The sequence below is a fragment of the Triplophysa dalaica genome, chromosome 15, assembly GCF_015846415.1.
Source record: "Triplophysa dalaica isolate WHDGS20190420 chromosome 15, ASM1584641v1, whole genome shotgun sequence".
In the NCBI taxonomy this organism is placed as follows: domain Eukaryota; kingdom Metazoa; phylum Chordata; class Actinopteri; order Cypriniformes; family Nemacheilidae; genus Triplophysa; species Triplophysa dalaica.
In genome coordinates this window covers 3,588,592-3,794,238 of record NC_079556.1, presented here as the reverse complement: position 1 = coordinate 3,794,238, position 205,647 = coordinate 3,588,592, and the positions used below count along the sequence as shown (strand labels likewise).

General features: G+C 38.9%; 4 protein-coding genes, 1 non-coding gene and 1 pseudogene across 9 annotated transcripts; 3 read left to right on the top strand and 3 right to left on the bottom strand.

Moving 5' to 3' along the window:
- Positions 1 to 2,669: 2,669 nt before the first annotated feature.
- ston2 (stonin 2) lies at positions 2,670 to 27,821 on the bottom strand. The gene is given in 8 exon segments (XM_056767801.1): positions 2,670 to 4,906; positions 5,862 to 6,064; positions 7,597 to 8,326; positions 8,329 to 9,434; positions 16,233 to 16,409; positions 19,804 to 19,965; positions 20,695 to 20,842; positions 27,757 to 27,821. Coding segments are annotated over 7 exon segments (2,535 nt in total). The 5' UTR covers positions 20,774 to 20,842; positions 27,757 to 27,821; the 3' UTR covers positions 2,670 to 4,828.
- Positions 27,822 to 34,810: 6,989 nt separating this feature from the next.
- foxn3 (forkhead box N3) lies at positions 34,811 to 106,606 on the bottom strand. Of its 3 annotated transcripts, none has more exons than XM_056767128.1 (6): positions 106,434 to 106,606; positions 84,477 to 85,033; positions 69,070 to 69,206; positions 57,627 to 57,694; positions 39,144 to 39,252; positions 34,811 to 38,031 (listed from the first exon to the last, which is right to left on the bottom strand). In XM_056767128.1, exons 2-6 carry the CDS (start codon positions 85,017 to 85,019, stop codon positions 37,560 to 37,562), a joined length of 1,329 nt encoding a protein of 442 aa, XP_056623106.1. In that variant the 5' UTR covers positions 85,020 to 85,033; positions 106,434 to 106,606; the 3' UTR covers positions 34,811 to 37,559. The 3 variants fall into 3 exon arrangements, with proteins under 3 accessions (XP_056623106.1, XP_056623108.1, XP_056623107.1); XM_056767130.1 differs by lacking the exon at positions 106,434 to 106,606 and adding an exon at positions 105,893 to 106,399; XM_056767129.1 differs by lacking the exon at positions 106,434 to 106,606 and adding an exon at positions 88,815 to 89,044.
- A 14,958-nt stretch (positions 106,607 to 121,564) lies between these two features.
- efcab11 (EF-hand calcium binding domain 11) lies at positions 121,565 to 170,047 on the bottom strand. 3 transcript variants are annotated; one of them, XR_008909119.1, is made up of 8 exons: positions 169,979 to 170,047; positions 169,348 to 169,518; positions 168,583 to 168,678; positions 168,279 to 168,327; positions 166,229 to 166,330; positions 163,401 to 163,491; positions 133,400 to 133,496; positions 121,565 to 124,346 (listed from the first exon to the last, which is right to left on the bottom strand). XR_008909119.1 is itself a non-coding variant. In XM_056767913.1 (7 exons), the coding sequence occupies exons 2-7, from the start codon at positions 169,405 to 169,407 to the stop codon at positions 124,265 to 124,267; spliced, it is 480 nt and encodes a 159-aa protein (XP_056623891.1). In that variant the 5' UTR covers positions 169,408 to 169,518; positions 169,979 to 170,047; the 3' UTR covers positions 121,565 to 124,264. The 3 variants fall into 3 exon arrangements, 2 of the variants coding, with proteins under 2 accessions (XP_056623891.1, XP_056623892.1); XM_056767913.1 differs by lacking the exon at positions 133,400 to 133,496; XM_056767914.1 differs by lacking the exons at positions 133,400 to 133,496; positions 163,401 to 163,491.
- trnak-uuu (transfer RNA lysine (anticodon UUU)) lies at positions 168,925 to 168,997 on the top strand. The gene has a single exon. It is a non-coding gene; the product is annotated as a tRNA-Lys (tRNA).
- Positions 170,048 to 170,738: 691 nt separating the features above from the next.
- On the top strand, positions 170,739 to 180,099 carry LOC130437419 (tyrosyl-DNA phosphodiesterase 1-like). Its single transcript, XM_056768810.1, has 15 exons — positions 170,739 to 171,357; positions 171,446 to 171,489; positions 171,575 to 171,630; positions 171,828 to 171,924; positions 172,336 to 172,370; positions 173,331 to 173,423; positions 173,835 to 174,005; positions 174,311 to 174,389; positions 175,193 to 175,378; positions 176,407 to 176,455; positions 176,539 to 176,605; positions 177,051 to 177,158; positions 178,353 to 178,455; positions 179,134 to 179,239; positions 179,796 to 180,099. Exons 1-15 carry the CDS (start codon positions 170,751 to 170,753, stop codon positions 179,867 to 179,869), a joined length of 1,875 nt encoding a protein of 624 aa, XP_056624788.1. The 5' UTR covers positions 170,739 to 170,750; the 3' UTR covers positions 179,870 to 180,099.
- Positions 180,100 to 183,479: 3,380 nt separating this feature from the next.
- On the top strand, positions 183,480 to 199,075 carry LOC130436714 (tyrosyl-DNA phosphodiesterase 1-like; annotated as a pseudogene).
- Positions 199,076 to 205,647: the final 6,572 nt, after the last annotated feature.

The following is a 205,647-nucleotide window of genomic DNA, read 5'->3' as shown; positions in this document are numbered from 1 at the left end:
TACGTCATGTGGTGAAGAGTTGTTGTTGAGAGCTTAACGCTTTTGATTAAAGATTACAAGTTCAAATAAATAAATAAAATATATTGGTGTGCACGGATAAATCATTTATAATAATCACTGCAACACTGTGTAAAACACTTACAATGTTCCTGTTTGAGTGCATGGTGACTTTAACTTCCGTTAAAATGATCATTGCCGATTATAATAAGCTCTCAGAATGCTTTTTAAAATGCCAACACATTGCTTAGACTCTCAACAGCCAAGAACAAAAAACGATTATGGCCCTCCTTACTATTATCTATCAAATCTAATCAGCAAACTTCAATTATGTCTTCAAAACGACAACGTGCACAGAAAGGGAACACCTGAATGGATACCTGTATTTGTGTTTTGCAGGATTTAATGTGTCTTTAATGAAATGTAGAGGAATACACCCCAAAAAATGTGTACTTACTCAGCGCTCGAAACAGAAAGGTATGAATTGGTTGACAGCATGTGGAACAGTCTTGCAGCACCTAAGTACACAATAAAATAGCAATAGACCTACAACAGAACTAACATGACTCTTTCAAACAAACATACTTACTTGTGTGACATCCTACGGTGGCCCAGTAGTGCACAGCAATAGGAAATTTAAAAAGCAAATATAAGTTCACAACACAACCGTTACGTTAGTTATAAAAACGCAATGTTCACGTTTAAATGTATGCATGGATAATAAAGGTTAAATAAATTGGTAATGAAAACAATATTTTATAGAGTAATCTATTATTCGTAAAAGTAAAAAAACGTATGCAGGCTAAAAGTCCAGAGCTTGTAAACAGGAACTGAGACAGGAGAATGTGGCATTGTCTACTAAAATATTAAAATTACTTTAATCAAAATAATAATCAAAATAAATGCGTTTTGATCGCTGGATCAAAATTTGAATGCTTAGCCATCTTTAAAACAAGGCCATATGTTCTTCTGTACCCTAACACACACACACAAAGCGTAAACATTAGCTTTTATTTTCAATTGACAGTTTATATTTAGCTTAAGATGGCTATCCTTTATCATGAAGGAAAACGTTTTGTTCTATTTGCACCTGCTGCTGTGTGTTTCTCTGCATTTATAAATAATAAAACTTGAAAACAGCCGTGTTTGTCATTTAAAAACATTTATATAATAATAACCCAATGATAGCTTATTCATTTGTATTTTGTCAGCATTGTTGCTGTTTGATGTTCTGCATTTACCAAATAAAATAAGTAGTAGAATAAAATAAAACTAAATATTTCCTTTCATTGCTCATCATTGAATTTCTGATTTAATCGTTTTTGGCCGTAGTCGTTTAAAGGTCTTGATTATTTCAATTCATATACACACAAAAGAAGCCAGCATTTCATTTTATTCTTTAATTTCAACAAATTTTGAGCAGCAGTCGCATATGTCTAGCTCATTTTCAGTGGGAGACATGTATTTAGCTGCAATTCATTGTCGGCACAAGCGTAGCCCAAAATCCTTCCACTGACACAGCTCTTTTTGTGAGCGGCATCCACGCTGGTTTTAACCTATCAACCTATATTACTGAGCTCAAAACACAGACAGCATAGTTTTACTAATGGAATTCACCAAGTTAAAATTACCTAACAAAAATAAGACAAATACAGAGATTAAATAATGAATGCAGAGTGGGTTGATTTGCAAGTTAAAATGCACATACATGCAAAATGTCATAGTAAACTGTGCCTTACTTGAGCTTCATTAGTATAAGTCATTACCGCAAAAATGTCCTATACATTTAAAATATACATAAACTTCAAGCAGGTTAGTGACCTTGAAAGACCGCCCAGAGACAAAACATTTTCACCATGAGAGACAGCAGCAGCGCAGCAACTCCACAGCTGCCAAGTCTGGTGAAAGGGCCATAACATACATTAGAATCTCATGACTAGCCAATCAAAATCAAGCATTCTAGAGCGCTGTGTTACAAGTCTCAAATTTGTTCATACGAGATTGTTTGCCACTGACATTCAGTTTCTCCACAGTAGAGCACACTTTCCTTTAAAATGCTTTACACAAACAAAACTGACTACCAAAACCACTAAAACAACACCCAGCTAAATGCGCACCTCCTGGCATTACGTAGCTTTTTCATACCGAAAGTGCCCCCTTGTGGTCGGGAGCATTTCCATCGTGTTGTGACTTAATTCCATTGTGTTGTGACTTGATTCAGTTGTGTTGGGGCTTTATTCCATTGTGTTGAAGTTTGATTGCGTTGTGTTGTGAACTTATATTAGCTTTTAAATTTTGCTGTGCACTTGTGGGCCACCGTACCGTACAGTTCTTTGAATGGGAGATTGAATGAGGTTGGTGAAAAAGATTTAAAGACATTTAGAAAAATAAAATAAATAGTAAGCATATCTAACAATATTAAATCTATTGTTATCTATGTTAAACATGAAACACGTTAAACAAACAAAGAAAAACAAGCATAAAACATATCCCGGAGCAAACCCAGACATAATAAATAAACAAAACTAAGCCAAACTTGTCATTACCAAAAGAAGCGCGACTTTCTTTTATCATGCCATTTATATGTCAGGAACAAACAAATGTTATTAATGCTGATTTTCAGTATTTCTTCTGATGAGGCCTTAGTGTCCATAAAAGATCAAACATTTGAATTCTGTTTAAAAAATACATAAATTTTATTTCAACTGCTCCTGATTAGCACTGTGCATGAACAAGATAAACCAGTACAATCAATACAAAAATATGGTTTTTACATCTATGACATCAAGGCTTACCAAGTCCAATTTTTTTACAGTAAACTATGCATTTTTGGAGTTTTGGCAACTGTTGTCGATGGGCTATAGTTTTGATTAACCATTGGGGCTGGTTTTGTTTTAAAGACCTGGCAAACCTGCTGATATCAGTAAAATCCTGACATCAATCAGTTACACTGCAAAAATGTCTTAGGCCGTGTTCACACTTGACTCCATTTTGAAGCTCCTAGCATCTGTTTTACATTATAATCCTACGGAGTAAACTGTGTTTAAAAAAAAGCCTTTTTAAGCGTCAGCGTCTTTTTCTGCAGTTCAGAGCGTCTTATGAGGTTGAAAAAAGTTAAACTTTTCTGAATAAACGCCCTACGTCAAAATCACCTTTTTCCCAGCTAACCAATGAAGGAGACCTGTCGTTTTCAAATCAACATGCAAGGAATGTGATTGGTCAATAAGGCTCAAGCTGGAAAAAAAATGGCAGACGAAACATCCGTTGGAGCATAGTTTTGTATAAATTTATGTTTAATTTTCACTTACTATAACTTCTAATTGGATTTCTAGTGAGAAATTAGTTTAGAAGTTTTTAAATATGTGATCATATGAATCCTGTTTGTCTCTCTAAACTGTCATGCCCAAATTTTATCTTTGAATATTACCAGCTGCTATTTTTAACCACAACGCTGCAAGCGTAAATGAAAAAAGCGCTATTGTCAACTTTTCCATGTCAAAAATGAAGTCAAGTGTGGACACGGCCTTATTCTGAAATGTTCTGATAACAATATCACAACATCCTGAAATCAAGATTAACTAAAGTTTGACAGATAATTTTGAGACAAGAACACGTTGCATTGATTTAATAAAATTTAAGTTTGTTAAAACATTTTAACCAGAAAACAAAATTAAAATTAAGCAGTACACAAAACTTTTTCATAAACCTGAAAGCAATTATTTGAAAACTGTTAACCATAAAGAAAATTACAGTAGATTGCACTTTCATTTCTATTTCTACTTCCTTATGATTTTATTCTTTTCATATAATAATATTTTTCATTAAATATATTGTCTTTTAAACTCCAAAGATGTATTTGTAATTTTAAACCATCTGCTTTTTAAATATGTCTTCTGCATTATGAATTCTATTTTTCCTATGTCAATCATTTTATGTAAAGCACTTTGAATTACCTTGGATCAAATATAACATTAAACTCATGTTAAATGTACTGACCGAGTTAAACTCATTATAACGTGCAAAGTACAAGCTATCTGAAATTCATCATATATTCCTAATGAAACCTCTATCAAATCCATGAGAAGCAGTATCCTGCTTTAAAACTTTCAATGGGCTCTCATCTGCATCATAAAAATCATGTTGTGTGTTAGAAAAACAAACAAAAAACGGAACGCAAATGATATTTACATTAAAAGTTTATGTTGCTCTTAAATGTCTGCAAATGGAATTTAAAACTCAACAATGCAAATCGAAGCAATCAGCATTACAACAACGTTTTTGTCCCACTAGTCTTTATAATTAAAGTAGAAATCAGTGACCAAAAGATATTTACTTATTAGTGTCTTCTAATTCAGCTAAAACAAGCTCTGAAATGTGTTTGTTAGGAGTACCTCCTTATCCTCTGTACAAAGTTAAATAACAAGGAAATTAATCTGGCAACTCTCAGAAATTACTATTCATATCTTAGTCCAAAATATACAGAAAGAATTTAAACAGTATCAAAATAAGCAAAGATGATTATAGTTATTTTCCCAGAATGACTGCGAGAAGATATTGACTGGGCTGAGCAAAGTCTCAAAAATGAAATTTCTGATAAGGACTTGCTGAAGTAGTTCATATGTTACGTATTTGAAACATTAATCTATTTTATGGTCTGCGTCGAGTTTTTCCATTGTACATACCATTCTCACTGAATAAGTCTCAATTTAATTTTTAACATCTTTACAAAAAAGTCCAAATGGGAAAGAAATGTAAACGGTTCAGTGCGGTACTGAACTTTCTCTCGGTCATCAAAGTGCAACTTGTAAGCCCTCTTAAAATAAAGACTCTCTCACTGTTGAGTACACTTCCCGGGTGTCTCGTCCTGATGGCTGTCCAACACGCTCTCATTCTTATACTCCACTGCCACCTACAGGACAAGAGAAGCACGTGAGTAGTTGCAGTAGCAAACAAGCCCCAAAAGAAGGCAGTCAATCCTAACAAAACAGACAAACCATCTGATTTCAGGCATCGCTATTTTCAGGGGACTCATCCTGACTGACCTCACCTGCTGCCTGACACCTACCCCACAGCTACACTACATTTATCATATACAGCAAGATGCTGTTTCAGCCAGATTCTCTGTCGTTCCTAAACAGAGTCTACGGGCAGTTTTACATCTTGTCTCTGCTGCCCTGCTGTTTGTTGTACACCTCTGCATGGTGATGAATCGTTCCCTGTGGCTGCTGAACGGTAATGAGAACAGATGTTTGTAGAATACGGCTCAAGCCACCTAAATGACATGTTTGGAATGCAGTAGGGAAAACAAGTTCTGGCAGCTGACGCAGCAGGTTGCTTCAGGGTTACAACTCGTCTTTCGGTGGCTTTGTCACAGGGTATGTGACATTTAGCAGTCGAGGACACATCCTGGAGGGCACTGAATCCCCCGATTCTAAATTAGTCTCGTTTCTAAAAGTGTAATTTTGAGGGTTTACTTTGTTTATTTTTATGAACACTATGCAATTATGTAAATTAGGACAGGGGGTTTAAACATGCAACACAGCGGCCATTGCTGAACATCTCATTCATGCCTAGAAATGTCTGGATGTTGGATGCACAAAGCGGACTCTGCTAAGAAATAACACAAATGTTTTTACATTTTTTATTTTACATTTAAGCAGCTGCTCATAAGGTGATTTCGAGTAAATGTATAACGTCATTGACAATCTATAGTCAACTTACGCAGAGTAACCACAGAAGTCTTCAAGTGTCACAATATTTTTTGTCCTCATAACGTATCTGTTTAATTAAACCCCCGTTCATGTTTGCATTCACCTCTTATTGCAGAGAATGAGTGGTAATGTATAGTTGTGAAAATACTGTACCTGATAGGCATAATGTGATTTGTAAGTGATCCATTTCTTCAAGTCAGTCTTGTCTCCCACAGACAGAGAGCGTACGGTGGCTTTAGATGCGGAAGCAGACGGCATATCAAACTCAACCTCCACCAGACATTCAAATTTAGGTGGAACCTCCCAGTCTGATCCCAGTTCCAACCGGCAAAAGAAAGTATGAGGATGCCCTAGTGCTACAAAAAACAAAACTTTTTAATGTTGGGTCATGTGTTCATTCGATCGTTTATGTATTTATACATTTAAAAGGAAATACAAATAACCTTCCGATTCAATTGAAAACAGAGCATATATCAGGGTATATAAACTTGATAACATCAATTCTTTTTAATGCTACGTTTCCACCAGACGCCAAAGAAGCGTTAAGCGCGAGTGATTTATATATGAGACTGGAGACGCCTGGCAGTAGCCCCTCCCATGAAGCGAATTCACGCGCCAATTAAGCGACTATAAGACTTCTCATTTTATTGTGCAGAGGTAATTTAATCTATTTATGAGTGGAATAAATTAATCTGATAAACATTAATATAAACATTGTGACTCTTTGGTACTTTCATATTTCATTGTTTGTTCGAGCAACCCCATTGGCTCAAGTTAACTAGTTAAGTGAATTTAGGAACAGGACTATCTTGTTGTCCAAAAGGAATTTATTCATTTTGGAATTTCAATTGGTGCTACTAACAAGGCAGAAACTACATATTGCAGCGTTAACTATGACATCAGAATGTTAAACAAAAATGTCCTGCTCGAGGAAAGAGTGGTTGTAATGAACCATTAAGTGTGTGTCAGAAGGACAGCCTGTGAATTAACAGATCCTGACAGCCAGAGCTTTATCTAACCAATCAGACTTATTCAGGGGGAGAGAAACCCTGCTGATGGACTGCCACTGACAATTGACACCCTAGAGCACTTTTACCATTTACCATTTACAGACAAAAACCAGCACTGGTCACGTGAACAAGCAGATGCTATAACAACAGCAAACCAACAAACAAAATAAAATAGTATTTCTTCTCTGGTGAACTTGATTTGGAATTCAAAACTGCATTAAAAACTTGTTTTCAAAACATTGTGATTGAGGGATGTTTAAATGTGAGAATTACATTATCGACACCAACACTTGTACATTATGTCAAAATCTTCTACTGCCTCTAATCTTGTCATAAAATCATAGAAAAACATGAAAAAGAGACTACATTTTTAAATACTGACACCTAATAATGTTTGTCTTGTCCATCATTGGTTAGATAAACAGATACATATAATTTTAAATGTTACATATATTAAAGGAAAAGTTCATTTAAAAATGAATACTCTGTTATCATTAACTTAAGTTGTTCCAAACCTGTGTAAATTTCTAAGAAAGATATTTGAAAGAATGCTTGTAATAAACAGTTCTGGGGCACTATTGACTTCCATAGTAGGGAAGAAAACTACTATGGTAATCAATAGTGCCCCAGAACTGTTTAGTTTTCCCCAATTTTCAAAAAATATTTATTGTGTACAACAGAACAAAGAATTTTACACAATAAAATGAGGGTGAGTAAATGAAGACAGATTTTCATGTTTGGGTGAACTATCCCTTTAAATATCTCGGAATAAATCTTGAGGTAAAACATACATGCATAGGAAAGCCAAACTACTTTCCATCTCAAACCATTTCACAACACAGGGAACTTGAATTCTTACTTCAGCAAACATGTCTCACCTGAGTTCTTGTCTGGTAGTCGACTAATCCTCCACACCACAGACTTGAAGGCTTGCTCGTATTTTGCCGTGCCGAGTGTGACTCTCATAGCGGGTTCCGCCCCCGAAGCACTGGTGGAACCAAAGCTGGCTCCTTTATTGAAACGAGCCTTCAGTGACTTCTCGCCCGTCACGCTCTCCCGTCTAAAGTTCTTCGCCCAAATTTCAGGTATGGGGTAACGGATAGCGACATTCTCACATGGTATCAATGTTAAAGGATCCCGATTGGATGAGAAACCCGTCGACATCACTAACCAGGACTGAACCTCAACCTCGGCACCCCTGATGTTAGCAACAGTTCTGAGAGTGAACGGGAGGCTTTTTTCTGCGAACGCCGTGCGGAAACGCAGAAGCTCAAAGCGACGGCTGGTAGGGGGGCAAAACGTAATGGCTCGGGACTCTGCGAATTCCGACTGGTCCGCGCATTCATGAAGTCGACAATCCCGCAGTTGAATCCAACGAGACGTCGTGTTAGGAATGATGTCGTGCCGGGAAACGACTTCTTTACCTTTGACCTGGATATCATTGAGACCGATACTGCAAGGTGGAGAGCCGTTGAGAAAGGCTAACATGTTGACACGGGTCAAAACAAGCTGCTCCAGGATACGACTGTCACCTTTGGCCAGAACTCCATAGAAGTTATCTCTCACCTCCACATAGATCTCCTCCTCAGTGTATGTTGAAGGCCAACTCATTCCTTCTTATCCACAGAGAGGCTCCCAAGCGTCTCCTGGAGGGCATGACGGAAGCTCAAGAAGTCACGGTAGTTTGCTGTCCCAAGCTTTACGACTTGGTCTCTCACCGGCATATGAACCACGCTGACCTTGGGCTGGATCTTCCTCTTCTCCTTGTAAGCCACTTGGTCTACGCTAAGAGTATGAACACGGCCATTGTCGTCGTAGTTCTGGAGCTTGGGTTCGGATATCTCATGCTGGGAGTTCAGCTGGAACTCTTTGAAGGGCTTTTCTAGGCCTTTCTCGTAGAAAAGTTGCAGCTGGCCGCTGTTCGTCAATCTGACAAAAATGGGTCCCCAGTGTCGTGACGACATGATGTTTTTCTTCTCGGGGATGCGCAGAAGCATGGGCCAGCCTTCCTTAGAAATCAAGTGGTCTGGTTCGTAGGTGGAGTCAACTGAATCCTCCGCCTCCACAGAATCGTCTGGTAGGGTAGGACTGCCATCACGGTCGGGGTCAGAGATGTATATTTTCCTTAGATGGTCTAGACCGTCTTCAGTATCTATTCCCTTGTGCGCAAGCAAATTAGAGTCTCTTCTGACATTACAGTCCTGAAACGCAAAAAACGGCGAACTAAATGCGGAGACATCAGGTGACTCCGAGGACAGACCAATGACCTGGGGTGCAGTCTGCTCGGTTGTGTCAAAGAAGGCACTGAAAGGGTTAATAGAAGAGGGTTGCAGGCTTGAAAAGTCATCATCCAGGAAAGGATTCTTCTTGTCGTAAGGGCCGCTCTTGTTCAACAGTGCGTTATCGTAAGCGAAGACAGAACTGGTGCAATCAGGGGTCAAGTCCAGGATGTGTCTTTCTGTCACACGACTGGAAAAGGATGAGGAAATCAGGTTGCTGTTGGCATCCTGCAGTGGAGAATTGTTTAGGTTGTCTAGTTTTATAGTTGACGGCCTCCCTGGAGGCTGGAACGCAGAGTCCTGATCGTCATCGAATGTGACCCAGCTGGCAAAGTGGTTGGGGGTGACATATGCTTGGCCATTAGTGTGTTGGTTGTTGGCTGTCCAGTTGAAAGGCTCCATGTTCATTCCGTCATCTTCTTGGCACACAGAGGAATCTATTAATAAAAAAATATGACGATCGCTCATCATAATGCATACTTTCTAACAGAAGCATTATGATATTACCAGAAAATAGACACACGTGTTAGGCCTACTGTAAATGTCTTTGTAATCTCATAAACATGAAAATAGATCTCCTTTATCTTTCCAGTAGCCTGCGAGTTTATTTTTAACACAGATGTAATGAGAGTCACAATGGTCAGACTGTCATGGGGCGACTGAAAGACATTGGTATTAACAGGAAGAAGGCAGATTCCAATCAATCACATTTCATAACCCTGCACATTGTACATTTACAGTCCTTCTATGCACTAAAATAAATAAATGAGTCACTAGAGGCCATGATACACTGCGATTTTATCATGGTAATGCATATTTACTTTGTTGCTTCATAAATTGGTGGAAACAGCAATAAAATAAAACGCACTAATGTACAACGCATACAGCAGCTAAATTTATTATTAATGATATTATTCACAATAAACATATTCTCCATCAACTAATGTAGTATATTAGCCTAAATGCAGGCTGTTTACAGTTACCATGCAATGTGACAAATATAAGACAATTTAAAGAATAAAACTAATGTGAGGTCAGAAGTATTTTGGATATTCTATGCGTCTCATCAATCAGATTTGAGACCTAAAACTACAGGGGTACATTTATTCAATACAGATACAACTGCACTGAGATGAGACCACACGAGGTTTGTCTAGTCAAGGAGTTACGTAATATTTGCATTTGTGCGAAAAGGATCTAGTTTCAGGAAGAAGACGATAGATGACTAATTGTTTCTTTAAGTCACAACATGCCCACATACGGCGGTGGCACTGTCAAGATTCTATTTTCTAAGACATCATACATTTTATTCATTTCAAGGGACCTTTTTAATCACAAGGACAAAACTCTTTTTTTCATACCGTTGCCAAAAACAGTTTGTACATTTCACTTGCGAGTGGCTATCCGAATATACCTAAAACTGATGAAAAATGAATATAAAAAAGCAACAACATTGTTTATCTACTCAAACTAATGAATCTCTTTGCTTTCAAACTAGTTTAAAACCGAGCTGAAACTCTTGGCCGTTCCAGCTCTCGACAGCCAAATGAGACAGACGGTCTTTACCTGTTGCTAGGCACCAGCATTCCCCACCTCAGACCTACTTTTGCTGCCAATGCAACAAAGCAGTGAGTGGTCTTTCTCACATGCTGAAAACTAGAATGAGCACGCTATGCACAAACAACCACTTTTAGTATTTCCAAATCATATCAAAAATCATAAACCACGAGCTATAAAAAACGGACTAATTAGTGTTATGTTTGTGCATACAATGACTTAATCCTCATATTAGTTTAACAAGGCTTGTCCCTGTTAAATCAATGCCTCATGTCACAGCTGAAACAGTTACTATGACAGAATCTAATTAAAGACTACAATGCACGCCTGCAAAGTGCCCACAAGATATGCGCATACACGTAAGCAAACATAAAGAGACTTTGACTTCAATACTGGGATTTTATCAGCCCTGGAGAGAGGAGATTAAAAGACTCCTGCACTGTTTGGAGTTCAGAAAAAAATGCCTACGAACTTCTGTGTACTTCTGAAGCAAGTTTGTTCATGTTTTAACAAGCGGGCTACATCAAATCGACCAGAGGGTGATGTGCAAATCGTAACCATCAGCAAAAATGTCAAAAATGTCAGGGAGTTCAAGTGAAATTTACATCGGGGAAAAAATAAGGCAGCATACGAGAATTGACATATAGTGTGTTTTTAGTTGAGTTGAATCCGAAGTTAACGATTAAAGCATGAAAAAAAAAGATATCTTTTTAACAAGTTTATCCTGCACAATTTAGCATTTTTAGGTCCATTTATGTTTAAATATGGTAAAGATGTTTAGATGTGCAAGACAAGACAAAACCCTAATAAAAGCACTTTTTTGTCTATCACAAATCTGTAAAGGAAGAGAAACAACCAGTTGCTAAGCATCAACTTACAGGTATTTGGTCAATCTTCCAGTGCCGAAGTAAAGCACAGCATGGACGCAGCACTAGAACTCATCCTCGCGCTACATAAGCAATGCCAAGTGGGACAAAATGTTCTCACTTCCCTCTCTTTCATCGGCTCCCTAGAGGCCACTGTAATCGACCCTAAAGACACAAATTGTGCCTTTTTTTAAAGGAACTGAATTGAAACTTAGAATCGAAAGATGCGCTTCATGCTAAATCAGCATTTAAAGATCCCCAACCCGGTCATGTATTCAGTAAAGAGGAAGTCTGGCTATTTGAAAACCAAAGCACTCACCCTGTTAGTCTGCATGTCTTTACAAAACAAAGAACTTAAAAAATATAAATCTGAAGCGCTTTAAAGTCTAAAGCAGACAGAAAGACTCACCAGTACTACAGACTCAAGGTCCAGGTGCTAAGAAACAGATGGGACGGCAATTGCAAGGCTTCATTACAGACCCGCACGTTAAGCAGCTGGTCACATGACCCTTTCTGGCCGTGAAGTGGCCCGCGTAACTAAGCACAGACATGTAGATGCCTGTTGGTCTGCCTGTTTCCCGTCAAAAGCAAACTCGTTGACATGTAGCTGTCTTTACAGAAACCGTGCCACACCTCAACACCATCAAAGACAGAAAGACATTCTTTGAAATATGACTGGTGGAAAACAAGGTCAGAAAGTTGCCTGCCACCACACATCTCTCCTCATCACTTTGCAAATAGGGCTTTGTCTAGACTGTAAAACCAGTGATTCAGTTCTTTGAGTATCCTTATTATTCATCCTAAAAAGAGAAGATATCACACGCAACTATTTCACTTGAGCCTGACTGGGATCTGTGGGAATTAAAGCCAAGAGGAGAAACAAATGGTCGACAGGTTGTGTTTACATTGCACTGATCTGCTTTGAGATGTCTCAATCCTTTCTTCAGCTGACCTTTATTTTCCTGACGCCTTCTGAACAAAACGAAAGCATTAAATGAGGATTATTCCAGGATAAGCTCTACTACGTACTGACATTTTAATTATTTAGTAACCTTGAGTTTATTGAACTTTTGTATAAAGCAATACATTCATGTTATCAAACAAAACATCATCCAACAGCCTTGGGGTCTAAGAGACGGCACGTTTTTTCTTTGGAATTACATGATTCAACATGCCGATGGATCGTTTATTATGAAATCAAGTCGAATCTTGTTCTTGTGATAACCAGTCCGATTTCTGAATGACCGTTTTAGCAGTTTGGCTGGACTGAGGATGAAGTTTCTTATTAAACAATCCTGTTTGCAGCGATAAGTTCAACAGATGTTGGTGAGAAGACAGATTGGAAGAGGCAGACCCTTCCTATAACTTGAAACAGAGTGACAGCTGCAGGTGTTTTTACGAGAACATTTGCAGGGGTCAGAGGTCATGAGAGGTAAGGACGGATACGAGAAGCCTGGCAGGACGTGCTCTTAAACAAGCTGTTGCTCTGCCTTCTGACCTCAGTCGATCAGAGATTACAGTTTGTGTGTGTTGTCCTCCACAGAGATTTGAAACGGACGACAATGCTCGCCTGTGCCAGCTCCCCTGGATATGAAAACACCACATTCACATGCACATGCACTCTCTCTTCCTCTTATTGCACACACACATTGCATCTCTATGGACGGCAGCATTCTTCTATCGGAGTAAGAAGGAAATTAAAATGTATATCAAATGCACTGCGCATCCAGATAAAAAAAAAGAGCATTTACCATCTGTGCCTGTAAATGCGCCTGACACAAAGCTTCCATAAAGAGTCTCTTCTCCAACGCTCTACACTATACAGCTGTATAAACACACTGTGTTCATAGCAGTCTCTGCTTACAATGACACATTCATGTGAAACAGTAACGTATGTGCTTCATTCATAAATATAAGCCGTAAATCCCATTCATAGAACAATAATAATGAAAGTAGATTAACTGGGAATAATGTGGTGTATGCAATATGGACAAGCTGTCTATAGAATGACCATGTGTACATATTATCAGTAATTGCTCAAACATTTACACCCGGTCATAAAAAACAATTGAGTTTCAACACCCACGGGTCACATGATGGGCCCTAAACAAACAGTGCGACACCCTCAACACCCTCAAAGTACACATCAACACGCACCCTACCCACTGGCCTTTCTTCGCAGGGTCTGACTTTTTTCTCCCTGCTTTGGTTAAAAAAGCTTAATTCTGTATGAGAATGTTGTGAATGCACTGTAAATAAATCAAATGTAAAATAAAAACATGCATTATGTAAATAATTATTTTGTAAAAATAATTATTACCGGAGGTGCACAGTAGTGAAGTATTTTTACTTTCCTTAAGTACATATCTGTACTTTCAGATTTTACCTTGGAAAAAAAATCCAGTAAAAATCCAATTCTGACTTTTACCTTTTGCTCAAATATTTTTAATTCACTTTAATGCCGCGGTCAAACTAGACCTTGTGCATGCGAAATTTGTACGGATGGTGCTGCTAAAATTGGCAGGAGCGATTCCTCCATCTTTTACATTTCTGTACGGAGGTCTGGCTGTGATTTTAAATCTACTATTGGTCTCAAGGACCTGGACTGAAATGATGCGAATTTGCAGGTCAGAGTTCACCAAACTTTGCTACGGAGAGAAACGCAAAATATCTTCGGACCGGCTTGCGTATCTGGTATGTTGCACTCACATGCGTATGAATGGAAGTCAATGGAACGTAAAGTCAAGTGTGACCGCGCTTGATTCACAGCATGTGTAAATAAAGACATGTACTGTATTTCTGAAGTCTACTATGTGGTGGAGTGAAAAGTATGATATTATGCTTTACAATGTAGTAAGGTTACATTTTTCCAAAGTTAAAAGTATATATATTCGAAAACTAGGAAAATTACTTCACTACTGTCTGATTATGATAGAGGGTTTCAGCGGCAACAACAGAAACAAATAGTATGTGGTCCACGATTAACTTCCGGTAATATGTGTTAAGACATATGTGCTAAGACATAACATTTTGTTATTCATGCCGTAAGAGCAATATGAACAAATCTGAAAAACAAATCCTGACAGAGGATGAAAAGGTTAAAACAAAATTCCCATAGATGTTCAGTATAGAACGCCCGAAATATCCGAGTTTTGGAGGTGGGCTTTTTTTACTTTAGACAGTAAAATGTCATTTAGCAATATCCTAGCAACCACACAGCAATGCCATGGCAACCGCTTAGGAAACCCTAGCGTTTTGCACTGCCAAGCTTCACATACATTTTGTTCAGATGTCAAATCTAGTCACTATGAATTATTCATTGGCTGATGCTTTTATCCAAAGTCACAATACTTTTGTAACAGGGGCTGTCCATCTGGAGTGACTTAGATGTCTTTCTAATAGCATGTCCTCTTGATGGGTTGGAACCCCTTTAATAACCATCCTAGATTTTTCACCCCACACCACCAGAAACATTTTTTAACAGACGACTGAGAAACCTGAAAAGTCTGCCATGACTACAAATCCTTTGACTTGTTTGGTATAATATCAGTTCTGACTAATAATTGCCATTTGCATTTCCTTCTAGTGAAATTTCTGTTGCAGTGACATCATCTTCCCTCAGGAGACAAGAAGCATGCGGCATTTTAATAAATAAACCCATCTTAAGCACCTCACCCCCTCCTGTCACCATAGAAACCCTGGTCTGAGTGAGCTATTGCTGAAGGGCTGAGGCGAGAGGCCCAAGATGGATCGTGTAAAAGCACTAACCGCTCCACCGCAAATTACCTGCGTGAGAGAGAGCTTTCTGCTTTAAATCAGCACCGCGTCTCACCATCATTCAACGCAGGCAGGGTATCGTCTGAGCAGCAGCTGTCACCGGACGCGTGAATTTATCGGTCCCGATTTCTCCATCATTTATTCCTAAACCTGCCGTCTTTTTATTCGGCCTACGTTCCTGCATGAGACCACCGGAGGATGTTTTGAGCAACGGAAGGGATTTATTGATGGATAATTCTGTGCGTGATAAATTTCCTGTGCGCCTCTCACTTCCTCCTGTCTCCTCACGAGGGGACAGACTTAAATTACTGTTGGAGGATATAGACTCCCTCTTACAGATGTTCAGATTAAAAGAGATACATGTTTATAACTAGCACGGACGAGTTTCGGGTCCTTTCCTCTGGTAATAAAATGTTTATTCACACAAAAATCTAATTCTGTCATTCCTTTATTTCCCCCTCGAGTTGGAAATCTCTAAAACTTCTGCAGAACACAATGTCTCGGTGGTTTGTGTCATACAATGGAAGTCAATGGGATCAGTGTTGTTTGGTTACCAACGTACTTCCAAATATCTTCTTTGTGGTTCTCTAGAAGAACAAAAGTCATACAGGTTTGGAACGACAAGAGAGGATGAAGGAAATTTTCTCCTGGTTACTAAAAACGTACTAAAAAGTCTTCAGTCCTATCTGAGCTTGCGTTTACAAATATTAAAGGACACAAGTTCAAGATTTATTTTAAGTAAATTCTTGTGTACACACTCATCCCATTCCCGGGATGATCTTTAGATAATCTGCGACTAACAAATTTTGGTGATAGACAGGCAAGAAGTCGGTCTTCTGCTGTCTGAAATGCACTGGCATGCATCCGCGCTACACCACAAATGCAATTGAAATTTTTACTCCGATGTGGTGGGTAATCAAACACAAAAATGTTTTGGACCCCATTTGCACCTGTATTGACCTCTGTTCACCTTAAACCAAATCAACCCTGATGAATTTTAATACCAGGGCTAAACAGAGTCTGTGTGATGCTTACCAGGAGAGTGAGGGCCGGAAGGTGTTTGACCGGCTGGCTCTTCTGCGTTAAGAGAGGGCAGGTCACAGGAAGACGCCCCCATGGACCCCTGCTCCTCTGATTGGGTGGTCCAGCTGCTTTCTGACGGAGGGACGTTGCTCCAGAAGCTGGCCGAAGAGCAAATGCTGTGTCTGGGACCTGCAATGAAATAAAAACTCCTCATTGACATCCATTTATTACCCAACCCGAGTCACGTTGAACATCTGTATGCGAGCTTGGGAATAAACACGTGTCACTAATGAACAGGTGTTATCATTGAATTACAATGAAACACTATTAAATATTCACAGTGGGGAAAAGTGCGTTAGTAAAAGGATTAACCATCAAGGATGAGGAGCGATGGCTCTGCATACTGATGTGTACCAGCCTCCTCAAACAATCAAATCAACCGACTCCATAATTTTCATTAGCACCGTTGTAACTGCTATCAGAGGAAAGATTACTCGGGTTATGATTTACTCTGTAGAAGAACAATGCGGAGAGCATGCTGTAATACCCAACAGATGATGTTGTGATTCAGGTTCATGAAAAATGTACAAGCAGATGACACACTTAAAGTCTTTAAGATACACACGGGAGCCTGTGATGTTTTATTATACAGTCTGGAAACTTTCGCATTGCCAGGCAGAATTCTTTTTACAGGGGTTTAAAAAAACTAAGTATTTATCAGAAAGATGTTATGAGAAAGTCTGACCTATCTTATAAGAGAACTAAAACTGAGTGAAGTGTAGCAAGTAAATGCGAGTTCTCATTGTCTTTTTCATACAGCAGCGTACAGGAATGCATTTACTGTAAGACCACTCTTTACGCTTGAAATAGCATATGAATAATGCCTGTAACCATAGTAACAGTGGCCAAAGTAAATGGTGGCTTTCACAACACCTCAAAGTCTTATCACTACTGACACGCCACCCAACAAAAGATCAAGTTCATCCCTAAAACAATAAATTGTCACTGGCCTAAGACAACAAATGATTTTTTTTTTGGGAGTAAGTGTAAGACCGCAAGACGGATGGGAGCGGTTCTGGAGGAAGACAATGAATAGATTAAAACTTTTGAATGGCTCATAGCTTTGACTTGTGACTAAACGTCACATGAAAACACACACGAGAAGCTGGCGTGAGCAGTACAGAGCGGATGTACTGTACAACTAGCAATGATACTTACTAGAAACTGATGATGAAATTTTTGTTCTACTTACCACAATTGAAGATGAGGAACTCATGATTTCTTAACAATAACATTATTTTTACCCTGAAGAATTTATGTAAAATGTTGAACAAAAAATAGCTTCGACTTGATGCTTTTCGCTCTTTCTTGTTAAAGGGACAATTCACCCAAAAATATAAATTTGTCTTCATTTTCTTACTTTCAAATTGTTGCAAATCTGACTACATTTCTTTGTTCTGATGAACACAGAGAAAGATATTTGAAAGAATGCTTGTGCCACTTTTTGGCCACTATTGACAACCATAGTAGAAAAATTTCTTTAAGAAATGTCTTTATTCTGTTGAACACAAAAGAAGATATTTTGAAGAATGTAAGAAAGAAAATCGTTCTAGGCACTTTTGATTACCATTGTGAATTTGTCTGACTATTTTTGTCAATTTCCAACTATTCGGAAGCATTCTTCCAAAAATCTTTCTCTGTGTTTATCAGAACTGTCCCTTTAAGCTTTCCTGTAGCTTAGTGGTAAGAGCATGCGTCAACAACGCAAGGTTGTGGGTTCGATCCCAGTGGATTGCAAATAGCTATGTAAAATGTATAGGATAAAGCAATGTAAGTCGCTTTGGATAAAAGCGTCTGCCAAATGCATAAATGTAAATGTTAAGCTTCTATATGTGCACTATAGTTACCGTTTGACCTGAAATACTTCTGTAACCCAAATTATTTTCTTATTTATTGATTTAGCGCATTGTATAAAATAAGGCGAAATCTATATTTTCATACTTCAGTGTTGCAAGTAAAGAGAAATCTAAAGGACTTTTGAAGATTTAAAGAGTACTCTAAAACTTTGAGAAACTAAAATATTCATCTGGGATTACTCCGCCTTATCCTGAAAGCTTCCCAAACCAGTGACCTCACCGCACAAAACTTCAGATGGCTTGATGCTTTGATGTACAAGTCATTTTTAAATAAAACACATGATGGAAACATTTGCATTAAAGACTGACCACTGTTTTCATGGCGATTCTAAGTGATATTTATAAGCAAAGTTCAAACAAGTAATAATTGAACATAAACCCAGCTTCTGACACAGCACATTATTCCCCATCTAGACCACACATGGCACTAAAGCTGTAATCATATGTTAGACAGCGTCTGTAATAGGAGAAAATAAATGGTACATGAACAAACCCAGTGCTGATCTCTTATGAAGGAATGACAGACTGACTGCACCCTTGACTTCATCCTAAGACAGGACAGCAACAGATGAGAAGAAAACTGCTTATGGCTTCGATTAGAAGGGTTTGGTCATTTGAATGCCACTGAACTTGAGTCTCTCATAAGAGATTTCCTGGGAAAGTGTTACTGACAAAGCAACCGGGTTTGACATGAGTGGGGAGGGTGGTTGATTTAGCGTGTGCATGCATGTGTGTTCGGCGAGAGAGACAGAGATAAAATAGACAGACAGACAAGACTAGACCAAGCATCATGGCATGAAGGAAATGACACGGTTCCAATCAGCCCAACCCAACTGAGTCAACTGTATCCCCCTCAAACTCTGTTTCCTTGATGAAATGGGTGTTTTGTAATGGTTAATACCTCAGTGTCTGTAAAGACAAGGTTGCAAGTTTAAGTCCACGAAGCTAACATCATGGAGCTCTTGAGGCATTGCACTAGATTTCTCAAGGCTGTCTGGTAATAAGTGTAGCCCTGCTGTAAGTAAATTACTACTTATTCAGTGGTTGAGACAGCATCTGTCATCCTTATTACAGGTTTGGACTACATCTTATTATGAAACGGTGGAATTATCATGACTATTATTTTGAAAATATTTAAGAGTTATAATGTCACATCAAAACAATAAAATAAATGATCAAGAGGTCAACAGTTTACAGGAATATTTAAGGTTCAATTACTTCATGTCAGTATTTACGGCATGTTGTTTATTACCTCTATTAAGTTGAATTCCTTTTTAGCATGCAATAACAGATTAGAGGGCTGTTTACACAATGTCGATTTCATCTGAAACTTAAACCTTTTTATCCCTTTTATGGGACTGAAAACTCATAAATTTGATAACAGGTCTCATAGTGCACGTTTTTGAAAAAAGGCGCCGCTATCGTCTCTGTGTGAGACACAATTTCTGAAAATGCTAACATCGCGAGCATGAAACGGTTCCATGTGAATGTAGATCATTTTGATAGCGTTTTCGTGTCCACTTGAAACTTTTCAAAACCCCAAAGAAAAAAATCAGTTTTTCATCATGTAAATTAATAAACGTGTAAACTTAATACATTTCTTTAACTCCATGGCAACTCCACATTTCATGTCACTTGAAAGAAACATACTTATGCAATCCTCGTACCTTTTACCTGTGTAGGCGGAGGAGGAGACTGTGACCATGATTTGTCATCAAAATGGACCCAGGAAGTCAAATTCTCTGGCTTCTGAGCTGACACAAAAGGTCCTTCCTCCCAAGAGGAGTCCATCACAGCCTGGTCAAAGGAGGGCTGGAGGCTGTCCTCATCTAGGCACCAGAAGTAACACAAAGTTTGAGAAATACAGTCTCTTGTGAGTACAAAAAGGTCACAGCTAAATGTTAAATCTAGCTGGGTGCGAGATGTGTGGACGGTTCCCGCTGTAATCGCTATGGAGCTATGACTTCAGGACCCAAGAATCTCGCAGATAGATCTAAAGGCACACTCGCATGGCAAACCCAGACAAAGCAGGATGAACTAATATTCAACTAAACCAGCTTCAATTTCCATCCGATTTACTAATAGTGATGAGCAAAATGCTTGAAATTTTCAGTAAGAAAAACTAAGCTTCATATTTACATTTACATTTAGGCATTTGGCAGACGCTTTTATCCAAAGCGACTTACATTGCATTATCCTATACATTTTACATAGACATTTGCAATCCCCTGGGATCGAACCCACAAACTTGCTTTGTTAACGCAATGCTCTTACCACTGAGCTACAGGAAAGCTAATGCCTATTCACTGTTATTTGTTTAACATATGTTTTTTTTTTTTACAGCTAACAGTAGATGTAATATGTGTACTTTATCTGGTATAGATTTTGTTCCCTGGGAACTGAACCCATGAACTTGATGTTGTTAGAACTCTTCCAGCTACAGGAATAACATAGATGTTCTGTCTGAACTGGGTAAAGAAGGAAACCTGGCTTGTGTTTGAAAACAAGATAACCTATAAGTGAGGATAGATTTCATCTTCCTCTTGGTACATACAAACCTGCCTGTGACTCTTCATCGGAAAAAGCCACCCAGCCTGGTCTTGGAGTTCCAGATGCGCTACCGGTTGTAGCAGCCATGAGATGTCTCTTCTTGAGGAATTCGTCTCACTCCCCCAAAACCCTGGACGCCATGTCCACCTAGAAATCCTAAGAAACATAAACCAACAATTACATCCTTATAAAGCCTGAAGCACACATAACCAAATTAAATCTTAAATTTCTTTCTTTTTTAATATATTAAACATATTTGGAATATGTGATTTGTTCTAAATAGCTCAAAAGAAATCTTCAAACTGCCATTTAGTTTCAGATAGCATTAATATATTTAAAGAATTGCCATATTCACAACACTGGTTAACTTTATGCCGGACAAAATTAGTATTGCAAATACATCTTATGATCTACTTAAAAGGATAGTTCGCACAAAAATGAAAATTCTTTCATCATGTATTCACCTTTGTGTCAAATGTGCATGACTTACTTTCTTTTGCAAAATATATAAGATAATTTAACAAATTTTGGTAACCAAACAACACTGGCTTCCATTGACTTCCATTGTATGGACACAAAAATCGCATTCTTTAAATATCTTGATGAACAGCTACAGGAAAATAAAAGAGAAAGAAGACCAATAACGAAAACTGTTTGAATTACCTAAACAAATGGGACCTATTCATGTGACAAGACAAGAGTAACACAGTTTTTGACTGCACTTTAAAAAACAATATGCCCCAAACAGAGCCCTACAAACCACAGGAATGCACTCTGATATATGTCTGACAACGGAAAAGCATTTATAACAGTACAGTTCAGTAGCACTTGGCTAATTCCAACATCATACACACCTCCAACTTATACAACCCAAACGCAATGCAAAGAGACTAAAAGCTTAAAAGATGCACCCAAATCTTTTATAAATGTCAATGTGACCAACAATACCTGACATTGACTGACACCCTTCAATGGTCACAGATGAGAAATTACAATGACAAAAGTTGGGTGACCAATGTGATAACAATTTTCCCATCACTTAATCAAAACCCTGCAGGAAACACACTCGTATAAAGGAAACACACTCTGACGTGCTGAATGATCTGGTAAACTGAGGCCAATTCCGTAACATGTTTTGTTCTGGTGAATCTCTCTTTTGCATTCACAATCCAGCGTTTCCCTTCATCGGCCCCCTATTTCTCAACAAACAAAGATATCCCCCTCAAACTGGCCAATTCATTCAGCATTTCACAGGACACCCATTGGTTATTGAACAACAATGGTTAGTTTATCAGTGCGATATGCTCATTTCAGTCTTGGTCTAGAGCCCTGTGTTCAGATTCAAAACCTCCAACTTTGAATTTCAAAGCACCACCAATGTCTTCAGCTGCAAACTCTTTTAGAAAATCTCTCTTCCATTTCAGACTCCAACAGACTTGGGCTTTAGCACTCTGTCAGTGATGTCAGCAGTGCATGCAGGCGTCCGCAAGACATGTCTACTATATCAGTAGGCACTCTTTGGCAGAGCTGGTGTGTGGATTTCTCCCACTGTCTAAAACCACTCTCTCACGAGCTCATGATAACGTAGAGATGGCCATACAACCGTGCACTCAGGCAGTACATAGTTTGCTTCCGTCGGTGCTCACAGTTAGCCTAACACAGTGCCTGTCTGTGTGTATGTTTTACAAACCAAAACAGGTGGCTAGAAGTAAACACACAACACAATGTTTCGCACTGAGGGAGAAATAGGTCGGGTTGTGCATCCAGGTTCAGAAGTGCAGAGATTGCTATCATCTCCTGTGCAGTTGTGCTATACCACAACTGGACCACAAGAACATGTGGTGGTAACGGTCCACACAGTCAAAGATTTATAACAGGCAGGACAAACCATGTAAAACAGCTTTCTTAATTGTTTGAATTTAAGCTATTAAGACCTGTAAAGTGGTAAAGAGATACCATTGCATAATATATTGCAGTACAAAAAATTATGATACATATGTGATTTTTAAAATACTTTTAATGCCATTGGTTGAGCAGCCTACATGACCCGTGGTGTCCTTCTGTATCATCATATTTTGTGATTTTTATTTTTGTCATAAATCATTATTATGAGTCCCCCTTTATGTTTGTCACTGAGTTTACAAAATATCGCAGGAATAAAAATTACTAAAAAGTTCTTGTCACCTTTAACAACACAGTTTTTAAACAACTAAAAAGATTTTTAGTTTTTCACATTTCCTGAAATTTGGACATCCAAGGGTTTGTAAGGACAGTGATGATATTTAAAGATGGGAAAACACACGCAGTTTCTGCCAATCTCATATTAATATTGAGTACCTATACAGAGTTGCATACGTTGTATCTTCAAAGAGACGGAACTACAGCACAAGCACACAATTCATTATTGCAGTACCTCTTTATGTTGTTTGCATTATGCATTGCACGTACGTGCCGATTCTCAACAAAACACAGACACATGACTTAGTTTGATTTACCTAATGCATTTCATATCCGGCATGTTTTAGCAATGGAACAGAACCATCTATCAGATTCAATTGGTCTTCAAATCCAGCTTTTATATAATATCCATCCACTGATAGGCCGTGAACAAACAAACACACCTCAACATCTCTCACTATTGCAAGAGTAACGAGCTGAAGCAGCAGGCCCACAGCTCAGCCAATCTTGACGCAGCATAGCCAATCTTGATAAGCGGTCTTTCTATCGCTCGTCGGTTAGTGCATGGGCGGGCTATTTCTTTCGCCTTGCCGTGGGCGTGCTTTTCCGGGAGAATTGCCCAATAAAAGGATTAGGATCCCTGTTATAAAACAGTTATCCAGACTTATAAGAAAACTTTTCTAAAACAAGTTAGAGTGCTGGGGGAGTGTATCAAGCACAGAAATACTACGTCATACGTTCAACTCATTTTTTAACAAGTTGACCATGCTAAGCATGAGAAGCTAGCACTTTTAGCATTGTAAAGAAGTCAGAATGCATAACATAGCATGTTATCCTGCCTTTAATGTTTTGTTTTGTGCTTTTACTGATTTCAAGTTCTCTCCTAGTATTAAGCATTCCTAATTCATTTCCTAATATGTATTATTACAATTCACCAAATGGCTTTTTTTAGTCAAAGGCCCATTGAATTTGTATCATTTTGAACATACATTTCAATTCAACCTTTAAAAGTTGCCAATTCCATAACAAATAAAAGGTAATCCTTTGGAAATGAATCTTTTATATGAGTTATTTTTTTATTTTCTTTACAATATCACAATACAATATTATCACAATATTTTGAACAAAAATGTTGATAAAGCTTACATGTAAAAAACAGATTTGTTTCCAAAACATTTACAATTTGAGATAACAACCAACATAATTTACCGTATGAGTCATGAGTTGAGTGTCTCTTTACAACACTAAAAATCAATGTCACTGGAAGACATTATTTAAATGACATAAAACAAATCACAGAAATCAACTTGTGATTGACAATCTTTAATCAAATCAGGGGAACACTGGAAAACAAAGTGGTTAAACTAGCTTTGCAAAACAGCAAACAGAAACTGGGTGTTTACCTGAAGGATCAATACAATACAGTCAACAGTATTGCTTATACTAGAAGCGCCAAGTTTTGCTGTGAATCAGTCTTATTCCCACCAAGTTGTTGCTATTTTAAGACCAGAAGCTTTAAGGAGCCAGCGTGAAGCCAAATGGTGCACAGCTCTGCCACCTGCACTGGTACCTTGGCAGGTGGTCTTTTACTATGATCTGCTTTGGTCCAGAGCTTGGAATGTACCCAGCAGGAGAAACCTCACCCTAAAGGCTTCATCTCATGAAGGGGGCTTACTGGGCTATTGAGGGAGTGTCTCGAGACCTCCACCCAACAAAGACTATTCCAGTTTTAATAAAAACCCTGCACCCCCTCCCTCTCAAACATGCTCCGCTTCATAGTTCACAGAAACACTGTTTACAGAGCAGCGAAGCTCACACGAATAACACCACGATCTCAAGAGACGCTCCACCTTAAAACCCCACTGAGCTCAATCTTGAAAGAGAGACCCGCCAGATCCAAAACAAGTAGAGCAAGTAAAAAAAATATCTGTAACTGAAAACAGGTAAAGGGGTCGATCACTCCTACTCTGACAGATGAATAAAGCCTATGAGGGACAATTCCTCCTGGAGGCCTGTACCATGTGGTTTAGAGAATCTGCCGCTGCTGTGTATGAAGATCAACACAGTGTTGACCTATATGTTGACAGGTCAGTGAATGTGCTACGAATTCTCTTTCATTTCACACATGTTGGTACCAAATAAGTTCAAATAAAATGCAGAGGCAGGGCTGCCAAAAGCAAACCTTTACATTAAAACATCACCCCTTTAAGTAAATAAAGATATGTTTACATGGAAAGGTGGAAGTGTTTGCAATCCTTGTTCTTATTGGAAGAAAGTGTCTGACATTGTCCCCAGGGGAACACCAAAACCTGACAAAGGTCTGATATGATAAGGGAACAATAGTGAGCCTTCTTAAAATGAACAGAAAAATGAATCTGTATACACACAGACATATGAATATATATGTATGCATGTATATATATATATATATATATATATATATATATATATATATATATATACACACATGAGTATCAGCATAGAGCAAACTGTAACAGCCCAGTTCTGGCAGTGACACAGCAATAGAAAACATGTTGTCCACAAACTAATACAAAACAACAATAATCTATCACAATATTCGCAGTTTCAGGTTCATGCGGTTGACAGCAGCTTGTTGGCACATTTAAAGGTACAATGTGTAGGATTTTGAAGGATTTATTCACCTAAATGTAATATATAATACAAAACTATGTTGTGAGTGGTGAAGAAATACCTTACAAAATGAAACGAAATCTTTATATTACCTTACAATGAGCCATTTTATGTATATACACCGCGGGCACACCCTTACATGTAATTTATTAATGTGCACAGCCATGTTTCTATAGTAGCACTACACGGACAAACTGAGCGCGTTTCGTAAAACGAAGGATGCGCGAGAATATGTTCTTCTTCTTCGGCTGTTTTTTGGGGCAGCTTCAAAGCGACTACATAGAAGGATTAGCAGAAGAAGAGGAAGAACAATAACAGCATTTACTTGTCGTGTTTTTTAGTAGAAATATAAACGGTTCTTTGTTGCAGTAAGAAGCAAAATTTGCGCTAATGGCGGACCACACATACTCCGCACAAGAGCCGTTAGAGCGTCAATCTGTTCGTTCAAAAAAGAGAAAATACGACGCAGCAAGGCGAAGTCGAGACAAAAAACGGCAGAAAACCCGAATAAACATCGGCATGGCTTTTCCCAAATGGAGGGCACTGAAGCAGGAAAAGGGTTCGCTAAGCGACGCCGAAGTTGCCAGCTTTCTTCTGGACCGGTAAGTTTGTCTAATTTCCGCTATATAAGTGAAGTGTTTGTTTGATAGCTTTAGCTAATAGATGAGCATCAAGTGAGTTTTTCTTGTTTTTAGCACTTTGTTATTGTACTATTATTCCTTTTTGCATGGCCGTGTGCAAATCAAGTTAGAAATCATTTTTACAATCATAATTTGCATACATCGGGTGTAAATTATATTATAATACTGCTTAGCTTCTGTGCATACAAATGTGTAATTTAATAATTGATAGGATAAAATCCAAACTTCCACGTTGCATAGTTTATCAGTAATACAGTGTCAACGAAGATTTGAGAAGATACAATTGATCAATTGGGGTGATGCCTTACTTTAGCATTAGCAAGCGGTTTAAATAGGCTGTATGTTACGAACCAAGTTACCGTGCCAAAACATGCTATGCAAAATAAGCGAATACATCACTGACACAATGTTATACAAGTAACAATAATTTTCACTATAACGATTAGAGTAAATAATGAATTAAGTCAATTTAATTAATTTGTTTTTCTTTGTAAATAAACCTCGTCACTTGATTTGCAAAGGTTACTCTCTGCTGTCTCAGACGACGACATCTCTGTCCTGTGTCCGTAACTTCAGTGTGTTGTTCGCCTGTGAGATGTAGATTGCAATTATCAACACCACCGATAGTGGCCGCTATCATTTATTGAACCCTTTTGTCCTGTGACGGCAACCGTAGCTACTCTAATAGAAGGGAGAGGATGGTGGCGGAGCTTTAGGTTGCATTTTCCAACTGCGCCAATAGTGGTCTCTGTTACTTACACAGTTCACCTTTAAAAAACATAGTTTTGTACTACAGTAACCATAGTTTTTGCAAAAGTACCATAGCTACTACAACAATAAGGACAATTTCCTCTAACTCAGTGGTAAGAGCATGGCGCCAACAACGCCAAGGTCGTGGGTTCGATCCCAGGGGATCGCACATACTTAGAAACAAAATGTATAGGAAATTGCAATATAAGTCGCTTTGAATAAAGCGTCTGCTAAATGCATCAATATAAATCATTTCACGGTATAAATCGTGGTTTCAATGGCCAACATTTCTGTGTTTAAAAACACCTCAGAAGTTTAAAAGGTTAAAGTTTGAATATACAAAACAGCGAGAGCTTCCTACAGCAAGTGTGCATGAGGGTGGGTCAAGTTTACTTTACATTTTGATCACTTAGCAATAGGAAATAAGACTCGTGACTCGAAAGGAAATATTATTATATTCACTTTGATTTGTTGCTCAAGCATTGTTGCTTTGTAACAATTTGGTGTGCTCTAAGGTCAACCGAATAAAGGCACTTACACTCAAACAACTAGAAATCACACACCAACAAATCTACATCACCAGAAAACATAATGCGTGTCTGTAATCTATGATATTAATAACTTTGTAAATGTTTTGCCACGTATAAGGCAAACACTGCTATCAATGTAAACAAAGCACACGCGCGCTTCCAACAACCTGTTGCTTCACAACTTATGTAACTTAAACATTAAAATCTCAATACATGTAAGTCTAAATACATTTCCAAAGTCTTTCGCCAATTAGAAGGATAATACTCCATTAAACCTCGCGAGCATAGAGGAAACAAGTGCATGGGAATATTTACATACCGATATCGTGTTGTTTGAGGTTAAGCGGATTGTTGTGTCTCTCACTCGCTCCCGGTGAAACTGCTCCTGTGTCACACCTTGCTCGCACTTGATTGGACGTCCGAAGCAGCGCTGCACGACGCTCCACCTTAGTCGCATCTGATTGGACAAATATAGCTACGCTGCTTCAAATGTCCAATCAAACACGAACGAGGTGGGGCATCGGAGGAAAAAATCGCCATATGTGATAATAATGCTGTGACTGTTGAAAGGAAGTTTTCTTTGTGCTCCAAAACGTTTTTTTCTAAATTCTAAACAATTTAAACATATTTCTATGAGCCATCAAAAATTAAATTAATATAAGTAATGGGGCATTAAACCTGACGGAATTCTTTAAATCGTTTTTACAGCAGAACTTAGTAATGGGCTAAAAACGGGTGTAATGAATTTACATACATTACGCAATTAACTTTTCATCGACGCATTGTCGCACACATGTTGCGCCATCTGTTGGATAAAACATATGGCTTTTGTTATGTATTTGTGTTTCGGATCGGGTGTCTAATGTCTTCTAAAATGTATTTGCTTATACAAAATGTCTCAAATAAAAAAAAAAAAGATCAAACGAATAACTTTGATTACTCTGGAAGCAGAGTGTGAAGAATAAAACAGATCGTTGTAAAACATTCATCTCTCCTACAGGGGGCGCCAAAGATCTTGCATCGCCTCTCCTTGATTAAAGTGGATATCAACAGATTCAAGAGCAACATGAACAAACCACACAAAAGTGTTTTAAATGTTTTCATGGAGGATTGAGTACAATATTTTACATAACTATCGTTTGGTTAGTGTTAAAGCAGGTAAATGTTGCCCCCTCAACATTTTTTCACGACCTTGCATTTTAATTTATCTTTAAATGAACCAAGCTTCTATATTTGATCTTACCCTTAGATCTAGAGCAATTATCTGATTCCTTGTTCCCAAAACAGCGCTATCTGATCACTGAGGTTTCAGACAGAGATGTGTGATCACAAGCTCCTGTCAACCCGTCATGCTTGGAAAAAGCCAGGGACCTTTTCCCAGGAACCCTGATAGAGGAGAGAAGAAGAAGGTAAAACACAAAACAACATTTCAAGTCACCACCACATCCGTGAGTGAAAGCTTTATTTTTAGCAACAGCGGGGTGATACGTGAAATGGCACAGACCCCTGCTGAGCTCTATGAGGCCTTAATGAAACCACTCACTGTCTCGACTGTCTGCTTTAGCACATTGCATAACAGTGACGCCTGTGCCATCTCTCGCTGTTGCCAGGGACAGCAGCCGTCTGCCCTGCCGTACAACAGTCACTATGATGGTCCCAAGTGTTTATCAAGTCTCAATTTGCTGAACATTTAATCTCATTACTGACTTCATAAATGTTATTCTATTTTTCCTTTCGAACGATGTCGAACTTTCTCCAAAAGTCCTGGATAAGACGACTTGTAAGAGGAGACCCAGAGGAATCTTGCTGCACTCCGGCATGTGTCTCATTAGGAGTCAAGGTGAGAGAGAGGGATCCATTCACACGGTCTCTATAGTCTCTCATCCATTCCACATGCTGGTAATTTATCCCCTCTGGTTAACCTACTTTCATCCCAATTCAAATGCCCTGGGCTTCAATGCACTACTGTTTTCTTCTGTCCCTTTTCACACACACTCACACAATGCCATTCAGTTCAATCTAGCTTCTCTTGTCTGAGAATACGGACATAACAGACTTGCCAAAGCACTGATCCAATTGTGTTAACAGAAGCACCAAGCCGTAAATCTCATACGACATTACATCCAATTTGCGTGAATCTGGGATGCACCGCGGCCTTTCTTTCATATTCATATCTGCTTACCAGGATGTCGCATGCGAATAAAAGTCAATGACACTATCCCCAAGCCGGCAGAGGACAACAGAGAGATTTCACGCCCGCACCTTTCTTGGGAAGTTTAATTTAAAACGTCGATCTAATAAATCTCACATCCGTTTCCCATCCACAGCAGTCCAGACTTCTAATGTTTTTCAAATGTGATGAGTTCTCCGGGGACGAATGCACCTGTCTGGTTAAATGAGAATTGGAGGAGCAGATCTGCATCACAGATTCAAGTCGATCCCTAATTTTATAACTCCAGCCCTGATCGGAGCAGATGCAACCATTGACCAACACACATTCATTCTCTAAATAAGTTCTCAATGAACTCGCAGTGAATCAATGGGCCGTCTGCAGGTGGTCGCTCGGCACAAATGTGCCGGGTTTGATTGCAGCACCACGTGGAAAATGATCGATAGTGCCAAGTGCTTATCCAATGGACCATGTACCTTCGACTTCACCTCAGCCTCTCACAAATTGTAAACTGCCCCTTTCAATTTGCTTAATTTTACTGTCAGAGCAAGTTATCGAGTACACAGCACATAGGAATTGAAGGAGATCTGGCTGTCAAACCGGATGAAATCAGTAGCAGTTATCTTAATGTTTAATTGAGCAAATTGTACAATGCTTTTCCTCTTGCAGTTTACAGAGAAGAGTTAAAAAAGCCATTTGTATTAACATCTAATAGTGTTAAGACATTTGAAACAACACTGTTTTTGTGTAAACAACCAAATGGTTTGATATGGTGTGAGACCACCTGTTTGACCTACCAATGGAAGATGGGAGGGTGGTTTGTTTTGAAAACCTTATTTTGCAAACCCAGTTGGTGCTTTAGTCACTTAGCAAAATTCACTCAAATGTATTAAAAGTGCTCTATTTTCACACACTAGTTGTGTACATAATATACCGCCAAAATTGTACTTTTTAAAAAGATCTGATTTTAAAACACCATGGATACAAAGCTCTTATTTTTAGTGTAATAATACAAACGTAATGTGTGAAAATAGAGCACTTCAAGCACGAAGTGTGATTAAATAAATCATATTTTAGTGCCCCGTTATTTTCCCGGGCAAACGATTTCATTTCCATACTGTGGTTTGGAAGTGACATTTTAAGATTAAACTTGATTTTTTCCATCATGACAGGATCGTAAAATGTTTCACTGTTACAACGTGTTATTTGTTAGTCCTTAAGTTCATGTGAAATATTTTGTTCACAAAACCGTTAAAGGAATACAGATAAAGGAATTTAATAGCAACATAATTTCATTGTAATAGAATTGTTCATTATACGGTGCAGTACACCAGATACAATAATGGAAAAGGCAGTTAGCAAATACACAGCTTATTTGACTCTTTTCTGGTGACAGGTAGTATGGACAGACTTGGTTGAACATAGACGGGCAATCTATCTCCTCTTTTGCTCCACTGGCTCCTGCTTTCCCTCAGGTCCTTTAGGGGGACTCCTAATGAAAGATCAAGGGCATGAGCTGCCCTCGGTGCAGAAATAGCGTACCTGCAGTTAGCAGGATGGTTACAGAACATTAATTTCACCGCAGGCTCATTTGTAACGAAGAGACTGAGTGTGCGTTTGTGTGAGTAAAATTGATAAAAAGAAAGAGTCTGACAGAGAGAGAGAGAGAGAGAGAGAGAGAGGGAGAGAGAGAGAAAGAGCAGAGGCTCTAGCCCAAATGCAGCAGCTAAGGTGGAAAATACATCCAAAGTGTGGTGTGGAGAGCAAGCTGGCATTTCCACCTGCTTTGTCAGCACAGCCTCCGTAGAAAATGTCAGATTCATTACCTGATCTCTCATTCTTCGCTTGTTCTTTTTTGCTTGTTTTACCTCATGATTCATACGGTTTTTGCATGCTGGAATAGCTCTTTCTCTTCCATCCCGTAAGGAAGACAAATCACGGATGAGATCTCTATAATATCTCATTCACATCAATGAGATTAAAAGAAGACTAATGGCAACTCACATTTGTCCAGAGAAGAAGACAAAGAAATTCAGAGTTTCAGAAAAGATCTTAATAATATCAGAAAATGAGATCAGATTGGCCAAGTCAATACTATTAAAAAAATCAATATGAACTGATCATTTGTCATCTTTCTCAAATCGACCTGAATCCAGATTATTTTACATATACAATCTCCTTTCGTCTCCATACCATTCATGTATTTGACCATATTCTCATTTGTTTTATTATTTCGTTGGTGTCCCTCTTAAACCTCGGTGGTCAAAATTTCCTTTTTTCAGGAAATGGAAAAAACACTGTACGTTTAAACGATTAAATACTGTGTTGTCAAAGTTGACAAGCACTTTTTAATACTTTTTATTGGTTAGATATTTGCAAAACCCAGACATAAAGGGTGACTGTAATAATTATTTACATTTAAATAAAAGTTTCAGAAGAACAGCAGCGATATGTTTATTTCTCCAAATAAATTTTGGAAAAACATCTGAGATTGAGTTAATACTTACAGTAATGAAACACAACAGAGCTCAATCAATTCTCCTTTTTTGCGACCTGAAAGAGCTTCTGAAAGAGCGACATTTTAGCAAAATAAAAGTTCTTCTACTTACTAATTTGAAGCTTTTACAAAACATGTTCTTGACTGGAACAACATACGTTAAAAGCGATTATATTATTTTACTGTTAAAATATTGTAAACATTTCCAAAAGTAAATTCTCATCATTAACTCATTCCTCGCCAGCCTTTTAAAGAAAAGTTGCCAGCCAGCGCCAGCGTTTTTTTACATTATCACTCAAATTTGATGGCTCACAGACTACATTTTTTGTAACAAATATATGGACAAACAATATATCAAGTGAAAGAACAGAGCTTTTAAACCAAAACTTTTATCTTCATTTGTTCTTTTTTTAAATCAGCCTTAGATCTGGGTAGATTTCTTCAAAAATGCATCACTTTGATAAACAGAGATAATAAAAAGAATCAAAGACTCTGTCCAGATTCAGAACAATGATTAAAAAACGATAAAATAGTTCAGAGTTAAGGAGCGCGCTAACAGATATTGCACACCTTTACACATTTTAACACTGATGATATTTATGCTAGATATGCACCCAATCAGCCAATAATCAGTATCGGCCGACAAAGTTAAAAACAGCCGATGATCAAGGCTGAGATATCTTGTCAATAAAAAGAGTTTTTATCACAACTGCAGCTGTGCTCTTCGTGCATAGAAAATGTTAAGCAGCACCAGTTTGATGTTCAAAATGAACAGTCATTATATGAATTGAAAACATTCAGAAAGTTAAGACGTATTAATTTATTCTTCAGATTTAGTTATGCCAGTTAACAGAACCACCACACAATCAGCTTTGACAGATACCACGCTGAATAATCGTCTATTTTAGTCACTCAAATCAAACCCTCACTATTTCACAGAGGGGCCGTGTGGAGCTCAGACAAATGCCCACACTGATAAAATGTCATGGCACGTTTCTGCAGCCGTCACATCAGAGATTCCAATTTCTCTCAAATCCCTAGTCTGTGCCCTCATGCAAATCAGACAGATTAGGACAAGATGTATAGACTCACAAATTCTATTTAAACATTCCTCCCGTAATGCCACAGATTTGCTGTAATGCTTCCATATTTGTGTCTGACTTAGAAAGGCCATCAGACTGAAGCCGCTCTGTGGCAGATTTGAATGGTTTTGTACTAAATCAAAGAGAGCACAGTTATCGATTCGTGTGGCCAACAAGCCCTCCGTTTCCTGCTACCTTGGAAACGAGAATAAATATTGAAGTAGCTGCAGGTGGCAAGTCTTCTGGTTGGCGGGTGCTTTGCGAAACCGAACTTCCAGAGACTGCTTTTGAGGCGCATACGGGGGTATGAACTCCCCACATTAGCCTCGGTGTGAAAAACGGGGTGTTTTTTCATGGAAGGTGCTGATAGAAAAGACGTTCAAATGTGCTGGAATGCCACATCGCTTTGTTTCCTTGGCAACAAACACATGCATATGTCTTTCGGAAGTGTGTTTTGGGGCTGAATGCTGGCAAAGATTAACGCAAAGATAGATTTACAGAGTAAACCAAACGTCTTGTGACTGTTTTGAGAGATCATATGATGGGGTCGCCGGCGTGCCAAACTCTACAAAAATATCAACGTGAGGCCAAATGAAATAATGACGTTTGTCAAGCGCTTTGTAATCAAATAGAATTTTCTCCGTTGGCGTAAAGTGAAACACTTGTTGCCGTAGCCGAGTAACCTTTAACTAACCCTTGCAAAACAGATGAACCCTGCGTGTGTGTCTAGCAACATGCTTCTTGTAAATTTGCCGTCCCTCTTTTTCTGCAGTTGCATAGCAACACAGGCGAGCAGGGGTGTGGTGGCAGGGAGCAGGGAGGCGGCTGTGTGTGATTCCCGAACGCTCGCTCTGTGATTATGATTGTAAAATGTATGGGGATGGTTCTTGAGGCTGATTGGTCGATGGTTGCGGTTTATTGGCAACGGATAAAATAAACAGCTATGACCTCCTTAACCCGCTACAATTAGTATTGCTGTGCGACACCTATAGGCGGCTGTGATATTTGTTGCTTAGCAACATTCTGTTACTTTTTAGATGACAGGTACTGTATCTTCCAAGGTAAAGATCAATTTAAATAAAGTATACTATAAAGTATACAACCATTACTATTGACCACTTTGGAAGAGTTTTTTAACACTGCACAAATGTTTGACCAAAACACATCCAACAGAACTTTTATAATCAAATCAAAAGCTTTAAGATTGACTGTATTTGTAAGTTTTCAAATAAAATAAATAATAAAACCTGAAGTGCTTCTGGACCAGTGTTTACATCTTGGTCTACATAGACTTCGGGCAGGACGCACGTGCCTGCCCGAAGTTAACTTGCGGTCTGTGTTTGGTTATAATATAACAACTTATTTAATTGTTTATTTATATATAATTTATAAAAACAACTCGACAGTTATTGATTCTTTGCGGATGTCTTGCGGAAGAAGTTGTTGCTGCTGAAACAGTATGTGTGTTGTTGTGATGTATGACAGTTTAAAGGCCAAAACCGAGAAACAAGTTCTCATTTGAACATTTTCGGTGCACAAAGATTTAAATAAGCTACTTAAATCAACATACTTTAATCAAATGATTCAAATAAAACATTCTCTCAAACATAATCCTAGTCCAGTATCACCTTTGCAACTTTTTTTATTGCAACTGGAAGACAATACATCACAGAAACTCGATGGCAGGGTTGGAGAAAAACTGGAACGAAACCAAAATCTGTCGTAGCATTGGACAAAGTGATATATACATTAATTGATAAAATCGTTGTCTTTGGCAATATGATTACAAGTCAAGGAAAATACAGAGTGCAATAACGCCTCTATATTGACATTTTTGCTGGGTGCACATGCCGTCAGACCAAAATAATTCATTACAAACCAAATAGACACTGTTACTTTTCATCTTAAACCTAAACACTAAACATAATGGCAGTTAACAGGAACCTTTCAACAAAACAAACGACAAAAAACACAATGGGAAAAAACATCGCCTCCTTTTATTTGGCTGCTTGTTGATGCTTTCGAAAGTATTTCTTTAACAGAGCGTGACCTCTGAAAGAACTCGGAAGGTAAAAGTTACGTAGTGAGTGTTGTCGTTTAAAGGAAGGCAGTGTGTTTAGAATCGATAGCTTTCTATGGTACTGGTTTTCCTCCATTTTGACCATACACATGGCAGATGTTGAAGATCCAATATCAGACGAGGTCACAAATCTTACAATCGGGATAATTCAAGTGCAGATGTGGAAAAGAACCATTTCTAGCTTGGTTAGGTAAAAAGGCATGCCAACAGGAGACATCACATTAACATTCATGAGCAAGATAAGACATTCAACACGCTACGAAACATCGGATCATCAGATGAAGGGGTGGTGGCAGTATGAGGTATGACATCAGAGACATCCCGATGAGTAAATCACAGCAATGCAATGTGATATCAACGAATATGATTGAGAATATTATACATGGGTCACGGACAGAAATGCTACAACTTACTGACATTGACTGACATACATATCAAGTATGCGTCGTCCATTTTGCAGTGTAGAGTCCTTACAGGCTTTGGCACTGAATCTTAAAAATTCTTGCTTTCAAAGGTAAAGACGCTTACCTTGAGTTAAATCAATAAAAGTGCAATTGGGCGAGGTCGCGAGAGTATATACACTAGCGTTTGCACTTAGCTCCGGTATCGCTTGCGTTTACTGCTTATAAGTGCTTAAATATACATGTGGGTGTAACTATCTGTCAGCTTTTATCCTGCCTGTACTATGAACATCTGAATCAATACTGACAGCTCCTGAACAGAGCTACGCCAACAAACGAACAAAACTACGTGTCAGGTTTTGCGCTGCAGATCCAAAGTCTTGCCGAACACAAGGAAGACCCTGAATATATCACACATGACACGTACACCCGGGTTACACATGGAAGAAAAGCAGGCACGAAAGCTGGAAGGAGCTGGGTACCGACACTCACTACGAACTTCTCCTGAACGACACGGACATTGATACGGCTGAAATCCGTTGGAGGGCGGCTGTTAGCGTGGACGGGCCACGGTCTCTGAGACGGCCCGAGCCCTGCGCCGAGTCGTCATATTGCAGAGAGAGTTTCCCAACAGTCAGTGTTTGTCCCTGAAGAAGATCATTCTTAAAACGCCTGCTTGAACACAAATGTGATAAGGACGACAGTCGGAAATCAAATCGGACGAAGAAAGAGACTAGGCCTATTGGCATAGAAATTAGAGGCGGTGCCGTAGTTCTCTAGGATCTATATTTATATGAAAATAATTCATGCTCCATGCTAAATACATTATTTACCTTACATGAACTTTTTGATTTAAAAAAAACGGTCGTCTTTTTCTTTACAGAACCCATGCAACAATTTGGAAAAGTCTGCTGGCTACATTGCTTAAATTAAAAAAGGAAAAATGGTCTAGTGTAACTTTTATACAGTGTTCTCCTGACTGGATGAAATTGCTTATTACATCACGAGGGTTTGAACAGAGAACGAAATCCAAACGTAAACAAACAAACACAAAACAACTCCACATATTATTATTTTCCGCTATTAGAACACAATTGGCAGGTATTGTAGCATTAGCTCCGAGTTTTCTTTTTCATTGTGCCAAAGGAGAAATATCACCATCCACTATCACTTTAGATGGACAATATCACTCATTTTGATTGCTTAGGAAAAAAACGTGGGTAGTTTTAAAAGACTTATTGGTAACGGATCACTTTTGCCTCCACAAAGCACTTCGCAAAGGCTTATGGCTTTTTTCTCATTCGTGTGATTTATGAAGAACCACCGCCAGCATGATTCACACAAGCCTTGTGACGAATAACAGGACGCGAGCGTTTTCTGCATGGCGCTTTGCTCCTGGACTAGATTAACAGCCAGGGCGTCAAAGGGAAGTGACATCACAGGAAGTGCTCGAGCCAGACGGCCACAGGATTGTCTCTGGCACGGGAACATGTTTAATTCACATGAGAGATTACCGTCTTCTTTACCGTATCACCAACTTGAGAACTTCCTCTGGCGAGCTGCACTAAAAATTGAGAACATGCTGCAGAAAGTTTGCCATTTGACGGTCCTGTTTCTATAATCGGGGCATAATTGTACTACATTTTACTATCAGCCAAATCTTTTGCTTAGAAGGCTATGGCTTCAATCTCCGTAGATTAAGAAACACAACAAAATTAAAAAAGTAAACTAAAACAAGGAACCCTCAGTAAAATGTTACCTATAAAGATAGGAAAACAAAGTGATTGTTGATATTGCCACAAATCAGTAGAATTCACCTGATGTCCTGGAAAAAAATAGTAAATTCTATTCAAAGTGATGTTTTTTGTCCTCTTAATAATACAGTCTGTTTATTATTTTTGCTCTTTCTGGCCCTTAGCCGTCCGGTTGGTGATATTGTTCAAACAGGCCCTGACGCCGGCCAAATGAAGCAGAGACCCGGCCGCCTCCTTCATCTCCTCGTCGTCACTCTCTGGAGGTTTCTCCGTGCGCCTCTTTTTTAGAGGAAGAGTGTCACTGGCTACTCTCTGTTTGGCTTTTGTCAAATGTTGCCTTTTCTTTTGCTGGGCGAGCGCCAGGGCGTCCACCGACCACTCCTTGGGCTCCTTCTTGATTTTGCTCTTGTCGTCGTCCTCGCCCTCGCTGCCGGCCTCGTTGCCGTGGAAGCTCACCTCACTCCCGTCGCAGGGGGTCTCTTCTCCGACGTCGGAGCTAGAAGATTTGGCGAAACTGTAGGTGTGGTCCTCCTTGAGGTCGCCGGTGACCAGTTGAGAGGTATGGATTGGCTCAACGTCACTGGTAATTCTGTAGCCAGCGAGCACCGACCTATTAAATCACACAGAGAAGACACGTATTCATTTATAGCTGTTGTGTATTTTTTTGGTGCATGTGTTGTGTCACACATAATGTGTGTATCATGGACATTTGGAATAAAAGTTTTGCTGATTTTGCACAGATGGTAGTAATATCTCGCACATGCACACAAAAATGTTTTAGTTTTTATGTTTAGTATTTATTTATGAAGTATGTCTACTGTATGTCTATGGAACAGTTGTTTTCTTAAATCAAAATGTAAATGTTTTTTAATAAAATATATAAAATGTATTTCACCTCCAGAGAAACATTGAAGAGAGCAATTATCGCTTCTATACTTTGTTTATTGTTCACTTCATTTTCTCTTAAAGGGATAGTTCACACAAATGAAATTCAATTCTTTCATAAATTTCTCCTCTTCATGTCATTTTAAACCTGTTTGACTTTATTTCTTCTGCAGAACTGATTTTTTATTTATTTTGAACAATGCATACTTGTGCACAAAACCACATTTATCCAAATATCTTTTTTTTGTCCGAAAACTCAAACATAGAAAAATCTCTGTTGAGAATAAATATCCTAAAAGCTTTTTCACTTCCTGCCTCCAATGTGCATTTATGACTTATAAATGATTGCCACAGCACAGCAGGCTAAAGAAACGTTTTTAATAATTAATGTCTAAATTCAGTGTCACTCAATTTAAGGGAGGAAAAGCTATTTTACTCTTTAGACAGTATTGTAGATCGTGGACCAAAACCACAGTGTGGACCCTGAGCCCATTTATGTGGAGGGAATATGTGTTAATGGCTACTTGTGCACAGGCGGGCATCCGATCTCATAAATGTTTCACGGCCAGACATCCGGTCTATGCACATCAGTCACGGCATTAAAAAATGTGAAGTGATCAATAATTCATGTGACATCATGTATGCAAGTACCGAAGCTTTAGGCTGCAAAGTCTTGCGGACGACCTGGCCGTCCTGCTCTAATGAAACGTAAAGAACAGTCGCCACACATCACACATCGACCGCAGGGTAGGTATGATTCCCGTTGGCTGGTAAACCTGTCAATCATGTCAAGAGTAATGTGATGGGTTGAAAGTAACCTGGAGGGACACGACTGACCTTACAGCGGCTGTCCTGCTCACTATAGGGTTGATGGGAAGGGGTCGGATTCCCGGGAAGAGGCCTTGGCTCATCATACGAGCGCCGTTCTGGATCACTCCCTGAGGAACTGGAGAGAAAACACAGATAATGTCCATTAAAGCACCTTCCAGGCCACGACAGCACAAATACACACACACTTTATGTCCTAATTCACCCCAGAGGAACTAATGGCATATTAGTCACACACATCAGACTCAAAATGTAAATAATTCTGCCATTTATAATAGCAGCTGTTCAAAATACTGAAGGGTTTCAAAAGAAGCACGCCGGGTTTTTGAATCACGAACACAGCAGTTTCATTTTATTTCATTTATTGAAATATTAAATCCCCTGAAAGTGAAAATGTTGAGCTTATTTAGCAAAACCAAAACAAACACACCAGGGTGCAAAATCGTAATACAGAGACATGTCAACAACATTAAAAAAATGGTTAAAACTAAAAAAAAACAGTTATTAAGGGACAGTTCACGCAAAAATAAAAAATCTGTCATCATTTACTCCCCCTCGAGTTGTTGTAAATCTGTATGAATTTCTTTGTTCTAGTAGTCAAAAGTGCCCCTGAACTGTTTGCTTTTCTACATTCTTCAAAATATCTTCTTTTGTGTTCAACATTTATCAAGCAATTGTGACTCTAAACTTTATTTTTGTGACTCTATAAATATATCAACGGAGTAAATATTTTGGATAGTTTTCAGGCAAACATCGTAAGCACAAACCCAATTGAAAATAATAACTTTCCCCTGTAAAGGGAAAATGAAACATTAGTCCAGACGGATGATAAAGGAGAAAAAGCAACTAGTCCAGACAGATGATAAAGGAGAAAACAAGGCTGTGGTGCGGTCTGAATTGGACAGGGAATTTTTTTGCCCGCTTTAGTAAATTGGTGTGTTGATTTCACAGGGAAGTGGGCTGTTATTTGATTGTTTGCTTTCTTCCGGGCTGTTTGCCTGTTGATAATGCTACAAGTGCTCACTTTATTCTGCATTATCTCCCTGGATACTCCCACAAGTGCAATGCATTGGGTTTTACACCTCTAGAGAATGCAAGAAGTATTACATTATGTTTATGTTCATGCAATACTCATTTTTATCAAAGCAACTTGGCTAAAAGTAACACACATTCATTGTATTCTGTATTTGGACGCCAACAAGTCAAGATAGAGGTATTGCTGGATGCAACATGGATCAATTCAATAAAACCTTCATGTGTCCAGGTTGCACATCAAGTGCTTCACAGCATTTACTTTCTTTAATAAATGCAAACCGAATAGACCTAATGGCCACCGTCCTTCTCCGAGTCCAAGCCCAGGACAACATATAGCTCCATCTGGAAAACAAACCTACACTCAAAGTAGATGGCAAACACAAAAAAACGACAAAACAACCATCCATTCTGAATCTAGTCCACTGATATGCCCATTAGGCAGGAGCATTGTTGCCTTGGCAACCCGTCCTCCTATGCATGCCATAGTTCCGGATCTCAACTAGGTGACAGTGAATTGTGGTCGGGAAGCTAAAAGGAACATCTGGGCTGGCTCGGTGTCCCTCCACCATACCCCCGCACACCCCCGACCCGGAGGGAACACGCTGTCGTAACAAGGTGAAGCGATGCCCTGTGACAAAGGCCGGCCCGGCTAACCAAGCGCGCGATGTGAATTGACAGAGATGTGCGGCTCTCCACCAATTAGCCTGGATGGGCTGGCAAACTGAATGGCTAATGATCTCGCCCCATTGTAGGCGGTTTGTGTCGAGCCATCCGTCCAGGCATCAGAAACGACAGCGGGGCACAAAGGAAGCCACGTTCACCGTGCGGCCGCATCAGGAAGGAAGCCAGTGTGGCCTGGGGATGCTCTCTCTTTTATGTGGTGGATGAGAGCATTAAACAAAAATGAAAAAGAGAGTTAGATGGCTCTATAGAAAAGAAATCCAGATTTACAATCGTGCTGAATGCCTCGTGTTGGCACCATTAACTGAGACTTTCTAGGTGGTATTATGTGCAGATAATGTCGTATTTAACAGCAGGTAAAGCTGCACAATTAATCCGAAAAAATAACCATCGATTACAGCATTTCTATTCAGATGGAGTCACATAGCGCCACTTGTTTGTATTTATAATGCATTGCACTTCATTTGCAGCGGACGTGTGCGTTTGCATATGAATGCAAAGGTAATTCATAGGTGTTTAAATCAGATTCCTATTAACTATCCCAATAAATGAGCTAGTCTGATCCACAGATGTGTTTTATGTAACCATTATTACGTTTGAAGGAGTGTGGCAAGACAAAACCTCACATTCAAATAAATAAGACACATGACGTAAATAAGACATTTATTATGTAGTCAAATGAGCTTTGTGGAGGATAACAGGGGAGTTTGCAAATGCATCTTAAAAACTATGCAAACAGATAGTTGGCAAAACTAAGTGTAGAGCAGTCAGTGTGAAGCTGGCAACGGTCACGGATTCGATACCCAGGGAACACAAAAACGACAAAAAGCACTGCATAATGGATGAAAGCATAAACACAGAAAAAGAGTCATAAACGGGTTTTGAACCAAATGAGGAGGAATTGAACAAATGACACCTTGTTGAGGTAAACGATTCCTTTAAATGTAACCTACAGACGATATATAAAACGGCACTAAATTAATTCAGGAACACGCGGCTCGGATTATTAATCATGTTAAGCATACAGTACATAAAGAATATGTATTCAATCTATTCAAACATAATATGTGACCCTGGATCACAAAACCAGTCTTAAGTAGAACGGGAAAATTTTTAGTAAAAGACAAAAATATATTGTTTGGGTCGAAATTATCAACTAAGCGGAGAATAAATAACGATTTTTGTAAGCTTCATGCAAATGCAACAAAAAACACAGTGCACACCAAAACCTTGAGTCCCCCAATCATCAGCGATAATTTAGTGCCGTTTCGGTCTCTCTAGTGCCCATGGGAAGGTGTCCTGATGCTCTCAAAGGACCACGGCAGCACTGCGCAGTCAAAGCACAAATGCCATCATTTTTCTCTCTCTGCGTTCCTCTCAAGCGAATTAATGTCCATGGCAGATGGGCCTGGAAACAGCAGCGCTAATACAACATTCTGTGTGGAAGAGTTTAATTCTCTCTCTAACATCTCTATTCCAACAGAGGACAGCTGACTTGTTAGCTGAGGATTCCCATCTTCACTGATATTTCTTCTATGTTATTAATATCTACTGTACGCTAATGTCTCTCCTCAAACACAGATGAAGATTTAAAGCAAGTCTTCGGCAACAACCTTTGCAGTATTCGTCCACCAGGGGGAGTCATTCACACGAAAGCAAAAAAGACAAAATGTGAGGGCTGTCAACTCTCTCTGTTATCTTATTGACATTGAAGCTGACACTAAATACAACATAATACACAATAATGACTTCATTTAAAGAGACACAAGTTCACCGGAGCTCTTTTATATCAAATGAAAGTGTAGAAAAGGGCACTTCTCGTTTCTAAAAAAGGACATATAAACGTGATCAATATGACCTATACGCCTTCCGATATTAAAAGAAAAAAAATCACAGGTCGAATCGGCGTGTGTGTGAATAAACGATGCGTTCTCCGTTCCCATATCTGATTCAGCTTTGAAACCTTATTCAGTTTAAATTTCACAGCAGGCGACCCGTCGATCACATCTGAGCCCTCCTGACAGCATCCGTCCTTGAGCAAACAGTACACACGATGACAAGGGCCTTTAAAGACGCTGCTTATACAAAGAGTTTCAGGCTAAGAGTGCTTTCGTCCCATTGTGTTGGCACAATATAGCTAGGGGCTGTGTGATTTTTACATTTGGGCCTATGACACGCACCACTGCCTCTGTAGAGACCGCGCTTCTTTACTGACAAAAGTGAAACAGCGGGGACTCCACATCCTCTCAAGAATCAGCCGACGCACACGGACTCTATGGCCACCGGCCCTTCTTTCTGTATACACACCAGCGGAGGTGTACTGAAGGAGCTTTTGTGTACACTGGGCACACTTCTGTAAAAACAAGTGCAAGCAAGACCAGAAGACATACAGGATGACCAACTGAACGATCAACTCGTATCGAGAATGTGCTTGGACTTAAAGCTAAAAAAATTTGACCTAAACATGCATTTTAATTTGCATATTTTAATAATGCATCTTTTGTACATACATCAAAATGAAAGTATTAAAGTCAAACAGCCACATGAAAATCAACAAAGGCAGGCAAACCGGAGCCAAATGAAGAGCCACAAAAGGTTACAAAGCACTAATTCTTCATTTCCTTTTGTGCAAATGTTGGGCTCCGCATCCGGCGCCAAATGGGACTCTCTCGTTCCAGAACTGGAGATTGAGCCATACATACGCCGTCTGATATGATGTGAGCAGCGCTCTCCGCCAGGCCATGAATATCTGATTCCACGAGCATAAAGAATTTAGATTAACTCCAGCTAGACTTAATGGTGACTCCGGCTTATAAAACAGCGCTAGAAAAACAGGCGTTTACATGCCTCCTCGCCCGGTTATTTCATCTAATACCGCATCGACTGAAATCGCTCCTCCGGGGTATAGTGGGAGACACAGGGGGAGAGCAGATAAAGTAAAGATGCGTAAAGAGAAAGAGAGAGAGAGTGAAAGAAAGAGAGGTAAGTGCAGATGACAAATTCCCTGTACTGTAAACTTGGCACCTGCTGTTTTGCAATAAAGCCGGTGCGTTTAGCTTAATTCTCCTCTCAGACGAACTATAAGGCCACAGATTGGATTTCGGGGGAATCGGTTTTCAGCTCAAATATTTTTACTGTGATGGATGTCAACATTAGACAGAATTAAAAGGCAGGAGAAGTCAAGTGATGCACTGCGTTCTTGAGGCGCTGAGGCAGGAATAACGCTGCAAAGTGGCGCCTGCGTCTCAAACAATTCTCAATTGCATCGGCTTCAAAGCTCTCAGCTTGGGTGAAGGATTCCTTAGTTGCCACGAGAAGTCATTCGGGGGATTTCTCAAGCAGATTAACCCACTCTGTACCACACGGACTAACACCTAGAATTTGGAGAGTTAGCTTATTTATAGCTCAGGAGACTAAACAAAGTTACCATTTTTAATGCATTGAAGTCAACTTTGTCTCAAATGTTTATCCTTAAATTCCTTTTGAGCAGGCACAAAAATGTGCTATTGAAAAACATCTGACGTACGGTAAACATACAGCACAATTCTTGTAAATACCTACAGATATATACGTGAGCTGTTTTGGGTCACCATTGACTCCCATAGTAGTCTTTTGTCCTACAATAGGAGTCAATAGTGACCCAAAATGGCGTGGTTGCAAAATTTCATTATCCTTAAATTCCTTACGAGCAGGTACAAAAATGTGCTATTGAAAAACATCTGACATACGGTAAACATACAAAACAATTCTCGTAAATACCTACAGAGATATACGTGAGCTGTTTTGGGTCACCATTGACTCCCATAGTAGTCTTTTGTCCTACTATATGAGTCAATAGTGACCCAAAATGGCTTAGTTGCAAACTTTCATTAAAATATCGTCATTTGTGTTCAGCACAACAAAGAAATGTGTACAACATTTTTATTTTTGCGTGATCTAATCCTTATATCACTTGGTCTTGGGATAGCTAAATGAGGAATGTTTGAGTTAATATTGAAATCTCTGACTTTTGATTGCAAGTTTTATCTTTGAAAATCACAACATGAAAGAAGCTCACATATGGGCTTGTGAGAGTTGCTTTTTGTTCTTGGAGCCACGGTGACTGCCACATCAGAACAAAATCAAAGTCTTGGAAGAGCTTGCGGGTTTCCAAACATAATGCCATTTAAGGATGTCATTTCGGGAGGAGCTGCTGTCAGTACGCTGGCGAAGTTCGTAGGGCTCTTTGTAGGTCATGCGATGACAAGTGACCTCCTTAGGGACTAATCTTCCACTCGCTGCTTGACAACTATTTACAAAGCTGCCATGGCAACCCAGACACCCTGTCCACAGATTCCACCTCTCACCCATGTGACCGGTAGCAAGGTCACAGGTACACAGTACACAGGATCACACGCAACGCTCCCTCTGAAAAACCACTTGACGGAAAGCAGATGCAAACAAATGAAGAACGCTCTTTTAAAGTCGGCGCTAGCTGTGAGATCACTGGCGTTCAGTTAAAGAGAGGCAGGCGAGATGCCAGCACGTGTTTTGAAGGCTCAGCGTGCGAGCGCTCTTTGATTCTGCAGACAAATGAATGTGATGGGGGAGCGCTTGAGAAATATCTATTATTTACAGGATGGAGAGCTGACGTCGAAGTGTTGGGATCTGATGAGCTTTTAGCACGCGTTGTTGCGAAACAAAATTAATGACCTTGTACTCTGCGTCTGCTTGTTTGCGTCAGGGCCCTGGGGTTGAGTATTTTTAGATGGCACGGCTTCAAACACAAAAGCTACTTATACCAATAATCTCATAGTTGAGGTTTGGGGTGAGTTAAGGTAGAATGTGCATTTTTCAAATAGCCAAACAAGTTGAAAACAATATGAAAGCGTGTCTACACCATGACAGCTTAAGGCTGTCTAAACTGGAAGCCAAGAAACTACATTTTTACCCAAAAATGATCATTAAAATGGAACCGAAATAGTTGACATCACCAGTAAACTTTTGTTTGTTTTCTATGTATTTTTAATGAAAAAACATGGGCTGGTTCGGAACAATGAAATCATTTCACTAAAGTTTTGCGCTTATGTATGCAATTGCATGTACTGTACATATGGCAAAAAACTAATTATTATTTAAACATTAAAATATAAAAAATATTCCCTTCAAATCCCTTCAAAATCTAACTTGACAGCTCAAATAATAATTAACTATTCAAAAATTAACTTTTCTTTAACACTGGACCTTTAAATAGCGTGATTTAAAATTGCAATCTTTTTCTTCTGACAGTCAGAAAAAAGTGTAGAGTAACGTCCAGACACGACCATCAATTAATTTAAGGCATGTCTCTTTAGTGTTATATGAAATTATAGATTATAATGTGAACAGTACATTTGCACACATACACAGACTGTAAAAAAATAAAGTGTAATATTGCCGTCTTGTGGTGGGTTCACACCAAACGCGAACAATTGCGCTCTACGCTCTTTATTACTCGCGGGAAAAGTTTGTTATTTTCAAGATCTGACAAATATTTTCAATCTTCGAGGAAGAAATTTACCCGATTCGCTTCACTCGATCCGCAAGTTCGTGTCTATATGCGTCTTTGCATTCACTTTGTATGTAATTTACTCGCGCCAAACGCCTAATTCGCGTTCGGTGTGAACCCAGTGTTAGATCATGCTCTGACACTCTTTTTGATGTCAAGACAGTTGCACAGTCAAATCGCTATCCTTCGATTGTATAGATTTTCGATTTGGATTCACAAGAGCAGCTGTCCTAGTTAAGCAATGAGCCAGAGTGCTGGAACAACCCTCCATCTGGAGTTAAAAAAAAAACATGAAAGGTCAATTAACATTTTCATAATGATGTGGTTGGGGATTTGCGTGTTTTCAACAACAAAGTTTAATTGTGCAGTTAACAACATAAAAATCTTCCCAAAATACACTGTGTGGGCAAACAGAGACAGGTGAATGGGGAAGAAACAGAGACTAGACTAAAAGAGAGAGAGAGAGAGCAAGAGAGAATCCTTTTCTCCAGAAAGGCCAGAAACCCTGGCATGTAAAGCGAGTGTTGTTTTTGTTTCAGCTGGCAAAATGTATAGTAAACACAGCAGGGTGAAAATCAGGGTGACTTTCAGCTAGTTTAAAACATAATTAAACGTATATGATTTGTTGTCCTGCTTCTTAGTTCTCATAAAATGAAAGCAATTTTATCCAGAGTGGCTCGCCTCAAAGGCGCCTGGCCGATAACCAAACTCTGAGCTATTCAGCGAGACAGCAACGAATTAAACCTGCAGAACGCATCTTCACATGCGCCGTCACGTGGTCTGTGTTGATATGCAGAAATTGTTCTAATTCTGAGAGAAGTCAGTAATTTCCCTCTAGTGCCCGCCTCAGGTCCCGCAGTGGTGCGTAGGCCTCGGGTGTGTTGGGAGATTAAGAGCTTACAGTTGGCACATTAGCTGCTAAATGAATCCTGCTCTGTCACTGGTTACATGGCCACCGTGCAGTCAACATATTACTGTAGTTCTTCCTCACCCCCTTATCTGCAGACACCCTTCAACCTGCTAACATGCACACATTTACATATACTTGAGATAATTTCCTTGTATTGTCATATTGTCTAGAGATAAGTTTCAGCTACTACAACATAACCGTAACTTCCGGTAGACCTCTGCAAAGAATCGGTTACCGTTGAGTAGTTTTAATTTGAATTCATTCAATACAATTAATATTGAACAAAATATTAATATCAATTAATATGAATATAAAATTGTAGAAAAGCTCAAGGCAAGGAAGGAAGGAGACGGGAACCGGAAGACATTTAAATAAAGTTTTAATAAAAATAATAACAGCAGGCAGCCCCTCACGGCCGACTGCCGGCGAACAAAACAAACCACAAAAAAATAGTCCTCTCTCATCGGCGGTCCGGTCGCTCGATCTCTTATGCTCCCGATCTCCTACGTGATACGAGAGGATCTTTTTTGGCGTATTTCTCTGGGCGGAGGTTATTCAAAAACTCGGAATAGTGACATCATGTACACGGGAAGTAAAGGAGTGTAGCCTGATTCCAGCCGTTCTCTGTAGTCCTTGAAAAGCAAATTCTGTTAAAGACAATTTCTCGCTTGGCTTTGAACTGAGATTTATCATGTTGCAGATATTATTTATCCTCTAACAGCAACATTGCACACTAACTACTGATCTTCTCTTCTCTACTGTACTAACTGGCTTCGTAACTCTGTCTCCTCTCCACCAATAAGCTGGTGTTCTGGCGCAATATGGCTGCCGTCGCATCATCCAGGTGGATGCTGCACATTGGTGGTGCTTTAGGAGATTCCACTCTTCCATGTAAAACGCTTTGAGTTAGCAAAAAAGCACAATATAAATGTACAAATGATTAACTAAAGTTTAAAAATTGGCTTCAAGGGAAACGGCACCTTTAACTTTGGGCCAGACGTGTACAGTCTATCGGCATGATTATCTCCCCGCTATTGCTAAATGGAGTAATATTCCAATTCAAGATTTTTTTATATTTTTCACAAACATATATTCTCTATATTCATTCTTATTCTATATATTATTTAGGATGAATAATATGCGAAATAAGACGCAGGACGAGAGCACAAATTATAAATATGCAAAGCAGCAAAAGGTTTATAGTTGTCAGAAGTAAACTTATCAATGGCTTCAGAGCCAACAAAACAACATTTACCAACCAGCAGTTATTTACATTATTCAGTTTTTTTACAAGCAAATTCAGGATGGACTTTTAAAAAATATATATTTTATCAAATTGTCCCTCAAATACAGCTAGGTCCAAAACACACACACAAACACACATACACTTGGGTGGGCAAATTAAAATCCCATCAGAATACCAAATCATCTCGGTGTTGTTTTGCGTACGGGGTGCTAAGTTACCCAGCGGTACCCCACAGGAGGGAGCAGTGTTGTTTTCTCTCCGCTGCATGTCGATACATGCTAGTGGAGCGTGAAAAGTCGCTATCACAACTGCGTCCACTCAAACAGTTCCTCTTTCTTTAAACCACACATAAAGCGCACATCAGCCGAGCAGCATCAGACGTCTCAGAGACGCTGGATGTGTGGACCTCTGGGACACGCCCGTCTCGTAATGACCCTGTCTGTGTGTTGTCCTTCTAAAGCCAGCAGATAAGCCACGAGCGCCTGTGTTCTTTATGAGCCTCTAATGGCCTCCTCACGCATGAGTAGAGCTTAAAACAGTCCAGGGTGTTTGTTCTTTCCTTCCCCATTATCAACGCACACACACTGACAGACAAGCTGGTCAGTCCTTCCAGTGACATCATTAAAGAGATATATTCCAAGATTTAATGAAGATTATGAGTGAATGTCTGTTCTTTAAGAAATGCTTAAAGAGATGTTGTGCATGAATCATACAGACGGCTATTAAGGTTGCTTTAAACAATTTTTGAATCTTGACGCAAACAATCACCAGGTTTGGAAAAACATGCGAGTAATTAATTTTCGGGTGCGCTATCCCTTTAAGACCCAGCGTGCAGATGCCTATAATGCAATGCGTGGCAATAAAAGAGAGCTGTCAGCCACAGACATTCTGTTTTTTATTCGTGGGTCTGCTCTTGAAACGGGGCGGTGTGTTGATGTGAATGAATCATTGAGTGGCTCTTTAAGACATGAGGCTAAATTCTTTCTAAAGGATCTCTGGACCTCTTCCTTCCACTCACTTCCTTTAGCTTCCCCGGCCGGGGCTTGCCGTCGCCATGGCAACCGCTCACCGTTCGCATACTTGAGCGGTATATCAGGCAGCGACCGGGCTAAAACCGGAAGCAGTGCTCTGACCTCAGTCGTGGCTTTTAGACGCGTGTTTACATCAGCCAGTAATAGAAACCAGATGCATGGTGGCGACCATAAGCCTGGACTTCCCTCACACGGACTTTTAAAGTCAATTGCTGATAGCAGGTATTCATAATACGCAGCCCCTGACTTCACAGTGTATTTATAGAAGTTACTGTGAAGACAGAAATAACGGGCGTTCTTTATATAAAACAGCAGTAGGTTTTGACTCCCAAAGCTTCCTTAGCCAGGCAGAGCCACCGTACTGAGGTCAGCGGATCGTGTAGTTTACTGTGCGGCCGCCGTGTTCAAACACACTTCCCACTGACCTCACAGTGAAGTCACAGACCGGGTAGAGTTACGAGGTGAACGAGAGGGTGTACAGATAAGACCTTGAAGCCACGGAGGGTTTATTTGTTTTGCTTTTTCGGTAAAGAGAACATAAAACAAAGCAAGACATTTTTGAAGGGCATGTCAATGCATCTCCTAGCAGCTTGCAGCGTCACCCGTTTTATCTCCAATCGTGCGCGCGCAACAGCGGCAAAAATCGTTTCCGTCACACCTCTGTAGTGGAGCCGCCAAACCGGGCGTGATTGTTGAGTGTAGACAGCTTTACAATGGCAGCCTTCAATAAACTTTACACATTCCCCGGAGCAATTAGCATGAGCCATGCCACTTGACAATTTCAATTTGCTGGGAAAGACGCAACACCCACGAACCTCCGTCTGAGACGGGCGAGGAAACAATGCGAAGAACAGACGCTGTTCCGTCAGGCTCGGAGACGCTCGTCGGCTCCAAAACACCAAAGACTTTGTCCTGATTAATGCATCTTGGTATATTCTGTCTAGTCTTTTTTCTCAGTTTCATTCTCTTTTCCAAATGGGACGACTGAATCGATGAAGAAGAATGCGTTTGGAGCTGACAACCTAGACACAATTAGCAGCGCTTACTAAGGAAATCATCACTATTATTGTTACTCATAGTTAGTTTAGTAATTTTTCAAAACCCATATTCGACTAAGTAGCAAAATATAAGGGGATTATTGAGCTCTACATGTGGATATCTAGTTTACTTGATACGGAGCGCCTCTCACAACACCTTTTAAAGATTGTGTGCTGTTATCAGATTTGTGCTTTTTTCCTGCTGAACAATAATACGATCACATTTTCCAATAAAAGAGTGAACCAAACTATACCTAAGAAGTGGAATATCACAAAGATGCAAGATCTTTTGACCTTTGCTGACAGAAGACACCGTGATAACCCAAATACGCTAGAGCCATCAAAAAAGAACACCCTAGCAACTGCATAGCAACGCATCAGAGATATGACAGGGACTGTTAGAAACTGAATAGCAACAAACTGGTAACATGGCAGCAAGTGTTTTGCAGACCCCCATTTTTCGCACACCCATTACAAGTCTTTTATCTTTTAAATGATTTACGGATAAATATGAATTAACAGATTCTTTATGGTTTTAAGAGAAGTGGAAATGGCTTCTCTCTCTACAAGACCATCTCTCTCTGCCCAACCCAACCCACCGCCTTCCATCCTGTTTCTCTGTCACTTCATCTTATCATCTACACTAGCCTGACATAAATTGAGATTTTCTTTCATCTGAGTCATACAGACACAATGGTTTCTTCCCTCAGTAAACGAACAGTGAGTGGGAGATGCAGAAGATGAACAGTGGGATGGAATGATGGAGAGATACAGGCCGCAGGAAAAATCTAGTTAGCATGTCTATCATGGTGGGGGTCTGGCATATTACAGCAAATTCAATTGTGAAGGTCGGGAGGCAAAAGCTTACATTCTTCATATACTTTAGAGTGAAGTATGAAACCATGCTGAAAATACTTGTTCATTTCAAATAGGGCTGAATAATATATCAAAATTATCGAACCATCACAAATACGCATATCGCAATGGTTTGCAATAACTGAACGATTACAAAAATTTGGGTTGATGCAGATAGAAACTCTGTCTGATTTGTACGAAATGTTCAATAATCAGAAATAATGTGAAACGTGTGCTGGTTATGTAATTTATATTTTTTTAACATATTTAAATATAGTTTGAATTTATTTTAGAACCTTAAACCATTATTGTATTATTTGTATTATTGAATATCATATGTCGCATTATTTCACATTTTCTTTCAATATCGTGCATCCCTTCATTTTTTTATGGATGAGAAAAATAAAAAAAGTCTGAAAACTATTTGTAAGTTATAATATAGAATTATTAAAGTAAATTAATGAATTAAATTATTAATTTATGAATTATTGAACATCAAAATGAATGAACAATATGATAAAAAATGTATATTGCCAATTTTTAAATCACATCATCTCAAATCAGCTTGTAAAAACATGGATCATCATTGTGGAGTCCATGCCAGCTCAAGAAGGGAACACACCAAATATAAAATAAACTTAATAAAAAAATGAAATATTAAATTATTTTCACTCTTGGTCTCTGTATAGTATACATTCAGTGATATTATTTGGGCACCTTGCGTAATAATTGAATTAAAGCTGCATTGTTGGAAATGAGGTTTCCCCAAACAGGAGCTATAGGGTGGCATGACAGTCAGAGATGAATACATTTCAATGTGACTTCTTAGTCATTCGTGTGACTCATGTAGCTTCAAAGCAGCCCGCGTAGTGGAGAGAAAGACTTAAATGCTACAGTATGGAGAAATTACCTTCCACCCACCTAGACAATACAGGTAGTCATCGACTCATCGCCGTGACAACACACTGTTCTCTTCTTTCAGCACTTATCGCTTTATATCGCTCTTTTTTTTTAGCTCATCCAGAAACAGATGGTGAAAGCGCATCAGGAGTTTAAGCTGCTAAAAGCTAGCACCAAAATCAATCTGACCTCAGTTTGTGCTTCTGTACCTTTAAGACTAAAGGGATTGATATGTAAACGTGTCTGGTTACACTGCATGTAACTGTATGCGGGGTTGTGATGTTATCTTTAAAAGATGCAATTATCGATGACCCTAAAACGTTACAGTGACATGAAAGGCACAAACTGTACATTGACATGAACACAAGTTCACATGCTCTCCTACATATGCAGTAGACGTGGCTACATATTCGAAACACGACTACGTTTTGTCACGTCCATTTTGAACCCTTGTACAACAAAGAGGAGATAAAAGAGGAAACATGCGAGATAGCGAGAGAAGAGAAGGTAGGCAAGAGACAGTGTTCTCGCTGTAGCGCACAGTTCCAGGCGTTGAGAATAATAAGGTCTGAAAAGCATTACTGAAAGAGTTCCACAGCTTCGTCCAATCCTGACAGCCGTTCTTCTCGGCAAGCAAGCGACTTAGCCCTTGAATTTCAAACTGTTGAGGCTGGAAAGAAATACAGAGACGTATCGACTCTAATTCATCAGGATTTTGAAAACAAAAGTAGATTTTAAGTTACTGTCTTTATGATGAATGCAACTGGCTGATGGGAAAGCTTTTTTGCTCTCTTCAGAGACCAAACACTTATTTTTATATGAAATTTGTTAGAATTTTTTTTAAGTGCTATTTTAGACATAAGAAACAACTTTTATGAACAGTTCCGTGTGATACACTTGCTATTTACTGTCTCAAACACAACTCTCAGTACCTTTTGTTATTTGACTCGAAACTTGCAAACTTGGTCCCTGCATCACTTTTACATAATTCATAAACTATGTAATCTTAGCCTGTCATCTATTTTTCCAAATACTAACGTTAAAGGAAAAGTTCACCTCAAAATCAATATTGTGTTATTTTTTACTCACTCACGTGAAGATCAACATGTTTTCAGATGTCAGGGCGTCTTTGGAAAACAAATAAAGATATCTTAGGTGACATATGAGAGATTTCCAGGCCTTCTCATAGACATCAAGATCCGGAAAAGTACTCAAAACATTGTTAAATTGGTTCATCCGCTCATGCTCATAGTGGCTCGATTGGATTTTTTGAAGCGATGAGAATACTTTATGTGCAAAAAACAAATCAAATATTCTCAAACCGAATGCACATGCGTTGAAGTGCTCTCATGAACGCATGCCATATACTGAGAATATATCGATTAAAGTCCTTAGTTTATTTTGTTTTTCGCACATTAGTATTCATGTCGCTTCAAAAAATATATATTTTAATAGTACAACTATAACCATGTCTATGAGAAGGCCTTGAAACCTCTCGGATGTCACCTAAAATATCTTTATTTGTGTTCCTAAGATGCCGGGAGGTCGTAAAACATGTTGAATGTTATGTGGGTGAGTCAAGAAAAACACAATTTTGATTTTGAGGTGAACTTTTCCTTGAACTTTTTTTCGACTGTGGATGCAACTAAGGAATATGGCTGAATTTCTAATGCACATGTCACAATACATCAAGAGTCTATGTAGTCATATTGCCCTGGAAAGATGTTCTATAATAACCTAAAGGCTGCCATTGAGTCACATGGAGAAGTGCATTCTGGGTCACTGGGGCATCTACAAGCCTTCCTTCCTCCTGTCTTGTTACTGTCATGTCACATAAAAAACAAGGAACAAATTACAGGGACAGTTCACCATAAAAATATAATTTGGTTTCTTCATCCTCACATCTATGCCATTACTGTATTATTTTTATTTTCTTTGAAAAAATTTGAAAGAATATTTATGTGGTTCTTTTATCCATGTACATGTAATAAAACCTAAAGTTGAATTATAGGGATTTAAAACAACGAGCAGTAAATGATGCAATCCTTTTTATTTTAAGAGTTCTGTCCCATTATAAATATACTGCCAAAAAAAAGCATTTCAGCACGTACTCCTGAGCTATAATTACAATCGCTGGTCTTTGATATGCCTCATTTCACCAGTTCTTCAACAGAAGCGCAGTTTGTGTTCTACACAATTTCTAAACAAGGCACGGCTCTCTCCCGTGTTTGAACTTCAGAGGCGCTACTCAACATGAAGAGGCTGAGGAAAAGAGCAAAAGAGAGAAAGGAGGGGGGTTTATTTAGATCGTTTTTCATGAAGTGCCAAAAGGGCTTCCACAATCCCCAAATCAATCCCGACCAACTGGTTACTGTGCAAGAGGTGAGAGGTGCTTAGCAGCGATAAAGTGCATGAAAACAATGGAGGGAGGAGAGAGAGAGAGATCAGACGTAAAGCAGTGAAACTGAAAAGTTAAATCTCACTGGGAATCCCTCATTAAACAGTTATGAGAACGTCTTAGTCAACTTCACTCTTCCTTTGTGAGGTTCTGTGTTTGTCTTTTTTATTCGTCTTCAAACTCAGACTTTTTACAGTATAGACCACTTTGAAAGACGTAAACATTGCTGCACCTATGGTGGTCCAACGCTGGTCCAGAAGAACTTCCAATTTCAGTTATTTAACACTGCACAAACATTTGAACAAAATACAACCAACATAACATTTACAACTGAATAACAAAATAGATTTAACACCAGACGCAGGGCGGCTCGATGCAACTCAACATAACACAATAGAACGCAATAGTATGGTCTATATCTCACATGGCTGTGAAATGCTTTTATTTGTAATTCGCTGCAAAATCTTTGTTTTAGAGCAACTCATGAAAACTCATAAAAATTTCTATACATTTGAGGTCCTTTGTCAACAATAACGCCAAATGTTTTTTTGAAGAAGAACAATATAGGTGAAAGTTTCACATAAACCTCGGATACAGCCTCAAAGAATCTACAAATATCGCAGACATCTTCAAATCGTTCTTGAGTGTTGTTCCCAATGGCCTCCAACATCTTATCCTTTGCTCCACACCAGCGCAATAGCAAACAAACATAAAGCAATTCATTCTTTTGTTAGCAAAACAAAGCAGCAACGTCTGAGGAATTATCTCTTAAGTGGAGCCGGCTTGTACTCTTTCGTCTTTGTTAAACACGTTTCGCATCCATCTTCCTCTTAAAGCAGACTGTTTTACCCTAACAGCTTTTAAAACCTCCTATAAAATGATATGTTGCTAATTGATGCATCGATAGCTCCGCAGCAAACAGAAGAAAAGAATGGAAGAATGGATTTTTTGTTTATGCATGGCCAAGGGCGCAGTATATGCAAACTGTGATTGCGCGTTAGTGTGTGTCAGCACTTCTGAGCTCAGCAGATGTCCCTCCTACAAACGTGGCAGCCGTCGCAGGTGTATCGCTGTCGCCTCCCCACGCGTCAGATAATATCACAGCCACAAAAGAGTTTACAAAACATGTAGCTAACTGCCAATTACGCAGAGCAATCGCCGCCTGCACAGGCATCTCAATGCAGCGTTGGAAAGCTGACATTTTGTTTAAGAGGGCGGCATGACTAAACCAATCGGGTCTTTTTTCACGCGATTCATCTCGCACGAATCTGATACTCATTAATGCCCCTGAGGATTTCCGCAACTGAACACACAGCAGAATAATGATCAGGTCGTGCACAAATCAGGCAGACTGGGAGACACGGTCGCATTACTACGCCAGGCGTTGAATGTCTGCTAGGCGTCGGACCGCCTTGCGTCTCACACTCGCACCTCTGATGGAAAACATATTCATAATAACAGCTCTCGCACGGCTCATCCATTAGTGGGCTGCTTTAAATGCCAACAGGTTAATGAAATCTCTGATTACTGTGATTCGCACACATGAATCTAATCAAAAGAATACATATGGAAGGAATCAGGAACAAGCCGAGGAGAGATTTAAAAGAGGAAATTCAATCGTTTCAGGTCGAGCAATATCAGGGATTTTGAGCACGGTGGACCAAATGCTTTGAAACAAACCAGGCCATCAGTCAAAGTCCCTCACGTTTGGTAAGAATTAATTTCCAGTGGAGTAAAATTAAATATAGATCACATCTCAGGAGCACGGAGTAAGAATTCATTTTGATTTCTACAGGACCACTTCAAGTGCTAGTCAATAAGTCACCCGCATGTATGGTTGAGCCGCAAAAGCCACAGGTCTTAACCTTGATATAATTGTTAAGATTAGGACCGGAGCCATGTCTTAAAGAGACAGTTCACCCAAATATGAGCAATTTCATCATTTACTTTTTGTCATTTTAAACCTGTATGACTTTTATCATGACGTTCGCTTTCAACGTGCATGAATCGAAATGCGTACAGAAAGTGCACAACAACCAATCTAGTCTGGTGAGAGTGAAGAGGATAATAAGATTTTTCAGTGCAGCCGTTATAAAAAGCATGGAAACAAGCAAAAGGTCTAGTTTAGATCATAGATTCTCTCTAAAACGGTCTTTTGAAACAATAAGGTCTCGAAACAAAAGGTCTCAGGCAAGAAACAAGCCATTCACACACAACGTTTAGTGAATTGCGCAGAATCAATTGTCTCCTAATCATTTCTTTTTTTTAGGGGTACTTCAAACTTTTGTTTGTTCAACAACGGTAAATCAAGGCTAAACTAAACCGATCTAAAAAGGTTCTTACTTGGCTCTTGTAAACTGCAGGCTTTGATCGGCAAAAATTCAAGATTTTCCAACACTCTCTTTCCTCTTTTCTTCAACTGGGAACTCATGCTTGTTTCTGCACTTCAGACTATAGATGGAGCACATTATACATGTGAATATACCAGACGAGAATTGCACAATGGTCACAAACCCACAAATCTCTCTCTGAAAGAAAACTTCTTGAGAGACGAAACACGAAAAATCTAATTCCACTTTGAAAAGAAGTGAGGAAAAATCTGAAGCGGCTCTATTTAAACCACAGCAAACTAACAAAATAAACACCCACTCAGTTAATTCCTTTAGGAACTAGCCAGGTACATGGATATGAGGCTTTTGTTGAGAGAAAGGTTTGTTTAAAGAGAATGCAAATAAACCGAGAACCCTTCTTCTGGCAGCAGTGAAGCGGGTCAAAAAACAAAGAGGACTTGTCAGTGGAACCAAAAACACGTTTAGGACAAGAGAGATAAGAAACATCTCAGAATGAATACGGTAAGACACGTCACTCTTACCTTGTAGGAGGACTCCCTTGTTTTTCCTGTAAAAGGGACTTCCTGGCCATATGGGAGGTCCGGACATACTGAAAAAAAGAAGAAACAGTGGAAAGAATGTTAAAAAACAGATGAGGTACAATTGATATATTGATCATGTTCCCGCCAAACAGAGAGCAATGATAGTGATGGTTCACCCAAAAATAAAAATTATTTAATTATTTACTCCGTCCACAGAACACAAAAGAAGATATTTTTTAAGAATGTTGTAAACTGGCATCCATTCACTTTGAATTCACTTATGTATTGGTTATGTGTCCGTACAGTAGAAGTGAATGGCGGCCATTGCTGTTCGGTTACCAACTTTCTTCAAAATATCTTCTTCTGTGTTCTGCGTTAGAAGCAAAGCCACAGGTATTAAATGACAAAAAGAGAAAGAGAGAATGTCACGAGTCAAATCCAGTCCGACTCAAACCAAGCTAATTCAAATAAGGATTTACATGTAGGTTTGTATAGCAGCCAATCCCAGAATGCATTGCAACAAGCTAAATGCAGAAACAAACTCAAGGTGGTAAGAAAGATGCTCAATATAAACTTATATTTCATATTAAGTATAGAAAAAAACTGTGTAGTATTTACAAAATCAATATGCATGTGTGATATGCAAATTTATGCTTATTAGGACAACCTTTCAAAATAACTCTGTTGCGTGTGTGGAGCTGCTACTTATGTTCTGTTTTAAATTCGCTCGCTTTTGAGGTTCCATGAAAAGCAGACCGTGAGGCAGCAACTAAATTTTGCAACAAAGCTTTAATATCATGGCACTCAATATTCAATTTCATGGCAAAACTTTGCTAACTGGTACATTTGCATCTCACAAAGCGAAATCACGCAGGCAGTTCACACAAAACATTTGGTGACCAAGTAAATCTCACACAATGTTTAGATGTGACTATGCACCAACGTAGTCATTATATCCTTTTTGAAATTGGGTCCTGGCAGCTTTAATCATTACTTTCTCCCGGTGAGATGACAGGGCGGCTCAGGTGATTGTCTACTAAACTTCAGCACACAGCATCACAGCGGGAAGCCCTTCTGATGTATTACACACTCCTGATTGGTGGGACCTTTTCTTTTCCTTTTTTCTGCACAATTGAACTGAACAACCGGGAAAACCGTGTCAGCGGTCTGTGCCTTCACCCAGCAGCAAAATGAGACGATCACTTTTATTTATTTATATTACAGGTTTTGGAAAATCTCTGAAAAGGGATGCTTGACCACGTCTGCAGTGAATAGGAAATAATCTGCAGTGCCGGCTGTCAGAAATAGATTCAGACTGACTTCAGCTTTTCTCACATATGAAAGCTATCGATTTTTCCAGGTGATCATGGCGTCCCTTGGAGAGGGAGGTCAACAGGTCTTTAGAAGTGATAGACCGAAGATAGAAGTAAAGGTATGAGTAAGGGTCTGTGTACAAACTCGAGGGATTCTTAAAGGAATGCGAGGGACAACATGTCAGGGGGAAATAACAAAACCAACAGACTCAGACACCTGGATAACTTAGTCAAAAATGACTTCATCATTTACTCATCCTCATCTCATTCCAAACTTGAATGACCTGTTTTCTTGTGCAGAACACAAAAGAAGATATTTTGAAGAATGTTAATAACTAAACAACAGTGGTTTACATTAATTTCCAATGTATGGACACAAAACCACAGAGAAAATTCGTTAAGGTTAATTTGTGATCCACAGAAGAAAGAGTTAAATACAGATTTAAATTAAATAATAACGAATAAATGATGAAATTGTATTTTCGGGTGAACTATGCCCCTTTATCTTGGTCAATGTTGATTCATTGTTAATTCATTTTAGTTCATGATGCACAAAATATTGTTTGAGTATATGTAGAGGAACATAAATAAAAAATATGCATGCTTCAAAAGTATACATTTTAGTCAATGCAATTATTTAACAAACAAACGTTAACACAGACTGTCTTTTCATATTGTGTAACAGTTGTATTTAAAGAGTTTATTTCCACAAAAAAAAAACAGATTTCATAAAGAATTGAAATCATGTTTTTTATTATCCACTCATGTTTTTAATGTGTTTTATTGTGTTAGTTAGCTAGTGTTTTATATTATTTTATATGATTCGATCAAAACAAACTGTTTTTGGGTTGCACAATAAAAAAATATTTTAGAAAAAAAAGAGCAATTTGTTCTTAATGTAATATATATTAATATTACAATATTTATACAAATAAAAATGTGAAAGACGTGACTATACTGTATGTAAAATATCTAAAACACAATCCTGGGCAGATGTTGATCAAAATGACTATTCGATAATCCTGGAAAAAGAGTGTTTCCAATATTGTCAAAGTTCCCAAATCCACCCATAAATGCATGAATTTGCAGAAACTGCCTCTTTTCATATTTACTAATGCGACATTTTTCAATTAGCTACGATTTTGCCGGCTCCATGCTGTGCACATCTTTATCGCAGCTTATTTGTGACGGCACATTTTAATTTCTTTACCTCTTTGTTTGGATTTGCAAAGAATTCTCATTTGCATGGTCTTGCATTTAACACTTTCCACCGAGTTTACAAACATCTCTGACAGATCCTTTTCCAAAAAAGGTTTCAAAGGTTACAAAACCTTTCTTGTGTGTGTGTGTGTGGATTAACTGCTCAATTTCTGTCAATTATGTGTTTGCATAGGATTCCTCCCGTGTCTCTCTGTGCACACGGTGAGCTTCACAAATCTAATCAGGAGCAGTCTAATCTTCAATTTAGCCCTCGATCCACTCTATGCCTCCCTGTAGAATCAGTATGAGAAGACATTGGCTGTGTCATCTTCCCCTTCTTAATCTTCTTAGAGTATATTAACTAATTGAGAATTAGAACAAACAGAGGTGGCACAGGGCTTTGAGCACATTTGACTACATGCTGCATTTAAAAGCCCAAGCTCGCTGGGTTAACAGGGTTGGTTTTGGCTCCAGACCCCGACGAATGAGCGCTCTATGGTGCCGAGCGCCTCCGAGGGGGCCGCGTGCCAAGGCGAGTAAACAAACCAGTGCCACTTCACATTTGCTAATCTCCACTGGGCTGTCAGACTTCAGGTATCTGCCTTGACAATTGAGGATAATTTAGTGCGAGAAGTAACGGAGCTTCTCCATTTCTTTACGGATACATTAATTATAGTGTTTCGTCAGAACGTGTTTGATTTTTCCTCGCTCTTTTTTTTTCAGTTGAGAGTGATTAAAACATATCTCGGCGCAGCTCAGGCACAGCTTGAGATGAACATCTTCATTAGCATACTAGTCGCCTAGCAACCGAAACATCTCTAACTTTCAACTTTGAGAATTCTTCGCAAACCTCATACCTCAATAAAGTATGCAGTCGCTTCCTACACGTACATGAGCAGTCGGTCCTCGTTTGTTTATTCTTACATACAACAAAAGCATTATTTTATATGATGTGGGCTTCCAAGTCATAAACATAAGAGTTAACGTTATGCAGAAAAGTCCAACATTATAACCAAATTTAAGGGGATAGATTAGACCAAAATAAAATGTCCTTATTCAAAACCTGTATGACTTTTGCTTCTGTGACACAAAAAAAAAGATAATTTGAAGAATGCGTCTGGGGCGTTGTGTCTATACATTGGAAGTCAATTTGGTCCAATGCTGTCCGGCGACCGACATTCTTCAAAATATCTACTTTTGTGTTCTGCGGAAGAACTAAAGTCATTAGAATTTGGAAGGTCACGGTGGTAAGAAAATGATTCAAGAACTTAAAAATGACATTTTGGGATAAACTGCTCTATGACATACACAAAGAGAGACTGTTGGTTAAAATATGTAAGCGCAAGATCTCTAAGCATGCGATGTTATCTCTCCGTTCTGTTTCTCCTCCTTCCCTTCAGCAGTTCAGACAGTGTTTATACTCCTAACGCACATATGCTTTGTATCTGGTTGCAGCTACGGTATGTGTTGCCATGGACACGGCATGCCTCATAATGATAGACGACCCGGGTCTTTTTTTTTAATCAGCTGTAAGGAATACAGAAAAAAGAGAAGCTTTTACGATATTATGATATTTATGTGTTATTACGCGCTCTCCGCTCTCTGAACATAATAAAAAGAAATGAGATGTCCCTCTGCAATTATTTGGACCAGGGTTTCGCCAGTAAATTTTAACACGTTCAGAGAAGGAAACAATTAAACAGTCGCTGATGGAATTTTGAGTCCAGGACTCCGAAGACAGCCTTGTATACATAGTGGCTTTTGTTCTTGCGTAGTGGAATCAAAACACTGACCTCAGAGTGTCCCTTTTGTGTAAAGGCCACTAAGGATACGATAAAATAAATAAATTCAACCAAATCAAATTGTCACTTACTTTCCTACTTACACCAGCGGATCTCAAACCTTTTGACCGCAAGCCCCCATATTGCATCTGAAGGCTCCTCCAACTTACAATTTTAACTCAATAATATTTTAGAGCTTGGCATAACTATAAATATCATTATTTGTTATAAAGATAACCAAACTTATTGCTTATTTGAATGCTTGTTGCAAGGTTTTAAGTCATCTTGAGTCACCCTTTAAGGGTTCATTTACTCACCCTCGAGACTTTTAAAGGAACAGCTCACCCAAAAAAGAAAATTCTGTCATCATTTACTCGCCCTCAACTTCCAAATATGTCTAACATTATTTGTTGCGACGAACATAGAGAAAGATATTGGAAGAATGCTTGTAACCCAAAAGATCTTGGCCACTATTGACTACAATAGTAGGAAAAATTTCAATGGTAGCCAAAAGTGCCCCAGAAAGATTTGCTTTCAAACATTCTTCAAAATATCTTATTTTGTTTTCAACAAAACAAAGAGGTTCTCCTACTATGGTAGTCAATGGTGGCAAATATCTGGTCTCCAAATATGTTTCTCTGTGTTCATCAGAACAAAGAAATGTATACAGATTTGAGGGTGAGTAAATGATGACAGATCTTTCTTTTTTGGATGAGCTGTTCCTTTAAAAGTTTGTTCAGGTCTCCTAGTAGAAAATCATTTGCAATAAAGAAGGAAAGTGAAAAATCTAGTTAAAAGCAGATCTTTCAGAGCACCACATGGGTGTAGGGGGTTGCATCAGGGTAAAGGACCTGGAGCATCCACTACCTCCGCCTGTATCTGCATATTTCTTAAAGGACCCCAGCCAGCTCCCGCAGAACCTCTTTAAACCCTCTCTGCGCGACCGCGGCTGCTCCTTCAGCTCAACAGCTTTTAATCAAATGTTAACGCTGGGCGCGAGAGCCAAAACCAGTTTCTTCTGGGCTCCGGAGCATTTTCAGAAATGTTAACATCATCGAAGGAGGGCGTTCATTTGCCCTTGCCGGATCTTTGAATGTTCAACACACGTGCCACCGGCAGGAGTCTTGCTGGTTGTACACCCCATCTATTTTTAATCCTGCACGCTCTGCCCATTTGCTCTGTTAATGCAAATACCCGCACCTGTCGAGGAACAGCCTCCCGCTTCGTCTCGACCCGGCGTATTCATTTTAAAACAAAGCTTACCTGCATTCTCTTGATTCTATAATCTCATTTCGAAATCCTATCGGCCACTACATTTTCCTTTTAGCCCTACGATCACAATCCGCTTGAACTAATCTGACGTCTAATTGGTGCCAGCGTCCGTTCTCCCCCGTGTGTTACTTCTCGCCTTGAGGTTTTTAACTTTTGTTCATGTGAAGCGGTTCTCGCCGGGGCTTAAGGGTGACAATGGAGGCTTTCTCATGGCCAGAGAGCTACGAGCGCTGCGCACAATTACTGGAAGGAATTTCGGAGCAGAACGCCACAGACTTCCTGAACATTGTGAATTGCTTTACTTGGAAACATGATGCTGGGAGTCCCAACTCCAAGCTTCTTTACAATAAGCTCTTTGAGAAATGTATTTATTGCCTCATTTAAGTTGACCATAAATTCGCCTTATCTTGACTAGACTACTGTAGAAGTTAAAATTCAAAGAAAGTGTAGTTACAAGAGTGCAAAGTCAAAGAGATAAATCTGCACAAACCGGAAAATCATAGTTGGAGGGGAGTGATGGTGGAGTTTAGAAAAATATGGCTCGGGGAGCCACCAGATGGAATATTTTCCGTGGCCTCTCAACTAGCAAAAATGAGCTGCATGTTGACAAACTTCCAAAAGAAGAAAATACCAAAAAATAAATCTACACAGACTATTAAATTGACTGCCTGCACCTTCCAAAAACGTCACGATCTTTCACAACATTCTGTTTCGTTCTTTAGCGCACATGAAATACAGAAAAACCTCTTCAAGACATGTTCTTTTGTAATGTTCATTAGACTTGAAAAGCGAATATATTTCAGAACTTTATAGACGGTTTCATCTTAACTATATAAACAAACGTTACTGTGCATGCAAACTTCAGACTCCAACTTCCGGTAGACATTCACAAACAATGTCTGTAGATTATTTCTACTAACACTCAAAAGAAACCGTTATTTGGCTAAACTTGTCTCTTCAATATTTTGAATTTAGACTCCGACACCAAGCTCAATAGCTTTAAATACGACCGAACTGCAGGACCCATTAAACAAATTGTTTATTTAATAAAGTTATTATACAATGCCATTATAATATAAATTGATATGAACATGTAATACACAAAAACCGGAAGTTATGTGGGAGTCAGGCCTGATGTAACGGTCTACAAGTTGTAGCGCAAATCTGTAGTGCAGACCCATGCCAAGTTTCTGCCAGATATGAAAGCTCCATCATTTACACGGCAGCGGCCATTGGCGTGAGAGTGGAAAAGTGGGGAGCGATCTTGTCATTTAGTGTTACTGAGAAGATTGAAAGACAGGGAGCGTGCAGACGGGCATAGAGTCTAAAGAGATGGAGCGAGAGCAACTAAACAAAAACTAACACAATACCAGACGGAGGCTTTTCATGAGCTTGAATTTGTTTTCTTACTAATGCATTTTTGCCCTCCAGCTGAAATGATAACTATTAAACATGATAACTATGTCAGTCTCGGTGCGTGCGTTTCTTCCTTCTTTCTTTCTTTCTTCCTGGCCTCCTTTAGTCCACAGTCCCATTTAAAATTAATCTCCTAAAGCAACCAAACCTCCATGTGTCATCTCTAATAATTCACGCATCCCCGAATTTTTATGAAGACAGACAATAGCAGGTACAGAAATCCCAAAATAGGCTCCAAGCCATCTGCGGTTGCCATGGAGAAGTGCGCGTTTCCAGGGCGATGGTGTATTTCTCCAGCGCTAATGGCCTGTCCTTTTGCCAGGCAACAAATAGCCATGTGATGCAACTGCACCTGTCTCGGCTATGTGTTACCATGGAGGCTTTTCTGTTGCCGTGGCGACCATCACGCTAATAACCTCACAAGGGCAAACGCGTGCTGGTGAACATCGAGGCCCAGATGTTCCAGCTCGCTCGCTTTCTCAGACCCTTTTAGCATGTTAAGGAATGCATCTCTACCTGAGCTTGTGTTACTCGGTCTCTTAAAGGGGACATGTCAACTCCCGACTGCAACTATTATCTCTGTGCCAAAATCGAATGAGCTGCTTACAAGCAGAGCATCTTAAAGAGTGTAGGTGCTATTCTTATGCAAAGGTTGTTTCTAAAGGTTGAAATGGCCAAATTCAAAGACCGCCTCATCTTTATCCTACACGCAGTAGTCAATCCCAGAACGCATTACAATGAGCTCAGTAAAAAGGTTTTGTTTTACCCAAATATCAGTGTGTGTCATTAACACGAAATGAGTATTTTGTGAGTAATCTTAAATATCTTTCCTCTGGAATCTAAGAGATTACAATTTTTTCACTGGTTGGTCACTTAAGTAAAAAAAGTACAGGACCCTTTAAATTGTGTTCATGACAAAACATTTCATTTTCAGTTTCAGCCCTTTAAACCCTTTAATATATTAAAATAAAATCATATTTTGACTGGACCCTTTAAATTAAACTCCCACGTTCCCCTTTTCTTTTTTTTAAATGCCCATCTGCAGGTATCGCTGACATCATCCGAACCGACTAAGCAACATATGGATGGCGTTAACCAAAATAAATAAAAAAGTCCCGCCTCCTTCACTTCGCTTTTTTGTTTTAAGATTCCCTAACTCAATTTTACTAAAGAAGCAAAGATGAAAGAATGGCGTGATAAAAAATGAGCAAAAGGGACAAGAGTGTCAGTCTATGACTCAGCTGATTCGTGTGAACCTCAGAAATGCTATAAAAAGCTTCATTCTGCTTCCTGGGAACCGCAGTGGCCAGATAAACACTTTATTACATACTGCTACACGCAGATTCACCATCTGCTCAGAGAGAGGAAGCCAAGCTTGTGTGTGCCCAAAACTATCTGTGCTACCTTACACACACCAGTGTAGGAATCTGAAAAGCGGGGAAGGCACATTATAAACCTTATCAGCCTGTCTAAAATATATAAAGTGATGCGAAGTTTGGCCAACAGTCTAAACTGACTTTGCAGAAGGCCTGGTGAGCGGGCGCCAGCCACCGAAACACTACCGCCGTTTCAAAACTATTGTCAGTTTTCTGAATTGACTATTCATTGGTATGTGTTTAGGTAAAATGATTTTTGTTTAATTCTACTAAGTCAGCCAAATTTCAAATACTTTTTTTTAGAAAATTGCAAAAACTGGCGAAACAGGTCAAACTAACCGAAAAGATGCTCTATTTTTTCAGACCTCAAATACTGCAGAAAACAAGTTCATAACCCTAACCTACTATTTGTAGCCATATTTAGGAAAAGTGCAACAATTTTTTATGTGCAAACTTTACTTTTATCACTTAATTTTATTAATGTGTCTTATTATGATGTCAGTCTTTCAAATTCCTGTTGGATGACTATGTCACTCCTGAGGTTTGATTTGTTGAAATTCAACAGACACTCGACGGGAACGGCCACAATAGAAATGCTGATTTAAAGAAAATTTGGAAAGGTCTCTTTTTCCGCGGCTGTAAATAAAAAGATATACATATCTAAAGAATAAGTTAGAGGACAATTTCTCAGATCTTTGACATAGCCCTGTCTTACACTTAAAGCAAGCGTATGTTCTTCAAAGCACCACTATGGAGATGGTTTTCTGAAGAACTACAAACCTTAAGTTTCTTCTTTCTGAGGCATTTTAAGAGCATGTGTTATATACAGTACAGCACATAAAGCGTATACTGACAGGAGAATTTTGAGGTTGTTGTAGGCTGTTGTTTTGCAGAAGTGTAGGCTGAAGGGACGTTCCCTTGTGATCTCCATATCCCCCAGCGCCTCAGCGTCTTTGAACACCTGGTGCTAATGACCGTCCTAGTGCTGTTCCCACACATTATCAGTGAAACACAACTGACGACCACAATCTAACCATTCTTTCAAAACCACAAACCTAAGAATACAACAACAACAATTATTACACAGTTTCCCCTCAGCTCAGAGGAATATTTTAGCGCTCAAAATCATTCACATCTCAGAGTAAACCTTGAGAATAGAGATTTCGGTGATGTTTAATTTAAGTATTGATTTTGTAGCAGACGCTTCCTGTGAAATTCTTTAAATACATACAAAATACAAGAAGTATTGACATACAGTAAAAGCCCTTTGACATAATTGTTTGGAATTCTGACACATCTAATGAGCAATCTGTGACAGATAAAACCCCAATCTCTTTTGAAACGCCAAGCCAGACATATGTGATGACTAATATCAATACCATTCTCGCAAGACAAATCAGATAAGCAAACAAATGCTTCATTTGCTCTCTATTCAGTCAAATTGTACAATAAACAATTGAGATGCAAAGGACTAAATGGGCAGCATTTACTGCATATTTTAGTACTGTCCAGTATTCTGCATTCTGACTTTCTGCACGCATGCACTCTGGGAAGTTTTTTTATAGAAATGACCTTATTCAGCATCTGGCGAGCAGTGAGAATTTTAGCTCTGATGAGGCAGCAATGTGCTTGCAGCTTTTATTGCTGAAATGAGAAATGCAGGACGTTGTTTGAACAAGTCACATGACTAAACACGTCGACTGCAACGGAGTCAATTGTGAAATAAAATGATGAATGTTTCACACGCTGTCCATTTATTTGATACTATAGATGTCTTACAGCCAGGTCTGAAAATAGGGGGAACGCAGGGGGACGGCGTTCTTGCTTAAAATATAAAAGATTTCCATCTTTAATTCATAAGAATGCTCTGAACCCTTATTTGCGTCTACTATTTTACAGAAAGAGATTTAGTATTGTATATTAAAGAAAATATGTGACCCTGGATCACAAAACCAGTCTTAGGTAGCACGGGAACATTTTTAGTAAAAGACAAAAATATATTGTATGGGTCAAAATTATCGCTTTTTCTTTTTTGAAAAATATCATTAGGATATTGAGTAAAGATTATGTTGCATGAAGATATTTAGTACATTTCCTACCTTATATATATAAAAACTTTATTTGTGTGAGTGGATGGCCTGCCACAGCGCCTCTGATTAACAACTTCAAAGTTGATTTACTCAATATTTAGATTTTTTTACACTCTCAGATTACAGAGTTTTAAACTGTTGTATCTCAGTCAGATATTGTCCTATTCTAACAACTCATAAATCAATAGAAATCTTATTTATCAGCGTTCAGATTATGTAAAAATCTTTTCAAGATTCATAATAAAAAAATTTGCAATATCGACCCATAAGACTGGTTTTGTTGTCCAGGGTCACATATATGGTTTTTTTTCGCTTGTTTTAGACAAACTTTATTAATTCTAATTCTTTCTTTCATAAAACAACTAAATATCTTATGTCACTTTCCCTATTTGTTATAGAAAACAAGACAGCAATGCTTAGTAATTATTTTTTTGCAGTGTATGGTTTAAAAATATAGACATATAAATTCTCAACCACTGCTAATAGTACGAAACAAATCCCTACGAATACTCCCATTGCACAAAATAATACTCCAAAAAACTAAAGCGTTATTATTCCATATTGAATCGACTAAGCTTGGGCAACACCTGATCCCGCCCCCACTCCCGTACTAGAGCCGTCTGGTTTAATTCGATCTCTTTTAAAACATCCATCTCCATTTTCCCTTTCCGTCCACTGAGCTGGCTGCCCATTTGTTCCATATCCTTTGTTAAGGACGATATGCCGGTTCGGGTTTTACAGTAAAGCAATTATTCTGTCCTGCACAGTCGAGTGGCTGGGAGCGCGCAGACATGTTCACTGGATCAAATAAAATGGAGCTGTAAGGGAGTCGGCTGGAACCCAAGACCGGGTCTCGCTCCAACAGTTCTGCTCAGATCCCCACCGCCCGTGGGTTCCGCCGATAACCGATACAGCCGTGGACGAGCACACGACACAAAGGAGTGAGAGAGACATTTGGTCTAAGCATCTATGTGTCCAGCGGGCCGCTCGCCTACCTTTGATATGCCTGAGGAGAGGTGGGAGGTGTGGTGAACACTTGGGAATAAGGATGATAAGGGGTCTTCTTCAACGCTTGGATGAGATTCTGTCTGTACTCTGGGTCTATACACCACAGGGAGCCCTTCCCGATACTCTGTGGAGGAGAAAGAGAAACACAAACATGAGAGTCAGGACAGAGAAATCAGCTACATGTGTCAAGACACCAAAATAAAGACTAGAGATCTGAAGAAAAGCCTGTCAACGTTTTTTCTATAGGCAAACTGTATTCGAATGCCCCAAGATGCTGTCTTCGTAGTGTTCTTGTAGCTCATTAAGTGCACATCTGGGTTAGCAAAGGTCATGTGTTTGACTCTGAGAAAAACACATAATGATCAAATGTATCGTATGTAACCGAACGCATGTCGCTTTGGATAAATGTGTCGAATGCAGAATTGTAAATGTAGACGGCAAGGCTTAAAATAAGCGCTGCCACATTCATTCACCAAAACACTCAAGTACACTAGTGTCCTCCCCTGGACCCTTGAACCTCCCGATACCTTTTTCCCCATGACAGCCATTACTTTCCCTGTCATTCACACACAGACGGGATCATGCTGCTGAGAAATGTGAAGCTGTGTTCACATTGACAGTTACTGTACTGTTGGTCACTAACAGGCGTACCTACTCGACTACTGTATAACACACTATCAAGTGGCCTTAAACCGCCATCTCTCAATGAACACGACTCCCAGTCACTTTAAAACGCTTTGAGCGCGAACACCCCTTGAAATACCCATCATGCACGGCAAAGCACAATTTGTTCATTAAGTCAAATTGCCGGGTTAATGATTTATTCTGGCTGCAAGATAAGAGCAATTTTAGGCCGTTTAGCCCAGCGCGACAAGGGAGGAAATGAGGAGCCGACCACCTGCACCACCTTGAACCCCGGTAGAAAGTGAAAAATGAAATGGCAAAAACAGGGCAATAAATGCATCCAGCGCAGCGCTAGACAAAGTCAGCATTTTAAAACAGCGGGAGAGAACACTCGTGGGATATAAATTAGCTCTCCTGACAGATCTTGCTCTAAAAGCGAAGAAACAGCTAAATGTCACTTTGAAAGTGATGTCGGGAGAAAATTACTCCAGCTCATTAGTACAGACTACAATCAGTGTCATGTTAGCCAGGCCTATTTTTCAGCTCGAGTATTTCAATACTGTCAGAATTTCACGATCAGCAGAGCTGGGCTGAAAAGCACTGCGATAGAACAAAGCTAACATAATAACAAGTATACAGTAAGTCTTTGTTTCTGATCCACAAAGGTCACAGGTTAAACTCGCTGAAAAGACACATACAGTAATGATACACATATAGCTTGAATGCACTGTACGTCGCTTTGAATAAAAGCATCTGCCAAATGCATGTTGTTGCGTGTTGTTTTGTTAGCCAGACTGTGTGTTCTCATTGAATCAATAGTCATGACCTTCGGAAGACTGACAGTGTGTGAGCCCTCGGGTAATACACACTGAACTGTGTCACATATTCAAACTTTTCTAAACAAACAAACCGGTCTGCAGTGTTTGCTTTTCCAAGAGGGGGGTTTCATTTTTTTCCACGAAAACTCTTGAAATCCGTCTTCCCTGCTGACCTCCATTAATCACGTTGGGTTAATTGAGTGGTTTTTGAAGGGGGCAAAATATCATTAACAAAAAGCTGCTATGAGATGTTTTTCAGCGGGACTACTAGATTCCCCCTGACAAGGGCTAAGAAACGATAACGCACTCTATTGATTACTGCAAACCCCAGAGCGAGCGCTTGGCTCTTTACCCACAGCATTTGGCTTGGGTGGAAAGATTTGTACCAGCACAAGTCAAACAATTCAAACCCTTGGAGCGCTTCAGCAAATGAAATAAACAGCCCATTTATTGGACTCGCTATTTATTTATGTGTTGGATGTTTTAAAGCTTGACCGTAAACTCAGAGATATACAAGCAAACATAAAAGCATCTGTGCCTGTGCTGAAGTCAATTATTAAAAATGTTTATAAGGAGCTAAATTAACCCCTACGTCCTACATGAACCATCATATTAAGGTTATAAAAATATATCCTATAGAATATTATCATTTACAATCTCAAAATAGGCAAAATAAGCTATTAGTAAAAACATAAAAAAGGAAATATTTCAACTACATTGGCCATTAAAATAGCAAGAAATGCACAAAAATCCACATATGTTAAGTTACTACTTAATATAATATAATAATCAATTTTTTTCAAGACCGCTAATAAGAAGCTAATATACAATCTATATAACCAATTATTAATAAGTGCTAATAAAACAAATCTTATAAAACAAATCAAAATATGCTTGAAGCATACACTCTGTAAAAATAAGACAGAATACTCTATAAATCAATACGGAAATTTCCGTATTATTATTACAGTTGCTTTCCATATATTATACATTTTGCACTGCATTAAAATACATTTTAGCATTAACAGAAATGTCTGTTAAATAAATGGACAATGTACTTGTAATTTTCTGCCAGTACTTTATCCGTTTTTTACTGGATTTTTTTAAAAGTGTAAAGCACATTGAAACAGCAAGGCTATGGCATAATATTTTAAGGATAGAAAACCTTTTCGAAGCAAAGATTGCTATTTTCCTCTGAAAGCCCCGAATGCATTTATCCTTAGTGCAAACTGACATTCTCCACCTAATTAAGCTGTCAACTTTCCATCAGCATGTTCCAAAGTCACCTGGACCAACCGCAAAGATGAATCACACCGTGAAATTCAATCCTTAAATAGCCTGTCCACTAGATGTGAATGCTCTGAAGGAAATGAAAAATAGGGGAATTAAAAGAAATGGAAAAAATTAAAATAAAATGCATTAGGAAAAGGAAAAAACAGGGAACTGGTAAACAAAACATTTATGACAAAGAAAAATTTCACAACACGGACCATTTACCGTTTTAAATGCTTTTTTGTAAATTTAAACATTACCAAGATGCAAAGGAAAAGCAATGTATTGGCATTTTGACTCTTGGGAATGGCCAAAACTGTGAGATTAAACAAAGACAATCAATTCTAATTACCACAGCATCATAAATCGCAGCGCACTAGCCCTGCAGGAACATCTAGTGTTGTGGAACTCAGCGAGACAGGTTTTCTCAAGACGATAATACATTCTGACTGTATCAAGAGAAGTTTATCAAGTTTAAATATCATCTATTTACCTAATTACAATCGCAACAGATGCACCTGAACAACACTGTACTGAACATATCTGTCTGCAGACAATACGGCATCCAACAAAGGACACAGCCGTTTTAAAAACATGTGATGCTCCCGGCATTCAATGCATCAGATTTTTCATATGTGCTCTGTGGAAAAAGCCTGCGCTGGTCTATCTTTCCCGATGTTCTGTAATCAGAAGAAATCAATAGGTTTCAGAGCACTTTGCTTCAGATTTATCTCCATCTCCCGACAGCTGCTGTGTCCGTCTGAAGGCCAGCTCAATGGCACCAGCCAATAGAGTCTCCAATCAGGAAGAGGGGGGAGAGAGAGCCAGAGAAAGACAGGAGATCCAGGAGGAGAAGGAGGGGGCACTTGGATTACACTGGTTGCCTAGGCAACAGGCAACGGTGGAGTATATAAGGACCGTTCGACTGTCTTTGCAGAAAGATCTTTCATTCTCCCAAGAAGCACAGGCCTCTGAAGATGCTATTTTCTATTATGAGCAGTTAAGTTAATCCTATCAGTTCCCGAGCAAAATGAAAGGCTCCTATTACCGACCCCTCCTCCTCGACACAACCGTCCAGAGTCAACGCTCGCTGGTTTAAAAATGGGAAAAGATCCATCATTATAAGAAGGGCCAACCTCACTTTTAGTACTGTTCAGCGTGCAACCCCAAATATTAAACTATTATATGGTAACAAAAACTTTTTTCTTTGGATATTAATGACGTAGAGCTCCTGACGGGAACTTTTAGGATGAATTCGAAGTCATCAGACTTATTTCAGCACACAATAAACCAAGCAAAAAAAAAAAAAAACCTGCATCTTTCTTAAGAAGCACCTCTACTTCTTAAGAAAACTACACAATCTGTCGGCCAATAAACAATAAACAACACACTTTACTTCAGTGTTCACTTGAACAGCATCGCGTTTTGATTCGCTAAACCAAGTGGGTTAATGCTCTTTTGGTAAGGTGATCGATATAAATGCAGACATCGACCGCGCTGAAACATGGATAAATCAAGGTGTCCAAAAGAACATCATTGCTTTAGTCTCCAAATCCCAGCAGTCATCAGCTGCTAATGGCTACGGCCCCAGAGACGTCATTTTTTCGCCGGCTCTGAAGCTAAAAACACAGGAAAGGGAAGAAAAATACAGCGAGACTAATTTTGGAGACTGCTGATTCAACGCTGAGATTCTGCACACAATGCAGGTCTATATTGTGAAGTTGTGCAGTGGAGCATTAAGAGGCCGATGACTTTTCTCACCTTCAGAGCCTCTTGGTATATTAGAAAGGGCGTGAAAGGCCGTTCGTAATGAGGGTGCTTGAGGAGGGGGTGGCTTGGGTCTTCGGATCTATTCACTGGAAAAGCGCAACACATCACCCCCCGCCTACTCTCTGTCGTTCTTTTCTATTTTTCTAGTGGTGTGCAATTCATTGCGAAGGCTGAGTAGATCATAATGATCCACCGTGGCAGCATCTCACATAGAGCGTCATAATATGAATAAACCACACCTCTAATAATCCAAACACACGACTCACGCTCTCATCAAAAACAACCTAAACTGCTTGTTATCATAAACAAATCTGACTCTGAATTCAAGTATAAACATCCTTAAGTGGTCTTTGACTTGAAAATGCTAGCATTTTATCTTCTAAACAGTAAAAGTGGATCAATAAATGTAATCTGAAGTGAAAGGCTATGTTTTGTTGCTATTCCTTTTAACACACGATACTTCCGATGATCACAAAAACGTAATGCTTCTCTTAGCTTGATGATGTTTTATATTTTTTGTAAGCATGTTTTATTTAATATTTGTATTTTATTACATGTACAGTACACAATTGTAACCGTTAACATACTTGCTATCTGTAAATATCTCTTCCATTTCTACCTTTTTATACTTTCTATTTTTTATATTTATCATTTAGACCTTCCTCATTATTTTATTTAAGTTTAAGTAAATACTTTATTCCTAAATATAATTCCTTGTGTATGTGTGTGTGTGCGCACACTAAACCTTATTCTGACTCTGAACTTTCTGAAATAGTTCACCCAACACAACAGAAGACATTTTGAAGAATGGACACAAAACCAGTTAAACCAAATTTCTCGAAAAATATTTTGTCTTCTGCAGAAGAAAGTCATATAGAGGTTTTAAACAACATGAGGTTGAATAAATAATGACGGAATTTCCATTTTATGGGTGAACTGCCCCTTTAAATGTGTACACCGGTGAAACATCCAAAATCTACTGCCAATAAGTCAATAATTCATTCAAGACCAAAACTGGTCATTTCAGAACCAATGCACAGACAGTGTAGAAAAGAGCAAAGGAATTCTGGGACTGCTAATGACCCGTGTAATCCTAATTAAAAAGGATTCCTTAACAGAGCCCGAAGCCAACCAGACTACAGCTCGGATATAAAAGTAAAAGCCGATGACATGATAAATTGAGACAAGCCCTGCTTCTTCAGTAAAGTCTTTGGCAGAAGAGTACCCCGGACAGAGTGTGTGTGGGTGTACGAGTGTACATTTTGTGAGTGTGTGTATACCATGTGTGAGCAACGGTGACTAAGGATGGCAAGATCAAGGCCCACTGAGATGTAGCCCCACAGAAATTGCACATTCTCGACCGAAGCGTCTCGTCTGGCGTGTGAACACCATGTTTATACTGACACAGTCAGGCGGACGCCGAGATCATACGCAAGCAATATGGTGTCCCCCATGGACACAGCATACGGCCAGTAACCGTGAGGAGAGAGGGCCACGGATTCAGATCTGTGATGGAGTGAACAGACCAGCACATCTACATCATCACATACGCAGTAAGCTTTTGAATAAAATCTTTTCTTACTAATATAACAATGTTTTTTTTTCTCTGTAGTTCTATTTTCCTTAACCCTGATGATATTTTATAGCCCATTGGTTGCTGTTTGACAAATTGGGAATTGAGTTTTCACTTACAGCATTACAGGGAGCCCCAGAGTTGTTGTGTTTTTTGTAGGCCAACCCGAAGTTAGCGCTACAGTGGTTCCCTCGAACGCAAAGCCCAAGCATTTTTCCCATAGACTTTTGGAAGATCGCAAAAAAATATCTCTGTGATTAACGAAGGTTTATGATGTTTACACGTTTTGTCTATCAAGATAATCTTTACAAATGAACAAATTTACAAAGCTAACATGATTCTACAGTATAAACAGACTACACGACTTCGAGGTCGATCGATATCAAAGTCACCACCACGAAGCCTCAAACAACTCTTGTTCCCTAGTAAGTAATGACTCAGTGAATGCATCCGCATCTTTGACTTTAGAGATTTGTGCATTATTTGTGAGCTTTATATGCGCGATGACGTTAACCCATATCCCATAGAGTTTGGAACGATGGAACCCGAAGACCTAAAATGTTAACTTACTTCCGGGGTTTGCATACAAAATTGCGTCATCTCTGCCGCTTCCAATTCGCTTGTCAGATGTTTTAAATAAAATATTCACAATGTAATAGAAATATTGCCAAACAAGACAATACCTATCATGCAGTACAGTGTTCTTCTCTTATAAAAACAGCGCAACTCAAATACCTGAGAATGAGAAATGTTGGGTTTAAAATCGAAAGAGTTTGGTGTTTTGCAAATATGAGAACAGCCTGAAATATTGTTAAGAAACACTCAATGAATGAATATGTACTTTAAATACGTACAAACACCAATGACAGACAATCAAAATCTATTGTAAAGTCAATAGCTCATGTAAGATTAAGACTGGTGAAGTCTAATTCATTAATTCAATAGTAGAAGAGATATCAACAATGTTAGAAACTGAGCTTAGATTTACCAAGTCTGCAAGCAAATTATTTATTAATTATTAAAGACTTCAATATGAACTCAAATATTTCCCAACAAATTTATCCAATACAGATAATCTTAGCCGTACAAAATACATTCATTCTATAGCTCTGTACTATATGTGTTTAAATAACTATAACTAATATCAATTTCACATCTAAGATAAAGTGGAAAAGTCAATGAAACAGAACTCCATCAGACCCTCTGAACTGTGAAAGAGCATCCCCAGAAAAATAACATTTTTCTCTTGGAGGTCCTTCAGACCCTATACACACGTCAAACTTGTGCATCTGAACAAAGATAAAAAATCTAAAAAGTAATACAAAACAAGAACATACATTGGCTTTAAACCTAGAAAGTTTTAGGGTGCTTAGTGCTTAACATGCATCAACCCTCTTAAAGGATCAACCCTCTTATTAGTTGAACACAAAAGAAGATGCTTTCCAGAATGTACTTTAGATTGTAATTTTTCCTACTATGGCAGTCAATGGTGGTCAAGAACTATTTGCTTACAAACATTCTTCCAAACATCTTTCTCTGTGTTCATCAGAACGAAGAAACTTATACAGATTTGGAAAAACTTCGGGGTGAGTAAAGGACGACAGAATTGTCCCTTTAAATAAGAGACGGCACAAGGTCAAGCCCCCTTTTAAACTGATAAAAACAAAGTGAAGACATTGTAAGCTGTCCCTTTTTGTGCCTAATAACCGTTGCAGACAAACAAGCAAAAATCTGTGCTTGTTATGTAAATTCAACAGCAGGCAGAGAGGACAGATGATTCAACTTTTCCCATTGTCATCACCGTTGCGTCGGAGACGTCCAGGTGGACAGCGGAATAAAAACTAAAATCATGTACCTCAAGCTCTGCCAACACTTCTCGAGTGCAGACACGCCGATCTCCATAACCAAGGTGGCGCAGATTTCTAACACACACATTATCTCATTTAACAACACCTTTCACCTTGACAGACTTGTATTCAACACATGAATTCAGACACACTGCTCTGTCGGTGAATAGATCTAATGATGAAGCACTTACTGAGGCTATATCGGTAACAGACTAACAGACAAGTCGAGCAATCTGTAAAATTGCTCAATTGTACAGCTCAAATGACAGCATTATCTGCAATTATCCTTTCATCTGCTCCACGTAAGTCTTGTTAACAGGGGTAGACCCAACATGGCTCCGAGGCGCTGCCTCACTTCTGCAGGGTTTTGCGTTGCTTTTGCAAGATGTTATAATGGATACTTACCCATTTTTACAATCCCAGCGAATACAAAACAGCCTGTGGATGGTCTATCATAAATGTGAAAGATTGGTCACAAGTCAAGTAACCACTACCTACAATAATCCTAAAACAGTCATTGCTTTTTATTTTTGTGGCTTGCAGATCCATTTCTCTTCTTATCATCACCACTGGCCCTATCAGTGCGGCCAAAGCGTTATATAAGCCCCCCGTCGGACGTGCCCTTGTCAGACGTTGCTAAGCAGGAAATGCAGTATTAAGTTAACCCAATATTTCAAGGTATGTGTCCATCCTGTTTTCATCATGAGCCGTTTCAGATTCAGAATCTGAAAAGGGTGCTAATATTCGGAGAGTCAGCGCTGTGCTCTGTGTCCGGTATTGATCGTCAGTTACTGTGGTGTCAGCGTGTAGCATCGGGGAACCTGGGGGGCCGGTCGTGTTACCCTTGGTAACAGAACGTTGGGTGACGTCAGGGAGAGGTTTGCGTGCAAATCTCTTGGAGCTTTCACTGCGACCCAACATCTGTCCATGGGGAGCACAACAGCTGGCCAGGGAACATATCAGCAAGCGGGACGACTTTATCCCACGTCAACCTGGTTTTTGGAGTGACGAGTTAGTTGTGCCACACAGATCTTACCATTGCAATGGCTAAAAGATTTGTCAAGAACAGACATAGTAGAAGATAACATCATAGAAAAAGAGAAAGGCCGGAATGAATCAGTTTGCTTGAACCTTTATATTCTCCATATTCTTCTTCAAGACAACTAAATCAATTATTGACCATCTTAACTTGATAAAATAGGTCTCCAAACATAAAATGAACAAATTGGCACGCTGATTTATGCATTATATGCAATGATTTAAATTTTTTATCAAATAGTAATTCATTTATTTATTAATAATACTGATTCATTTGAGGTATCGGGTTCCCTTTTTTAGCATGAAATTTCATTTTGACGTCACAAGATTTAAATTTGTGTTATATAACACAAAAAAAAACTAAATCGCAGTGACCAGATGCCTCTGAAATAAAGTCAAGGGGGCGTATTACAGAAAGTTTCTTATCCTAAATCTTAATTTACGATACGATTCGTTGAATTTGGATTTTTCGCACTAATTTGATATAAGATTCCTATCCTATCTTACAAAATCTTATCTTTTCTCTAGTTAAGACATCCTAAATTGCACCGTCAAGCTCGGCAATCCACTTTCAGGTCTGTTACAAAGCAACAAACACTGTGCGAGCTACTGATGAGGTAAACAAAATGTAAAAACAAAACTGGCGAGATTTAGATTTTAGTGCCGCGGAAATAGAAACTTTAATGAGTTTGGTAGAAAAGGTAAAGCCAATACTATTTGGTCATTTTTCACCATCACTCACTCACAAAGACAAAGACAGGTAGTGGGCAAGAGTTGCCGACAATTTGTCTGCAGTGTCCGGCATTAACCGTACAACTGAGGTTGTGAAGAAAAGTTTACCACCCTTGCAAGCGAAATAATAAAGAAAGTGGCTCTACAGGCAAAGGGGATGAAGAAAACGCGAGGGGGAACAAGCAAGCTCCATCGCTTACACTTTTGGAAACATGAATGTTGGGTGTCAACGAGAAAGTGCACTATGAAGGTATTGCCCAAGTAAAAACAGGTTGTTATGTCACTTTTGAATTTAAGGTACTGCATTAGGCATTAGTCACTATAACCGGTAACGCTCTGTGACGCTTGTTGACGCTTTGTTGCTGATCGCAGTTTCTGTGCTAACTGTAATGTCAAGTTGCGTCACATTCTGTAATTACTAAGAAGTGTTTTGTCATCATACATGTAAAACATCTTCACGGTCCTCTATTCATTTTTCTTCCATCAAACATTCTTAATTTTCAATTATTAACAAATGTAATGCTATTGTTGGACAGGGCATGTTTGAGCGTTTTTTTCTGTTAGTTTTTAAATATTTTGAAGCTAGGACAGCTGTGATGTTGTCATAAAGTTAAGACCGTTTATAGGATTATTTGTCAAGTTAAGACTCTTCTGTAATACACCTTTCCTATATGTAGTTGAGATAAGAAGCATTTAGGAAATGACGTTTTGTAATAGCTTCTGTCCTAAATGAGGTCCTACCTGAAATGATCTTAGTTACCGAACAGATCGGATAAGATTTTCAAAATACAATCTTTCTGTAATACGCCCCCAGTACTTTTGTGAATTAGGCACATTCTATAATAAGCATAATTTGTAAGGGATGTATCGATATCAAAATATCACTGTAGGACACTACCTCGGTATAAAGTCCACGGTGCGATATTTAAAACGACAAATGATAACTTGGAAACGTGCCATAAGCATCCTTTCTATCCTATTGCTTAGAGGTATGAGTTATAGTAAGAGATGGGACAAATAACCAAAAAAATCCCTTTTATTAAATAAAACCTTGACAAAGGTAACATCTATTCTTTTACTTACATTCTCTATGTTAGGCCCGGAATACCTATTGTTTCAAACAGTCATGTGACCACGATAATATTCAGACAATTTTGCTATCGTGATCACACAGTATCGATAATATTGTAACATCCCTAATCATTTGCATAAAAAGAAGCTGAGTTCTACACTTTGTGTACAAGATCATAATGTACCGTTTTGATATGAAACTGGTGCAACGTTTTTACGATGCAGCGCACGACACAACAACCTGGATTGCTTGTCACAAATATGCCCAGAACAAAACAACTCAATTATTCCATTGTCATGGGAACAAATACACATACATTAAAAAACAATAATGCAAAATAGAATTCCATGGCTGGTAAGAAATAATTATGACCAGTATTTATATTTTCTATTGCCCCACCATCACAGATGTTTCCGTTGGGCACTGGCAACACATCCCGAGACTAAAAGTGTCAGTAGCATATTCTTTGCTCCTGTATTTCTTCATAAATGACTCTCTCACCTTTACCTGTTCAACTCTTGTGCAATCTGTCCTGTTTCTATGGAGATGACATAAACAATGGAAAAGACACATTAATCATCCAAGCTCCCTCTCACCACTACGTATAAAGAGCGATGCATGTGCCTGTATGTGAAACAGTCTTCATAAGGGGACACAAGCGCTCCGGAGATCCACCCATATAACTACCACTCAGGTGCCAAGTTCAGATCCTGTGTTCATAACAGTGCCATGGAAACAAATGACAGGGTGTCATTTCTAAAGCACTCAATTTTCACTGGAATCGCAGTGCAGCTCTGTAACATGAACTTGTACACATCACAACATGAGCGGTTTCAAATTCCCTGAAGATTTGTGCTATATGTGCCGAAAATAGAGCCGTGCCGCATGCTTTATTGAACTTTTCTGGACAAAATTCATCTCTATATGAGGCTTGCTGTAAATGCGCCAGATTCAAGACATTAGAGTGGATTCATATACAGCCGTATTCAATTTTTCTGAATTCACTATTTATATGTGTTTAGGTAATTTTTTGTTCTATTCTGAGAACTATGATTTGCATTTATTTGCAGAAAATAAAAACGGGAGAATAACGACAAAATAACCGAAAATATGCTCTGTATTATTTTCAGACCTCAAATCCTTTAAAGAGAAATGACAAAAAATTGATTAAATAAAAATGTGGAATTGTCTCAATTTTTTTCTTGGCTATATATATGATGTCCTTTAACAGCTCGGCTGATTATTTTTTTGCCTGCATCTAAGCAAACCTCACCACTGATTAGGTGGATCCACATGTGCCGTTACCTGATTTGCATATTCCTTTAGTAAATCGGACAATAAAACATGCATGCAAAAAAAAACTATTCTGTCAATGGACAGAATGCCTACTGAATGCCCCCCTCAATCCATGAAAGCAAAAACAACATTTTCTTCAAATCTGGATCTCTTAATTTGAGTCTCCTCTCGGCCGAAATTAATTATTCCCTTGGAAAGCCCTGGAGATGGTGCATCTATCAAATGTTTGTTTATTTAGACTCTTATTTCGCTGCTTTAATTTGCCCCTTACTGTCTCATTATGGAGAGTGATGCATGATTGCATAGCAAATCCACAATGAATCTGAAATTAAAACGGACTTAAAATAGTCATCTCGTTCATTAAGTAGGCCAATGAGGCTGGAGAAATAAAATCAAATGCCAAATTAACAGGCCGGACTTCTTTTATTAACTGTTTATCGAGAAAACAACTTTGAATTCAACACAACAAACTTGATTCAGTTGTACGTCTCAATTATGCAGTCAAACAAAACTTAAGATTTCTTGCGTGTTTTACATTTTCCAAAAAAATAATTTTACATTAGTTGCCCATGTACAACTCACCAACACTCAGGTGTTCAAGTTGTTTCTAGGATGTTGCTAGGCTTTTCTGGGTGGTTGCTAAGCAACCAACCCCTAATGATACTGTAGTGCCTAAATATGGCTCTGTTCTTCATTCAGCGATGTCTATGAAACACTCAACAAGCCACATGATCTGAGCTATCATTCATGTCCGCAGCACGAACAGCGCCTGGATGAATAACATGCCAAAGTTAAATGTTAAAGGTTAAGAGTTTGTCAAGTTCTCTCACCTCAAGTGTGAGCAATAATGATAGCGATGCATTGCTCAGAAAGCTGTTTTTACTTTTACATTATGTGTTTCTTAGCGCAATATGGAGCCAAGACAAGGAACCCTTAATTCTGTAAAGTCCTGAGCTCAAACTCACGCAGTTCAGCTGAATAAAGAAAACCAACCCGACAGTGTGAGCCTCAGCACGGCACCATTCAATTTTAGATGGCAAAGCTGTTAAAAGTAGATGAGTGCATTAAAAACAAGCTCGAGAATGACATCTCATTCTCAAACCATGGATATTTTCACTGGAGTATATACTTATGTATATAAGACCGCGATACACAATACTGTGTCCTTCAAAAATATTTAATAAATCAAAACACTAATATTTAGTTCAGGTGATGCAAAGACAATATTCGACATACACTACCGGTCAAAAGTTTGGAAGCTTTGTCAAGTATGAGCAAAATCGTTTTCTTTAGAAATAGCTTTAAAATAGTACTGAAGGGGCTCTTATTGGCTGCTTTTTCTTCATTATTTGGTACAAGTCAAAAATATATTTTTATGTCGATCAAAGAATTTGACAATTGTGTTTTTGTCTAGTAATTTCAAACAATTAAGCATACACTGAGATTTGTTTTTTACCATTATAGCGTTTGCAAACTTTTGACCGGTCCTGTATATTTCTATTAAATTAATATAATCTTAAAAACACAATGTAGCAAAGTCAAAAAAGTCCAGTTCGCTCATCCAAAAAGGAGTCGAGGGGAATCGGGTAACATGCCCTCAGATGGGGGAGAGTTAAGGGAAAGAGAGCACGAGAGAGAGAGAGAGAGAGAGAGAGAAAGAAAAAGAGAGAAAAAGAGAGAGGGAGAGAGAGAAAAAGAGAGAGCGAAAAAGAGAGAGAGACAGAAAGAAAAAAAGAGAGAGGGAGATAGAGAAAAAGAGAGAGCAAGAGAGAGAGTGCAGGAGAGAGAGAGAGAGAGAGAGAGAGAGAGAGAGAGAGAAAGAGAGAGAGAGAGAGACAGAAAGAAAAAAAGAGAGAGAGAGAGAGAGATAGATAAAAAGAGAGAGCAAGAGAGAGAGAGATAGAGAAAAAGAGAGAGCGAAAAAGAGAGAGAGACAGAAAGAAAAAAAGAGAGAGGGAGAGATAGAGAAAAAGAGAGAGCAAGAGAGAGAGTGCAGGAGAGAGAGAGAGAGAGAGAGAGATAAAGAGAGAGAGAGAGAGAGAGAGAGAGAGAGAGAGAGAGACAGAAAGAAAAAAAGAGAGAGAGAGCAAGAGAGAGAGAGAGAGAGATAGATAGAGAAAAAGAGAGAGCAAGAGAGAGAGAGAGAGAGAGTGAGCAAGAGAGAGAGAGAGAGAGAGAGAGAGAGAGCAAGAGAGAGAGAGAGAGAGAGAGAGAGAGAGAGAGAGAGAGAGAGAAAGAGAGAGAGAGAAAGAGAGAGAGAGAGCAAGAGAGAGAGAGAGATATGCTGTCAGAATACTTTCTCTCACTCACTCATGCGCACAAACACACACACACACACGCACACACACACACAGTTCCTCTGTTGCTTCAGCTTACTTTCCATGTCAACTGCAAAGCTGTTTCTATGGAGATACATATACAAAAAAATTCTTTGCTCCTCGGCCAGAGAGCAGATGGCAGTGAACCGCGAGTCACGTGGAACGTTTTTACTGTTCTGAGTGGACTAACTTGCAGACACATGCACACCATAAACATGCACACATCTACACACACAAATATAGACTGTGCATAGGAATGCGTTTATCAGCCTCTGAAAAGAACTAAATCAATACTCAATCATCCACCTAATGACTTGCAATTCATGCTCTATATCTGTTTATCAAACAATTACAAAATGTTCTCAAAGAAATCTGTTCGATCTGAGTGTACTGATATAAACCTCCTGATAACAAAGGCAGGTCGCACCGCAAAATATTAACCCATTCATCCATGTATGACACACTTTACTCCTCCTCCTTGAAACTGTATTTATTCATAAAGTCAAGTAAACTATAGTCAGATAAGTGCTTTACATAGTGATCTACATCGAGTTGTTTAAAGGTCCAGTGTATGAAATCTAGCGGCATCTATCAGGTGAGGTCACAAATTGCAACCAATGGCTCACTCCACCCTAAATGTTTTCACTTCTTTGCTGAAGGATATAACAAAAACACGTTCTGTTGAGCAGTTTGTCTGTAGTTTTATTGAAACAAAATGATGAATTCCATGTAAGGGGCCCGCGCTGTATGTAGATAGAAAAAGCTCATTCTAAGGTAATAGAAACATAACACTTCATTAGGTCTTTCTACACCTCGGAAGACATATTACATTCCATTTCTGTAAATAGATCCCTCCAAAACTACACACTTCACCTTTAACAGGAAAAACACATGCTATGAAAACTGCATATTGTGTGGTTTTCGAGTGAAACGAAATTGAAAGAAAAAACAAAGAGCCACGAGGCTAGACTTGCACTTCCCACTCTTCGTTTAAAGATTCATGCGGCCGAGCATAGACGTTTTCCTGTCCTTACCTGACTCCGGTCCTTATCCACTTTCTTAAAACACTTATTGAGAGACAGATTGTGCCTGACTGAGTTCTTCCACCCCGTGGGGGCGTTGGCAAAGTATGGGAAGTGTTCCAGGATCCAGTTGTATATGTCTTTCACAGGCAGTCTCTTGGAAGGGGCATCTTCTATAGCCATGAAGATGAGGCAGCTGAACGAATAGGGGGGTTTGCAGTTGGGGTTCTGCTTGGCGTCATACGGGAGGTCCGAGTGTGCTGGGGAGGGCGGGGTGTCGTCGTCCAGGTCCTGAACGGGGCTGACGCTCCTCAGCACGGGATCGCCGAAGCTGTTGAGAAGATTCTTGCTCTCGTGGAGCCAGTTGAGGTTGGTGAGCTCTTCATCTTCTACACTGCCCTTCTCCAGCTTGATGGTGGGGAGAGCCAGGTCCATCTCCTCGGCCTCCTGGAGGGCACACCTGATGGAGCTCGCCTGATAAAATTGGCTCAGGCCGCTTGCGACGCTGACCCCGGATCCTTCCGGCTTCTTACTGGGAGGCATAACCGGACCCATTTAGACCAGAGCTCCTACAGAAAACACCAGAGAGAACACAATCACTATCATGGGTAATAAATCATTTCAATAGTAAAAACACACTGTCATATTTCCACCTTAACCAGATAATAAATTACTATCGTTGAGGCAGTAGCAGTCGATCCCACTGCCTCACAAAACACATAAAAGTACAGGATGGACCATAACAGGGACTAGGCGGCGGCGGCTTCAGACTTTATTTTCCAAACGCACAATCCAAATCCACAAAACACACATTGACGAGACTTACAGTCTGCCTTAGACTCTTGAAGGATGACTAAGAAAACTTGACACCCAGATCACAAGGGCACTGTGGGATGCTCCGACTTCCTTCTAAGGAACAAAACACTCTCTCATAGTACTGTACGAGAACCATCCCGTTCTGACAGAAGCAGGAACGGATGGCACGCAGACTCTCAGAGGTGACGTCTTCAGGGAGGAACAAATACAGACTGAAGATGCCTATCTATAGTGTGAAAGGGAATATATTACTCATGGCTATCTACACATCTGTTCTTTAGGTTTCATTTTCTCGTACTAGCAATCATCGTTTGCGTCACGCATATATATATATACACACAACAAACTATCGGCTGATGTCTAAGTCACTGTATGGTACAACTCTGCTTCCTCTTGTTTGGTTGGTTTTAGGATGGGAGTAATATATCTGGGGGGAAATGGCTGTACAAGCTACAAGTATTGTAAAAAGTAATAAAAAATAAAGGGTGATTAAAATGAATAAAAAATAAAAAGTGAATACAACAAAAAAAATATTCGTGAAATAAAGATTGAATTAAAAAATAAGACGATCAAATAAATAAATATTAAAAACAAAAAATAAAAATAATAGGAGATCATTTAATTAGTCCACGATCACCAGTGTTAACATTTAAGAAAGGAAGTATACAGACCTGCAATAATAGTAGCCTATTACTTGTCCGATAATAAGTGATGGTCAATATGAATACATTAACTGGGAATAAACTGGGTGCAATATAATAGTGAGATGAGCACATTATAGGTGCATGTCAATAAATGAATCAAATACTCAGAACATGACAACAGAAAAAAGAATACCTGTCGCTGCGATCTGTCACAAAGATCAATTTATGTGGTGCTTTTTCTCTCTCTCTCTCTCTGAACAGATTCTAACCAACCTGAACAGCCTGTCATTCATAAAAGAGACGTACTTAAAGATTATACTTCAGCACAGTAGAGAGCAGTATCTTGAAGTGGAACGAAATCGCCTCTTGTGTAGACTAGCCATCCCCACATTGAAATGCAACGCGGACACTAAAATCATTCATGAAAAATCAATGTACTGCATCTTTCCAATGAGGAGCGCTCATCTCACTCAGCCTCCGACGGGGCGCTTCGGTCCCGTGAGCCGCTGCACAAGAAAATTATATTACAGCTGACGGTAAAGTAATTTAATTGCGCTGTTGCCATGACAACACAGGGATCTGTTTAGGCCTAATTTGCCGGCGACTGCCAACTGCGTCCCAAGAGACCCGAAACATCATTCTTGACCATTATTTCCAACTTCAAAGTTTCTGAAAAACGCTTTCGAAAACCACCACAACGGGAACTCATTTTTAACCATTATCATTACGCAACGCTATTTCATAAAAAAACAATTGCCATCATAAAGTTATGTTCTGAGCTTAAAAAAATATATCCAACATTTTCTTTTAAAGTGACTTGACGCAACATGTAATTCACACATGAAATGCAAAATAATTGTAACCATGCAGTAAACTTAAACCAACGGCAGATGTGCTTCAACCTCATGTGAAAATACTAGATGTACAGTTTGGATTTCAATGTCTTGCCCGCATGGGAAACAAACCTGTAAGAGTTTGTTCTCTAAACGCTTGTAAGAAAACATTGGCTTTGACATTAACCTCAAAATCCACAGCCTGTGCACGAGCCGGCCAAAGAAGAATTCACAAGATACACAGAAGTGTTTTTTGTATGTCAGCATCGTGAATACAAAAGGCAACTGCTGAATTCATAGTGAAAAGCTCAATGGAAAAATCCATGTTAGTGAATGAAGCAAGAAAAATACAAAACGTACAATGAATTCACTCATCGCTAAAATAAAATATATATCCATCTCGTATGGTCATATATCTGATTTACAGTATTTTATATAATGTGTATATATGTGATGCATATTGTGATTCTCCTTGACACTTTGTGAACATGGCACAAATTCACTTTCCGTATATAAATAACCTCAATACACCTAAAAATGTGTAAAATTGCTAGAGGTGTGTATATTTACAGTATGCCTCAAAAAAATCACACTACTTGTTATTAAGTAACAAATCCGTCACCTATGAAGTTCCTTTACAGGTGGTATGTTTCTATCAAGAACAGATGTCTATGTAGTCCGATGACTAGATTTTGAAACAAAGCTATAATACCAGACCCCGATTTCTGCGTTTCTCTAGCTAACGGTGGTAAACATGATCTATAGCTGTCAGTCCAGATGACAGTCAAAAGGCAGATCATAGAGGGAGGGTTAAAGCTACAGATAATTAGGCATGATGCTCCGATCAGAGCCCAAATACCATCTGCCCGTCTAAATCACCATTTGTTTGGCAGCCTGGTTATAAATGTGTTGATAAACGCAGGAATACATGCAGTTTGTATTTAAAGCTGTGATTTGCATCTGCATATGCAAGCCATCGGTCGCCAGGGCCTGAATAAATTAACGTCCTCCCATATCTGCCATGTGTTACGTTATTCTATAAACGGCTATATTCATTTACATCCCGCCATGAGTGACATAACAAAGCGACTACTTTGACAAAGAACAAGGCTTCGTTCCCCTGTCAGCCGTCCTAACATCTGACTAATAACCGCATGTTTGAGTGCCAAGAGAGATCCTCTATTCAACACGCAGACGAGGACCGTCCTGATGTTACAAGCCAGGCGAATGCCAAGCTGTCATTTTTCCGTACGGTTGATTGGGAGAGATGTGTTAAAACAAGCGCCGAGCTCATTTAAAGTGGGTGAAGAACGAGTAATGAGTCTATTCATGCTGGTGATAAACCGCTCACTGAGTCAGTCAGTCACAATCACAGGAAAACTTTGGGAACAACTTGACGGATTTGAGTTGTACAAGTCGCATTCAAATAAAGAAATTGGATTAAAGTAGACTTTCGGTTTCCGAAGAGAACCCAGATCTAAAGAATAGAGCTAGTTAGTCTGGTCTTTATCACTGTTGGTCTCCAAATATGGATTTGGTCACTCCTTCAATGCAATGGGACTTTCCAACAAATTTTGTTATCCTGTAGCAAGTCAACAGGAATGACACACCTCACCGCATGACTTGAGGTTTAAGTCGTGAACAATTATACACAAAACTTTAAAGCCTACAGTAAAGGTGTAGTTCACATCCACAGCTCAAAGGATGTCAAATAATTCAAGCATGTGAGCGTAAAGCAAACCTGCTGATGAACTAGCTGTCAATGGTGTAGAAACAAGTGCAGTTTCTTACAAGCGTCGCTTCGTTGCTTGAGGGTAAAGAAGCATAAAAATGAAGAAAGAAATACTGCACCGTGCTGAACTCAAAACAAACGCTCGGTAATACGAATGCTTTGACAGGAACATCAACGAAACAATTGGCAAGCCTCCCTTAAGACCCCTATTTCCTTACACACCACGCACTTAATAACCATCACAGCCATAAATATGGCTTTAAAAAAGAAACTTTAAACGTGTGCACCTACATTTCATTCAAAGCTTGATGTGGGTTTCTCTCACCTCTTGTGTCAAAGTCTTTTCTTCCCTCTAGTCAGAAGGGCATTCATTTGTAATCTCATATCAAGTCCCCATTACTCCGAAGCGCTCCAAATGACAAGGTTCGGAAAGCATATACACTCCACAGCCTACGTCAAACTCGTGGCAAGCCTTAACGCATCTGCCTGAAGTGTTTACCTGTAAGAATTCTCAGAGGGTGTGGCCTACGCAAACTCTGCCCTGATTTTGGATCCAAATGCCATGGCCTACTAACCTGACTACCGAGGCCCCGCCCCAGGCTGGAGCTGATTGGATGACGGTTTGAGACTTGCTTCTTGCCAAGTTATGTCACTAGGAAAAGCACACGAAAAAAACATTTTCTTTAAGGGGGTAATACACCCACGTGTTCAATAGCTGGATGAAGCTCCCAAAAACAAGTCCAGTCTCAAAGTTTCTCCTGTGCTGTCAATACTCGGGGAATGAGGGAGAAGTCAAAGGTTGCGTTCTCTTCGCCTCCGAGGCAGTAAATAGCAGCACTCAGCCTGTTTTCAAAGCACTTCTCTTATCGGCGCACGACAGAGAAGTAGCAGGTAGAGATTTCACACACCTCAGAGCGTAATCCATGTCGGACTCAAAAGGCTCGACTAAGCAGCCACAAAACAACAACTCTGAGTTCAAATAGCCTCAATTACGCACGCAACAATCAAAGGGCTTTAATCTTTGTTGGGAAAAAAAACTAAAATGTTGTATTGGGCCTATTTATCCTGGTTGAAAACACAGCTTTTAATTACAGCGCGTCTGTGCAGCAGTATTGTTTCGCCCAGAGCCAGATATTGAGCAAGAGTTTCCACGGCGTAACGCAGTTATCATGGGCTGGTACTTGCGGAAATGATTTACAACCACTCTTTTGATGAATCTACCCAAGAGTATTTAATCAAAGCCAAAACTTTGTGCACAAACAGACTGAAATGGAGTTTCACATAATTGAATCGTTGTTTGAGAGCACACCTGAAGGAAAAACATGAAAAATCATTAGTGCTCTCCTGACTTTTGTTGCACCTCATGAAAGATGAGCTCTGTTAACGGCAATAGTAAAACGGCTCTATTAAACGGTTCTATCAACAATAAAAAAGCATTAATAAAACCAACCGTCATAAAAATCATCCTCGGTTTCTCAGAGAGAATGCAAAGGTGACACACATGGGGGGTCAGAACGCTGACCGGGTGATTTGAAGGGATAGTTCACCTCATTTTTTTATCATTTATTTTCATTCTTCAAGCTAAAAAAGTGACTTTGTTCTGTGGATCTATTTTTTTTTTGTTGAGGAATCTGTTAGTGGTTTACTGTCAATATAATGTAACTCAAAGGGTTTCAATGTTGTTTGGTTACTCGCGCAGTAACCAAACAAACAACTCGCGCAGGTTTAGAATGACATGAGTGTGAATAAATATTGATTTTTTTTGTCATTTCTTCCTTAAGAAAATGCCAAATGAGACAACTGCTAAAATTCCTTTAGTCTATAAAATGAACGAGCCTACTTTAAAGACATTGTTCGAATTTCTTTATGGAGGTGATGCGTTGAATCACTGGGGTCTGTTTCTTGAGCAAAAGACTCTATTAGCTCTTGATCTGATCTCATTGCAGTCTAAGAGAGAAGAGAGGTTTTTCCTTCTCTAGGTCTGCCTTGAATGCGTGGAATGTCTTCTCCCCCAACCCCTGAGCACAGCCTCATTTTACCCTCCGTGAAGGAGGTGAGAGCAGACAGCAATCTAAGTGAACACATCTGGGATATTAATGAAGGTCTGGCAGAAAAGAGTCTCCTTTCCCCTGGTTGCATGTCTCTTGTCTCCTTAGCCTTCAATTCCACTCTCTGCAACATAAATAAGGTACAAAACAACTCATTGAAAATTACATGTTTGCCTCTTTCATACAACGGCACAAGGGTAAATTCTGTTATTTCACAACCAAATTATCCTGCTCGAATGTGAGCACAGAAAGCTAGCCCATGATTTTCCAAAATTGTTTTATCTCACGCTGCCCAGTAAGCAGATTACCGTGAATGTTCTACCTAGTAGCTGAGAGCTCATTAAAGGCGAAACAAAGACTTGCGATTGTCAAAAACGGCATATATTTTCCCCATAGAGGTCATTAGGCTAGATTATCACTCTTCTGCAAATACAGACTCCACTTCCTACCCTGCTTGGCTTCTCTGCGAGAAGAGGTTCAGTCAGGCTGCTGCGGCAACTGTGTCACCACGGTTACTCCGAGGCACATGGGCGTCCGTTTCCCTGGTAACGAGAGGATGGGTAGGACGGAGTGACAAGCTGTGTTAATTCTCTCACCCGTGAACCCCAGAGGATCACCGCTAGTTCTCATCATCTCCATCAGAGTCCAAGACCCCATTAAAACTACGCATTTTTACTCCGCGTTGGCATATTACCAACCTGTTTTCATTTTTTGCCCATTGTTTCTTATTAAACACCTGAGGAACAAAGAAAGCTACAAATGGAACAAGAGCTGAGAAATAAAGGCTGTAATGGATCTCCATAAAAGCACAACGCTGTATCAATGTGGATTTATATCCATAATGTAATCACATTTCATGCACCTAAATCACGTCTACCAACCCCCCTCATGGCGTAAAGCAGTTTCCATCGCTAAATAGAGAGAGGTTAAGAACTGGGGTCATGCTGTCCATGAACAGCGAGCGTTGGAATTTTCAGTCATTTACAGCCTCCTTTGTGTGTCTATTTAATTCCTAAAGCATAATTGGACCAAAAGAGGCATTTAAAATATCCAAAGTGCTGTGTTGGGAAACCTTTATTAAATAACAGACCTACATACCAAGCACATCAACAATTGGAGGAATCTGGAGTTGATCAACCAAAGCTAAAAACAGAGTGATATTTCTTTCTCAAATTTGTAATAAATATGCTTTGACGATATAACTGCCGTCTATTTGCTGGCACCATTTATCATCACTGTTCATCCGAAAACCTTGTATCTCCATGTGATTTTTATTTTTGTCATAAATCTCACGTTTTCTCACAGGGCTTTGCAAGAATCGAACCACTAAAACGTATTAAAAAGTGCTTGTATTTGATTATTAAAAAAAGCTGTATTTTTTCTATTCCTAAAAAACTGCAGATTTGGACATACAAGGTTTCATAAGGACAGCAACGATTTATGTGTACAGTATATACTGTGTGTGTATATATGCATACAAATATAGAGAGATAAAGAAAAGAGAGAGGAAGAGAAGAGCGAGGGGGGTTAAAGATGTGTAATTGTAAGCATCCTTTAACTTGCATTTAACCTGGAAATTTTGACACCATGAGAAACCCTGCTATCTAGACACCGCCAGACATCAACAACTTTAAAACCCATATCAGGTGACCACTAAACCGAGCAACAGCAAGACTGCAATTTATTTTCATATTTTGAATTAAACCTTGAAACTTTGCATCAACATTTTTTATCTTTAGCCATTAAAAAGCCACCAACCGGGACAGACTTGCTTGGGGCCAGAGAAGACATATAGCGATAAAACACAAAAGTTGCAATTCACACCCCGGTACAGATGAAGCTTGTGCAATTCGCTGTGAATCTGACAGAGCTGTTGCGATGATGCATACGACTCGCTACAACACGGAGCCCAGTTTTATCGCCCCGCAAATCAAATGGACCCGGGTACCACTATGCTTTTAAACACACACACACACCTCTGCACACCCTGACATTCTAATTCTCAGATTTCTGCTCCCACAGGTCTCTATCGTCTCTGCGATGCTTCCCAGATGGCAGCCCGGCCGAGCTGAGGTTTAACATTTCACAGAAGGTCAGTGAGCATGGTGTGATTTGAAATCCAGCAGCTTTATCTCTATTGTAGAAGCCGGCCATCTCCCCATGAATGCCACTGCCCTGCTGGGGCTCAGCTAATACAGCAAAGCAACCAGGCATGAGACTACAGGCTAATCTAATCCCAATGACAGAGGCGCTAGCGGAGAAAAATGTCTGCATAATGCTCAAACACGTGTACGGACAACTCGACAAGAAAACGCAGGAGGATGATGGGTAACTGTATCCCAGTCACCTTGTTCAACCTGAGGCTGCGGCATGATGGAGTAAGTCCCAGTTGTTGGGAGAGTCGGCTCAGGGCCTGGGGAGAACACCCAAGAGAGGAAATTGAATTTATCTGTGCATCTGTGACAAGGGAAACCCAGTTAGCAGCTGAGTCCTTGGATGCGAGGCCTCGGGGGGAGAGGGCATTTAATGAAAATTAAGACACGGCACACCAGAACCTCTCAGTTCAGCTGATCAGAGAACAGCAGTCAGATACGAAGTTTACAAGTGCCTAAAATATTCAATAAAAAAAAATGTCATATATATATATATATATATATATATATATACACTTTTTTTTAGTGACCCCTCATTTTTAAGATGGGGCCCCCCAAAAATGAAACGACACTGCTATCACGCAAATTTCTTTCCTTCGCAATAATCATGCACTCTTAAAACATTACGTAAGCAAACATGATTTGATTTCATGTCGACTAACTTCCACAAAGAAAGTAAGAACATTTTGTAGAAAACCATCTACCTAAAACCCCCGGTAATGCACCACAAACCTTTTTCTATTTTCCACTTCTGAAGTTCTGCACTAAACCACCAAGAAGATATGTGCTTAAGGAGAAGGTTTTGAAACTTCTTCCCGTTCACTCAGCCGGTTCTAACAGGCTCCTAATGAAGGTGCGCCTCACGGGAACTTTTCAGTTGTAGTTTTTCCCCCTTCTTTTTCCTCAATCCCATAAGGAGCAAGGGATCGCGGTATGGCTGCTTTAAGTTTAATAGCCCCGTTAAACGGGCACAAACGTCTCTGTGCGCCACCCGTTTCATTAGTAAACAGCACTCGAGACGGCTTTGCCACTCGCTTCAATAACACGTGACAATGCAATTAATGGAGTTACATGCGGGCGGGGCCACGGTCTCGGGTACGCTGAGAAGATTATAATTGTTCCAGTCTGGCTGCCTTTGGGAGCCTGTAGCGGGAGCACTTATTACCAGACAGAGAGAGAGAGAGAGAGAGAGAGAGAGTAAAGAGAGAAAGGACAGCAGGCTATAAACATAGACGTAAGCTCGGATCAAAAAGTTAGTTAGCTGCCTTGCTGTCTTTATAGGGAACACTCCATCCAACTGATTTCAATAAATTCATCATTTTCTCACCTTCATGTTATTCCAAAACAGTATGACTTTTGTCTTCCTCAGAACACAAAAGAAGATATTTTAAAGGATGCTAGCTAGTAACCAAACAACACGGGACCCTATTGACTTTCATTGTATGGACATTTCTCAAAATATCTTCTTTTGCTTTGCATATAAGAAAATAAGTCATATAGTTAAAACTGCTTAACTGTTAAAATACAGTTTGAGCATTTGATTAAATATAGCTTCATATATGTCATTTCTTTCGCCTCGCCCTCTAGATTTACTTTACCCACCGTGCTTGTCAAAATGCATTCTGGGATTTAGCTAAAATGATCAAACTACCTCAGGAGTCAGCATAATTAAAATTCCTTGCTTTTGGAAGAGCCTCGGTGTCTGGAGCGCATCCCTGACGTCTTAAAATGCTGCCTCTGTCGGCAGCTCCCTGGGTTTTGGAACAGAGCGACAGACTTTAGGACACACAGCCCCTGCACGGAGACAACGTCCGCTGTCCTCATTTACCACTGGAAGGGGAAGACAGCACGCAAACCGCTCATTCTTAAATTAAGCTATATTCGTCCCCAACCGCAAGCATTTCAGAGCGTATTCCCTTTGATCTATGTCTTCCAGAGGAGTCAATAAAAGGTATACGCCGGCTCTTTTATGAGCCCTGCAGATATATATTAGAGAGGTCTCACTGATTCAAAGCACAGCCGTAAACACAATGGCAGTCCTGGCTCAGTGATAAGCCTCTCTTAGCGGAGAGCGAATGTGATGTTATCAGGGCAAGCAGTGGACTGAGAGAGAGAACAAGGTGATGTTAAAGTCCTCTGAGAAAGAAAGAGTGAGGTCTCTCAACAACTCCTCTCAGTATATCACAGCTCAGTGCCGAACACGGCTGCCCATGAAGCAGATTCCTGACTTTCCGCTGAAATCCTGCTAGATGAGGTTGTAAAGCAGTCTTAATCTTTAATCACAGAGGCTGGATCAGAAACATTCATTCACGCAACGACGATAATGCCGTCTCCTGTACCTCGGGATCCACCTCTAATCATCCAGCATCCCCCTGTACAATGACAAACTGGGACATAAACATAAAACACACACGCGGTGCTGATGGCACCGTTGTTTTTATGCGCCAACACCACACAAACACATTTGTGTCAACACACTTTCCAGAATACACACAAATACCTACAGATGCACACTAACGTACTACATGTATACATATATATACTAGGGGTGTCATAATAGTGATATTAACCGCCTTGATTATCCAATTTGTGGTTATTCTACAGATGATAATATCGTAAATAGCTCAGCACCTGTTTAAACTTTTGCCTTTATCCTTACACTCAAATTTAAAGTGTGATTTTTTGGCCATAAAGGGAGAAAACACACAATAAACCAAATTTATGAAGGATTTGACCGATACAATTATTTCTCCATTAAAAAGCTGATAGATCGCGAGAAAATACTGCAACAGCAAAATCTGATATTGTGACAGCCCTATAAATACATATCTAAATAAAAGTGTGCATACAAGTGAACACGGCACATTTAATTTAGCATCAAATGTGCATGAACCTACAGAGTAAATATAAACTCTGAAAAACAAATCGTTCGCATTTCTATATAAGATCATAACAGCTACGAAAATAATGAAGATGCTCTTTAAAACATTGTAAAACACATTTCTGCCATCACACTTGCATGAAAACACAAATCCAGGCAGAGCACAGTATACAGCCAGCATACAGACAACTTGCATTAACTGTTGTATTTTGTTTTGTAAAAATAAACATTGTCATCTTTTTTCATCCTCATGTCATTGAAAGCCTGCAAGACATTCTTCTGTGTATATCAACAGAAGATATTTTGAGAAATGTCATGGTGGTTTTTTGTCTATACAATGCAAGTCAATGGGGGTCAGTGTTGTTTGGTTACCAACATTGGTCTCATATAAACCATCAAAAAGATCTTCTTTTGTGTTCTGCTGAAGAAAGTTAATCAGTTTTTAAGTGAACAATCCCTTGACCGGGAACATAAACACAGAAAACTGTTTGTATTAACACACCTGGATCACATAAACACACAAACAAGCATACAATAATCTACATATATGCTACAAAATTATTTTAATTACTACACACTAATCCTAATATTGAACATGGAAACCAAATTGAATTTATTAAATGAGGACACCCACCAAAGTCCCAGACGGGGGATATGTCATATTTAACAGCTATAGCTACACACACACACACACACACTCACCCAACTGAATATGTCCCCGAGGTCAACTGTGGTCAGCGAGATAAGCTATCATTCATCATAGTGTCAGACTGTGCTCCTGCATTAAGCACACAGCACAGTTATAACCAGAGGACCAGCGTCCATATCACTGCTACACAAAAATGCCAACAAGTGAAGAACAATCTTAAGATCTCCCGCTCATTTGACCTGCTTTCCTCCCTTACCATATCCCCACATTCATTGACATCTCATAAAACAAGAGTTATTATGTTGTTAAATAGCCTTGACAAAGAGGTCATTCTGTCTATTTACGTGTGGGATGTGTGTTCTGGACCGACTTAATAAAAATGTCTTCACAAATACAGACAAACCTTTAACAATTTAAAAATGCACTTGGTATCATAAACCAACAATGAAAAACCACTATCTGTGGCCCTATCATGCATGGTTTATCAGTGAAAGATAATGTTTGTTTGTTCACAAACTGTGATGAACCATGCACAATAACACAGAGGACACTTTTAAAAAAAGAAACGGGGTCCATTTTGATTTCACATTACGTTTAGACGTCTGGGATCTAAAATGTGTGTGGGAGCGTGTTTCCAGTCAGATCTGTAATCAGACTCTAAAGTAAAAGCGCTGCTTCGTGTGAATTAATGTCTGAGCATCGCTGCTCATCTGTAAAGGATACAGCCCTTAATGAGGTGAGTAAAACAGCTGCTCTCTGCACCACTAAATTTAGGCAGTCAAATCACACACGCAACACTCGCGCGCTGCCGGTGCTGGCGCAGCATAATTAAAATATTATTCATTGCGTTTGATTTGCAGATAAGGTTAAATGGTTGCAAATTATTTATTCCTCAATTAAACAGCACATGTGCAAAGGTGAACACTATTAAATTGTAAATACCTGTGTCAACAGTTTTTTTTCCACCATTTTTGGACACCCTAGCATTATTAAATGGAAATTGCGCCCGTGGCAGAAGTTAATATTCGACCCAGGTGAAAACGCGAGTGAACCCAGCTGTCATTTGCAAAAACACGAATAATGAATGCAGGAATGGTGAAAAACAGCTGCTTTGTAATGCAGAGACATGATACTGATGATTCAATGCACGACTGAAGTCTTTGTCTGTTGGATTATAACGCAAAACAAACAGGCCGTGTCCCCCTAATCCGTGTGCACCGATACATATTCGTTTTGGAGAGATTTTGGAGGTGTGAATCTGATCTGATGGGGGGGCATGAAAGGAATGATCATAAGTTTTAAATGTTCATTCACTATTTTTCTTATAATGTAACCGTTTAAGCCCTTCACGAAACAAATGTATTAGGAGAGAGACAGAAATATGAAGGATAACAGGATCCACAGCGGGTCCTCGTTCCCCAGGGTCCTCCCTCCTGTTCTAATTCTGGCACGGTGACCAAGAGCTATCCTCGAACCCGAGCGGGAGATCGGAATACACGTCTTCTCATTCAGAGTTTGATCATCTGCACACACATCATCTTACAGAGCGCCTAATATGAGGGAGTCAGGTGTTTCTACCTTCTGCCAAAGCTTTGGTGAGAAAACGGTGCCATAAGATCTGACAATATTCCTCTGCCACAGTTGCCTAGCAACGGCAAAGCTTGGGGTCCATAGCTGATGGTCGAGGCAGGATTTATCATCGCTGACGACTTTTATTCGATCTAGACAGATTAACGGCCCTGCGAAGAGTGCACCCTCGAACCCCCCTACCATGCGCACCCGCCGTAAACAGATGTGGAATGCGTAATTGGCAAGGGAAGAAAAGCCAACTACAAGTGATACCTTGCTCTCTTTCTCTCTCGCTCCAAAGTCTAAGGGTTTGCTTAAGATCGTATGCAGTTGGCACCGGGTACGGCTGGTTTGAGCTGATGAGAGCTCTGGTCTTGGAGTGTTGTGATGAGCTGTTGGGAGACTAATTGCGAAGTGTAATCTGCTCTGATTAGCAGGAGATGAGCGGGCAGGTGTACGCGCACACGTGTCCGCCCGGTCCGGCGCAGCTGCGTCCTGATCGCCTGCCAGATAAACAAAAGGCATGAGGCCGGGGCCACGACAACACAGTCCCGTCACTATCCTGTGCTAATTAACCAGCAACACACCTATTACACGTAACCGCCTGCCATATGTTTCCATCCCGAGGACTTCTTGTCTCCGCAACCATCCCGGAAGCGCAATTCCAAAGCGATTCGGAAGCGGCAATGACAAACTATTTAAGAGTGTACGCAGGACTCTGGCGGAACATATATCTTGTTTAGATTTCTGTAGCGTCGTCCTGGGCCAGGGAAGGCGCAGGAAAACACAAGGCGTGCTTGAGTCAGCAGGAATCCGGGGCTGGTGCATTAAGTTATCACGCCTCGCTGTCCCTGCCCACAGCTGACACAGGCAATTAGAGCGGAGGTTAATATCGCGCAGCCACGGACCAAAAAAAACTGCTTATCTCCCCATCGCATCGCTCGGAATAAGGAACACCAGGTCCTCCTGAATTAGTGCTTGGGCAGCATATGGAACGGCTGTGGGCGAATGTTCTGCAGTCAGTCCTTGCGGTAACCTTGAGGTAAAAACCACTGTTAATGCTTCTCGGTTTTACAGGCTACCAGGTTAAGGCTATAAACCGAAAGATGCTCCACTGATGTTCACCGCGCTCTGGTTGGCTTAATCTCTGTGTCAGATGACAATTTATACATGTCATTTCATTACCACGCCGTAAACTGTCCCCAGTGAAACACTGGCCTGTTAATCAGCCCCTCGCAAACAGAATTACATTTTCAATTGAATTTGTTTCGCCGTAGAAAAATATGACCAAACGTCAGGACAGGGTCCTGGAAGGGCCGTTTTCTTTGATAACCGAGTTAAAACAATACGGAAACGCTTTTACGTCTTTGCAGACAGAGAATAAATCCAGATACTAAACAAACAGCGGCTGGCCAGAGGTCGGTCTCTTCATTGTGCTTTGTTTTGGTGCGTTGTCGAGGAATCTTAAGACCTGGCTTTTTCACTTATCTTAGACAAACACTGGCGAGACTATCACAAGCCCAAAGTTTGTTCTTGTTGATAATGTCATGGCAACACTGGAAAAGGCAAACCGGCACTCCTGAACACAACAACAACACTAAACTCATTTTGAAGCATATTCATTTTGTGGGCACAATAATAATTTTAAACCCAAATCAATCTTTCACTTGTCAACTATGAAGAGCATAATTCTGTCACATCTATACGAACAGTGTTGCTAGCTATCATTTATATGAGGAAAAAACATCTGTACACCTTTAGAAACAGTGCAAATTGGGCAAAATAATCTCGAATTGAATCTGCATGCAGGTCAAAACGCCTTTCTTCAAGCTCTGCTCTAAAGATCTATAAAGAAAATCTGTCTGGGGTCATTAGCTGGGTTTCAAAGTCAACCTCTCCTCCGACGGAGAGCTTTGACAGGTGCTGCCGAAGCAAAGTTTGCCGCAGGAGAGAGAAATGATACTGTCCTGATTAGATCGTCCACCTCAGAAGATGCTGATGCACCAAGACTCTGAAAGAAGAGGAGGAGCGGATAAAGAAATACAAGAAGTGCAAAACAGAAGAGCTGTCAACTGAGAGACAGTGGGACGCTTTCTCCCCCTCCTGCTGCTGCTATGGCCTGGTGCGTATCACCCTCTGTGGATGTGTCAGTCACCGGACCCATGTTCACACGGCTGTCAGAATCCGTGCCGACCTGACAGGCTGCGTTACCACCACATCAAAAAAATCAGACAATTGATAAAACGAGCAGCCGAAGTGATAATCGCACTTGATAAACTAAAGAAAGCGAGCTCTCCCAGAGCTCTCCGAGTCCTTTCGCAATCAACACCCGATCCGGCATAAATCAAACAAGCGTTACAATGCAAGAGGTAATTCGAGGGGTTAGGCTCATCAGCGCCGGCCCCTTCTCCTTGTCATTAATGAGGGCTCAGGCCGGGCTCAGGGGTTCCACCAAGTCACCAACTCTCCAATAAGCCCTCTTCATCCGATGAGCTCCTTCATAAAATCCGAGGAGCTGAGACGTCGCATCAGAAACGGCCCCCCCTCCTTTCCAGGCTAAATGAACAGTTATTGAATGAAAACAGGTCAAGTGGGCTGGGGGCACTCCGCTAAGTAAAGCTAAAGAGAAAAGTGTTATCGCGGAGAGGCGAGCGGAGAGCGTGAAAGCAGAGGCGGACAGACGGTTGCTTTAAGAAGAAGTGTCAGTGGTGAATGAGACGATTTGCACATTAAAAGCGCTGAATGCAGAGCAGCTTTAAGGGAGCCACCAGCAAGAATTCACACTTTCTGAGTAAATAAAGATAACTGACAAAACCCAACATCATTCAGTGTGATAAAACACCTGTTTCGTGCTTTGGTGCGAGGAGTAAATCGATGCAGACTCGGCGCCTGAATGTCAACAATGTTCGGAATGTGTTTTGACTTTCAGAGGTGTCAGTCATTCTCAGAAGAGACATTCTGTCTCGTGATAGGGCGCAGGGTGTATCTGCGTGAAAGAAAGTGCATGATTCCACCCAGAGTGTGCTGAAAATGAAGCAGAGAGAAACCCCGCTGAACGTGAGATCCGTAAAATACAGTTGTTTATATGCTCGACAGCGGGGCTGTGCCCTCCCTGACAGAACGAAAATGAAAGCAATATCAATGAAATATGACACTGATGATAGACCCGGAGAGGAGATGGAAATGACTTGATTCTCTCGAGTTTTCCGAATGAGATCCGGCCTGTGAGGATGTGTTCAAGCTGAACTCTGGGATGGTTTGCGCTTGTCAGGATTCTCAAACAATCAGGGCATCAGCTCCGCTGGGAGTTCTCAGAAATGAGCAAGAAACGTGGCGGGTATATAAGAAGCCAGCAGCAGACGTGCATTGCTGTTAATAAACTGCCTGTAAGGACGCCACACAACAAATGTCAAAAATATCTAATTCATCCGATTGAAACAGTCGACTGTGATTTGTTTTGCTAAAGTGGCTGAATTGTTGTCTATGAAAGCTGACCTATGGTATCTGCATGACGCGTCCCTGTGTCCTTGAGTGTCTGTCCCTCGCTGTAAGTAGGAATAAACCACATCCACTGGTTGTAAAGCCACGGTTTTAAATGCCCTTGATGTCTGCAGAATAGAGGACAATAGGATCAGTATGAACAATGCAAGCTCTCTTAACAACTGATCCACCAGTCTCAGAATCCTGGCCCACTACACAAACATACACACAAGCACACAAGCAAGAACACGCACGCAAAACCAAGAACGCACAAACTAGCAATCACAAACAAATATGCACAATAAAGCAAGCACACGCTCATACACACACACACACACAAAGGAAAACACACACACAAGCAAGCACAAACTCACGCATGCACACACACAAACAAAAACACACACACACACACAAGCAAGCACACGAAAACTCACCATGCAAACACACAGACACACAAAAACTGCCAATGCTTCAATCTAAAATCACCACTTCAATTAAATGATGATACAAATACAGAAGAATCAAATATCAAATCTGAAAGAATCAAATATTTAAAAATACACTCTAAAAGGGGACTTGCCAAGAAACTTTGTTAACATTTATTAACTATTTAATCAATTAAGCTATTCATTCAACTCAGAAATGAAATTTTATATAAATCAACTGAACATCCCTAGATTTACAGAGAATCATATTAAAATTACAAATTGAATAGGGGTGCATTCCCGAATAGATACCGACTTTGCTGAGTACTTATTTTATGGCATTTGTCTAATATTTTATGAATAGCTTTTCACCGTTTCAACTGTACAGCTAATGTCTGATATCACAAATTACAGATAGGAGCATTAGCGTATCACTTGTTCCTGCAACACAACGGCCCCATCATTCAATCCAATCAAAAAAAAAACACATTCAATCAAGTTATTTATCAGCAGCCTAAGCATTTTGAGACGCAATCTTCCATCTCCTCCAGCATGAGGTCTTTTGACCCAGTTGTGAACTTAAGTGTCAATACAGATCTGGAGCATGTTATTATTTGATCGGCAGTGGTCAGATGGGGATATAATTCCAGTGAATTCAGTGTCGGCCGTGCACTCACACTGGACTTAAGCGGCCGGCCATTTGGGCAGCAGTTACACTTCTTATTTTTCTCTGCTGGAGACTCGAGTGTTTACATCAAATTTACAGTTATTTTTTCCCTGTCGTGCAAGCACAAAAATCTAAGCAAAGGTGGCGTAGGAGGGTGGCCAAGGGTCAAATGAAGGGTATGAACAGAAGAGCGAGCAAAAATAATGACCTATTAGATTCAATTTGATAAAAGTTAATTGTGGATTAAAATGCACGTCTTTGTAGCTCTTCCCCGTTAAGACAGAGCTTCACAACTCACCAGCAAGCAGTAAATGTGCTTCCCAAAGGAACTGAAGCCAAAAGTCTATCATTCATTAGGTTGCCACCATCATCACATGGATTCCAGACACTTAATCACTAGGATAGAGATAAAATAAAAAGCTGAAGGTCACCAGGGAAAGAGAGCGATAGAGGAGAGATACGGTGGAGGGGTGAAGATGTATGGGCTCATTTTGATTGAAGACGTGACGCTTTCAGTCACACGCGACAGAACACCCGATGAGGAGATGCATTTTGACTGGGGACCTTTATCACAGACTCGAACGCTTTCACAACCCTTGAGAATTCGGCCGTATCGGATTGAAAACATTTAATAGGAATTTTTGAATCGACCCATTTCTTTATTCACTTGAGAAAAATCGACAGCAGAGCGTTAAGCGAAACTCGCCGTGACACAAATTCTACCCATCATGCATATTTTCTATTCTTCCCCATCAGGTGTTTTTTTGCCTGTCTGGTCGTCTGATGTTTTGACATTTTTCTCTGCCTCGTCGAGCGCTCGCTTCTGATTTGCCGTGCTGTTTAATGTTCATGAGGGGCGGCGCGAACTCGGTCCGTTGACAAGCCACTGGGTGTTGTTACGAGATTTCAGACAGACAAAAGAGACGAGACGCACCGCGGAGAAGCCCCACACTCCATTGCTTCAAAATAAAAAGCGCCTTGACCTCCTTGGCAGGCCGACTTCCCCTCTCAACTGTGACGGACGGACAGGGCCCTGGTCTCGTCCCGCGGCCAAGCGTGCTCAAATAATACAGGCTCTCTGCGCTCCCCGGGCCGGCAGCCACCCACCACACTGAGAAACTTCTGAAGCTTAATCTCCCGAAATGCAAATGTGCCAAATGAGAGATGGAGTTTAAAGGGGCACTGGAGTCTCAAAGGAGGCCTCGGCTGTAAAGGGACACGCTTAAACCCTCTTCCAAGACTCAAAAAAGACGGCACTGACAACCAAATCAGAAATATAATAGTCGAATACTGGCCAGGAATTTGTACGGCATTTGAATATGAAAGAAACCCGAAGGGTGTCTGCTGTATGGCGGGGCGTACAGTTTTGCTCGAGGATATTAGATCTTTCAAGAGGCAAGATCTCAGCTTTGTTCGCACGCCGCGATGACAACGGCGGCACGTAGCGACTGAGGAAAAATTGTCAAGGCAACATGTATCGAATTTCGCAAAGTTCCAGAGCAAAGCGATTTCCCTCCCCTCTCCAAACCTCCCGCCGAAGACAAAAACAAGCCATCCGCGGCGCATCCTCTTACTTTAAAAGAAAACAACTGGCTGACACGTTTCCTGCCAACAGGCCCTTTCCTCAGATAACACGACGCAACCATCAGCAGGAAGCCCTTTCACCGCCGGCTCTGCTTTCCCTCGGCACATTACGCGTCCTCTCTGCTCAGCCCCGGCCCCCACAGCCTACCCTCCAACAGTTGAGGAAAACTTGACAGAGAGGCTCGCTTAAAACAGAGCAGATCGGAAAAAAAAACAGAGAGAACTGGACACCAAAGTGTGGGCCGCCTCGTGAGTCAGAGCCGAAACGACTGAGGGAAAGACCTTCAAATGCTCTTGGTCTTTGCACCGGCCCAACAATACTCCTGAAATCAATTAACGTCCAGCTGGAGGTATCAGCATTACACACAGTCTGCCATTACATCACATCACACAAATGGCTCCTGCCGGCATCGGCGGGATGGATGGGGGGACGCGCAAAACAGCACATGCCCTCCAGCCGTGGGTCAATGCTTTAGATTTGATAAAAGCCTTGTACGCTCACCTGCCAACAGTCTCTGGAAGTTTACACATCGGAATTTTATTGACATGCAAAGTCTGTAAAAAGAGAAGCGCGTGTTAAGTGCGTTTGAAGAGCTGCGAGAGATGGAAACCTGAGGCAACGCTTCATACGGCTGGGGCTATAAGCTTTGAGCAGCTGCTAATAGGAAAACTGGCAGAAGAGAGAGAGCGAGCGAGCGAGAGAGAGAGAGCTGACGCTTTCTGCATTCTGCTGTGATGACATGCAGCCCTTTTTCCTTTTTTTTAGCAAGGGGGCTTATCTTTGTCTCTATGGTAACTGTGTCTCTGGGTGGTTATTAGAAACCCTGAACTTCCTGTGCATCTGCAGGATCAGCCAATCACGCGCTGTGTTTTCATAGGCGGAGATAGCTCGTGCTATAGGCAGGGAGGAGCGACCGCACGAGGGGGCCATGGAAACTGCTGTCGGTGGGGGGAAGAGTAATGTAAACTTACACGACTGTACGACACGCCAATTCACATTAAACAACAAATAACATTGTACGGCGTGCATTTACAGAACCATAAATATAAAAACAAAGTTTAAAATCTCTCATACTTCCAGCAAAACGCTCTACGTGCCAAGGGTTTTCCAAAGAGACACGGCTATCAAGCCATTTCATTTTAATTTTAGAGGAAGATGGAAACTCGTGTGGAAAACGCTCAGCAGTTCAGATTCCAAGAACAAACTTGCCGTGGCACTGTGGTAAAGAGACTTTCAGACAGACAACCGCAGAAATCTCAGAGCTCAGCAAAACAGTTTGGTTACCATAGTCCAGATTTGCGACCCAGTCTGTGAAGTCATTTTTAGGCGATTTCCTGTTTTCCACATAAAACGATCCAACGTGACATAAAGAACATTCTAAGAAAACATAATCTTGCTATCTTTAAGATTGACTGAGTAAGACCCTGTCAAAAACTGAAATCACAGTCAAATGAATAGTTGAGAAATCAAACTTGCTTTTCACAGAATAGATTAAATCCCAATAAATCCAGACGCTGTGCCATTTCCCAACACACTTTGATTTAAAAGCAGAGTGTGTACTAGAAGCCTAGAACTTCATTCTTGTGAATGCCAACGAACGCAGAGAATACAAGACTACAGTTGCGAAGCAAAAAGCTGACATAGACCGACAACAGAGAGTGCATTCAGAGCAGGACCTTCAGCTGTTGAGCAAAGACACTGGAACTGGAGAACTGCGATTTATCAGATTGCAGAGGCTTAATTTTCCCATTTTGCAATCTCACCTAAATTCCAATAAAAGTAAAGAACTGGCATTATTTCAGTCCTACATCACATTTAAACCTTAACATTAAATATCCAATGCAAACACATAGACACACAAGCAATGACCAACTGCACAGCATCCCAATACAACCTTTGTCTCTTAAGCTCAAGCATTAAAATTCATTTGGAGCGATGTGGCTCACTTCTGCACTCCGTCCCCTCTTAAGCTCTCCCCCGCTTCCAAGTGGTTCAGCGCCTTGTGTTCCACCCAGCGAGCGCATTTAAACTTCACTCCGTGGCTTCTCTATTTAACACCGCATTTGTTGACAAAGTCTCGGAGCAAAGTTCCTCTCGCGGAGCCCCGGGCGCTGAACTTGAGAACATCAAACGCAAACAATCGCGGCTGGAACGGAGTGCCCTGACCTGACATGGGCGAGATGTTTCTTCATCTCAAGACCCAAAAAAGCGAGGAAAAGAGACTGCAGAGACCGAAGAAGACCGAAGAGAAGACCTTCACACGCGGGGACGTCTAAACCAGGACTGCGGGGGTTTGGTGACAGGAGGGTGCCCTCTCTCCTGTCTCGGCTGTCACAATGTTTCACCCGCTGTAAGTAGCGCATGTCCCACATGTAACCAGACTCACCGGCCCTTTGGTCCCAGCTGCTTCTATGCCACGCCGGTTGACTCCTGACATAACAGGAAGCCCCTATAGATTACAGCGAGAATTATCAATCATACACAAACCTTATAATCCAGATCGTTTTGCGATTGGCTGCCTCCGCATGAGCTCCAGGTTTTTTAAATCCGACTGGTTAATCCCTCCATTTCTCTCAGATTCTCTCAGTGTTTTAGCAGTGACCACAGTGGGCTTGAGCACTCACTTTGCTTCTCTCTCTCTCTCTCCCTGGCTCTTTCTCTCTCTCTCTTTCACTCTGTTCTGAGAGCGCTCACTGAGCTCTGGAACTAAGAGAGCCTGCCAAGGAGGAAAGCGCCTCACTGGGTCCTAGTGTCTCCGGTGTTAACTGAAAGCATGTCATTGTTCCGTGTGTAACCCAGGGCAACGCTCCACAGAGGGCTAATAACTCCCGCACAGCACCAGATCCAGCGTGCTGCTATTTGACCCACAGCTACACAACTGTATAGATGGACGGAGAAGGAGTGCTGCTGTTCTGTATTCGTTCTCTGAAAAAAAAAGCAGCTTTTGTAAGCAACATGCACTGCAAAACAGCCTTTTCTTTAAATAAATATGTTTATCCCCTGTATGTTTTTGTTACTCATCCAGTTTTTGTGGGTTTCGTGAATTTATGTAATAAAACAAATGATGTAAAAGTACTTATCTCTACTACAAGCAACATAGACGCATATATGGTTAATACGTTTTGTGCATTTTCGGTTAATATACATTTATGAAAAAAAGCACTATTAGCTATTTGAGAGAAAAAGAAAGATCTATAATATGTGATGAATACTGATTCATGTCTAAGATTGAAAAACAATACATCGCATCATATTTTTAAGTAAACGTTGAGTAAACTGGTCTCACAGACCCAAACACCACACAAGGGTAAATATACATTATATTTAAAATGTATTTAAATTATTAATAGAATGGAAACAATTGCTTAAGTGCAAATGTGCAAACATGTCTAATAAAGAATGTCTATTATTAGCAAACAAGCCAGAAAAAGCTTTTGTATGCAACATGAAATGATTTGTATGAAATTGTTCTTAATTGTTTTTTTTTTTAAATAAATACGTTTACATATATTAGGACTACACAATACTGTACATCAGAATGATCAAAATATTGCAAAAATGCATTGCAATATGAATATTGCTATGGCAAATTATATCATTAATACTAAAAGTTAAATACAGTCAAAGTTTTAGTTTAACCCAGATAACAGAGTTATGTGAAATCAGAAAGAAGTTTTTCAAATATATTTAAATATAGTGGTTTAAAAAACTTGTATTGCATATTTTCTTCAACATTGTGCGGTGATATGCTGTATAAACCCTACTGTAGCAAGCAACCACAAAACCCTAAGAAATACATGTGCATATATGCAAGTTGTCACGAAGAAAATATTATCAATTGAAAGGTGTGCCATAATTATATCATCTACTTTACATAATTATATAGATTCAATATATTTATGAAGATAAAATCATGCACAAAGCATTTTAACTGTTCGTGTAGCCCTGCTCAACTGTTTACTCTGATCTATTCACAAACCATACTTTAATTTCTATCCAGATACTGCAAAAATAAAGTGACGTGTTACACAAATAATCCTGCCTCCAGACCGATATGTAAATAATAATAACTTTCCCAGCAGAGCAAGTGAAGCTTGAAATATCACCTTTCTGTTTTCTCAAGCACGGGGTCAAGTTTTTCAACGATTGGCGGCCCTTATTCAAACCCCAAGAACAGCGCAAAAATCCACAATCTCTCGCCATCACTCTAAAGTGTTTTATATTGAAAATCGTGGCACCAGTGTTAAAACCATTATGTGCACGGACACCACAGCCAAGGCTATAAATATAAGTAACACATGGAGCGGCAGACTGCAAAACAGGGGGAAATTTGGGCTGCTTCTCTCTGTCAAGAGCTGCACAAATCAGGCCGCCGGCCATACGTTCAGCCTCAGGGCTGAGTCCACCTCCACAGCGGGGAGCTACCACATTGCCACTTTCTCTAAAAAACAGGGAGGGAGAGAGAAATTTGGTACAATTCCCCGGATGCTTAAAAGGATCATAAAGTGCTTATTAACTGAAACAGGGCGCTTATCTAAATAACAGTCGACCAATATAAACTGAGGCCGAGTTCTGAGCACATCCTTACAATAACAAACGCCATGTGCGAGATAAACAAGCCTTTACTGAGAATATATCTATAAGAAATAAATGGATTCATGTTATGTCAGTGATGCTAGACTTGTGAGCGTGAGAGCTTTCCAAAACACTGTATTATCAGTTTAAGCGGTAAATCATGTCCAATAATATTTCAGAAACTGACTGAGCTGCCAAAAGCTCTAGCCTCTGAACGTCTGGGAAAGACACACGGCTGTTCCAGCAGCTGTAAAATGAAACTTTGTTTGTATTCCACATCAATAACATTCAAGTGCTGCTAAATGTATAAAGCTAGCAGGAGACAAGTTGCTAAACTGGACCACAAGAAACTATGACTAGATTTTTACGGTACATTATCCTAAAGAAAATGTGAGCGCTGTCTATTTGTTCGCCATTGCAAGTGGCGTTGCATTACTTTATAGTTTTAAACACATTTTATGTAGTTTCTAGGGTGTTGAAGGAATAATTTCCCCAAAATTAAAAGTCTTTTATCATTTGTAAATTTCAGTCCTGTGTAACTTTCTTTCATATGCACCAAAGGAAACATTTTGAAAAGTGTTGGTAACCCAAAACCGCTGGTCCCCATTGACTTCTATTGTATGGACACAAAATCAATGGGGACCAAAGGTTTTCTGTTACAAACGGTCTTCAACATACATCATTTTGTGTTCTGCCGAAAAAAAGAAAGTCACACAGGTTTGGAATGACCAAAGGGTGAGTAAATGACGACAGAATATCATTTTTGGGTGAACTATTCCTTTAAGGGTGTTGATACAATTTACTTAGAGCTTCAAAGTCGCAAAATACAAACGATGGTCTCCCGGTCCTCAGATTGACAGAGGTCCTACATCAAATGCAAGATATTTTTCACCTTTTTTTACTGTCTACCAGACTTTCAAAAAAAAGTTATGCCATACCTCTCATCAAAGTGTCACGTTATCTGAAGCACCAATGAAGGTGTGTAGCTCAAACACTGCAGGACAATATGATAATGAAAAAACTACAGACTTTATTCTACCAGGTTTTGACATGCCATTGGTTTATATTTCATCACCTAAAAAACAGCGTCATCACATGTCAATAACATCACGGATCAAAATAAAAAAGCAAAAAAAGTGCCCAAACCTTTCTACCTCACTGTCCTCATGAAAATGATTAATATACAGCAGTTAAAAATACAACACACTTACTGTTTCTCTCAGGTGATTCACTCCACCTTCCACTGTCACATCATGTTAGCAGCTGAAAAAAACAAGCCGAAATGAACGTCTTCCTCGTATAATATTTTGCCTGAGGCACTTAAGTGAATTAATGTAGCATGATTTCTGTGCAAAAGTGTCTGCTTAGTGCAATCAAAGGATTATTAATAAGCTTTTTACAAATGATATTTCAGGCACCTAAAAATAAAATATGAACAAGTTTCTGCGTTGACAAATGATTTATTTTTGTACTATAAAGCCAAGCTCGATAAATAAATGATCAGAATAAGTCACAAGACACCTGTTCAGTACATATATTCTAAAATGAATGAACTAGAAGTGATATTTGGACCATTGTAGACTTTCATAATGATATTTTAATCACAATTTAGCATTTCGCCCCCACACATTCTCATTAATGTAAGGCAAAAAATCTAATTCTCATTACCGTAATGTGACAAAAATGATATATAATTTCGAACTGTAAAGTACATCCTGGTAGCATATGTTGCAGTACTTCCATCTATGTTCATTTAAAAATCACTTACAGGAATGGGAATCTAATTACATTTTGATTGAGAAAAAAAGAAATTACCAAAAACTAAAATAAATAATACACATCCATTAGGCCATTTTACAGCTATATAAATAACGTCACAAGAAAATATTTCTTTATTGGTCTTAATTGACTTAAAGGTCCAGTGTATAAAATTTGGTCGCATCTAGCGGTGAGGTTGCGAATTGCAAGCAACGGCTCTCTCCAACCCTCCCTTTCTCAGCACTACACTGGCTGACAAGAACCAAGATGTCGTTGCGTTTTCGTTTATTTGTAGAAGAAGATAACGCACATATAAAATGCTTTATGTAGAGCAGTTTGTCCGTTTAGGGCTACTGTAGAAACAACATGGCGGATTCCATCTATGGGGACCCATGGTGTACGTAGATAGAAATAGCTCATTCTAAGGTAATATAAATATATCGCTTCATATTTAACGTAATAATGATGTGTATTTTATTATCTAAAAATTGCACTCAAACGATTTGTTGCTATGTTAAACCTGTTAATGTCGAAAACAGTGCTGCAATTATTCTGTATTATTAATGTTGCATGATCAGAGTCGCACCTACCTGACCTATAAACAACTGTAGCAAGAAACACAAAAAATCTCTTAAAAACACACATGATCCAGAGGAGCAACACGATTCACTGCAAATCTAAACAAGTCGAGCGATTCCCGTCAACAATTCTCACTAAACGTTATTTACACAGCAGAGGCAGTTCTGCACCACATCTTTAACTACCGTGTTGTTTTCTCATCGCTTTGCGGCGTAAAAATATCTCAGGAAAGCATGTATAAGAGTTAGCTCCCCATAATTGAAATAAGTGCTGAAATCCTTTAGCTTAGATTTCTCCCAGTGCGATTTAGGGACGGGCAACTAGTCTCACAATATGAGCTAAAATGTACTTTAACCGGGACGCAGCATCAACCCATATGTATAATGTGACACGAGGGACAATAACTATTATTATAATCTATTGAAGTCTGGGGAAGCTAATAGACACCCAAAACAGAATGAGGCGGCGCTGCCTCACTGCTGGGGAGAAGCGGGCTGATTGTTTTTCGCTCTCTGCGAGAGTGTGAGCAAAGAGCAGAGGGAAGGAGTGATGGATCTAGCACAGCCACGCGCCTGCCGACCGAAAAATCAATCACGGTAATGGCTGGCGCTTCCGCAACGTTTCTCCCGCAGAATGAAACGCGGCTTTAATGTGATATGCAAACAATAAAAACGGAGTGCAATTCTTTTTCAATAAAAGAAGGCACTTTTCACACGACAAACGCAGCATGAACAGGAAACTAATGTCGCCGTTCTTTCCTCCCTACGTCTGTCTCTCTCTCTCATGCTCAGGGAAAGAACTTGTACAGTATGTGAAAACATCTCTGATGAATGCAGTGCTGTGAAGAGAGCGCAAGAGAGGTCACGTTAACCATTCACGTTGTCAGGATTGAATGCTCCTATACAAAATAACGACCATGCTAAGAACGATCAGTCCAAACCTCTATGATACACAATAGGTCTTCTTAATGTCCAGGGACTTTTACCACTGATGCGACTATGCAGGCCGAAGTAATCCATCCATTGTTTTTTCCTCGCGAGTCAGCTAGAGCTGTGGGGATACACACAAAGTGCAGATGGCGTAATTTGTTGAGATCCTCACCCGGCTAATGTCCTAAAGCCCAAGTGGGTCATTTGCCGAGAGAAATATTGGGCCTTTCGGCCACTCAATCCACGCACACAACCAACACTCACCTAACATACCGCAGCGCCGACAGACCGCCACAGGCATTTGGATCAAGGACATGGCTTGAATTAATGAAGTACATTAGGATTTGTGGAGCATGGCTGAGATTTTATAGCCGGTAACAACTGAATGGAATCTAAAATACTCGTTTGCTTTAATGACAAACGTGGATATCAACTATCTGCAGTTATGTAGATGGCACACACACGTTGGAAGCCTAAGAGAAAAGGATTACAAATTTGACTGTGGAATGATAATGACCATGACATACAGATAAAATCGAATATGACAGCGTCAAATACATCTGGGATGTCATGATTTGGTCCTTTAAGAGACAGAAGTTGGCAAATCATTGCAGAGACTTTTCATTTGGGGCAGTAAATAACCCCATAGCAAAGACTATAACACCCTAACCACCACACAAGACACCTTAAACACTATATAATGAATTACAACCACTTAAAGCACTAGAAGCATGCACTTACTTTCGAAAATCTACTTTTATTCCTCTATAGCACATTTGTAGTTTGCAAACTTGGATACTATTTTTGACTATTTTAGCTCTCCTGTAGCTCAGTGGTATTGTGTTAACAACGCAAGGTTGTGGGTTCGATCCCAGGGGATTGCAAATACCTATGTAAAGGGTAAAGCAATGTAAGTCGCTTTGGATAAAAGCTGCTCCCAAATGCCTAAATGTAAATGACAAATACAAAAGTTTAAAATGATGTAAACAATGTTAAAGTTAAGAATGGCTCCATGATCAGATCAAATTTTGATCTGCGTGATGTTGACAGTAATCAAACCTATAAGAGTCATTAAAATGCAACGGATGAAAAATCATTAACAGGTGTTTGCATGTATATCACGAGACTAGCAGAGTTTAAACGTCAAAGCTTGACAGCGCATGCATTATACATGTGCCACAAGTGGAAGAAAAAAAACAGCATAACATTTTGCAAATATCCACTCGAAACGGAAAATCACATTGAATCTGATTTGACAAGGATTCGTCGCATGTCCCTTGAAAAACGGTAATAAAACATTTGCATTTATTATGTTGGCCCCTGTTCACAACATCACCAATAATTTGATATTATTACTAAAATAATCAAACCTATCGAGGGAAAAGTTTGTGAGGTCATGACATGTTTTCTGCTGCCTTCACGTGCTCTCGGAATTATCGGGAGTTTCCGAGGTAAAGAAAAAATGGCATGAACGCCCTCTGATGTCGCGTTTCCCACTGGGAAGTTGGGAAATTGATATCCGAGTTCCCGAGGTGGGCGGGGCTTACAAAATCAACATGGCGGATTGGAGAACGATTTGTGACGGATATGATTTATTAGTTTTTACGCTTCACTGCCTTGTCTTGTCGTTGAATTAGTACATATTTACATATATGAATAACCATTTGAAGCATATGTTTTATACACTGATAAAATAGCACGTATTTCACCAATATTCCAGAATAGTGAGCAAGCTGACTATTAAAACTATGTAGGATTTACGATTGAAAAGTATTATCATATAACATTTTCCCGAGACAAAATCAAGCATAAATCTGGCGTCCTCCATTCTTTTCAACAACAAAAGCACCTGAAGACAACCAGCTTGGAATCGTGACTTCAGAGGTGGGAAATGTGGAGAGCATGTGAAAGCAGCATTATGGGTTTTTAACAGTACATCCTGTATAGTTTTATGTCAACTTGCTGACTATTTTGGAATGTTGGTGAAATACATGATATTTTCGCAGTGTATAAAACATACAGTCGCCTATGCTTCAAATAATTATTCACAAACATGTAGGCTACTAATTTAATGAGAATACAATGAGGCTGTTACGGAAAAACTAAGAAATCATATCTGTCACAGCTGAAATCCTTCTCCCATCCGCCATGTTTCAAGTTTATGGCCCGCCCATCTCGGGAAATCGGCTATCAAAATTGTTTTCCAACTTCATAGTGGGAGACGCAACATCAAAGGGTGTTCATGTGCTGTTTTTACCTCCGAAACTCATATCTCCATAGTTCCGAGAGAACGTGAATACAGCATTAGAATCGTTAAATGTATTTACTAAGTTTAATACATTAATGTTATTGATTATGTAATAGCATTAGAAAGTACATAAAGTATATATTAACATTAAAAGAGCGCTGTTCCAGAAATTATTTACGGGTCAAAGTGGGAAATGTATATCCGAGGTGTCTTGAACATCACATCTATGCTTTTACCCATAGAATGCTGCTTGATCACATTATTCTAAGTAGTTCAACACTGTTCAAATAGTTCTCATTAAATATACGATCAAATTTGGAAATTCAGATTTTACAGGTTGGTGTTTGTGCTCTTTGATGCTTTCATAATGTCAATAGCCTGAATCTTTGTAAAAGCAGTAGACCGCTCTGATATCAAATGCCAAGATAAAATACAAATAACTGCAGCTCACCTCGGCTACGGTAAATAAGAGAACTTGTTTCTTTCTTTTATCCATAGAGGCATTCTCATCAGATTTGCTGCGAGATATGTATTTTCTCTATACAGTCATATCATATTAGTCAGGACAGCATTAACAGGACTCTACCTTCTCAAGTACGCCCCCTTAAATTTCTGATTCATGCCTCAGGCAAAGGCAACGAGCTACTTTCTTTAAAAAGTGGGCCAAAAGTGTCGGGCCAGTGTGAAGTCACTTTCCAACTGGATCCTGCTCTAAAAACACAGAAAGAGGAAATATAGACACAATACACAACCACGTTTTCTGTATATGGAATTCCCACGGGTCTGTTTGAGTCTTCACAAAAGCATTGATCTATTTTTATGGATCGGTTTTACATACCATTTTTCCACCTAAGGCCACCCTCCATCTTTTTTGTCTTAGTGTCACCCTGTATGCCGGTGTTGCACGTGAGAGCCATGGATCTGTTTTTAAAGGACTCACGTGGAGTGCGGCTCGTTCCTTTTCGTTCTTAAAAAGCCTTTGAGGTAAGAACCCATCTCCAGGTAATTGCCTCTTTAGAGCCACTGAACACTTATGCTTATTCCTCAGGTTTGTAATATTGAGTGGCTAATCTGATTGCTGGTTGTCGGCACAGGAAGTGGTCGTTTGCATCTGCAGTCATTCATATTACTTTGAAGAGATCAATGGGTTGATGAGCTGGCTGAAACGTTGGCATTGCATAGCTTATACGCATGTAGACACATTAGTGAAGTGACGTCGCCAATCTGAACGTGTGGGATCAATGTGGTGACAGCCTGATTGCCCTCTATGAACCTTCATGGTCGTTTATTACGGAGCTTTTTCTCCCGTGTGTGATTAATTAGCCCTTTCACTTTAATGAACTCTGAACACTTCATTTTTTTGAATGCATGAACAGCATCTTTAGAGTTTGGATCTTGAAAAAAGTGGTTTTCATTACTGAATAGGTTTACTCATAAAGGGGACAACAGCTTTAATAAATCAAACGACTCATTCATTTATTTTAAAGATCAGATGAACTGACTTGACGAAGCATTATGTGTTTAGGTATTTTAGCTCAAAATTGAGGTGTGATTGAAGGCTCCCCACATTTTTTTTGAAAGCCAATAGCCTTTAGGGTACATCAGGAAAATAGGATTCAATGCTATTGCGATTGCAGGCAGGTGGAATAGAGGGAAAGGGATATTAATATGTATACACAAACAACAATAAGAGATTTACAGTATGTAACACTTAACAATACGTTGCAAGTAAATGCATTAGCTAAAATGAACTACCAATATTATTCATCTTTGATAATGTTGGGTAATGCAAATACAATTGTTCATGTTAGTTTTTAACTTTTGATTTTTTCCAAATATTAACATGAACTAAGCTTAAATGAAGTAGAAGCATTGATTGTTGTTATGTTAGCTTCTGCATTACCTACACTGTAAAAAATCCAACTTGCAAAATGTTCTCCCTACAAAGATTAATAAGTAACTTGAACATGGCATTTTTAGTTAAAGGAGTCAAATGATTGTTTTGCATATACTGAACAAAATAAGCTGAAACATGTTTCTAACAAAGATTACTTTGTTGACTGGACTGGACTGGTTTCTCAAGTTTTTAGCCAAAATGCGTCAGACAGTTTGCCCAACTTACAAAACAGTGTATTCTGAACAAGCATTGCTGCAAGAGTTTGAAAGTTCCCAAGATAAATTGCAGCATGTTCAATTCTGTGTTTCTTATTTGTTTTACTCTAAAAGATTAGTGTTTTAGATTATGCTGGCTTAATTTATGCTTGAATATCGTTCTTACCGAGTTCTTTTAAGGAATGATGGTTTTTGATTGTTACCATGGTCGACATTTGTGTGTTCAATGTGAGGTGTAAGTGCATGACACATTGACAAAGCCGGTACATAAACACTCAACACAAACTGTTTAAACCGTTATTTGATAAAAGTTTGGGGTAGAAAACATTTACAATTGTAGTAAAAAACAAAACATTTGTTTATTTTTATATTTAATAGTACAGAGTACTTGGGAAATTTCATTTTGCTCATTTAAAATTTTTCATCCACACAACAGAAATTACATTAATGACCTGAACAACACAATTGGTGTGACAATAATATATTTTTTACATAAATAAGACAATCAGCATTACATCAAAGTATCATTACTTTGAAGAATTAAATAATATATGTTGAGTCAACACAAAAGTCTTACTGCATCAGGTTGCCTCATTTATTTACGTTGGCTCAAACCAAGTCTGAATCAATATTTTTTGTTCAATGATTAAAAATGTAACCCAAAAGCTCCAGTTTTGCTAACATGAGATCTGTAAAAAAGGAGTACTTGTTGACATGGTTGTTATTGTCGCTCAAGGTAGCTGTGACATAAATAAACATGACCTTCTTTCAACAGACTGGATGTCCAGTCCTACTAAATACTCGGTGTATTTGTTTGTGTCCCCATTTTATCAATGTCAATAATAAGTCGTGGGCCGGTTAATCTTCCAGCTTGGCTTGAGCGCTCATGTTTGTCATTAGTTGGACCATGTGCCATGAATCACAAACTGGTGGACAGACCGCACGGAGACAGGCAGAGAATTGATGAGAGACGCATCTGCTCTGTTTGTCTCGTCCATTCAGGCCTGTTGTTTCATTAACATGTGACCTGTTGCAGGAAACGGATAATATGTTGATGTTACTATCATGAAGTCTGGCCTTCCATCAGTACAGCATATCTGTTCAGTTTTATAATGATTCATCTGGTTAAACAAATATCCAAATTCACAGTTTTTCAGGAAATGCAAAACACTGTACCCCATAAACGAGTAAATACTATGCTGTCAAAGTTGACAAGCACGTGTTAATACATTTTATTGCTTAGATATTTGCAAAACCCAGTGACAAACATAAAGGATGACTACTAATAATGATTTAAGGCTAAAAATAAAAATCACATAATATGGAGATACAAGGTTTCAGAAGGACAGCAGCAATATATAATTCAATTAAAAAAATGTTTGTTTACATTTTAAACCGGTTATAAATGTTCTGTTGGTTGCATTTTGTGTTAAAGAACTAAAACAGGACGCTTTTCTTGAACAGCATTGAACCAGCGTTGTTTAGGTCATGCGAAGATGTCTATGGTTGGGATTTAATTAATAACGAATATGAAAATTGTGTCATTTACATAAGGTCTAAATGTTTCTCCCGTACAACATGAAAGTAGATGTTGTGCACTGTATGTCATACTTCAAAAGTTTCACCAAAAAATCCAGTCAAATGGGTTTTAAGTACAAACATGACAACATGATTCTATTTAAGGGTGATCTAAGAATTGAACATTTATCACTTGTCAATTGTAGTGTGCAGTTGATCTCTCTGAACAAACTGACTAAAGTGTGGACTTACTTTTGCTAACAGTGTAAACAGGGCGTGTGGGAATAGAAACAGACTTACCAGAAAAGTCCACACAGCAGCTTTTATTATAAGTTTTTCTCAGTATTCCCTAAACGTTTTTATGCATTTGCAAATGAGACACCGATAATATAAGCCGTCTGTACCAAACGCTAAGCAAACAAATGCATGAATCAATAAATGAGCGTTCATCCTTTTCGCAAATTAAATTCACTGATGAGCATTGATTCATTAGCGCCGAAATAAAAAAGGGCTTGTTGAAACATAATTATGTAATGTTTGTGCAATAATGAATTCAAGCAATTGAAACAGAACTGCACCTTTAAACATAATAGGGTGATAAGAGGCTCTTCACTAGCTGCCAGTGTGATATTTACACAAGCTAATTGAGCCAAACCCTCTGAAATACCGTATTATGGGTTTCAACAAGTCATACTCTGTTTGCACATATAATTAGAGTTCAGAGACCTTGCACCACGCCACCAAGGAATGAAAGAAAGTTGTGAGAAAGAAAGAAATGCCTTTTGTGCATCGTATGAATGCCACAGTTGTTGCATTGAATGTTGAATTTGTCGTTTTGGGGTTTGGGTTCAGGTGTCGAGGTAATGTAAATGTTTGAATGACAAAGCCCACGGTGTCATAGCGGGGTCTTTTTTAAAGGCACATAAGGGTATAATATTCTCTATGGCTATTTTACAGTATACTGTATTGTGTCTTTTTATTAAAGTGACTTCAAAGAGTAATTCCATCATTAATGGACCTTCAAAGACTAATAAGCGGCAAATTTATAATTTAGTGATGATGCATGTGCGGTTACTCTGCATAAGGCAAATGTATTAAAAGCATAATTCAACACAAAATTAAAATTCCGTCATCATTTACTCACCCACGTCAATTCAAACGTGTGTGATTATACTTTATGCCAAAGTTCAGCAGAAGGAAGATCTCGTTCATTCTCATTCAATGAAAGTCAATGGGGATCTATCAAGCTCCAAAATTCAAACAACAAAACAGTACATATGTCTTCTGTGAAACACATTTAAATATAAAACATTTCATCCATCTCCATTTACTTTCATTGTATGGATGTGGATATACTGCACAGGAGAAAGCTTTCATTTTTCTTTAAAGGGATAGTTCACCCAAAAATAAATTCTGTCATCATCTACTCAGCCTCATATCATTTCAAACCTTCATGATTTTCGTTCTTCGGCAGAAAACCAAAAACGACGGTCTCCATTGCTGTTGAAATGACAAGAGTGCGAAAAACTTACAGGATTTACATTTTTGGGTGAACTATTCAACTATTAATTGAAAAAGGCACCCAATACATCACGTTTTATTCTAGAAAGGTCATCTTGATACGGAGACCTTGTTTTAAACACTTTTCTATAAAGGTTTCGGAGATCTGTTGGATTCTCCCAAAGCTCTTTGACCTACTTAAAGTTTAAGCTTCTTGATGGAAAAAATCTATTAAAATATCCCTTCAAACGGAAGACGTGGCTTTCTCTCGATTCATCTTCGCAACAGTTTCATACTTCATTAAGCTAATACACAAATAAATGAAGAACATCTTTAATTTTTGAGCATGATGAGTGTTCGCCTGCAACGTGAGGAGACGCGCCGGATTCGCCGGTTCATCAGAGCCGGTTAAATCACCCGTAATTTTTCATCCGTTTTCTCCATTACGTTTGGGCTCTTGTGTGGATAAACACAGCTTAAGGGAAAGAAAAAGAGGAAAGTATCTATAAATCATGTTTAATAGGCCCCCCATAAGAAAATCAATATGCTCATAGCGCCTTGGAATGTGCCTTCACCGTCTGCATTCATCAGTGAGTGTCAACTCTTAAAAAACTGTAGCTCCGAGCAGATTTTTTAAAGCTATTACAGATGGTGACCAACTGAATAGAAAATTCTGAATCTCTAATTCAGATGTTGTCTCCGTTATAATCTGGATTTAAGCGGTCAGTTAACATAAAAACGTAGATGTCATCTCAGATCAAAACGTAAAGTAGAACAGTAGTTTCTTGCTTGATGCAACTACTGACAGGGATAGTTCACCCAAAAATGAAAATTTTGTCATCGTTTACTCACCCTTTTGTCGTTTCAAACCTGTATGACTTTTTCTTCTTCTGCAGAACACAAGAGAAGATGACTGTAACCGAACAACATTGGCCCCCATTGACTTGGATGGGTTTTGTGTCCGTACAATAGAAGTAAATACCGCCGTTGTTTGGTTACAAACGTTCTTCAAAATATCTTCTTTCGTGTTGGCTTAAAACGACAAAAGGGTGAGTAAACCACCAAATGTTTATTTTTGGGTGAACTGTCTCTTTAAGGAAGAAATTGATGATGCACCAAACCGCAAACAGTAGTTTCATAAATTTTCTCATTACATTTCGTCCCCGTCCTTCCAAAACCTAGTATGTCCAAATTTGCGGTTTTTCAAGAAATGGGAAAATCAATGTACGTTTCAAATGATTGCATACTGTGTTGTTGACAAGCACTTTTTTAATACGTTTTATTGGTTTGATTTTTGCAAGACCCAGTTACAAACATAAAGGGTGACTACTAATAATAAAGATTTATGGCAAAAAATTCAAATCACAAATGAGTGGAGATACGAGGTTTCATAAGGACAGTAACGATTTATTGAGTGGGATTAAATTCAGAAGTCACAATAAAACTAGAAGCATCAATGGTTAAAAATCAGGGTTTATAGTATAATATTTATGTTTATTTATCAGGCTGGAGAAGGTGAGGTTGTGAGCACTGTATTGTGGTATACAGTGTTCCATGCAGTGTGCCCATTTCCATACAGCACAAATACTGTATATTGGGTCATCCATTTGCAGCTATAAGCATAATGCATAAATACAAAAATGGCAAAAATAGTGTCTCTGTGCCTTTCTGACTGATTAAACACAGCTTCAATCAATGCATTAAACTACAAGACAATTCTTTTAATGGCTTTACTTTTGCATTGCATCCATTTAAACAGCACCTCTACATCTTCTCCCCAGTCTGTTTTGAGAGAATTCTATGTTAACTTGACTTTCAGCAGCACCGGGGACAACCGCACGAACAAACCGCTCGTGACAGCCCTACTCAGACCATCCTAAACCTCTGTGAACTGAAAGCGCAGACGCTCTCCTCATCCGCAGATAGAGCTCTCTGTAGCGAGACTCTGTTTCTGCTAGCAGGTATAGAGAAGGGAGCAAGGTCCCTCATTTGTATCTGCCACTCCTGATTAATGATATTTCATCCTCACTGTGTTCTCTTGCTCTTTTCTTCCCCCTTAACTTGCTCTTCTCCTTTTCTCTCCTAGGGCTCATTTCCATAAAGATACACCCAGGCGTTCGTCAGGTCTCATTGTGGATGACTCCACACTAGGTGCTCCAAAACAGACCACGATACGTGCAGACCTTCTCGTAGTACGAGAAATCAGACGATATCAGACCCGTTCACACAAAGAACGGTTAAGCTTTAAAATTTCACGTCAAGTAGTTCAAAATTCAGAGTCCACGTCACAATTATAATGATAACGATACAGAGAAACATTGAACACAAGAGATGATTTATTTTTCAGCAATTTATTCAATGAATGATAAAACATTGACAGGTAACCAAAATGAATTTAATTTAACATGTAAAACTGAAGCACAAGCGTAGAATTAACCAAACGATAATATACAAAGTTATCGTTCATATTATCGTAAATGTCGTTGAAATTGTTCTTGGTGTGGATGGACCTTAAGTGATACGGGTAAAGTCACTGCTGATTCATGACTAAATCTGACAAAAACTGTCAAGGTCATACAAAAAAAAAACATATTTTCTTTTAATATAATTTTTCCTAATTATGTTGTTATTATTTATAATGTCATTTTTTCCAATGAAATTCCAATTTCTTGTATTACTAATAATTTTATCATATTTTCTTATAAGAAAAGCCATTGATATAACTTGGTTACCCAAGGTCATGGTTGACAGTAGAGACCATAGTAAATAAGGAGGTCACAGTTCCATAGTCCAATTTTTAGAGAAACATCAAGAACAGTTATAAGGTACTGCTATGATTTTTTACATCTGTGAGACTGTGTGTTATGCAAAATATATATATAAATATAGATATAGGTTTCAGCGGAAACACATAACTGCTATCTGGTCCATATCTTACTTCCGGTAGACCACCGCAAAGAATCATTAACTGCAGAGTAGTTTTATTTAATATAATTAATATACAATAAAATATGAGTATAAATTAATATTATTATAAAAATATAAAATATATGGTTATATTAGATAGTTCTGCCAAAAAGAAAATTCTCATCATTTACTCAGACTCTTGTCATGTCAAACCTGTATGACTTTCTTTCTTCCGCAGAACACAAAAGATATGTTGAAAAATGTTGTGTCCATAGAATAGAAGTGAACGGGTGTCGCCGCTGTTCGGTTACCAACTTTCTTCAAAATATCTTCTTTTGTGTTCTGCGGAAGACAAAAAGTCATTCAGGCAGAAATGACAAGAATGTTCCCATCCCTTTAACTTCAGGCCTGGCGCATGCATCCGATGAAACCGTCTATAATCGCTTTCAGGGTAAATATGATCCAGATATTCATGCGACTACAAGAAAACAAAACACAAGTGTGACAGCTAAGAGACCCAATTAAAAGTTATAATAATAAAAAAGACTCATTTTGTTCGTCTCGCTCATGCTGTCTTTCCACACGGTTTGAGTTTGGATCTGACCCTACTAAATCGCCATATCGTGCATCTCTATGAGTCAGAGTGATGGTGGAATTATACGTTTGGTCTTGTTCACCAGCTGTCAATTGTTGAATTCTCGTTCTCGCTATCAGTTCATAGCAGCTCGAAGGCACGAAACGGAACAGAAGAGGAAACGATAGAGAAAGAAAAAGAGATACAAAGAGATTGTTATGGAGAGCTGGAATGATTGAGAATAGAGACAAAGAAAGATTTAGAGACATACAGAGAAAGAGTTAAATACGGGAGAGAGTGAGAGAAATAACTAGCTGAAAACACTCTACTTTCAACACAATAAAACAGGGTTTATACCTTCAAAAAGCTGGCATGAACAGCAGGCACACAATGTGTTAATCTGCGGCTCTTTGCACTGTTGGCAAGGCTTACTTCGAAGCCCCATTGCAAGACAGCTCTACCTACTTTCCTCGCACGGGTTTGGCTCACGGTGTAGCACGCGCTCTCCCACAACACAATACAACAACTAAATTGGCGGATTGGTTTAATCGAGTTTCAAAGAGGAAGGTGAAGATTAAACTAGCGCGTCTCTGTTTATATTTGAACAGCAGGCCATTCCTGAAAATGAATCTATGAGTGGATTAAGCACGTATTTGATTAAAACTGTATTTGATTATTTTTTCCTCCAAGGCCATTTCCTTACTTGATGCCCCCTGATGGATTGCGGAGCGTGCGTCACGTCATACAGATGAAGACTCAGGACTGATTACAAAAACAAATTAATCTTTATTCAGACGGGAGTGCGGCAAATCTCTCTAAACGCAAACAAGTATTTACAGTTCCATAATCGCGTGTAACAAGTAGAGCCACATAAAATCCCTCCTGAACGCTCTGGCTTTTTAATATACGTCGGCGGAAGGGAATTTCGCATGAACAGTATGTGAACGTTAATATTCAATTTTGAGGCAACCTGCCTATTTCGCTGATGAAAATGGAATGAGGGAGGGGAATTTTAAAAGACCTTCCCGACTGCTGTAACTGAATTCACAGAAGTCATTTCAGATGCTACGGAATGTCTGGGGACTGGGCGAGTGAGGTTATGGAAGAGAGTTCTCTCACATTGTGAATTAGACCTTGAGAGGTTAAATTTGATGCAGTTTGTAAGGCAAGTGCACGATAGAAATGAGTGCTTCTCTATTACACGGTGGAGACCCGGACCAACTTGATCGATACGACATCAAAACCCATCATCAAACACAAGTGTCAAGAATCTGAAGTCGGTGTCTTTACATGGACAAGGCCAAACAGGGCCTTTAAGTCGCTAACAATTATCTAAAAAAGAGTCGGCTATGAATGTCTGTCAGGTATTTACTAAAAACACTTGGGCATATTTACTTTGGTCCTTCACAGCCGAGTTTCATTCACACCTAAGTTCAGTCAATTCAGTTATGTTGTGTAGCTTTGTTGTATCATTAATGATATACAGACTATACATCAATCCATCACAAATCCAGACTACAAAAATCTTGGATTGTTTTGCAAATTGTCTTTTCGAGTTAGGGTCACTTGAAGGTCCCAAACTGTTCCAAAGTGTCCAATAGGTTTGTGTCACATAGCCTCAAAAGTTTCCCAAACCGTAGCTGATGACGTTTTCAAAGTCCTTAAAGCTGACATGACCATCAGAATCCAGATCCACATGCCTGTAAAATATAGAAAGCAAGTTTATTATTGTTCATTAAAACAATTATGTTATTGAAATCAAATAAAATATCAGTCTTAATATTACTTGAAAACTAAATTAAACGAACAAACTAACTTTAATATACAAGATAATACTGTAGTTTTATTGCTAAGGCAACAATCTAAAATAGATTTGAGGCACCAAAACTATTAAATTAAATAAAAATAATTTGATAAAAAATAACTAAAACTGAAATAGAATGAATGTCACTTATATACTGTAGCAATATAAAAAAGAATATTCAAAGGTCAAAAGCACATAAAATTGCAAAAAAAAATACTAAAAACCAAACATGAAGACCAAAAAATATAAATCTAAAAGCATTATTTAAATAGTATTACAATTACAATACAGCTGAAAAAATATATAATAACTATGCAGAAATGAGTTCATTCCTAATTATAAAATTTGACATCTTTGAAGCAAAACCACATGAAACAGAACTGGTAGAATTATATCAAGACATATAATGATATCATGTAGTTTTGCATGATCACCCAGACAAACCAATACAACACAAAAATACAAAAACAGAATAGTGTCCAGAGAAAGACAAACCAGACGAATTCCTCTCTTATATCAACCAAGTAGTCTGAAAACACTATTGAATAACTGTCACTGTCTGATACAAAGTTAAAGTGAAAAGCAGGGGAGTAAGTAATATGCACCGCTTCAGTTCTTTCACAGGCACTTCATCACAAACACAGCCTTCAATGGTGTTCTTTTCAAAACTCACTAATGCCATCTGATAATCGACAAATGTGATGACAAATGCGTAGCAACAGAGACATATTTTTGGTTAGGCTGCTATAGCTTCTCTTTCGTTCAAAACAAATGGTGCAGCCCGGCTCGGTTGAATACCTGCACATGTGGTAGATCTTACCCATCTCTCAGACTTGAGTGAGACTCGTGTTCACTTTAACCTTGCAGGTAAGTGCTGTCTGATTGACTTGAGCGAGCCGGTGCCTGGCTTATTTCACATCCTGGTGGTGGTCGTTCCCTAGACAGGTGTTGGAGGTAGAGATGTGGAGAGCTGCTCATTTTCAGCTGACTGACTCTTTTATCAGTCCTGATGTGGAAGTCGTGTGGCAGGAAGAGGAGTCTTCCTCCGCCTCAGAAGCCTTGACCGAGACTTAGATCCATGGCTTAAGCATGAGATCCCAGTTTCATTCAAGAAATGGAATTACGTTTCTACTGTATGAGTCCAATGAATACTGAGAATATTCTTGGCTTGTTCTGACCTCTAAAAAAACTAAGTGGAAATGCATCTCTGTGCAGTTTCAATTGCAATCTAGTTATATATGTGTTTCTCAAGATTCTTGACACGTGTACCACAATGTATCGTGTTGTCAAACCCAGCTCTGCTGACAGGGGTCAGACATTTGGCCTTTGATATCAACTCCCGGTCCCTGCGTCATAAGTCTCTGCCCTGCTTTAGAGCTGCAACTAATGGCTGGAACCAGGAGTGGACTGGCCATCTTGCGTTTTCCCAGTGGGCCGCTATAGTTTGGGACGGAACGGACGCTTTGGGCGTATTATAAATGCAAATGCACGCAACGCGAATGCAAAAGACACGTATGCATTCCACCCCCCCGGTCGACAGACTTAACCCTGCACCGTCCCCCCACTTCGACAGAAATGGCGGAAGGCCGAAGTGGTCCAAAAAATACCAAGGCTTATTTTTCTTCCCACTCCAGCCCTGGCTGGAATAAACTACATACTCTTAAAATCTGAACTAGACATCATACACTTGCAGACTTTTTAAATTTTCAGATAGAATTATACTAAGTGGTCGGAGCTGATAGCCTAGTGGGCAGTGCACCGACATGTGGCGCAGTAGCGCATTCCCGTCTCGTGGTCCTTTCCCGATCCCACCCCCTTCTCTCTCCCACTACGGTTCCTGTCCTCTCTATCACTGAAACTGTACAAATAAAAGCAAAACGCCCCAAAAAAAGAAATCCACTAACTGATCAAATCTGCAGAGTGGGACAGACTTTCTGCTACAAGTCCAGACTGTAAGTCCAAAATCTGAAGTCTTGTAGTGTATTTTAGCCTTTAGTGACTTCGAGAGCAAGTCCTCTCGAAAGGAAGCGCACACTTCACATTGGCGAATGAGTCATTTATGACATAACGAGCAGAAAAAGACCATGTGAGCAAATTGAATCGTGTCCTAGAAGCAGAGAGCAACGGAGCGACCATTTCTTCCTCTCGGCAGAGATGAAATTAAAATACAAATTTAGCCAGAGAAGCATCTCTATTTCTCGCTTTTCTCGTCTCACTGATGCGGCTGCTTACAGTCAACAGTAAATCTGTGAGCGAGACCACAGCGGAATCAGATTGCAATCACGTATGACTCATTAAGCGAGTGGTTTTACAGAGATCAAAATTAATGTGGACTGCCACAGGAAAACTGCTCCTCCAGTTGCAGACGCAGAGAAGAAGAACCAACAAGAGAAGTTATGCAGAGGGAGATCTGATATATTCTCACTGGCGTGATATCACTTTTCCTTTCAACGGCAGCCCAATCGAGTGCAAACACAGCAGATGTGAGGGAAATTTGGTAGCAACAGGGAGGAGAATTAAAACAACATTAAGCATTCAGCAACTGGAAAATCACACTTCCCTGTTCCGTGCCGGTGACTCCCGTTCAAATGGAAGTGTAGCACGCATCTTATTAGATTCTAATGAAGTCCTCCCCATGGAGGAGGACCATCGAGACATCTAGAATGCCCCTCTCCTGAGCCTTTGCACTTCTACACTGCTTTCAACAGAAAGAGAGACTGAGAGGAAGACTAACTAAGGCCTTGTTCACACTAATAGTATTTAGTTTTAAAAACATCTTTTTCTCTCTCTTTTGGTTTTATGTATACACTAAGAAGCATTTTATCTAACCGTTTAACCATTTTTAGTCACATGACCCATTCAACCCAATTCAAGACGCAGTACAATATTTCTTATATTTAATGCCTAATTTATTTATGTTTTATACATAATTATTATAATACATCATTAACTAATCGTTAATTAGTAATGTTATTACCAATATAATAAAAAGTATTATTAACATTCTGTATTTAATTCTTACATAATACATTTTGTATTTTACATAATATTCAGTATATTTTTAAAAATATATTTTATTGTTATATTTTGTACTTTTTTATATACATTTACTACCTTATAAAACGGAATTCTTATTTTATATTTTACATACCATATAATATACATGATTATCTTTTAAATATATTTATATTATCATATAATATAGATTATCTCTATATTATATTTGTTTCTTTATTTTTTACTTATATTTATAACAATTTTTTAATGTTCTATATAATATTTCTACATACAATCTTATATACATTATTATCTTTTATATATCTTTAAAATATATTACTATATTTCTTATTAATTTTATTAGTTATGTATTGCCTTATGTATTTTGACTTTTTCACGGCATTGCATGATGTTTTATTGAAATAACAAGTTTCTTTCGTTTTTGGTAACGGTGTACATTTTAACCTGCTTTTGTAACTTTATAGTCTTGTGTTTATAGTCTCCATAACCTTTCCAATAGATTATTAATAGAAAATATGCTTACAATACATCCTGTGTGGATAGGTTTCCAATAGGACCCTAAAATAAAGGTTATTGAAATAACAAGTTTCTTTCGTTTTTGGTAACGGTGTACATTTTAACCTGCTTTTGTAACTTTATAGTCTTGTGTTACATGCAGCAACAACTGTACGATACCTTGCTGTCCGTCAAATTAATACATTTGGTGCCTTTCCTTTTCATTACTGCAACATTTCAAAGTCTGAAAGTAATAATGCGGGACAGATATAATGCATTTTACTTCTGCGCATGTGCAAGTGTTTTCAGATGTTTAAGTGTGCACTTAAGTAACTTTTGAACATTTTACCCCAAAACACTTTCAAATGTATCCGGATAAGTGCAAACATGTAGCCCGTTACTCTTCACGCACACCAATAAAAAAGCAAAAAATCAGTATTCAAACGCCGGCGCTACTTTCACTGATTAAACTCTAAAAAAGGCAACGCGTCTCTACAAGCCTTCTTAACTGATGCTTCGGCTGCAATCACCGAGTCTCAATTAAAGTATGACGAGGTTAAGCATAATCACGTGTGAAGAGGACGTGCGAAGTGACAAAGTAATTACAGAGCAAAGCTGACCCATTCTCATACTGCCCTGCTGGATGGAGTGATGTGATATTAGAACTAAGGCTTTGCATCAAACAGACTGGCAGCTTGTCATATGAGAGGGCACAGCGGCAGACATAAGAGGACCATATAGCCTTCATGGTCTTTATCTCAGTGAGAAGAGACACATGAGTGATATTTTAGCTGTCCCTTCTTAGCTGTCACACTGGGCTAGTTGTAGTAAGTGTAACAGTGTCAGTCAAAGCAGGTTGGTGTTGGAAAAGCATGTCAGTACAGTCATGTTAAATGGTCCAGTGGTTGAATCAGGGCTCACACACTTCATGTCCAATTGCTTTCCATAACCTTTCCAATAGATTATTAATAGAAAATATGCTTACAATACATCCTGTGTGGATAGGTTTCCAATAGGACCCTAAAATAAAGGTTTACTCCATACAAGCATTTTTCCAACCGATGAAATATTGAAAACTAGAAAATCTATGACTGCACATTGCCAGCATGTCGCTCAGCTTTCTAAGACAGTCTGCCAAAAGTTGTTGCTCAGAACCATGATAGCACACATACATCTAGCAAGACGTTTTGTTATTTGTTTGCTCATCTGCAATATGTCTCTGCGATGTGTTTTGTCAGATGTCGTATAGACATCTAGAAGATGCGTGTAAGATGTTTGAGATTTAGAATGTATGTAAAACTGCTTTTCCTAGACATTTATACCACGTTTAAATAAACAGCAGATGTTTTCCAGATCTCCAGATCTTTAGCAGCCATTGTGCAGACGTATCTGCGCTATCTTAGAAGTTGCTCTTTCATATCTCAGGAGATTTGATGGAGTTCTGAGTGATCAACTTGATATCAACTATCAACTTAGTCTAAGATGAAAAGAGAAACAAATGAGGACCAAGGAGGTGCAAAATTAATCTAGATTAATTTATAGATTCATGTTTAGATAAAATCAGTTGGGTTTGGCTAAATGATTGACTTCATAATGAGATCTTCAATAATATTGACTTTTGACTGATCTGAGCTTAGATTGTGACATTATTGATATATAATGGAGACATTTCTAGATCTTCTTCTGTGGAAAAACCTTTGAGACTTTTTCATTTGCTCCGATTCATTTTCATTTAGTCAGATTTATTTTTATCTGAATAATTGATTGAAAAATTCTGTCATTATTTACTCGCCCTCTTGTCATTTTAAACCTGTATAACATTCGTTCTTCTGCAGAACACGTAAGATATTTTAAAGAATGGCGGGACCAATTGACTTGCGTTGGTTTTGTGTCCATACAATAGAAGTAAATGGGTACCGCCATTGTTTAGATACCCACATTCTTCAAAATATCTTCTTTGTTGTTCTACAGATAAAGGATTTTTGGGTGAACAATCCCTTTAATGCCATCTCATCTCCAATTTTCGGTCTCACGAGTGGGTCTGTAAATAGTCCCACCGAGCACTTCAACAATTGCACAGTGGTTCGTTCCACACACACAGGTGTCTTCCTCAAGTCTAACTGCTGGGTGATTATTAGCCTTCATCCACAGATGAAGTATATCTTGGGAGCCGAGCAACGCTGAAGACTCACCGAAGCATGCAGATTCACTAATTACCGCATTGTCATAGCTAAAATACCGTCTTAATCAGAATAATGGTGCATGGCTCGGGGATGTTGTTCTTATTACCACGCACTGTGGCAGCTGTATCTGTGAACGTTCAGCTAATCAACTCGATTGCGAATCAGCCAAGTCATCCGCCCAGGCCGCGACTCCTACGAGCCGCTAGCTCGTGTGTGATCTGTGCGCGTCCTGATAACTCAATGCGGAGGGACGAGATGGAACTCGAGCGTGCGCGGCGAGACGAGCCAGTCTTCTTAGTCACACAGGATTTGTGTTGGGACAGAAATCAGCGTGGAATTGTGAAAGAGTGGGCAAGATGTGCTCGGCAGCAATGTGTTGGACGGCCATAAGTGAGATAAATATTGCCTGGACGATTGGTTTGTCTCACATCTCGGTGCCAGGATTCCCTGTGGAGGACACTGAAGCTCTCCTGGGAGATGGAGAGGGAATGGTGATGACATCATCAGTGTGGCCCACAGGCACAGGTGTATTCATCTGATTGCTGTTCAGATTGTGGTTTTATTTATTTAATTTGGTTTCGGCATGCGATGCCGAGGAGAAGTGTGGCACGCTGCGAGCGCTACTCTGTCACTGTCAAAAACTGCACACCTTGCTCCCGTACTGACGCTGCACAAAACTGGAGGAAAAGATGCTCTTATGGCCTTACTTTCTTCAACATCAGCACACAGAAATGTGAGCTTTGAAAGAACATGCATTCAAATGTGCTATATATAAAATTGGTTCATTTACTCACTATCATGTTGTTACAAACCAGCATGACCTCAGTCAGTATTTGCCATTCGCTTTCTATGAAATGCAATGCAATGAAAGGGGTCTAAGGATGGCAGTAAAATTCTGCCTTCCAAAAACATGAACATGAGGTCGAATAAATAATACAGAATTGGTTTTAAGTCAACTATCCGAATACAACAACATAAAGCATTATCACAAAAGTGAAGAAAATATATACATTTTAAATGCGCTGCAAATTGTATGGAGTTTCTGCTCTTGGTTAAAAAGATACGCAAGGTGCAAGGATAAAATTTGATCAAAATAACATCAAAAGTAATGGAAAAATAAGAAGTTTGTCATAAAACACCTCCTATGACTGCTCTCTCATTTGCTTCTATTAGCGTTTCTTTCATCCTCACAAGCGCACACAAAGAAAAGTGAGGCAGAGGATCCTGGAGCGCTGCATTTTCACCTCTGATCGATGGGGACCGCCGCACCACGGGAGAGATGTTACCGCCATGCCTCAATTTTATATTAACAAAATCGCTTCCATTAAAACCACTGCACCTTGCTGTCATGGCAACGGGAGAAAGTATCAATGGGAGTTGTGAAATGTGCAGTAGAAATTTCTTTCCCGCCTGTGGCCCCCAGACGTGATATTGATGCCGCTGTCAGGGGCGGCTGGCTTTCAGCTCCATGGCTACCTGTCGAGCCTACAAACAAGATGCGGGTTAATTCTGCCAGCGTACGCTAAGAATCTATACTTCTCGTCCCAGTGCATACACACATAATCCCTCAAACTGCTTAAGTGCGGGGTGGACGATTTTATATGTGTAAGCGGTGTTTTTCTCTGACAATACATACGATTAGCAGAGGTAGAGGGCTTGAGTTATTGACCCTGGAATATTACAAGACACGTACGGCCTATAAAGAGAGGAAAAAGTTGTGTTGTTACACAAACACACTATATCTAAATACACACCACAGACTTCACCATGACCATAAGACATACTCCAACCGTAATATAGGGATTTTACATTTTTGAGAAATAAAAACGTTACTTTTAGTTATTTAGTAGCGGTGTAGAGAAATATTATGGCATGAAATATTGCAATAGAAAAAAAAAAAATGTGTATCCTAGAGCTTTGGCAATTTGCATGATATGATGTCCGTTTTGGTTAAGCTGCCAACTTGTGACCTACGTCAACCAATCGTGGATGTTGGGTGGAAACCTTGTGTTTATTTTTTTTTTTTTTCATAAATCATTGGTCACTTCCTGGTTCTCAGTGGGTTTTACAAATATTAAACTATTGAAGTATTAAAAAGATTGTTTACACTTTATTTTACAGTGTCCGTGTTACAGTGTAATTATACATTAAGGTACTGAGTAGTAAAAATATACTAAATGTACTTTAGGTTTAGGGTTAGTTACATGTGTTTATTATTATACTATAGTAAATAGATGTAACATGTCTAATGGAGCACTGTAAAATAGAGTGTTACCAAAAGTTTTGCCAACACAGTGTCTAAACATATATCAAATGGAGCATGTTTTTTATTTATGTTTACAAAAGTAGCGGTTTTGAAGATGCAAGTTTCCACCCGACAACAACAACATACAAAAATTTTTTTCATAATTTGTGCATTTACTGCTTTAGGAAGCTCTCTTTGGGTTTTGCTTTCTTGATCTTATCCTAAAATAAAGCTTTATTTTTCAATGACAGACCTGTTCAGTTGTTCCTTATTTACATACAAAAGGTTCAAACCTTGAATGTTGTCAACTCTTAAATACACAGTATGCTCTAACCTGTGGCTCAGTATATTATGGCATTAGCAGCATCAAGGTCATGGGTTCGAGGTCATGGGTTGATCCCAGGGGTTGCACATACTTAAAAACAAATGTTTACATTTTCAAATAAACATCCTATACTTTGATTTATAAGCTGTTTTTGCTCTTGGCGACAGAAACATCCATGTTTTACTATCTTTGTAAAGACACTGTGAAGTTTACCAGGACCACACGGTCAAAAAGCTATATCAGAATTTCTCCGTTTGGCACTTTCTCTACAGCACAGGTGATGTGCAAACAGCAGTCACAGGGGAAGAAAGAGAGCAGAGCTTACAGGGACAGTCTATTCTTAACCATCCAACAGGAGTGCACTGAAAACTACAGTAAGCTGTTGTTTCAAGAGTCCCACACACCAGAGAGAGCGTGTGCCAAACAGCACTCACGACCCGTCAGATAAACTGTGACTACACACACACACGAAATGCACACAAACACACATACTTCTTGCACAACCCTTCCAAAACCAATCATCTCTGGGCGCTGGGATAGAAAACACTCAAATATATAAAGGAGGATGTTACGTTTTGATTCATGTCATGCTTAGAGTCCTGACACGTTTTCAGCACAAAGCCATGAAGGCGAAACTAGGCTGTAAAGTCACAGCCTGAGGCTGTAAATTAGAATGTGCTTACCGGGAGGAGAGATTGATGACTACGTAGTGTGCATCTCGCGACCGGCCCGCTTAGTTAATAGGGCGTCGCGGTGACTCTCCTCATCCGCGATGGCTTCCTAAACAGAATTAAAAGAGATATCTCTGTGTGACATCCTCCAAAAGCTTGTTGACCAATTGGTGGAGACGATTTGCTCTGTGAGCTTTACAGCTGCTAAATGGATTTCGTAACCGGGATCGAAAGTCATGACTAAGTGGCGCACGGAGGCGTACGAGAGAAGCCATGTTGTTTGTTCCAAGGCCATACATTTCTTATAAATGTTTACCGCTCGCATCGGCCCCAAAACTCTTAACAAACAATCCGTTTTAGTCACGGGAGGGTAAAGTCAATTTATTTAAATCCTGAGAAATCATCCCGGCTTCAGACCCGTCCCAAGCCACTGGCTCCATTTGGGATCGCTGTCATATCCAGCCGTCTTCTTAATAACTCCTTGACTTAACCCACTTCCACACGCAGGGGCCCCCGTATTCAATCATCGCCGGCTCCGGGAGAGACCGATCCACTGTTTATATTACTCTACAATTTATCCCACTTTAAAAGACTGCTCGGAGAGAGAAAAGGAAGAGGGAAAAGACACCGGAGGCTCTTTAGAATAAGCCTGATTCATGGTGAAAATTTGCTAGTTGTTTAATCAGCCCGTGTAATGAGACCGAGTCTATTCAGACGTCTATTGACTCTTCTGCTCTATTCAAACACTTTTGCCGCCTTAGTTCTCGCCGCACTTCATAAGCTTCTCCAGAAAAGCCTCTTAATGGAATTTGAGTCAGAGAGACCGGTATTTTCTGACACTTTCCGTAAAACAAAACGAACGAGGCTGTCGAATGCGCAACCTGATCTGCTTCAAATAAATCTGTTGAATCGGTGCCAATATCGCTTGGTATTGTCGAGCTTGGAAAGCCAAACACGTAAGGTGGAAAGCACACCACGTAAGGCAAGAAGCAGGTGGGACGTGCACTCTTTACACCCTTTAAACACAATAATAAAGGTAAATACCAACGATGGACGACAATATCCTATCAAGTCAATATTCTCTCATATTGCATATCAATAAGGCTAATTCACACTGATCGAACAAAATCAATCTCTGAATGAGGAAATACCAACGCACATTTTCAATTAACATATCATTCTTTGCATTTGAGACATTTCTAATTTTGGGGGGAAGGTGAAATAGCTACTAAGGATGCATAACAGATCATAAAGGGAAAAGGTCCCATTATTTACGTTAGTAATGCATTAGCTAACAATGAACAATTTAGTTTTTCAGTACTTATTAATCCCTGTCAATATTAGTTCATGTCAATACAGTTATAGTGCTAATTTACTAATGTTTGATTTTAATACTGTATAAGGAAACTTGAACTAACTGAAATTAACATGAACTAAAATTAATAAATGCTGTATCAGTATTGTCCGTTGTTAGTTCATTTTAGCTAATGCATTAACTAATTGTTAACAAATGTGACCATGAACAACAAAACCTGGGTAAATGCTTCTTATGGGTAAACTTTTCGAAATTGAGATGTTTACATAATCTGAAAGCTGAATAAATAAACTTTCAATTGGTGTATGAGTTGTTAGAATAGGACAATATCTGGGTGAGATACAACCTTTTAAAACTCTGGAATCTGAGAGTGCAAAAAAATCTAAATATTGAGAAAATTGCCTTTGAAGTTGTTAATCAGAGGCGCTGTGGCAGGCCATAAAAATGAAGTTTTTATATATGTAAGGTAGGAAATTTACTAAATATCTTCATGGAACATGATCTTTACTTAATATCCTAATGATGTCTGGCAGAAATGAAAAATGAATAATTTTGACCCATACAATGTATTTTTGTCTTTTACTAAAAATGATCCCGAGCTACTTCAGACTGGATTTGTGATCCAGGGTCACAAATAAGACCTTATTGTAAAGTGTTACCAAATAAACTTTATAATTTAAAAGTAAATACTTATTGATAACCCCTTTTTTAACTGTGTTCTTTCAAACCTTATTCTTCGTAACTTAAAGATTTTTATACAGCCGGGCACACGGGTGCAGAGAACACTCCTTAAAACAAAAAAGCAGGGCTCCCGCCAGTCGATTAGCATAACATCAAAACTCATTTCTGCTACTTTCTAGAAAAGGGGACACGGTTACAAATCAAGTGTAAAAATTTCGGGTTATACAGCAGGACTTTAAAGCTCAGCGGAGAGAGAGCATCAAACCCCAGTCAGGTACGAATAAAAAATCTAAAGAAGAAATGAGGTTTCATATGAGGAAGCCCTGCTGGGGATGAAATGACCCCAGTATTGAGGAGGCAAAAATGGCAGCTTTCCAAGCGCGTCTCTCTCTGCTGATTAGTAGGACTGATGCTCTCCTGCCTGAGCCGGGCTGGCAGAATGATGGTAGATCACCAGGGCTCCACGTCTTCTCCATTAACACTTCATCTCGCTCACCTGAGGGGAGCTGAGATATGAAATCAAAACATGAAAAGCGCAAGAGAAGCGAGACTCTCAGAGCAGACAAAACATGCACGCTCTAACTCTTCTACACTCATGTACAGTTTATCCCAGACGCACAAACTCCAGACACGCGCTCTCCATCACTGCTGCGGTTACATATGCAGATGAAACGCTTCACAGTACTCTCCAGCACAAAAAAGCCTTCTGATCCTTCTGGCATCTGTAGTGCTCTTGTGTTCTTGTTGGATGTTCCTCTGTGCTTTGCGACTAAAAAAGGCAGCGATTTCTTTGTGTCTTAAAATATGCCTCGGCTTCTGTACCAAGCTCCGATTTCTTTTGTCAGACGCAACCGAATGAAAGACCTTCATCTATTCGGGACGGAGGAGAGGCCCCGGCGAGATGCGTCACGTGCCACTTTTGTCAAAATCTGTTGAAACGCGGCGCGCTGTGGGGAATTCAATTTCTTTTCGCCGTCTAGACGTTGCGCAAAAACAGTACAGTTCTAGCGCTTTTGGAGCCCCGATGGAGACATATGCCACTGTTTATTGTGCCATGGCTGACATATACACAATGCAGAAAAATCACATTTTAGTAACTAGTTTGTGTGTAATAACAAAACATTACGACAAGCGCCTAAAGTAAACATTATCCAAATAACCTATAGGAATGTTACAGATGGTCCTCACCAACGCTGGTGGCAGACGGCCCACCGAGCTCTCAGCCATAAGAATTCCCCTCGAGGAATCGCACAAATCACGTTAAACATCATCTGAGGAATGTTTAGCCCCTGAGGTTCACTACACTCATAATTCACACTATTGTCCATACACATTCATTTGTTTGATTTCACTCTGTTATCTTTTACTCCGACACCCCCTGTGTCAACACACGCTTGGGGGGAATTCAAATGAGCAACATTGTAGCAAATGTCAAGAACAATGTAATTCAGCAGTGTGAGTGGGGGAGGCCTGCGATGCTCTCAGATGATGTCGATGGACCCGTGGGGTTCTCAATGTGTGCAACCATTAGGTCACTGGAAAAATAAATATGTTAAAATATGCAGCCGTTCAATTTAATACACATATGTACCAGTAAGATGCATATTGCTGTCTTAATGCTCTGTGATTTTAAAAGGAGGTCACAAGCAAATATAGATGTTTTTTGCAAGAGAGAAGTAAACATTAGAAATGGCAGGGAGATAAAAGTACAGCACTTGAAATCCTCTGCTTTGAGAACTCATTGTGCACGGTGACTGATGGTAATTAGTTGAAATTAGGTTGCAAGCTGGGCCACACATCAGAACAGCGCTTCTCTCTTTTTTTGCCGTCGTCTAATTTGTTTACAGTCTTTAAGCCTCTTGAGTGAGCTCTGGAGGCTTTCGATACAAGCAAAAAAATACTGGAACTAAAAAATCAACACAATAAAACTGCAATTAAAACATTTAAGAGATTTTTCATTGTAAAGACTGGGAGACATGAGAATGTAGATTGAAACCGGAAGAAACTCAAATCTGATGAAAACAGACTACTATTGAGTAGAGTTTTTCTGACAAGCATCCTACTAGAATAGACGTTGGTCAATATAAATAGCAGTGAAATTTCATGAATCTCAATACCGATAACAGCCAAACGCATACGCTATTGAATGCACTCCTTTAAAAAATCTAATATGTTCAACGATGGCATAGCTGTCAAGTATTTCTCAAAGATTCAAGACATGAAACTGTCAATTCAGTATCTTTAAATGCAAGTGATCCCAAAGTATTCAAATTTAAAAAATAAAGTACTGTAGTTTCTTGTCGATAAAGGTTTATGGATTAATATACAAAACATAATAGACAGAATTTACACTGGCAGTACTAAAGTGTAGATCTAAAGCAAAGAATTTCGGAAGAAGTAAACGACGCTGGTCCAGAAGAACTTCCTATTTCAGTTTCTTAACCTCACACAAACGATCGAACATAATACAACCAGCATAACATTTATAACCAAATCAATGTTAAAAGAATGTCTGGAAAATTATATCATATATACAGCCGCGGAAAAAATAAAGAGACGGTTAAAAACAGTTTTTCTGAATACTATTTATAGTGTGTTTAGGTAAAATAATAATTTTATTTCAATTTACGAGCAAAATTTATCCCAAATGTCAAATTAAATTTTGTTTCTATTTGCATTTATTTTCATAAAATGAAGACAGAAGAAACTGAAGGTAAAAAAAAGGAAAGGATGCTCTGTATATTTTTCAGACCTTGAGTACTGCAAAGAAAACTAGTTCATATTCACTTTTAAGCAATATAACAGTAATATTTGTACATGTATTTAGGAAAAGTTAAAAAAAAAGTGATAACCTTGATTTTTATCACATTTTCATGTGTCTTCTCAGTCGGTCTTTCACATTGCTGTTGGATGATGTCACTCACTAGGTTTGATTTTTTTGAAATACAACAGACACTGGACTGGAATGGCCACAATACATCTAGAAATGCCTCTTAAATTAAAATTTGAAATGGTCTTTTTACGCAGCTTTATAAAAAGCGCAACTGGACGTGCTAATGGACCAGTGTTTACATCTTGCGAGGTGGTCTATATTAAAGCACAGCCAAACACCACACCTGACCATTACACAACAGCCATCCGACTCCAACTAACTCTGTAATCTACACTCACCTAAAGGATTATTAGGAACACCAGTTTAATTTCTCATTAATGCAATTATGGTGGTGGTGTAATGGTGTGGGGGATGTTTTCTTGGCACACTTTAGGCCCCTTAGTGCCAATTGGGCATCGTTTAAATGCCACGGCCTACCTGAGCATTGTTTCTGACCATGTCCATCCCTTTATGACCACCATGTACCCATCCTCTGATGGCTACTTCCAGCAGGATAATGCACCATGTCACAAAGCTCGAATCATTTCAAATTAGTTTCTTGAACATGACAATGAGTTCACTGTACTAAAATGGCCCCCAGTCACCAGATCTCAACCCAATAGAGCATCTTTGGGATGTGGTGGAACAGGAGCTTCGTGCATCCCACAAATCTCCATCAACTGCAAGATGCTATCCTATCAATATGGGCCAACATTTCTAAAGAATGCTTTCAGCACCTTGTTGAATCAATGCCACGTAGAATTAAGGCAGTTCTGAAGGAGAAAGGGGGTCAAACACAGTATTAGTATGGTGTTCCTAATAACCCTTTAGATGAGTGTATACTAATGATGATTTAAAGGTATAGTTTTCACAGTTCATTTAAGTATCAACTTAAATACAGGTAAAATACAGGTACTTTTGGTAAGCCAACAAGTGCTAGATCATACTAACCTGATTTAATGGCAATAGGATAATTACATCTTATTCAAATGAGTCCATAAGGAAACAGCAGCGCTTGGTTGGGCGAAGCTCAAGAGTCATTAAAAGTCTAAGGCAACTCGATCTTTAAATGGAGGTCGAAAGAGAAAATCCATAGCTATGAAATGAGCATCTGTTCAAAATCAAAGCTGCTAGGAAAGTCCTTGAAATCACAGTGTATTTGAAATTATTGGTAGTGAGAGAGGTGGGAAATAATCTAAAGAGAGAACCCGTCCATAACCAATGTGTTATGATGTATTCTCATTTGAGTTCTTTGACTTTTCTATAGTTTGACAGGTAGAGGTTGTGGGTCAAAAACTGACTGTTTATTTCTGTATGTAAATATGCTTTAAATGAAAGCATGAGAGTTGTCTTTCGGTGCATCATTATCTCAAAGGTTAACAATTCACCTCTTCACATTATCTCTACATGAATGTTACCTGTTCACAGCTGGCCTGTTGCATCCCACTAGATTGAATTCTTCTAAGGGACGATGTAATCGCTTCTACCTAAGGTTGCCTTATCATACATCAAACACAGATAAGAGCGATGACAAGCCCTTCTAATGAATGAGCTCTCCAAAACGCCACGACTGGCGGGAACAGAGTGACTATGATGGATGACTCTAGCGAGAAGTTTTTAGACGTTTCAACCATTTTATGCCGACTTCCCAGCAGTCAGCTTCACTTCAAGATGTACAGGATATAAAACTCAACTCCAAGTTTCTAGTGGAAAGCTTTCAGGGTTAGAAAAAAACGGAGACGTTCGGTGCTTGTCTGTCAAGAATAACCCTCAGTCGGTGCTGTCAGTGAAGGCAGGGTTGAGATACGAAAGAAGATGGGGAGCTTGTATATTGAATAATGGGATGGATTTTGAACTGTCTGATAGCACAAATATTGGGATGCTATAGACCGCAACGTGAAATGAAGTGCATCTGTGAATCATCCAATGTCTCAAATCATCTTTTCATAGACGCTTTAATATTGAAAACTACTCGATTGCTCAAAACATCTTGTTTGTGTATGCATTGACAGTAGATGTTTCAGCATAATAAAGATGTCACGCCAGCCCCCGTTTCAAGAACAACAAAGGACGGACGAAGCAGACGAAGCTTCAATCAGCCAATGAAAGTCTGACAAGTCTTGTCACAGACAGGAATTAGACCAACAGACGCTCGGGCTGATCACAGATCTGCCGAACACGCCAAAGTGGCCCGCTCGCGCCGTGCTTACTTAACCAAAGCCTTCTTTTCAGAAGTATTTACATTTTCTGCACAAATGGAAATACAGATATGGCACAGAGGGGTAAACAGACCCTGCTAGAGAAAAACACGGGTGATTGAGCTCTTGTCTGATTTGATTACAGGTTTTATACATCAACTACAACGAGGGGAGCAGCCGGCACATACGGCACCCGAGTCTGCCGTCTCGCAGTGCAAAAGCCGAGGGATCCTGCACCGCAATTCATTCATTAGCATGCTAATTACATCCATTCACAAACGAAAATTCCCACAAATACCGGCTGCCTTGTCAGAGACGGAAGGCACGAATCCATTAACCGTGACAATTGGTGACGTGGCGCCTCCTCCGTATCTCCTACATGACTTGATGCACTATCGCTCGCATCCACGCGGATCTGAGTTTATTGCGGAATGATGCGACACATACATGCTAACAAATTGGCCCTGAAAACTTGACAGAATACGATTAGAGCTCAGTGTGAGCGAGGCTGGTGCTTCGGTGAACACCATCAAACTTTGTCTGACAAGCTGCGATTATGAAAGCATTTAAACACTGCTTTAATTTGGGGATTTCTGTCTTTGTTGTAACTCAACCATTTTCTTTGTAGGAGTAACATGAATTCACTTTGAAGCCTACGGAGAAACACTTAGATTATATACACTGCAGAGAAATCTCAATTTCTGGAATATCAATTTCTGGTTGCAACAGTAGGTGTAGTCACAAAAAAATCTGACAATTACTCTTACAGAAATAGTAACTAAGAATCAAAAATCATGAGCTCATGTCAACCCAAATCCATGACTTTTTCATTTCATTTCAGATATTAGACAGAATGTTAGAGACTGGCAGGCTCGGTCGCTTTTTACTTTTGGTTAAATATTTACAAAACGCACAAACAAGCATGAAGCCTGACCAAAAATAATGATTTAATAAAAAATAAATTATGAAAAATAACTTGGGTTCAGTACAACAGCATCAGAATGGAAAAAAGAACAGCATAAAAGTTAGATTGGGGAATAAGTATAGATTTTCAATTATGTATCAAGTATCACTTTAAATGATTCTGTCATTATTTACTCACCCTCTTGTCATTTCAAACATGAATTTATTTCTTCTGCAAACACAAAAAAGACATTTTGAAGAATGTTGGTAACCAAACAACGGCAGGACCCATTCACTTCTATTGTGATGGACACAAAACCAAACAAGCTAATGGGTACCCCCATTGTGCGGACACTAACATTCTTCAAAATATCATCTTCCGTATTTTCCAGATTAAATAAATCCCACAGGATTGAAATGACAAGAAGATGAGTAGGTGATAACAGAATTGACATCATTAGATGAACTATCCCTCTACATATAAAGATTCTGCAATGTTTAAAAATGGTATACAATTGGGAAAAGAGGGGAAACAGCTCTAGAAAAAGACCTAAGCAAAAATCGAACCTTGGAAATGCCCACACAGGGCGACAGTACATACAATAAATAACTTTTTATAGTTACATTTATATATTTGTAATATACAACTATATAACAATTGAAAATCCATTCTTTGTTATTCGTGTAAGCTAAATTCTTAGTATATAATAGATAGGCTATATTAGGCCCTTTGTACCCCTAAAGGATTGTTTTATTAGTGCTTGATCTATGAAATAAAGCAAACCGCTAAATAAATCCACAGTAAGTGCACAATGTCAGTGTGATGTGTCCTCTGAACTGTCAAACCAATTGGAACATCTGGAGAGAGAGCCCATGAAAAAACTCCAGGTGTTTACTTTAAATTGCCTATGACACAAGCAATGCAGTCCACAGGCAAAATGCATACGGTATTCTGCTTATAAAACATACTGCCCTCGGGCAAACACAGCTTTCAAAGGATTTTGATTAGCATGTGAATGACCAAGAAATTCCTCTCGAACTGCTGAAATGGAAAGAGGAAATGTTTCCGACTGGAGAGACACTTAAAGAGTGCTATTAAACCTTAATACTTAAACAATGACTAAAATATGATTAACTTCATTTCTTTGAGAAGTCATTAAAGGGGTAGTTTTCCTCCAAATGAGAATTATTTGATCATTTACTCAACATCTTGTCAATCCAAACATGAATGACTTTCTCTGTTCTGCATAACACAAAAGAAGATATTTTGAAGGACGTTGGCAACCAAACAACATTGACTTCCATTGTGTGGAGAGACATTTCTCAACGTATCTTCTGTTATGTTCCACGATATGCAAATTTAAAAAAACATGTGAACTATCCCTTTAAATCCTGATGGTCCCAAATTAGACTCTCGCCTATCCCGGGCTTAGTGACAGTGCTTTAGTATGGACACAGAGATGTGTAATCCCCTTTACTCATTGAAGAAAAACCTTGTGCGCTGTGGAGTGTCTTGGAATTTGATGGAGCTGACATCAGCGGCATTACTAACATTGTTAATATCGGTTCCGCTAGGCTTGAGAGCCCTTCAGCGTCACTGACCTTGACCTCGCCAAGCAGCCTGCATCCAGCGGTAGATGATAACCCACCGCCCTGCCCGAGGGGTCTTCCGGCTTTATTAAGCCGGCACATCTGTAACAAAGCTCTAATCACTTCAGTAGAGGTATCTAGTGGCATCCAGGACATGATTATAAGATCAGGAGAGCTGAGAGATTGTAATCGTTTAATCCTCTCAGAACACAGAGCTGCCTGATTTCTACAGCTCTCCAGTGTTTCCTATTATAGAATTCATTACCAGGAGGGGGAAACAATTTAGACCTGAACGAGGAACAACAGTCTTCTTCATTATATCTGTTCTTAAAACAAGCATTGTACAGTTACACCTACATTTCATTTATCTGAGGAGGCGTAGAGTGCAATTCAACACAGAAAATCAGTACACACATTCCCTAAAAATCGAACCCGTGACTAGAGGCTGTAGAGTCATGCTTTGCCAGTCGAGCGTCTGCAAAACTCAACTCTGAGTGAAGGATCCAGTCCTCGAGTCATGCGGAAACAGATTGTGTTCTTTTAGTGGAAACAGAGCATCATATCTCCGTATAACTCGCTGTGCCATCAACTCCCAATGACAGGGTGGAAACGAAGCCATTTGCACTGAGAGCCATCTGCCCCTGTGTACAATGACACGATGGGGGAGCAGAGATCTGTGAAAAACACACAAACACTTTCTCTGTGTCAAAAAGTAGATGAACACAGAAAGGCTCAGGTGTCAGAGATGTGCTGGAGAACATGTTTTATCTTCCATGTTCCTGCTGCTGTTTGAATGTTAGATAGCCACACTGATTTGAAACCACCCTCATGTCCATTTGCCTTTAGTCGTCTTTGGCAATTCTGGTTATTAATAGTTTACTACTATAATTATACAACTAAAATATATTATTATTATTATATTATAAAAAAAGATATGATTAACCAGCAAGATAACCTAGATGAAAATTGGAAATGCTGCCTCCGCAAAGATTTCTCCTTTTGTCCTTTTGTCCTTTTCTTAGTTTAATTCACAATATCTACTTGTATATACTGCTGTTATAAACACTGTTTACTGTGTTTGTCTAAATGAGCCGAATCTCATTGAGCCCCATGTTAAAACGTATGTTAAATGATATATAAAGTGTGTTAAGAGCTCAGTTTTAAGATGCGCGGTTTCAGCTTTCGTCTTCCTGGGACTGTACGAGACATGGCAGCAACCTTTCGGGACAGCGGGAAAACAGAGAGTATATTACGGCGTAGGTTATGCAGTAAATACACACACACAGGTAGCCTATGTTGGAAACAAGCTGGTATAGTGTTGCTATTCGTGTCTGGGACATGTAAATAAACAAATAATGCGTTTAAAAACACCACTGGTGCTGTTTGTGCGAGAAAAACCTGTTGGTGGGAGTCACAAATAGCCTATGTGATGATAAAATTGAAGTGGTTAAGTAAAACATCTCGTGTGATTTGACACACATCCTCTGTAGGATGCAAATAATGATACACTGTAATAAAGTATCCACAATCCTTTTGTGGGAATATGTACGACTGTGCAAGAGTGCGTGAGCAAGAGTAAACTTTTCCTCTTTCATTTTCATCTGCTCCGCAGTCTGACAGGCTTCAGACAGACAAGAGATTAATGATAGCGGAAGGGGTTTTCCGTGAAGTTGTGCTTGTAAATGTAGATAAACTGGCTTGATTGCGTTTACATTACACTGAGATCCGTTCACAATGCATCCTGGACTACCTCATGATCAGGACAGGTTGATCGGATAACATTACGATCAGAAGCACGTACACACTTGTCTTTTCAATGTGTATGTGGACAACATCCAGATACAGGCTGCATGTTATTGCCAAATATGAACGCACCCTAAGATTATTAAATGAAAATAAATAAAGACTTAAATTAAACAAGAACCTAAATAAAAATTAGCACCATAAAATGAAGAAAAAATTATAATAATGAAATGACAAAAGCACTTATCAGCTAACTAACTTATAACTAAAGACATAAATATAAAGACTAATTCAAAATATTATTAAAACTGATTTTTTTTTATTAACTATTTAAATAGACCGAATATGTTTCAGATAAGCATCTTATGGTGATTTAACTTTTAGTTTTAATGCTTTCATGCAACGTTTAATTTAATATTATAGAAGTATAAATATATTTCATCATTTCAAAAATATAAAAGTATAAACGTGTATGAAGTTGCATTAAAATTATGTTGCTAAAAATCAATTAAATTGAAAAATTTAACTCGATAACTCATTACCTAGTATATTGTGATAATTTCTGAAATGAGAGAAAACTGTACAAAAAGCAGAGTGCAATAATGTAAAATATGTAAAGACTCCTAGTACAAGAAACACCTGTCTGCCCATTCACAAACAATGTCAAAGCTGAGTTGTCAAAAACCAGAAAGTAACCGTGCATATAGCTAATTGCCAGAAACATTTTGGCAGGAGATTTAGCACAGGGGTCTCCCTTCTAGGGGCCGGAGAAAAAAGGAGGCCTCCTGCAGACCACACTCCAGCATGGGAGGGGATCCGGAGGGGATACGTGAGGCTGCATGGGTGCTGATGTTTTCAGACAGCCCCATCAGCCTGTCACTTAGCTTAATGCGCCTACCGCTACACATCAACTTACACCAACACAGTCGTGGCAGTGAGCCCACACAGCACAGCGTGAGAGGATTCCTGTCTCCACCCTCACTTTCAAAGAGATGTCTAAAGAGAAGCCTGCTCGCTTTCCGCACAAAGACAGACAGCCAGGTTGTTAAAATACAGCAGAGAGAGAGAGAGAGAGAGAGAGAGATACAGCATACCAGGTCTTCCCTTCCATAGCAAGTGGGGGCTTACTCAAATGTCAACACAAACCGATAAACATAAGGAGCATTTGTTACTGCTGTACCCGATATGGAGAGCAGATAATTTAAGTGAAAGAAACTCATGTTATTCTTAAGGTTACATCCTGCCAGTTTGAAAGATGTGGCACATGGCGATGTCCTCTGCGTCTACGGCGATGCACAAAATATTAAATCGCCAGCAGATGCCACAGAAATGGAAAACAAGCTCATCCCTCCTCTGTGATAACCGGCGGCCCTATTCAAGGCTCTTTTGCTGCATAATCTGTCTCTGATCTTCTTACTGAAGGCTGTCTGTTTGATAGAAACGCCTGCGTGACCACCCCATCTCAACATGTGAGGAACCTGTGGAGGGTCTGGTAAGAAAAAAAACTCTATACAACCGCACCAAACCTCTAAAGTCCTTGATGGCCGCCACTTTAATTTTGATCTCTAAAGCCTCGGTGATGAAAAATGGATTAGTCAAGGGGTGCTGTGACATAAAGTCCAATATGGATGTGGAAAAGATTTCGCTCCGGGGTTATCTGAGCTTTCCACAGACACCAGACGCACCCTGTGGCTATTTCTGGGGGTCGTATACAGTAAGTGACAGAAATATGTACTTCAGATATACCATGAAGACGAAACAAAGTTATGGCTTACTGCGAATGATCAAATAACTTGAGATTCCCCAAACTTGTAACAGACACCAAACAAAAGTCAACTGTGATATCATATTGGATAGTTCACCCAGAAATGAAAATCATTGAATCATTTGCTCACCCTCTTGTCTTACTTTCTTCTGCAGAACACAAAATAAGATATTTAGAAAAATGTGGGTAGTCGAAAAACAGCGGTCACCCTTTGCTTCTGTTGTAGGGACACAAAACCACTGCAAGTCAATGGGTACCGTCATCGATCGGTCAGTGACATTCCTCAAAATATCTTCTTTTGTGTCCTGCAGAAGAACGAAAGACATACAGGTCTGAAATAACAAGAGGGTGAATGAATGAAGACATATTTGGATAACCTCACCCCTTTAATGTTGGGCTTCAGGGTTGCCACTCTAAAGTAAACAATCACATTAAAAAACAAATGAACGTGATAATGTGCACCATTTCGGTTAATATACTGTTTAACTCTTTCACCGCCATTGACGAGTTATCTTGTCAATTAAGAAAACGCTTTCCAGCCAAAGACGAGTTTTTACGGCAATCAGGGTTTTTTTACTGAAGTACAGCAGGTGGCGCTATGACACACCTTTGGGAAAAAGGACAGAATCCCAGAACCTAGAACGTATATGTTTTAGCGGTTCTGTTCTTTCATTTGACATATTGTTTGTCCATATATTCTTTTCAGAACATTTACTGTGAGCCATTAAAGTTGGGTGAAAATGTTAAAAAACGCTGGCGTAGGCTGGCAACTTTTTTTTTTAAAGGCTGGCGGCGAATGAGTTAAATATCAGCTTCTTCAGGCTTATACAAAAAAGTTAAGAATTTCTCAAAAGATGTCAAACCTATGAGGAAAATATACACTTAGTCAAGAGAGAGAGATAAATAGATAAAGGCCAAATTAATACATGGAAAAGCTACTCCTTTAAAGTTATTTCCATGAAGTTCTCTCCTCCTCGAGCCAGAAATCCGTCAGTTCCGTTCATCCTCTCCAGTGAAGACGGCGGGTTAACCGTGTGTACCAGGAGAGCACTAAACCCATTCCAGCTAAGGACTCCCATTGAAGTTGCGGGTGCTGGAGGCGCACAGTTCCTGGTATGCGTCTTGTAAACCAGTCCTCTTGCTGAACCCTCCACCACTTACTTACCACCCCCTCCTGCTCCCTTCCACACACACACACATACTCCTCATCCGCTGGGACCCCTGTCTTTATTATCACAGCCCGGCAGCTTACTGTTTCCATGGCTCTGCAAGATGGATTAATCACACCATTTAATGTGTTTATTTCCTCCTGTCCAGAAGGCAAAGGACTTGTGTGGAGGGGGTGGGCCTCTTATAACCGGCTATGTGCCGCCTTTAATTGGCATGAGAGGGGACACGCTGTGCGGCGGCACCGAGTGGGCCGCGCCCATAAAAGGTGCGGTGTGTAAGGGCACCTGAGCCCTGAGGTACTTTCTCACACCTCCTCCTGTACTCCTAAATCTCATCCATTGATGTGCTAAATAAAAATCTCCTAAAAATAAGCACGGCGGCGGAATGTCATACCAACAAATGGCTGGAGGTCTGTTTCCAAGACAACAGCTAAGAATGCCCACGGAGCACATGTGAGAGAGCTCGCTATGAATAATTTCTAGTTTGACTTCCTTTGAAGGCATTACAGTAAGGGCTACACCTTTATGTGAGCTTGAGTATGTGTTTGAAAGATTGTACGTTGTGCATGCAAAACAAACGTTAAAGCATAATATAAATGCGCAGCCTGGAAATATAAATACATAAATCTGTCAAGTAATGTGCATAGTTAAACTCCGCATTTTACATACTTGCTGTTCTAGATTTTTTTTGGGGGGGAAATAAATGAAAACCCGCTTGCCTGTACAAAAATAGGGGCTTTGAGCTTTATGATGCTGTGAGTGACCGAGAGACGGTTGTTATGTGGTTGCTAATGTGTTCGGAGAGATTCACAGTGGTTTCTTAGAAAGAACCAATCAAAATCCCTATAGACGTCTTCAAATAACAGGGGTGTAATGATACATTCAGCTCACAATTAGAAACAATACATGACTCTATAGGTTCACGATTACAATAGCACCAAAGTATTTTATTTATTACACGTAATGTACAGGTGTATTTAACTTACAAATTAAATTACAGATTTATTTCCTAAATTTTCAAAATGTTTTTGGTATATAGAATTTGAATGACAACAACCTTGTTTAATTTAACCTTTTATAAACTAATATAAACTGAATGTGTTTGTGTAAAACAGAATTTCGGAAAAAAAGAAAATAATTAAACTAAAGAAAGGAAATAAATATAACAGTTTCTAATATAGCTTTTTGCATATCGCCATCACGGGTGATGAGCAAAAACTCTAAATAACATGGAAAGGATAAATTTCCCTACATGTTGTAACGTTGTATCACATCTGGTGAGAGTTTTGTAAAGCAGCTAAAGAACAAAATGTTAAAGGGGTGATATGACTGTAACGAACAAGGCGGGACGAGAGCCGTTAGGGAACGATGCGAGGCAGTTGACGCGAGTGATAATGAGTGTCAGCTGCGCGTTGCACCGGTCTCGCATCTCTCATGGAGGAGATCGGAAGCATAAAAGGACGAGTGATAGGAGTGTACGACGAGAGAGTGCCAGGCCTGGATGTTATGTTTTGTTTAATTATGTTTGTGTGGCCGGCAGTCGACCGCGAGGCGGCTGACGGCACTTTAAGTTCGTTTTCTTGTTTGTTTATTTAATTATTAAAAGTTGGTTATCGTTCGCCGGTTCCCCCTTCCTTTATTCCTTACTTGGAACTTTGTTACAACGACACGGCTAAAACGAATATTTTCGTTTGTTTTAGATGTAATGCATTGTGTAAACAGGATTTAAGGTTCAAAAACTGTATTTTCCATATACCGTGTATGTTTGTATCTCCTCTTTGCCCCGCCTCTCTGAATCGAGCAGATTTTTAACAAAGCTCAACGCTCTGAAAAGCAAGGTGTGCTATGATTGGCCTGTTAACTAGTGAGTAGTGATTGGTCGATTACTGCAAGCGTGTCCAGGAAATGTAACGCATCTTACCATATTTGGAACATCAGGTCCTAAATTAATTGTTCTGACAGGTACACACACCTTAATTGCGTATACATTTGTGCGTTTCAGGCAGGTTTGGGTGAGCATTCCCTTTTAGATAGAATGCATCTTTTGTTCCGATACTTTAATTTCAGCAATTTTACTTGTCTAATACATAAACGGGCAACTTATAACACACCAAAGACACAGTGTTCGCGTCACATGACCTCTTTAAGAACAATACATTAAAAAATTTATGGTGACGCGGGTCATGTGTTGGCAGCTCAGCCAATAGGACTAAACAGATGTCATGTAATAAAAAAATTACATAGCTCTTAAAAAAAGCAGGGTTGTGTATTGCAACATGTAACAATATGTGACCCAGTCAGTGAAAACAAGGCTTAGGTCTCGATTTTAAGATAGCGATGATCAAAGTTTGATTTCAACTATTAATTTCATTGTGATATCAATCTATGAAATTCTCTTGCTCAATCATTATAAAAAATATCATTGTTATACTTTCACATAATGTTCTTTACATTCTGTGGATGAGTTATTGTGAAAAACTGTAAATTACATAGAAATGACTTCAGCTTGGTTTTCACATACTGGGTCACATATATTTACATTGATACTAAATGAGCATGTTTATCAATGGTAGACTATTTAAAGAAACTGATACACAGAACCTGTCGTTTTTTTCCCAGTTTGTTTGCAGTTACCAACAAAAGCCTCAGGTTTGACAGCAAACAGCACCGTTTCCAAAAGGAGCACCGTATGTGAGTCTCTTCCGTCAGCGCTCTCAGGTCTACGCAGCCCTGCTCTCTCCTTCTGCTCACGTCTGTACAAGGTTATTATACCTGGAGGTGTCTGATAGCTTTATTCATGGGACAATCCTTCCAGTTATCCTCCTTGATCAGTGGGAGAAAAGGCACTTTTGGGCTGTCATATTCATCTTGGAAGCATACTCTCTCATGCGACGCGTGCTGACGAGGAGAGAGACATCAGTATGGCAGCTCAGGGGGCCGAAAATAATCTAAATCTGACTGCAAGCTTTTAGCGATCCACAGGAACTCTAATTTAAGTTGCTGCATTTAATTTTCATTCTAGCCGTGGTAGATGGCCGGGGTGCCACGTTGAGGCAAATATGTTTTTCGATCAATGCACAGTTTAGGGGAAACATCTTTAATTCATGAATATAAATCTATTCCCGAGTTCGGTCAGGTTGACCCGTGGGAAACCAATATAATTTCTTTTTTATCCACATACTGCTCAATTCGGTCTTATGGCTGACACTAGCATGAACTAGAATCATTTTTTACTTAAAGGGACAGTCCACCAAAAAATCTACAATATTTAGTATGACTGTAGGACTTTGTTTCTTCTGCAGAACACAAAAGATGGTATTATGAAGAATGGTGGTAACCAGACGACATTAGACTCCATTGATTTCCAATGTATTGACACAAAATCACAGAAACATTTCTCAAAATATGTTCTCTTGTGATCCACAGAAGAAAGAGTCATATGCAGGTTTTCAACAATGTGAAGGTGAATAAACGATATCAGGATTTCTATTCTTGGGTGAACTATCTCTTACGCAATGATAACACCGATATTTAGACCAGTTCCCATTCCGAAATGCAACCAGTCAAGAAAATGAACCCAGTTAAACCAATGCCAGACAGATTCTCACTACAGCACAAAACAGTAAGTGATGTAACCCTGGCCACAGAATACCCCAACAGCACTCAACCCACCGGTGTTTTTCTTAAGAACCGTCATGCATGGATATTCTAGTGTATCTGTCCCTGACAAACCCCTGCCCTTCCCAGAGAGATTTTCCATCAAAACAACGAACAAACATTATCTGAAGTAAGTCTTCAATGCGTCGACTGACAGCCACAAACAGAATCCGGCGACTTTGCTTTTTCCCTGTTTCATCAACCTCTAAGGTACATAAGTCAGACAGACTTACGCAATGTGTGTCACACAAACAATCTACTTCAAATCCCTGGTGAAGAAAACTTTAATGACCTGGGCCTTTGAAGGCAAACCTTCCATGCGGTGGTTGTTTAATAATAAAAATGTGACAGCGGAAAAGCTGTAGAGAGAGAGCGCGCGAGTCGATCCTGCTGTTCCCATGAGTCTCAGTTTAGAATCTCAGACAGCCAATCATGAGACAGACTCCTGCAGCTAAGGGCACAGACACACTTAGAGAAGCACTAGTCTTTCCTCTTTCTAGTTCGTTAAACTAACAGACTCTGAGCGTGAGCGGTTTGAACAGACTGTTTAGTGTCACTCCGGATGACACAGAGTGATGCTTGACTTTCTAAAGAAAGAATGAAATCAACAATCAAATCAACATATGAAGGCAACTTTACATAACTGTGAGTTACAAAGGCCATTTTCAAAAGGAGAGCAGCACATGCACATGAAAAAGTTGTATTTTTCACAACGACCAAACAGAAATGATATGATCAAATTCATAAGCACATGTTGTTTGATAGAAGGGTAGAAGAAACAATATGGTGAATTCCATGTAAAGGGACCCACGGTGTATGTAGATAGAAATAGCTCATTCTGGAGTAATAAATAAAATAACCATTCATTATGCAAGGTCTATATACACATCTAAAGACATAGTTTTGAATATTATATTGCATTTCTGGCCTTAGATCCTCCTTAATATCACACATTTCTCCTTTAAAACATGCTTGTCAGATTTGACAACACAGTACTAATCATTTTAAAAGTGAAGTGTTTTGTCCATTTCCTGAAAAAGAGCAAATTTCGACTTCCAAGGTTCAGCGATGCTAGACAATAATCAGCTTATGCAGAGATGCAACATGTATACATGTTAGCGGCAAGCTGATGGCATTGCTGCGCTGTCTATCATGTGTATAAAAACGGCCGAGCAAAGCTATCGAGTCTATCGCACATAGTGAAAAATGACCTTAAGTGTACCTTTCTGTGTTTTCTGATCAGCAGTCCATGGTGACCCTCAGGGCATGATGGGTTCCCAGCTCTACAACTGCACTCAAGGGTCAGAAGCAGACAATCAGAGAACTCCCTGCTGAGATCAAACGATACTTCATGCTCCTCACAGAGACCAACTTTAAAGGACATTGTAATGGACAGACTCACATGTGATGTATGTTTTTACATGAGGCTGGCTGAGGAGAAAAAAGGGGAACTGAGGTTGGATCTATAGGATTTTATTTTAGGGGCGGATGAATCATTAGAAAAAACGTTTTTAAAAGAACAATTCACAAATCATTAGCCTACATGGCTTTAAGGCCACAGGCACACAAAAAAAAACAACTGGACATTCTAGACTGTCAAAGGCCTTGTTATGAAGCTACTTGGTCGTAAGAGCCTACGACAGCTCTTGTGTTCACTGCATCTACACTCCCAATAGTTCAGAGAAACAATTCATTCAAATAAGAATAATGGACCGTGGCAGCCGAAGCCCTGTAAACTTGCCTCTAGAAGAAGCGAATGAGATTTACCAAACGAAATTGATTTGATGTTCAGGAAAACTCCTCCACTTCATAATGACAGAAAACTATTCGCTGAGGGAGGAAAGGCAAGTCTGAAACACAATAAAACCCTTAAACAAGATTCCTTGTGTTATGAAAATATGCTCATTTCTCTACTTAATTTCTTATTGTAAGAGCTATTGAAGGGACAGTTCACCTCAAAATAAAAATAAATTTACTCACCCTCGAGTTCTTCTGATGAACACAGAGAAAGATATTTGGAAGAATGTCAGTAACCAAATAGTTCTTGGCCACCATTGACTACCATAGCAGGAGAAATGACAATGGTAGTCAAAAGTGCCCCAGAACTGTTTGCTTTCCTACATTCTTTAAAATATCTTCTTTTGTGTAAAACAGAACAAATATTCTTTTTCCTACTATAGTAGTCAATGGTGATCAATAACTGTTTGGTTATAACCATTCTTCCGAAAATCTTTCTCTGTATTCATAAGGACAAAGAAACGTATACAGATGTGGAACAACTGCTCCTTTAAGCAGCCATCCACTCCGGTGCTGACAGAAATGTTGCTTAAAATGATTCTGCGCATTTACTTTTATAACAAGTCTCTGCGAATAACTAAAACGAGAAAAGACATTCAAACAAGTGGACTGTCCTTCTCATAAACATGACAAAACAAGTCAATTCAAGCAGGGAATGCTTTCAACGTGTAGCAGCAGTATTCCTTGAGAAATGATATATTGTTTTGTCAGTCATGTTTATCTTCATTATGTTTTAAGTCAATTTGCAAATCACTAGAGTTCAGCAGAATCCAATACAGCAATACTTCATATAAGCGATGGACAATCTGTCACTCTGACAAAACCCTTCGTGGAAGCAGCACAGTGGCATAATTGTATTCTATTGAGCTAAAACAACCCTTGTTGTCTTTGACGTCCAGTATATTGAAAAACCAGCAGCTTGACTTCCACAGCCTGCGCTGAACTTCGGAAACGATGGCTTTAAAGAGAAATGTTGTGCAATAATACGATTGACACTATATAATTGGTTGCTGCTTTCCTCAATATTTTCCAGAGAATGACTCTACTGCCAGTAACCAACTTGTTTCACAGAGAAAGCGATTTATTAAACAATTTAAATATCATAAATGGTGACAGATGCCCTTTAAATCTACGTCAAAAAGCGACGTTTTTTTTAGGCTTTGCTAGGAACGGCAGGAAAAATACCATTTTGTGTATTCGACTCAAATCCTAAAACGGAGTGCATGGTTTCGCAAAGCTTTAATCTGAATGGCCATATTAGAATTCATTGGAATTCTTCATCTGAGATGTATTGCGTACAATACAACATGTGCAAATTTATTTTTAACATCTGTGTCGAATGATGCAACCGAATGATGTAATTGATATACCTATTCAAATGAAATAGATTAATGATGCTATCAGTCAAATCTTTAATGGGCTAGTTGCACAAGATGGCGCCGGTGAGCTTTTGCGACGCCATGTTCGACAAACTAATTTCCGGTCATAGACCCTATCGAGATGTTTCGGCTTAGCAATGTTAAGAGGATCGGTCATATCACTGATACATTACTTTCTTCTTTTTTAAATCTAAAAAACACCCATATTTGCAGTCCAAAAATCCTCCTTTTCCCATACAGGGTTATACGACCAGAAATTAGTCTGCTGACTATTTTGTTATTTTGATATTTCTACTTTTTAAATACCAAATCTGTACCATACTTGATATTATATCATCTACTTATCAATAGATTTTAAATGGGTGTGATTACGCAATCAACTATCTTAAAGTGCCAATTATATTAGGGTGTTATTTTATTCTTTAAGATATTGTCATATGTGTGGTATTCAGTGTTGGGTTAGTTACTCTGTGAAAGTAATTATAACTAGTTACTAATTACATATTACATATTCAATAGTGTAATTAGATTACTGTACAAATTACTCCAAAAAGTATTTAATTAATCATTACTAATTACTTTCTATATCCTATATAAACCTTGATTAGTTAAGTGATTTAAGGATAGACATGGAACAACTCTTAATTCATTCAAATAAATAATATAAAACTACTAAACTACAAGTACTCGTATTAACTGACTAAAGTATTACAAATAAAAGAAAGATAAATGAATGTAAGCAGTTTAAAGTAAGACTTTAAAGTTTGATTATGAATTCCACTATTGTGTACATTTCAATAACATCAGAAGTAACTGTAATTAAATTACAGGAAAAATAAGAGTAATCCCTTACTTTACTTTTTAAAGAGAAAAGTAATTAAATTACAATAACTAATTACTTAGCAACTAGTTACACTCAACACTGGTGGTATTAACATATTATCAATAATCACAGTTATAAATATCACCGGTATATTCCTGGTAACATAAGTTATTTTGTCAACTGCATCATGTTAGTTTGTGCTGCATATTCCAGCGTAAACCAACATGGATAGTCATAAAAGCTATCTGACTTGCTGTCTCCTAGCATTGTATTGATGCTTAAGGCATTACCATGGCAACCGATGTGGATAAACCAGACAACGACTATGCGGTTATAACAAAAGGATCACATTCGACAATGCAGACAATATTCAGTCCTAAAGACTGGAACTGGCTGCCATGTGAACGTGTTGACAATCCCTCTATAGGTTAGCAGAAACTTTACAAAAATATAAATAATATAAGGTCCATAAGACACGAGCAACCAATATTAAACAATGTACGACCAACACAAGTGCTGCAGTGCCTCCTTTCATCCTTGCAATCCCATTCCATCAACATCAAACACACACACACACAGCCAACGCGCAGCAAACCCCCAGGATTTATTTAACGCCCCTGGCTCAGAATGGCTCGGAGCTTTAGGCACTTCCTGTATCCTCTCATCCTGGAGAGAATATGCTTGACTCATGGCTTCAGCCCAAGTCAACACCTTGATTTAGTGCCAAGGGAAGCATAAGCATCGATAAAGAGCAGATTACAAAAAGCATCACTTTCGTGAGATCGAATGAGCTCACTTTGCAGGGAAGACTTTTCTCCTCGCCAATAAGAATGCTCACATTCACTGACGCAGTGTTTCTACTGTATTTAATTCTCGCAAATTGTGTACATTAAAGCATTAAAAACGCAGTAATAAAGTGTCGCAAAGACTCATCTCATCAATCTCAGTAAAAAGGGCCGCAGTGACCTTGCGTTCATATCAACAAAATAAACATCGATAGATTCGTGTGATTTGAGCTCTGTTCAAACGTACCCTCAATAGAAGAGAGATTATTTTCTTTGATAGCTTTAATTAATTCATTGATTTATTCAGCGCTCCAGAGGCTTCTTAAATCACTTCCAAGATTATGATCTCACCGGTACACATCAAACGCGTGAAATTTAATGTCTCGTGTGCAAGGGATACGCCTGCAGGTGGAAATAAAGCGAGAAACATTCAATAGCATATTAAACACAGACAGGTGCCGAATGCATGGGACGTTGACGAAAGTCACGCTCATTTGTGACAGGGTTTTTGGCTACTAAAGGTAGCGATTGTAATCGCACGCTTATCTATCATCTTTGGGGAGGGTTATCTCAACTCCGAGACAACGACAGGACGTTCTGAGTGGACAATCAAGCCGTCTTTATTAGCCTAGACCCCACGAGAGCAAGTAACGGGCACAGCCCAGCGGCACGCTGCTATCTCTCTCAGACAGCAAACCGTGGCTCCCTCCGTGGCCCTATTTAAAAGGCACTTATATTTTCGCTTCAAGGAACTTGGTTTTCCTCTAAGATGGGAGATTGGTGATAGCCGCGCACGCCGAAATAGAAAAAAAAACTTCCTCATTAGAATTCCAACAAGGTGGATGATTGCCAGTGGAGACTAATGTAATTGTCATGGCAACTACACAATGTACAAAGATCCCAGCGGAATAACTCCGATCCCCGCTTTCCGTAAAAGCAAGAAGCTGAAGAGATTTCTGTTGGAAATCTGTGATGAACTGACAAGCTCTAAATAATTTCACAGCAGACGGCACAACTGGGTGAAAAACAAAACCATCGGGTTCCAGACAAATCAATTATATATGGCTGTCGTATTACATGGGAAATGGTATATGTGTGAAAACCAAACGGGCTAAAAGAGCACGTCTAAAAGGAGGACGTGGAACAACACAAAAGAAATGGATTTTCTGCATAGAGGTCGCATTTACACAGGGTGTGTGTTTAGCCTCTCTCAGTGAGCAAAGCCAGCCAGACGTGCGGGGGCTTGAGGAACAGCCACAAGCAGAGGGCACCACTTTCCTCACCCGTTCGCCCGCTCTGAGGGGAACCGATGTGATTACTGCATTACCCTCTGGCAACCCTGCTTGAATTTTCAGTCTGCCTTCAACCGGCTCGCTCGCTTTGAACCAAAAACAAGTCTGAGAGACCTTGAAGAAAAGGAGATAAGAAAGGGTCAATGGAAGAAAATGAACAAGTTTTTTATTCGTTCTCCTGCGTGATGAGGCAGCGTAAAAGACAGGAAAATAACCCTCAATTCAACCAGATCCCTGATGCCGCTTTCTCTACAATTTGAATTCGACAGGATGACAAAAAAATGAGGGAGGAAGGAAATTTGCTGAATTAGATTACTCAATCGCACCTCCCGCAACATCAGGTCCATGTCAAATGGCCGTGAGAGTTCTCGTGTGCCACTCAGCCAACGGTCATGTTTCCGAAAGCCACTTTTCAGCTCACCATTAGCAGCTTTCCGATCGCCCGCCGCAGAACTGAAACGGCTGTGTTATTGTGCCTTCATTAAGCTTATTGTATCAGCGGGAAGAGAAGAAAAAAGGAGCTTTTTTTGAGGGATTTATGCACTCTGTGCTTCCATGGGCGGGCAGTGGAACTCCAGGCCAGCAATACTTTCTTTCAAAGCGCTACAAAGAAATGTAATTACCTTGATACGGTGGCAAAGGGAAAGGGCAAACTCTCAATATGCAGTAAATGCACTCACACTGAGACCAGGCAGGGCTAATTTGCTACTGATCTGTAGGAGTTTCCCCCCATTCCTTCCCCCTCCATCTCTCTCTCTCCCACACGCTTGGGAAAAAATTGCATGAAGAAGCGGCGACCCTATTGTAGTTTACATGTAGCTGGTACTACTGACCATTATCCATGTTTGAAAACAGAGGTATAAATTGTTTTTAAAAAATAATATACGTTAAAAAAAGTTTTTGAGAGATACTCCCTATAACTGCTAGCCTTAAGCCCGATTCACATTTTGCGTATTTTGCGTGTGTTAATTCGTTATCTTAAATGTAGACACGCGGTAGCCACGCACAAATAGGTAGCGACACGGTATCAATTTTTCTAGGCATCGAGATGAAAATAGAATGCAGCACGTGCACCGCATGAGAAAGCAGTGCAGCTTACGTTTTTAGACGCAAAATGTGAATCGCCCCAAGGGCGATTTTTAAAGGCACATAAAAAGCACTCATCGATTAATAAGGCAAAACTCCTAAAGAAGTTTAATTTAAGAATGCTAATTAATTCGCTTTTTCATTAGCGTTTATTTCAGATTAAGGAGACTCGAAAGACAAAAGAAGAGAACAAGACTTGGAGACTAAAAGTGTACCGCACTCATCATGTACAGTCAAGTGCTTCAACTGGGAGAGACATGCAATTAAATTTTTCTTTGATGTGGCCAAGTGGTTTCATTATTTTACAGACTGTTCTTTGTTTTACTCCATTTCAGAGTAATACAGGGAAATAAATGCATCAACTATCATACAGTACGTCCTACCCAAAACTAATCTAAACTTAAAGTGATACTCCACCCAAAAATGATAATTGTGTCACGAATTACTCACCAAAGTTGTTTAAAACCTGTATACATTTCTCTGTTCTGTTGAACACAAATAAAGATATTTGGAAAATGTTAGCCTCTTACATTTCTGGGACATAACTAACTAACATAATAGGAACAATTAAAATGGTTGTCAAAGCTGTTTGCTTTCCTACATTTTTCAAAATGTCTAGTTTTGTGTTAAACAGGATACAATCATTTTCCTATTATGGTAGTTAATGATGCCCCAGAAATGTCAGTTGCTAACATTTTTCCAAATATCTTTTTTTGTGTTCAACAGAACAAAGAAATGTATACAGGTTTGGAACAACTTGATGGGCAAGAACATGATCAAATAATTTCAATTTAGTATACACAAAACAAACATATATGTCATCATTTATTAACCCTCAAAAACATGAATATGACGCTATCTTCTTTAGAACACAATAGAAGATGTTTTGAGAAATGTCTCAGTGGTTTAGTGGTCAATATAACGTAAGTCACTGTGTAGCAATGTTGTTTGATAACAAACGTTTTTGTGTCCTGCACTATAAAGTCAGTCATACAGGTTTGGAATAACAGGAGGGTAAATGAATGATGAAAAAATCTGATCTGCTCATTAGTACGGCAAGACAACATAATCACAACATAATACCAATAGAAGATTGAAAATTGCATGTTTTGCAGGAAACTAGTAGATGTATATTTTAACATTTTGAGGTACCAATGCTTGTTATTTAAGATATTTGTTACAATTCAATGACATTCTATCTCTTATTAATTAAATCGGCAAAAGAAATTTTACAAAGTTCAGCTTGACTAACACTAAACCAAAAGTTTTGCTGATATCAACAGTTCTGTCTTTGCAACAAACACAACACCCTGTAGGAGCTCCAGCGTATATGAATTTGCCCTGCATGCAAATTTACCCAAAAAGTAGATACAAAGTGAAAGTATTTAATCATATGTAAGGTGACCGTATACTGTAAATCAATCTTTGAAAGTTCCCCCAAAATCATATACAGTAAAAAAATACAGTGGATTTTCTTTTTATATCAGAGTTATTCCTAAAGACAGGTCTGTCAGCACAAAGAGGCTAAAGCTGGGACATCAGAAAGGAGAACAATGAGAAACCTGAGATTCCTCAGCGGGTGAGAGAACCAGCGAGACGCAGAGGGGGGGGAGAGAGAGAGTGAATAAGAGCGAGAAAAAAATGCTGCATTCTTGTAACATAAGAACTGCAAGAATGTGCGCGGCAGGTATTTATGGAAAGGTGATGGCAGATAGTTGCCCTGGAAACGGCGTCAACACGCCAGAAAACCAGAGCAGAGTGAAGAAAGCGAAAAAGAAAAACATCCGCGAGCGGCGCTCAAGGTGCGATGGCACTGGCTCTGCGTGCCGCGTCGTCATGGCAACAAGCAGCGGGCGCCGTTAACGTTCATTCAGAAAGGCACTGCATGTCCATCAATCTATGGCACATAAAGAGGCAACAGCACGTCCGCTAATGGTTTGAAGCCTGCGGGGCGCTTCATTGTTCTGCTATCATTATGCCAAAAAGGACAAGACAAGAGTGTTGCGCTTTTTCTGTACACAAAAAGGTCGCAAACACAGATTCAGAGATGCTTCGGTCCAATGTGAAAGGAAAAGCAAATCTAACAACACAAACATCGGCCTAGACACACACACAACGGACCCCGTAACAAGAGACACCAAAGGCGGACTTAGCCGCTTATCACTTTGTTGTCATAATCTTTCCTAAACACAGCCCAGGGCGAGCAGATAAACTACAAACACAACGTTGAAGGTGAGCTCTCTCCCTTCACTTTCCTCTCAGAATTTCCGGTATGTCCGTTTACTGCCACACTCTGTCAGTGGTGGCAGGATGACGGGGCGGAGGAGCACCGGAGGAGGTGGAAAGAAAACAAGAAGCCACAGCGGCGTGAAGGTTATGACTTTGCATGCGCGTTGCACCAACACGCCAGGTGCTTTTCTGCTCTTGAGAAGTCGATCATCTACCAGGATTGTCATAGTAACTAGCAGATAAGCAGCAACTGGTAAGGGCCAAGTGGGTTAGTAGGTTAGAGCGTTGTGCTGTACATAATATGTTTTAGAGCTATATTGTGTCATTTCTCATCGCTCTAAAAAGCCCTGAAGTGCCCTCACTTCAGTTGTGACGCGACTGTGACATTTAATTAGAAACAAATGCCTCGTGCACTCAAGTCACTCATCCAATGCAGTCTGGAGATGTCATTGCGGTCTAGAGCTGTTAATCTTCACTTACCTCGCACATTAATTCGATGACGATTCAGAGGCATCTTGTCCTACAATTGTAATGTATAATTAATAATTCACACACTTAAAATATGTGCAGGTGAGAGTGTCTCTGTTTACGTTCAACACTCGCAGTAGACTACTGTTGCGTCTCTCTCTTAGTTTGACACGCCAAATTGTCAAGGCGTGCGGCACGCATCTATGATAACACAAGTTGGTTCTTTGTGACATTATTTGCGTGTAGAAATTAGCTCCTTAAAGCTTGAAGCGATGGTTCCCCCAAAAATGAAAATTCTGTCATTTACCCACCCTGAGATTCTTCCAAACCTTTACTATTCTCTGTATAAACCGGTATACATCTCACCCCCATTGACTCCCATAGTATTTATTTTACTTACTATGGCAATAAAATGGGGATGAGATCTGTTAGGTTACAGACATTCTTTCAAATATCTTTCTTCTTGTTCATCTTTCAATAGCGGCCCAATATGTTGGAATGTACTTAATTCACACTAAACTCCTGAAGAGAGAGTCAGCCAAGTGATGATTTAACTTTGAAATTGAAGACTGAAAGATGTATTTAAAACATGTGACCCTGATCACAAAACCAGTCTTTAGTAGCAAGAAAAGTTTTTAGTAAAAGACAAAAATACATTATATTGGTCAATATTATACATTTTTATATTTTGCCAAAAATCATTAGGATATTAAGTAAAGATCATATTCCATGAAGGTATTTTGTAAATTTCCTACCTTAAATATATAAAAACGTTATTTTTGTGAGTGGATGTCCTGCCACAGTGCCTCTGATTAACAACTTCAAAGGCGATTTTCACAATATTTAGATTCTTTTGCACTCTCAGATTCCAGAGTTTTAAAAGGTTGTATCTCAGTCAGATATTGTCCTATTCTAACAACTCATACATCAATAGAACTCTTATTTATTCAGCTTTCGGATTGTGTAGAAATCTCAATTTCGAAAAATTGACCCATAAGACTTTGTTGATTTGTTGTCCAGGTTCACATATGATAACACTTCGCATACATGGTGGCTCATTTTCTTTTGCGATTATTTGTTTGAACGCATCGATACAGTACAGTTTCACATCAGCATCGCAGAAATATGTACTCATTATTTCCTGCAGCTCTATTGCAGTCATAGCAACGCGGTGTCTCCACGTTCTAAGGTTATCAACTCCCAGTACATCAGCTGAGCTCGAGGTCAAATGGACACCCTGCTGTCAGTGATCAGGATTTGTGTTGTGTGAGAGTGTGTTTGTATATCAACTGGCCTTGCAGGACAACCGCGCTGCTCTCAGCGGTAGATGGACCACGCAGACTGCAAAGGATGAGTCACAGCAAACAAAGCCCTAAATCTCTCCAAATAAACAACGACAAAGTATGGGCGCAAGGAGACGCGTATCACATCTCCGACATACAGCCGAGCGTTCGAGCCCTCAAACGAAGTATGAAAGAGATTAATTGCCCCCTGTCTCAGTGCCGCGTACGGCATCCACATCAGCTCCTCGAGGACTAGAAACAGTGCGGGGAGACTCGGCTGAGGGCTGATAATAATGTGTCACTACAAGTTCTGTAAACGCAGAGACGCGAGCTGAAACCTCTAGATGCATCAAAGTATAAAAAAGTTACGCAGAGATCTTAGTGAGAGATTGTCGAATGTCATATTGGCTTTGGGATCCGGCAATAGCTCTGGGTCTTGTGATAACTGTTTGAAATAGGTGTGAACGCACAGCACGCTCAGGCTTGGAATCCCTCCTGTTCAGAACACTTCTGAATGAGAATGTGGTGTACGGAGACACGTGGAGCATGGGCCCTGAACAAGAGTGGGATTGTCGAGGTTGAGAAACTCCACAGGGAGCAAAACGCATGAGAACCGTTCTCGCCCTAATGAGCAAACAGCTCCCAACACTGCGAGTCTCCGAACTCACAGGCCCTCGTGCAACTCTCAAGCGGGAGTGCATCAAACACGCTTGCTCGCGATGGAGGGGTTTAAGTAACCGGCGTTTCTGCATGGCCAAATACAGAAATTCCTGCTGTGGGGAGGTCTGCTTTGAGCTCTGGCTACAAAAACGCTTTCTGACACTTCACATTCATGGCGTTATTACATTCATCTGGCTCTGTAATCTGCTCTGGAAAGGGAAATCAAGAAGAAGAGTGGAGGAGAGAGGAGGATCAGAGAACGAATAGATCTTTGAGTGATAGAGAGGGACTGGAGATGATGCGGCGCTGAACTCTTACCGGAAAGCCTCCAGCACCGTTCTCTCCGGCAGGTGAGGAGCAACTCGCTTGAAGGCGCCTTTGAAGTCCTCCAGCTTCAAGAAGCCACGACCTGAAATAGTGCAGAGAGAGAAACCCAAAGCAAGAGTTAACAAGACTAATACTCTCATCTAGAACATCAAAAGGTGCTTCACTGCGAGACCGGGCACCACACGAGAGGTCGAAATAAGATAATAGTATATAAAAAGAGCAATCTTTGGAGTTGCTGGAGTATGCTCTTAAGGAATAAAATCAGCTTTCTCTACCACCGAAAAGGCGGTGGAGGAGTCCGCTCACCGCTTTTGGCCGAGATTGCGAGAGTGAGGAGTAGGACCAGCGAGAGCTCAGAGGAACAGCTTGTTGTGCCTTCTTCTCAGCGGCTGGCACGCAGGACTTTGATTTGCAGGAAATGGCTCCCCTGAGGAAGTTTAGAGCGCACGCATCCAAAGTCAGAGCTGGAAGTGGAATCTGTTTAGCGTGTCTGCTGAATTGATGAGAGGCGCAGCATCGCACTGTGCGGGGGGATTAGGGGGGGCGCCGGGGAGCACTGTGACATCCATGTCAACACGCCAGACCCTGCAACGCCAGTCCACAGACTGTAACAAAACGCTGCCCTACACCGCCACTACCGCAGGGACACGAGTAGAACAGCTGTCGGGGAAAAAATAAATCACACACCCGTCGCACAACTACCTTGTTTAGAAAAATTGTACACATCAGCCAAACAAAAAGTGAAAGGATGGCGGTTTGTTTCAGACAATTACATTTTTGAAGATACATTTTTGAGGTTGAACTAAATGACTTGGGAGACACACCGAGTCGATCCCGTTTTGCGCAGACGGAAAGGTTTCCAAATGCACCGAGCATGCTCTGTCATTGGACGGGCTGCCACTTCGGCTCTGAATGGATGTGACGCACTTCAGCGTGCTTTAGCTTCTAATGTATCCCCATTGAAGATGACGACGGGGGTGACGGTGCAGATGAAACAGTCAAACATCTCTTCCCGGTGCACATTGAAGAGGACTTGCTGTCGTTGGCAGGCTGACAGAGACAACAGGCAGAGAAAGCCAGGACATAGGCTTTAAGCTTAGCTGGCAGAGGAACAAAGACAATCAATCTGAGAAAGCACTAAGACAATCCAATATCACGTACGCTCTGTTGGAGAACACCTGCCGGGTAGTCACCATTCAAGTTTCCTGCTGGTTAGCAAATATCCTTTAAATTTAATATGTACGCTTATTTCATGGCTGTATCATTTGTCAGCAAGGAAATATACGGTTAAGATCGCATCCAAGCAGCAAGAATCAGACTTTCAATCTCTTGTCTAAAATGAGCTAATTTTCAGGTAGCTCAGAATTCAAACAAGGGTTGAGTGAACTCGCTCGCAGCAATTTGGTCCTCGAGATGAATTTGATGGTTCATTAACATTCACAATTCTAATTAAAAGGCAACTGTATTTTAAAAAAGCTGGTACTTTTAAAATTGCTGGAGACTATTTTGGGACCTGGGAGGATGTAAATTCTCCAAAGCCTGATTAGAGGCTAACAGGAAGTCTGAGACAATGATATACAAGATAAGTAAACATGCTTTGGGCGATACTGAATCTGCTGAAGAGACGGACTTCACGCGTATAAATATTCTGTCTTTAATATTGGGTCAGTCAGGTTAATCAAATAAGATCCCTTGACCACAGTAAGCGGATTCATTCAGGGTCAGCGGATACCCTCCTCCGGTGGTCACTTCTTACATACTCAAATTATTCCTGTAACAAAATGAATTAGTTAATTATGCATTTGCCTCCTACAAACAGTTACAGGGAGGGCAGAGCAATCCGCAGAGACTATGAGACTCATTTTTCTGTGTATCTACACCGCCACAAAGCCTCAAGCGCTTGTACAGGCGCTATTAATTTCAAAGGATGACATAATTGGGAACCGAAAGGTACTTCAGAAATAGAGACTATAGAGGAGGAATTGTTTGTAGTTTGTTTTCTACTGGGTTGTAAAGAACTTATTTGAAGAAATAGTTCACCCTTAGGAATAGTTCTCCCTTTCAATAAACATTTTTTCATCATTTGCTCACCCTCATGATGATCTTCTTCTGGGGAACACAAAAGAAGATTTTTTTTAATGTTGGTAACCAGACAACACTGGCGCTCATTGACTTCCATCGTATTGACACAAAAGCACTGAGACATTTCGCTAAATATCGTCAGTATCACACAAGAAAAGAATGAAAGTTACACAGGTTTGGAATGACATAAGGGTGAATAAAAGGGTTAATATTTTTGGGTGAACTGTCCACTTAAGAATCACAGGTCAGCTGATGACATGCAAGCACACGAACCTGTGCTTGATTAGAAAAAGGCTAATAAATTAAGCACAAAAATAAATAGGTTTGTTTATGGCCATGAGTCTGGATGAAAAAACTCTTTACTGAAAAACAGGACACATGGCGCCCTCTACTGAAATTTTATGAAAACAATATATATATAATACATCCCTGTTTCAAATGCTATACATTTAAATCTGATTATTTGAGTCCAAACAATAAACTTTACAATACAATCAAATTTGCCCCCAAGTGAATGGGGGCTAATTCTAAAGTGAACCCCTTTAAAACCAATATAAGTCACATGCATCTGAATGAGAATATCCAAAAAATAAAGTGTTAAACTGGTTCTCTGGCTTAACCACAGGTCTCCTATAGTCACCACCGTTGTCTCACTTCCTTTATATCGACACTACCCAAAGTGCATTCAAGTAGAAGCGTTAAACATGCAGAGAACAGTTGTGTAAATAGGAACATACAGTGTACATCAAAGGCGCTGAAGATCTGCCTCATCTTCTCATACGGATCTTCAGCTGACATCTTCCGCCCCATGAGAGTTGTAAACTGATGCAGTGGGACCCCTTTCAGAGAGAGAGAGAATTTGAGGTTTACTACAAAGCTCTTGTCTGAAGTGCATACTGTGCCTTTACATGGCAGTCTTCTGAAGCACTGTGTTTAAAGGAGTAATATCTTTCCCTCTTGCCTGCAGGGTAGTCATTTTTTCTCTGAGTGCTCTTATTGAGTTGAAAACGGTAGGATGGGGAGTTCTAGACAGCCTGGTGGAAAACCAAACTACAGAGGGAGTTTAGCGGGATGATCTGGGTGGGCCACAATGACAGCGATGGCTGAGAAACAGTGGGGATAGACCTCTTCTGGGAAAGGGAGAAATTAATTGAGAGATCCAGGAACAGGCTAGATGGCTTCACTACACTTTTAACCATGCCAAAACATATACTGTAAAACGACTATTGGGATCCACTCTTGCCTAACAGAGCAGAGGTAAAAAAAAAGTAAACCAAGGATATTTTTGTTCATTAAAATTACAACTTTGAATACATTTCTTTTCATTGAAATGAAAAAAACTAAATATTTTTGGAAAAATTTAAAGAAAAATTCAAATATTTATAAACTGAAATAAGTTTAAAACACTCAAATTACAATAAACAAAAACAAAAATTAATTAATCTTATATGGCAACATAAAAAATAAAATACTAAAACATTTACTAAAATTAACAAATCTAAAAATAAAAGGTAATTTAAATAAATAAATTCAAATGAAAACTAAAAACAAAACTATAAGAATATGAAAACAAAACTAAAACGTAAACGCAGAATGGATTTCCTGCTTGACACAACAAGTGAGTTAAAAGTGTGTGTGCAATGAAGCAATGAAACCTCAGTTACTGGGGTAGCTAGCTGTGTGGCCATTTCTTTCTTCACCAGTGAAAATAAGCGAAAGAGCACGAAATAAAGAAAAGGACAGAGGAGAAGAGGTGAGTGGGCGACATAAGAGGCAGCCGTATTGTGAACGGGGCGTAGAACCGAAGCCCTAAGTGGGCTCTTTACCGTGCGATGAGCCTGTCAAAGTGTTTCGATACCGAGTCTAGTCAAGCCGCCCATATTTCCACCAGCAACCCTCTCTGCCCGACCATCACTAATTTACTAATCACATAAAATTGTAAAAAGGGGCAATTTAATTCACTATTTGCTCGGAGCAAGATACAACAGTGGAAAATTTCATCACACAAAGAATGGCACTTTAACTAGATTATCTCATGCTTTCCCACGGGGCAGCATGAAAAAGCAATTTGCTTGTAGGATAAAACAAAAAACAAATTGCTTACTAATCTAGGTCTTCAACCATTTAATGTCTCCCCTCAAAATACAAGGAGTATATCTGGAGTGTTTCTGTCTGTCACAAGGACCTGTGAAAACCCTTTATGCATTTCACAGCAACATTATTCACCGTTCTTTGTCAGGATTTCATTACTGGCAATGTGTAAAAAGATTACACAGCATCTAAGTCAAGATCCTTTTAGTCTGCTTGAGTGGTAGAAAATTTGGTCTAAAAACATTTTGTACGCGTTCTTGGACTGCACATTAGTGTGGGTTGAGCAGCAACTGAAGATGGATTCTACAACAATAAAACAAACAGCACAGGACTGCATGTGGGTGGTTTCAAGCAATACAGAAGGTATAAACCATATATGGACATAATGTAGAAAAACAAAATCCTCAATTAAAAGAAATAACAATGTAAAAGATTGAATTTGACATGACAAATCAGATTATTTAAATAAAATCTGGATAATTTAATTTTTATAAAGTTGACACACTGGTACTGAAGAACAACAGAATTTACATATAGTCATTTAGCAGACGCTTATATCCAAAGCAACTTACAGATGTGATAAACAATGGAAGCAATTGGAACAACATAAAGCATAAGTGCAATAAAAAAATCGATTTTATTTCCAAAATATGAGATGTCTACAACCTTAAAGCAGAAAATGATTTGATGGCATACCTGGGCAGTCCTTAACAGAGCCAGACTCCATCAGTAAATTTGTCTCAGACTGCAAGACAAAATAAAAAAGTAAATTATATGCAAAATTATGAATTAACATCCATTGAAAACAAGCAATCCTCAGGTTATTTTTCATGATTTGTTTTTAATATATGTGATATCCCTCTAGGGGGCAATACAGTTCTGTCATCATTTATTTACACTCATGTTCAAAACCTATGAGAATCTTTCTTCTATGTAACACAAAGGGGAAATGTCTCAGTGATATTGTCAAGATCACGTTATTTACATCCTTTGCATGTACCTTCGATGGCTTATATCCAAATAACATGACCACTGCTATCTTTAGATCTTCTCGGGACAAATAACCTTTTCTCCCCACATCAGACTGATGAAAAACCTTTAAGAACAAATGGATGTTTCAGTTAGTTACAATTAAGCATTATAACCCTTAACAGCAGAAATAAATGCAAGGTTTAACCTAACGGGATGCGATTAATAAATCTGGTGCGGGATTTTTATGTAGTAAATCACTGTTACGTTTAACAATAAGTAATATAACGAGAAACCAATGCAAGCGCCATTCCACAATTAATTTCGTTATATTGCGTCGTTTTAATGACGTCATTCCATACGACTCTACAGAGCCCGGATAGCTCAGTCGGTAGAGCATCAGACTTTTAATCTGAGGGTCCAGGGTTCAAGTCCCTGTTCGGGCGATGCTTTTTCCACGCCACCCGAGACGGTTTTCCACGATATTTTCTCCTATAATACCACAAAGAAGCTACATTTACTGTATCAACATCATTAAGTGAATACTATTTAATAAGTAACGTTGTGCTTCAACGCGTTTGTCAACCACATGCTTTGTTAACGTGCCTCAAACGACATACTTTTAGTATAGTTTGTTTTATGACCATTTTATTCCGGTAACCTTCCAAACACAATAACATCAAAGAAAAATGCATGACATCTCAATATCAATATAATAAATAAATACAATAAAAATATTGTCACAACCTTCATAAACTCATAAACTGGTTTTGGAAACATCATCAACTAAACTTACCAACTCAATTTTCTTCCTGTCTGCGTCGGTAATTTCTCTCTCACTCCTAAAGCATGTCATTCTCCAGCATTTCAATTAGAAAAACTTATAAATATCCCAAAGCTTCTGGAAAGTTGTAGAGACGTGCGTAGAAACCCCATCGTTAAATGTGATTGGCTTTCAAGTGGAGTTCTGTAGAAAGAGCACGCAGTATTCGAGACGCTGATTGGATACTGAAAACGTGCACCGAAACCAGGAAAAACAGTCCGTCGTTTTCAAATTAAAGGTCTTTTGGAAACCGCAAACAGAATTGCTTTTATAGTCATTAGTAATTATTTATAGAAACAAACAGGTTGTTTTCGTTCTAATTGTGAATATAAAAATTGTATACTATAACATTTTAAATCTGAATCATTCAAAAGATGTACACAGCATTTTTGCTAAAATGTGTCTCTGAAATTTGGAAATGTATTCTTGGTTTGGTACCATGAGGAGTCTTTTACTTCTTTTCTATGCTATATGTTTTGCGCAGAAGTGTAAAATAAGTGAGAGCAAATATCTTAATGCCATGTAATGTTTTTAGATATTTATATTTAGATCTCCTCTTCAACAGAATACCTCAACAGCCGTGAAACCTTTTCAGTTGTCTCACCCTCATCTGTTAAATGACATGCCGTCATTTTAAATACATTATTTTGTTTATGTAAATATTAAATCCCAGTCGAATAAACATGCCCCACAAACAACATCAAGGCACGGTGATCATTTAATAAGACTTTTATTTTGAAGGAAATCGCAGCGTTTTGGGGCTGTTACTAGTAACGTTAGCCTACATGTGGAACGAACGTGATCGTGCATAAGAAATCAAAACAAAAGAAAATTGGTTGCATTTTATTAATTTACCTTTTCAAATGACACGATTTTAGCATTGTTATAAATATACGTTTGTTGCGCTCAGCCTTCGATATATCGGTTACTTTTTAATTGTTTCCGTGTATCCTGTACAGTACATTTCATCCTCCCCCCTGTAAGTTTACATTTATTTACATTGATGTGAATTGCGATTCTGTCGTGTCACACTGTTGTGTCCAAAGTGGTTAATCCATGTGTTCCCTTACCTGTTTACACAAAACAGAAGGAGCATTTAACCCTTTTTTAAGACCCCTAGTCTTGCAGTTACACTTTAATTTCAATGCATTTACAATGCATTTCAATACATTGTAAAAACACTTTATTTCAAATGCATTTTCAATGCATATGGTTTTTAACGGTTGTGAATTTTAACTGTGGTGAGCCCTTTTTTTGTGACAAAATCTGCATGTTCGTGGTAAATGAAATGTAGTTTCCTTGCACAACAAAACATGAAATATCGCCGTCTAAATGCTGTTAAAATAGCTGTTTTATGACCCACAGTTGAAGCAGAAATGTCCCAGGAGAGTCTACATGGCAGGTGGTCTATATCTGATAGTGAGGATGAGGACAACGTAATACCACCAACCCCCCAAAAGACTTCAATCACACCAAGCATTAAACCAGATTTAGGAAGCAAACCAAATAACACCACCACCTCTCTGAAACAAGAGCCAAAGCAGAGTCCAAATAAGCAAGCTGAGGAAGTGGAAGGAACCCTTAATGTAAAAGAAGCGTCTGCTCCGTCCATTGGATCTGAAGCTAGAAAAGCAGCACATGTGAACCAAACAAACCCTGCGAAGTATGAAAGCAACGTATCGCCTGCTGTAAAGCGAAAAAGAGAAACAGACGAAGGGGGCTGGAACCTCTCTGACAGCGATGATGAAGCTCCAACACCACCTGTTGCAAAAGATGAAGACAAGAAATTGATTTTAAGCCCTAAAAGGAAGAAAACCGAAGACACGCGTCCTCCGAGCCCTCACGGCACCGGTTATTATAAAGACGAACCTGCTGATTTCTTCGAAACCAACTTATTGTCTATGAATGACATGTACCGCTTTTATTTAAACAAAGTCAGTGGGATACAGAAGAAGTTCAACACTGGAGCGCTGCATATAAAAGGTATCTGAACTGTCTGTGTAATCAGGATTACATTCAAGAATAATGTTTTCTAGGTTGTTATTACAATGATTCATTTTTCTGTAAACAGAGATACTTTCTCCTATGTTTGGGACACTAAAAGAGTCCGTGCAGGTATTGTATTGCGGATAAAGTTATATATTATATTAAAATCAGTCCCTGTGCTTTATTTTTTGCTGACCTAACTTTTTTTATGTAGTTCAATTACTGCTTTGACATTCCATGGATGGTGGAGCAGTATCCTCCAGAATTTAGGTAAAATCTCACTGAACTTTACAATATATTGTAAGCATTGCAAGACTTTAAAGAAAGACATATCACATCTTAGATATGTCATTGAACCCTTTTATAAACAACTGTGCATTTGTCATCTAACACATTCATGGACAACATCTTCTTACAATATTGAGCATATGCCTAAGCAACATTGTTTCTTTTCTTGTTTTTTTCAGGGACAAACCCGTCATAATCGTTCATGGAGACAAAAGAGAGGCCAAGGCTCGATTAATTGCGCAAGCAAAACCGTATCCACACATTCGTTTCTGCCAGGTTCTGTATTTTTATTGAGACTTTTATGGTTATGCTTAACAATTTTCACCAAAACAGTCGCAATAAGCAACTTATTCCACTAGAGGGAAGCATTAAACTTTATTGGGGCCTGAGGTCCAGTTAACATTTCATGTTTGTCCATAACTGTGTGTGGTAGGAAAGGTGTAAAATGTTTGGCTTCTTGGTTTAATACGGAATGGAATAAGTTTAAGCAATACTTAAAGTACAGAAATCTTTCCTTTAGCTCAGTGGTTAAAGCATGAGGTCATGGGTTCGATCCTAGGGATTGCACGTACTCAAACAGAATGTATAGTATAATGAAATGTAAGGCGCTTTGGATAAAAGCATCTGCTTAATGAGTTAATACTAATATATAATATAGTTTATTTGCCTTCTTTATGCTTTCAACAGGCCAAACTGGACATTGCGTTTGGCACACATCACACGTAAGTGTTATTATGTTTTTTGCCTTATGATAGCATAAATAGTTTTGCGCGAAACGAAAACTTGTTTAAAACATGCTATGTTTTGCAAGAATCTAGTTAAACTGTAAATGAAACAAATATGTGCCATAATCATTATATAGTATCTCATTATGTAGTGTCATAGTTTATTTCTTCTTCATTAATCTTTATTTATACCACGTCCGGGTTTGTATCTAATGAGCAGTCAGTATAACGCATAGAGAATGTAGTACTTGGCTACTCGAGAGTTTTAACCCCTCTGCAATTCATGTGGATGTGCAGATTTTCAGACGAGCATCTGTTTTGATTAATTGAAATAGATAACTGTTAAACAGGCACGGTATTGAATTTTAATGTGATGTATTCCTAGAGTACTCTTTTCACTCAAAGAATGTTTCATGTTTTATTCAACAAAAGATATCAGAAAGAGGCATAGCCAGATTAAGCATTTTTGACTCCATGGGAATGAATCAAGTTGCTTGTAGATGTTATTCGATATTCATTTAAATAAAATGATGAAATAACACAAAAAATCGAAAAGATAAGCGGTTTAATATTTCCTTTAAATTTGTTCTAAATCTCGCTCTCTAAATAGAGAAAAAGCTCTCTAATTTAATCAAAGTACAAGAATAAATGTTTGCACAAGGAACAGCACAAAACAGATTTTAAAGTCCAATATATGATGTTCTTGTTTAATTAATACAAAACAAAGCTGAAGGCATAATTCAGTGTGTAGTTGTGTTTTTGTTCTGCTTAACATGAAAAGGTTTGTTTTTAGATCTTATTATATCAGATAATTATGCTGCCATGGTACAAAACTCGGTGAATGTGTCTCTAGATTGTAAAGGTAGTGTTTTATGCTGTTAAAAGACACATAGAGAGTGTTGAATGAATGTTAATACTTATAATGAGCTGTTTTAAATAAACGGTGGCCTTTTGCAGGAAAATGATGCTGCTGTGGTACGAAGAAGGATTCAGAGTCATCATTCTTACCTCCAACCTCATCCGAGCCGATTGGTACCAGAAGACTCAGGGGTAGGGTACTCGTGTAATGGGAGGGGCCAGAAGCATGCAAACTTACTTGAAAATGGAATAGGGGCGTGGAGGTATACTTACAGATACCAGATCTTATCGGACTCACGAGAATGACATTAGACATGAGGGCGCGATTCATTTTGAAATTGCCTCTACACTTTGTTTTTATGTTTCGCACTCTTTTGAAGTCGCACATTTGCCGATTGCCACAACATTTATGTAATTTCTGGAATGGAAGCAGTGCGTTTGCTAGTCTTAATGACACATTTGTCTGTTACTATGGCAACACTGAGAAAACATTCAGAGTAAATTGAAATTAAGTTTATGTTTCCTAAATCTGAGTTTAGCAAATCGGAATAAATCAATCATGCTTTTATCTTCATTAGTAAGCATGCTGCTTGTATGTCACAGGCTGTGGATGAGTCCGCTGTACCCCAGATTACCGGAGGGAAGTCCGGGAACAGCAGGAGAGTCCCCCACCAACTTTAAAAGAGACCTGCTGGAATACCTGGAGGCATACCGGGCCCCAGAGCTCGCAGACTGGATCGAACGCATCAAACAGCATGATCTCTCAGAAACACGGTGAGACGTTCTGCACATGAAAGATACGGTATTTAAATGTAGGAAAGGCCGTGTTCAGACTTGTCTTCTTTTTCGAAGCTGCTAGCGTCTGTTTTACATTATAATCCTGTGGTGTAAACCGTGTTTCAAAAAAAGGTTTTTAAGTTGAAAAACTACGTCAAGGTCCTTTTCACAGCTTACCAATGACAAGCCAGTAGTGTGTCGTTTCCATAACAACATGCGAGGGAGGTGATTGGTCAAGCAGGATCAAACTCGAGAAAAGAAATTGGCGGCCGAAAAATATTTTTATATATGTTTTTCTGTAGGGTGTATCTCATTGGTTCAACTCCAGGAAGATATCAAGGACCTGCCAAGGAAAAGTGGGGCCATTTAAGATTGCGAAAGGTACGTTTTTGGGTGCATTTTTATTTTTCCTAAAGCCGGCGCTAGTTTTCTCCCCTTGCAGGAGAATGATTGATGCTCGTAAAAAACGATGTATGCCTGAAGAATGCCTTCAAGATTTTGACTTCATTCCTTTATTTATTAAGGGAATTCAGATCAAATAGGTCAAGTAAGGTGTCAGATTGGTCTTGGCAATTGTACCAGGAGAAATTACTTTCTGTACCATCTGCTGAAACGGAGTCAAACTGAGCTCTGATATCAAAGAGCCGTTTATGAAATGAAATGTTTGAATGATGTTTGAGCAGACTGTTAACAACTCAAGGATTATGGTATGTCGGTGGTTAATTTCTGGTGAGTCATGACTCATGACACAAAGTTATGTAGAACATTTTTGATCGGTTTGCAGACAGCAGGAGTCAATTTTTTATTTTATTTTATAACATTGCACTGAATTCACAAATATTCTTCAGACAAAACCTTTTTTTCTTTAATCGTTTTAGAGGAATAAAGTACAATATATATATATATATATACACGTATAAAAATGTATATTTTGCACCAAATAGCATTAAATTGTGTACATCATGTGCACCTGCGAGTTTACATGTCAACTGCAGTGTGTTTTGTATAATACATTTTTGTCTTTATGTAATAAAAATCACTCAAATTTACTACCAATATTGAAGTTATTTTTATTTTTGTACGATAAACAGTTTGCTATTGCCACCATCTCCTGAAAAGCCACTGTGCTACAACACGTGGGTCACATAAACATAACTCAAACATGGTGTTTCTTTTCTTCGCAGCTGCTCAGCGAACACACACGTCCCATTCCGAATGAAGAAAGGTGGGCCGTGATTGGTCAGTTTTCCAGTATCGGCTCTATGGGTCTTGATAAGACTAAATGGCTGGCAGCTGAGTTTCAGCATACCCTGACCACCCTGGGGAGAGCAGAGAAATCATTACCCAGCTCACAACCACAGATGCTCCTGGTGAGTGTTTGCAACGGCTCCTGCAGAGCGAGCTGAAAATATATTATTGTTTACAAGTCTTCTCTTAATGATTAAAGCTGCAATCTCTGTTTCTATACCGATATCTTTGTTCAAATCTTAAAATTAAGGTGAATGGACTGAGTCATTTTTTGACAATCATCTCATTATCAAAGTCTCCACATGGGTTAAAGTCAAATGATGTCAAAGTGACATTTAATGCAAAACCGCACCTGAAAGTTTGAAATGTTCATCATTATTATTATAGCTCTTTTTTGTTTATTCATTAGGGATGTAACGATTCACTCAGCTTGCTATGGGATTTACGATACTGATCTCACAATAAGGTTTTTTCAGGTTTCTTCCCAAAATGAGTTGAGACAAATTAGAAATGAACAGCCCTTTTATAAGGCTATTATTTCTCAAATGCTGCACATATCTTTGTCAAATGAAAGTAACTTTTATGTCAAATAACAACATTTTAAAACAAAATAAAACATTGAAAAAACGAAGTATCTTTAATATGAACAGATTTATACTTTGTCTGTGCCTTTTCTAACTTGGGTTTATTTACATTTAAAAATATCAGCATATCCAAATTTACCAAGTTCCAGTAAACACAGCGGCCCCTACTGTTCAAAACATTTATTGCGTTTTATAAACTCTAAAACCAACTTGAATCGTCATTATAATCGGCTCACGGTGAATCATTACATCTCTATTATTTACAATAAAAAAGTAACAGATTGCAGCTTTGATAGGTATACATTTATAAATATTTGATGCTCTCAGAGTATGACAGAGTAGTTGGTCAAATCTTTTTAAATGTGAATTTACTGATAAAAGGTCACAGCAAATGGCATTTAGACAACCGTACAGTTCATGTTGTAGCCTTGATATGCCTTATAAGAGTAAAAAACATGCTTGTTAACACACTTGTAGTCAGACCGACTGACATATCCTTCCTTTATTGATTTGAAATTGTCTTTACCAAGACGGCAATCAATTCTTTCTGTAAAATCATCTTCTAGATTTATCCATCTGTGGAAAATGTGAGAACCAGTTTGGAGGGTTTTCCAGGTACCATATTTTCTTTCACTCTAAAATAAAAATGTGTTCTCACACCTGCACGGACGTTTTTTGACATATTTGTATTCTCGCAGCTGGGGGATCTTTACCGTACAGTATACAGACCGCACAAAAACAACTCTGGCTTCACTCGTACTTCCAGTAAGTTCTGTTTAGTTATTTATCTATGCATTAAACACATTTTGACTGTATACTCATCAAAATGACCCTGTTTTTAACATTACCGCAAATATTTTCCTGAAAGACTGCACGACAAGACCCGAGCTGCCTTTCCCAAGACTCATCTGACCCATAAATTGCTCTTTAAAATTTTCAGTGGTCTTCTTACCGCATATCCCCCTCAGTTTTAAGTCATTATCAAATAAATCATATAAATAAGCTATTTTACTGTTCGCCTCAATTTTTTCTAAGTGATCAGAGATGTGCACAACAGATTTAATCTTGGTTCCTCTCCGGGGTGCTCACTCCACACTTCAACTCGGGAGATTTAAATGTTGAATCATTTTTCCGTGTCTGAATACTGGCAGCAATCTCTAACCTTTTTCTTTTCTCTCTCCTCCTTTCTCAATCCCTTCCATCACAACAGTGGCTGGCATGCTGAAGTCACCGGTAGGAGCAACGCGATGCCCCACATTAAAACATACATGAGGGTATCACCAGACTTCACACAACTGGCCTGGTTCCTTGTTACAAGGTTAGGAACAAAAGAGACTTGATTTGTTTACTGTCCCTTTTATTGCAATCCCAAAGGAGGATCATATTTTTATTATTCAAATTTGATCGTAATATTACCTCATGGCCTTATTTTTTTATTTAAAAAAATCTACTTTATATATATGCAGGGAGCGCTTGAATTGAAGGTGGGACCGGGACCCACCGTAAGGGATTATGGACCCCCCTTAAGAAGTAAAAAATGGACTTTGGGGGGTCCCTCAGATATATATTGGAGTAAAAATTATAATGACAAATGTGGTTAAATTCATGTAATGGATGTGGTAAATTTTGTGAATTAATTATTTACAACAATTTTTATTAAGTAAATTTAAATTGATACTCATTGTTTATCAGAATGTGTGTTCCCTTACACTTTTTGCACGATGTTCTACCAACTGAGCTACAGGGGAAGAACAAAACAAAAATGAGTTTAGATCTCAAAGTATTTGCACATCCTGTTAAACATGAGAACTGATGTTTTTATTTTATGCTTTAAAGATTTTTTGCTTATTTGAGGCTTTGATATTTCAGCAGCAGCAATATAACATTTGGGAATTAATGGGAATTAACAGGGATTTTACAAAACTCCAGGTTACCCTATAACAGGGAATTTAAATGTAGTTGAATAAAATTTGGCAAATTAATCTTGGTTCAAACAATTTCACACAAAGTAATGTAAACGATGACCATTAATATTACACAATTTTTTTAAAACCTTGTTCTTTGAGCTATTGTGCAAACTATCCCATTGTAGAACTCTACATTTGAGTTAAAAGATAACATCCATTCAAGTAAGTTTTGATATTACTTGGTTAAATATATTTTATATATGTTATAAAAGTTTAACTAGCAAATACCAAAATGTGTTTATTCAGTAGCTATCTAGTCAGTAAATCAGATATGTTAAATGTAAGTTCATTGACAATTTATGAGGCTATCTAACACAAGCTGTGATGCTCTTTCTTCTACTTTCTGCTAGCCAGTTTTCTATCATCATATAGAAGTACAGAAGTCCAAACGGCATGAATTATTCAGTCAATAGAAAATCTCAGTCTAAGAAAAATGCGCTCAAAAAGCTTTATCATGCTCAATGCTTGTTTAGTTGGCAGGTGATTTTAGATGATGTGTGCGAGAGATGACTTTGGTGACATTTGCCTGCCGGTGTCCTCCACAGTGCCAATTTGTCCAAAGCTGCCTGGGGCGCTCTGGAGAAGAACAACACCCAGATGATGGTGCGTTCCTATGAGCTGGGAGTTCTCTACCTGCCTTCAGCCTTTGTGAGTTTTGCGACTCGGTTCTTGAGATCATTTTAAAATTGTGTTTGTGTTTCAGAGTTGATCAAAAAACATTCCAGATCCACCCTGACTTGCTAAAATGCTTAAAACTTGAATGAGCTATCTAGTTATTTATATCTATGGTTATACGTACCAGAAAATAAAAACTAGTGAAACAGGTCAAACTAACCGAAAAGATGCTCTGTATTATTTCAGACCTCAAATACTACAAAGAAAACAAGTTAATATTCACTTTTAAGCAAAACAACAGTTATATTTGTACATGTATTTTGGAAATGTTTAATATTTTGTGTGATAACCTCTTTATCACAGTTTTCTGGTGTCTTTTCCATATTTGCTGTTGACTTTATGTCCTTCCTAGACTTGATTTTGTTGAAATTCAACAGACACTGGACTGGAATGACCCCAATGCTTTTCTCCACAGGATGAGACAATGCAGTGTTTTCTCATTACAGCGTGATGACCGCTTTGTGTTTCTTGGCTTGCCTTTAAATATGGTTGTGTTTGTAGACATCACGGATAGACTTGAAGTGCGGTTCACAGGGGGTTAGAATAAATAGGCCTCTTTTGTCCTGTTCTTTTCTTTAACCAGCATCATATGGAAAAATACAGTGAATTCACTAGATAGTCATATGTTTTATCTTCTCGTTGTCTTTGTAGAACATGAGCACATTTCCTGTGGAGAAGAATGTGTTTCGTGGCTCCGCCTCTTCCAAGGGTTTCCCTGTGCCCTTTGACCTCCCACCCCATCGCTACTCCGCTAAAGGTGAGGCAGAACCCTGCATCACTCCGAACGTAAAGAAGTCAAGATTTTTGTTGCGTCAACTTGACATTTTTGTGGACGTAGTTTAAAAGAACTAAAATTACTTTTTAGTCAGACGAGGCTTCCGCATTGACGTTTAAAGGTCTGATTTATGCAAAATACACGTCGACGAAATTCAAAGTTCAAATGCTAATTCTCTTATTTATGGAAAAAATCTGTCCTGTCTCTCTTGAATTCAGCTGTGTATAACCCATGCTCGTAGAAAGGCTGTAAGAAATGTCAACGCTTTGTTGGAAGTGGCAGGATATTTTACCGTGATTTAAAGAAAACATTTGAAATTGCTGGTTCTGAACGCTCTTCATAGTTATGGCAGTGTCCTATACAAAAATAAACTTGACATCCTATAGCTGTGCTTTCAACTGATCAAATCCAATTGTAAACATAATTCAGTTATTCTTATGAGCCCATGAACTCTGCCTGAAGCAGGTCAGGCTTTGAGACTGTAGGGCTTCAGGGGCTTTCCAATAATCTATGTTGTTGTCTTTTCTTCTTTTCACAGATCAGCCTTGGATCTGGAACATTCCGTATAGTCAGGCTCCAGATACTCATGGAAATGTATGGATGCCTTCTTGAGAAGATCAGACCCTTGAGGTCATTTGCATTAAATCAAAATAACAGAGTTAGAACATTTGAGTCTTTTAGCCTCTTGAATGAACCCGTAACAGCAATGGTAGAGTAAGCTTTTTGTCATTTACTGTATTAGTGTAGATGCTTTGTACTGTGTTTGAGTCCAGTTTTGTTGAGTCCACCTAATTTTTTCCTAATCGATTTGGAAGTTACTGTGTAATAAAAAAATATTTTTAAAAAAATCTGTCCCTTTCTCTTTAAACAAAAAGCATGTTTTATAGATTATAGTATGCTGATCCTATACAATCTAATGAAACATCCAATAATGATTTTGAATAATGGTCACGTTCAGACCTCAATCTTAGAGCATCAAAAGCCGGTAACGGGTACCTTTTATTAAAAGGCAGTCTCTCAAATCTATTTACGGTGTTTTTATTTGTCATTAAACGGAGGACAGCTTTTAAGTACATTATGACAAATATGACATGCACAAATTGGAGACTGTGACATAAAGACAACTTTGTGTTGTTTCTGCAAATCATCACGTCACATGCGGGCGCGCTAACTGCGATTGAGATATCAAGGATCTATTTCTAACGTGTCCAAATCGTTATCAAACTTTTTTACAGCTTATTGCACCAATCTCACAGATCTTAGTCATAAACATGGTCGTTTTTGTCTGGAGTGAGCGTACAAAGTTGAGAAAGAAATCGGATGTCAATACATCAGTGACAGCAGCTTAATATTCCTGCTATTCTATGTGGTTGATATCAAACAAATGAAGAGAAGCACTCACTGCTGACTCCGTAACCTTCGTAGCTTCAATAGGAATTTATATTGTTTTCGTTTCACGGTTTGTAGTGTAACATTTGCCAGTAGAGTATAAAAATGGCAAATAAATCTACCTCCACTAATCATTATAGAAAAAAGATTTCAAAACGGTGATCACTTTTGCTTTTTAGAGGGCTCATTTATGCTAATATGCTTTGACCAACTGTGATCTCATTACTATGTGTGGTGGATGTGACTTATGCCATATCATCACTATTAATACCTATGAAACTATATGATTAAATTACTATTAGAGCACAAAATAGTTTAGTAGAGTACAAAATGAATCATAGATCTGGTCAATTTATTTTGCTCTCAAAATGCCACCCTGGATAGGCCAAACAATGTGAGTCTTACTTGTTTCGTTTTAAAAAGTAGGATTTTTATTATGTTGAATTTTTATACCATAATTGCATAAAACTATGTTTTGTGGGTTATAATTATGCCCCTACTTCTTTTGAGTCATTCTGTGATCAATACGAATACCATCAAAGTTTAAGAAAGTTCTGTATGAGAAGCTCAAAATCGGCTTTCCCCTACGTTTCCCAGACCAATCTCATATATCAGAAGCATGTCCAGTAGCTCACTCATGTTCTGATCCAAGTCTGGGAGGAGATCCCACAGGACACCATGTGCCATCTCATCAGGAGTATTCCCAGACATTGTTGGGAGTTCATACAGGCACGTAGGGCCATGCACATTACTTACTAACATCATCATTTACTGTGATGACATTCAAACAAGTTGCATCAACCAGTATTTTTCATTTCTTACGGTGGTATTCCTGGTATTCCTCCCCTGAAAATGTTTATGATTTTGGCTTTCATTAACCATCGTCACATTATCTTGCAATCACAACATTACAGTTTATAGGTGAAAAGATTTTACCCGAGTATTTCGTTCATTTAGATCTAATATAGTTTGATTTAGGTGTTCCCTTAATTGTTTTAAGCAGTGTATTTCGCATGCTTTTCAGTTGTTTTTTGCAGCAACCCTAAGGACATACCAAGCTAAGTGGATTGAAAAATATTGGTGAAAAAGATGGTGTCCTCCCAAACTTCCGGTGGCACTTCGCTGCTCCGCTTGCGCTCTATCACATCAATTTGTCTGCCTGTTTGAATCCAGTCTGTGATTTATTTATTTTACTAACTCTTTATTTAATTGCGATGCTTCTGTCGATTGTCCTACTTGCCTGTATGGGGTTTCTCGTGACAATGCACGCCAATACCTGCCTGTTTGCGTGAAAGAAGGGGACGGCAGTGTCGTTGACGACGTGGAAATAGACCAACCGTCGACGATTTTGTGCAATGCCAGATCTTTACATGAAAAAGTGTAGGAACTTCGAGCGAACTCCAACAATGTTTTAAGTATCGGCCTTCAAGTTTGATGGCGTTTACGGAAAGACGGCTAAACCGAGATATCTTATATGAGAGCCTATAGAAGTGTAGCTACAAATGATGTTTTATAAACAAGGTTTTGGGAGGAGCACCAGCATATAATTAAGTTGAAGCAGAAATGTCCCAGAAGAGTCAACTTGGCAGGTGGACTATATCTGATAGTGAAGAAGCGGACAACACCATACCATCAACCCCTCAAAAGACTTAAATCACACCAAACATTAAACCAGATTTAGAGAGCAATACAAATAAGATCATCACCCTTCTTAAACAAGAGCCCGAGCAGATCCCAAATGAAAGGAAAGATCACTTAATGTGAAACAACGTCTGCTCCCAGGCACTCTATCTGAAGTTAGAGGAGCAGCACATGTGAACCAAACAAACCCTGTGAAGTATGAGTGTCTCATATTCTTTGGGTTACATTTTTTTTTTACCAAAACTGTTGCAATAAGATACTTATTCCACCAGATGGAAGTATTAAACTTTATGATGGCTGTCTGTAGGCAGAAGTGTAACATTTTGGGCTTTTTTGCTTAATACTGAATTAAGTTTAAAAAGCAATCCTAAACATTTTTGCTTTTTTGTGCTTTTAACAGGCAGAACTGGACATTGGATTGGCACACATCACACGTAAGTGACCGGCCTTATTATGTTTTCTTTAAAACAAGAATCTAGTTAAACTGTATATGAAACAAATTTGTGCCATTATAAAGTATCTCACTATGTAGTGTCATAGTTTATTTTTTTCTTCATTAATCTTTATTTATACCACGTTCAGGTTTGTATCTAATGAGCAGTCAGTATAACGCATAGAGAATGTAGTACTCCAGCTTCTCTAGAGAGTTTTAACCCCTCATGTGGATGTGCAGATTATCAGACGAGCATCTGTTGTGATGAGTTGAAGTTAAATGTTAAACAGGCACAGTATTGAATTTTAATGTGATGTATTCCTAAAGTACTGTTTTCTCTCCAAAGAAGTTTCATGTTTTATTCAACAACAGACAGCAGAAGGAGCCACAGCCAGATTAAGCATTTTTGACTCCAAACGACCAAATCAAGTTGCTTTTGTTATTCGATAATAATTTGAATAAAATAAAAATCTCGATATCTAAATAAAGAAAAAGGTCAAAGTACAAAAATAAACGTTTTGCATAGCACAAAACAAGTTTTATAGGCCAATTCGTGCTGTTCTTGTGATACTTAAAAAACAATGCTTTAGTAATAAGCTTTTAGATCTTATTATGTCAGATAATTCTCTGTGAATGTGTCTCTAGATTGTAAAGGTAGTGTTTTATGCTCTTAAAAGACACATAGAGAGTGTTATGATAAAATGAATGTTAATACTTAAAATGAGCTGTTTTAAATACACGGTCACCTTTTGCAGGAAAATGATGCTGCTGTGGTACGAAGAAGGATTCAGAGTCATCATTCTTACCTCCAACCTCATCCGAGCCGATTGGTACCAGAAGAGACAGGTTAGGGTACTCGTGTAATGAGAGGGGCCAGATACCAAATCTTATTGCACTCACGAGAATGAACCCAGTGAATGGAAACATCAGACACGATGGGACGATCAATTTAGAAATAGCCTCTTCACTTTTTTTACGTTTCGCTCTCTTTTGAAGTCGCACATCTGCCGACTGCAACAACATTTATTTCATTTCTGAAACAGAAGTAGTGCGCTTGCTAGTCTTAATGACACACTTGTCTGTTGCTATGACAACACAGCGAAGACACTCAGAGTAAATTGAAATTAAGCTTATGTTTCCTAAAAAGAGCTTCACGAATCACAATAAACCAATCGTGCTGTTATACTTTGACCTGAAATGGCTATGAATTAGCTGCATGGAATAATGGCTTATCAGTCAAGATTTAAGTGCCATTAATAAATTGTTCTACATAATGTTATATTTATACCAGATGAGGATACCAGGCAGGTCAGAGTGATTGCTAATGAAGTAACAATTGCTTTCAGATACAGTAGTAAGAGATTCAAGTTTATTTGCAATGTACATTATAGGAACAGAATTCCATTATACATTTTGTCCAAAAGTATGTGTCTGGTGGTGGTTAGGGTATTACCCACATTAAGCTGTGGAAGTAAATAAAATACCTAAATTGAGTTCCTTAATATTTAAACTCTCTGCTTTAAACATACTCAAACAATGTGTATGATAAAGTATATTGGGACATTTATTTAACCAGGATTTCTAGTCCAAAATCAGTTCAGACAGACGTCATTACATTTTTTCACGAAGTGGCTTATTCGTATGAAATCATACAATGTGAATCATGCAAAAATATAGATTATTAGAAAAATACAAAAAAGAGATTAGAACGAAGCAATAATAAAGATCTACTCTTAAACCTCTCCAACATCAGCGTGAGAGTAGGTTGTGCTAAAACATATGAATGAAATGGGAATAGCAAATTCATATGAGAATAGCCACCTCTTGAGATAGTTGCGAATTGCAATGAGATTCTGCTGCAGGCTGAAACTACGCTGTGAGATATTACATGAATAGTTCACTCAAAAATGAATTCATCCTGATGTAATTCCATGACTTTCTAATCTAGAACACTAAAATATTTTAAAGAATGTTGGTAACCAAACAACATTGACCCCCATTGACTTCCATTGTGTGGACCACTCAAAATATGTTATTTTGTCTTCCAAACTAGTCTATTTATTATGCCTAAACGCGACGGTCTCCGCCTCTCATGTCTGAGACCGTTTTTTCCAGTCTTTATTTGTAACGGTTCCAATCCGAATCCACATTGATTTGTTCTTATAGAGCCTCAGGGAGTCTGTTAGGACGAGTCCTTACACTCCTCTCATCTGGAGTAATTTGAGTTCTCAAGGAAAATCTAGATCTGTTTTGCACGTGTTTAAAAAACCCTCTCATAGAATGTAAAAGCCTTGACACAGCGAAAGCTGCACCTGCTGCCGAACATTTTAGCATTTTCTTTTGAGCATGTCAAATATGTCCACTTGCATTTCTTCGGAAAGTAATTTTTTGTGCATCATCTGTAATCCTTAACTGTTCATGGTGTCAATTGAAGGTGATGTGTTTGAAAGTAAATGGGGAGTCATAGGTAGGTGATTTCCAAGTGAAGTGTAAACATTGTGGTTGTGTGGCGTTATCCAAACCTTCCTGTCAGCATGACACTAACATATTAACATGTCTCTCACGCTGCCTTGAGTTTTGTGCGGAACGATTTCTCTCAAGGCACTCGATGGCAAAACCTGCGTGAAAGCTGCTTATTTTTGCCATTTTTGTTTGTTCAAACTAGTGGCACAGAAATCATATACATTATATTTCATGATTTTTTCTTTTTAAAGATAGTTTTTCTATTGATGGAAAAACAGGAATACTGTAATTTCTCAGAACATCAATTTATGTGATCCCTGTCGCATAGTGGGGACGTTTTGTTTATGGTATTTACAAAGCTTAAAAGAGATAGTTCACCCCTGAATTTCATCTTTTATTCGCCATAATATTTTCCAAACCAGTACGACTTGTCTCTGCAAAACACAAGAATTTTGAAGAATATTGCCAAACAATAACACTGGCCCCTATTGACTGTGTGGATACAAAACCCCTGTGACATTTCTCAAAATATCTTCTTTGGAGTTCCACAAAGTTATATCAGTTCTGAGCAACATGAGGGTGAATAAATGATGAGAAAATGTTGATATTTATCCCTTTAAAGGACTTCCCCCTGAAATGTTTCATAATGTTATTTGAACATGGTCAGTAATTCTTTTCCATGGAACACAAAATGAGACGTTTCTATGTGTTCAGTTCATGTAATGCTTTTTTGGTCTTTTTTTGTAGCTTGACAGAAGAATCTATTATTATGGATGAATATATATTATGGATGAGTCCGCTATACCCCAGATTACCTTAGGGAAGTCCGGGAAAAGCAAGGGAGTCCCCAACCAACTTTAAAAGAGACCTGCTGGTATACCTGGAGGCATACCGGGCTCCAGAGCTCGCCGACTGGATTGAACGCATCAAACAGCATGATCTCTCAGAAACACGGTTTGACATTCTGCAAATGAAAGATACAGTATTTAAATCTAGGATAAGGTGGCATGATATTTTAGGTTTCCACGGTGATCTAAGGGATGGATTTGACAGATTTAAGACTTCCAGGCATGAAAAGGTCATGGACATTTCAGTAGTGAATAAAAAGATTTCAAATTGTGCAGTATACCTGTATGATTCTTTGTGAGTGCATTAGTCTGTCTACCATTTGTGCAGTAATACATTTAAATCTATTCATTCAGAATGCATGACATACATATGTAATTTGACTCAGAAAATATCTCTAATATGATTTCTAAAAATCCTTATCTATTAATGAATGAAAAGGTCATGAAAATTCATTGGTAGACTTTAGGGATGCACCGATATGTACATTTTAGACGCTAACCGATAATTCTTAAACATTGAAAGACGATAACTGATATATGGCTGATATACAGTATCGAAATAGACTAGAGTCGGCGCGTCAGACCACGACTAACAGGGCAAGTGGTTCCCAGAGGAGGGCTCACAATCAGCATCATTAATGCTATCACATCTGTGCAAGGGCACACTTATAACTCCTGCAGGATGCTATTTTCTGTACAAGAATAATACAAATTTAACAATATTACCACTCACAACAACAAAAACAAATGGTTGACAATTTTTACATATGCTGTGTTATAATGCTCCTTCGCCTCAAGGCTTGCTAAAAGTAAATGAAACACACATACCTTTTAAAAAAGATAAAGGTGTCGTGTGCAAACATTAAACCTCAGTAAAATTATATGATATATCGGCCTAATTTTATTATCGGCGGATACCAATAACATAAAAAATTACTATTTATCGGTCGATACCGATATGGCTGATAATTAATTGTGCATCCATGGAGTAATAATATAACCGGACATTCGACTAATGGCAAAACTTATCCATTGTGCAATTTCAAGAACCGGCTACTTAGGAAAAAACATATGGCTAACATGTGCTCATCATCTAGGAACATGCAATATAGTATCACTTTTTATGTATTTTTTGTGTTTCTCATTGGTTCAACTCCAGGAACATATCAAGGATCTGCCATGGAAAAGTGGGGCCATTTAATATTGTGAAAGGTTGTTTTGTGTGCCATTTCACCTGCCGTCGGTGCTTCAGTTTTCTCCCCTGGCAGTAGAATGATCGATGCTCATAAAAAGCGATGTGAGAACGCCTCTGAGATTTTGACTTCTTTCCTTCATTTGTTAAGGGAATTCAGATCACACAGGCAGCGTAAAGTGTCAGATTGGCTTGGCAATTGTACCAGGAGAAATTACCATCTGCTGAAAAAAGTCTCATAGATCTGATATCAAAGAGCCGTTTAAAAAATGAATGTTTGAATCACATTTGAGCAGACTGTTAACAACTCAAGGATTATGGTACATCAGTGGGCATGACTCACTCAAATTTTTGATCTGTTCGCAAACAGCAGGAGTCAAAAATCGCTTATGCAAATGGTCGCTTTCCTTCCGAAACCGCAGACGTCCAGATTGGCTGCATTTCAGGAAATGGAAAAAACACATTTTAAATTATGAAAATCTGTATTGTAAAAGTTGACAAGCACTTTTTAATAAATATAATTGGTTAGATATTTACAAAACCCAGCGACAAACGTGAATGGTGACGAATAATAATGTTTTATGGGGAAACAAATCACGAAATATGGAGAGACAAGCTGACAGAAGGAGGGCAGTGAAATAATAAAATATAATCATAAATCAATACAATTGTTTTCAGTTAAAACACACAGATAAATCAAACCGTAATAACAACAAAATGGAAGAGGTTAAAAGGTCATGCATCCAACCAAACATTGTCATTTGGTAAAATCAACACAGAGAAGTTGCATATCAAAAATAAAAAAACATAAACATAATAACGCAATTTTCTTTAACTTAAAAAAATGTACATAATGTACCTTATAAAATATTACATTGTATACAGGTTCATTCTTATTTGAGAGGTTGCATGTCATTTGCAGTGTGTTTGGTATAATCAATTATTGGCTTACTGTAATTTTGATTTTAAAGGTATTATTGTTCACTTTTGTACGATCATCCGTTTTTTGTCATATCTGAAGCAAAACCACAGTGCCACAACACATTGGTGTTTACATTCCAGGTAGGACTTTAGAAACTATCTGCTCACATAAACATAACTAAACATGTTTTTTCTTTTCTTCGTAGTTGCTCACCGAACACACACGTCCCATTCAGAACAAAGAGCGGTGCCCTGTGATTGGTCAGTTTTCCACTATCGGCTCTATGGGTCTTGATAAGACTAAATGGCTGGCAGCTGAGTTCCAGCATACCCTGACCACGCTGGGGAAAGCAGAGAAATCATTACCCAGCTCACAACCACAGATGCTCCTGGTGAGTGTTTGCAACGGCTCCTGCAGAGCAAACTGAAACAGTGTGGGAAAAAACTGCTCCTTGTACCTTGTTTGGATTAGGAATGACGTGCCCTGATGGGTTTTACGATTACAACGGTCGCATATTCCCCTACCAGATTGTTTGTCTATCAGTGTAAATGAGCCCTATATTGTGTCTTGGATTTAATAAGAATAAAATCAAGTATCGTCTGCCTTTTTCCGCTTGTATGAGCAAAGACGCCACATTTTGGAGTAAATTTCAATATGCTTTGAAATTTATTAACATCTCACATTTTTAACTAGCAATCGGCATTCACAGCATGTTCTCATTTTTGATACTTGAAGGCCAGTTTACAAAAAACGTCTCCCTTCACAGAGTTTCGGGTTCTTTTCGTTACAAGAATCCAGTCCTGCTATTTGCATAACAATATCTGCTCTGATGGATGGACAGACGATTGATTTCTATCCAATGCATCTATTGTTAAATGTCAGTTGAAAAGTCAAGACACAGAGAAGATGATGGTGAACGAGGATATTAATGGCACCGTGCCATCTCTTAAAAAGCAAGGACTTGTATAATTAGCCCTATCAGAAAGTCTATTGAGCTACTGGGATGATTCTGTTCTCACCGTTCAGGAGAGAGGCAATTATCCAGACATACCAAATGTAGTCATTTAAAGAGCACATATGCAGGAAGTGCTTTTCTTTTCCGATCTCTATTGTGAGTAATGCAGTTTTGAACGAGTGAACCCAGTTCATTGAGCTAATTTGTGCACTTTGCACGGTGCAATAAGAAGTACAGGGTAATCGGTGACCTTTGTTTCTATATCGCCATCTTTGTTCAAAACATTAAAGAGACAGTTCACCCAAAAATAAAAGTATGTGCCCCAGAGTTGTTTGCTTTCCTAAATTCTTTAAAATATCTTCTTTTGTGTTTAAAAGAACAAATAAATGTATAAAAAAAATACTACTATGATAGTCAACGGTGGCCAATAACTGTTTGGTCACGAGCATTCTTTCAAATACCTTTCTCAAAACAATATTTTTTTACAGATATGGAACAACGTAGCCTGTTAACTGTCACCCGTTCCGTATACGGGACACCTAGGTTTGCATCAATATTGTGCAATATTAATTTCTAATCGAATCATGACAAACTATGGAAATTGTAAGTTTTTTTTTTGGTGTTTTTTTTATAATTTATGTAGGGAGAGTAATTGATTCTTTTTTATAAAGAGTGTGCTTAGATTTTTTGTTATCTTTTTGCGACCCATATTTTTTTAATGTATATTATCAAAGAAAAACTTAAACTTTTTAATTAATTTTTTACAATAAACCTAACAACATACCTTTAATTTTTTTGTGTGTGTTTGTGGTTTTTTTAATCAATAATCAGCTACTTTTCTATTTTCAAACGAGACCAAACGTGAGTCTGTATTTCAAAGAATTCATGAGTTACCACCATTTTAGTTCCAACATGCGTTTTCATGTGTAGCCTCAAAAAGGGCTCCGACAGTTAACAGGTTTAGGGAGAGTAAATGATGCCAGAATTTCCATTTTTGGGTGAACTGTTCCTTTAATTTGAGGTTGACTTTCTTTACAGAAAGAAAATCTGATTATCAAGAAGTCTCAATTTACCTAATTTCACCCTATCTGTCTTAAGATGAGTTGAAGCCAAATGATGTCAAACTAATATTTATTGTGAAATGAATCCTTAGAGCTCAAATTATACATCTTTATTATAAGTTTAAAATGTTGAGGTAAGGTGAAGAGTTGCATATTGCTGCTTCAATAGTTATAAGAAGATTGTAAAAACTAGTATCAGGTCAAATTCTAAAGTGTTAGTTTACTGATAAATGTTAAAGATCTCAGTAAAGGGCATTTATACAACCTTAGAGTCCATGTTGTCATGAGTCAAATCAGGCCTGTTAACACACTTGTAGTCAGACAGACCGACAGAAAGACAGACAGACACATCCTTTGTAGATCAGGAATTGAATTTCCAAAACTTGATCAATTCTTTCTGTAAAACCATCTTCTTCTAGATTAATCCACCTGTGGAAAACATGAGAACCAGTTTAGATTGTTATCCAGGTACCATTTGTTCTTTAACTCTGGAATAAAATATGTTTTGAACACCTGCGCGGGCGTTTTATTGACAAGCCACTTTGCATGTTTTTATTCTTGCAGCTGGGAGATCTTTACCAAACAGTATACGGACCGCACAAAAACAACTTTAGCTTCACTCATACTTCCAGTAAGTTCTGTTTTGTTATTAACCTATCCATAAAAAAACACACTTTGACAGTATACTCATCAAATTATGGCTTTTAGTCTTTTACCATAAATATTCTCCTGAAAGACTTCACTGCAAAACCCCAGAATCCACACAGCTGCCTTTCCCAAGACTCATCTGACCCAAAAATTGCTCCTTAATGCTCCTTATAAAATTGCTCCTTATAAAATTGCTCCTTATAAAATTGCTCCTTATAAAATTGCTCCAATAGGCTTCCCATCCCTTGGTTTTAAGTTATGATCACCATAAATAAGCTATTTTACTGCTCGCCTCGATTTTGCTAAGTGATCAGAGATGTGCCCATTGCAATACAGATTTAATCTCTGTTTCTCTCTGGAGTGCTCACTCCACACTTCAGCTCGGGAGATGTCGGAATCTGCTTTCGTGCCGGAATACTGGCAACAATCAGACCGAAACCTCTCTTCTCCGTCTACAGTACGCTCTGAAACACATCATCATGAGGGTTTGGGCAGACTTCACACAACTGGTTCCTTGTTAGAAGGTTGTAGACAACAGAGACTTGATTTGTTTGGTATTTACTGATTTCATTGCAATCCCAAAGGAGTATTAACATTTTTTTATTAATATTTTCTCATAATCTTCCCTCATGCCCATATTTTAAAAAAATAAAACAAACATTTCATAAAAGCACATAAAGGTCCCAAAATGTCGACACTCAGTTGGAATTTTGGGATTAATAAATGTCTTTGAAGTTTATTAAATAGGTGTGATGCTTTCTAGAAAGTATTAATAATTTAAGCAGTTTTTTTGGACACCCAATTGCAACACATCTTTAACTTCAAACCTCAATGCACAATACTTTTTTATTAAAGGAATAGTTTACCTTCAATTGAAACTTCTGTCATCATTTTTTTAACGCCCTCTTGTCATTTCAAACCTGCATGACATGACTTTCTTCTGCAGAACACAAAAGATGATATTTTGAAAAAAGGTCCGCAAGTTTTTTTACTTGCATTGGCTTTGTGTCCATACAATAGAAGTCAATGGGAACCAATGGTTTTTTATATCTTCTCAAAATATCGTCTTTTGTATATCCAACGTGATCTCACAGAAGAAGGAAAATCACAGAGGTTTAAAATGACTAACAGAATTTTCATTTTGAACGTGACCTGTCCCTTTAATACTTTTAAAGTCCAATTTTTTTTAGACTTTATAATGAGTTTTTGCAATTTTACATTTATACATTTGTGAGATGCTTTTATCCAAATTTATTTTTATTAGGAATTGGGTTCCCTAGAGATCAAACCCGTGACCTTATCTTTATTAAACAATTCTCTACCAACTGAGCTACAGGAAGAAAAATAACTTTTTTATTTAGACCTCAAAATACTGCAATTTAAATAAACATTTAGTCTGGATTTTTGAACATGAGAGCTGATGTTTTCATTTTATCCTTCGAAGATTGTTTGCTTCTTTGAAGCTTTGATATGTCAGAAGCAGCAATATAAAATGACAAATGTTTATCTGTTCTCAGTTTGCACAGTTTGACAAAATAATTATGATAATTAGTTTTTACCAAATGATGCGATGCAGCGCTACTAAACAGGCACACATTTATGAATGAAATGTACATTTTAATAGATGGTTAAAAGGTGATTACGTAAGGTTTTGTTGACAGTGCATATGAGATTTTTTTGCTTTGAATGTGTTGCGATGATACAGAGTGGAATGAGATCTGCATCATTTCTGCTCTTTTGTTCCTCAGAGAGCTGCTCATAGCTGCCAAAATCACGCTCTCGACAGAAGGCTGGCGTGTTCTCTATGATCTCTGTATGATGTGTATATATGTGGTGTTGATAGCACTCCACTCATAGAAGTTCCTTGTGAACTATAAACGTATATTTATGTAACATATGCTTGACATGTTTGTTTATTCAAGTCCTTTTTTATTGGCCATTTCTTAGCTGCAAAATCATAAAAACCCTTTCCTGTAAAATCACATTAACATTTATCTTATAATTGACTGAAGGTTATATTTAGGTGGACGGGTGGGTTATTTAATTGACGGACTCTGGACCTTTGACGCATATGTTAAGCTTGTTTTACAGGCGATCAAGGCCGGTAAAGACCTGTCTTGGTGGTAAAGAAGAACGCACGAGAGCCAGTCGGGCTATAAAACACAATGATGTTTTTCCTTTGATTATCTTTCAAATTAGACCCAAGAATAGCATCTTAAGTGCAGCGTGCATGTTGGTTAGTTTGCCAGAAATGAGCTAGAAAACCAAACAAGATTTTCTAATTTCATGTACTTTCAAAAAACATGCACCCCTTTAATGCCATCTAGAAAAAATATTCATATGGTGGATCTTGCAATACTTGAATCTCCCGAGGTCAGGCAATTGATTTACATCTCCATCCAGTATGAATATCCTCCATTCTTGCAGTTTGTCTCTGAGCGCTGTCTTTAATGGTGGTGAAAGGGCACAGGAAGACTGCAGGGGTCTGTGAGCGGCGTCTGTAGGTGGGTCATGTCAGATGCAGCGCTGAGTAATTCACCATCTTTTAATGTAATGTAGATTATAGGCTGCAGTGGATGTGAAGCCTCCAGGCACAGCCTGTCACTTTTTTACTTCTGAGACCAAACAGCATTAATTATTTAGTGAACGGAGTCTCAGAAAAATGAGCTTCAAAGCTTTGTCATGCTTAATGCTTGTTTAGTTGGCAGGTGATTTTAGATGATGTGTGCGAGAGATGACTTTGGTGACATTTGCCTGGCGGTGTCCTCCACAGTGCCAATTTGTCCAAAGCTGCCTGGGGCGCTCTGGAGAAGAACAACACCCAGATGATGGTGCGTTCCTATGAGCTGGGAGTTTTCTACCCACCTTCAGCCTTTGTGAGTCTTGTGACTTAACTCAGTTCTTCAGATCATTATAAAATGGTGTTTGTGTTTCAGAGCTGATCAAAAACATTTCAGATCCACCTCCGGCTAGCTAAACAGCTTAAACATGTGATAGCTGATTTCCCGCTATGGAGATGCCCCGTGAATGTCACATGTGCACATAGTCACATGTGAAAAAAGGTTTAGAAACAATTCTAAGTATTTTCCCTATACTTTAGACTACCATAGACAGTTTCAGCAGCAACAACATAATCAAATATTATGACGGCCAAACTAAACTTCAGGTAGACCTCAGCAAAGAATCAATAACTGATGGGTAGCTTTAATATATTTTAATACAATTTATATAAAATAAACGTATTATTATCAAAAAATTAATATTATTAATATTAAATATACAGTTATAATCTCTAACCATATTGAATGAGCAAACATAGACTCAAGGTTAACTTCGAGCCACGCACGTGTATCTGATGAAACCGTATTTAAAGGTCCCATACCACGAAATCCCATTTTTCAATCTTTAGTTAGTGTGTGATGTTGTTGTTAGAGCATAAACATTACCAGCAAAATGATAAAGCTCAAAGTTCAGTGCCAAGCGAGATATTGTCTTTAACAGAATTTGCTTTTCAAGGACTACAGAGAAGAGCTGGATCGGACTACAGTCCTCTACTTCCCGGGTACATGATGTCACTATTCCGAGTTTTATTAATAACCTCCGCCTAAAGGAATATGCCAAAAATGGGCGAGGCCTTGCTTAGAGAAGAGGAAGAGACACAGGAGTGGTGTTCGGTTATCAGAGATTGTAAACATTTGACTGAGCTACGCGCTAATCTACTTTCACTTTCATCACAGTCCTACAGCTGCTAATAAGAATGAGGCTACACACAATCTAAGATAACTAACGATCAAATACAGCTTCCATGACTTTAACATCGGCTGGGGAAGCTGTTCTGTGTAATACACTGATATTGTGTGTGTGTGTGCGCTTATCTCTTAAACACTTCTATAAAGCGTCCTTTGAAGTCCTGCTTGCAAATGTCTCCTGATCAATCTGCTTGTTTTATTATCCAACTCGGGTCCAATATAAAAGGCAAAACTAACGCTTCTGTTATTAGTACATAACCGGTCTGACACCATTCGGTCTGGTGTCATTTCCCTTTGCCATAGTAGGGAAACAATTCGCGATCTCTAACAAAGATCGACGTTTGCACATGCACTAGCAGACCTCTGATACACTACGATCAATCCGTATGTATTAACTTATTAAGTGAAGTTGATGCCGTTGTCACTGTTTATTGCTAAAAGCCAAAGTTTATGAATACACGTGCACTGACAGGGGCACCGACCAATCACAACAGAATGAGAAGCGTAAGCTCGCTGATATGATATGGGTGAGACATCTTCACACACACACACACAACCCTCTAAGCGGGGAACCAATCACGATAGACCTGGTCAGCTTTCTCAATCATAGCTTTTGGTAGGAGGGACTTTATAAAGGCCGGAAAAAATCTGTCATTTTGTTAGAAGGACTGTGGTGAAACATGAACATCCATTGTTAAACACCTCAAAAAACATATTTAAAGCCTCAAAAACAGCAAAATACAGGGTCCTTTAATAATAATAAAATATTTTTTCAGCTAGATTTTAGACACTAAGCAAGACACAGCATTGTTTTACTTTTGCCCCTCTATGGCCATCTCTGTTTTAAAAATTGCAGGTTACTTGAGGTACTTAATGTCGGCATTAAAAAAAAATGTCAATTTCAAATTGATTTACACAGTGTTGCAGTATTCATTTTAAAATATTTATCCATGCACATCATTATTAAAAAAATCCATTTGCACTTGTAATCTTTAATCAAAAACGTTAACCTCCCCCCCTCGACAAGAGCTCTCTTTACTTCTGGTCATGAGGAATGGCACGAGGGCAGGTCTGCAATGACTGCAAATCTATATTTTGTTGGCAACACCCCCATTTTAACGTTCCAATCAGTACTCCATGAAAGAAATCAATTTCAGCCCTACATTTTTTTCTATTTCAGAAGTTGTTTCTCTTGGATATACATCACGTTACTGTAGAAAAAACAATAGTACTTCCGTTTCATGCCGACTTTAACTTTATGTGGGTTGAAGTCAAATGACGTCAGACTGACATGTCTTATAAAATGATACCCGACAGTTCAAATTATAAATCATTGTTTTTATCTTACTGTTGTGAATTGGGCTATGCTAAAGAGATAATATATCAATAACTTGTTAGTGAAAAAGTAACGGATTGCAGCTAATGTTGAATTAAACCTTCTCCCAGTTTTCTGCCTTGAGATGAAGAGTGAATGTGACAATTTCATCAGATAGTGTTGGTGACTGCACCCTCCACAGAGTATCTGCACGTTTTTGAGAACTATTGTCTCTGTGTCAATACTGTAGATAATGTCTGAAAGTACATCTCCTTTTTCTCCATATATAGAGAGATAGAGCTTTTGTGTAGCGCTCACGTACTCACGGGGTAATTTGTCCTTGTTGTCAGGGTAGTCTTCAAAAGTTGCTAAGCAACAGAATGGTTCGGTTCTCTCCCGTGGAAAAAACGAGGGGGGGACAGTACGAGTTTGAAAGAGGATTGCTTGTGCTCTCTTATTCAGAAGGGATGCGTTCTTTGCTCGTGGCCCGAAGCAGCTTTGTTTCACGTTAACACAATCTTGTTTATGTCACGGTTAGTTCTTGCTGGAAATAATTTATGGACAACTCAGAGACGTATTTAAGCAGTTTGATAATGATGACTGAGTCATCCGTGTTCCCTTGAGTTTTGACTGCTCACAGAGTTTCAGTACAGTATAATGGACCCATAATAAACCAGCGATAAACGCACAGTGGCTTTCCTATTTCCTTTTAACTTTGTATGTTTATTGAGATTACATTTTTGTATAATAGACGTTTGAATTCTTGGTTGCTTTTTTAACTTATATTACTATGAATTAAATACAAAATGTCCTAGTTACAGGCTTCATATACAATTGAGGCTGCCTATTGACTATTCAAGTTATTTTTTCAACTGTATAACTGTATTCTATAATGAGGCGCGTTCTTGTTGTCTTCCTGCATTCACTTTTTAATTAGTTTCCAAATCAAATGATTCTTTTAATTGTTGTTCTTCTAAAAAGTTCTGTTAAGATGTTTGGCATTAGATAACATCCTTAGTTCAACAGCACATCTCTTTAATTGCGCTGTATCATCACGCACCAATTAAGTCGGTTATCAAATATCATATTTTTTTAGTGATCTAACCAGCCCTTTTTATACCTAAAAACTAGAGCCATTAAACAAAAAAAAACATATTGTGCCACTTTCTCTAAAGTTTTAAATGACTCATTTGTTCCAAGGGGGAGGTTTTAATTTATTTTGTCCTGTACATTGTTTTTTTCTAGCTGTATTGTCACAAAGCAGTTAAGCTGAATTGAGATTAATTTAAAGAAATCAAAAATTATGCCACATTTTATATGGAGTCACAATTTCAACCCTATGTCATGCAACAACAACTGCATTTACAGAATGACACCTACAACAAGTGTATCAAGTTATTATTGTTTATTAAAACAAAAACAATCAGCGTGTTGCAAGAAATGTAATGTCATTGTTTTCTGCAGTATTGAACCATTCACATACATTATATTCTGTCAATACGGTCTGTCTGATGCGGGTTGAATATTAATGCAGATACATTTTTAATTATTAACTCATGATGTTACTCCACGTCAACTTCAATGATGTTATCCAACCACTAATATACAAAGACATGAACACAGTTTATCCGTGTTAACGCCAACAACTGAGATTCTCCTGGAAGTTTGAGTTCAAAAATGTATACAATATACTTATGCATTTTATACATTATATATAGTATATCGCTGCTGTCCTTCTGAAACCTCCATATTTCATGATTTTTTCTTCTTCCCATAAATCATTATTATAAGTCACCCGTTATGTTTGTCACTGCGTTGTGCAAATATCTACCCACAAATATTTTTAAAAGGGCTTGTCAACTTTAACAACACAGTATGTAAAAAAAAGTGCATTTCCTGAAAAACTGCAAATTTGGACATACAAGGTGACAGTGACGAAATGTGACCCTGGGTGACAAATCCAGTCTTAAAGGTAAATTTTTCGAAATTGATATTTTTACATCATCTGAAAGCTGAAGAAATAAGCTTTCTATTGATATATGGTTTGTTAGGATAGGACATTATCTGGCCAAACAACAACTGTTTACAAAACTGGAATCTGAGAGTGCAAAAAGCAAAGTATTGAGAAAATCGCCTTTGAAGTTGTTAATCAGAGCCACTGTAGCAGGCCATCCGCTCACAAAAATAAAAAATTTATACATTTACGGTTTTAAAAATTTACATTTAAATTTAAAAAGATCTTCATGGAACATGATCTTTACTTAATATTTACTTAATATAGAAAAATCTGTAATTTTGCACAATGTGTTTTGGGCGATTACTAAAAATGTTCTTGTGCCACTTAAGACTTGGAATGATTTAGTCAAGTCAAGTAAGTGCCGCTTTCAAAATTGTCACATCCTTTGCAGTCCATATTGCTCAAAAATTGGCATGTAAACATTATAGTGTAATAAATATTTGATGTTCTGTGATGAGCCATACCTTAACCTCTTGCGTTATTCCTTCCGGTTTGTGCTTTTTTAATTAAAAGAAATCCTTTATGTCCTCTCTCAAAAACGTGTCCGTTTTTTCACATCGATAAAGCATCTATATATTACATAGAAAACATGTACAGACCAATATTTTAGTGATGTGTGTGTCTGCACGCGCGTGGGTCTGTACTTTTTCTAAAAGGTGCTGTCAGGTTAGGGGCAGTCCATACACAAATAAAAGGATGAAGTCTCCTCCATAAGTATACGTGATATATTCCCCACTGCCCTTTAAATATATTCAGCCCCCTCCATCTTTATAGCTGACACACAAATGAAAGCTTAGCTTTCCTGAGTCAAGCTTTACTCTCTGACTTTTCCACAGGATGCAGGATGAGAGAATGCAGTGTGTTCTCATTACAGCGTGATGCTTGGCTGGCCTTTAAATATTGTTGGGTTTATGGACATCGTGGATAGACTTGAAGTGCGGTTCACAGAGGGTTAGCATAAATAGGCCTCTTTTGTCCTGTTTTTTTCTTTAACCAGCTTCCTTTGGAAAAAAACACAGTGAATTCACTATAGAAATGCATATGTTTTATATGTCTTCTCGTTGTCAGAACGTGAGCACATTTCCTGCCTCCACCTCTTCCAAGGGTTTTCCTGTGCCCTTTGACCTCCCACCCATCACTAATCCAGCAAAGGTGAGACTGAACCCTGCACCACCCCGAAAATAAAGATGCCAAAATTGTTGTTGACATTTTTGTGGATATAGTTAAAAAACACTAAAACGACTTCAATGAGGCATCGGCATTGACGTTTAAAGGTTTGCTTAATGCAAAATACACGTTGACGAAAGGTTAATCTTCACTTTGAAATTCAAAGTTCAAATGCTGCCGCAGGAAATGATCTGCAGAAATAATTGCACGACGCAATACAGCAAATGAAAGGTTGCCGTCTGTGCTGGTCACTATCCAGTCTGAGTAACCGAAGAGACGTAATAAGCTCTGTTTAATTATGTCTGACCGTATGTAAATGAGCTTGTTTCTTGAGTGCACATCATTATACGTGATGATCGAGGTGTCCAAAGATGCAACGTGTGATAGCAAGAGAGCTTTTTTAATTGTCGACTGCAGTGAGGAGCAGGTGGTGTGCGTAATACAATTAATTTCCTGCGCTGTGATCCACTCAAAGCCATCAAACAGCATTCTTAATGAGGACGCATGTCATTTATCGGCATATTATGTTTATAAAACATTTCAAGTGTTTTGATGATTGGATCTAGTGGTTGACCACGACAGAAGGTGCAAGTATGCATGCGACCAATGAATTCTTAGATTGACAGATCGCATGACTATTTACCTCTTCAAATGGTTAAAAATATTGGCGTGACGTCCAAAACTAGAACTCAATTCTTTATTTCCCTTTATATGTGAATAATGTTGTTATTCTGTTAACAAAAGTGTGTATATAAGGTTGGGATTTGAAAGTCAATCCCAGTTCTATAATCGAAAGGTTAGGAATCGGATACTTGATATAAAATCAAACTTGCATTACTCTTACAGAAATTTTCAGAAATGTGTCTGTGTTAACTTGTGATATGCTGATACCTCAATAAAAGCCCTTATGAAAATGATACCATATTTTACTGAAGTATCCATAGTTTTACATTATTGCAACAAGATACTTGTAAGTCTTCAACGATTCAAATGATACCCCAACCTATGTGTATATTATTGGACAGCAACCCATATGAGAGACTGCTGTTGAATTAAAGGAGATTTTTGGTCCTGAGTCAAGTATATTGTGGTTTAGTAAAACTGCTTTTTCTTGACTGACAGCATAATCGCAGCTTAACTCAAACTATGTTCCGCAGGACATGTTGATGACAGTAAATTAACTCATTATCATCCGCTGGGTAATTATAGTGTTTTATAGCTGAGACTCCAACGTGCAAGTACACAGTTATAAAAGCAGCGGGCGAAAGCACTTTGTTTTTGAGGCATCGGATTCAACGCATGCAGCGTTGTGCTGCTCTCAACATAAAATAAACAGACTTTCATATGCAAAGATATGATAAATATAAACCCGATGTTGTTCTTTATATTATGAGGATTTTCTTTATTAATTGATTATTTATCAAGATTAATGTTACTTTTCAAGGTCTTCTGTTCAAAATGGAGAAAATAGGTCCTGTCTTGCATATCTCTTGTAAATCAGTTGTGTATAACCAATGCTCAAGGAAAGGCTGTAAGAAATGTCAGTGCTTTGTTGGAAGTGGCATGAAATTGAACAGTGACTTGAAGAGTGCATTTAAAATTGCTGGTTCTGAACGCTGGTCATAGTTATGGCCGTTTCCTGGAGAAAAATAAACCTTTTGATGTTGACACAGTACCTGAAAGTATAGAGCGTGCCAGAGAAAGCAAACATGTGACTTCAGTCGTCATTGTTTTTCAGATTGCTGATACGATTTTATTCTGTGGCTGAGTGTCTACTGTCTGACACACAGCTGATAACATTGAGAATCTGCTGGTACCCGGTCAGTCTCTGTCAAAGACGGTTTGTTTGCTCAACCCTGTAATTGCAGAGAAAATCCACCTGCCATAGGCGCCACGTTCTTGTAAATGATGATAACAGCATTATGGGCCTTGCTCCTGACACGGCAGTCTGGCAACCTTTAATCACAGTGAAAACATGGTCACGGTAATCGATGGCGTTATTGAAACGGAGGATGTCATCGGTTTACGAACTCAGGCAGGAGACCCCTGTGGTTGCCATGGCAATGTAGGTCTTTGGTAGCGAAGGCCAGTGATGCTTAACCCTTCAGCCATGAAGTGGGAAGAGTGGGCGGAGCCTGAGGATCAAGAAGTAATGCGTTCTTCTCTGAATGTGATGAGCTTGTGTTTCTGCACTGATAAGGATGTTTTTTTGTTTTGTTAGCACATATATTGAAGCCGGAAAACAACAAACTCCAATTATATATTATGTGTTTGACCATTAATTATTAATGAAGTATTAATTAGTTTTTAATTAAATATTCATACGTTGTTTATGGATTTGGCAGACTCTTTTATCCACAGCGACTTACAGTGCATGTTTTGTATAATGTTTACTCTATATTTCATAAAAAATTGCAACAGTAAGTAAATTTTTTATATTAAGTAGGATCTATTGACCGAAATGCATAATAATATACATTACTATGTCTTCAGAGGTGTATAAAGACCTATAAAACGTATTTATATCTACATACACCGCGGGTCCACCTACATAGAATTCTATTTCTCGCCCACAAAATGGTCAAACAGAGTATTTCTTCATTATGTAATCTTCTGAGGCAAAGAAGCTAATATATGACGACATCTTAGTCCTGTGTCAGCAACCATAGTGCTTCAAAAGGGGGGGTGGACTGGAACCGTTGGTTGCAATTCGCAACCTCACCACTAGATGCCGCTAAAATCTAGTGATTAAATGTCACCCAAATTACCATCCAGCATACATTTGTTTACGAAAAAATAAAGACAATTATATCACATTATGCATATCACAAAAGTTTGCTGTTGAATGATTTTACTTTTAAAGAGATACGTACAGTTATTCTTTCTCTTCCCAAAAGAATAGAACGTGTATGTAATTTTCAGATTTTAAATATATTTTTATGTAAATTTAACTGATTTTACAAACCTTAAGCATTGTCATATTTGACTGTGAATCATTTCTCCTTATTTGGCTGGTAATTGCAAATTAAAATTTTCCTCAAAGTGCAGCCCTACAAAAAAAGATTTCCATTTTATTCTATTATGAGTATTCATTTTTTGGCACAGTTAGTATGATTTCTGTTTGTGCAGATAGATTGAACTGCACCAATGGATCTCTCATCTTTCTCTAACAGGGTCGTGGTCAGAACAGACTGTGCTCCCTAAAAGCTCGACTGAACGTTATTATTAAGGCCTTTCACCTTAAAATGGCACACAATTGAAATAGATTGTGTGCTGTAGCTGTCAAATCCCACATGTCCTTGTTGATACTCGGTCACGTAAAAATTCAGATTGTAACCAGGTCAGTTCCCGTGTCACTCGTTTACAGTCAATTAAATCTAACCGAGTCACACAGGCATTTTTTAGAGGAGACGCTAAGCTTTCAAGTTTGTGAACCCTCACAGTCCAGCATATTACATAATACCCGGAAGGCTTTTCAAGATCTGTAATTAAAGCTTTTAGGAAACAGACAGATATCATTGAGCTTTGTGAAGCAAACAGGCAATCGCAAAATTCTCTTCCTGTGCCATGGCAACCATTCTTCATTACGTGACCTTCTTCACACAAAGGGAAATAAATGAAAATGTTCAGCCAGTGTAAAGAGGTTTTTGCTTACACTTACATCATGACGGCTTTGCATAGCCGTTAACTTGAAATCACAGGTTTTTGCTTTTTTTATCAAAGCTGTTGTTTCCATTAGTTGCACCTTATGTCAGAGATATAATGGCGATGCATTATTATTTATATAACTTTGAAAGCAGAATTGGATGGTTGGAAATACAGATTCCTTTTTTTACCAAACAATGAACTGCAAGAACACTTTTGGGTGTAGCACACAAAAGATTCAAGAAAAATGTGCGAAGTGAAGAAAAAGGGAATTAAGCTATTGTGGTTATTAATGTCATTGTACTGTAATACAAAACATGGTATTTAAATTAAGTTTTTATATATATTTTTTATAGCATTATCATCTGGACCATTTTTATTTTGTAGAGAAAATGGAAACTTTCTTTAAAATATGACATCCTACAGTCCTAGAAACACGGTTTATTTTTATAATATGTGGTGATCTTCAGCGTTCTTTATGTCTAAAATTGTTTTTTAATTACATCTCTTGCAGGTGGCAGGTGACATTATTATTATTCTTTAAACGACCGCATCATTCATGCTCAATAACACAGATCGTGTCATCTCATCCCATCCTGTCAACACCTGTGATATTATTACAGACAGAAGCCAGCGACAGACTCAATTTTACACCTCATAGTGTACCTGCATCTCTATATCAAGACCAGCTTGATGTATTTCAGTTTCTATTTCTAACCCCACTGCTCTCACTTCTGCTAAGTGATGAGAAACGGACCCTTTCATTTCCCTCAAAATCAACTCGGAACATCTCACAGATTCTCAACTCACCACAAACTCTGTGTGCTTCTGTAATATACAGAGGAGACCATTTAAAGTGATAGTTTACCCGGAAATTGAACATTTCACGTCATTTAATTATCCTACCTTGAGTTGTACAAAAGACAGGTTCACACAAATTGGAAAAAACACAATAGGAGTCGTTAGACCCAGTCACCTTTTACTTTCTTCAAATGTGTTTCAGGCATTATAAGTGAATCTATAAGTCCGCCTAACAGCTAATTCGTACAAATCTTACGATTTAGAACAAAAAAAGTGAATAAATGGTTTGTAAAAATGTTATCGTATTAAACTGTTGGGCTGAGGACTAGTGTGCAAAAGCTAATTTGAAATATGAGGATATGAGGATGTGAATGTCTTTTCAAAATGTTCCAAGCTACAATTATGCATCAATGTGAGCGTTGGTGTAGCTCTCCCGCTGCGTTTTCCTGCTGTTTGAAGAAAACACTGCTGCTTTCAGGCGTTCCGAGAACTGTGCTAATTAAAGAGTTAATTAGTGGTGCCTGACATAACATTGCCATTGTTGAAAAGAATTTTTTTAAGTTTGAACAAACCGCTAATCTTTAAGGATTAAACAACCCGCATTCCTTATCCCGCATAAATTTTTAAAATGTAAAAGGTCCAATGTGTAATTTTTTGGAGGATCTATTGACATAAATGCTATATAATATACACAACTATGTCTTCAGAGGTGTATAAAAACCTTAAATAATGAAGATTTATGTTTTTTTTATCTTATTCTGTTTCTAACTATATACACTTCATGTTGTTTCCACAGTAAATAATTAAGTAAATAAGTTATCTCCTTTGGCAAAGAAGGAGAAACGTGATGACATCTTAGTCCTGTGACAGCCACTGTTCTTCGAAAAGGAGGGGCGAGCGGTGGAGTGAGCCGTTGGTTGCAATTCGCAACCTCACCGCTAGATGGCGCTAAATTTCATTCACTGGATTGTTAATACGGATCATTTTTAAAAGCAATTGGACATGCATAAATAATTATTATAGATTATTGTGGGTTTAGCGACCAACCAGAACACCCTAGCAACGCCCTGGCAACCACCGACCACTACACAGGATCGGGACTGCAACGGTTGTACAGACAAATTCCAGAACATTTTAACATCTACACCATAATAAAATCCAGTTAAAATCGGATAAAGTATTGGTCTAAAATAACCAGTACATTTTCCTTTATTTTGCGGACCTTTACAATCAATGCTAAAATTCAATTTAATGCAGTCCAAATATAAAATACCGGTAAAGCAACTGTAAAAATGAATACGGAAAAGTGTTGCTAAAATTACTTTTGCCTAAGAACTAAATGCTACAAGAATAAAGATGTTACTGGGAATAACATAACATTTCTTTTAAAATTCCACATTACATATTTAATTTTCCAATGACTAACTAGTTTGACGAATATGATGATGCCCGCTGCATTTCCTTCAGTCATCTCTGAATAAGATCTCCTTTGAGACGAGTTATGTATATCTTCGTGCCTGTAAGCAGTATAATGGCCTGTGTTGTCATATCATGGGTATTATGACATCTTGATGTTAAACAATGAACCGTTGACTTTTTGGCTTGATTTTTTATATAATGCATTTTCAGAGGTTTTTCAACTGCTGTACTGTGTTATATGATCAAATTCAACTGTGTCTGGTTACCATGGACACTGCTGTTCAAGCTTTGTATCCTACATTTCATTATTAAGTAAATAATACTGCATGATTCTTTATATTGATAGTATGAGCTCGACATATAGCCACCTAGCCGGAGCATAAAAGGTCGCCCGAAGGAGGTCAGAACCTTGTGTTCTGTGCACTGAAATACTTAAAAATTCTTCTTCACTTACTCTTACAGCATTCACCTCAAGCTCATGAACTCTGCCTGGAGCAGGTCAGGCGTCGAGACCATAAGCCTTGGGGCTTTCCAATAATCTATTTTGTTTCTTTTCTTTTTCTCTTTCACAGATCAGCCTTGGATATGGAAAATACCACACACTTAGGTACTCATGGAAATATATGGGTACCTTCTTGAGGCCAGACGCTCCTTTGAATTAGATCAAATTAACATGGAAGTCAGACCATACGAGTCATTTAGCCACTTGAATGTACCCGTGACAG

What these genes read in the sequence shown, in the direction of transcription:
- foxn3 (XM_056767128.1), bottom strand. Translation starts at nt 85,019, where the DNA reads ATGGGTCCGGTTATGCCTCCCAGTAAGAAGCCGGAAGGATCCGGGGTC. An exon ending in TGGATAAGGACCGGAGTCAG is followed by an intron (nt 69,207 to 84,476) that starts GTAAGGACAGGA and finishes TCTCCTCCACAG; the next exon opens with AGTATCGGGAAGGGCTCCCT. An exon ending in TCTCCTCAGGCATATCAAAG is followed by an intron (nt 57,695 to 69,069) that starts GTAGGCGAGCGG and finishes TCTTTTTTTCAG; the next exon opens with TATGTCCGGACCTCCCATAT.
- efcab11 (XM_056767913.1), bottom strand. Translation starts at nt 169,407, where the DNA reads ATGACATGCTTTAGGAGTGAGAGAGAAATTACCGACGCAGACAGGAAG. An exon ending in CTCTGTTAAGGACTGCCCAG is followed by an intron (nt 166,331 to 168,278) that starts GTATGCCATCAA and finishes TCTCTCTGAAAG; the next exon opens with GGGTCCCACTGCATCAGTTT. An exon ending in CAGCGCCTTTGATGTACACT is followed by an intron (nt 163,492 to 166,228) that starts GTATGTTCCTAT and finishes GCACTATTTCAG; the next exon opens with GTCGTGGCTTCTTGAAGCTG.
- LOC130437419 (XM_056768810.1), top strand. Translation starts at nt 170,751, where the DNA reads ATGTCCCAGGAGAGTCTACATGGCAGGTGGTCTATATCTGATAGTGAG. An exon ending in CAGTATCCTCCAGAATTTAG is followed by an intron (nt 171,631 to 171,827) that starts GTAAAATCTCAC and finishes TGTTTTTTTCAG; the next exon opens with GGACAAACCCGTCATAATCG. An exon ending in TCTACCTGCCTTCAGCCTTT is followed by an intron (nt 178,456 to 179,133) that starts GTGAGTTTTGCG and finishes TTGTCTTTGTAG; the next exon opens with AACATGAGCACATTTCCTGT.